Here is a 288,358-nt window from a genome sequence, read left to right on the forward strand (position 1 = left end):
TTATTGTAACTGCAAGTCATAATGTACAGTATACTCTAAAATACCATGGATATTGATAAATAACAGTAAAATTGTTAGATTATAAAATGAAATAATAGATGTAAGAATATTAGATATAAGAAAGTCAAAATGAGATAAAGCCAGAGCTTCAACTAACAACTCCACAGCTATTTAAACTTATTTCTTAGACTTAAATAATTTTAAATGACAGCAGAGCAAAGGTAGCAACTTGACTGCTAAGAGTTGGACAAACATCTGCAAGAAGATTGTTCCGCTGTTTGAAGTCTAAGTTTTAATGTTCTCCTCCCATAATTTGGCCCTAATCCCATTGTTAAAGGGGGGCAGTAGATGATGCAATGAATAATAACTTCCACTTGACCAATGATACAAGGACAGAGATATTATTCATCAGAGTGTGAAGGGAATTTCCTCATGTTCTTCTATATATAAGCCACAAGTTCCTTTTGTACAGAGAGTATTTTATAAAAGTATCACCAAAATAAAATTCCATATGGACAAGTCATTTGGCATTCTGATTCTCCTAGAAATAGAAATAGCACTAGCACTTAGACTTATATACTGCTTCACAATGCTTTACAGCCCTCTCTAAGTGGTTTACAGAGTCAGCATATTGCCCACAACAATCTGGGTCCTCATTTTACCCACCTTGGAAGGATGGGAGGCTGAGTCAACCTTGAGCCTAGTTAAGATTCGAACTGCCAAATTGCAGTCAGCCAGCAATCAGCAGAAGTAGCCTGCAGTACTGCACTTTAACCACTCCTCCACCATGGCGCATAAATAATATCAATATCAAATTTTAAAAACCATGTAGACATTTTTTAGATTATTCAAGTGAAATAGAGGGCATCTTTCTAGACAGCCCTATTGGACTGTAATTTGAAACATGCTAAGATGGCTTCTCTCTCTTATGTGGTGCCTTCTACATGTACTGGACTAAACTGTCATAATATCAAATCAACAGAAACCCTGTATTAATTATCCTGGTTGGATATGATGGGAAATCATGTTTTAGAAGGCAGAGCTAAGAAACAAGAACCTCTGAATTTATCCTTTTGAATAAATGAATATGATTGCGCTCCACTTTGCTACAAATACAAATGTCCATGTACAAAATGGTTGCTAAGGTTTCACCGATGTTTAGCACTTTCGTATGATATATGATATTTGCATATATCAAACTAAAGGTTTCTTCCAAATAAATGCAAAAGTAGACATGTGTAATAACTCTTCACAGACCACTGTGGAATAATGCATACCTTTATGCACAGATTAAAATGCAGGATGTCACATGGAAAGCCACTTGAACTCCAAATTAAAGAGACTGCATATTTAACAACGTGCTGGCAAGAATAAGAAAAATGGGAGACCCCAAAACTCTTATAAATAGCCAATAGTGTGAGATGCAATTAAATGTCATCCAATTCTGCAATCTACAGAAAAGAGAACAAGGAACTAGATCAAATACGTCTTCAGAAAGAAGCATTTGTGTTCAGGTTTTAAATATTTTATATTTCATTTCACTGGCAAGTTATGACTGTGATTTACTTGATTTGCATGAATGATTTATCACAGTCAAATAAAGAGGGTACATTTGGGCTGATAGATCTGACTTGTTAGAGTATCTGTTACTAACAATATTCATTTTCACACAGATGTTTTTAAAATGGATGATTCTTCAATCTTGGCTGGAAAACTATCGCTACTTGCTGACATCTAGTGGTTACCCTGGTTTTGTAACCCAGATTGGAAGCCCTAATTATTCCACTGAAAAAATAAGGAAAAGCCTTGACAGGACTAAGCACTTCTCCACATATTCTTCTTTGTGAATCCCCTATCAGGGTACTTTCAAGTTAACTTCTATTAGGTTCATTGGTAGATGTAAGCATGTGTTGAAATGTCTCTCAATGAAATTTAATTTTGGCTGTGAAGTTTTTGAATTTCTATATTTTTGTCTTTATTTTTACTTCCAATACTCAGCATACCCCTAAATAGGTTGAAATAAAACCAGACTCCGCATCAGTGCAAAAGAACAACCAAAATGAATGCATAAATTCAATAATGCACTTTTGAATTTTCAAGTTCTCCAGAACTCTTTAGCTTTATTATGATCCAAACATCCAAGATGGAGGGAGAAAAATGTTAAAAGTCCTGAAGTAAGACCAAATATTGTGGCCATAAGCTGTATAATTTAAATGAGTTTCAAAATAGAAATTACAGGGAGGATCAATTGATAAGTTTATACATACCATTGATAAGTACCATGATGATCAGATTTTAAAGATCTTTGTAATCTTGAAGAGGTGATGGCTGAATGCTAACCTTCTGGGAATATGAAATTGTCTTCATTATTTGTTTGATAGATCTATAATCCATATTTTCTCCAGAAGCTCAAGACAGCTTAAATGAAGTCTCCCTTAATATTATGCCCATAACAATAACCTAGTGAATCTCCTTGACTGTAACTGGACTTGTATCTGTGTCTCGCCGGTCCTAGTCTAACATTTTAACTACAATACACCCTGACTTTCCAGAATGGGACAATTTGGTGTGGCCAACTCACCACAGCCAACTCGGCACTGCCAACTTACCACGAGAGAAGTCATTGTATTCATCTCATTACAGGACAATTTGCTGTGGGACAATTCAACAATTCAATTTAAGTAATTAAAATGATTACAAAAATATTTTAATTTTTGCCATTCACATTTAATTTTCTCCCTTCTTTTGAATCCTTTCTTTAGTGATTCTACTCCAACATTTCTTCAATCTTAATGTAACTCTTGTCCTATGGCGAGTTGTTCTGTGATGAATTGACCATGGCAAGTTGGCGGCAGCAAATTGGCCGCGCTGGGATGGCTGTGCTGAGAAGATTTAGTAAAGGGAAAATACGTAAGGAAAAATATGGAATCTCTGCATAATAGTTAAACTAAAAGGTTTAGTCTGTAATCTTCCTTAATGTTACTTGAAAATAGATTGTATTTGTTTATTGGCATTACAGATTAGGTTTGCCTATGATCTAGTGTTGTTATTCAGTTACTTTGCTCTGCCTGAATATTGATTAATTTGAGGGAACAAAGGTAGAAATAGAGGAAGTTGCATCTGAAGTGACTGAAGAGTCAACTGAAATTCTTGAGTTACTTGGTCTCCAGTACTGTTGGTCACAATGAGAATTCTTGATTATGGTGACCATCATAGCCTAATATGAAAGCCATCACAGCATCTAGTTTTATGGTTTTGCATTTCCTACTTTCTCCAGCATGCATGAGGATGGACTACTTATCATTTTGGAAGGACAGGACCAGACCTCATTATTATCACCCCTACCTAAGCTGCCAAGAAGGTGGCCACTTCCTGAGTTTTCTTACTCTATATTGAAATTTGTTGAAGTCCACAAGCCTTAACGTTGCCAAGTTTGGAGATCCCTGCCTCAGAGGATGGAGTTTTTTTAAAAATAATAATAAACAGATTGCGAATATCCTAAGATAAATGCAGAGAGCCAGTTTGGGGTAAGTGTTAAGGCACTGGGCTAGAAACTGGGAGACTGTGAATTCCAGTCCTGCAGTAGCCACAAAGCCAGCTAGGTGACCTTGGGCCAGTCACTTTCTCTTAGCCCTAGGAAGAAGGCAATGGCAAACCACTGTAAAATCTTGGCAGGAAAATTACATGGGTTTGCCTGGGCAATTGCCTGGAATCAACACTGATTCAAAGACACCAAAATAAATAAATAAATAAATAAATAAATAGTATTTCTAATGTTGGCCAAACTATATGGATGAACAACACGATCATTTGTGACATGCTCCGTACTTCCAGAAGATCAACAGGAAAAATAAGTATACTGCTTAAAATATTTCCTGAGTACAAACATCAAGCTTCAACTATTGCCTTTTATCTTGTTTACAATTGTTCTATTAGACTATTTGTCAGAGTCCTTCCTGAACAATCTTTGACTGAAAGCAGCAAACATATTTTTGTGAAACAAATCAGTGAGTAAGTAGATAAATAAAAGATCCAGGTGTAGGAAATATTTTTTTTTAATCTTCAAAATGCAGGTTTATACATATATGTAGCATCTGACACAGTGGCAGAAGGACATCTAGTGGTCAGTTTAAGCAAGCTTGAGTAGAATAGTTGTAATAGTTATAAAGCATTGGAAAACAATACAGGTAGTTGTTGACTTATGATCACAATTGAGCCCAAATTTTTTGTTCCTAACTGAAACATGTATTAACTTAAATGTTTATTGCCCCATTTCAAGACTTTCTTGACACAATTGTTAAGTGAATCACTACAGTTGTTAAATTAGTTATATGGTTATTAAGTAGATCTGGTTTCCCCTTTGATTTTACTTGTAAGAAAGTCACAAAATGGGATCACATGACCCCAGGACACTGCAACCGTCATAAATACGAGTCAGTTGCCAAGCACCCAAATTTTAGTCATGTGACTGTGGAGATACTGCACTGGTCATGTGAAAAATGGTCATACGTCACTTTTTTCAGTGGCGTTGAAACTTTGAACAGTCACTAAATGAACTGTTGTAAGTCAAGGACGAAAAACAGTAGAAGACCAAAGTGAGCAATCTGCTAAATGTGTAGCAATGGAAACAAGCTGTGACTTTATTGGAATTGTCCAAGTTCAAAAGGTCCTGTTTCAATCTGAGAACTTCTGGGATGGAAGCAGAATGTCAGGATACTGTTGAAATGGAAATAGCCTACTTCAGATTCAAGACAATCACTAATAAAGAAGAATATTTGTAGCTCAGGGTTGAAATGGGGGGGTCCTCGGTGTTCTCTGTGCTTGGTTGTTTTCTTGCAGATGTTTCATTACCCAAACTATGTAACATCATCAGTGCTAATCTGAGGCACTGATTATGTTACCCGGTTTGGGTAACGAAACATCTGCAAAAAAACCAACCAAAGCTCAGAGAGCACCAAGGACCCCTCAAGGCAGTCAATCTCAGCTGAACCATTTTTGCGTACCTCCAGACAAACTATTTAGCTTGTTCTATTTTTTTTCCCCTCCACAAGTTGAATCAATGGAAAGTTTTTGCAGGATCTAATGTGAATCAGTCACCAGGACCAAAGGTTTTGTCTTCCGGGCTTTCAGATTCGTGCTAGCGCCCGTTTTTCGAGGAACTTCTCTCTAGCTAGCTAGAAGACCAGAAGGCTAGAGAGAAGTTCCCTGAAGATGGGCTCCAGCACGAAAGCCCAGAAGACAAACTCTCTGGTCTCAGAGTGACCGACCCAGATTGGATCCTGCAACATTATCCTGGGACCTGTATGTTTGCCTTCATTCAAAAAAGTGTTTAATTCCCTCTTTGGTATGAATATCAAAATTCATCTCTGTGTGCAGTTTGTGTGTGGGGTGTGTGTGTGTGTAGGATTTAACTTTGAAAAGAAGGACAGTTTTGTTCTGTTGCCAATTGCTCTCAGGGTAAAGTGATAGCTGGGGGGAGTGTCGCTAACCTGATGGTGTTCCTTAAAAGGGAATGATAACTTGGCAACTCCTTGGGATCGCTTTTGGTTATGAACGCCACACAGCCCAGAGTTGCTCTGCGAGTGAGATGGGCGGTTTCTAAATCTGATATATAAATAAAGTGAGTTGCTGGGTGGAAACCAAAGCTTCAATTTACAGAAGCAAGGGGTTTCTTTCTCTCTCTCCAATCTGAAAGGCAGGGCTGTGCAGAGTGAGGGTGGGGTGGGGAGAGAGAACATTTTGTGCACACATATTAAAAGTGATGTCTTTCCCCTCTCTCAAACCCGCATGAAGAGGGTTTGTGTTTTTATATTCCGAGAGTCGATGATTTGCACACGTTATGAGAGGAAGAATAATGCCACAAAACATCTGGCTGTAGATGGAGGTCCAACAGGATTGTTCAGAATTTAGATCGAAAAAGAATTGCTTTTCAAAACAATGTTATGTTCTGCCTCCTGACTGCCTGCTTACCTGCACATAGTTCTGAATGTATTCTATTCATAGTTCTGAATGTATTCTATCCTAACCCTTCATTGGATTTATCATAGGTTCACACAGAGGGGGTATTCAGCAGGTTCTGACCAGTTCTGGAGAACCGGTAGTGGAAATTTTGAGTAGTTCGGAGAACCGATAAATACCACCTCTGACTGGAGATTTTACAGTATCCTTCCCCTGCCACGCCCACCAAGCCACGCCCACAGGACCGGTAGAAGAACAAATTTGAATCCCACCACTGGGTTCACCATATGAAGAGGGCTGGATCCAAAACTGTCCTAAGGTGGTAAATGCTGATAAAAATTAGCATTATTACCTGTCCTGCATCTCCTCCAAACATGGCACAATCTTCTTTGGTGCTCGCCCAGGTTCCCTGCCCCATCAAATCATCTTGCAAAGCCAAGAGCCAGTTTGTTGTTCTACTTTAACTTATATTTAGTTGGATGTTACAATGGCACTGAAAGAAATGACTTATGACCATTTTTCCACTTACGACTGTTGCAGCATCCTCATGGTCACATGATCAAAATTCAGACGCTTGGCCACTGACTCATATTTATGCCCTGGGGTCACATGATCACCTTTTATGACCTTTCTAACAAGCAACGTCAACGAGGAAGTCAGATTCATGTAAGAATTGTGTTACTAACTGAACAATTGCAATGATTCACTTAACAACTATGTCAAAAAAGGTGGAAATTTTGGGCTCAAAATTTGGTGGGTAAAATGAGGACTCAAATGTTGAGGGTTACCTATATCTATAAGAACTCTTCTGCATAAGTTCAGAGGTGGTCATACCAAATAAAACCAATCTAGTGTTTATATCCATTCTCAAAAGTTGTGGTAGCCACCAGCACTGAAGGCTTCAAATGAAGATTATTAAAGGCTGCTAGTTGTATCTTACATATCTGACAAGCTTCTCCACAATAAATGCATTATTTTAATTTTGCAGTAGATGGTTGAGTTGCCTTGAAACATTTGAAATGCCTATCTGAGAAGAGAAGAGATGATGGAACTGAGTTTTGGCCTAATCCAATAAAACTCTTCCAGTAGTCTTCTGTCTTGGAAATTTTCTGGAAATTGTTGTTTGAAACTGAAATTAAGGTCCTTAAAATAAGTTAGACCAAGATTGATTTTATAGTCAGGCTCTTGTCCAAATGTATTTTAGACTTGTCTGTAAATGTTTATTTATACCTTAGGGTATTATTGTAATGTGAGTGCTAAAATAATTATTAATGGCTCTAACAGATATAGAAGTAATTGCTGTGTGCCAACATTTATTAGAATGGTTGACAACATGCAATCCTATTAGTAAAGTATTTTTATTTAAATTTTTAAAAAAGAGGAAAAAGAAAATTAACAAAGTTTTAAGTACTATTAATGCAGCAGTACAAATAAAACTGATAAAGCTTATGTTTCCTAAAGACTAATCTCTGTCTAAAACTGAAGCTCTCTGCCAAAACATGAAATGTTGTCTTGAAGCAAAGAAGCCACAATTTAGATTTGAAGCAACAAGAAGGCGCTCTCTCTTATTTTCATCAAGTGGGCCATCACAACTGGGTCATAGGGAAGAGCAATTCAATAGATCATAGAATTTGTGTAGGGTTTTTGTGGGAGAAGGATGTTCCTCAGATCTGCTATCATCATCATCATCATCATTCTGACCCAGGAAACAAACTGAAAGGGAGGGAGCAGCATAAGTGCCAATGATGGCCTGTATAAGCAGGATTGGATGGAGATGGAGTAGTCCAAAGTTTTGATGTCATTGGACATTGAACAAACAAAGAATTGATCTGAGTCATAAACCATAACAGAGCAATAAAAGCCAGCAGGCAGAGCTGATCAGGGAAGATCTGAAAGTAATTGGTCAATGAAAAAGTAACACAGGCATGATAATCTAACACACAGTCTTATCCGATGCATCAAGTCCTGAGATGACTTGAGGTAAAATTGATATTAAAGATGACTTCATCAGACCTTCATTCGTGCCACAATACTCTGTTTCATTTTAGCTTCAACACAAATAAGTACATGGACCCTTTTAGTAATATTTGATCTGGATTTTTGAATTGCACTAAAAATACAGAGGGAAAAATTGGGAAGAGTTAAGCTTTAGCTGTATTGAAGTTGAATTTGGATATCATCATCACATTATTTCTGAATTGTTTGAAGGTTTGAATAGCTAACTGAAACCCTTACTTGAAATATTCTGTGGTACTAGTGTACCTATCTGGAAAAAGAAACAGCTCAATATTTAAATTGCTGTAATTAATAATAAAAGAAAATTGCAGTCTCCTTCCTAATTTTCCTATCAACCAACATTGTTTTTTGCTCGTTGCAAAGAAAAGAATATTACATGTGACCTTATTTGCGGTTGATAAGAAATTATGGTTACCATAGGAACTGCAAAAAGTCCATGATCATATCCTAACGTTACAATGCAATGGGTTTGCTATTAACGTTGCCTGTATTTCTCAGAACAGAAATGCTTGGCTAATTTTTGCAAAGCAATTTCTTAGGGAGGAAACTCAGTGGACATTGTGTTTAGATTAATTTCTACATGAGAAATGCAACATTTCTCTCAGGGTTTTATTAGTGGTGGAAAAACAACATGTAACTTCTAATGGTATGGCTGAAAAATCAAATTCTATCACTGATAAAGCCTGGAAAAAAAAGTCCTTACTGCTCATTGCTGTAACAACATATACAGGTAGGAAGCAGTTAATGCATTCCAGTTAAATATGGAATAAACCATATACATTGTAGATAATGGTAGCCAGATAATGGTTTACTTCAAACAGCAGCACCTGACCAACCATGGGTTGAGAAGCTAAGCAAGGTCATACCTGATTAGTACTTGGCTAGGATTTTAAGCTATAGAACTGTGAATTTGAGGGGGAAATCCCAGAATGTATTGTAGCAAGGAAAACTATATGGACACTTATCCATGAAGTCATGAGAAGTTTACCTTAAGGGAGCTGTTTAACGTATTTATGGGTGTCTATGGAGATTCTCAATCATCTAGTTGATGGTTGTCCATTTCAAAAGGCAACATTGAAGATGTTTTGCTTCTCATTCAGGGAACTTCTTCAGTTCTCTTCTTCTAAGAAGCAAAACATTCTTGAAGGAAAAACAAAGAAAGTCCAGTTGCCTTTTGAAAAACCACTTTTGTGGGGGGTTTTGTTTTTTGTTTTGAATATATGTTTTACTGATACATTTTCCTTTTAAAGGACATAAAAAATTCCATGTCTATCTGAATAGTGTGTTGTCTGGGCACAATTAATTTTAAGTAGAGATACAACAATAATCATGTCATATTAATAATCTTAATAAACGTATCACAACACATACCATTAGTTTATCCATCTTGCAAAATTTCCAATACAAATTTTTATTATCTTTTTAGATTCTGTTTAGTTTCTAACTTCTGTTTCTGTTTGTTAACCACTGGTAGAATGAATCCCATGTTAAAAAAAAAATTCTGTTTCTTATTAGAATGTGCTGAGATGGATAGACTGACACTTAAGATAAATGTCAGTCTATCCATCTCAGCACATTCTAATATTTGTTTAATTACACTTTCATGTCGGGACCTCATCATTTTTCCCATTGTTATGCAAACACTATTCTTGCTGCCTTTACTACATGCAAAATTAGATATGAATATTAAGTATGAATATTAAATAATATAATATTATATTTAGAATTAATCCCTTTATTACACTGTTCTGGTAGTATACCCAGCATGAATATTTCTGGTTTCATATCAATATGTTGCTTTATCATTTTTTCTAACCAAGTATGTATTTTAGTCCAATATTTTTTTGCCTTTGGACATGTCCACCACATATGATAATATGAACCTGGTATCTGGTTAAACTTCCAACATATAGCTGGTAGACTTTAAAACAACTTTGCCAACCTCTCTGGTAGTAAATGCCATCTATAAAACATTTTCTATAAGTTTTCCTTATGGGCCATTGACATTGTTAACTTGGGTTTTTATGGGTGCTTAGATAATATACGTAGGAAAGTCTGCTACCTGACAGAATGATTAAGAGAATATGCAATGTCATGTTTTTATTTAAGTTATGGTATGTGAAACCTATACCTGTTAAATATAAGTTGCAAATTTGATGCTACTTTGGTTTAATAGTTCTATAATGTGCATTTATTTTAGTTTACTAAATAAAACCCTTTGGAATAGTCTCTATTACATTTATTGACTATTTTTATACTCTTTCAAGGTATTTTTTTTCTGTTTATCCCACCCACTTTTGTACCAATTGTAGATTTGCTAAATATTCCCTTCATTTCTTTATCCAAATAATTAATGATGTCCACAGCCAGTTCGATCCTGAGCGGCTCAAAGTTGACTCAACCTTCTATTTTTCAAAGGTTGGTAAAATGAGGACCCAGACTGTTGGGGGCAATATGCTGACATTTGCAAACCACTCAGTGAGTGCTATTGCTATTAATGATGGGTAGAGGACCCAGGACTGATAATTGTTGGCCCATAATTTGAGACCCTTTTCATCTGCTGATGAGCATTCAAGTATGGTTTTCAAGGAATTATCCCCTTAATTGTCATGTCATCCCACCTCTATTAACTAGATTGCTAGTCAGTATGCTATGGGGTAGCTGTGAAATGCTTTGCTGACGTTAGAATATATCATGTCTATAGTATTTATGATTTCAGAACCTATTAAGGAAGATACCCAACTAAAAATGTCTTGCAAGACTTGCTTTAACTAATTAATGCTAAATTAATCAAGATACTAGCTGGAATAAGAAAATATGAATGCGGTCTCTATACATAAAAAATTACTGTCATGTGAAAGATTTTTTGCCCACTGTTATTTCACATTGAATAATAATAAAAATACTTAGAGTACTTAGGGCTGGTCTAGAAATAGCAAAGGACTGGCCCCCGGTGCCTCTGCTAGCAAAAATGGGGTGTGGGTAGGGCGTGCCCCCCCAGAACTGCTTTTGGCCTCTGGAGTTCTCAAGGAGGCCATCCAGGCCCAAAACGGAGCCTCCAGTGTGGTCCAGGCAGTCTTCTAGGCCCAAAACAGTCCATGAAGTTTTCCAGGCTTAAAACGGGGCCTCCAGAGTGATCCAGGGGGCTGTTCTTGACTCAGGTGGTTATAAAAGGGTGGAACTGTAAAATATATTGCCTTTCAGGCTTGCAGGATTCTGCTACTATAGCCTATGTCAACAATTTTGTAGTTCTAGTCTTTCTATGGAGTCAGTTTCTTGATCTGGTCTCTCTTTCATAAGGTGACCAAATATTTTAAAAAAACGAATTCATAGAAAGTTTCATTTTTATAAGTTTATAAAACCATGTCTGCAGAGGTGCGGTCCCATGTCATGCCCACCGTGGCCACACCCCACCGGCCCTCCAAGTTCAAACCCAATCCTGATATGGCCCTCAATGAAATTGAGTTTGACACCCCTGACTTAGCGTATAAAAGCTTGGGTGCAGACACATGCACATAGTTTTGCATTTGTGGGTTCCTTTTCATATGCATGTTTTTCAGTTTGTCATTGCAAGTTAAAGTTCTCCCCCAAGTTGGGCCTTCATGCCTCAAACTTTTCCCAGCTAAATTTAGAGTTATCAGTAGGGCTATTCTATTGGTTGCATAGTAGAGGAAGACCAGCTGAAACAATTTTGATCTTCTTTCTGAGTTTTTTTTTCACTTATTGCTGATCCTTGTGAATATTGAAACTTTTTAAGAATTGCAGTGTGATATATGTTGTTCTTTCTTCCTCACCATTTTTTCCACTTTTAGTCAGCTGCTGGCAGGAATTTTGTTCCTCTTTATTCAGCTTAGGGTTTGGGTAGCTTTTCAGCTGAAGTGGTCAATGTTATAACATACAAATAAATCAACAAATTATGTAGCTGGGACTTTCATATCAATCCATCCCAATGAAATCAATTCATGAATACCTTTCAAGTCATCAAGTCAAGTGATGAAACATTAGAATGTGGTCTATGTGTATGATCCAACCTGGAGAGAAACACGAGGATATGATTCTCAAAAATGAAACTTGTTCTCAAAGGTACTACTACTTTGGAGTTGATAGCAATATGGTAAGTTATTCTATGCTTTATGACTGAGAAATAGATTCATGTACAGGGTCAATCCAGTGACAAATATGCTACAAGCCCCGGAAATGTATTTACGATTGAAACATCAATTTGTTTTTATTTTTATTAAGTTTATGAGCACATATTTAAGGCCAGAAAGCCACATAAAAATGACAGAATCATGAAATAAAAAAAAGAGAGAGAAGTCTTTATTCTTTTGGTTCAACTGTAGTGTGGCTTACCGTTCTTTATGGTAATAGCATTTTCCCTGCATGCAGTTCACCAAGACACAAAGTCAACAGTTTCAGTAAAAGGAGGAATTAACATTTAATTTTTCTTTGTGGCTGGAATACAAAAAAAAATGTCCCGATGGAATCAGATATACAAGTTAGCTACTTAATTTTGTGGGGGGAGGTGGGGGATAATAATTGTGAAATCGCATATAATATTTAAAAGACTTCTAGTGCAGCATGAATCAATAAGAATAATAATAGTCTATGTAAACAAACACTGGAAAAGATCAAGGATGTTGAATAATAAGACTAACTGCTGATGCAGGCAGTGCTAGAATTTCAAACAAATCTTTCCCACCACATTTCAATTACAAGTTATAGCTATTTGGAAGCAAGTGCATTTTGGACTCAGTCTGGAAAAAATCACATTAAGATGTGTGCAAAAATACAGTACTAATTAAAAAAAAAAAAAAAGCAACCCGGAAACCTAACATTCTCCCCATTCCCTTCTTTCGGCATTTTTCCACTTTGTGAAATTCTTCAATTAAAAAGTGCTATGAATAAAAGGACCTTCTGTGACATCGACCTGAAAATCAGTTTTGTCGATTATGTACAAAATGCTGAAAAATAAAACTGAATGAAATTTGTACACTATTTATATTTTGCCTTAGAAAATGTTTAACCAGTTATTCTGAACAGATTACGCTGTTTGCAATATGAAGTGTACAGCTGGCTACGCACTGTATAATACTCACATAAAATTCCAGAGAAGAATAAAAGAAGTCAGGGCAGAGCAAGAAGCTTCCCTCCCTCCCTCCCTCCCATTCCCCACCCCCACTAGCTGCAAACTATTGCTTGATGAAATGAGGAATGATGTCTGATTGAACAATTTTTGTTTCACTTTTACCACCAACATATGGCTTTCCCATATCAGATTTCTGAACAAATCTAAGAAAAATACAGTAGCGAAGGCAAGATAAACAACATGCATCAGTGATCGCCTCCAAACTACTTAATAATGATACAGAATACATCATATTTTCCTGTTCAAGGTTTGCGAATTACACTGATTGTGGTACATATTTGATGCAATAAATATTGTGCACAGGTCATTATTCCTTTGCTCAAACATGCACCACAGGGTTAAAGTAACTATTTACATAGACAGCTTTATCTCATTGACACATACAATGTCAACCTTGCTGAGAGCAGAAGATGGCTAAACAATACTGCAGGAGAAAGTAAAAACTAACTTACAGATGTCCCACTTCCCCTATTCCCTTTTTGGACAGTACAGTGCTCCAGATTAATGTAAGTGATGCTCCAAGATTCCTAAGAAGATTCTTCCCATATCTCCACCCAATTTTACAATTAAGAGTACAATTTATATATGCTCTTCCTCTAAATGTTGGCCCCTGAACTCGGTGGGAATGACGATAAAGTATGCATGTATGCACGTACACTGTAGTCAATGTTCATGTCACCTTCATAATGGAGTCGTGTGGAGGAGGAGGTGAGGGGAAGGAGGGGGGAGGAAAAACATCTGAGTTGAACAACTGTTGATTTTATGAGACTTACAGGCACATAAGAATTATCAGGATGAGACATAAAGATCTATATTATTTTTAAGCACCTTGGAATCTGGAGCCATCCTGAAACACAGAAGTCTTTGAAACTCTTGTGCAAAGAAGTCCTATTTGTTTCCATGCATGGTCTACAAGTGCAGCATGCCTTCATGCAAATCACTTCTGCCTATACATTGCAAGAGAATCAGACAGGGTAGCTGGTCCTCCTATTCCACCCTTGACCCTAGAATACCCCTCCCCACCCCCGCAACATAAAACCCATTTACAAAAATAGTCACATATAATAGTAAACAACCTGTGGATTAAAAAAACGACAACTTCAACATGGGTTTTTGTAAAAATATGGCAAACGGTGTGGCAGTTGGAATGCAAACAGCGGATACAATTATTGTTTCTGAGTGTTTTATGATCAACACAGGTCAATTCTAGGTTTGCATCTCTTTTCCTGATCCCTACAGTCTGGATAGCCATTTTTCTTTCCTCTTCAGCAGTGTCAGCTGGGAATGCCAACAGGAGATGCTTGTCAAAAGTGCCATCCTGTTTTACAGAGCAGCATCTGAATTTGACAAGGGGTCACTATCTTGTTAATAGGCACTGACCTTAAGTATATAGCTAACATTTGTATGCATATATATATATATATACATATATATATATACATACATACATACATATATATATTTATAGATATTTTTATATGTGTGTATGTCTGTCTAAGTGTGCAAAAACAGTCAGTTTGGCATAAACCTCCTATAGGAGTCCTTTTGAAATAATACTTTACTTTCTCAAGCTGTAAACAATTTGTCATAGAGGAATCATTCATTTTGCTCATTTTTTATAGTCCCTGACATCTTTACCTCTATCTTCTTTTTCTGATTTGTCTTTCTCATATTTATCTTTGTCGGGCTTTGTAACGCTATCGTAGGAAGGTGGAGAGGTGGTGGAGGGAGTCATATCGTTTTTTTCAGGGGTAGAATTCTCATTTAGCTTATCAATGATCATGTCTTCTTTGATAACTGTGTCGTTGCCTTCTTTAATTCTATCTTTATTAAACATGGAGGAAACTTTTTTAACCTTTTGCCTTAAGAGGTAGCGCCTAAAGGCTCGCTGAATAATAACAGCGGATACTTCCTCTTGTTTTCGTTTCAGTGTGGTGGTAATTGGTTCATAGGAGGCTTTTGAAGGGTTGGCAGCCATAAACCGGTCTTCCATTTGAATACGGAGGGCGTCCATTTCATCACTTTCACCCAAGACACGTTTGGTGAAAGCAAATAAGATGTCAAGGCAGTGAATTCTATCACCACTCACCATGGGCAGGTCCATCGCAATAAGCTGAACTTTGTTTGGTTTTGGTATTAGAAGAGGAGGATCCAAAGAGGCTGCAAAATCTGAGAGTTTGGCAAATTCTATGAATTGGGTTGCATCTGGATCGAACTTTTCCCAGACTTCATAGAACATCTCAAAATCATCCTCACTCAGAGGTTCAGCACTTTCTTCGGTAGCCACGCTGAAGTTCTCCAAAATGACAGCAATGTACATGTTGACTACAACTAAAAATGAGATGATTATGTAGCTGACAAAGAAGAAAATCCCAACCGAAGGATTGCCACAGTCTCCCTTGACTGAGCTACCCGGATGGTCTATCTCAGGGTCGCAGTCTGGAGGCCCGCTGTTCAGGATGGGCGCTAGCAAGCCATCCCAGCCAGCAGAGGTGGTAATTTGGAAAAGGCAGATCATGCTGTTGCCAAAAGTTTCAAAGTTGAACATGTCATCAATGCCAACTTCTCTCTTCACGTAGGCAAAGTTGGACATTCCAAATATGGCGTAGATGAACATGACCAGGAAAAGGAGGAGACCGATGTTAAACAAGGCAGGGAGAGACATCATCAAGGCAAAAAGCAGAGTGCGGATTCCCTTTGCCCCCTTGATCAGACGCAGGATTCGACCTATCCTGGCAAGTCGAATTACTCGGAACAAGGTGGGGGACACAAAGTATTTCTCAATAATCTCTGCGAGGAACATACCTATAAACAAACATTAAGTGCCTATTAATCTGAAATGCAGATTTAAAACTTTAATTAGAATGTAATTTTCATACAATCTTGTATGAAAATGTAAAGAATGAAACCTATTTTAAATATTAAAATCATTTGTTAATTTCTCATAGTTTTCATTTATAAACATGTTACATCTTTGACTGCAAGGAAAATTTTCTTACCTACAATAGATAAGATGACAACCACAAAATCAAAAATATTCCAGCCTATTGTAAAATAATAATAGCGGAGTGAAATCAGTTTCAAGACACATTCTCCAGTGAAAAGGACAATGAAGATAAAATTAATTCGATACAAAATAGTTTCCATTGCGTCAGTTTGGTCATCAGTTTCTACCATCATGGTAACCATGTTAAGGCAGATAAGAATCATGATGCTGATGTCAAAGGCTTGCTTTGTTACGAAATCAAAGACCATGCCTTGAAATTTGTTCTGTAGTCAAAGAAAATAAGGGATTATTCATGTATCTCATAATGATCACTTGAAGACAATTATAACCTATATAATTTTCATTTATGATCTGAAACTTCCGTAAATTTATTCTGTGTGTTAAACTCGTGGTGTAATGTTGCCATCACGTGATGTTTTATGATGTTTTTCTCATTTGCGGAGCTGCGGTGGGCATGTCCTGCATGTGATGCATTTGGCCCATGGGCTGCCAGTTTGACACCTCTGTTCTGTAGTATACTAGTATACTAGTCAAACTGCATAGACAGAAGGCGCAGCAAGAAAGAACACCGCTATGTTCCCAGAAACTCCATAAGTGTGAAGTTATGAAGTATGAAGCATTATGAAGGATATCCATTAATAGCTTTCCTGTGGGATTTCACGGTCTCATTGAATACATGAATCAGATAGGAATACCATAACAATTACTGCTGTAACTCTGTTTAGATTTGTTAATGCTAGATTAGTTTGGTCAGCCCCAAACTCATTTAAATATAAGGGACATAGCCTTCAGAGCTCTTCCAATTGCATAATTTTGGTGACATAATTATTGAAAATCTGTAACATGTTTTTTTCCAATGTGCCTAAGTTAGAAACCATTGAAAATTGTAGAGTAATCCAGGGGTCGCCAACCCCCAAACCACAGTCTGCTACTGGGTGATGGCTTGTTGGGAACAAGGCTGCGCAAACAGCAGGCAAGTGCCCGAAGCTGCATTTGCGCATGCGTGGCACCACCATCGCCAGTCCATGCAGCCAAAAAGGTTGGGGACCGCTGGCAGAATCCCTAAATAGGTTTAGCATAGTTTAAGAAAAGAAGAAGCAACTCTCCAACATGGAAAATAGCCATAGGATGCCATTCGTTGTCCATCTCAGTTACTTAACTAAAGGCTTTGTTCATTAATTTTAAAAAATTTTTTTTAAAGATATCCTATTTTTTCTAAACCCACACCTTCCTTGGTTATTATTTTAAAAATTTTTTGGGAGATTATAAGGTTTAAATTGTTTTCCAACTCTAGCACACATCTGCAAAAACAGTGGGAACAATGGGAAAAAACACATAACACTTACTGCTGGTCTGGGTATAGGTTTCTGTGGTTTCTTAGAGCCCAGTTTTTTCATTGCATTATAGTATTTTTTCTGTTCTTCTGTCATAAAGATGTCTTGACCTCCAAAGTAAAAAGGACAAATAAAAACTAGTTACAACCATATATTTCCATTCTCTTTTTCTTTCTGTTTTTCTATATATTGACTTTTATTTGACAGGCAATTTCTTTTCTTGGGCTGCCTTAGGAGCAGCCCCAAATACAAGTTCTGCTCCTTTGTACAAGTGTTGATGTTGGGTGCATGGATGTACAAGTGTGCAGAGTTTCACCCTGGGAGCCCACCCACTCTTTGGCCTTCACTTCATTAGGGGTGGCTCCCTAATAGCTAGAGTATAATGCATCCTTCTTCCATAGTTCAGCTAGGGTCAGGAATTTAATCTCAGCAAAGTTAGAGTAGATTGAAAAAAAAGTATAGTTACTACAATGGTCTCTCAACACTGCCACCATCATTTCTGTCGCCATCATTATCATCATGTATTACATTTTTGCCTAAATTTCCTGTATTTTACAACAAAATAAAATACTATAAAATAAAAACATCCATAGTTGGGGGGGAAAAACCCCAAAGATAGTAAAACATCCAGGTTAAGAAATAAATGAACAATTGAAAAAAATATTTTTCAGCTCCCATGATACCAGTACCTTCAACAGCTAAAAAAACAAAACAAAACCCAAAGCCTCTATTGAAAAATGAAAAGCATGATAAACAAGACAATTATGGAAAAGGATCATAGCCCAAATGACTTCCAGAAGTGTTCATCTTTTGCAAGTTTCCGAAAGCCATTACTAAGAGTAACAATTATTTAGATTTAAGAGATCTTTATGCATATTTATATGAAGTAATCCATTATCTTAAAATGTAATTATTTATATCTCCCGCCTTTAAAACTAACTCATGGTGGAAATTTTTCATTTTATGTATTGGTTTTAACATCATACGCTCCTTTTTTACAGTGGCAATTTTAGAATTAGTGTTTACAACTTATTTTTAGGTTGTACACATTGGAATAATAATTGATATTTGAAAGAAAGAAAAATCCGAAGAATTACACAAAGCACAATGTTTCTGTTAAAATACAATCTTTGATAGTCTGCTGAAATCACCATGATAGAATACTTATCTTCTTTTTTTGCTGATTGAAGTTATCTATGATGACACCAATAAATAAATTCAAAGTGAAGAATGATCCAAAGATAATAAAGATGACAAAATAAAGATACATATAAAGATTATCCTCATAATGTGGCTGTTGTTCCACCTGCAAGGGAAACAAATTTAGAAAGAGAAAACCCTGTAAAAATATATTCAATTCTATAAAAAAATATGGGTATAATTTTTATGTAGTATGAACCCTGAGTCAAGCCTTATCATATTTAATATTTATATGATACCATTATTAAGAACAGCCATGGAGAAGAGTTTGACCAATTTTTATTTTAACCTTACATAAAGTATCTATGTACAATTATTCAACTAAAGCATTTATCTTCTCAGTGATTACTCACTTTTCTCTATTTGCTCTCCACCAAACTGGACTAAAAGATACATTGCTATTTTTATAACTAGCACAGGGTAATATGTTCTCATTACTTCCAGTCATTATCCTTTGATAGGAAAGGATTCCTGTATTTCCTCTTGAGCTTTATATACAAAGGAGTATTTGAGACCCATTTTTTAAATCTTTGCTTACACTGAAGGAGTGGGGCAAGAATTGGAAGATTTAATAGCAAAAATGGGTGCCTTAAACATTTAAAAAGTACCACCTCTATTTTTTCTGCTTCTAGGGAGAGGTTATGACTCCATTCTTACCTCTTAAATTCTCCCCTAAGGTAAAATACACTAGAAAAAACAAACAAACAAACAGACAGACAGACACACACAGAGAAGTATCTTCTAGCCATAATCTCCTCACTCCTATCTCTGATCCCAGCATCTTACCTGCCTTGCCTCTTTGAAAAAGAAAAAAAAAAGCAGACAAACACTATGATCAATGGCAAGTTTGCTTTCATCCTACTTGAGCAGCCTTAATTTGAAAAAGAATCTGATCCTTCTAGGGAAACACTTGCTGATCTGACGAGTAGCTATGGAGGATATGAATCCAAGTGTCCATGTAGTAAACCATGTAGTAAATAGCATTTGGGCTACCAGGCAATTATAAGATGGTACCAAAAAAAGCCAATTTTATGTATGTCTTTTCTGGGGTCTTGTAGTCTATTTTTGCAATCCAATATTGGTTTCCCTACCCAATAGCATACTTACATTTCGTGAATCTACAGCTGCATACATGATATCCATCCAGCCTTTGAAGGTGGCCTGCAAGCAGAAGGCAGGCAATTATATTTTAAGCAAGGGGCTAAAAGCATACAGTACATAATTTCTAAATGTTAATGTTGTGTAAATTGTAAATGTCTTTTAGAAGACTCCATGCCCCTCTGCCAGTTACATTTCATGAATCTACATCTGCACGCATGATGTCCACCCAGCCTTTCAACCCATATATATTCTATTAAGAAGGATTTTTGAGGAGTTGGTACCAAATTGTGTTACAAGAAGTAAAAAAAAAAAACACAGGTAATTTTTCATCAGGCCGTGTTGAATTTTTCCAGAATTGCATTCTGTTTAGTCACCATTGCTCTTTACAGCTCTGTAAAACGGCCATTCTCTATATCCAATTGTGTCTTCTCTGATTATGAATAATTTCCTTTATTAAATAGGGGTAAGTGAGATTGCTTGTTTGCGGCATGTGTAGTGAAATAAATAAACGACTTTTCACAGGGGCATCTGTATTTTACTAATGATCATTTTAGTTCATGTATAAGATATGATTTACATGGCACGCAAAAAGTTTGCTAACAGGTGCATTTTAGAGGAGACCTTAGACGAAAAAGATTAAGGGATGCCACCTATGATGCAAATCAATCCATTTCAAAAACTGACAGCTGAATCATTTGTAAAGTTCACATTGATGGGATTTTCTAATAAAGGAAAAACCAGCTAAAAAGAGGAAATAAAATGGTCGTGTTGTTCAAATTTTAACATAGAAAGAACAACTACTCACTACTTGAAGCAGAGAGAGGTAGCCAAGTCCCACATTATCAAAGTTGACTTTCACATTCTTCCATCTGGCTGTTTCATTTCTTTCGATGAGATTCTCACACTCAGTCTGATTGTCAACTTCATCAATGCTGAACATTTCCCCAGTTGTGGTGTTAACACAATGGTAGAACTTGCCAGCGAACAGATTCACTCCCATAATGCTAAAGATTAGCCAGAATATAAGACATACAAGAAGCACGTTCATGATAGATGGAATTGCTCCCAAGAGAGCATTCACCACTACCTGTAATACAAAGTAATAAACACATGAAGCCAAAGAAGTGAAAACATATTTGCTGAAGTAAGACATGAAAAGGAGAATTTCTAATTCATAGTTTTGCTTCTTGGCAATTTTGTGCTATAATTTAATCCCAGCTAAAGCCAGCAATGGTAATAATAGATTATGAAAAAGAGATCAGGACTCAGGCATAAACATTGGTTTGAACAAAGAAAATTACAAATTTAGGAAAAGATTTGAAGAAGAAAGACTTTCCAGAATGTAGCTTCACAAAATTGAAGAGGAAGGACTATAATATATGACAGAACATAATTGAAGGTTTTATAATTCCAGTGCAGCACCCTATCAGTACCCTAACCCTAGAAATACTCCTTCCTCACACATGTGGAGAACCAAGTTGCAAGTCAAAGGAAAATGAATTCTAAGGAAAGGAAGGACAGTTCAAGTGTCATAAGTAAACAAAGCCTTATGAAAAGTAATTTTTCAGCTGGTTCATATGTTACCCTGACAACACAGCAAGAAAACAAGTAGCTGCATTTCTGTGTTAGCCGGGAAACCATATGCATATGGGCTCTCCAACTATTTCATTTGTTTTCTTTACTAGTACCATAGGGTAGATAGACCTGTGGAATTAATCTGGAAATAATTGGTTTGTGGTTATTTTTCGCTAATGTATATCCTGGCTGAGATATGAACTCCAAGATTTTGGGTTGGCCATCAACCATGGAGCAGATCTCCATGCTACCTCTTGATTTTTTGAATCAAGGACATCTTTAAATGATCAACACATCTTTAAATGATGTGTTTTTTTCAAAATTTGGGGCAAGGATACAACAGAGAGAAATGTAGCACTATTTTAGCTAGCTTCCCCCCCCCCTTTTTTTTTTTTGCTTGCTTGCTTTTCTTTAGTCTGGGATATCCATGATTTCAGAGCTATGATTTAAATGAACATAAATAATCTGACAATGAGGTAAAGAACTGCCTTCAGACATTGCCTAGATATACTGAAACTATTTCTCTCATGTTGTCTAGAGGCTAAGGGAATAGAAGTAGCATATTGCCCAGGGGCACTCTAAATGAAATTTAAACTAGTGGCTTTGAGATACACATTTGTAGTATACCCTTAAGAAAATAATTTGCTTCAAGCATATGTTATTTCATATTTTTCTTACCCTCATTCCTTCGAACCGTGACAAGGCTCTTAGAGGTCTTAAAGCTCTTAAAGTCCTAAGAGATTTAATTGCACCAAGTTCAGAGTAGCCCAAGGCATTCGCTGTTAAGCTAACAATAGAGACCTACATATGAATAAAAAAGGAAAAAGAAAGCAATTTACTGTGTGAATCAGCATGTGTTTCTCAAGAAATTGCCGGTAATGCCACTTCTCCCCAGTCTGTCAAAGCTGAAGATTATCTTACAAAATCAAACTAGTTCAGAGGAATATAATGAGTGATATCAAAGAAAGAGACGGCAAGAAAACGAACTGAAGAATCTTTGATCCTACTCTGATGTTTATAATTTTTATATTTATTTATTTGAAGCCTGCCTTTATTACATTTACAAATAATTCAGGCAGCAAATATATCCAACACACTTTCCTCCTATTTTCCCCACAACAACAATGCTGCAGGTGAGTAAAGCTGAGAGAGAATGACTGGCGACCCAGCTGGCTTTCATGGTTAAGCCAGAGACTAGAAGTCACAGTCTCTGGCTTTCTTGTCTGGTAGCCTCTTAGCCACTGGACCAAGCTGGTTCTCTTTTTACTCCGAAGTTTACTCCAAATTTTGCTCCAAACTTACATTTCTCATAAAGTCAGTCGGCAGATCTGAATCAATTATAGGAAGATACAGTAAAAAGTATTTTTTACCAGATTTAATAATTTTCTGCTTTTCAACCTTGTGCTCGTTTTTGTCTTCTGTTGTCCTAAATGAGCAATTTGACCAATATCTCAATATTTAAAAAAAAATCATCCTGGCCAAATTACCATAACTGAAATTCAAAAGGATTTGTGCAGGAAACAGTTACAACGGATGGGTAGAAATTATTACTTTTTGTTTCATCTTGCACTATTCTCTTATGGAATTAGACCATCTTATGTTGCTTATTTGTTTATAAAATTTACTGGCCGTTCATCTTACCATAGGGTAACTCTGGGCAGCTTACAGTTACATAAAAACTAAAACATAAAAAGTTAAAAACAAACATCAAACCAAAGACACATGGGGAGGGCCACGCCAGAGTGGGGGAGCGAGGATGAGGTGGGGTTCTGTTATCACTCAGTAAAACAGCTCTTATGGAATGATGGAGGATTCACCAACCCCTAAGTATTTCTGGCTAATTCCTTCCAGTTTTTGACATGCTCCTGACTCCTGCTTGTAGGAACCAGAATTATAATGTCTTCACCAGTGTACCCATTTGAAATGACATGTGCTCAGTCTCTAAGGAGGTCACTTCTCTCTTCCAAATCCTTTGTTTTTTATACCTCCTGGCCTGCCTATCTGCCTTATCACAGCAGCTTTATAGCTTTGCTTCACCCAAGTGCGTGGGATAGATAGCAATCCCATAGTCTGTACTGGTAAATCACAGAATAAGAGAATGATAAAAGTGAGCTAAAATCTATTGTGCTGTCTTCTGTAACTAATATGAGCTTGAGACATGTGCTAGAGGAAACGCCACCAGGGAGTCAAAACAATAAATCAAATGTTAATTATAAGTTTAAACTTACTGGAAATCATAAATACTGGTAACAATTTATCCCTCTCAACATTTTGCAAGTGTCTCAAGACCTGGCTATGTTATTAGGCCTGAAGGTCCCAAGGGATAAAGGAGATTTTGCAACGGCTTTTTTGATAGCTCCCTTACTGCAGTTAATATTACCCCTCTCCCATTTTATGTGCCTTTTTGTTATTTTAATTGTGAAGTTTTTATGTGATTGGTTTTATTTAATTAAGTGCTGTATGTGGCCCAGAGTCACTTTCATGTGAGAGGGGCGGCTAAATAAATATGATAAATATTGTTAAAAATATAAAACCTTTTCCTTTCAGATTAATCAGCCTCCTGTGAAAAGAGAGGCTGCTGGGGAAAATATTCCTAAAATGTGGCTGAAGTCAGAAACATGATGTTAAAAAATATTCTTCCTAAAAATAGTATAAAAGAAAAATAAGATTGTATGGTCTGCTCTTGCTTGGAATCATCTTGGGTAATAAGGTTCAAAGATGCATGAAAAAGAAGAGAATTATACAAATCAGAATCTGCACATATGAAACTGGAGACAAAGTTATTGGATTTTCCTTTAACTGTTCTAGAATGTGCAGTCTTACTTTTTGCGGTTCATGTTCATCTTGTTCTTGTCATCCCTCTCTCCCTCTTTCTTTCTCTTTCCAAAGATAGAAATTTTGAACCTTTTGATCTCTTGAGCTTTGTGGGGGGGTTTTGTTTTTGTTTTGCCTTTCCAAAGAGGATGGAGTAAAGTACTATTTGGTCCTACTTGCACAAGAATGGACTTTTCTCCCTTGACTGCCCATCTGTTCCTATCCACTGCTCACGTGCTTAGATGAAAAGGAATCAGATATGACTCTGGAGATGGCTGAAATGAACAAAGGTAGTGAAGAGGGGAGAAATGTTTGGCCATTCTTTGCTTCCTTCCTCAAATATTATCAAGGAAATAAGAAAGTTTTTAATTTTGTGGACCTACAGATGTCCTATTACATCTCATTTCAAGCTTCCTGATAGGGGCACCATACTTCTACCTCTCTGTATTCCGGTTCCAGAAGTTTTGCTTCATCAAGGGAACTCCGCTCAGTGGCAATTCTACTGAACACCATTCACCCAGCTGAAAGCAGAAGTTTTCCTTTTCTGAAAGTAGTGAGTTTATTGTATATACAATGATTCTTATAAAAATTCATGCTACAAATGTATTAATTGGTAAAAGAAAAAAATACCTACATCAACAATGAGGAAATCCAGCCAGCACCAGGCATTTGTAAAATAGACTTGAAAGCCATAAGCCACCCACTTCAGAAGCATTTCTAAAATAAAGATGTAGGTGAAGACCTTGTCTGCGTATTCCAGTACGGTCTTGATAGTCTTGCGTTGCTCAATGTATATGTCTTCAAAAGCCTGGGGACAGAAGTTCCCCCCAACCCATGGTTTTAGCATGGCTTATTATTTATTGTTTGCTTTTCAGTTCTAGAACTAAAAACCAGTCCTCCCCTCTTTCTATTGAAAGGCTCAAATGCTTCACCTTAATCAATATATATATATATGTTAAATCAGAATATGATAAAAATATCAAAAGCATTTTTTTTTAATATTTATAGAGTCTACTTTATAGAGTTTACTGGTAGAAGCCATACCTTAGTGGCTGATGACATGTTTTATATGTAGTGCATTGCAGAATCAATCATTGGCATCTTTAATTAAATTAAGATATATCCTTGGGATTCCACTCCCAAATTTCACAAACTAAGCTAAATAAAGTTGTTTAACCATATGTAGCTCTTATCTTTCTTCTGTTCCATTCCATAGAAAAATAAAGTTACAAAGAAATTTTCAAAGGTGGGCAAAGCCAAATGTCATGCTAATTCTGACTTTAGACCCAAAGTCCTATAAGCCTAAATAAGTTGAACTGATCATTTCCCTCTCTAATCCCACATAGAGAAGTAATAGTGGAGTTTAAAACATCAAAAAAATCAACCCTCTTCTGTAGGAATATTATATGGAACAATTTAAAGAGAAAACGTGTATTGAAAACCACTTTGGTGCAGAAAGCCAGGTATTTAACTGGTACTGGGAAAACCCAGCTTCAAACCTACCCTGAAATACATAAATTCACTGTGACTGTGACTAATTGCTGTGTCAGTCAATTATACTTGTAGAGGTGTAATTGTGAGGAAAAATGGTAAGGCAGAATGTTATGGGTAGCACCTTGAGCTCCTGACTGAAAGGTGGGATATAACTCTAACAATTAAGTAATAAAATCATACTACTTAGGAATAGCTCTGACTCATAGAAAAGATAATCCCTACTAGAAATTCAGAGGTTTTCAGATAATTATGTGTCTGGGTTATTTCCTACGCTAAATCTCTATGATAATGAATGGTTTTCAAGTTCTAAAAATTACCAGAGCACCACTGCTAAGGAGAATCATGAAGACAATAAAAGTCTCAAACCAATTATGTTCTACGATTTTGTAACAAGTCTTCCGAAGATTCCACCATAGTTTTCCTTTCCCATCTTCTACACTGACTTGGCAGCACTTGAATTTCCGGATGCAGCCTGGCAAAATATGCAAAATGATATGGCAAATGAAAACAGAATAATAGTTATAGTACTACATGTCTTGAACAGAATATACTCTTAAACCAGCAGATGGCTTTGGAGCCCTTTCTCATTCTAAAATTAATAGGTCTACATTTGAAATGATGCTTTGGAAATCTACTATATTGTCAAAATCAGTTTTCATAGGACAGTTTCAAAGGAAATTGTTCATTACAACTGAGGCTTTGTATACATGTATTTCAGCTGATTCAAGATTCTGTCCCGGTGCCTGGAGGTTTGGATGGGGAGGAACTGTCTCTAATTCAATCCAATGAAGATGATATGGCTATGCATATTTGAAATGTCCAGATCTGAAAATATTCCATCTTGAATGGGATTCGACCTCTCCCTTCAAGGGTGGTACATGATACAGGTGTCTTCCTAGACTCACAGCTCTTGCTGAAGAGTCAGTGTTACTAGGAAGGCCTTTGCACAACTCCTTTTGTATTCCAGTTGTGTCCTTTGCTAGATCCAGGGCCCTTAAGACAGCCACGGAAAGATTTGTAATATTTTATATTATTTACCTTCTGTAAAACAGGCTTCTGGTTCAAGAGCTTCTTCGGGTTCAGCTTCAGGTTGTTCTCCAACTTGGGGAAGTCCAACATCAACTGTACTACCTTCAGATGAACTAGTTGCATTTAGTTTCTGCAAATGAATAAAAACCTGTTAATGACAGCTTTGTCTGTTAGGGCCTTGGATGTGCTTAGTACATTTCAGAATGCTCTCTTTTTTTAAAGGAACTTTGAAATAAAACTTAAAATAGCCTACGCATATATTAATGCCAATTTATTTCCTGAACACGAAAGCATAAGAAATTATATTCACATGGATTTCTCCATGATGCATTGTTACATTCGTACTACGAATCACAATTTGGAACCAAATTTTTTAACACCGTGAGCCAATTACAGAATTAAAAATTCAGAAATGCTTTATTAGCATGATCCATAGCTAGCTGGTTATTCAAATGAGGTAAAACAGAGAGCAGTATGAATTGTAGCATTTCCCCAAAATTATGACCAAACCAACCAAAAACTGAAAGCAGCATTTTCATGTCTGATGCAGATAGAATATGCATAAGCAGCAAACTATATTTAACCGGTTACTTCCCACTGACATGAAAACACAAATTATCAGTGTGTATGTACTTCTAAGTTTCTGTAATTCAGAAAGGAAAGCAGCATATTAATTTCAGAGCAAGAGCCATTATTTTGCATTCTCTTTTGGCAATGCACTTGCACAAATGACTGTGCATTTTAAAATTACTTTTTATTCTTGCATGGTACACATATATCTCCTTTGAGTACATAGTGAAACGTACGTATGTATTATTTGGCATAGCATTTAAAATGCAAAGTTGACCTGTTTTGGAAGCAAGGCTTTACCCTAATGATGAGAAATGCTTTTGACTAAGCTTTCAACTGATTTCCTGATCCTATTCATAGAAATGAATGTTGTGCCCCATGAAGATAATATGAGTACCATTGTGAATAAAAGTAGTGATCATGTCATTTTTAGCCTTGTACAATGTTATTAATATGTATAACATTAACAAAATGGCTGCACTGGTAAGTAACTAACTTTATGTGGGAATGATGTAAGCAGATGGTGAATTGTCACATACTTGTATCAGTCTTTTTTTTTAAATAAGCTAAAGCTATCGGCATTTATTCATAGGCATCAAGCTGGTTTCATGAACTCTAACCAGCTTAAATATTAGTCTGATGAAGAAAGTACTTTACCATCTTTGTTCTGCTCCAGTTTGAGACGTTAATTTTATAAACAGCAGAAAGATTTAGTTACCTTTTAAAACTTACTGAAAGCACTTTGGATGAGCCAAGCAGTTTTTGTCAACGAAAGCAGGTATTTGAAGAGTCTCATCCCATTTGTACCTAACCACCACACAAACATCTGGCAACATCTTTTTTTACACAGTGCCCCCAGGATGATGCTTGTAACCCTAACCCCAAACCACTGAAAGAGACAGCTTAAACCTTCTTTTGCTGTATCAGTGTGTCCCCACTCCCTGCCCTTTATTCTGACATCATCCAAAAGGAGCCTCAAGGTATGTAAAATCTGTTCCTCTGTGGCTCTTATGTCTTTTTAAGGTGGTCAAATGATTTTAAAAACAGGCATCAGATGCAGGACAGAATCATGATGAGGACGGAACGTGTGTCAGTCTCATTTTTTGCCATCTCAAGGATAATGGTTAGCATGTCTATTCTGTTATGGAGGAAAATACCTGGCTTATTTCAGCCAGTTTGTGATTAAAACATTGGTTTCTGAAAAATATTTAGAATTTCATGTTGGTTACTGCAATCTATTTCTAGAAGGCTTCAAATAATTACACCCCGCAATAAACAACAGTTTATTGTTACTTGAATTTTGAAATGTTACAGTAGGAAACAAATCAGAATTAGTCTGAAGGCATTTTTCAAACTCAATTCTCCTAGTTGCTATGTAAACCAATATTAGGGGATTAATTTTGTATTACAAAGAAGATCAACTTCTAAATATTTCACTATCAGTAAACAAAGTAGACATTATTGCTTAGAGAACATGCTACTGTATTCATAACATGTATGAATTATAGTTAACTTAAAAAATAACCTTGTTAATGTCATGTAGTAGAGCTGTAATGGAAATACAAACAATGCATATTTATTCATAATTATATATTTTTGAGAGTACAAATAATTACTCTATACTGACCATATTAAAAATAATGATAATAAAATTTACAATTTTTGATACTTTCCACTGAGTTTTTAGTTATGAAAATCTAAATTATGCTTTAATTACCAGTAATAGTCTAACTAAAATGAAGTAGAATATAACTTCTTGATCACATGGTCCAAGCAGGCTTCTGTAATTAACTGGCATATTTTCAAAACCAGTCAAAATAATAACATTTCAAAAAAATCATATTACCCTGAGAGTCAGTTTCATTATACATTTCTATTCAGGATTTTTTGATATTTTATTGTACATCACCATTTGTGAAGTACATGGTTATAACAATTCTGTTTCTTTTCCTTCCAACTGCATCCAAGAATAGGTTTTGCACAAGAATCATTTCCACATATTATACTCATGATGGCACATAATCAATTAATGCTAATCATAAATAACATATTCTACCATGCTTATAAGTTGATCCTGAATGAAATTTCTATAATAAATAGAATTATATTGTATTATATTGAAATCGGTATCTGGCTCCTATGTAAAGCTGTACAATTATGCATATGCATATCTCAAGCAACTCAAAAACATTCCAGTGGACAGTGCACAATTTATGAAATAAGTACAAGTACAGGAATTATAGCATTCACTACCTCATTCATTTTACTAGAAAAGGCCAGATGCAATCTCTTATACAAAAACTGCAATAAATGGAGATTATTCAGATGCACTAAATTTCTCTATTTAAATGAAAACTCTTATGCCCATGACCATTGTTGGCCTGAAACATAAATTCCAATCTGGTTTTATAATATTAGTTATGTACATTTTATGTTTAAACATCAAATCATCCCGTATTTTAAAATTTAGAACTGTATAGCAGTTTGCTTGCATCATTTCATCCCTGTTTTATAGCACTATTGTTAACAGCAATAGGAGCACAAAAGCCAAAATCAAAGTAAACAACAGGCATCTTTTTGCTTTCCAGAAAAAAAAGATGGTATATTTAAAATATTCATTTCAATAAAGAGGTAAAATACTTTCTGTGTATTGTTTCATAAGCAATGAGGTAAAAAAAAACCACAAATCCAAATTTGACCATTTCTTTATTTTCTTTTTAAAATATCCTTCATCTGCAAGTCATTCGTATATATGTTGGGTATTTCATGTGCAAGCAAAAAGATCAGGGGAAAAAATAGAGAAACTGATATCATGCAAGTAAGTACTCTTACATTTAGCCTAGGAATTTACAATTAATGAATTGCAAATTTAGGCTTGCAAAATTATTCTCAGTAGAAAAGATGGTGTTTTCATAATAACCACAACATCTGAATTAGATGCTGCCTAGAACCCAAACCATTACGAAAATGAAAGACCCCAAGCACTTGAGCTCTGCTCATGCTACTGACCGATAGAGATGATTAAATTGGAGGGGTGCCTCCATAGCCCTGCTGTAATCTCAGAAAGAGTACAGAGGAGAAGGGTGATCAACTAACCATCTTCAAACACTTCAGCTGGAGCTATGGACCAGGACAGCTATTAAGAAAATAAGATAACCAAGTCACAGCACAGGTGAACACAGTGCCATATATTCAGACATACATATCACACTTTTCCTTGCAGAATGCAGAAAGCGGTTAAGAAAGAGTAAGCCAAATGAATTAAAAACATGAAGTAAGAAAAAAGAAATATACACTATTTCGTTCTACCTTTCCACACTTTCTAATATTTGCAAATGAACTTTATACACCCATAGACTGATTTAAACATAGACATTTGCTTGTTAAACTTGTCATCTCTTTCTTTTTGAGAACCTATCCAATCACAACTTTCTGTTTTCACTTTTGTCTTGACTCATTCATTCTTCCTTTTTATATTGTTGTAATTAGAGCTTCATTTGTTCTGTTTTTATGACCAAAGCACCTCATCATGTTTCTTTCAGACTAATATTCAATTTTCTATTCATTCTAGGTTCATTCAGCACCGGTTCATTCTTGACCCTATCTTTTTTTTTTTTTACAATACATACTTGTTTGCACTGCGTTCAGTTTATTGTGATATTTCTCCTGATATCTCCTACCCTCCTTTAATCCAACAAAGTAGACAAGAACATACTTCATACAGACTCTTTTGCTTCTTCTGATCAATATTCATTGTTTACAACAAACCATAAACAATCCACTACCTGCTGCCAGCATTTGCACGTATTAAAACATCTCCACTCGTTTTCCTAACTTTGGTCAATATTTTACCAACAGTATATAAATTCAATAATTTGCTTTAGTCTTTGTTACAATATATAACTTGCAGTCATTCACTTAAGTACATTTTCCCTCTTCAATATGACCGCCTTGTTATTTGAATAACTGATGGCTGATTCATATTTCTTGATATAATCTCTTTCACTGCCAATCATTGGGGTTCTCTGCCAACAACATGCTATTGTCTGCATACAAAGGTACATTCACAATTTTGCTGCTAGGCAATACATCCTTGACTTCATTACAAGCTTTCCTTATACATTCATCCATACCTGTATCAAACAACCAAAGAGACATTAGACTTTCTTGTCTTTTCCCTTGTTCAAGTTTTGAACAATTCATCAAGTATTTCATTATTTTCTCATGCTTACTTTCCTCACTGTCAAACTTCTCTGTAGATTGGAAACAATCTAAGTAACAGCAAATCTTTCAAAGTGTTGATTGATAATACTTATTAGAAGGAAAGTTAAAATCACAACATAAGAATTTTAATAAATGTTCTACTTTCAAATGAGAACCAGATATATCTATAAACTTCTAAAAGACAGATTATGAAGTCCAGACAAGATTGAAATTGTTGATGTTACCCTTTCAGGTAAACTAAGAATCCAATATTATGTAGAATGGTAGGTCTACTTTTATTGTACAGCTATATAACAGAACCTTGAAAATCTTAATGGGCTCCCCCCTCTCTTCCTTATCTTCATGAAAACTAGGGAATGTCTCATACTGGATTACATTCCTCCCATACTTCTTGTTTAGCTGACAGTTGTTTTAGTAGTAGTTTTTCATCCTGTCCTTCAAGACCATTTCTTCTGCTCTTTACTGCTAAGCCTGCTTACTCCAGTATTCACATTCATCAGCAAATTTAATTACCCCCAATAATTAGAATTGCAAAAGGAATATACAATAGCTGTAAATAATTTAAAATTACATTTAGGTTTCAGTCAAAGTCCATGTGTTGGACTATGAATGGGAGACCCAAATTCTAGTACTTCTCATGGAAACTCATCCTCTTTCAGCCCAACCTACCTGACAGAATTGATGGGAGAAAAATAAATCTTGTATTGCACTTAGATGTTAAGCATACACTAAATAAGTATACTAATTATTTTTCTTTTGTGAGGAGCACTCTCATTTATATAAAGACCCCAAAATACCAAGATGAAGTAAAATAATTGTTAAAATAGAGTGTCAACCTCCATCATCCTTTGCAAAACATGCAATGACTGGCATCTTACTAAACAATTTCCTATGAGAAATAGGCCACTTTAAAAATGTTATTCAAGTTCTTGACCATAATTCAAGTTCAGATCATAATCCAATGACAATTAAATGGAAAGGACAAAGAAGAAGATCTAGATGGACATTAAACAATGCTATTTTAAAGGAAAAAGACTTTACACAATGGATGGGCAAAGAATTGGCTTTCTTCTTCAGTGAAAATAAAAAAGAAGATACTTCAATGCAGAATGTTTGGGATACAATGAAGGCATATGCGAGAGGATTAATAATGGATTATACAAAGAAAGAGAATATTAGGAAGAGGCAAACTATCAAAGCTTTAGAAGATGATTATAAAGAACTGGAAAAAGAATTGCAGAATATGCCACAGAAAAAAGATATTAAATTCAAAATGGATATAATTAAACATAAGATGCGTCAGGCAGAGAAAGAAGAATTGGCACAAAAAATTGGAAGTGCTAAACAGAACTATTTTGAAGATGCAAACAAACCAGGTGGATGGCTAGCATACAAATTGAGAAAGGAGAAAGAATCTAGGAAAATAGTACAGTTAATAGATGATCAAGGCCAAATGTGTTATGGTAATAAGGAGAAAAAGACAATTTTCCGAGACTTTTATGGACAATTATATAAGCAGGAGGATTTTGATGAGGAAAGAATTTATCTACAAAATGCTAACCTACCTAAGATATCTGAAGAGACTGAAAAAATGTTAGAAAGTACTATAACAATGATGGAATTAACGGAAGCATTTAATAGGCAGAATAATGGAAAAGCACCAGGCCCAGACGGGCTCCCGGCAGAATTTTATAAAACACTACAAGAATCGTTGAGCACTCCACTGTTAGAAGTTATGAATGAAGTCATGTTAAATAAGAAAATACCCAAAACATGGTCAGAAGCTTATATCACACTTATTCCAAAAGAAGGGGCCGATCCATCACAAATTAAGAACTATAGACCTATTTCTTTACTGAATGCAGATTATAAAATTTTTGCTTCCATCTTGGCAGAAAGGCTTAAAAGATACCTAAATAACTTTATTCATCCTGACCAGAATGGATTCCTGCCAAAGAGACAAATTAGGGATAATATGAGGGTAATTTATGAGGCGCATCCTGAAAAACAAATGGCTTTGATATTTTTAGATGCCCCAAAGGCATTTGATAATGTGAACTGGAGATTCATGTTTTTGTTATTGGAACAGATGGGCTTTGCTAGAAAATTTATTCAAGCAATAGAAGCCATATATGATAAACAAACGGCAAGAGTGATGATAGAGGGAGATTTTACAGATTCTATTAACATAAGAAAAGGCACAAGACAAGGTTGCCCATTATCACCTTTGTTATTTGTATTGACTTTGGAAGTGCTGAATAGAAACATTAGAGAGGATCCAAATATAAAAGGAATGAAAATTAAGAAGGAGGAATTTAAATTGCAAGCCTTTGCGGATAATTTGGTTTTTATTTTGGAAGATCCTCTAGAAACAGCTTTAAAGCTACTGGAAAAGATAGAGATGTATGGTGAGATGGCGGGCTTGAAAATAAACAAAGATAAAACAAAGATCTTGACAAAGAATATGTTATTAAAACAAAGAGATGAACTGGCAGATTTATTGAAAATTCAAGTTACAAATAAGGTTAAATATTTGGGGATACATTTGACGTCAAGATGTACTACATTGAAAGAGAATAACTATATTAAACTTAAACAACAGATAGCATCTGATTTGAAGAAATGGGAAAACCTACAATTGTCATTGATAGGTAGAATTTCAACAATCAAGATGAATATTTTACCCAGAATTTTATATTTGTTCCAAACCATACCAATCAGACTTGGTAAAGATTACTTTGAAGAATTAAATAAAATTGTGTTGAAGTTTATATGGCAAGGTAAGAAAGCCAGAATAAAATTAAAACTTCTACAAGATGCTAGAATTAGAGGAGGATTTGGCCTTCCGAATTGGGAGTTGTACTACCAAGCTGCAAATTTAATATGGGTTAAAGAATGGATAATATTAAGAAAGACTAGATTGTTGACATTAGAAGGACATGATTTATTACTGGGATGGCATGCTTTTCTGTGGTATAAGGGAACTAAATCGCAGGGCTATTTTAGAAGGCATTATATAAGGGAGTCTTTATGGTTGAATTGGGAGAAAATTAAGAGAAAACGTTATTTTAAAATCCCAGTCTGGTTATCAACTATTGAAGCCTTTTCTTATCCTATAATATATGAGAAGGAACAAACAGTTAGATATGGGGAAATATTGGATGAAAAGAGTGAACTTAAAACAATGCAAAAACTAGAAGAACAAGGCATAAAGATGAATTGGTTTTCATATGCGCAAATTCATTCAAGGTATCTTATAGATTCTAAAGCGGAGGGATTTTATGATAAATTGACTGATTTAGACAGGATCTTGACAGGTACTGATGAAAAAGTGATTAAAAAATTATACAGTTATTTGTTGGAAATTTTATTAGAGGAGGAACAAGTTAAAGAAACGATGATTGTTTGGGGGAAGAATTTTGGATATGGGATTGATTTGGAGAAATGGAAAAAATTGTGATCTCAAAATTATAAAATGACAATGTCAACAGCTTATAAAGAAAACTTGTATAAGATGTTTTACAGGTAGCATTTTCCCCTGACAAGAATTGCAAGAATCTTTAAGAACAAATCTGAAAAGTGCTGGAAATGTCATCAGATACCTGGCTCATACTATCATATGTGGTGGACTTGTAAGGACGCTAGAAATATTGGACTAAGATTCGCATATGGTTGGAGAAAATGATAAAGACACATGTAAACTTGAAACCAGAGATTTTTTTATTTGGAATCTTACCTGATATATATAATAAAAATTTGAAGTATTTGATTGTAAATATATTAACAGTGGCTAGGATTGTATTTGCTAAAAACTGGAAGAGTGAGAAAACTCCATCAGAGGAAGAAATTATTAAGAAAATATTGGATTGTGCTGAAATGAGTAAATTGACATTTAAAATTAGAGAACAAGAAGATAAACAATTTTATGAAGTTTGGGATCTTTTTTATCAATGGTTAGATAATAAAACATAATAATAGAATATTCAGATTTAGCATATTTTTTTTCCTTTTTTTGATATTATCTTTATAAAACATTATCAAGATAGATTTGGTATGATCTTATGATTTATTGCAAAATAAACTAAGTAAACTATAGTTATCTCGTTAAAATATGAATTAACAAAATTATAGATAAATGATTTTTTTAGTGATGATATTAGGTTATAAAATTATTGATTGATAATATGAGCTATTATGTAATATAATTATATTAGTGACTAGGAAATGGATGCACAAAAAAAAAAGTGGTAAACCAACCGATGCACTGCTTGTAAATTTATGAAGAAGGATGATATTTTTATGTTTTATGTGTTATGTCTATGTTGTTTTGTCGTTAAAATAAATTTTTTTTAAAAAAAATGTTATTCAAGTTCAGAGGCTATATAAATATTAACATACTCTTTCTCTCTGCATAATATATGCATCAGATTATACATTGCTAATTATGTAATGAGTATATTCTGATATATTTTTCCTGTTGCTTTAATTTTCAGAAATCTATCATATATAGCAATAAAAGGTACAAATACACAGACGCAATTAGGAAATATTCTTGTTCGAATACACATCAAATTTGTTATCATGCTTTCATTCATTCAGCAAAATGACATGGCAAAAGGAAACCGCTTTTCAGTTTAGAAAAGTGAAGCTAATATCAAAGTTAAGCATGATTGCCAGAGAATACTTTTAGAAAAGCAGCGAACCAGCCTAATTAGTTTCAGAAAGCAGCGAACCAGCCTAATTAAAGCATTCTGAAAGTGCCCTTTTTATATGAAAAAAATAAAATCAACTACTGCTATGATTCCCATAGTTGTATTCATATTCATCACTTTGAAAGATTTTTTTTTTAAAATAAGATTTTAAGCAAAACGTTAAAAAGAACTCTTCGTGTTATATTCTTTAATTAAAATTAGAAATTAGGGAATGGGATTAATGGGAGAAAAGGCTAAATGGGGATTATCACAGAATGATGGGAGTTAGAAGACAGCATGTAGAAACTATTTGATTATTTATATTTATCATATATCTGGGGGAGGAGAATCTTAATTTAAAGGAAATCATTCTTTCTTAACCCAGCTTGGTGGCAACACTTAGTCTACTTAAAAATCTGAGCAGGATCAACTCTGGATAGGAGTTGAGATAAGAATCTTCCAAAAACACCCAGATTAGTCTAGGAAGTTGACAAAACATGAAGGCAATGTCCAGCTACTTGTATATCACACCAAGAAAAGTCAGGACTGTCCATGATGTGACTAGTTTTTGTTGTAGTCTAGAAAAATAAACATTACGTCAGAAATGGTGTAGGGTCTCCCGCTTGGGCAGGGGGTTGGACTAGATGACCTATAAGATCCCTTCCAACTCTGATTATCTGTTATCTGTTAACACAGGGGCAAGCAATATTATCAATGGTTTTAAAGTGGTTCTATTTATAAAATAATTTAATAGCCCCATTTTTTCTTTTTAAATTATAGTGATTATAAACTTTGAAGTGTCATTATTTCATTACCTCTGCTGTGCATAGGCAGACTTTTCTTTCAGTACAATAAAAATTATTTTACCCAACATATCAAGTTCTTAAAATTTTGAGCATAAAGAAGCAAATTTGTGCATGCTTTTTAGTTGCAGTATATGCTTTTTATATTTCCACACTTGAGAAAGAGGAATGTATTCCAGTACTAAGGATAATGTATCTGGAAGAATATGTGTTACTTTATATGGATGTGTTGGAACTAGATTTTCAATGAATCTTTCTAAACGTGTCACAGTTGCCCATTAATTTTGTCTAGAAATGACAGTTTTTGGATTGGTATACAAGTCTCAGGGCCAAACTAGATTTTGTTAAATGCAACTTTTTGCAGGTATGTGCAGGGGAAAAAAGTGAAACGGGAAACACAGGGATGAATCTTGAGTTCATGTCCAAATCACAATTCCTATGAACAAGGAGGGGAATCTTTACATTTGTGAATAAGTTTGAAGCTTTAAAAATCAATCAGAGGGGACCTGATGAAGGCCGTCATGAGACAATATTATTTGTGCTACAGTTAATTAAAATTTCTCTGGCCTCACAAACTGCCATTTTATCACCTCCAAAGTCAGTGAGAGGAACTGTCATGATTGTGAGCTTGGTTGTCAGTGTTTCTACCTTGTCAACATACTTTCATTGAAAAGTTTCTCTTTTTTATAAATCATGTAACTGAATGTCAGACAATTGGTAATATGTGGCATTGAAATTTATTAAAAGGATGATCCTCATTAAAAAAAAACTCAAAGAGCATGAAGATAATCCAACAATGTATAATTGTAAGTAGAATAAAGTTCACTCCAATTTGAATAAAATAGTGAATACTTTAGTTTGTCCAGAATTAATCTAAACCAATGCTTTCAAAGTTGAATACATTACATGCAGCTTGTTCGCATTGCTAAAATTGTATGGTAAAGAAACACAGGTGAATTAAAGTCTGAAATCCTACAAATGTTCTAGTTGCCAGTACTGCCTGACCATGCTGTGATGTGAGTCATGTGACTCAGCAGGGAGTAGCGGTGAGGTTTCTATAATACTGCAATGAATAGGGAAGGGAGATGGCAGAGTAGCATGCAGGCCAGTCAGTACCCATTTTAAAAAATATCATACAGAGGTAGAACTTGCTTAAGTAACCTGTGTAATATTGGTGCTGTTCGGTGCTATCTGACAACAAAGCACCAGAGTTGCATTCTCGAATGATCCAGCTTGATTTTAATCCTGTGAGAAGAACGGTAGGAAATAAATTTGCATACAGTATCTTGGCATTTAACTTGGGTAGGTAGATATGATTTGACGTACCAATATGACTATTTTTCTTAAATATAACTGCTTATTTTTATATGAAGAATGGCCAGATTGGCCCTGAAGCATGCACTGCTCAGTCTTAGAATTCATAATAAAGAACCAAGATGAAATGGAAATGAAATGTTACAATCAAAACAATTTTACTTGTTGAATTGGAATGTTTACTTGAAGACTTGCAATTTGTTTGAAAATCATACACAAAGCAAGAACATTCATAGGTACTTTAAAGATCTAGCCTTACTGTTAGTACTCATCATCAAACATGACCTAGAGTTTCACAATCAAACTCAATAAACAAATGTCTTCTATCCATCTTATATCACTAAAATCTGAATTGGATCCAAACTTAGATGTGTGCAGTGGAGTTGATGCAAATGGACTTCACTCTCTCCTTACTCGTCAAAATAATTTATCCTGTGAGATGGGGGCAGGAGACTTTATAAATCATTTAAATAAACATTTAAAAAAATTAAGATCAAGAAATCAAGACAAGGGTTGACTTATGTAATGACAAATTAATTATGGAAAATTTTGCATAAATGAGCTTTCTAACAGCAGGCCACACATTTTATTGTCAGGGCTATTTGCCAAGGCAGTTCCAATTATTTGTATTATTAACATGGGCTACGCAAATTAGCCATAGATGAATAGCTTACAGAAGCACAAAGAGTCAGACATGAGTTTGAAAAGTCAATTTTCATCATTTTTTTATATGCATGAAAAAATCTTCAGAACTAATATATGTATGAAGGGAAAGTTACACGTTTTCTCACTGATGTCTCTGCAAAATTTTAGCACAAGCTTAAGGGTTCATTGTATTTTTTCTGGATGAGCAACATGAAAGGTTTTATTATAATTTCTCAGAGGATATTAAGATCCCACTAGGCTTTTCTTTTGATAAGAAGCCTGTCACCATACAAGGTGCAATGCCAGTCAGGAGTAAAAGAAAACACAATCCTTGATGAAACTCTACAACATCTCAATAAGAGGAGTAATATGAGTTGAGTGGTAACCCCTTCTTTCAGGGGTGGGATTCTACCAGTCCGGATCGATTCTATAGAACCAGTAGTTGCGATTCTGCACAGTTCAGAGAACCAGCAAATCCTGCACCTGGCTGGCTCTGCCCCTCTCCACCCGCCCCACCCATCCTCACCCAGTTAGTCCTTACTGCACGCATGCCCGACATCGCTGACTGCATTGTCCCGTGCCCAGTCACTCCTTAAGGTATTTCTTTCCCCACCTCCCAACGATCAGTTGTTCCTATGATCAGCTGTGCCAGGATCCCCCTCGCTGTCTTACTGCTTCGCCCAGGAGGCTTCCGAGGCCCAGGAGGAAAAAGGGGGCATGGCGAGGGGGGCACGGGGAGATGCACCCCCCCACGCTCCATTTTTTGCCTTCCTGAGCCCCAGGGAAGCTTCCTGGGAGCAAAAATGCCCCCCAGGAGGCTTCCCTGAGACCTAGGAGGCAAAAAAATGGAGGGGAGTGTGCTGTATAAAAGCCAGGCCCACCAGTCACAAGGCCACACCCACCTAACCACACCCCCTTAGCCATATCCACAGAGCCAGTTGTTAAAAAATTTGAATCCCACCCCTGCCTTCCTTCCCAAATCTTATCTTGTTCACATGGAGAATTCCTGTAAAGAAAAGAGGACTGTGGCCTAAATCTCTTCTTTGGAAATCAAGGACAGATTTACAATCAACAATCTTCAGAATTGATAATTCACGTTATTAGATTTTGTTTTTAAGAGACTGGATGGAGACACCCAGTGGTAGTAATTAGAAGAGAATGCACAATTATTCTCATTTTCTCATTTATAGAAGTTCTTTTAAAAAAATAATAATGGGAGAAATAGTGAGAAAAGATGGGAGCATTAAAATGGTGAGTGGAAACTTTCTAATTTCTCAGGAAGTATTGACTGAAAGTATTTGTGTGGAAATATTTTCTTTTTTTCTCTGTCTCTTTTAGCCTCCCAAGTACAAAGAAAAAAAAACTGCTCTAGAAAGGTAAATGGAAAGAGAGGCTGGAAACTCAGGATAAAAGAATCTTGAGCTGTGAGAAATTGGGTGGTATAGAATTACCATATTGGAATGGATGAATGAACAAATAAATTAATATTGCCTTTTTTTCTCACCTCTGGAGATGGCAGCAATTTCAAAAGTTTATCTAACAGAACAGATGTCCAGTATTTAGATGTTCAGTATTTAGCAGTATTAAAATTCAATCCTTGAAGAATTGCATTTACAAAATGATGGACAAATTATTTCCAAAGTAACTTAAAACAATATCAAAATCTTAAAGAAATGCAATTATATCATATAACTATATGTAAATAAACATTAACAGAAGATGATTGATGGTGATAAAGAACTCAAGAAGTTCAAACTTAAGGAATAGTCAGTGGCTTTTTAAAAAATCGTAATATAGTTAGTGAAATATTTATGGATTCTGATGAACCATGTATAAAAAACCCTGAATAAATTAAATAAGCCATGTTTAGAAGCAATTAAAGTTTTTCATTGCACAAATGTATGAAAACAAATCTGATTAAATCTTTATTAGAGCATAAGGGAACTGGATACGGCCATTAGAAGGTATAAAAGTACGATCATTAAAAAAGTATAAAGTGTAAAAAGGTATAAACATCATGACTAAAAATAAAAATTTAAATTTAAAAGAGAGAGATTTAAGCAATTATTAAATTCTTTTGTGGAAATAAATGAGATTGAAAATTTAAATTTCTCTGGATTACAAATTAAAATATCAAAAGTTGAAAATATTAGAAGTGGTTTGATAGGAAAATTACCATAATTTTTATATTGCCTGTAATATAATACTAGATTAAAGGAAAGGAATGTAAGCCTTTTTGGCTTTGAGGACTTAGCTTTTCATCTGTAAATTACCATTTAAATTGAACTACTATTTTGTTGATTTTTTTTCCATCTCGATTATTTTATTTTAATTACAAATTTTCAATTATTTCAATTACAATGATTCTATAAGTTGCTCTGGAAAACCTTTGCCATGAAAGTAGAATACAAGTTATATAAAATAGCTAATTATCAAATTATATGTCATTTGGTATTTCTAAAAGTTGGGGTTGCCCTAATCTAACCCTTTATAAACCAATCAGTAAAATTATAAGTGGTTTCTGTGAGTATCAAATGGCTCTGTTTTTTCATAGCCCAAGGACTATTTTATTTCAGTTACATCCCTCTGGAATGAAAGAGATCACTATCCATTACCTAACAATTGAAAAAAATTTCATAAATAGCCAGATTCTAACTATAACCAGGTTCTAAGTCTGGCTTTAATGAAGCAGACTGAAATTTCTCCTCAAAGTAATACCATAAATGCAATTGAAACCTCAATAGGAATGGCTGACATACTTCACCAAGAAAAACTGGGAAAAAGAAAAATGGCTTTATAGCTGGTTTGCAAAGGATTTAAGTGTGCAATTCTTTGATCCTTCATTAAAAAAACTTCAACCACAAATTATTTACAAAATAATACATAGAAATAATACATAGAAAGTAAAATAAGTGCACCCACTTTTTGTGTGAATGCTGGTATGATTGTGCAGAATATTGCAATTTTCATGAAACTTGTCATCAATAGCTCATTTAGAAAGGATAAAATTAGCACTGAGAACATGACTGATTTACACTTAATGCTGCAAGTTAGTTTCCATCCCATTTGAGCCAATTGTAAATGCCGAAGAACAGAATGACCCTTGAGTCGCCTCTGAATGGATAGTTATTAATATAAGCTAAATAGCTGTAGAGCATCTTCTAGTATTTCCTGAAATCCTGCTATGAATAATGAAGATTTAATTGCAAACCTGTATTTTTTCTGTAAGTTAGAAAAATAAAAACATTAATGATGTTAATGTTAAACTTCTAAGAAAGGCCAACATATCTAGAATGATCTTAACGGACAATTATAATATGTTGGCGTTCAATACGTACTATATTAAGATACGTGGATTTATCACTGAACAGTACTTGTCAGTTTAACTTTTTAATAAGTGCCAATAATGTTTTGAAAAGAACACAATATATGTGCTGTGTATTACATAGGACTTACCTCTTTGCTTTCTTCCAGATCTGACTCACTGCTAAACTCCTCTGTATTTAAATTTTCAAAATCTGATTCTCCAACAGCAATGGGTACTGTCACAGTTACACTTGGGTTATTTATGAATGACATATAATCACTTTCATCAATGATGTATTTTTCCACGCTGCTTCCTATGCCGCTGGTAGTCCCATTGCCATCTTTCAGATAGTTAAAATCTTTGCCAATATCTACTATCACATGATTGGAAATGCAACTGTCTTTCTTATTGTTTAGATCTTCAAGGGGCTTGATTTCATCCAAAGCCTTTTGTTTTCTCACAAACGCCTTTTGTACAAATTCATGAGCTTTTCTTTTTATATAATCTATTCCTTTCTGAATCCTAGCCACTGCAATTTGGAGATTGTTCATTTCATTATCATCATCTGTAGCAGCAAGATTGTCTGAACTGAAGGAGCTCAGGAGCAAGGCCAGAAAAAGATTCAAAACCTATTAAAAGAAAAACAGGGTCACTCCGTTTATCATGTTATTGGCCACAAGGTTTGAATATTTTGTGTAAGTGTTGCTTCTTCTTGATTACTTGATTATATCAGACTATTTTAATGCCTATGTTCTGCTTCCTAATCTCATATCTTTTTTGAACATAAAGAACCAATACTGAAATAGATCAGCATTATTATTAACCCACTTCTGTGTTAGGTGATATTCTCTGATATTCTCAATAATAATTTGGTTATTTAAGATTCTCTAACACTGTTACTGACTAAACGTAATAATTCAGATTTCCTAATCATGATTTGCACTTTTGATCTAAGATTAGCATCCTTCACAGCCAAAAAGATTTCTCTATGTGTAGCATAGACATCATAGAGTTAATTGGATCAATGATCTGACTTCATATAAAGTAAAGTTCCTGTGCTTCCCTGATAAAAAAGGATAAGTAGTCCATGACAATTATAACAGAAGTACCCTTAAAAAGTACTCTCCTGCCCACCTAGCAGTTCAAAAGCATGCAAAGACGAGTAGATTAATAGGTACCACTTTAGTGGGAAGGTAACAGTGTTTCGTGTGCCTTTGGCTTATAGTTATGCTGGCCACATGACCATGGAAAATGTCTTTGGACAATGTTGGCATCCTTGGCCAAGAAATGGAGGAGAGTACTACAGCCTCAACTAGGACACAACTGGACAGAACATCTTTATCTTTTACTCTTAAAAAATACCCTACTATTTTTGAATGTTGAAGTGGAAAGATTTTTCTACGTGTACAGAAAGGCAGAGATATCATTCATATATATATATATAGTATTTGTACGACCTTCTGACTAGAAAAGTTAAAAAAAATATCAAAACTGATTTAAATTTTATGTCAATTTTAAATGTCAATATTTAAATAATTCAGTTGTAATGTTTCAATTGCCTTAAGTGGACATTTGTTTGATACATACCACTAAATTGCCAATCACCATGACCATCATGAAGACAGTAAGGCACATGGGTTGTCCAGCAACCTCCATACAATCCCACATAGTCTCTATCCATTCTCCACAAAGAACTCGAAAGACAATCAAGAAAGAATGAAAAAAATCATTCATGTGCCAGCGTGGGAGTTCACAGTCATTGGAAATCTTGCAAACACATTCCTTGTAGTTTTTGCCAAACAACTGCATTCCAACCACAGCAAAAATGAAGACAATGATAGCCAAAACCAAAGTCAAATTTCCCAAGGCACCTACTGAATTGCCAATAATCTTTATCAACATGTTTAATGTTGGCCAAGATTTTGCCAGTTTGAAAACTCGAAGCTGAAAAAATAAAAGCACACAGGCATCAGTAACAGTGTTAATTACTTTTGATTTTAATTACTTTTAATTCATAATAAATATTGATCAATATTTTCTTAGGTATTCAATTCATCAAGAATTTAATCTTGTTTAGAAATTCTGCTCCTGAAAATGGACACTGGATTAGAAATCCATGTGAGGGTTCTCTAGAATATGTAAAATCAATATATATTGGTGGCTTTAAGTAATTGTGTTTGAGACTCAAGATGTGTACAAACCTATTTTGGAAAAGATCTTATTGGTCTTGATGAATTTAATACCTAAGAAAATATTGGTCAATATTTTTTATTCTGCTGCTATATTTTTTAATGCTGTTAGCTGCTGACTTATTTTATTTTTGCACAACATTCAGATATCAGAATACAGTATGTATATTCACAATTTGATTACTCTGAACACATAATATGATCAAAATGTTTCTTGAAACCTCCTATGGATATTTACCAATCTGAAAGATCTTAGAACTGATAATCCTTCCACATTTGCAAGACCCAACTCCATCAAACTCAGGCTGACTATGATGCCATCAAAAATATTCCAGCCTTCTTGGAAATAATAATAAGGATCCATGGCAATTATTTTGAGAAACATTTCTGCTGTGAAGATGCCAGTAAACACCTACATACAAAAAAATATCATTTGTCATCATCCAACAGTGAACAGTCTATTCATAAAAATGTTGTTGAGAAAGATAAAGGGAAATATAAAAAAAATACCTCCAATTGAAGAGTTTGCTATTTTGAGAAATGGAAACATGTATCTTGATATGTGCTTACCACAATTTTTGTATATCCTTACCACTAGGCATAAGATTCAGTCTCACACACTTCCCGTTCATAAGGAAGCTATCCCATAAGTTTTTCCCCAGTATTCTTTATCTAGTAGAAGTCAGATCAGGATCTATAGGTACATCTCTGGGCATCTATAATAAATTATTAGATTACATTTCTGATTGACCTTCCCTCCACTAGCAATAGCAACTGTTAGATATTCAATGGGGAAAAGTCAGTGATGTCAGACTTCCCCCGTTGGTTCATTTTCCAGGTGGGAAAATGAACAGCTGTCAGTGGCTGAAATTGTGGACAGCAGCCTGTAAAAAGAACACCAGGCACACTGGGCGGCAGTCTTTTATTCAGAGCTAAATAAAGAAATCCTTTCCTTCTATCATTGTCCTGCCTCTTCAATCTAGCCCATATCTAACACCGGTGACGAAGGTGGGATTCTAGAAGAGAACAAGGGAAACGAGGCGAAGATGGAAAATTCTTACAACAGAATGCTGCTATCACCGTGCTGATCATCAGAATGTCCACCCACGCTCAACCAGAACCTTTTGATCCAAAAAAGCATGACTGGGTCACGTACATGGGACAATTCGAATGTTTTTAGAAGCAAATTCACTGCAGGATACAACAGAACAGAGGAAGAGAGTCTATTCCTGGGATATTGTGGAAATCGCCTCTACAAAACAGCTAGAACCCTAGCTGCTCCCAAAGATGTGAAAACAATGGAATGGAAAGAATTACAGAAGATGTTAGAAGAACATTATGCTCCCGCTGCATTGTCACTGGCTCACTGACTTGACTTTTACCGCAGAGAACAGAAACCAGGTGAGACCATAAATGATTATCTTACAAACCTACGAGATATTGCTGCAGGCTGTGAGTTTGAAAATATGGAAATAACTTTAAGAGATAGAATTGTAGTTGGAATGAGGGAGCTGAGATTGCAAAGGAAGCTGATAACTCAAAAGAGCAACTCTTTAAAAGAAGTAATAGAGGGAGCCCGAGCAGCAGAAATCTCAGAAAAACTAGCAGCTAAAATTGAGAAATCCAAGAGCGTTCACTCAGCATGGGGGACGACCAGCAAATATCAGGGAGAGGGGGAGATTGGAGAACTCTCCAAAGAAGAGGAGGAAGAAATACATAGAATAAAACCTGATAGAAGATCAGGGCCCCAAGGCACGAGCCAGAGCCCCCTATGGTGTGCAGGCTGTAAAGGGAACCACGCCCGGGTGGTTTGCAAATTCAGGGATACAATCTGCCGTCGATGCGAGAGAAGGGGGCACATTGCTGAAGCAGCATACCCCAGTTCAGAGACAAGCAGGGTTCCCTAATCATCCACGTGGTGCACAACAAAGGGAATTCCAGAGACCTCCTCATTTAAATTACAGGAGGGAAGAGAATAGAATGGAGAAGGACAGAGGCTATGAGCACACAATAGTGGGGCATTCTGATTACCATAAATCAAAGAAATTCAATATCACAGTGATAATAGGAGAAAAACCTTGTGATATGGAAATTGACTCCGAATCCTACGTATCTATGGTGTCCTGGACAATTATAAAAGAAGCGAGCCCTGGCATAACTCGACAACAACTAAAACCATGTTTAATACTAAAAGATTTCCAAGGGAACAGAATTCCCCTGTTAGGAAGAGGAATTTTTCCAGTAAAATTCAGAAACTTCCCCGGTGAATTGCCTTTAACCATCATGGACAAAGAAGTACCAAGCCTCCTCGGAATAGAATGGTTTAGATCCATAGGAGTGGAAGTGACCATTCACACCATGCAAGTGGAGGAGCACAATCAAATGAGAGAGGACCTGCAGTCTGAATTCAAGGATGTGTCCGACGGAACTCTAGGCAAGTATAAGGGGACCCCTATTTTCTTCAACCTTGATCCAAAAGTTCCACCTGTCAGAATAAAACCAAGGCGAGTCCCTTTCTCCTTGAGACCCAAAGTGGATGAACAATTAGATAAACTCATAGCCCAGGGAGTACATAGCCCAGGGAGTACTCCCGCTAAGTGGGAGACCCCTATAATCACTCCAGTTAAGTCAGAGGGATCAGTTCGAATCTGTGCTAATTATAAAATTTCCCTGAATACTGCATTGCAACAGAGATCATACCCAGTGCAGGTTGTACAACATCCGTTGCATTCACCCATATCTAACAGCAACTATTAGAAAAGTCTATGGAAAAGTAGAAAAAAATTGGGAACGAATATTTGTGCAAAGAGATCTTTTGAATTTACTTCTGATATTCATCACAAATTCCTGGACTGAATATATATAAAGTACTCAGATTTATTATGTACTTTATTCTTTTAACTATCTGTCTATTGCCATTATTTTGCTTCTGAATGTTTTGCTGGAACTTCTAGGTTCTGATCTCTGCCCTCCCACTAAAGACCCCAATCATAAACCATTTGTCTATTTTATATGGTTGTGCATCTCTAGAATTTCTCACTACTTTTTCTTTTAAACAGGTGATTCCCTGGATTGAATATAAGCATGCAAAGTAAGGTCTATACAATCAAGCTTTTTCTGAAGAGGTGATTGTGAGCATTTATATTTCTAAAAAAGTTACAGTTTTATAACTCCAACTCACCATTATGTATTCACTAATAAAAGAGTTAAAATCCAATTATACGTTCACCTCCTTTACATTTTACCAACTATAAAATTGGCAATAGAAATTCAATGTCTGTGTCTGTCTGTCTGGTTTACAATTAAAAAAAAATATGTTGCTTCACTAGTAGTTTCTTTCAGCATTTTGCCTCAAGACAGGATTTCTGATGGGCAGCTAAATGTCCATTGATCTAGTTCCTCTTATTCTTCAGTGTTTATCATTTGTCTTCCTGACTCCCCTGTAGCTGCTGATGGAAACAGCAGTGAAGAAAACAAATCCTTCCAGAAATTGCCAGATTTTGTAAGCAGCAGATCTCATGCCCTCCTTGCACTTCAGCTTCATATGTAGAATTCAAAATATTACTAGTATTAAAATCAGTCAAATTTCAGTCATGGCATATTGATTTGAATGGAACCCTGAAGGATGACTTAAACTAGATCTAAGCAGAGTCCAGAAATTCAGCAATCTATCCAATAAATGTAATTCTTTGCTCTTTTATGCGATTCCGGAAGACTTACCAAGTTTCCAACGGACAGTACATTATTAAACTGTTGAGTCATTGGGTAATGTTCCATTGCCATAAACAAAGTATTTAAAACAATGCAGATGGTAATAGCAAGGTCAACAAATGGATCCATCACAATCAAATTAACAATATGCTTTATTTTCAGCCAAGGAGTGCAGCAATCCCAGATTAAGCACATGTTAGCAAATTTGTACCAGCAGGGAGGACACTTCTGCCTGGATTCCTCAAGTTCTAGAAAGAGCGAAAAAGAAAGCATATGGAAAGACAATGTTCCAAAAGTTACCCAGTTTATCCATTCAACATATGTTAAGAAACCAGCACGGCAGCGATTCTAGGAATAACTTTCCTCTGCAACAAGGGCTCATCTTATTTTTTACAAATGGCCAGAAAAATGCAAACAACTATTCTTTACTAAACATGGATTGAGAGAAGAGGCATATTAGCAATATTTTTCTTTTATGTGTAGTGGGGATAAGGGATCTTCCTCTGTCTTCCTCTCTGGTAGCCACATATCAATGACTTGCTTGACTATGATTTAGGGTTGGGCAAGTTCCGAAGAGAGAATCCATCCAAAGTTGCTTCATGAAACAGCTCCACATTATTTGTATCAGTGCAGCAAAATGGCTGCATTACTTCTATAAAGTCCATAAAAAGATGTTTATACAGCTTCCTCCAGGACTCCTGCAACCTTCTCTGGCACTTTCAGAATATGAAAGAGGATTCTGTACGTAGAAGTGTCAGAGGAGCTTCTGTCTACCTGTGCTATCTCTCCTAACCCTTCTTCTAGTTTTTGCAAGTGAGGATGAGGCAAAGCAGAAGAAGAGATAAAAAATTACACTGAAGTGATGAGGCAACAGGAACCCCCTTATCAGGGTAAATTGCATGCATCTTTGTTGAGACATAACACATCATTTCTGGCAAAAGGCCTACTGTAGTTAAGAGTTTCAATTGGCATTTAGGAAATAGGACTACACTGTGATCTGACACCACACACCCAACCCATGATTGGTGTTATACCTAAATCTGTGCCAACTTACAGAAATATTTGAAACTACTTTGCAAATCGTATGTATTATATTCATGTTAACCGTGCTTTGCTGTTATGTTTGCGTTTGAATATTATGAAAAACCAGAGTAGGCAAGATCTAATTAGAACCCTGTTTTAGCTGAAGAAATCATTGCAACATGAAAATCAGAGTAAACAGAGAAAACTGAAAGCAGAAAAGAAGCACTATTCTGCTCCATTTTGATTGGCTCTTTGAACTAAATAATCCAGAAGATTATTAGAGTACTCTACCTGACTCTGTGGTTTCTTCCCCAAACCCCCAAAACTTTAACCTTAGACTGTCTACTATTCACCTTTCCTAAGAGGTCTGTAGGGGGCATGTATAAGCGCACCGTGCCTACCGTCCCTGTCCTATTGTTTCTTTATTTTTCTTATATGTATCCATTTCATGTATTCATAACTATGTATATACTTATACCTATTATCTTGTAAGCGATTGACTAATCAAATAAATAAAATAAAAATAAATAAAGATTAGAACATTAAGAATTCTCTCCTAGAACAAATCTGGTGTCTTTTTTAGGTCTTAACACTATATCCACAGTACTAGTAATAAGGAAAAAAGTTTATATCGAGAAAACAAAAATCAATAGCCACCAACAAAATAATAACATTTAAATTAATGACTATGAAGATGTTTGTTTTTGAAATGGAAATTCAGCTTTTGCCCTCTGAATTTTAGAAGCGTTGTTTACATGGGATGCTTACCTTCCATTGTGTTGGTAAGTATGCTAGCTATACTCATTGCTCTTTGCCTTGCAGTAGGATCAGAGAGAAAATCCATTGACATATGGTAGGAACTGGAGCGCCTTTTTCTTAGTTCTGTTTCTGTAGTGGTACCCTGAAAGTATAGGATTTATGAATTGGAAGAATAGGGTTATTTTTGACTTGTAAAAACAGACTATGCATGAACAGAATACTAAAGGTGGCAATATTCAATTCTTTGATATATTTCCTGCATATAAAAAGTGAGTGAGAGAGATAATTTGGCTTGAACAATCATTTTTATTATCAAGCTTAGTGCATCTTGGCTCAATGCTTGTTTGCAAAAGTTTCCCCAGAAGTAGTTACAGAAAATATTAACTCTCTATAGTCATCTGTCATCTGGATTTCTTCTGCTCAAATATTCCTAATTAGGAATCGATCGGAAGCAATCGATTTAAAGATGCCTTAAGAATTTATTAAGGACCTTAAGGATTTAGTTGATTATATTTGCATACTAATAAAAAGTTACATCAACTTCAATTTATAATGCTCAAATTTATTGTGAACTAGGCTTATAATTTTCCCCTTTCCATTTCTCCATTCTATTTGCATAGTATGAAAGTGAGTTTTTTTTTAAGAGCAGAGAAACAAAGTCTGGTATGAAACTCATTGATCAGCATCATTACCCATCTAGCAATTGTCATTAATGACTAAAGGTACTACTGGGTAGGTCTACTTTGTATAAATATGCACAGTCTGGACATGGCAGCAAAGGGTCTCTTTTCTGTATTTTTGCTGCCATTTAGTGGCCATTTGAATTTGTGAAGCCTGAATTTTCATTTCTTTTAATCGGAAGCATTTGGAATCATATTATATGAAGAAGCAGCATTGCTCTGACACTGTCCTTGACTTAAATATTGTCAGCCTAATTTTCTGTTTTTAGGAACATTTTTTTTTTAAATGAGAACATTTCCATCAGAGCAATGCATCATCATAAATAGTGTTGTTCTTCTGGATCAGGGGTGTCAAATTCCTGCCCTCTGGGCCGTATGCACCACACGCTGGCCACACCCACCCCTGGCTTAGCAAAGGGGAGGAAAGTCATGAGAAGTCACATGATGACAATGTGACGCCCATGTTCTGGATTAAAAAGAAAGATGACTACTGACTGGTATCCTTTAGGGAAAAATATTGAATGTCTTAATCTCATTTCAAGAGAGTTTTAGTTCTCCGTTGCCCTTTAATGTTAATGTTTCTTTGATTTAGTTACATGACAAACTGCTGAAACACCGCTCATGTTAACACAATGTTCCAAGTTGTGATTACAGCCATTGAAAAATTAAACAGGAACACAATGAAACAAAATTCCTTTATTTAAACTACATTTTTTTCAATCTTCTCAGTCTACATGCCCAGTCAGATGGCCACATTAAGGAACTAACCACCGGCCTCTGAGTTGCCAGAAAAGTTATGCCTGAATAAAATTTGCTGTGTCAATTGTCAAGCTCTATTTTGCCAAAGTAATATGGCTAGTGATAAATGTTGCTCTTACTGTTTTGATGAAAAGTAGATTTAGGAAAGCAATTTCCCTATCTTCATTTCCCATCTTACCAAACACTGCTTTCCAGTATGGAAGCTATCAGCAATCATTCCCCCTGAAATGTCGCAGGGCAGGATTAAACAAGGGCCTCGAATAGGACACTGAGCCACCAATCAAATTGCCTAATAGTTTGCAGCTGATCTGGGCTTGGCTTTGTCAAGTTGGGCTGTTTCTGAATGTGAAAGTAGAAGTGTTCTAAAAAGAGCATTCAACCCAGAGTGTGGGGTGAAGTTGGAAGCTTCCAGGTCAACTAGGGCTGCAAGAAAATGGCCGTATTGACAAGTCCTGTCCTTAGAGAGGGCAACACCTAGCATGGAAAAGGAGGTGGAATGAAATAGGCAAACCAGTGTTCCTTTCCCCCCAAAATAATAGGAACAGTACAAGTATGTCCACACAAAACCTCATTGGCAGCAGCAGAAAACCTATAACCACCCACTGTTGACAGAACACAGCTGGAATAACCTGGGATTATATGATTCTTTTCAAAAAGCTGAAAGGAAATTCCTTTAGTTCACCCTATGATCAAGAATTTTTCTTGTGCAAGATTCCTTATTATAGCAAAGCTCTGGAATTTAGCTCCTGCATTCTTCTGAGAGCCTATTTCGGGGTACTTTTTTTAAAGTTTAATTGAATTTATAAACTAATGTAGTAGCGAAGAACATTTCTAGTTTAATCCGCTTTGACACCAAACTGCAGGTAGATCTGAATTTAAGTTTCAAATCAATGCTGTTTTGTCCATTGCAGAAAGCTACCACCAACCCTTTTGGGATTTCTGATCCCTTTTTTTTGCTGGTTTGGGGTTTTGGGGGAATTTAACAGATTAAATGAATGCTTAAGCATTGCAGGTGCATAAAGCACACATCCCATCCTTTAAAATTCCTGAAAGCATCATCATCATCATCTTCTTCTTCTTTTAACAACCCCTTTTAATGATCCCTTGCAGGGTGGAGTCTGGGCAACTGAATGGAGCTAGCAGATTTTTTTAACGGCCAGATGCCCTTCCTGTCGCCAATGCGGGGGTTTGTTCCTCAGATATATTCTCAGTGTGCCCAGAGAGAGAAATATCTGCCTCTACCTAGGATCAAACTCACAGCCTCCTGATTGTGAGGCAAAAGCTCCATTTCTAGGCCATTGTACCACTCCAAACTTCCCGAAAGCATCTCCCCGTCAAAATTGGTCCCCCATCTTTCTTCACATGCTAGGCAAAATTTGGTACAGTCCCTGAGCCAATTATAGTTGCACTTCTGATCTCTTATTACCTCAGGAAGAAGCTGCCCAGTGGGTGACATAAGAGGAGGCGGCCCGCCAACTAAGGAAACCACCCCATTACAGTCCACAGTGCTGTGCATCTTCCCATTGGCTGGAAGGATAGGCATCACTCTAGATGATCGGCTGGCCTGACTGATGGTACTGTTGCGACGCTCACTGTGCCGGTGAGGAACAAAGAGGGAATCTCTCCTACTCTCGTTGTCTTCAAAAGTGCTGTGCTCATCGTCTGCAAAATCATTCTCTGATCCAAGATCCTTTGCTCGGCCTCTGAAGCTGAAGAGACTCGTTTTGCTGCTGCGCCTGGGGGAAAACAGCGATCCACGGATGCTCAGCAAAGACTGTAAGAGAATGCAAGATCAGAAACATCCATAAACAGATTGAAAGGCGGTGGGAAAATTAAAGATCCTTCTTAAGTATAAGGAAATGAACGAACACAGTTATTTTGGGGTCTCTCAAGAGTACAGGAACAATCTTCATTATTTTTTAAAAAAAAACATTAAATAAATATTTATTAAATAATTTCTAAACTAGTACCACTATTTCTCCTGGCTTTACATTCTATAGGTAATAAATCATAAAGGGTCCTTCTTTGAGGGAGATGGGTGGTTCAGAAATACGAAAAATAAATTAGTAAAACCCTGACTTATCCATGCTTGCATCATTTTAGCATTTGCTTTATTGTGCAAACCAAAAGTTGGTATTTTGTGGGACCAGCCAAGCCCCCACAACCCCTTTTAAAAGGCTACAGGTTATTCCTGGAGCTCTCTAGCATTCACTGTTCCTTCTTTTTGCAGCTGCTGCCTTGCTATTGTCTTCTTCTAAGCAAGCAGAGGAACACGAACAAGAATGGCAAAAATTGCCAGGAGATTGAGGTATATTCTTCTCATTTAAGATGTACCCCAAAGAATTACTTTACAATTTACTCAGTAAGTTTTTTTCTTGAGGCTTGGACAGAAATCGATATAGAATATAGAAATGAATTCTAATTCTGCACAATTACATACCAAAAGTAACCAACTAAGAAGACTCATGAGAAGAAAAAGGGTTGAGGCATAACCCATAAAGTGATCCAAAAATCTACAGAAGTGAAATGTGCATTGAACTTCCAGATTTACCTTCCCCACGTATATTCTCCATACCTGGTGTGGGGAAGAAAATCTTTTTTCATAGGTTAATCTGTTCCCTTCAATAGAGAATCGAAAGCCTTTTCTGCGGATGCTGTCCTCTGATTCTGATTTGTGAAATTCATCCTCATCTTTTTCATCTCCTTCAGACTGTTCCCTCTGCTTTCTCTTTTTCCGCCTGTTCTTCCTCTCCTTAGCACTCTTGGAACTCAACTTTGATGTTGCCGAAGAACTCTCTGAGAATCCACCTACACCACCAACTTCACTAAATTCTCTCGATTCACCAGCTGCGGCGGCTAAAGCTGCTGCCTGAAAGTTAAAGTACATTTAAGATACATCATACCAATATGTTAACTGAATGGGTTTTTTTAAATAAAACAGGTGAATATGATGCTCATTATAGTAAGCCTATATTTCAAGGAAAAAGGAACTTGCTAAATAACGTGGCATGTTTAAATGAATATGAAGCATACTTTAATCTCATTAAATTTACCTCAGTATGTTAGGCTTAATCTTTTCCCACCAAGGATGCTGCTCTGAACTCCCAGGAAATCTACAATTTAGAAAGCCTTATGGCAATCTTGAAATGCCAGTCTTTGCTTTTATCCACTACCTCTCAATTGCATAAGAAGAGAGGTAGTTGTTCAGTTTACTGTACGGTCTTTGCTATATAGTGAGAAGCACAATATTGAGCACAAAGATCAAGCAACAAAAATGGTTAAGGAACTGGGGAATCACTAAAAATACAACCTTCCTGGGCAAAGAGGTCAATAAAAGGCATGGGTGAATACCTTCTGGCTGAGGGCCTGTATGCAATTCTCCTGCTCTAAGATTCATGTGTACTCCAGCTTCCTCCCTAGTTGTAGCTAACTTTTATTCATATTAAAATTAAACAAAATGGTTTTAAGACTAGTTAAACTGGTAGAGGATAAAGCCCTGTATGTGAGGAAGGTTTGGGAGGATAGGATGCGGTTATTTTTCTGGCCATGACTATTAATTGTTTGGATTATTGCCATGCCTCTTGCCCCACTAATATGCTATCCTCAATTTTTAAAAAATAACTCACAGACAGGACATTTTCCTTTTATTGGTGGTCAGAGCGGCCTTATTAAAATCAGAGTTTCAGCCATAAGAGGGAGGGGGAGAGGAATACTAGGAGGAAGATGGAAATCCCCTTGCCTCTTTCACTAGGCAGCATCAAAAGGAAAGTACCTTGTCCACTTCTTTTTAGCAGATAGGACAACAAAATCTTATTAGGTTTTTTTAATGGTGTATAGAAGATATATATTTAATATCTAAATATCTCAACTGTATTTTATTTCTGATGGAGGGATATTTAATTCATTCTGAAACTGTAGGAATAACAGGGCTTCATTTAGCACTATTAGTTGAAATTTTGCCTCAAGACAGAAGTGCCTTTAAAAAAAAGAATTGAACAGTGGCATGATGACAAAAGGAGTAGGCAGTAATGATATTTAGGGTCCAATGCTTCCTTTTGGGGGTGGGAACAATTTTTGAGGACAAAGAGTTTTAATTTTTTATAGGTACATTAAATCTATTGGAGACTTAATGCACCAAGTTTTTAGTTTCCTATCCTCAAATGGTTCAATACTGAGGGACACAAAAGAAGGAAGACATGGTAATTTTCTTCCTATCCCAATGGTCAGCAGTACATATGTTTGAATATACGTATACTCATGCCCACTAGATGTTGCCATCTTGAAATGTTCTAGTCCCCCATGACTCTGAAGTCAACCAGCTGGAAGTCACAAAATTTGATATAGTAAACCCATGAGTTTACATATCTTTTGTAAGTACAGGACAAAAAGTAAAAGTTGTGTTCTGCTCATTAAGTAACCTGAGCCTCTTCTTGCTGTTTTTTCAGCTGTTCCAGCATCTGCTGGAACTCTGCCTCTTTCTGCTCAGCTTCTTCCATGGTGGCCTGATTCTGCTCTTCATAGGCCATGGCCACAACAGCCAGGATCAAGTTGATCAGGTAGAAAGAACCCAAGAAAATCACCAGGACGAAAAAGATCATGTATGTTTTGCCAGCAGCACGCAGAGTCTATAAAAGAAGATAAAGAACACATATTTTTAAAACAGTCCTCCAAAATATGTTAGCCTCCTTTTTTCTTATAGACTAGGGAATGAACATAAGACAAACACTGTTCTAATCTTATGAGATAGTTTGACTATATTGGTCAAAACTCATCTGTGAGTTTATGGACAAAGTTGCATGTTAATCTATAAATAAACCTACAGTTGCTGTAACTATCATAGATAAGACACATTTGGGCTACTAAGCTAGTACAACTGGAACTTACCTCCCTTCGTCACTGAAACAGAAGTACTTCCACTATGTTAAGAAGAGATTAAGGAAAACTGGGACATTTTCCAATTCTGTCAGCATGCACAATAAGACAGCAGGGAAGAATGTATGGCCCTGTGGGCATTGCTTAATTCCAACTCTTACCATCAGTAGCTAGGGTGACCAATGATGAGAACAATAAAAATTGAAGTTCAGTAATATCTGGAATGGAAGTGTAGATTACCAACATCTGCTTCACTCAGCTGTGTTTCAAGATAACATCAAAAATTACTGGCTAGGGACCAAATTAGGAAGCATGTGTAAAGGTTAACATGACTTTATGACCAAAATGCTAAGCCACAATGAAGATTAACACTAACCAAACTTAGCATATCACCCAAGCAAATGCATTTGCTACCTCAAGGGCTGTCAAATGCACGGGCTGTGGACCAGAAGTGTCACACACTGGCCACGCCTGTGCCTAGTTTAACAAAGCGGGGAAAGTCATGATACGTCGCATGATGTGACCATAATGCCGCGAGTTTGACATCCCTGGGCTACCTGATCCTGCCAAGGAGGTTGCATAAATACAGGTCATCTGTTATTTCTGTACTTGTGCAGTACTATGGTTGCTTCTAATATACACATTTGGCATTTTACTGACTACACTGAGCAGAATGGTGAGTTGGAGCATAGGCAGTACACTGAAACTACCAGCAAAGCTTTATTTTGTAGAGAGCAAAGGGATGCTGTTCTCTATTTCAATGGTCAATGTTCTCTATTTCACTTCCTCTTACTCACTCAAGAGCTTTTCTTCCCATTTCCTTTTAAAAAGCTATCCATAAGATGATGTCTGAAGATTATGGAGTTGACCTGGAGGGTGTTTAACTGGGAAGAGAATACTATCCTACCCCTTCACTTTTATCTGATTTGTGAAATGAATTCTTTATAGGGCCAATGTAGGAATAGATTAAATGGTGCCCTGCAGATAGTCAAGTTAGCTTGCTCTTATGAGAGTTATAAAGAACTATGGGAGCTATTAGAGCTCATGAGAATATTTGAAGTTTTCAAGTTGCTGACCCTGAAAGTAATGTTTGTCTTTTGGGAGGAAAAACCAACGGTAAACGTTGCATTACAACAGGATCCCTTGAGCATATACAAAACACTGTGCTTGGGTGTTTTATCCATTATGTACAGGGCTGTAGGGAAGGGTCCCACAATCCGGTAATAGCTCCTGGTATCCAGGAAGGGATTGCAGCCCTCCATGATATTGTGGGTTCATTTCCTTGCTATCTCCTGGTAAGAGAATCCCCATCTCAGCATTCTTTATGGCTATTGGGGTTAATAGCATGAAGGAGTCTAATACAGTTCCATATATTCCTTTGAGAAACGGAAGTTGGAACGGTTCTCTGTTGCCCAAGAGCTCCAATGTTCATGCCAAAATGGTTAACAAAGTTGGATATCAGTGATGCAAAAAGTGGCTGGCTTCATATAGCCTATCACTATTCCTTTTCTGACCAGCAAGTGACTCACAGAAGATGGGGACAAGTATTGGGTACTTGTTTACATTGTGGAGAATTTGGACATCAAAGGGGAAAAATGCCTCAAGATTGCAGACCGCTATTTGTCTCCCATACTCTCCAACCTCTCAAAATGATCACCAATTTGGAATCCCATCTATTTTGGAATGCAGGCCTCAGTATGCCAAGTAAAGCCTAGAGCGGCTCTCACATGATCAAAATTAAGACCTTGTGGTATACATTTAACTCTTAATGAAATAAGTAGACTCTGAAATTCTTTATTTGAGCATTTGAGTATACAACTGTTATGCTTCAGAAACAGTTCATCATGGCATAACAGTTGCAAATGTTTGTTCACAATTCATTCAGGTGCTCATATTAAAATGCTGCTTTACATAGTCAGCCTTGGTGCTACTACTGGTACTTCCTGCTTTCAAAGACCCTCACCAGTTGATAAAGGTTTTCCCAGAAGTCCTGAGTCATCAGCCGAAAGAGTGACAAGAAGGCCCAGCTGAAGGTATCAAAACTTGTATAGCCATAGTTGGGGTTTCTACCAGCTTTTACACACATATATCCTTCTGGACATTGACTAGAAAAAGGAAAAAATTGCCATTTTTAAAGATTATCCTAATCAATGTATGCTTTACTATAGACTGAGGCTTGAGCAAGCAGCCTATCAATTTTCAATAGAATGAAAATTATACTCACTTGTAAATGTATTATGAAATCATCCAAGAATACCAATTACACACAAAGACTGGCCACAATTTGATGCCCTCCAAAATAATGGATTTTAATTTGGCAATGTGGGATGAAGGATTAAACCAGCTAAAATGTAAAACACTGGAGTGCACCAAGTTGAGAAAGGCTGGTCTTTTTCAATATTAACTAGGGAAAATTATTGATTGGCTAAGCTAAATCCTTAAGGCAGTATCATAAAATGCAGTCCTATCAGATCAGTATCTCTTTAAATAACAGTTCAAGACCAGAAACAAAGAAAGAGGCTTATTTTGACTTTAGAAATGTTTCTAAGTTTCAAGATAATTAAATAAAGTTAGACTGATAAAGAGAAGTGGAGAAATGTCCATAGCTCCTTCCATCTTCAATATTTATGGCTTAAAGTTAGCTGCAAATATTTAAGCAGCAAACTTCTGCCCCACCCGAATATTATCAAATCTGAAACACTTCAGCGAGTAAAAAAAAAGTTAAATTGTTTACCCTTAACCATAATTTCAGCAGCAATTTCCAAACAAATAATTTATTATATAAATAACAATATATAATATATAAAACAGATTGTCTTCTTACCCTGCATCTGAACCGTTGCCACACAGTAAAGCATCATTTTGTCCTTCCAAGAAGTAAAAGTGACCTATTTGGAAAGAGAATTGGCTATATATTTACTTACACTAAAAGTCACTGTTAGTACAAATAAGCTAAATAGACTTGCGGAATCCTAAAGACTAACAAATATATTACAACAATGTTATAGGAGAAATACTATGCAAGTCTATGGTAGTTAAAAAACAGAATCTGGTAGCACTGTTTCAAGCTAACACATTTTACTAAAAGGCACAAGCTTTTCTGAGCTACAACTCTCTTCAGGAGATGCGTAGGGTAATTAAACTGATGTAAGATAAGCATGAAACAAGGAAGAGGAAAAGAGTGGTTATACAGATGCAGATTGTTACATAAAACAGATTACAGTTAAGAATTGTAATGTGTTAAACACTCATTTGTTTATAAAGACTTTGTGAAACAGCCTGACATATGGGAATCCAGCAGGCTCTTATTCTATGAAGAATAATTTCTTTGCTCCAAAATAGCAACTTTGAGATCGGTAATCAATATTCTGGGAATTTAAAATACTCTGATATTACTTTCTCCTTGTCTTGAGTCCTATTGTCAAACCTGTGTCCATTATTTTTTGTGTGTGTACAAAGTCTGATCTGTTCAATGTAGCACCCAAGGGACATTGCCTTGCCACTAATGCAGTAGATGCTACAACTGCTAGCAATAACTAAAAAGGTCACACCGGAGCCATTTTGATTTATGCATCTGCTGGACTTGGTGTCCATCTACATGTCAGAACAAATCTGTAAATCTTTAGATATTTTTCAATTGCATCTAATTATGGCAATTTTTTTCCACTGGCAACCTTTTCCCTTTTCCCTGTGTATGATGTTGCCTTCAAGACATTGCTAGCTGATGAGTGCTTGGAATATATCATTCTTAACTGTATAAATGTTTTCCTGTATTCTGAGATCATCTAAGGATAACCTTAAAGTGTACAAAAACTATTAGGCTTTGTCACCATTACTTTTCAGAGGAATGAACAGACTGGTAGTGGTCTCTTCCACATGCCCTCCTCATCCTCATCCTCATATCATACTGGCTTATTCATTATTTGTTGAGGAGACAGCAAGCCTCCAGTTCAGTGTTAGATTGTCACAGAGGCCAGCTAAAGGCAGATCAAATCTGTTTTCATCATTGGAAAAATGGAACAAGCCCTTATCTACAGAGCCTTTTGGGTCCAAGGGGAGGCTGGTGACCTTCAATTGGCTCATTGATGGATGTCTTCTGCGCCCCCTCCCCAATTTCCAATCTCAACCTAGCCCTCCCTAGCCATTTCTCTTTTGGCTGGAACTCAGAGTGTCTAGAACTTTTCTAGCAATTAGGTTTTTCTCCTTGGAGACATTGGTTTTCCAACTCACATGCTTTCTTTCTTCCCGTTTTGGAAGGAAGATCCAAGTGACTGGGAGCAGAAGCAACAGAAGCACAATAGCTACGGTGGCAGAAATATCATACTGGCATAATGTTTTGCTGATTGAAGAATGGCTGGATAGTATTTCAACTCAGCAAAAAGGAAAGGCCTTTTAAAGGCTCCCAAATCACACTTTTTTGGGGTTGTGCTTTACTAAACTGATATGGCAATCTCTCTGGAATGTGTCATTATTATTATTATTTTTAAATCATCCAAAATTTAAGAGGGTACAAAATGCAATTTGCCACAATTTAAACCACAATTTAACATATTTTCTTCATGTTTATACCATTACAGGTAGTCCTCAACTTACAACAGTTCATTTAGTGACTGCTCAAAGTTACGAAGGCACTGAAAAAAGTGACTTATGACCATTTTCAGAGATTCACTTAACCATTAGGGACAAGAAAAGTCGTAAGATGGGACAGAACCCATTTAACAAATGTCTTACTTAGTACCAGAAATGTTGGGCTCAATTGTGGTCAAAAGTCAAGCATTGCCGTAGTAGTAGAAAAGAAAATAACTAATATTCCTTGGATTGGAAACACCATGAATTAGCAAACCAACTACAGCATTTGCTTACAATACACCATTTCTGCTAAGGAAAACTTTTGGAAGAAAGGTTAAAACATAAAGAATATGTAAGTTTTAAGGTTTGGTTTTAACATTTTATGTTTTAACTAAGATGTAACTTTAAGCTGCCCAGAGTTACTCTAAGGTAAGATGTGTGGCCAATACATTTTATAAATAAATAAATAAATAAGTAGTTCTTACTGTCATCACTGACATAATCTTCCCAGTTAAAAGTGGTCACTGTCGTATTTACAAAGGTACCATTTTCTCCCATTGTGCTATTGAAATAGGAAGTGATGTTTATTTCAAAAGTAGAATTGTCTGGTGGCCAAATCAGGCATTTATGCCTCAGGTTCCCCATGAAAAGTTGGAGCCCTATTAGTGCAAATACACTCAGACAAAACACGGTCAAGATCATGACATCTGAGAGCTTCTTCACAGATTGAATGAGAGCCCCTACAATTGTCTTCAGGCCTGCAAGCCAAGAAAAAAGAAAGAAAGCAGTTTTGATATAGTGTTCAAGACTTCATAAGAAAGTATTGTTTCAAGTAACTTTTCATGCAGTATGGCGATGAAATGAATTGTCTTTGTGACAGTTTCATGAAAAGCCTGATTGCCTATGAACATGAATGAGAAGCTGTTAAGTATACGCTGATCTCAAATTTCATATACAAATAAAATATATTTATGTTTTTAGATAAACATACATTGTACGTAATCAGAGGAACACTTGGCCTAAGCAAAAAATATGATTTTGCTATCCATGCTGTATCTCTATGGAAAAGCACATTATTTTCACTTGCTGTGTTTCTTGCCCAAACCATTATTGTGCGACCACTTTGTAAAATATTCAACAATGTGCCTCAGTTTATGCTTATTAATAAGTGTATGTGATATAAGCTATTTGAATGATACTGGATTAAATCTTATGGTATAAAACAGGTGATGGTTTGGAAAAGACAGACAACTTCTAGGAAATCCCCATGCATGGCCCATGCTATACTTCGTGTTCTGCATATTTAACACATTGCATTTTCTTTAAAAAAAAAAGCATATAAACAACAGATTGCAAGTTTGTCTGAAGTGCCTGCAAAAAAAAAAGAAGATAAAATTTGCATCAATATGAAAGCCTCACTATATTGGCCTTTAATTTAAAAGTAGAAAGCTTGATGTCATAAGATGCAAATTGTATAGCCACCTACTGCAAATGTCTCATGCAAGAATGTGTTAAACGCAAAGGCTGGACTGGAAAGAAAATGTAAGCTGTAATATTTAAAAAGCAAAGAATCACATTAGACTGAAAGCCATGTGTTTGATTCTTGCTTTTTATTTTTGCTTCTACTGTGCAGTGAGCAACATGGCTTATGCTTAAAAAGATGGTTCATCTTCCATGGAATTCTAAAAAGTCAGCCTCTGGGTTTAACCTAGCTCTCACCTGGAATGACTGATATTGTTTTCAATGCCCGGAGAACTCTGAATGTTCTCAACGCTGAGACATTACCCAGGTCCACAAACTCTGTCACATATCTGTAATAGGGGAGTTCACACACAAACACAATGACAACACACAAAAAACAGCTGGAAATACCAAGGGGCCTGGCCCTTCGTCAAGCCACTCCTTACCTGGAATTACAGAAATAGTTTTCAAAGCTCTCAATACTCTGAAAGTTCGAAGAGCTGAAACATTGCCTAGGTTTACAAATTCTGTTATATACCTGTAGAATTAAACCACAGTTATTCAGAATTGAGGCAGAGCTTAGGCTACTTGCTGGGGCGGGGTCTTTAATTAACACCTTGTCTCCCTTTGCTGCAATTGCCTTGTATTTGCTAATATGGCTTTCCTGACCTTCAAATTAAATAAATCAATGCACAAATCACATTGTTTGTGAAAATTAATTTGGGAATTTGAGAAGTGTATTAATTTATTATAAGCAAGTGGCCAAACACATTATTTTGCCTCTATAGCCAAGACTGTTTCTGACATGCTAAAAAATAAATAACATGAATAAGCACAATTAGATTTATTGTTATAGAAATCTTTCAAAATACTTTTCCTTCTTGAATAAACTTTTCTCCTGAGATCAGTCCCTATTAAATTCTTCAAAACACAAAATAATCAGAACACAATGAAACACTTACGCGAATGTTATAACTGTGAAATCCAACCAATTCCAGGGATCCCGGAGGAACGTAAAACCTTCTAAACAGAAGCCCCTTGCAAGAATTTTTATTAGTGATTCAAAGGTATAAATTCCAGTGAACGTGTATCTAAGGAAAATTTCAGCACAAGAATTAAAGGAAAACAATTGTTTTTTATAACAATTATATATATACCACATTTTCAAAGGTAACAATAAAAAATTAAAATGGAGAAAATGCCAGAAATTTAAAATAGCAAACAATTCTGTTCTGGAGAATAAAGAAATGGCCCGGTTATAATTCAAAAGGACAAAAAGTAGGTGGGAGCAACAGTTCCATTTTATGTTACATTGCACAGGTTAAGTTTTTGCAGGTACACCAAACCGGAAGGAAACTGCAAGGAATTAAAATCTAATATGCAAGGATATACACAAAAGTTATACGCAAGTAAATATAAGCTTGCAGATGATATAAAATACATGTATCTCCACTGGTGGTAATCATGCCAATGGAAGTACTCAGTGGTGGGATTCAATTTTTTTTACTACTGGTTCTGTGGGCATGGCTTGGTGGGCGTGGCAGGGGAAGGTTACTGTAAAATCTCCAGTCAGAGGTGGTATTTGCCATTCTCCGAACTACTCAAAATTTTCACTACTGGTTCTTCAGAACTGGTCAGAACCTGCTGAAGACCACCTCTGGAAGTACTTGAAATGAAGGTAGTGCACTGTATCTCACTGTATAGAACAGGGGTGTCAAACTAATGGGCCGTGGGCCAGATGCATTACACTCAGAACATGCCCACCCCAGCTCTGCAAAGCAAAAAAATATTGTGGAACATCACGTGATGGCAACGTGACACCACGAGTTTGACACCCATGGTATAGAATATAGGTCTTGGTTTCAGGGCCAGTTTACATCACGTTTTCCATGCATAACCTTAATGGGCACTAAATATTGTAATCCAGAACAGTTTGCATAATTTGTAAAAAACAACAACAATGTTATGAAACTCATTATTGAAGTATGCTATAAATATTAGAATAAGTCACTTGATTACTGCAAATGAAAACAACCTTTCTGGCTTTGTTAACATGTTGAATGGAAATAAAATTTGACTTACTCTACATTCTTTGTCCATTCTGGAGGATTACTCATAGTCATAAATACACAGTTGGTTAAAATAGTGCACATAATAAGCATGCTGAATAATGTATTAATAGTTAAGGAAAACATACTGGAAAACACTTCTTGTAAATGATCACATCAACAATGTATTTGGCTTATTTTCAGAATCAGTAACTTCTTGTATATTTACAAAATAATGATAATGCTTGAAGAGAATTTCCAAAATTTTCTACACATTGCTCCAAGTTTTTTAAAAGTAAACATTTACATAAGCAGAATTTTTTTAAAAAAATAAGGATTTTTATAGAAATGAAAGATGGGAAAAAGTTGTTACCTCTTTATTAAAAGTAAAACCAGGTAACTGCAGCAAGATGTTATTGGCCAGTATAACACCAGAATGCAAAGAAACTGACCAGGCCACAAACAAAAAGGACAGGCAACCAGAGAAGAACATTTTTGACATGGAAGAAAAATAATATTCAGTTCAATATCCACTGAATTTTTTTAGAGCTAACCTATGCTCTGTAAGACATTGATTAGTGAGCACTAATAATTCTGAACCATTAATGTTTCAAGGCTCAAATACAGTCTGATATCTTACATTCTGTGAACTGATTTAAAGTTAGATTTATACCTTCCGAAGGTAACTTCATACTAGTCCCACCTCTTTAAGGTAGTCCTGGTGGAATAATCAGATCATATTTTTTGTTCTTTTAGGGAGAATGCAACAAACATTTGCCTGACTTCAAAACATCTGTATGCTTATTAATGGAAGGGCTTAAGAAAATGGTGCTGGGCCATGAGGTCTACCTGCCTGAAAGACTTGCTCAAAGGGAAGGTTGAGCAGCAGCAATTCTAGGAGTGTCTGCAAAGGATCAAAAATAGTAAAAAAAAAAAAAGTGGCCAAAGACAGGTGAGCACTACCTTCTTTGTTTAAATGTTCGTTGTGACAAATATTTTTTTAAAAAAGGTTAGGACACTGATGGCATGGCCATCATCTTGACTTTTTTGCTTTCCTTCCTGAGGTAATGGCTGAGTCATGCAAAGAATAATTCAAGGTTTGTGTTAGAATTCTTCCCTGTCACCATCTTACTAGAAATGTTTTCTTGTATATGGCATTAAATGGCCATATGATGGCAGCATAAAATAAAAGATGTTGAGAGCTGCTTTATTTGAAGGGCTGGGTATTATATGTGCATTTCACCTTCCTAGTGTGTGCTCAGAACAGTATACAAGGGATTGTTGGGATGAACTGCTGAATTAGCACGCACAATTTCTATTCAGATTTTGGTAAAGTTTTTCAGCGTAAAGGATGAAAGAAGGCTTCTGCCAAGGAATACTGATTCAAGGACCAGAGGCCTTTCCTGACAATTCATGGGGATATAAAAAGTGGAATTCGGGCCCTCCTTCTAATAAAAGAGAATCTTAACATTTAGTTTTTTTTATCAGATGTTTCTCTTTTAAGTCTGTTTCATTCCCCCCATAGGTACCACCAAGTTGTTCATTGAGAATTTTCTAGAATGTAGCCATCAAGGACTAGAATGTGGCTGTAAGGCTAAAAATAATATTGGGGGAGGCAGGGGGGAAGCTCTCAAAACCATAAAAATATGAATTCATCTGGAATTGTATATACATTTTTATACACTGAGAATAAGTAGCATGGAATACATGAGACATTTTAAAATAGGTATGTGTTTGTGCTGAAACAATGGAATCTACTCATTCTCTAGAGCTGGTCCAATGTATTACATGTTCAAATAGTAAAAAAAATGACATACATAAATGTATTAAAACAGACCAATAAAACTTAATTGTTTATATGGATCTGATGTTATAGGATTCCACTGTAAGGTACTGAGGTTAGCAGCATAGAAATTGCAAAAATTGAAGGCCATGCTGCTTGACATGAGCATTTGCTGTTCATTAATATTTTGTGTTCCCTGAAATTGGAGAGAAACTGCCTTGAACAACATCTTGCAAACTTCACAGTTGAATGGAGTAGTATTCAGAATTCAGAATTCTCTCACGATTTTCAAAATCAATTGAAATATAGATTCAGAATAATTATATCATATTAAAATTACAGAAAAACATACCAGTGCTTTCTACCTGAAAAATAATATTGTTAATTCTGTATAAAAAGGAAAACATAAAGACTTACTGTTTGGACTTAAGTTTGGACTGAATGCTTGCAACAACTTACAAGTTATAGATGAATTTCAATAGGCATAACGTCTGCTCTAAATTTATATTTTGAACACCTATTTAACTGTCTGAAAATAACGCTGAAATATTTAATAAATCAGTTTATATATAGCATCCATCTATACACGATCCAGAGAATTTAGCAAAAAATGCAGGGATATTTTTCACTCAGTTCACATGGAAATTTGATTTGTCTTGATATGCCTAATTAGAGCCCCAGGAATTAGAAATGGCTCTTCCAATATAAGCCAAATCTCCCATTTATCTCACTGCAGGGAAAGAATGATTGACAGGTAAATTCATTTTAAGAAAACATATTGATTTTATTGAGGAATTCCTGATAACCATCTAAAAATCGTAGGTCAAGAGTCCAAATCACTGGTGTTTGGTATAACAAAGCAAAATTCAAAAGCAGGATCATAGAAATAAAGGCTACAGCAAGAAATCATGGGGAAGAACAGAAGAAAAAAAGGAAGGCTTTTTAACATCTTATTTTTTAAAGCTCTGCACTTCATAAATGGGTGGAGGGCAGCATTGGTAGAAATGGGTAAATAAATAAAATAAAAAATATAGAAATGGGTAAGAGGCAAAAAGAGAAGATGAACAGGACAAAGTAGGAAGTAAACAAACAAAATCCCCATGGTTTAGTCAACTTACTGAAAACAGAAATAGCATTATTTCAATCATTATGAACAAAGAACTTGAAAAGGATATGAATGTACCAAAATCTTGATAGCTATTTTTCTAAGAGGGTTGAAAGGAGTTAACAGGTACACAGCAGATGTGGCACTGAATCGAAATATTGCCTTCCCTTTATTCAATACTATAAAAGTCTAGAAAAAAAGTAACAAAATTAATGGAGAAAATGGGATCCAGAACCTGTAAAATGGGTTCTGCATTGGTCTACCATAGATACAAAAGACTTTATTGAAGTAGCAGTTACAAATATAGAAGGTAATCTCTCTACCCCCCTATCTAATTTTGTTCAATCATCTGTTTATGATTCAAAATGCGCTCATCAACTATGGTAAGCAGATATTTTCTTTAACATGGAGCCAGACTTGTGCAACCAGATAAAAATTTAAATATTGTACACTTAAATTCAAGAGCAAAACCTAGATTTTGACAGACTGAGAAAAGCTCTTTCCTTCTATGGTTTTAATTGTAGACTAGCTTCTCGCCAGCTTCAGCATCAGTAACCCAGCCGTTTCTTCCCTCACTCTCAACATCTTAATCTATTGAGATCAATGGATTAGGCAAGTCCAGTAATGCTGCAGAATTCTTCACTACCAAATAAAAAAAGCTCATTAAAAACTTTTTTTATCAGGATATGCCTAAAAGGTATTATATACGTTCTTGTGAAGCTGCACTTGGTCAGTATATCTGAGAAAACTTCATAAAGAAAAGATGATATATATGGTGCACCATGCTTATACTTCACCTTGTAACTGGGTGGTTATACTTTTAAAAATTGTTTTGCTTCCCAAAATCTCTGTAAAAATGTACCCATGCTCTCATCCATGAACTAGAACCCATCAGTATGAATTTAATGTTACAATTATCCTACCAAGATGTAGACAGATGATAAATTTGGTATCATCTGCATATTTATAATATCTCACTCTCAATGAATCAATGAGCTCTCCTCTCCTGTACAAGTATATCATGAACAGCAGCAGAGGAAGAATATCCACAAGTGACTACCTGATGGGCTGATTTTTATTCCCCATCCATCACAGATATGGATGTGCTCCCTCAGAAAATAAAAGATAGCACATTTAAATCCCAGTCCTCTAAGCAGCCAAGCAGGATAACCTGGCTAATAGTATTAAATACCCCTGAGAGATAGAAAAATACCAGAATGGATGCATTTCCTCAAAAGTATTGAAGGTCATCCACCAGAGTAAAATGCATTTTCATTCCATAACTGAATCCCAACTGAGGATATGAGACCCTATTCACTTCATCAGAGTTCATAGATCAAAAGGACTCCTGGATAATATTGCTGGTGGCGCTTCAAGCACACAGTTCTGATTGAATAATTAAGATTACAGAGAAAGTGAGCAATGTTAATAGCAAAATCTTGTACTTATAAGTCACAAGACTTTCTTCTGCTCCTATTTCTCTATCAGGAAGCAGTCAAATTTAAACCAGTTTCTCCCCACACTTAAAGTCACAGATGGTAGGCTTGACCATACAGGTATTCCTTGACTTACGAACATTCATTTAATAACCATTCAAAGTTATGACAGTACTTTAAAAAATGTAAAGACCGATTCTTGCATTTATGACTGCCACAGCATCCCTTTGGTCATGTCATCAGAATTGGCAACGAACATGTATTTAGAATGGTTGCAACGTCCTAGAGTCATGTGATCACCATTTGTGACCTGTCCAAGGGGCTTCCAACAAGTAAAGGTAATGGGGGAAGCAGATTTGTTTAAAAATTGTGGTAATTCATTTAACAATCATGGCAAAACAATAAAAAAATTGGCATGACTCACTTAATAACCACTTCCCTTAGAGACAGAAGTTCTGGGTTCAGTTACAGTGAAAACTACCTGTAGGTCATACTCAAACTCAGTCGGATTACACTTTCCTTTCACTGACACTTCAACTGTTGCACATCTTGTCCCACAGGTCCTAGTAAAACAAAGAACACCCCCAACTCCAATCCCAGTGTCAACCAGTATAGAAAGAGGCTGCTTGGGAAGAATCATACCAAGCATCCCAATTACCATCTCAAGCCAGAAGTCCACCCGACACTCAATAGAACAGCCTAACAGATGATATGAAACTTACCAGGAACCTTCCAGAAGCAATCAAGATCATTAGATCTTGAGGAAGACCTTCTTCATGGGCCCATTTACGAGCAGTGAAAATGTCATCTGGACCAGGAAGTGATCTGACCACATTAAAGGACTCAGTCTAATGTCATCCATATGCAGATCACATACTAATTATTCTAAGTTAAAGATGGGGTCAAACATATGTCTGCTGAGGTGATTATATGCATGATCATATGGTAAAAAAAAGCCTCTACTAGTTATATTCAGTGGAGTTAAAAAGATTAAGTCCAATTTTTTGGAATTAAAAAAAAAATCCTGCTAACTGAGTTGCATAAAAAGGAAGTTTATTTAACGTTTACTTTTTGTTTAGCCCTTAGCAAAAGGGCTCTATTCAGAATAAAGAAGTGGAATGAAGTTTTGGAAACTACTAATTGAGTGGGATTTGCTATGCATCTTCTGAGGAAATAAAAACATGTATCTTACTGTTTGTATACATTTTCTTATAGAAGAAATTAGAAGGAAAAATAATGTTTTGCTCTTAAGGCTTACTTACAGTGGCCTTCTCCAAATGCTGTGTTAACATATGGGATTCCTAAAAAACGTGACCTTCCCCTTTCTGGCTATGAATTCTAGGAGATGGGCATGTGAACGATACCAAGCTAAAGACGACCAGGCCAAAGAATTATTTTTAATTTTAATTAAATTGAAAGCAGGATTTTCTGACTGCAAGAATATCTTTTCTTTTCTTTTTTTTAATAGCAGAGTCAGGGTCAGGTTGTTCTAAAGCTACGGATCTAACAGCAACCCACATAGCTGTAGGATAGTACAGAAACCAAATCAAACATTTACATCCATACTAGTGTGAAAAGAAGAACTCGACCAGAGGGCAATTGCTAAACAAATTCAATCATTTAAAAACACTGAGTCTGTAAAGTGAAGATTTGTTGCAAGTGCCATGTAATTTTTGTTAAGTAATTTCCCCCTCAATCATTTTCTTCCAGATGTATGAATACAAAATATATTATAAAACTACTTCACAACAATGAGGTGGGGACATGGAATAACATTTTTACAGTATTGTAATATTATCTCCAAATAATGCTTTAGTTGTAAGCATAAATGAACGAAAGTCCATATTTATAAGATAACAATATGAGGTATAGAAGTTGTCTATCTACTGAGGAAAGAGGACTGCAGAATTTCCCCCCTCCCAAATTCTATGTTAAAATTCCAGCACTCACTTTTTTGTTAATGTAATATGGGTCCAAGTCCTCCAATGGCTCGGACACCATCCCCGGAGGTATGTCTCCATATATAAAGGGCAGGGATTTGCCTGCTTCCAAATCGCTATTCGGTTTTGGTCCATTTTCATCATCATCGATGTCTTTCCGCTCTTGCTTGGACTTCTTCGCCTTTTCCTCGGCAATGCGTTGTTCAATAGCTGCCAGTGATTCTTTCGTAAAAAAGCGGAAGCTGTCAGGTCCTGGTGGTACCAGCACTGACTGTGCCATCTTTTCATCCTGCAGCTCTTAATTACAGTTGTGCCCCATGCATAAAAAAATGCTAGGATGCAGAAAAACATAAAAGAAAAAAATGAATGTTATGCTCTCTGGATCAACACTGAAATGCTTGCTTATTATTTTCTTCAGGGATGGTAGGTTACAAATGGGAGAGTAAGGCTTTCTTGTCAATTTATTTATTGATTTTCGTAGCTACCAGTTTTCCTCCTCTTTTTTATTGCTTTTAAACACCTAAGACAGGGGTGTCAAACTCAAGGCCTGGGGGTGGGGGGGAGTGCTTAAATCTGGCCTCTAGGGCTGCCCTAGAAACAGCAAAGGACTGGCCCACTGTGTCTCTGCCAACAAAAACAGAGCTTGGGAGGTCAACGTGTGGCTCTCCCAGGCTCCGTTTTCAACCGCAATGGCTTCCTGCTACCCTCTTCTACCAAAACAGAGCTCTGTTTTCACTGGCAGAAGGCAGCAGAAGGCCATCGCGGATGAAAACAAAGCTCGGGAGCCCATTTTTCACTGGCAGAGCTATCAGGCCACCACAGACGCGCCCAACGCGAGTGACATCAAACTGGCCACGCCCATCCTGGCCACTCCCAGCTCGGCCTCCCAAGGTCAAACACAACCCTGATGAGGCCCTACATAAAATCAAGTTTGACACCCCTGACCTAAGAGAATGGAAATCAAATCCATTCTTAGGAAAATCAGCTTTCTTATGAACAGCAATGCATTGGCAGTCATGTAAAGAATGTTCTGCAGTGAGCACATTATTTTCCTATTTTTTAAAATAATAGTGTACAGCAGCTTTGTTTGCAATCCGCAGCACAAGTGAACAACCATATTTTAGTTTACAGTGTTGTGAAAATACAGCCAGGGTACTTTATTAAGATACTTCTAAATGCCAACATTTCTGTCTGTCTGACTTCAATATCAAATGTTGATGTATTTGATGAGTAGAACATGACAAGCATAGGCATATTTATATATCTGTAACTGCCAGAGAACAGCCAGCCAATAACTGATTACAATAATTCCAGGTTATTAAATGAACACCCCACTTTAAGCCTTCTAGCCCAAGTCAAATCATATTTTCTTTACCCTTATCATAATAAATTTCTCGTATTCCTTGGTTTATACAGCCACCTCCCTGTGGCAAATCTCTATCATCTTCAACGTTTCTAATGCTGATATACCAGCAATTCTGCATATTCCTTTGCTAACCACCATGCTACCATGACCAGATCCTAGAAGGTGGGAAATGGGGTGGATAAAAATCTCTCCAGTTAGAACTCAGATAATCCTTACAGAGGTAAAGCGGTAATACCATGGAATTTTGCAATGGGTGTAATTTTTCCATGGTTAGAATAACACTATCACGGGAGTTGCTCAACAATTTTGATACCAAATTGTAAGATCAATCTTGCATGGGAATTGACATTGTGCCCTTATCTAGATCTCAACTAATGTCAGGGCACTACCATGGATAACTTATTGCCTAATTTCAGTCAGTGAAAGTTAGAGTAAAAGGCAATATGTAGTGGAAAAGCAAAGCATAATAAAATATATGATTAATTTGATATAAGATACCATAAATAGAAAACATTTAAGTTGGATCTAGTAGATCCTCTGATTCCAACTGCTCTGGTTTGCAAACATTTAAGTCAGATTCAGTATTCTGTTTATTCCATTTTCTCCTTTGTATAACATATCACTATATATACATATCTTGTTATGATAAAAATACAATTTATTCAGGTTTAACTAACTGAGTTACAAACGGCTAAAAGTCAGATACAAAACTCTACATTCACTCAATATGCTTAACTGGTTACTAAATTGATTCATATATTCATCTGAACAGTACACTGAGCAACAACCCAACCGAATTAGCTAGATTTGAGTAACATAAGCAATGATTTGACTAAATATATTTATCATGACAAGCAAATGTAGCTGTTATGTCTTCTCTAACATGATCAATGATTAGAAGACGAGATTTCCTTGATGCCATTCCCACTCCCCACCATTATATATGGATTTCTCCCACCACACTAGCATTTTGGGGGAACCTAGATAGGATGGAAGGGAAATCTTCACCCCACATAAGTCTGACTAATTACAGAAAGGAAACCAAATAAAAAAGTCGGGTCATTAACTCAGCCCAGCTGAGATGGGCAATTGGCAACTGGCCAATCGAAACAAAAATCAACTTTATGAGATGCACCAAAAGAAACTTCTGACAGCTGAAGAAGTTTCTTGGATGAGAAGTGAAACATCTTCAAAGAAAACCAGACAGTCCAGTTGCCTCTTGAAAAAGCACCTTCGGGACAACCATGACCTGGATGACCATAGACATCAAAAGAAAGTTTCCACCTACATAACAGTTTAAATACAAAAAAAATTCCAACAACAACCTTAACATACTTCTAATTAAGCTAACTTTCCACCTGGCCAGAGATCATCCCTCTTTCACTACATACAAAACTCTTCCTGCACCAAACTTGACAGAACCCCTTTCTTTTCTTCTAATAGCTCTCTGGGCATACCAGGCTGGCTTGCTCTTCAAGGGGCCAGCTGTACCCCACCACAGGAAGGAAAAAAACTGCTGTACAGCATCTCTTTGGCATGTCCCTGCAAAGATGCATCAATCCCTACAACTGCCTCTCTGGGGGCTTGAAAGTGCAGAGCAGTCAGAGAATGTGGGGTGCAACCAATCCTGACCCAAACTTTTCTTAGCAAAGTCTTCAATCCAAGACCTCCCAAAATGACCACTTGGAGCTAGCTGATGCTGGAGTACATAGCACTTTATTAACATTGATAAATTATTTTAAAAAGAGCCAAAAACTGGCTGGCCAGCCGGGAGCATAATGATAGGAGCTCCATTTATTATTTCAGATCAGAAATATATTAACTTTTCTACAGTGAAATTATGTTTTGTTGTAGGACCATGTTTGCAATGCAAGCAACTTAGTTTTATTTCTTACAGCCATATAGGTACTAGGATATAAAAGGTAGAACCATGCAAATTTACAACCATTTTTCTCATTGGGGTTGGAAAACATTTTTTTTTAAATTTTGCTGTACGATCAAGATTGTAGATTCAATTGTAAAGCATTAGGGGGAAGAGATAAATTTTAGTGCTTCCTAATGGAAGTATTTTGCATGGCTCTCTAAAAGATGTCTCCTGAAGACCATTAAGACCAGTGGTGGGATTCAAATTTTTTTACTACTGGTTCTGTGGGTGTGGCTTGGTGGACGTGGCATGGCTTGGTGGGTGTGGCATGGCTTGGTAGGCATGACAGGGGGAAGGATACTGTAAAAGCTCCATTCCCATCCCACTAACCTGCTTTCCAGCTCCGTTCTCCTGTGCAGGGCAATAAAAGAAGACCCAGCCAATCAGCTGGGACTCAGGAGGCAGAGAATAGATGGGGGTGGGGCCAGTTAGAGGTGGTATTTACTGGTTCCTCGAAATTACTCAAAATTTCTGCTACCGGTTCTCCAGAACTTATCAGAACCTGCTGAATACCACCTCTGATTAAGACTATAACATGTGGAACATCTCGCCCTTTTCCTTCGGGCTCATCATCCAGCAAGTGTTCAATAATGGCAGCATTTACAACCCAGAAATTCTGGATATCACTGAGGAAACTTTGCACAAGCACTTTCTGGAAGGCTTGTCTGCAGACCAGCTACCCTACTGTGGCCTCCCTCCACCATTCCTTCATCAATGGATACAAGCGAGTCCTGGCTGTGGCCGTGGAGACAAACTCCTTTTTCCCATTAGATGAAAAGGTGAAGGCCTTCCTGGTTGATCTGTCAGCTTTTGCTGCTGCTGCTCCGGCAGTGACCGAAGCAGCTGCTCCTGCTGCAGCAGTGCCGGCCAAAGAAGAAGTCAAGGAAAAATCCAAAGAGTTTGATGAAGACATGGGCTTTGGGCTTTTTGACTAGCCACCTGTCTTAGGCTGAGTAGAGTGAAATTCAAAAGAAATAAATAAAAAGTATACATCTTTACCACACACACACACGACTATAACATGAATAGTTAGGCATACTATTTTTTCCAAGATCACAGATGATATGCCTCTGAATTCCAGAAGATGAGAAACATGAACATACTTTGGGGGTTTTCTAGAGCAGGGGTCTCCAACCTTGGCAGCTTTGCTGGCTGGGGAATTCTGGGAGTTGAAGTCTGCCAGTTTAAAGTTGCCACGGTCGGAGACCCTGTTCTAGAGAAATGAGAATGACACTTTGGAATAATCCAGCACTGGATTATTCACCCAGTGAATAATCCACCCAGTGAATAATCCACCACTGTTGTGTTCTTTTGTTTATTTCCTGTTTTATATATATATATATATATGCTATTTTCCAGATGCTGCTATTTTTTTCATCTCTACTTCTGGTACATGCTAATTAAGTGGGCTTTTGGACCAGTAAGTTATTATGAAGCAGAGAAATGTACGTTACCAAATTGGATGCGGCCTGTTTTGTACATATAGCAACGGGTAAATAGCTTTTTAAAAAGTAAATGGCAAGTTCAGAAGGATTTACAGACCTCGGGAGAGGAAGATTTTAATACTTTGCATCCTGCTAGGTTTCTGATCAAGATTGAAGGCACTACACCCTGCTATTGGAATTGAGGGCAGAGAGCATGTGTATCCTCAGATGCATGCCTTCTTTTCTGAATACAAATAAAGGGTCTCGCCAAAAATATTGATTTGTAATAGATCACACAACAAGGGATAAATACCACTATGTCAAGGTGGCAGACTAGATTGGTCCCCTTTGCTTGAAATTTATATATTCAAAAAACATTCACACTATTAGTACTGATATAAATGGCATACTTCCCAATTCAGGGGTTCCAGAATTTTTAAAAAGTGCAGAAACAAAACGTTGATAGCTGAACAAGTAGATTTGTAGCATGTTCCCCATTCAATCCTTCGCATCTTCACTGGGATCTAGGAAAAAATCTACTTGAGACCTGGAGAAAGAATGCTAGATAGATCACCTTAAAATAAATAGATCAGTTATAAGGCAAAATCACTTTCCTACAGGAGTGCAATACCTGCAAGATTTAAAATCAGCATGGAGCCTGAAGTTCATTTTGAAGTCATCACTGTTAGATCCAGGAAGTAGATGTGATGCCACAAACATGCCTCTGGAGTATATCAGTGAACAAAACAGCTTATTGATTTTTTATCTGCACTTCCGTCAGCTTCTGGTTGGTTAGGGAACAAACTAGCATGCTTGTGTGCCTCTGTATAGCTCTGTTTCCTGTTGCTTTGACAACAAAGCACGGCAAGGGCAGAAGAAGGATAAGGATAAAGTGAGGCGACAAATGATGGCTTACATAGCAGATCAGAAATGGAACTTTAGAGCTCATGGTCAAAGGGGACAAGACACCACCCTTGAAAAGAGGCTTCAATATTTGCATCTGCCTAAGCCCTTCTCGGAGCTATTCAATTGGCATTCCAAGCTACGGAGCTGTTTTTCTCCATGGTAATCAATTTTCAAACATTACATAGGAACGGCCAAGTAATTATTAATATATGGACTGGTGTTTCTATGGGAGTTGTGGTTGAGTCTTTTCATATGTGCTTATTTCTGCATGGATAATTTTAAAAGGGTGGGACAACAATGCATTTGCACACCGGCATACCCCCTTCCATCACGAGAGGGAAAATTGCCTGGATTTTTGTATGAGCAAACAAATGTCCTGCTTTTTGATCAATGGTCAAAGAAAGTAGAAGGCCAGCAGTACTAAAGATGCTTTGGAAGATGAGAAACAATGAGGGCTAGAAAGGTTGCTGAACCACAACTTGCAGGAGATCTAGCCAGTACGGCCACAATTGAGGGCAACAGCTAGAAAGTCACTGGTTCCGCAATCTGGATGTAGGATGCTAATTTAAATTTATGCTGGTTCCATCATTTGGCTGTAAGTGTTTATGGATCATTTTCTGGAACAATAAAAACAGGTTATGGTTTTCTGGATAATAACCTTTCAGATACTTGAAGAATGCTATTATCCTCCCCACATCGTCATTTTTAACATTTTATAAATATCTAGTTCCCTTAATATTTTATTGCAGGACATTGTTTCCAATTCTGAAGTCATTTTTCTTGCTTCTCTCTGGACCCATGTGAGTCTGAATTTTTTCAGCTGTGATACTCAAAATAAACAACAGTATTCAAAGTAGAAAAGAATGAAACTACTCCTATACATCACGGGTGTCAAACTTGTGGCGTCAAGTTGCCATCACATGACGTTTTGTGGCGTTTTTCCTATTCACGGAGTGAGATTGGCATGGCCTGTGTGTGATGCATTTGACCCATAGGCTGCCAGTTTGACACCCCCTGCTATACATGATTCAGAAATTGATCAGGTCCAGATATTGTGTTTGTTTGTTTGCTATAGACGTGAATACCAACTTGTTATGGCAAATGTTTTTCAACCACAACAGTTGACAGCTAGAGATGAACAAGAAAGACAGACCTATTATTTGTTAAGAGCACCCAAAGACTCAGTGTAGAACAAATCAGCAAGAATATTTACTGCTATGTTGATATTAAAGGATATTTTCATCCTGCCTTATCAGTATCATCAAAAACCTAAAAACCACAGCATACAACATAGTTTGGAAGAATGGTTGTTATACAGACTGTGCATATTATCCCCTGCAAAAATCTCTGTCGACTAATTAATAACATGCTGAGTGACAGGTCCTGTCAGATAACAATGGGGGACAATCAGGGGTGGGATTCTACTGGTCCGGCCTGGTTCAGCCGAACCCCTTGCTCCGAAAATCAGCTGGCAGCGAACTGGTTCTCTGCAACTTTTAATGTGGGCCCACATGCCCATCCCTGGGCTTTACCTACCTATATCTTCTTAGCTTATTAGCGCGGCACAGCGGATTGCCGCTGTGTTACTTGAGTGCTATGCACGCGCACACAGTGTGCATCGGGCATGCACGATCACCGAATCAGTGGTGAATCCCATCCCTGGGGACAACATAAGTAAGGTAAGAAGATTAAACAACAGCGTCCCACAAAGGTCTGTAATGGCACCTACACTATTCAACTTATACATATCAGCTATGCTGGCAACAAGGAAATGCAAATTTGGATAAGCTGATGATTTGGCCACAGCAGTACAAGAAAAACACATGGAAGTGGCAGTCTCCTGTCCAAAGATCTTAAATCTTGGGAAAAATGTTCACTGACTAGAGACTTACTCCTAGCACCAGCAAAACAGTAACTACGAGCTTTCACCTTAACAACAAACTAGCCTATGAGTCTACTTAAGCCCAAAGGTCTACTTAAACAACTTACTCCCCTATAACCCCCATTTGAAGTACCTCGGAGTAATAGTGGACCAGGTTCTTCCTATAAGATACATCCAGAGAATACAGTGGCAAAAATCAATACAAGGAACAACATACTCCAGAAATTATGCAGAATTAAATGAGGAGGTTCAGCTGCCATCCTCGGGTCATAAGCACTAGGGCTGCTCTATTCCAGAGCACAATACCATGCCCCTGTATGGCTTAACAGCTGCCATATTAGTAAGTTACACACCAGACTTTACAATACCATGAGGACTATAAGCAGATGTATTAAAACCACTTGGATTTGCTGACTTTCTGTTCTGAGCCATATAGCACTGCCAGTTTTACAAAGGCAAGAGGCAGTAATGAGAAAATACAGAAAAATATCTCCTACCAATGCATGCTGACCTTCCTCATTTATCAGCTGGAAGACTCAAATCCCATTGGCACTTGCAGAACATCTGCCAACAATTTTAACATCGATTCCCTATGGAAAGCCAAAGGGGTCACTGAACACCCAGACATAAGAAGACATATAAATGACCCCACAAAAAAGGTGCCAACCTTAGAACTTATCACGCCAGTAATGGATAATACTGAATAGGAATCGTACCTCACACTGTCTTAGTCAGAACTCATTATATAAATGGGGCATAGTTTCTACCCCTCAGTGTGACTGCAGAGTCCCACATCAAACTATATGACCAGCAGTAAGCCGAGGGCATGTAGCTGAGGGTGTCCAGTATCTGATTTTTTTTCATTACAAACGATGCTGCGCTTCATGACCTAGACATTGCTATTTGAACACAGATCTTTTTAACATTTACATTTTATTGTGTTTTATTAATCTAGGTGAAATATTGCTGGTCCATGTATGATATGCCATATGCTAAATCAATAAATATTGCCAAAATGTATTTTTATTATACATTTTTATTTTATTTACTTTTTATTACAAAGAATTCCTTAAGATAACCAGTCTCTCAACTCTTCAAAATCCATTTTAAAACAGAAATGGATCTAGGCTTCCTTGACTATTTCCTAATCTATTCCAGATATGTGGGTAGGACTGACTGAACCAAAAGTGGCTAGCAGAGGAGTGGAGCTGAAAATCCTAGCACTCATCTTCCTGCCTTATTTACTGCCTTGAAATGGCATTTTCCTACCCAAGGAAACAAGAGATTTCTTGGAAGCGTTTATAGTGTTCAGCTTGCATAAATCACTATCATATGACTGATCCTGCATGACAACTCAAAACGTAGACTTGTCGTGTATTCCTATCAATGAGAACCTACTTTATTCTCCACAGTATTCCTTGATTTACAACAGTTCATTTAGTGACCATTCAAAGTTACAACAGCACTGAAAAAAAATAAGCTATAACCATTTTTCAGACTTACGACTGCTGCTCATGGTCATGTCAACAAAATTTAGATGCTTGGCAGCTGGTTCATATTTATGACAGTTGCGCTGCCCCCGTGATCACCTTTCGTGACATTCTGGCAACCCAAGTCAATAGGGAAGCCAGATTCACTTAACAACTGTGTCATTAACTTAACAACTGCAGTGATTCACTTAACAACCATGGCAAAATAGGTGGTAAAACGAGTCAAAATTCACTTAACAAATGCTTTGCTCAGCAACAGAAATTATGGTCATAAGTCCAGAACTACCTGTATTCTATTCTCATTTGCCAGAAGCACAAACAATATACGAAGTCCAACAATGAAAACTGTGAATATTAAGGAACAAGAGCAGCTTTGTATCTAAGAAATAGTCCAACTCTTTTCACACTGAATTTGAATCTGGAACATTAGGGACGACTCACACCCTGGTCAGCACTTCTTCACTTTCCTACCATTGGGTAGGAGATATAGAAGCATAGCCAGCTGCACCAACAGGCTGAAGAATAGTTTCTATCCGTGGGCTGTCAGACTCCTGAATGGAAAATAACTTCATGTCAACATACTATGATAGACTTGCAGCACATTGAGCAATAAGTTCACATGGTGTAACAAGATTGTGTGTTTGTTAGTAGGATTCACTTGGTTAGGGACTTTCTGTCTTCACGGTGAGTTGTGTTGGGGGGGAAGGAAGGTTCAGCCAATTTCATTGTACACATGTTGTACTCTGACAATAAAGGTTGATTTGATTTGATTTCTGTCCAAACCCTGTCTCCTATGATATGGAGAAGTGAGGGGCCAGGTGAAAATAGATACCAGGCTTCATGGACTGACAATTGCTATGTCTTCATTGGATTCTGGTAGAAAACAAAATGAAGAATCAATGGTGTGACAGGCAAATGTATCTTGGAAATAATATTTAAAATACTGTTTGACAACGATACATTAAGTACATTAAGTATTATTATTTGAATGTCCTAAATGTTTTTCCCATTAACCAAAACTATTTGAAGTTAAATCTTTGATGCGAAATCAATAAAATCCTTGGTGTGCTTTAAATGCTACACCCAAATCCATTTACAATATTAATAAGACAGTAATTCATTGGAATGACTGCACCTGTTTTAAAATACAGCTGTTCACTAATGTGTAAATCTTAAAGTGCCTTACAGTACCAAAATATATAAAAAGCACTCAAATGCTTTTTGCATTCTGCTTGACCATTTTCTCCAAATGGATATCTGTGTATATGCAATGCCTCTTCCACAGGACCTTGCAACAAAAGATTTCCCATTTCTGCTTTGAACTGCAGGAAGACCACAGTGACTTCCAATGAATTCACCGAAATTCCTGTAGTGCATTTGGCATGTTCCAGGTCCTGCCAGCTGGGGAATGTCGTATGAAGGGGCCAAGCAAGAGACCCATTTCTGTTGTGTCTTTCATCTTATGGAATAACAACCCTCTGGAGACCAGATTGGCCCTTACCCTGATGGCTTTCTATAAGGCCTTAAAGAGGTATTTTACCATGGGAACTCAGAAGTACAGCTTGCACAATGGCTGTGTTGAGAGATGTGAGAATAATTTTGCTATAGATTCTGCAACATCCAGCTATATAAATTGAAAGAAGTAAATAACATCTGCAAGGGTATTTAGGAGAATATGAGGAATGTATAATCTAGGTGTCAAACTAGCGATGACACGTTGTTGTCATGTGACATATCACAACTTTTTTCCCCTTCGCTAAAATGGAAATGGGGGTGGCCAGCATGTGACGCATAAGGCCCACAGGCTGTAAGTTTGACCTAGGGTATATGTAATTTACGTCTTATTCTCTCACATGTGCCTTTTTGGTATAGGTTGAAGAGGAATATATTACTAGTGTTCAGAGTAGGTAACATAAGGAAATACTTTGTGGTGTGTGTATTGGGAATGGGGTTAATTTTTTTAAAAAAATAATTATTTACATACAAGTCTTCCCCATCCATGGGCTTATATATATGGATTCCCCCTCATTTTGTCCCAGTGCATATGCATGCAACTTTTTAATAGATAGGCAAGAAAATTTGTCAGCTTATCACTACCTCTTATTTAGCTGATACACTGCAGGTTGGAATTCAACAGTTGCAATTTCGTTAAAAGAAGGAAAACCTTTCATAAATTAGAGAAATTAAAATTTGATATAATCTGCCTACAAGAAGTACATATTAAAAAACAATATGAACAATTGTTGATACAGCCAAAATTAGGGAAAATATTTACTTCCTTGACACAATGTAAGAAAAGAGGAGTGGTTTTATATATTAAAGAGACCATCCCAGCGAAATTGATTTATACTGATGACGAAGGAAGAATATTAATGGTGGAAATAAGGGACAATAATACGAAAACACTCCTGATTGCAATTTATGCCCCGAATGCCAATCAAGAAGAATTCTATAAAAAATTACATATGAAAATAATTGAACTGGACTATGCTAATATAGTTATGATGGGAGATTTTAATGGGATTGTAGACAACAAACTGGACTATACAGCACAGAAAACAATAAAGCAAAATAGAAAGACTCTCCCTAAATCTTTTTTTTAAATGGTAGATGAAATAAACTTAAAAGATACATGGAGAGAAAGAAATGCTAAAACTAAACAATACACCTTCTACTCAAACAGACACTTATCATGGTCCAGAATAGATATGATATGGATATCAACAGAATTGTTAACTAATATTCAAGAAATAAATATTTAAACAAGTACTTGGGCAGATCACAATCCAATGACAATTAAATGGAAAGGACAAAGAAGAAGATCTAGATGGACGTTAAATAATACTATTTTAAAAGAAAAAGACTTCACACAGTGGATGGAGAAAGAACAGGCCTTTTTCTTTAGAGAAAACAAAAAAGAAGATAGATCAATTCAGAATGTATGGGATATAATGAAGGCATATGCCAGAGGCTTGATAATAGACTATACAAGGAAAAGAAATACTATGAAAAGATTAGCCTCTAAGACACTAGAAAATGAGTATAAAGGACTTGAAAAAGAGCTACAGAAAATGCCACAGAAAAAAGACATTAAGTTAAAAATGGATATAACCAAACATAAAATGGGTTTAATAGAAAAAGAAGAATTAGCACAAAAAATTAGAGGGGCTAAACAAAACTACTTTGAAGATGCAAATAAACCAGGTAGATGGTTAGCATATAAATTGAGAAAGGAGAAAGAATCAAGGAAAATATTGCAATTAATAGATGTCCAAGGCCAAGTTTGCTATGGTAGTAAAGAGAAGAAGGAAATCATTTGAGACTATTATGGGAAACTATATGCACAAGAGAATATTGATGAGAAAAGAGTTAAACAGTATTTACAGAATGCTAATTTACCCCAAATACCTAAAGAGACTGAGACAATGTTAGAAAGCAATATAACGATGATGGAGTTAACTGAAGCACTCAAGAAGTAAAATAATGGAAAGGCACCAGGCCCAGATGGACTTCCGGCAGAAAAAACATTACAAGAATCGTTGAATCTTCCATTTCTGGAAGTTATGAATGAAGTTATGTTAAAGAAGAGGATACCTAAATCATGGTCAGAAGCTTATATCACACTTATTCCAAAAGAAGAGACCGATCCATTACAAATCAAGAACTATAGACCTATTTCTCTATTAAACGCAAATTATAAAATCTTTGCTTCAATATTGGCAGAAAGACTTAAAAAATACTTAAATAATTTTATCCATCCTGATCAAAATGGATTTCTGCCAAAGAGACAAATTAAAGACAATATGAGAGTAATCTTGGACACTTTGGAATACTACGAGGCGCATCCTGAAAAATAAATGGCTCTGATATTTCTAGATGCACAGAAGGCATTTGATAATGTGAATTGGCGATTCATGTTGTTACTGCTGGAACAGATGGGCTTTGCTAGAAAATTTATTCAAGCAATAGAAGCTATATATCATAAGCAAACGGCAAAGGCAATGATAGAGGGAGAACTGACAGATTCTATCGATATAAGAAAAGGAACAAGACAAGGGTGCCCACTATCACTTCTGTTGTTTGTGTTAACTTTGGAAGTGCTAAATAGAAATATTTGAGATGAAAAGAATATAAAAGGGATGTAAATTAAAAAGGAAGAATTTAAGTTGCAAGCATTTGCAGATGATCTGGTTTTTATCTTAGAAGACCCACTTGAAACAGCATCAAAATTGATAGAAAAGAAAGAGACATATGGAAAGGTGGCTGGTTTGAAAATAAATAAAGATAAGACAAAGATCTTGACAAAGAATATGCTATCAAGACAAAAGAAAGAACTCGCAGACCTATTGAAAATTCAGGTCACGAATAAGGCCAAGTATTTGGGGATATACTTGACAGCAAGATGCAGTACACTAAAAGAGAATAATTATATCAAACTTAAACAGCAGATAGTGCTAGATTTGGCGAAACGGGAAAATTTACAAGTGTCATTAATAGGGAGAATATCAACAATCAAGATGAATATATTACCCAGAATTTTATATTTGTTTCAAACAATTCCAACTAGGCTTGGGAAAGACTACTTTGAAGATTTAAATAAAATTGTATTGAAATATATATGGCAAGGTAAGAAAGCGAGAATAAAGTTAAAACTTTTGCAAGATGCTAGAATAAGAGGAGGATTTGGTTTGCCTAATTGGGAGTTGTATTAGCAAGCTACAAATTTGATGTGGGTTAAGGAATGGATAACACTAAGAAATACTAGATTGTTGACATTAGAAGGACATGATCTGTTGCTGGGGTGGCGTGCTTTTTTATGGTATAAAGGAACTAAAACACAGGGGTACTTTAGAACAGGGGTCCCCAACCACCGGTCCGCAGACCGGTACCGGTCCATGGAACATTTCCTACTGGGCCGCCAGTTTGCTGGGCGCCGCCATCTTGTTTGACAAGAAAGTGCTTCTGGGTGAGCTTTTCCGGTTGGAAAGCGGCATTTGGGTCCTGAAGGAATCCTCGCGCCTTAGTTTCATCAAAGGGGGGGGCTTCGAACAAAACTAAGGCGCGAGGATTCTTTCAGCACCCAAGGCAAGGCGAGCCGAGTGACCATCCCGAAGCTGTCCAGAAGCGAAGCCCATCGACAAAGGTACAAAGGAGGAGTTGAAGGTGGCGGGGAGAAGCGGGGGATGGCTGGCTGGCCGGTCGCTCGGCTCGCCTTGCCTTGTCATGCGTGCTGATGCCGGTACCGGGCCGCGGATCATTTTGTGATCCTGGTACTGGGCCGTGGCACAAAAAAGGTTGGGGACCACTGCTTTAGAAGCCATTATATACGGGAGTCTCTGTGGTTAAACTGGGAGAAGATTAAAAGACAATGTTATTTGAAAATTCCAGTCTGGCTATCGACTATTGAAGCATTTTCTTATCCTATAATATACAAAAAGGAACAAACAGTTAGATATGGTGAAAAATTGAATGAAAAGGGTGAACTTAAATCTATACAAAAACTAGAGGAACAAGGTATAAAGATAAATTGGTTTTCATATGCGCAAATACATTCAAGGATATATAGTAAAGACTTGAAATACCTGATTGTAAATGTATTAACAGCAGCTAGGATTGTATTTTCTAAAAACTGGAAAAATAAGAAAATACCATCACAGGAGGAAATCATTAAGAAAATGTTGGAATGTGCCGAAATGAGTAGATTAACATTTGAAATTAAAGAACAAGATGATAAACAGTTTTATAAAATTTGGGATCTATTCTATCAATGGTTAGACAATAAAATATAGTAATGAAATATGTAGACTTTTAGAAAGTAATAAATATATAAAGATGTATTCTTTTCTTATTATATCTACAAAATGATTCTAGGATGGATCTGGGATGATAATATGAATTGAAATAAAACAAATTAAGTAAAATATGATCATTTTGTAAAACATGAATGAATAAAAGTATAAATAAAAGTCAAATGATTGATTAATAATGATATTAATGTATTTAATATTTGATTGAAAATACGAGATTATATACAATGTAATTATAATTGAAGACTATGAAATGGAAACACAAAACTATTTGTAAACCAACCGGCACACTGTATGTACACATATGGAAGATGACTTGATGTTTTTATGTTTTGTTTGTTTATGTTTGTTTTTTAAAAACCAATAAAAAAAAAACAGTTGCAATTTCTGATGGATGTATTTTTTATTTTATTTTTATTTGTCAATTAAGTAAAAAACAAGATAATAGGTATAAGTAAAAACATAGTTATGAATACATGGATACATATAAGAAAAATAAAAGAAATAGGACAGGGACGGTAGGCACGTTGGTGCGCTTATGCACACCCCCTACAGACCTCTTAGGAAAGGGGTGATATCAATAGTAGACAGTCTAAGGTTAAAAGTTTTGGGGGTTTTGGGAAAAAAACCACATTCAGTATATGCAACCTTTTCATATTACCAGTTAAGGTGCACCTGCTAAATTTTTGCCTATAGTTTATTTGATAAAAACACAAAAATTGAAGTCATTAGGATATGGTAAGTCAAAACGAGAGTGGGAAAGGTGGTCTCTTCACAGAATCACTTTCAACGCATACTGATTGCATTTTAGCTGTAGGGGAAATATTCTAAGAAATCTTTCAGCAAGAGTAGCACAATACCCTATTGTTCTTTTAGGTTAAAAATCAAAAGCAGTATACCTTGACTCACAACGGTTCATTTAGTGACCATTCAAACATAACTGAAAAAAGTGGCTTATGACTATTTTTCATACTTACAACCATTGCAGCCTCACATGGTCATTGATCAAAATTCAAATGCTTGGAAACTGACTCATATTTATGACAGCCACAGTGTCCCAGGGTCATGTGATCAGTTTTTGCAATTGTCTGACAAGCAAAGTCAATGGGGAAGCCAGATTCACTTAACAACCGTGCAAGTGCAGTGATTCACTTAGCAACTGTGGGAAGAAAGGTGGTAAAATGTAGCAAAACTCACTTAACTGTCGCACTTAGCAACAGAAATTTTGGATTCAATTGTGGCCATAAGTTGAGGGCTACCTAAAAAAAAAAAAACATCAGCTCCCCCATATTGATGATGTTTTTATGTTTTGTCTGCTTGTTTGTATGTCAAAAAACAATAAAAAAATTTAAAAAAAAAAGTTGAGGGCTACCTGTATTTCTAATTGTGCATTTCTACTTGCAAGATGTTGAATCTCAGAGCACAGAGACATTAACAGTGCTTTAAAAAATAGCATGTCTACTTTGAATACCCAATAGAAAGCAATGGATGACAAAGCAATATTGAATTGTTGCTCATTGATGCCATAAACTGTATTCTAGAGTAGTCTGAGTGATCTGCAGTGGTTGCTGAAAAACATCACAAAACATAGCGCTTTGTTCTTAAAAGGGGGATATTTGGAAGAAGTGCAAGCTGCACTGGAAATATATTTTGAATGTGCAAGTTAACAAAAAATATCCTGTGTGGAATCAGTAGCCAAATGTGCAACAAAGAAGTTTTTTCCCCGAGCAGAGTAAACCTTGCTAAATTTTGCTGGTTGGTTCTTGTTCTTTGCCCACCTACTTAGATTTGCTTGCAGCCATCTAATTTAGGAGCTGCAGTGTGGAAAAAAAATCATTGCTGAATCCTGTCTGGTGGTCTTTGTGCTATGCCACCTGAGAATTTTAAACCACAGCTCCAGATGGAATTACTCATCCAGCATTGCTAAAAATGCTGAGGAACAAATGTTTAGTACTAATGGTGCTGGAATTCCAAGTGAGGTGTTACAGAGGGCTGGTAAGGCAAGGGAGAGAGTATTGTTTTTTCCACAGTATCCAAATCTATCTCTTGTGGAACAATCTGCTACTCAAAATGATGGCTTCTTGTGGTATGACTGAATCCTGGTTACAATGTACCCAGATGTCACATTACCAGAAAACAGATCAGAATCTTTGGCTTGTTAAAATATCTTCATGAGTTCAAATGTATATTTGTGCCTACTCCCCCATATAAGTACCCATTATATGATAACCAATTTCATTATTATCAAGTTTGAAAAATGTCACAAAATAAATGAATCTCATACAGGTAGTTCTTCAATTCACAACGTCAATTGAGCCCAAAATTTCTGTAGCTAAGTGAGACATTTGTTAAGTGAATTTCGCCCCATTTTATGACCTTTCTTGCCACAGTTGTTAAGTAAATCACTGCAGTTGTTAAGTTAGTAACACGTGAGTCTGGCGTTACTTATCAGAAGGTCTCAAAAGGCAATCACATGATCTTGGGACACTGCAACTGTCATAAATATGAGTCAGTTGCCGAGCATCTGAATTTTGATCATATGACCATGGGGATGCTGCAATGGTTGTTAGTGTGAAAAACAGTCATAAGTCACTTTTTTCAGTGCCACTAAATGAACTGTTGTAATTCGAGGACTACTTGTACTATATTGCCAAAATGACTATTCACCTCCACCCATAATTTAAAATACTTTTTTTCATCTAAATGGCAGAGGTTGTAAATAAAATTTTAATTTTGGTTCTTGCAGGTAGACGTGTCTGTCTGGCTTTGTCTGAGCTTGGAAACTGAACAGGCTTGGATCCAGTTAGCACTTGGCCAGAAACCAAAAGTAAATGCCAGAGTTGGAGGCAACAGACAAAGCAAAAGTACTAAGGTATCTTGGAAAAAATCAACGGCAAAATTGTTGGATGTCTTTGTCAACTCAGGTCATTTCAAATCAAGCTTGACTCAAGTTTATGTTTATTATTACAATTAACAATTACTTCTCTCCCAGTTTCTACCTGGGATCTGCATGTTTCAAATCCCATTGGCCAAAGAATGCCTGTTGGTGACATCTAGAAGAGATAGCTTTTCTGATGAAGCACTTGCCTTATAGGACATTCAGCCTCTGGAGGTCAGGATGGCTCCAACAATGATGACCTTTTGTATGACCCTAAAGACTTGGTTCTGTGCCCATATCTGGGACTCTGACAGTCCATAGGAATCGGTTTCTCCTTTCATTTAATAATTATGTGTGATTTATTCTCAGCTGTTGTGTATGTTGTATTATTGTAATTGCTTTCATTTTTTAAAATGTTGCTTGGCACCCAGAGTTACTTGGTAAGATGGACAGCCATACAAATTGAATAAATAAAGACATAACACAATATTGATTAGAGGTAAATCTACATGAAATAAACTCAAGAACCCCTTTGCTATGTAAGATGGATTGGGTGCCAGTTTGTTTCTGAATTCAATTTGAGGTGTTGGTTCTCACCTTTAAAGCTCTTCATGGCATGGGACTAGCCTACCTGATGAATTGTCTTATCCCAAACACATCATCCCTTCTTACCTGGTCAAGCAGGGAGGGTATGTTGCAAATCTCGTTAGTTAAAGAATTACAGTTAGAGAAGCTTTTTCATTTGTTTCTCCTGCCCTTTGCAATATCTTATCCCCAGAAGTGAGACAGAGCCCCCACTCCTCTGGCCTTCTGAAAGAGTATTAAGACCTGGCTTGGCCAATTGGCATGGGGTTGAAGAGTGATATGCAGCTTTGTGGGTGGCTGGTAAGGTGAGGGTGCTCCCTTAGCTTTTCTTAACTTATTAGTATCTTAATTTTAACTTTGTTCTTAACTCTCTTTTAACTTTGTTGTATTTATACTTTTATACCACTTTTTATCTTTTTATTGTAAACCACCCAGAGTCACTTAGGCAAGATGGCTAGTGTAGAAATGTGGTCAAAACTGTACTGAATTACAGAACAGTTTTGTCCAGCTCTTTTTTGATTGTAGCCTAGAAAAAGCTACTTATCCTTGGGTTGGATATGGGAACATGGATATAAGCCAGTGAAAAACCAAATGCCATAGTTTAATTCCTAGAATTATCTAGGTATATCAGTATGGACATAATCATCAGAATCCTGCCCCAATAGAGTTAGTCCTCAACTTACAACTACAATTGGGACTGGAACTCCCATAATTAAGCGATGCAGTTGTTAAGTGAATTGCAACCAATTTTAAGACCTTTTTTTTGCTATAATTGTTAAGTGAATACTGTAGTCATTAAGAGAATCACAGAGTTGTTAAGTAAATCCAGCTTCCTTCATTGACTTTGTTGGAATTCCCCTGGGAAGACTGGAAATGATAATTATGTGATCCCAGAGTGCTGTAACCATTGTAAATACATACCAATTGCCAAGTACTCAAAGTTTCATCATGTAACCATGGGGAACATTGAGATGGTGATAAGTGTGAAGGTGGTTATAAGTCACTTTTTTCAGTAGCATCATAACTTTGAATAATTATGCAAGACAAGGACTACAAAAGTACTATTGTATCAGAAATCCTCGATCATCTCATCTTTACAGCCTATCTTTTGCCCTTGAGACTTAATATATTGCCACTAGGTAGAAGTTTTGATTGTTGTAGAATATTGTCACACCTTATGACAGTGCATTCTATAAATTAAATACAAATATCAACCACAATAGATAAATTATGTAAAATACCAATAAGACTTAACTTTACAAGCTTTTCTTTTTCATAGGCCACTGTTGCTCCGGGTATCCCTTATCTTGCTTACTGTAGTGGTTTAAATAAATCGACTGCTTAAAGGGGGAAAGCCTCTATTAATGTACTTGCCAAAGAAGCATCAGTGAGTTTTATGGCACTTTAAACACATAAATGTATTAAGGCTTACTTTTGTGCGACTTCTGCTTGCTTCATCAGCAGTATGAAGTGTTGCTGTGATTTATGAATATAAACATACAAATATATACATGGGGATAGGGCAGAAGAGTGTGGTCAGAGGAAAATTAACTGCAGAAGATTCACGCATTAATAACATTAATAAGAATTGCTACAAATATTATTATTAACCTTTTTCGTTATGTAACTGTGTGAGTCAAGATCTCTCGGGCCCTAAAAGTGTTTAAATATCTGTTGAGTGCCTTTTCACTGCAGAATTGATTCATAAACAATCCTCACAAAATAGGCTCCTAGCATATTATCAGTATCTAAAGCTTGGTTTTGGAGATGCAGATATCTCATTATTCTGCTACATAACACCTTCAGCACAGGAGCTTTGAAAAATTACTTTCTGCTTTGCCTGCTTACTGTGCATACTTGGATAGGATGGCACCTAAGCACACACCAAACCAATAAAGCAGAAGAATCCTGCCAAGAATCCCTCAGAAATGCTCCATTGATACCATGATCACCGGGAAGGATAATGAAAATGTGCGCAATTCAAAAATCAAACTTGGAGAATTCCAGTGGCACAATAAACTGACCCTGTGCTAACTGGTGTTTGCTATTACATTGCAGGAGCATTAGAATAAATCTCAAGCCAAAACTAAATCCAAATTGCCATTTAGCCATATAAACCTCACTAGGTTTGTGAGGCAAATGCTCCCTCTCAGCTTCTCCTGCCCTACAAAGTTTTTGCCTTTATATAATTGGAGAAAGGGTGGGGCATCGATCTAAAATCTGTCTGGAAACGTCTCATTCGGAAAATTAAGCAAATATGTAAGTTAAGGGGTACAATTTTTTTTTGCAAATGAAACTGAAATGGATCTTAAAGGGAAAACAATCCTATCAGATATTGCAAGAAGGCAGAACAGATCATACAGCAGACGCTGCACATCAATAACCTGAGCAGGAAGAAATGCTTTTCATCACATTTTCTTCCACTGAGCTCGCCTCTCCATCTGGAGAATTAAAAAAAAAAATTCATCATAAATGGAGGCAACAGACTAGTAAATTAAAGAAAGGCTGTCTGGAATGAAAGGGGCTGGAGGAGAGATAAAACTAAGGTGGCCTACTCCTTCATACAAGTAGGGGAAACCATGTTTTTCTGCCTGCGCTCTGTAAAAGGGTCCCAGTAGCAGTCATGCTGCACAGCAAAGGGAGTGGGGAAGGTTGCCTAGCAACTGGTCCTGGAAGCTGCAGCAGGGAATTGTGACCTGGCAGCTAGATGAACAGTGTGGGGAGAAGGAGGAATGCAAGGGGGAGGGCGGGCTTTCCCCCTCCCCAATAGCTGCTACAGCATATTAAGCAAATTAGCAGTTTTTAAGAAAGTCTTTATCATGCAAAGCATTGTGGTTTACCCCGACCTCGAGTATCTGCATGCTGTAAATGAAGCTCCCAGCAGTTAAGGGATGGAAAAAGTAGCTGTACCACTGCAGTGAGGGAGGGAGGGGGGGAAATTCAGCGTGCAGGCAAGAAAAGGGTGGAGGGATACCCCTGTCGTGTTGTGGGTAGGAAGATTCCCTTCGCTGGTGAAAGAGAAGCAAGGCTATTTATACATACGGTGGGATGCAGAACAACGAGGTGTGATCTAATGAAGAGGCAGAAAGAATCCGCATCATCTGCCCAACGGGGAAGCGGTGGGAACGGGAGTCTTTTGAGAAGGGGGACTGCCCCCCCCTCACTGGCCTGATTGGCCCTGGCAGCTAGACTCTGAGTGATTCTGCAGAATAAATATTACAGGTGGTCAAGAGGAACCTTGGAAGGGTTAGCTTGATTCTCCAGGGCACCAGCTGCCAGGTTTTGACAAGAGTTTCTATTGGAAGTCGGATAGAGCTAGACACCTGTGATGCCCAAGCAGGGAGGAGAAGGAAAAAGAGAATACTGATAACTGTCAGAGGGAAAAAAAAAATCTATTTTAGGTTTCCTCCTCTGACACTTTATATGAAAGATGGATCCTGCGAACCAATGTGTTTGGAATTAAAGGTGGTGCTTGACAATTGCCTTGCTGGATGAGACCAACATGTACCAAAAGTATTTGCTTTCCAAACGTAGTCAGGTGCCCTCTAGGAAGCAGGAAATCAAAGAAAAGGAAAATAGAGATATCAGCATTTTTCAGCCTCAGCAACTTGGAGATGTGTAGACCCCCAACTCCCATGAAGGCTGGGGAATTCTGGAAGTTAAAGTCCACATATCTTGAGTTGCTGAGGTTGAGAAACACTGAAAATTCTATATTCAGGCGTGTTGAATGGAAAGACTTCTGACATCTTAACAAGATGATTTTGGATTGAACATTGTGACTATTATTCCTTAAAAGCTATGTAAAAAAGCATTTCCTTTTTCTGCCCTAAACCTACCTTTACTCATACTTCATTTAACCCGCTTCAGATACTAAATTATTTCAGGGGGCATGGATCAGAATAAACACAGTCTGCCCTTCTCAGCCTTTAATAGTGTTTGCGGTGTTAGAAAGATGATTTTTTATTTTTTTGCAGAAAATGTGGACAGGGACTTGAGAGGAAAACAGAGTATCTGTTGGTTTTTATAAAATGCATTGGGCCATTTAGAATCTTGGATTGTAAGGAATAGTTTTACAACTGATGCTTTTTAGTTATATTGGGACCATAATCCCTAGTCATTGACAATGTGTTGAATCCTGGAGCTTGTAGTTCCAATATAACTGAAGAGTAGCAGCATGGGCAAACATGTTGCATAAAACACACTGTAAGGGCTGCTGAAAAATTAAAATGCAAACCACTGGGGTATTTTAAAAGCATGGGATTACCTCTGCTAGACTGGACAACACTTCAGCTAGTCCTTCCTAGATATTTATGGCAAGCTATAAACAATACACTTTCTACTATCAGTAATCCTCAATTTATGATGACAATTGGGAGCAGAATTTCCACTACTAAACAAAGCTGTTTTTAAATGGATTGCATTTGATTTCACGACCCTTTTTTGCCACAGTTAAGCAAATCATTGCAGTTGTTAAGTGAATCAAATGGTCATTAAGTAAATTCTAGTTCACTCATTGACTTCCCAGTTGACATATATCCAGGATGCTGGAACCACTGTATATAAATGCCGGTTGCCAAGCATTCAATTTATGAAGGATAGGACTGGAGATTGCTTAATTTGATATCCTTCTAAAAAATCACATAACTCAGTCAGACTCTCTTGACATTTGACATATCGAATAACATAATACATTTGTTTATGAAATCATTTACTCCATCATTTTTTTCCTGTATTTCAGACTTTAAAAGGCCACACAAACATATTTGTCATTTTTATATATTATACTGAATGAACTAATGTACAGTTGGGTAACCCCTCTAGAGACGTTTTGCATGAACAGAAGCATATAAATATTTTAAATACATAAATAACCAAAGTGCGCACACATAAAGAAAAGTGCTACAAAATCAGACTATATATATTATTGTAATTAATGACTGTCCTAATGTTACATGTTTAAGTATAATGCACTGCAAGATATAAAATATAAATATTACAAGCAAAATTTCAAAATATTTGTGCAGCGCAAGTGCACTGCTAGACAGCAAAAGTGGATTTGCTACTGCTGTCTGTTAAAAATATTAAGTTTGTTGCTTTTTAAAGTATAAATTAACATGGACTGATTTTGCTCTGTTTGGCCCATTTAAGAGTGGTTTGCAGTTAGGTATAGCATGTGCATATGTACCAGTAGGAAATCAAGCGTCTGTTTTTTTTATATGATCCCAGGGAGTTATTTCAATGAAGCATAAGGAGAATAAACATTTTTGAAGAGAGACATATGTCACTGCCAGTAAATTACATGAGAGGAAAGGTCTCATCGTACTTCTGTATCTATGAAATGACTTACAGAAAGAGATGCCAGATCTGCAACTAGCCGCTTGTTCAAATACTTTGTGAAAGCTAGGATTACATGGGAAAGGAAGCAGAGAACCAGAGGAACTACTGTAGTTTGTATAGTATATTTTATGTATGTCTTTGCTAGATTTTAGTTGATTTCTTAATGGGAATGAGAATGAATGATAAGTACATATGTTAGTGGGCTGAAATATTAAAAAAAAAACATATATTTATTCAATTTGATGCCACCCAATTCTGAGCAACTCTGTGTGGCTCACAATGCGCTAAGCAAGATAAAAACAATTTCACAGTTTTAAAACCCTAAAACTAGAAAAGAGAAAAGGAAGAAGATGGTGAATCCAGCAGACAAAACATTCCAGTAACATCCAACATCCAGCGAATGTTAGGCCAAGGTCTTAAAGGCCTCCTAGGCCAAAATCTTAAAGGAGTGGGGAACTCTGAATCTTTTATGCCATGTAGACTTCAACTCCCAGAATTTCTGAGCCAGCCAGGTGGGGAAGCCCCCTCCCCTGAGAATGTAATATATGGAGGAATATTAAGAAGCAGAATATTATATTTCCCCAAAGGAGAAATGGAGAAACATGTTCTTAGAAGCAGAAAGCAGCCCCAGTCTTTCTTAATGTGCCCTTAAAGAAAGACTGGGCCAGCCTATTCACAAACAAAAATCTTTCACCTCCAGCGATGGGATTAAAATTTACATTCTTCTCCACCCAAATTCTAAGAACAGGGCATGACCTTTTAAGACAGGGGTCTTTAAACTTGACAACTTTAAGGCTTGTGGACTTCAACACCCAGAGTTCCTCCTCCAGTCAAGTTAGCTCAGGAATTCTGGGAGTTGAAGTCCACAAGTTCTAAACTTGCCAAGTTTGAAGACCCTTGTTTAAAGACATAATAGCAGGGGGTGGGATTTTTTAACAACCCGTTCTGTGGGTGTGGCTAGGTGGGCATGGCCATGTGACTGGGTGGCTGTGGCTTCTTTTTAGGCAGCAAACCCCCCATCCCCCTGTTTTTTTTGCCTCCTGGGCCTCAGGGAAACCTCCTGGGGAGGGCCCAAAAAGGCAGAAAACAGAGCCGGGGGGGGGGGCAGCACCCACACACGCTCTGTTTCTGGGCCTCCTGGGCCTCAAGGAAGCCTCCTGGGATGTTGTTTTTGCACGATAAGGTGGGGAGGGGAGGGATGGGCAGACGGGGCGGGGCACAATTTGCTGGTTCTCCGAACTGTGCAAAAATCATAACAACTGGTTCTATAGAACTGGTCCAAACTGGTAGAATCCCACCCTGCATAATAGGATGAACCACCACCATTGAAATAGCAAAAGACACAGTGCCATTGCACAATCCCTAAAGGCATTTCAGATATTGTAAAAACTCCAGCAGCATAACAGAAACCAATAAAGATCCATCCACTCGTTCAATCAATTGGTCAGCTGAGCTGCCCCAGAACCACACGCTGTGGGTGGTTCTGCTCATCAATAAACAGAATCTTTCTTTCCAATCAGCCTCCATTTTATTTCCTTTCTTCCAGCTTGAAACTGGACCTGGATTTTCCTTCCAACACATGCTGGCTCAAGAATTCTGGGAGTTGAAGTTCACAAGTCATAAAGGGGCCATAGTTCCCCATCTCTGCCTTACAGAATATGGGTTGATAGGAGGAGAGAAAAATAATATTTTGAATAAAGTTGGAAAGAAGAGAATCTAGGAAGGGTGAAATCTATAAATTTACCAAATAGGAGTGTTTGCTGTAAACATATGGAGTGCATATTATTATTCAGGGGCCATTAGTCTTTTAATGGTTATTATATGAAAACACTCTCTTGGGGACCAGCTGCCTGTGACAGTTCTTTGCAGCTGTGCAGTCCCAGCTGTTGTTGACTGAATTCTGCCCAGAGCAGAATCTTCCTTCACAGAGAAACACTGGGACCCAGAAGGCCTGCCTCTTGGCTTTCTTTACCTGCTGTAGACATGCTGTGGATTGATTTCATCCATTTATAACCAAGAGAGCTTCAGCAGGTTGCACAATAAGTAAGGACTCCTGGTTCCAAACAGAAACCTGCAACTTGTTTTTTTAGGATTGGATTCCCAGACCGTCCTATTTAAGTTTCAAAATTTAAGAACTTGCTATGTTGCCAGTGCTGCCTTAATTCTAAGGTGACTGCTTACAATCATGATTAACATCACAATGTATAGTATTTCTTTTCCAATATGAGATTTTTTTAAATTAAAATACTACCCTTAATAATTATTGGGCAGGACATTTTTAGCATCTGTACAATGTTCCAGGGGAAATAAAATTCAGACCATGGTTTGTTTTCCTCGGTGGTATAATCAGTGGAGAGAGCTAATATTTATCTGTTTATTATATTTCTGTATCCCAGCAATTAAAAATCAGAGTCCTGGCAGGTTACAATATAGTATAAAACCCTTAAAAACAAGTAATAAAATTCCAAAATGTAAACAGCAACAACAAAAACAGCAAAAACAACAAAAATTCTCTGGAACCATCAGTACCATGACAGCTGACTCTAGTCTCAGTTAACAGAGACCAGTTATATTGGCCCACTACTACCTAGTCACAAATCTTCACTTCCTGGGGAAAACTTCTGAGTATGTGGAGTGAGTATGTGGAGCTGGCCTGTTGCATATAGTCATCTGCAGTGGGAATTCTCAAGTTTCCCTACATATTTTAGAAATGTTTCTTATAGGACAGTTGTCCCGAGATTTGATTGGCACTTACCCCAGGGGTAGGATCCTACCGGCATAACAACGGGTTTGGTGAGCATGTGCTTTGCGTGCATGCACATGCGCAGTACTTGCAAAACAACTTCTGCAAGCAACCACCATCTCCTGCTGACGCGTGGCACTCAGCTGTGCCACACAAAGCAACTAAGGTAAAGATAAAGGAAAGCCTAGAGCCTGGGTGGGCAGGTGGGCCAAACCAAAGAAAAGAAGATCTTTGGAGAGAACTGGTTTGGTGTCAGATGCTCTTCTGAACTATCGGTTCTATAGAACTGGGCCAAACTGGTAAAATCCCACCCCTGACGTACCCTGATATCTTTTTGGAAAACTGTGGACTGTAAAGAAAATTTTTCCTTAGGTCTTTTGAGGTTTATCTTGTCTTTGTTCTTGAGACTAGGGTTACGTACTGAAAACTGAGAAGGGCTTTTGTGGTTGTTGTTCATAGGATAAATTTCTTTTTTGTCAAATATGCATCTTGATGTTATTTACAGACTGACAGATTAACTACTGGTAGTTACTACTCTTTTGACTTTACTTATGATGTAAATTTCCTTTTATTTGGAGAATTTGGCTACAGTGTTGAAAGAGGAATTTATAGAAGATGTTAAGTGAGAGGCTGAAGGGATTTGTACAACATTAAAAAGGAGATTGTAATTATCTGTTGAAAAGAAGGTTTGAAATCATTCATATATTTCGTAGCTTTAGGGTTTTTTCCTGTTATTTCCGTTCTTTGCACTTTCTTATTTCTTTTTTTTAGAGTAGTCTTTTATTCTATTAAAAAACTTAATAAATCTAAATTAAAAAATAAGAAAAGCTAATGTTCTAGTGAAACTAGACATCTGCTTTGGAGTACTTAGGCTAATTTGGATTCCTGTGTATGTCATAAAATGGTTTGCGTCACATTTGCTTCAGATTTATGACTAAAGTTATTAAAATATAATTTTGACTGGTTACCATGGTTACCTCATGGCTTGATTACCCATGTTTTCCAGAAAATAAGACCCTGTCTTATATTTTTTTGCCACCAAAAAAGGCACCAGGTCTTATTTTCAGGAGATGTCATTCACTGACTAACTTCACTTGTATGCATCACCCCTGGCCTCCTTTTCGTTGTCAGAGGCCTTCAGGAACTTCTTCTTCTGCAGCCGGCAAGGCTTTCCTGAAGGCCTCTGCAGCCGATAACAGAACTCTGGATCAATCCGGACCTTTTTTATCAGCTACAGAGGCTTTCAGGAAAGTCTTGCCAGCCTTGCTGGCTGCAGAAGAAATGGGCTGGCAAGGCAGGTGTCAGGTTGTGCGTGGCCTGGCTACATCTGTCCAAACATAAGTAATAGGGCAGATCCTGCCCTCCATCCTCACGCTAAATTTTTACCCGTGCACTCTGGAGTGGGTGGGATCTTAATTAGGGCTTATTTGGGGGGTTAGGGCTTATATTGGGCTCACGTGTAAAAATCAAGCTACTTTCAGCGTAGATTGTATTTTCAGGGGAACAGGGTACTATTGAACACTACTGTGTTCTACATATAGATCTACCTTGAACACCACCCAGAAACTTCAACTGGTCCAAAATTCAGCGACATGGGCAGTGATGTGCCCACCTATCAGATTAAATTGTAGTGCTGTCAGATTGCACTATCAAATTATGAGATAGCAGGATCTCTCTGTCATACAACCATTGCAAGCCCCATTATATAACTTGTATCCCACCCTGATGCAGAACATTACTTTATTACTTATAAAATAATAAAGGCAGGGAAAAGATTTAGTGAATAAATGTGCTCCTTCAAAGGACACACGATATGGGGTTTCCAGTCTTGATTTCCATCTAGAAAGCTATCCATCCCATTAATTCCATTGACCTGTGCAAAATTATGCCCTGACTCTTAGGGCTATTGTTCCAAGCAGAACTCAAGAAGCATAGTTTAAATAAGGTACAAAAGAGAACAAGAAACGAAGGAGCAAGTGTGACTGGCACTGGCATCTGGCAAAATGCTGGGAAGTAGTTCTGCAAAAATGATTCATTAGTATATCACCTTAAAAATTAGTGACTCCTGTTCACAAGAAATTGTATTTGAATTGCTGTAGGCCCGGTTGACAATAGCTTAATAAAAATAAGCAGGTATTTTGCAGAAACCATGCCTCAATTTCCTCCCCCCCGCCTCCCCCTTTTTTTCCTGCAATGTGGCAGGTGAGACACCATATGCAAGCTCGTTAAGCATTGTTTTTTTGGTGTAACTAAAATGGCTGCTTGCTACCCAAAGATTAATCCATGTTCTTCCATCTCTTTGCAGTCATCCTGGTGCAGCTAGGTTAATCAATATCTTAACAACAACAAAACCACAGCTGTGAAGTTTGTTCTGCAAATATATATTTGCTAAAATTCTCCAAGTTCCATGGAGATGCCAGGTTCCAGGAGGTTCATAATGAGACTTATCAATTCATATAAAGGAACACTTAACAAAAGTTTCAGCTTGTTCGGAAAATGTGACAGCTTCACTTAGGGATACTATGTCACATAAACAACGATCACAATTGCCTTTGTGTTGATCTATAGATGGCATGAAGATGAGGATGAAGTACATGATAATCCAGGGCAGCCAGAGCACGTGAAGGATCAGAGACAGTTCATAATAATCATCAAAGAATCAAACCCAATGTAATCAACTGATTTCCTATAACAGCCACCCAAAAGCATGGTTTATGTTGAGCAATCAGCAAGCCAGAACACATCACTGTCATATTGCTTTCAGTCTGATTCCTTATTTATTACATCTCACCTTGCCTTGCCCTCATCCCATCTCATAGAAAAAAGGGAGAAGGAAGGGGTATTAAACATGTACATCATCCAGAGTTACTTATAAAGTAATAAAGGCAGGAAAAAGATCTAATAAAAAAGGCCAGAAATGTGCTCTTTCAAAGGACAGATGATATGGGGTACCTATTGGAGATAAATAGGATCCCACATAACAGCAGAACCTGGATTTCCAGGTGACTTTGGATGCCAACAAAATACTTGGTGCTTCTTATCTTTTCCAAACTGAAGGATTTATTTTAGGCTCAGCATAATGTGCTTCCATCAACGATTTTTGGGATTGATATTTCAGAACACACTTTCCCCAAAGCACTTGCTATATCATATGTCATACTCCTATAAACTTTACAAATTTTTCCTTATCTCTTAGGCATACTCTAAGAGGCATTTAGAAACAGAGAAGGAGATTTGTGCTTCCACCCAAAATGGATACAATTTGGCAACCTTTTGATGATTGGGAGCTACAGAACTAAGCCAAGTTTAAATAGATAGTTCACAGAAGCAAAGAGTTCAAGCCAATCTCCCATATGTGTCAAATGCTAGATTCCCATTTTCACCCCATTTCAAAAAAAGCAACAAATGGTTCCTCCAACTGCTAGCCATTCAACTGTATGGCTGAAGTGTTGTGTATGTTATAGGCATGTAAAGAGAGTTGGGTGGGCAAGTGATGTCAGGACATAAGCACTGAAGGGCAGCTAAATCATGATATCACATCTGCATATGTCATGGTTTTTGATGTCATCTCAGTTTGTTGTGGGTTCCTATGATGTAATACAGGTTGCTACTCTTCCTTCCTTCCTTCCTTCCTTCCTTCCTTCCTTCCTTCCTTCCTTCCTTCCTTTCTTTGTCAATCCCTTACAAGATAATAGGTATAAGTATAAACATGAGTAGGAATACAGGAAATAGATACAAATAAATGGGGACAATAGGACAGGGACGGTAGGCACGATGGTGCACTTATGCATGCCCCTTAGAGACCTCTTTGGAAGGGGATGAGGTCAACAGAATAGATAGTTTGAGGTTAAAGGAGTGGGGGTTAGTTCTTAACTCCATTTGAAGTTTGACATTCTGTGGAAAGAGAATTTTCTCCAAGAATTCAAAAAGTCTGACTCTTACTGTCACTCAGGCCCTGGTGGGAACAGTACATCTAGGAACCAAAAGAGATAAGATATTGAAAGCCATCTTAACAAGGACAGAGCCTCTTTGCTCCCTCACCCTCAAACTTATCTTTGAGATTTACTGTTAAGGATCACTAAAGCTTTTCCCTTATAACCTGCTAAGACTTTCTCAGTTATTGTGGGCAAAAAAAAAAGCAAGCAAACAAGCAAATAATAACTGGAGGGCTTGTCTGTTTTATCCCTCTTCTCATGGTTGCATCACACCCAAATTTCTAAAACCTGTGGATGGATCAGAATCTTTTTCTTTTCCACAGAGACATTTTTTAACTTCAATTTTTATACCCTTTTGTGATATATTTATTATCCTAGCTAATGGAAAGCTGAGGGAGGACAAAACTGTATTAGGAAACATTAAGCTGGTCTTTATTGAGTTTGTCATTTTTTATCTGAAGGAAAATTGAGTAGCTAATTGACTTGCAATTCAATAAAAAAAATAGTGCATTTAAAACATTTGAATTTGTTGGCTGGGCTTTATTTTCTTCATGCCATATCCATTGCTTGGGAAAACTTGAATTTCATAAGACAAATGGATTAATTAAGAATTTATTAGGTGAATGCTTATAAAATACCCTTTGGGAGGGAGAAAAAGAGAAGAAAGGGCAGTTTATTTAATTAAAATGAGCTGGGAAAAAGACCAATTTCTTGTACCAGGATTATCACTTGTAGGATGAAATGCTGCCATGCACCTACTCACTTAAACCTTTTAAAATGGAAACACATGTTTAGAATCTAAGAAGTAGTAAAATTTATCTGAGCTATCCTTAGATTTAAATATATATATATATTGGCATGAGCAAAGTTGTAATATGGACTCTTCAAACTTTGTGGTACTGTGATTCTCTAACATGGTAAATGTACCTCCTGGAATAAAATTGACTCCCTAGAGTTAGAATACATATACTTTAACACCTAATTTTAGTAATTAAACATTATCACAAGGGCTTTCAAAACGTTAGCATTGCAACTCGAATGCAACTCTGTCCAACCTGAAATGGGCAAAACAGGGATAAATGCTTGAGGTGAATTTGACAGCAGTCATTTTTACCTGTGCAAGCCTGATACATGTTAAAACACAACCCCCTCAATGAGATCATGTTAGAGCAGTGGTTAACAACCAGTGGGCCAGGGACTACTGGTAGTCCACAAGAACATTTTGGTGGTCCACAGAGAAATGTCACCCACAACCCCCAAAGCAATTAATACAGGCTATGCGGGAACACAACGCTTTGTCGCCCATATGGCCCGCGGGAACACAAGGCTTGCATCGCTTGCAACATGAGGTAGTTAGGGAAGGGGGGAAAGGGCAGAAGGGGGAACTTGCCCCATGCGTCTCGCCTGGCCACCGGGCTGCTTCTTTCCACTTCTTTCTTCTGCTTTTGGCTGCACACAAAGAAAGCAGCAAAAGTCTTTCTTTCTCTCCCCCAAACTCCACCAGAAATGAGTCTTTGGGACCCTGCAAGGCATTCTGCTCCAAGGGGCTGCGCTGGCATGACCAGTCTCACAAAGACTCATTTCTGGTGGAATTTGGGGGAAAAGACTTCTGCTGCTTTCCTTGCATAAGGCCAAAAGTTTCTCTCTCTATCTGCTCCCCCACCACCACCACCGAGAACAGAGCTGGAGATGATATCCTGCAATCCCAAATAAAGAATGATCGATCGGTAGGAAAACGGGGTGGGGAATTTTCCTGCAGACTTTTTTGGGGGGGATTTTCCCAGGGTCTCTGGTCTACAGGATTTAAAATTATGAGTTTGGTGGTCCCTGAGGTCCAAAAGGTTGGCGACCCCTATGTTTGAGAACCCTCTAGTCTATTAATATATTTTAAAGCAGGTTTTTTTTCCAGAAATAAACTCTAGGTCTGGACTTTTCAGCAATGTAATACCTTCCTGTGGATGTAGATACATTGCTAAAGGGTTAAAAGGACTAAATCAGTCCTTGGCTATGCTTTTAGCTGTTCCTAAACTGAGTTTCTTGGCTCATGAAGACTTAAAGCACAACATATAGTCTTACTCATCAACCTGAATTCAGCTTCCTCATTTCACTCTGGATGAGCTGCCTTACATTCAAAACCTTTCCAGTTGCCTTGGTTTCTATAAAACTAGGCAAAGGAAATAATTTAAATATAAAGAAGGCCTCACATAGCTTATTCAGCCACGGTAAAAAGTAATTTTCTAAAACGCCAGTCATTCTGACTAAAAGTTAAATTTGTACTTATTAAATATAATTTTAGTGCTATAAACCAACACAACTGCTCCTCACAATGTGTTATTATCTGGATTCTTTTACTGGGTCTGAAGACAAACACAAGAGTGTGTGATCAACAGCATGCACCAGATTTAAATTTAGCTGCAGCTGTGGTAATTCCAAAAGTGTAAATTGCTGTAGGATGTGACTGTAAATATTTTTCAGCATTCTCAAATGATTCTGTATCCCAGGATTTTTTTTAAAAAAATGTTGATACCTGAAGACCCAGCTATCATGTTTCAGCTTTTAAAAAAGGAAAAGGTCTGGAGAAGGGGTTAAGATATATGTTATATACATTATTTATGTATTATAGTGAAATGTCAAATGGTTCATGTTAGGAATGTAAGCTACCTAACAGCTATTTGGGTTGGACAATATATAAACCAGGATAGACATTTTAATACTGTATCTTTAAGAAAATGCAAAAACTGTAGTTGGGTATGGTTTCTCAAACGGCCCTAAGAGGGAGCCAGAAACCAGGGTTGTCTTAGTCTTAGTCTCAGAAGAGAGACTCAGTCTCTGTTTCTGTTGGAGAGTATTGCCGTTCTTTCTAATTGACTGTTATTCATGGATTTGATGTAAGTCTGATACCGAACTGTTTTTGACACTGGCCTTTGTTACTGGATTATCCTTGGACTGAAAACTGACTGATTTTACCTGTGAATGAATTTGGACTGCTATTTTGAACTTTGCTTAAAACGTTTCTGAAAGTAAAAACCAACATTTACTGTACAGTGTATCTGTGTGCTGTGTGTGTATTATTCAAACACTACTCTCAAATACGTCTCCCTGTATGCGCTCATTCTCCTAACGAGGAATTACCTCAACACTGGTTATGGGCCCAGGCCATACCAGGCTCAGATAACTGAGAGTTGGTGTGAATGCACAGTACTATATACAGACAGCTGTTTACTGTTTAATTGTGATAGAGATGGCACAAGACACTTCAACAAGTCTATCACTGATAACCCGGTTGGATGGAACAAACTATGTTTCCTGGTCTATGAAGTGCAGTCTAATTCTGCGTAGAGAAGGTTTATGGAATGTAGTTCAAGACCTACCGGATGTAAATGTTTGGGATCCAGCTAATGAGGACAATGCCAAGAAGATTGCTGACTTTAAACAGAACAATGAACAAGCTCTTTGTATAATTGTACTAACACTGAGTGACCAGCAGCTAGTCCATATTCGTGTAGAAGAGTCTGCTGCTATGTGTTGGGAGAATTTGAAGAGGATTTATGTTCGTGACAGTGTAGGTGCACACATACATCTTACACGTAAACTGTTTAGAGCACATCTTCTGAAAGGTGGAGATATGTTAGCTCATTTAAACTTAATGAAAAGAACTTTTCAAGAGCTACATGAAAAAGAACTGATATTTTCAGAGCTGCATCAAGTTTACATCATTTTTTCCTCATTGGATGAAAGTTATGATGACTATGTATCTTCACTGGAAGTCCTGCCCAGAGATAAACTGACATTGACTGACATAACCAGAAGATTGTTAGAAGAAGCAAGAAGACGGCTGGATAGGGACCAACTGAGGAAGGAACAACCACAAGAAGAAGATTTGTCTTCAACTGCCTATACTGTTAGGAAATGTTTTTCTTGTGGGGCTAGGGGACATATAGCTAAATTCTGTAAGAAGGGAAAACAACAGAATACTGGCAAACACCAGAAAGCCAAGAAGGATGTTAGTTTAGCTATGTCTAGCAATTCAACTGTAAACCATAAATTTGTGAGTTGTTGATAGTGGAGCATCGCAATGCATTACTAAAGATAGAAATAGGTTTGTAAAGATGTCCACGGGTAAACAACATGTATCATTGGCAAATGGATGGAAGATGAAGGTACTGGTGAAGGTACTGCATATTGTTCTTGTATAAATGAGCATTTAACTATGTTATATGTATCTAAACTGAAATTTAATTTATTATCAGTAAGGGCTTTAGTTAATCTTGATTATGTAGTAACCTTTAAGGGAGATAACTGTATAATAGAGAAAGAGGGTAAAAGTGTTACTGCTACTTTAGAGAATGATTTATATGTAATACATGATGACCAATTGCAGATGGCTAACTCAGTTTATAACAATGTTAAGCCACATGATGAATGTATACATTTACTGCATAAACGTTTGGGGCACATTAATTTCAAAATGCTCAAACAAACTGTTGAATTGTCAGAGGGAGTAAAATTGAAACCCCGTAGCAAGTATTTAAACTGTAATGCTTGTAGCCAAGATAAAAGCACGGTTATTCCTGCAAACAGACTAAATGGGTTTAAGACCAAACAACCTTTAGAGGTTGTGTTTGCTGACATAACTGGTCCTAAAAAACCTAGTTTAGGAGGTGCCTGCTATATTTTGAGTATTATGGACCATTACTCATGATACAGTTTCTGCTATCTTATGAAAAACAAAACAGAAACATTCCATCATTTCTTTAACTGGCTAAGGTTTGCTGAGAGAAAAATGAGGAGTAAAGTAATTATGTTATGTTACTGATAATGGGACTGAGTTTGTTAACAAAAGATTCCAAACAATGTTGAAATTGGCTGGTGTTGAGCATAAACGTTCTGCACCTTACAGACCACAACATAACTCGTTTGTAGAACGAAGAGGGCAAACATTACAAGCCATGGCTCGTACTATGTTATCTGATTCAGGTTTTCCTGAAACACTGTGTGGTGAGGCCATAATGTGTAGCAATCGTGTGTTAAACAATGTAGTTAACACAACAACTGGTGAATTGCCATTCACTCGTTGGCATGGCAGAAAGCCAAATGTAAGTTACCTACACACATTTGGAGCTCCAGCATGGGTTCCCTCACAAGTAAGACTGAAAGGGTAACATAGAGCTAAGAAGTTATTTTTTGTAGGTTATGAGGCCAACCATAGATCATTTAGATTCTGGGATCAAGGCACAGCTCGTGTTTATTGTAGTACTAGAGCAAAATTTCTTGAGCATGTTGAATGGAATAAACTGGAACAGGAATCCAGCAATGATGTTATTATTGACACCCAAATAGTCCCTAAAGATAAAATAAGTAAACCACGAATAGCCATTAAGGAGGAAGTAGTAGAACAGGCACAGGAGGAGGTAGAAGAACAGGAGCAGGTGGCACAGGAAAGTCCACCAGTTAGCCCAAGTAACACAACCACCTGATAGATATCAGGCTAGTTTTGTATGCTAGGTGAATACAGTTCCAAGTAATTATTGTGTACTGAAACTGTATCCTGCTAAGGATCAGGCTGCTTGGCAGAAAGCAATAGATAAGGAACTGGAATCATTAAAAATACTGGAGGTATACGAAAATGTGAAGTTACCATCAGGTAAACATGCCATAGGATGTAAATGGATATATAAACTGAAGACAGGTGTGGGTGGGACTGTTACCCATAAAGCCAGGTTAGTAGCACAAGGGTTCAATCAGACAGCAAATGACTATGATGAGGTGTTTGCACCTAGTCTGAAGGCTACTACATTAAGGGCAGCATTAGTGTGGGCAGCTAAGGAGAAATACATTGTAAATCATTTGGATGTAGAGATGGCATATCTGCATGTACTGTTGCAACACACTATATATTTAAAGAAACCTTTAGGTATAAAAGATGATAATACAACTGATTGCTGGAGATTAAAAAAGAGTCTTTATGGTTTGGAGCAATCAGGATATGAGTGGAACCAATGTATAGTTAAAGAATTAACTAAAATAGCTTTTGTAGCTGGCATGGCTGATCCATGTTTGTTCAAAAAAGAAAGTAATGGTATGATTTCATTGTTGCTATTGTTTACTGATGACATAGCATTAATCACCAAAACTGAACAAGAAGCTTCTAAAACAATCTCACTGTTAGAGAAGAAATTTAAGATAAAACAGTTAGGTGAAATCAAACAATATCTTGGTTTAAAGATAGATAGAACTAGAGCAGGGGTTCCCAACCTGGAGTGCTCGCACCCCCTGGGGATGCGAGACGATATTCCAGGGGGTGCGAGAAAAGTCCAGGTAAATAATAGGATATTGGCTATATGTTGGCATTTTTATTTATTATGCATTGGATTAACTTTGTTTTCATTTTAGAGTTAAGTATCGTTATTTAGTGGCCGTCACATACATAGCTGAAAAGATTCAATCCTACCATATATTTAACGCGTTCAGTAGTTCCTAAAGTTTAAATTTCAGGGGGTGCGAGCTTTGAGTGAAATTTCTTTAGGGGTGCAGGGTGAAAAAAAGGGTGGGAACCACTGAACTTGAGGATACAAAATCTCACAGGCAGATAAAATTAACCAATTACTAAAAAGTTTTAAAATGGAACTTTGTAAGCCGGCTAAAACACCAATGAGCCAGGAGTTTAGCCATAGTGATGTTCAAAGTCCTATTTTTGATAAGAACATTTATCAGTCCTTGATTGGTAGTTTATCTTATCTGAGTAATTGGTCAAGGCCAGATTTTGCATACAGTGTTAATCAATTAGCTAGATTTAATGCTGAGCCGACTGAAAGGCACTGGCAAGCTGCTAAACCTGTGTTAAGATATCTGAAACAAACAATGCATTATGCATTGTATTTGAAGCCTAAAGATGAACTGAGTTTAACTGCATATGCTGATGCAAGTTTTGCTACAGACATAAATACACAAAAATCTACATCGGGTACTGTAGTATTATTGGGAAAAGTGTTGATTGGATGGAGGTCTATTCGACAGAAACATTTAAGTTTGTCAACAATGGAGGCTGAATTCTCATGTTTGTCTTTACTATGTATATATTTAGTTTTGTATAAACAATTATTGATATGGGAATTAATGTCACAGATTCTATTGTTGTTTATGAAGACAACCAATCAGCAATACAGATGGCTTCAAATATTGCTGTTAAAACAAGAACGAAACACACAGATTTAAGATATTTAAATGTGAGACAATGTGTGCAAAGTAAGATGATTAAGCTAGAATACTGTATGTCAGAAAACAATATAGCAGATCATTTTACAAAGGGCCAAGGCTCTATAAAGCATAAGGCATGCTGTGAAGATTATGGACTTAGAATGTAAGGTTGTATATATTGTCCTACCCAAAAGGGGAGAATGTTAGGAATGTAAGTGACCTAACAGCTATTTGGGTTGGACAATATATAAACCAGGATAGATATTTTAATACTGTATCTTTAAGAAAATGCAAAAACTGTAGTTGGGTATGGTTTCTCAAACGGCCATAAGAGTGAGTATTGCCTTTCTTTCTAATTGACTGTTATTCATGGATTTGATGTAAGTCTGATACTGAACTGTTTTTGACACTGGCCTTTGTTACTGGATTATCCTTGGACTGAAAACTGACTGATTTTACCTGTGAATGAATTTGGACTGCTTATTTTGAACTTTGCTTAAAACATTTCTGAAAGTAAAAACCAACATTTACTGTACAGTATATCTGTGTGCTGTCTGTGTATTATTCAAATACTACTCTCAAATACGTCTCCCTGTATGCGCTCATTCTCCTAATGGGGAATTACCTCAACAGTTCATAAATTCCATTATAGGTCCAATCCCAGATATTTCAGAGTAATTTTTGATTCTGGACTGATAGAACATGACTAGGCCAAAAATGAAGATACAGTATACCTTGAGAAATTTGAACGTATGTAAATCTACTGTTATCACAATTTTTTTATTTGTTTATTTGGCTTTCCATTAAGACCAACATTACAAACAGATACAAATTTGTGGTAATTTACTTCATCATTAAACACATGGCAGTTTAGAATGAACTATTGCTAAGGAATTTTGGTCTACCAAGTGAAAAGGTATTTCTTACCCAATTCCTTGCCATAAGATTAAAGTTTACAATTTACATATCATTGAGCATATCTGCAAATTTATGGATACACTTCTAGAACTGACTTATCTGCAAATGTATATTTTCTTGTACATGATTAACATTATTGGCATCACCTAGACTTGTTTACAGAGCCAAGGCATTTCCACAGATCATCAGGGACCAGCTAATTCACATAAGGAACACACACACTTGGCATCACAAAGTTGTGATGTCCTTGGAGCCCTTTTGTATTAAAACTAGAAGATACTCTTGGGGGAGGAAGAGTTCATTAAGAATTGTAAAGTCTTTAAAAACAAAAACAATTCAAACAGTTTTGATTTTCATTCGGATTTAAATTGATAAATGGGATAATAATAATAATACTTTGCTTGTTTATTTTTTCTAAAGTGAGCTTTGGAGAGAATTTGATACAGTTTAAGACCACTACACCTACCTAATTTGCGCTCTGAAAATCTGGGTAATTACCAAACCCCTGATCCACAGCTCGGTACCTGGCTGTGGCTTTTTGAATAGTGGGCTGTGCAAGTGGTGCACATGGGCACAAAATGAGCCCCTCTCCCTCCCTGCTGCCACCAGTCTACATAGCCAGAAAGATTGGGACTGCTGCTATATAACCCTTTGTAAATTATCCTTTGTAATTTGAGCGGACGTGATTCAGCCTCCAAATGCAAAATGGCAATACAAAGCAACCTTGGATGTGTGTTTAAAGTTATTTTTCCTGACTTTTAGAAGTGCACGTGATACACAGTGAGGAAGGAAGGAAGGAAGGAAGGAAGGAAGGAAGGAAGGAAGGAAGGAAGGAAGGGAAGGAAGGGTTCTGACCCAGGCTTTGTCAAACGTACTTAAACACAAACTTATTTTAAAAGCAAAACCTATTTTATTGCAACGCTGGGAATTATTTGCATTCCCAGCCAGAACTAATTATAAACAGTTCCCCAAGTTAAGCACATGCCTGTCAGTGCTATGGAATGCTGTCAAAAACAGAAGTATCCAAATTAATTAGAGCAGAAACCACCCAAAGTACCAGAAAAAAACGACCAGAATACACAGAGCTTCAAGGAGGACTCGGAATCTATTGAACTGCTTTGCTTCCTGCAAAGCTTTCATCATTGAGGTCTGACTTTTATCCCTTATGGGAGGGCCAATCACCTCCCAGCCTTACTCCTGAGTCGACTCTTTTGTTTCAGCTGGTCTCGCCTTCTAGCAGCTCTGCGCACACATGCACTGAGAACAGGCTCCCCTGGGTCCTCTGCCTCCTTGCTGCTGCCAGACTCCAAAGGCTCCAAAGGCAGCACCCCACTCCCAGATGATCCTGGCTCCTTCCCTGCATCAGATGCAAAACCCTCATCCAAGTCCTCTGCAGACTCCCCGACTGGTCCCCTTTCTTCCTTACTGTCCGACTCCATTGCCATCTGTACCGGCTGCCGGCGAACCACAACAGAAAGGAAGGAAGGAAGGAAGGAAGGAAGGAAGGAAGGAAGGAAGGAAGGAAGGAAGGAAGGAAGGAAGGAAGGAGAGAAAGATGGAAAGAAAAGTTCCCCTTCAGCACACTTTGGAGGAAGATACATCTTTTACTCCCTTTTCTTTTTTTTAATCTCTATTTTTAGATATGTTAATTGATAAGACATTGTGGACCTCTGCTAGAAAAATTCAATCTGAATGACTCCTGTGGCCATCTTTGCAAGCATGTACAGAGCTCTCATTGGATGTTCTTTGACTGGTAAAGTTTCTTCATGACTAACATTATTTGTTCTTTCACCCATAACGATGGATTCATCACGACACCAGGGACACTTGCTCATCCTCTTTGAACATATCTTTGTATACCTTATATGGAAGGAAAGTTATTATTTGCTTTCTCTACTGCTTACCACTTTGTGCCTTTGCCAGATTTATGGTATCTATCTATTCAGCCCTTCTCCTTTCTCCTCTCCCAAATGCTGCAACTCAGCTATTGTTGATTCAACCCTCTTTTTATCTCTCTCTTTATATACTTCTCCATCTTGAGGAAAATCTTTGTAAGTTTACTTTGCAAATTATCTTCTAGGATACTTGCTTCAAAAATTTTCCTTAAAAAAAAAAAAGAATTCTCGTTTCATCTGTTACCCTGAATCTTATGGAAACAACAGGCTACCAAGATGAAAAGATAGTTTTAAAGGCTAAAGAAATCTTACATTTCCAAAGTTATACTTGCTGTGTTTTTGACCATTCTGGTAAACCTGTTAGTTTTTTGACAAATTCTATTGGGCCAATAAAATTCTATTCCTGGGCTGAATAGAACCAGGAACAGAAAATTTTTCTCTTCTATGGAACTTTTTTTAAAAATTAAGTTTATTATAGCTGTCCAACTCCAATGGACTCTGAGCCACTGCAATAAAAATAAATAATAAAATTTTCCCAGTCTTTCATATCAAACATTTTCTGGGGACATTTTGAAGTCTGCCAATATCAGCATGCTAAATTAAGCTGTACAAAAAAGAGATATTTTATTTAAGCACTTTCTTGATTGGTTTGCAGAGCTTTTCAATAGTGCTACGCATCACCTTTAATTGTAGGATCTTAAATCCTTTTATATAGTCATAATGCAAGACAACATTGTGGCATTCCCCCTCCTTCTTTTCTTCATTTATCATAAATCACTGAAGTCTTACTACTTTCAGTGGTCTGCTTGGATGTGGTCATCTCTTTAGCTTGATATTTACCTTTTAATTGTAACCCCCCCCTTTTTTTTTTTTGCTCTACTTTACTATTTAATCAATGAATTTTACTATTTCTTGGAAACTATCAGTATTTTTTCCTATATTTATACTGTACAGGATAAGTGCCTGGATGGATTTTCCCTACATTACGGTAGATAATATACAAGCATAACTCTAGCTAATAGATATCCTTTCATCTCTGGCATGTTTGCAGATATCGCTACTGAGAAAACATGATGAGTTAGCACAATTTCCTCCAATACTTTAGAAACATTGGGATTGCATGAAAGATAAATGTGTTGCTGCCTCCTGAGCATTGCACAGTCAGCACATTTCCTTTTTATTTACATTTGCCTTGTGAAGCCTTCTGCGAGTCAAATATTCCTTGAAAGATAGGGATCCCAGAAGCATCTCCTTCCCCTGAATGACAACTTCCCTCCTAGAATGCGTTACATGCGGTCATTTATTATTTATCTCCACCGAAAGAAAGCCATACTGTGCTTGCTCTGGAATCCTTCCATATCGGGGTCACCAAACTTTTGGACCTCAGGGACCACCAAACTCATAATTTTAAATCCTGCGGACCACTAATATGAATTTTGACTGACGGTGGCTTGCTGAAATTGGTACAGTAGTCACAAGACTGGCCCTTTGGTCATCCCGGAGCAGCTCCTCAAGTCCATGGCAGGCCAGGTGGAAGAGCAGCTCCAGGATGACCAAAGGGCCAGTCTTGTGACTATTGCAGCTCTGGAATATGGGACTGACTTTCCCACCATCATCAGCAAGCCACCCCAGGGTGGATTTCCCTCCCTCGCTGTTGGTCTTACCTGTCAGTTCCAGCTCGCATGGCTCTACTCAAAGTAAGGTTTGCGCTCGACCGAAAGGTGGGGGCCAACGGGTGGGCGAGCCATGTGGGTGGCGTAGCCTTGTGTTCCCATGCAGCCTGGATTAATTGCTTTGGGGTGGGGGCTTTGGGGGAGGGACATTTCTCTGTGGACCACCAAAATTTTTTCACGAACCACCAGTAGTCCCCAGCCCACCAATTGGCGACCACTGTTCCATATCATCCAATCACAACTTAGAAAAAAAAAAACACTCTTCACTAAGAACAGGGAAGGGCAACTTTGAAAACAGAAGTACAGGTAGTCCTCAACTTACAATGGTTCATTTAGTGACTGTTCAGTAAAAACAGAATTTTTTTTTTAAAAAAGTGACTTATGACTGTGTTCCCACTTACGACCGTTGCAGAATCCCCATGGTCACGTGATCAAAATCCAGAGGCTTGGCAATGGACTCATAATTCAGACTCATATTTATGACGGTTGCATAGTTCCGGGGTCCCTTTTGTGACCTTCCGACAAGCAAAATCAATGGAGAACCCAGATTCACTTAACAACCATGTTACTAACTTGACAACGGCAGTGATTCACTTAACAACGGTGGCCGGACAGGGGGAAAAACTCACTTAACAAATGTCTCACTTGGCAACAGAAATTTGGGGCTCAGTTGTGGTCATAAGGCGAGGACAACCTGTTATTCGATTTATCTATTAGGCTCTTAGTTCTCTGTTCCAACGGCAGGTTGGTGTTGTAATACTCAGCTCAATGCACCTTTCTGGCTTAGTGTCAGAGGAGAATAATCCCTATGACTTTGGATTCCTTTTGTTGCACTAACTTAATTCTTTCCTTCCACCCCAGCACAGCAGAGGAGATCAGCAGACGAAGCTTTGGAAAAGGGAAAATAATACCTTTCAGCGAAAGCCCTCTGTTTAGGTTATCCGTTTCTCTTTGTATGACTAAGCAGGGAAGCATCAAGCTAATCAGCAGTTCAGCAGCAAGGAAAGTTCAATCTGGCCATCCATCCAGATATAAACTTTGCTCTGTCCCAGCAGTGTTAAATTTATCTCCCTCGTCTCCCTTTCCCTTCTGCTTTCTTTCCCTCTAGGGCATCCCTGTTTAGTTTGTAAGCCTGAATTGGTTCTTCTTCTTCTTCTTCTTGTTTTTATTTAAACACAGCATGTACCAATGGTATAGCAAATTATGATAACGAGCATTCCTGTGGGAAGCAGTTTTTACCTGAAAAGCATGATAAAATATTGTCATAGCCTTCACAAGCAGAACCCCCGCAACTCCTGGCAGTAGAAGACAAGGGGATAAGTTGCATGCCCCTGAACAATCTGCTCCAAAATATGGGGAGATCTTTTGTGGGGGAAGAGAGACTTTAGCATGACCACCTACAATTTCTATGGGTGGAAACCTTCCTTGGATCACAGGAGCATTTGCAATATTTTGAAGGTACATTAAAGAACCTTTCATTATAATGAATGCTGAATAAGCTACTTGATTGATTCTTATGTATTAAATAGCCTGTCCTCATTAGGACAAAGTCCAACCAGTGTGTGTGTGTGTGTGTGTGTGTGTGTGTGTATGTGTGTGTGTGTGTGTATACATGAATATATGCCCACAAATGTGCTCTGGGATGCTAACAGATCTACAAATACAGCACAATACATTATCATTATTTTTTTAAAAAAATAATTAGGTGTCCAGCCCTTCTTATCTTTTCATTCATCCATTCCATTTTCCATTTCCATTTCTTATAGGCCCAGATATAAAGATGTATAGCTGTCGCTCTACATTGCAGAGTCCTCAAACTCTTTAAGAGTTAAGGGGGAAAAAGCAGGTTTGCATTAGAACATAGTAAGTGGGGAAGAGACAGCTTGAGGAAGAGGAGAATGATACGGGGGAGCTGAGCTCCCATTAGAAAGTGGGCTGAGAACAATCTAAACCTTAATATACATAAGTTGTTATTTATATAAAAACTGTGTAGAATATAATGGTTAATCTTACAGTAAAGCACTTTTATCAAGCATATGTATGTCACTTTTGAAACCGACTAAATAGGGATGAATTGCTTGTGATTTCCAAGGGAATACAAATATTGTATCTATATGATGTTTAGTGACAGCCCTAATTTTGTATAGATGCAACAACTAGAAGGTTCAGGGTCCTGAATAGGAAGCACATCCCCAATCACAATTGTGCAGAGGCTAATTGCGCTAATAGTCCAAAGAGGGTTATGTGCTTTGTGCATAATTGACCCTGTTTAGCTATTTATTAGACAACATGGCTGAAGTCTCAGCGTTCAGAACAATTTATTGGGCTTAGCCCTGCCCAGAGCTGTTCCAAATAAATGTTTCATTTATTTTGGAATTAAAAGATGTATTTTGAACAAACTTTGGTTATAGTATTAAATTAGATAAATGGCAAAAGTTATGGGAAAGGAATAGGAAACTAACGTTGGCCACTTCTTATAAAGAAAACCTATACAAAATGTTCTACAGATGGCACCTCCCACCAACAAGATTGGCAAAAATGAGTAAAGACATATCACCACAATGTTGGAAGTGTAAGACAGCGTTAGGGACATATTATCATATGTGGCGGCCATGCACCAAAGCAAAATAATTTTGGCCGCAGATTAAGATATGGCTGGAAGAAATGCTTGGCCAAAAAGTAGAGTTCAGACCAGAATTGTTCCTACTGGGAATTACTGAAGGAAATAGCAAAGGAATGATATATCTAATGTTGCATGTTATAACTGCAGCAAGATTGGTTTATGACCAAAACTGGAAGAAGGTAGATATCCCCGAGCAAAGTGAAATAATAAAGAAAATTTTGGTCTGTGCAGAGATGGACAGGTTAACACTGGAAATTAAAGATAAGGATGAAACCGAATACTATGAAGCCTGGAACAAACTGAATCAATGGTTAGATTCGAAAAAAGGAAGTCAGAACAAAGGGGAAAAAGTTGTGATGCTGTATAAGACGGAAGGTGGATGAACTTTAAGCTAAAGACAATATAAAATAGTGGATATATTGACTGTATAAAAAGAATGCGAAAGGAAATTAGGGTTGTAATTAGGAAATTATATACAGTTATAGCACCAACTTAGTAATGCAAAATAAGGAAGAAACTAACTGTTATAAGTGGTTATATGTATGTATGTATTATTTTGCATGTATGGCAAAATAACTGCCAGGAAAGTCATACTATGTTCAGTTGTTTTTAATGTTTATTCAATAAAACTTTTCTATTAAAAAAGATGTATTTTGAACACATGTTCTTAAAAGTTACTAGGATGTATTTTCTAGCTATCACATTTAAGATAATCAAGGCTGCAGGGAGATATTTGGGTGACTTGGCTTTTGAAAAAAGTAGGTTTAATATCCAGGGTAAAACATGCATACGTTGTGCGATGGAACAGTTTGGGAGATACTCTAAAGTAATATCAACTAATATTATTGATATTTAATTCTGTCAAACAGCGCTGTCAAAGTATACATGAAACAATCATTCAGAAAGACAGTAATAAAGTGTTATGAGTGAGGAAAACAGAACTTGGACACAGTAAGTGTCATCCATTTGCCACAATGCTGTCAAATGCTTCCGTTTGTTACATGTTTTTTTCTGAAAACAACACAGCATGTAGCTGGCCTGGGAACAGTACCATGTTGGGCTAATCTAAAGCTGAGTTTGGATGTATGAAAACAACCTTTGTCTTTAGTAAGCACATCATAATCAAGCTCAGAATTAACTTATTTAACAATTTGGAGTGTTTCCCAATATGAAAGTAGCCAAGAAGCAGCAAAAAATATTTTTTTTTAAAGCAAGTGCAACCATAACTGAATCAAGCAAGACGTTTCATGGGTGAGGTTGGAGGAATTACCAGATCAAAATTTGATTTTGTTCCTGCTTTTCATGAACCATATGGGTAGCTAGCCCTACCAGATTAGACAGCTGTAGTACTGAAGTCTGAGTAAGTGCAAGAAATGAAAGAGATCCTCACTGTGTAGCCAGTACACTCCTAGCATATAAACAAACAAAGCTGAAGAAGCTTCTTGGATGAGAAGCGGAAGGTCTTTAAAGAAAAAACCAGAAAGTCCAGTTGCCTCTTGAAAAAGCACTTTTGGGACAACCATGACCTGGATGACTGACCAACTCCATAGACTGCCTTAACTGCTACACCAACTCTAGTTCTATCTATGTACGTAGTTGGTAACCATAATCAGATGCACTTAAACCTTTTTGCAATCTGCCATGTTAGTACTATTATTTGTTACTGCTTATGCTTCCATTCACTTTTGAGATTTATCCTTCCTTATTTACAAGATTAGTTAAATATATAACACAGTTAATCATCACGTAATAATCACATTAGTTCATTCATGATTTCTTTTATTACCACTTTCAAATGTAAATGAATAAACTGTTTTGGTACTCCTTCACCTGCTTACTTAGGAGGAGACCCTATTGAAATACATAGTACAAACTTCAAAAAAAATATAACATACTGTACGTTTGTACTGCTGTACTGTACATTTATAGGGGAGTGCTTTAATGTTTAAAATGAAGTCTGCTGGATCAGATATAGAAAAAAGAAGAAGAGCTGAGTGGAGGTTCAGAAAGAGAACCATTTCTAAAATGGTCATGGCCCTCGCATTATTGAACAACTTGGTTTAAAAACAAACTGTAAAAACTAAGCTTTTTAGTGAATGGAAACATTACAAAGTCTATGCCTAGTGAAAAAATTGTAGAAAGGAGTCTGCAGAGATGCTGTTTTAGAGATTATGGAGGACCATTGGAAGATGACAGATGTCGCCACTGGGACGGTTCTTTCTTGGGCTGCTCCCTACCTGTTTGAGATGGACCTTAGAAATAGATCCAAGTGTTTGGACAGATTGACAAAATAGAAGAATTGGGTTCTATGCTGGGTACTGTTGATTAAAGTTGTTGGTAAAGTTTTCAGAGAATGAGAAACAGGATTCAGAGGATTAGTGTATATCATTGGACTCTGTGTGGGGACTTTCAGATTGTTTTACTGCTTTGCATGTTTGATTTTAAGGAAATCTATAAGAGACCTCTCAAGGGTTGATAGCTGGGAAAAGAACTTTGTGAGAAATCTGACTAGTTTTCAGATATTAGGTAGATACTAAAGAAAAAGGTGCTAACGCTCCATGGTTTCTCAATTCCTCATGAAATCCAAAGTAACATATTTGTTTCTACTCTCGTTAATGAAAGGCTGGGGTGGGATAGTGTATCTACAGTATTGTATTGTGAGGAAGGAAGAAAAAATTAAAAGTTCAAGATCACTGACACAACAGGTGATAGCACCTAGCTAACCTTGGCTGATGTCAAAAAGCTTACAAGGGTCAGATCTAGCAAGTACAGGTAGTCCTCAACTTAATACAGTTCATTTAGTGACTGTTCACAGTTACAATGGCAATGAAAAATAAGACAAGACCATTTTTCACAGTGACGACCTTTGCAGCATTCCCATAATCATGTGATCAAAATTGAGATGGTTCATATTTGTAATGGCTGCAGTGTCCCAGGGTCATCCCCTTTTGCAACCTTCTGCCAAGCAAAGTCAATGGGGAAAGCAGATTCCCTTAACAATTGGGTTACCGACTTACCAACTGCAGTGATTCACTTAACAACTGTGGCAAGAAAGGTTGTAAAATGGGGCAAAACTCACTTAACAAATATCTCATTTAACAACATGAATTTTGGGCTCAATTGTGATTGTAAGTCGAAGACTACCTGTATTTGGATGGAAGACCACTAGGAAATTGGACTGAACAGCCCAAACAAATTTCCAGATAAGGGTCCAGAAGTAAATAGTGAACAGCTTCCTTATTATTTCTGGGAAAACTACATAAAGTCTTTGCTAAACTATAATTGATGTGAACTGGCTGAATTCTATAGCCTTATACTTATGCAGGTAGTCTTTGGCTTACAACCATGATTGTGATTGGAAATTCAGTCACTAAGTGATCGTTAAGCAAATCATCCCCTGACCCGACTTGGTTTTACAACCATTTTTACTATGGTTGTAAAGTGAAACACCACAGACATTGAGACACATAAATGTTAAGCAAATCTGGCTTCCACAACTGACTGTGCTTGTTGGAAGCCAGCTGGGAAGACTGCAAATCCTAAACATGTGACCACAAGAAGCTACATCCATCATCAATGTGAACTGGTTGCCCAGTGGCCAAATTGCAATCACTGACTGGGAGTCCTGGGACAGTAATACAGGGGTTATAACTTTGAGAATGGATTATAAGTCACATTTTCCAAGGCCATCAGAACTTCAAATTGTTAAATGGTCATAAGTCAAGGTTTACCTGTTATTTAAGTGCATTGTGGATACTTGTTTAGAACAGTGAAAGAGATTCTCAAAGCTGAAGCCTCTCAGGGATAAAGTATTAAATATTTCTCAAAAAGGACCAACAGGTCTGAAATGCATGCATGGTATACAAAAGTTAGGTTCGTCTGACAGAATCATCCAGTTAGCTTTGTTAATGGACCATCTCTATATGCATGTAGCTTATGACCAACGGTGACCTAGTGAAGAGGGGAGCAGCCATTTCCTCACTGAACCTATCTGCTGGAAGGGATATCACTCCCCTTTTTTTTCTACCATAGGAACCCTTTTTTCAATGAAATGTTGAGTCTGCACCGAAAACTAAAAGAGGAGCAAAGTTCCCCCTGTTTTCATGCTGACTTTTCTAGGTGACCTGTTCAGAAAGGGGAAGAGGCAGAAAGCCCTAGGTTCAAGTGAAACGAATCCTTCCCTCCATTAGTTCTCCTAATTCTGGTGTTTGCATGACACTTTCCTCAACCCAGTTAGGGAAGTTGTGAGAATGAGAATAGAAAGCCTAGACATATTGTCATTGCCAAAAATAAAAAATAAAAACAATATAAAGGTAGTTTTCCATTACAAACAACCACAGAAACCAAGTCACAGGTGTTTATCCCACAACTAGAAGTGAGCATCACTCCACAAAATTCATTCAGTTGCTACAGTTCATCTGTTTATCTCTAGGGCAGCATGCAACTTTCAATTGCAACCGATCATAAGATGGCTACCTGTCGGTTAGCTAATCATGTCTATTTCTCTAAAATGATTGTCAGAGGTTCTTCTCCCATCAAAATATTGCTCCTCAAATGTGCTTTCTCCGGTTTTCTTCCGTTGCCCTCTTAAATTATAGAAAGTACATCTTCAGTGCCCATTTCATTTCCAAATCTCCATTCCGAGTGCTCTCGAGAAGCTGATTTTAGTAAGACAAATGGCTGTGTGGATTGGAAATGGAAGACTTTATGTGGGAGATGTATATTTCTGCTTAATAATGAATGCCTTGCAGAAAGCACGAAAGGCCAAGGCTGGGCAGAGGGAGAGGAAATGCATCATCCACAGCTTCACATCCAACCCTTCTCACATGCAAAGACCATCCATGGCCCACCAGCCAGGAACAGCAAGGGTGTCTCCTCCCTACTTCCTGCCTAAAAAAAAAAAGGGCGGCTCCGTTCCCATGAACATCCCCACCCCCTCCTTCTAGGCCCCTCCACTGATTCAGAGCTCAGCTGTGGAAAGAATCCAAGCCCCTCAACCAGCAAAGCCAGCTTCTCAGAAGCCGACAGGAGTTCTATCCGATTTGCTCTGTGCCAGAGGAAGCTGAGGCCAAACCTTCTGCTGCAATCAACCTGGCAAACTGCGTTGCCTTGACAGCCGCAATATTGATCTCCTTGCTTATCCTCAAGGAGGCCAGAGGTGGTTTCTCACCCAGAGAGACGGTGTCTGTGAATCATTGATTCGGGAAATCAGCTCTCCCAATTATCCCAATCCTATTTTTTTTTTCCAAGAGGGAAAAATTGGGGTGGGGGTATAGAGCGGAGTTAGGATCAGGAGCTGCATTGGTTTGCTGCCTGCTGGGAAACCCTGTTGTTTCTCATAGTCTGAATCATATGAACGAGACACATAATGCAGGGGGGACATGTGGGAGTCGAAAGCAAAGGCAAGGAATACGTTGGAATACCTGACTGAACATGCAACGGTATCTTTTTTAGAAAAGAAAAGAAAAGGTTAATATTGCTGTGCTTTTTGCCACCTTCCAGTGGGTGAATTGACCTAATCTGTGATTTTCATACGGTCTCCTCCACTGAGAAAGCTGTTCTACTGGGAGGATGTGCTGTGCTGCAATACTGTAAATGAACTATACCTTGATAAACAACAGGGTGAATATTACGAAAGACTGCATTTGTCACCTGAAAATGCTAACGATACAGTATGTTTCTGTGGTAGGGTGATTCGAAGGATCTTCTTCAGCCCACCACCTCCGTTTTCTCAGTCTGCTTCGTTATTCCTCGACCATTTTTGTCAACGCACAAAATAAGACAACCTGGAAAAATGTATCACTTGTGGCTGAGAACCAAGCTCAAGCAACAATACATTTTGACTTGAGCAACGGAAGGGAAGCAAATCTCTGCCCTACCTTCTGGAAAATGTAACACTGAATTAACAGCATCCTGTAAGAGATTAAACTGTTTTTCCTATAATGGAGGAATGTACGAGGCAAAATTCAGTACACCTCAGCCCAAAAGCACCTCTCTGAAATCTCCTTTCTCCTTATTGCATCCAAAATAAATGGTCCAGCAGATACATCAGCAGGAGACAATCAGTAACAGGGCCTGATAAGGACTATATAAACCCGGCAATGAAATATTCCCTTAAACCCTTTATCTTACCTGAGAAGAAGAGTGATAAATTACAGCATCAGCAGGAGAACTATTATCCATAGATCTGCATATGCCGTGTTTTCCTTACTGCAGCTGTCCAGGTTCCTCAAGATAGGAGCTTCCAAAGTCTCCCATTTTTACACCGTCTCGGGGACAAAAAATGATCCAGCCCCCCAAATCGAAAAGAAACCTTTACAGGAACCTTCTGCCCTGGCGTCTTTCTCTAAGGATCATTCTGTGTTCCCCAACATCCGTAAGGGAGGGGGGGCTTGTGGGGGAATTTAAAAAAAAAAAGCAGGGAAGGAAGAAAAGAGACTGCTCCGTATTTAAATAAAAAAATGAAAACCAAGTCTGCAAATTAAGGGATAGCGCCATCTACCGGCAAAAGGAACAAATGTTATTTTCCCGTTGTCTTGTTTTTTGCACCCCTATTGACAGAAGCTGCGGCGTTAGTCACATATTCTCGTTTTAAGGACTGCAAATACACCAACTTTAAACAAGGAAACGACAAACTCTTCATCTGATTGCACCACTCAAAGGGGGAGGGGGAAAGAGGGTGACAATAAGGTAACCCCATTTTAGAAAATCTTTCCTCCTGCATGCAGCCTCCTATGCCATTTATTTATCTTGAGGCTCCTCCTCCTACCCTTCTGTAGATCAATCACATTGAAATGATAAGGAATGAAAGGGTTTTCTCAGCCCATCTGCCAAAAAAGCAGTTGAGATATCTGTCATAGGCAGCTTTGCAAGGTGCAAGTTTAAATTAGAAGATTTTGCACAACTTTGGGTTGACAATCATCACCAAACAAAAGCAATATTGCTGAGCACATGTTTTTTTTATAAAAAAAAAAGAAAAGAAAAAGTAGTGGTATGACTGTTAATTGAATCTGATAAGATAAATTCGAAATTGTGCACTGCAGGTCACAGCAGGTCAGTGCAATCCTATATATATATTTACGTGACAGTGAGTCTATGGGCTCACTGCTATTTATCAGTGCTATTTATCAAATGGCCCAGATATGTAAAGCCCTTTCATCACTTCCTCAAAAGCCTTTTGACATTTGTACCATCCAGGACTCTGACTTTGGATCAGTATTGTCACAGTTTGCACATTTCACAGTTTCCCCTAAAAACAAACAAACCTTGAACCAACGGATAAATTGCTGAAATATTTTATGCCACTTTAAAAAGGTATTCAGTATTTGAAGGACTAGCATATAGAAAAGGAAAATTGTTACACTATGTATTATTATGCATCCTGTCATGCATATTATTTAAATTAAGGAGATGAATTACTGGTTTGTTTCTTTATTTCCCACCTTCATTATTTTTACAAAAAAACTCAAGGCAGCAAACACATCTGGCCCCTCCTACTTTCCCCAGAACAACAACCCTGTGAAGTGTATTGGTTGAGAGAGAGAGAGAGAGAGTGACTAGCCCTAAGTCACCCAAGTTGATTTTTCATGGCTAAAGCAGGATTTGAACTATTGGTCTCCTGCTTTCTAGTCTGGTGCCTTAACTACTAGACCATGGGTGTCAATCTCGATCGCATCATGTGATGTATCACCATGTTTTTTGCCTTTGTGAAGCTGGGGTAGGCATGGCCTGTGCATGATAGATCCGGTCCATGGGCCGCCAGTTTGACCGACCTGTACCAAAAGGGTTGTTATTGATTGATTGGATTAGATTTGATTTGTACTGCAGCACATCTCAACAAGTGACTCTTCAAGTGGTTCTTCTTCATTAAGTTTCATTCATTGCTTGAGGCCTCAGATGCACTGAACAATTATGAACTACTTTTTAAAATTAATTTTTAAATTAAAATCCTCCCCTTTAACATTCATACTTACAGTAACGAAAAATGTTGAAATATTACTATATTTAATATTTACTATATTATTATAGATTGGGATACAAACCTGTATTTATGATATTAGACCCAGAAGATGATAGTTCTGATTCATTAATGTGGATAAAAGAACCTTGTATTGTGAATTAGCTATTTTCGACATTGTCATTCTAAGCAATGAAATCTCTTTTAAGTTTCTTTTAAGCTTTAGCATGTCTAAGCCAGGGGTGTCAAACTCATGGCATCACGGTGTCGTCACATGATGTATTGGGACTTTTCCCCCCTTTGCTAAACCGGGCATGGGCGTGGCCAGCGTGTGATGCATCCGACCCACGGGACGGGAGTTTGACAGCCCTGCAGTAAACACTATGATTCAAGGGAATTTCACTTAGCTTTGAATTAACCTTAACAGAAAAAAATTCTGAGTTCTGCTTAATTGAGAATGTAGAAGGCATTCACAGACATCTATTCTGGAGAACTCTTAGTAGCAAGTCTATTTAGGGATCATTTCTAATTTTAAGAAATATAATATCATTGAGGAATAATAATTATATTTACTACTACTAAATTGTACAAATTGTCCTCAATTTGTAACAGTTCATTTAGTGACCATTTGAAGTTACAATAGCACTGAAAAAACTGACTTATGACCATTTTTCCACACTTACAACCATTGGCCCCTCCCTATGGTCACATGATCAAAATTCAGACACTTGGCAGCTGGCTCATACTTATGATGTTGCAGTGTCCCAGGGTCATGTGATTATCTTTTGTGACCTTCTGACAAGCAAAGTCAATAGGGAAGTCACTAAACAACTGTATTACTAATGTAACTGCAGTGATTCACTTAACAACTGTGGCAAGAGAGGTCATAAACTGGGGCAAAACTCTTTTAACAACACCTATATTTATTTAAGCCTGGAAATCAGCTCAAAGGACAGCAGTGCAGCTTGGATTTTTTTGCATGCATAGTTTTCAACCCACATCCTTTTTTTAATGTGCTTTCCCATTTTATACAACCTGCATCTTTTTGACAAACTGCAGCTAATCTGTGTAATCCATTTTGCAACAATGTTTTTGTGTTACAAAAATAGCCTTATGTGTGAAAATTAATACATTTTCATTAAGACTGGAAATAGAATGCTTGGCAAAATTTAGCAACATCATTTATAGAGCAATGAACTGATTTATAATATACATCATTCCTATATAATACCATGTAAAATTTATACGTATGCCTGGCATATGAAAATTCCGTGTTTAGAATGAAAGTGACTAGAAAATTGTTCGGTGTTTTTATACAAAGGCAAGAAGTATATTACTCTCCAAGGTTAGCCACAGAACAATGAAGTGTTTGCGGTATATCTATAAAACATACAGCCATTTTACTAATAAGTGAATCCTCAATATAGGTGGTCCTTAAGTTACAATTATTTCTTTAGTGACTGTTCAAGGTTACAACATTGCTGAAAAAAGCGAGATGTGTGACTGTTTCTTGCCCTTACGACAGTGGCAGCATTGCAATGATCACATGGTCAAAATTCGGATGCTTGGCTACTGGCATGTATTTATAATGGCTGCAGTGTCCTGAAGATCATGGGATCACCTTTTGTGACATCTGACAAGCAATATCAATGGGAAAGCCAGATTAACTTAACAATCGTGTTACTAACTTAACAACTGTGGTGATTCATTTATTTTTTATTTATTTATTTGATTTGTCAATCCCTTACAAGATAATAGGCATAAGTATAAACATGAGTAAGAATACAGGAAATAGGTATGAATAAATGGGGACAATAGGACAGGGACAGGAGGCACGATGGTTCACTTATGCATGCCCCTTAATAATTGTGGCAAGAAAGATGGTAAAATGGGGCAAAACTCTCTTAACAACTATCTTGCTTAGCAACAGAAATTTTGGGGTTAATTGTGGTTGAAAAGCGAGGTCTACCTGTAATCTCTTCATTAACTTTATAGAATAGCATATAACACCTCGCTACTTTTCGTAAGCCATGTGTGTCTGCTTATAAAACAAATGACGAGAAGCATTACAGGAATTGATTTACCAAGTTGAGCCAGTGAAAGAAGTGAGATTAATCTGCTGTTATCCATTTATTAAATGCGCAAAAAAGAAACATTGCTCTAATGGTTTCAGAACCACAAAGGCAAAAGCATGTTGTTAAATCTTTGTTTCATTCAGATCTCATCTTTCCTTCAGGAGCATTAAGGGGCATAAACATTTTGCTTCACAAAAGCGGAGAGGTAAAGTGTGAAATGAAGTGAAATGAAGTGAGATAGAATAAGATGAAGTGAGATGGGCTGAATGAGGATAATTCTGCCAAAGCCATCCACTGAACTTTGGTGACTGAGACAAAACAGATGGAATTGCATTAAAAGATGCCCTATAAAATACTTCCTGACATTTGCATACCATTTAAGTAATATGACTACCGGCTGTTTTCCAACTGCAATTCAGCTTTTCAGATTTAAAATGTGGTAGTCTTTTGACTGTTCTACATTCAAAATTAAAAAAAAAATGTAAAGAAAGAAAATAGAAGCAGCTTAGAAAATAGTGGAAATTATTCTTTATTCTCTTCTTTAACATAACTTCATTCATAACTTCCAGCAATGGAAGATTCAACGATTCTTGTAATGTTTTGTAAAATTCTGCCAGAAGTCCATCTGGGCCTGGTGCCTTTCCATTATTTTGCTTCTTGAGTGCTTCAGTTAACTCCATCATCGTTATGTTGCTTTCTAACATTGTTGCAATCTCTTTAGGTATCTGGGGTAGCTTAGCATTCTGTAAGTACTGTTTGACTCTTTCCTCATCAATATTCTCTTGTGTGTATAGTTTCCCATAATAGTCTCGAATGATTTCCTTCTTCTCTTTACTACCATAGCAAACTTGGCCTTGGTCATCTATTAATTGCAATATTTTCCTTGATTCTTTCTCCTTTCTCAATTTGTATGCTAATTATCTACCTGGTTTGTTTGCTTCTTCAAAGTAGTTCTGTTTAGCACCTCTAATTTTCTGTGCTAATTCTTCTTTTTCTATTTGACCCATTTTATGTTTAATTATATCCATTTTAGCTTCATGTCCTTTTTCTGTGGCATTTTCTGTAGCTCTTTTTCAAGTCTTTTATGCTCATCCTCTAAGGCCTTAGAGGCTAGTCTTTTCATAGTATTCCTTTTCCTTGTATAGTCTATTATCAAGCCTCTAACATATGCCTTCATTGTATCCCATACATTCTGAATGGATGTATCTTCTTTTTTGTTTTCTCTAAAGAAAAAAGCCAATTCTTTCTCCATCCACTGTGTGAAGTCTTTTTCCTTTAAAATTGTATTATTTAACGTCCATCTAGATCTTCTTCTTTGTCCTTTCCATTTAATTGTCATTGGATTGTGATCTGCCTAAGTACTTGTTTCAATATTTATTTCTTGAATATTAGTTATTAATTCTGTTGACATCCATATCATATCTATTCTGGACCATGATAAGTGTCTATTTTAATAGAAGTTGTATTGTTTAGTTTTAGCATTTCTTTCTCTCCATGTATCTTTTATGTTTATTTCATCCACCATTTTAAAAAAGGATTTAGGGAGAGTCTTTCAGTTTGGCTTTATTGTTTTCTGTGCTGTATAGTCCAATTTATTGTCTACAATTGCATTAAAATCTCCCATCATAACTATATTAACGTAGTCCAGTTCAATAATTTGCATATGTAATTTTTTGTAGAATTCTTCTTGTTTGTCATTCAGAACATAGATTGCGATCAGGAGTGTTTTCTTATTATTGTCCATTATTTCCACCATTAGTATTCTTCCATCATCATCAGTATAAATCAATTTTGCTTCTCTTTAATATATAAAACTGCTCCTCTTTTCTTACATTGTGTCAAGGAAGTAAATATTTTCCGTAATTTTGGCTGTATCAACAATTGTTCATATTGTTTTTTAATATATACTTCTTGTAGGCAAATTATATCAAATTTTAATTTCTCTAATTTATGAAAGGTTTTCCTTCTTTTAACGGCTGAGTTAAGTCCATTTATATTAATTGTTTTCTCTTCCATGGTTATATTTTGTAGTTAACTTTAGCAGCTCTCGTAGATCTTAGTTCATGTTGTTCTTTGACCTTTCCACTAACTGCACCTTCTTCTTTTTCAGTCGCCATTTGGCAGTCCTCTTGGAATTCAATTTGTGAGATCTCTTTTTCTGCCTCTTCCTCTTTCCCTCCAAAGAATTATGTATAAAATAATTCCGCTTTCTCAATTGAGTCAATTCTATGTCTCTGTTCTTGCTATGTGAACATTAAGCCTTCTGGAATCAGCCATCTATAATTCACCTCTTTTTTAAGTAGCAATTTAGTCAAGAATCGGTATTCTCTTCTCATATCTCTTGCTCTTCTGGGTACTTGTTTCAAGACCACAATCTCCCTGTCTTTATATTTCAATGTTTTCTCTTTTGTCACTTGCAATATTTGCATTTTAATGGCTTTCTTTGTAAATCTAATGTGAACTTCTCTTGGTAAGCTATTTCTCATCGCATATCTTGTGAAAACTCGATAAACCTCATCTATTCCATCCATCACCTTCTCTTGAGTTATTTCCAAAGCTTCAGCCAGTATTTCTATCATTATCTCAGCTAGATTTTGTCCTTTTTCTTCCTCTACATTTTGGAATCTAAGATAGAATTCTGATCTACCCATCTCCCATCTCAACATACCACTTTTATCTTGTTCAACCACTGTTAATCTATTATCAATATCTCCAATCTTCTTGTCTCTTTGTTTATCTTCTTCTTCAATTTTTTGGAATCTCTCATCATACTTCAACATCATTTGTTGGATGTTCTCCACTTTTTCATCGTTTTTCCCTGTTCTTTGTTCAATGTTCTCTGTTCTTTGTTCAATGTTCTCTGTTCTTTGTTCAATGTTCTCTATTCTCTTTTAAATATTCTCTGACCTTGCTTGAATATTTTGAATTCCTTGCATAATCATCTGCAGAGTCACTTTTTCTTGCTTTAACATTGTCTGTATTGAACGTTGTCCTCCAGATGGTGGAGAGGAAGAAGTAGAAGTTGAAGAACCAGGAGCTGTAAATTTCGTACTCATTTTAAGCAATTCAAAATCTTCAGGTTTTTCTAAACCTTAATCCAATTGTGAAGTAACCAATTATAGTTCAAAAATAAAAATAGTAAAAAAAAGAAGCCCAAATAAAATGATTAAAAAAAGAAAAAAGGGGAGGACAAAATTTCTTCAGGTTCTTGTATACCTTAATCCAATCAATAGTTAGATGAAGAAAAAGGCTTGGAAAAAAAAGGGGGTGTGGGAGGAAAAAGAAAAATTCTTCAGGTTCTTCAACACCTTAATCCAATTAAAAGGTCTCAAATAGAAAAGAGTGCATAAGAATGAACCAGAAAGGTAGATGAAAAAACAAAAATACCAGGAAAGGAAAAAAAGCTTATTCCCTTTAAAAAAAACATTAATACTAAAGCTTTCCCTTTAAAATAAAAAGCATACGTAGAGATTGGACTTCCAAAGAAAAAAGAAAAACAAAGACAAGCTCCAACAAAGCCAAAAACCCAAATAGTTATTACAAGAAAAAAAAAGATAAAATGAAATACAATGAAGTTGGTGAGGAGGGATAGCGCAACTTAGAAAAGGTAAAAAGAGCACACTGCACTTTGTTTAATTATCCAAGGCTCTTATTATAGCTCTCTTCTCCAAAAACTTATCACCTTTTCCCCCCCTCGGTTTCAACACCAGACTCCAGCTGTTGATAGAAACCCAGAAGAGCACCTGCAATAATACTCTCCCATGCTCTTCCCTCTATTTTATCAAATAGCAATGTCCTTGAAAAAGAGTCTCAGTTCTTTCTTTCTCAGCTTTGTCCGGTCACAGGGAAATAGAATATTTTCAAGCCTCTAGTTGGCAGTGTTACAAAGTTTCTTTGCTGTCACTTTCCCCCTCCTTTTCCAAGCAAGATATAATAAGAATTAATAAAAAAAAGAAAAAGATATTTTTTAAAAAAAGAAATAACTAAAAGGGAGCCTCTAGCTTAAAATATTACAGAATCAAAAAGGAGAAGAAAAAAAATAGATGTAAACGAAAAAACCAGTCCAGTTTCAAAATACAAGATCATGTATAGAAAATCCAGCAATGAGAAAAAAGAACATTACTTTGACATTCCTGTTTAAAATTGCAGCTTAATCACTTCTGTCAAAACTTTTACAGATTCTCTCTTTTCCTTAGGGTGTCCTTTCAGATCTTAGAATAAAGAAAAAGTTCTCACCAAACCAGCACACTCTCTCTTTCTGTTCTCTTCCGTTTCGGAGCTGTCCCAACTTCAGCAGCTTTAATGGCTGCCTCTTTGCCACTGGCAAGAAGAGCTTCTCCTAGATCTACCAGGGACTTTGTGGTATCCCTGGGATCGACAGGATGTGCTCTTCACTTTCACCATCTCTTTGGGACGGTTTAGATCCGGTAGGACCGTCCAGGAGCAAAGATATCGCCAGCGATCTCAGACCTCCAAGATCGCATGCCGTATCGTCGCGACACCAGCTCCACCCTCCAGACACTGGCATGTCAAACAGCACCCTTCATAAACAAAAGAAAAACAATTCTCTATCTTCCCCTCCATCTAGGCTGCCCAGAACAGTAGCATATGGCAGCATGGTGCAAGTGGCCATTTTGAGTGACAGCATGGTACCAGGTTTGAAGTGGAAGCCTGGGTCTCTATTTCAGGTGTTTTCAAGTGTTTCCGATGTTTTCATGCTGCTTTTTAAGATGGATTAGATGGAGGTTGGGAGGGAGACAGAGAATTGTTTCTCGTTTGTTCAGAGGTATGTGTTCAACACGTCACAGAATCAAGGTATGCATTTTCTGAATTTTGGACACACTGAACCCAAAAGATTTGCCATCACTGAATTAACCAGCAACTGTTAGCAAAACATGAGTTTAGCTTGGGAAAACAGGAAATAATGAGGAAGAAAGTCAAGACTTCCTTGCTGTGATCTTTTTTGGTATAAAAGGAAAGGAAAGACAAACGCTGTCAGGCTTTCAATATTTAGTTACAAGTAATCCTTGACTTACAACAGTTCATTTAGTGACTGTTTGAAGTTACAACAACACTGAAAAAAGTAACTTCACACTTAAGACGGCTGCAGCAGCATTCCCATAGTCACATGATAAAAATTCAGGCACTTGGCAATTGATTCATATTTATGATGGTTGCAGTGTCTTGTGGTCTATCTCAAATTTGCAGTCTGTCTCAAATTTTCAAACTGCTAACACAATTATAAACTAGTTGGAAGAAGAGTTTCTCCACAGGAGGAGAAAAACAGGGAGGTCAGAAAGAAAACAGAGCTAGCAACTGAAGAAAATTGCCATGCATCATTTCCCCCACTATTTGAAATGAGAATGTTCTGGTTGACTAGAAAATTAGAACAGCACTCATAAAAAGTGACTTACAAGTCCACAGCATCTCCACGGTCATGTGATCAAAATTTAAGCCCTTGGCAACTGACATGTATTTACCGCAAATTGAACCATCCTGGGATCATGTGATTGCCATTTGCTACTTTTCCAATTGGCTCCTGACAAACAAGTCAATAGGGAGAGACAGACTTGCTTAATAACTACATAATTTACATAACAACTGGAGTGATTTCTTTAACATCCGGGGCAAAAATAAAAAGGTTGTAAAATTGGACATAACTCATTTAACAACCACCTTTATCTAACCACAGAAATTCTGTTCCAAATGTTATTGTAAATCAAGAACTACTGTACAGTATCCTAAAAGTCCAGATTGCACAAGATGTTTCATACAGTGACCTTCAATAAATGGAGCAAGTAGAATTGAAACAGGTTTCCCACCTTTTTCTCACCTTCCTACCAATCTCTGGAACTACCACTTTCATCTATGTAAGGGCTGTCAAACTCGTGGCCTGCGGGCCAAATGTATCATATGCTGACCACGCCCACACCTGGTTTAGCGAATGGGAAAAAGTCATGATATGTCACATGATGACATCATGACAATGCGAGTTTGACACCCTTGATCTATGCCAAGCAGTAAATAAGTGACATATCTGGTCCGAGTTATATGCTAGGGCCTAGATTGGAATGGAGCCTAGAACAGAATAAAGTACTGTACAATTTGTGCCTGCCTATTTGCCTGCCTAGATTCTTATTTTCAGATTCGGTTGATTCATCTTCAGGCTGAGATTGGGAGGTGTGCTAATTGAAGGCAGTGTTAAAGAGATTAACTCTTTCACCATTAATCTGCTGGCTGAGTATCCTAGAGGATGTTTTCTTGATAACAAATTTCTAATCTTTTTTATTTATTTATTTTGTCAAGCAATTATAAGATAACAGGTATAAGTATAAACATAGTTATGAATACATGAAATGGATACATATAAGAAAAATAAAAAAGAAACAATAGGACAGGGAAGGTAGGCACGTTGGTGCGCTTATGCACGCCCCTACAGACCTCTTAGGAAAGGGGTGAGGTTAATAGTAGACAATCTAAGGTTAAAGTTTTTGGGGTTTGGGGAAGAAACCACAGTCAGGTGGAGTGCCAGACATTGACCACTCTGTTGCTGAAGTCGTATTTCCTGCAATCAAGTTTGGTGCGGTTTACCTTAAGTTTGTATCTATTGTGTGCTCTTGTATTGTTATGATTGAAGCTGAAGTATTCATTGATAGGTAGGATCTAAAGAAGTTCATTTTTTTTAAAGTCAAGTATCATTGTACATGTTCATTTTTTGAGAGCACAGCTGAGCAGGTAGATGACAGATAAAGAGGATTCATGGAGCAAATCCCTATTTATAGTCCAGTATACTGGAGTCAATGCCATTGAAGTTTCTCACAGCAATCATTAATTCACATAAATTAAGTTCTAATATCTGCTTTCTCATATTCTCTTTATCTGTTTTCTCAAAATTCTTTTCATCTTCATCAACATCATTTATAATTCCAATGGAGTAACTCCAATAGATCTCTTATATCCTAATATAGGAAAATAATCTACATTATTCATTTGATTTATTATCTGTATATCTTTTTAAATTTTTAAATCATCATCTAATTGCATTTGTAAATTCAATATTTCCATCTCTTTCTTGTTATAATTTTAAATCCACCTTAAAGTCCATTTCAGTTTTTTTTCCCATGGGGTTTGTTTCTCTTTAATAACATCTTTTGATTCCATTATCAAACTAGCTCAAAAGCATCTTTGACCTGAACAAAAAACATTTTTTAGTATTAATGATTCCCTTTTTCTTTTTAAGAGAGTAGCCTTTCTTTTTCTTTTTCTCTTTCTGCCTTTCTGGTACTTTTGTTTTTCCATCTACCTCCAATACTGGTTTTTTTCTTTCTTTTTATCTTCCTGGCTTTTTTTCTTTTTCTCTTATGCAGCCTTTTATATTTGAGACCTCTTAATTGGATTAAGGTGTTGAAGAACCTGAAGAATTTCTCCATTTTTTTTTAGCTTTTTATTCCTCACTTTTCTGTCTTTTTTAGAATTTTACAACTTTTTCTCTTTTGTGTATGTTTATGGTTTTTTCCTTCATTTTTGAATTTTCATTGTTATCTAACTAATCGATTGGATTAAGGTATACAAGAACCTGGAGAAATTCTTTTTTCTTTTTTATTATTACTATTTGGCTTCTTTTCCCCTACTATTTTTATTTGGAATCACAATTGGTTACTTCATAATTGGATTAAGGTCTAGAAGAACCTGAAGATTTTGAATTGTTTGAAATGAGTAGGAAATTAACAGCTCCTGGTTCTTCAACTTCCACTTCCTCCTCTCCATCATCTGGAGGATGACATTCAATACAGACAATGTTAAGGCAAGAGAAAGAACAAGAAAAAGAAAAAGTGACCCTGCAAATGATTATGCAAGGCATTAAAAACATTCAAACAAGATCAGAGAATATTGAAAAGAGAATAGAGAACATCGAACAAAGAACAGAGAACATTGAACAAAGAACAGGGAAAACCAATGAAAACATCGAGAACATCCAACAAATGATGATGAAGTATGATGAGAGACTACTAAAAATTGAAGAACGTAAACAAAGAGATAAGAAGATTGGAGACACTGATAACAGATTAACTGTGGTTGAACAAGATAAAAGTGGTATGCTGAGATGGGAGATGGACAGATCAGAATTTTATCTTAGATTCCAAAACATAGAGGAAGAAAAAGGACAAAACTTAGCTGAGATAATGATAGAAATATTGGCTGAAGCTTTGGAAATAACTGAAGAGAAGATGATGGATGGAATAGATGAGGTCTATCGAGTCTTCACAAGATACGCAATGAGAAATAGCCTACCAAGAGAAGTTCACATCAGATTTACAAAAAAAGCCATTAAAACGCAAATATTGCAAGTGGCAAGAGAGAAAACATTGAAATATAAAGACAAGGAGATTGTGGTCTTGAAACAAGTACCCAGAAGAGTGAGAGATATGAGAAGAGAATACTGATTCTTGACTAAATTGCTACTTTAAAAAGAGGTGAATTATAGATAGCTGATTCCAGAAGGTTTAATGTTCACATGGCAAGAACAGAATTGATTCAACTGAGAAAGCTGAATCATTTTATACAGAATTTTTCAAAGGGAAAGAGGAAGAGGAAGAAAAAGAAATTTCACTAATTGAATTCCAAGAGGACTGCCAAATGGCGACTGAAAAAAAGGAAGGTGCAGTAGGTGGAAAGGAGGAAGCCGAAGAATAATGTGAACCAAGATCCACGAGAGCAGCCAAACCTAATTATAAAATATAACCATGGAAGAGAAAAAATTGATTACAATTAATATAAATGGACTTAATGCAGCCGTTAAAAGAAGGAAAACCTTCCATAAATTAGAGAAATTAAAATTTGATATAATCTGCCTACAAGAAGTACATATTAAAAAGCAATATGAACAATTGTTGATACAGCCAAAACTAGGGAAAATATTTACCTCCTTGACACAATGCAAGAAAAGAGGAATGGTTTTATATATTAAAGAGACCATTCCAGCGAAATTGATTTATACTGATGACGACGGAAGAATACTAATGGTGGAAATAATGGAGAATAATATGAAAACACTCCTGATTGAAATTTATGCCCTGAATGACAAACAAGAAGAATATTATAAAAAATTACATATGAAAATAATTGAGCTGGACTATGTTAATATAGTTATGATGGGAGATTTTAATGCAATTGTAGACAATAAATTGGACTATACAGCACAGAAAACAATAAAGCCAAACTGAAAGACTCTCCCTAAATCCTTTTTTAAAATGGTAGATGAAATAAACTTAAAAGATACATGGAGAGAAAGAAATGCTAAAACTAAACAATACACCTTCTACTCAAATAGACACTTGTCATGGTCCAGAATAGATATGATATGGATGTCAACAGAATTGTTAACTAATATTTAAGAAATAAATATTGAAACAAGTACTTGGGCAGATCACAATCCAATGACAATTAAATGGAAAGGACAAAGAAGAAGATCTAGATGGACATTAAATAATACTATTTTAAAGGAAAACGACTTCACACAGTGGATGGAGAAAGAATTGGCTTTTTTCTTTAGAGAAAACAAAAAAGAAGATACATCAATTCAGAATGTATGCGATACAATGAAGGCATATGTTAGAGGCTTGATAATAGACTATACAAGGAAAAGGAATACTATGAAAAGACTAGCCTCTAAGGCCTTAGAGGATGAGTATAAAAGACTTGAAAAAGAGCTACAGAAAATGCCACAGAAAAAGGACATCAAGCTAAAAATGGATATAATTAAACATAAAATGGGTCAAATAGAAAAAGAAGAATTAGCACAGAAAATTAGAGGTGCTAAACAGAACTACTTTGAAGATGCAAACAAACCAGGTAGATAATTAGCATACAAATTGAGAAAGGAGAAAGAATCAAGGAAAATATTGCAATTAATAGGTGACCAAGGCCAAGTTTGCTATGGTAGTAAAGAGAAGAAGGAAATCGTTCGAGACTATTATGGGAAACTATACACACAAGAGAATATTGATGAGGAAACAGTACTTACAGAATGCTAAGTTACCCCAGATACCTAAAGAGATTGCAACAATGTTAGAAAGCAACATAACAATGATGGAGTTAACTGAAGCACTCAAGAAGCAAAATAATGGAAAGGCACCAGGCCCAGGTGGACTTCCGGCAGAATTTTACAAAACATTACAAGAATCGTTGAATCTTCCATTGCTGGAAGTTATGAATGAAGTTATGTTAAAGAAGAGGATACCTAAATCATGGTCAGAAGCTTATATCACACTTATTCCAAAAGAAGAGACCGATCCATTACAAATCAAGGACTATGGACCTATTTCCCTACCAAACGCAGATTATAAAATTTTTGCTTCAATATTGGCAGAAAGACTTAAAAAATACTTAAATAATTTTATCCATCCTGATCAAAATGAATGGAGGCACATCCTGAAAAACAAATGGCTTTGATATTTCTAGATGCACAGAAGGCATCTGATAATGTGAATTGGCGATTCATGTTATTACTGCTGGAATATGGGCTTTGCTAGAAAATTTATTCAAGCAATAGAAGCTATATATCATAAGCAAATGGCAAAGGTAATGATAGAGGGAGAACTGACAGACTCTATTGATATAAGAAAAGGAACAAGACAAGGGTGCCCACTATCACCTTTGTTGTTTGTGTTAACTTTGGAAGTGCTAAGTAGAAATATTAGAGATGAAAAGAATATAAAAGAGATGAAAATTAAAAAGGAAGAATTTAAGTTGCAAGCATTTGCAGATGATCTGGTTTTCATTTTAGAAGACCCACTTGAAACAGCATCAAAATTGATAGAAAAGATAGAGACATATGGAAAGGTGGCTGGTTTGAAAATAAATAAAGATAAGACAAAGAATATGCTATCAAGACAAAAGGAAGAACTGGCAGACCTATTGAAAATTCAGGTCACGAATAAGATCAAGTATTTGGGGATATACTTGATGCAGTACACTAAAAGAGAATAATTATATCAAATTTAAACAGCAGATAGCACTAAATTTGGCGAAATGGGAAAATTTACAACTGTCATTAATAGGAAGAATATCAACAATCAAGATGAATATATTACCCAGAATTTTATATTTGTGTCAAACAATTCCAATTAGGCTTGGAAAAGACTATTTTGAAGATTTAAATAAAATTGTGTTGAAATATATATGGCAAGGTAAGAAAGCGAGAATAAAGTTAAAACTTTTGCAAGATGCTAGAATAAGAGGAGGATTTGGTTTGCCTAATTGGGAGTTGTATTAGCAAGCTACAAATTTGATGTGGGTTAAGGAATGGATAACACTAAGAAATACTAGATTGTTGACATTAGAAGGACATGATCTGTTGTTGGGGTGGCATGCTTTTTTATGGTATAAAGGAACTAAAACACAGGGGTATTTTAGAAGACATTATATATGGGAGTCTCTGTAGTTAAACTGGGAGAAGATTAAAAGACAATGTTATTTGAAAATTCCAGTCTGGTTATCGACTATTGAAGCATTTTCTTATCCTATAATATACAAAAAGGAACAAACAGTTAGATATGCTGAAATATTGAATGAAAAGGGTGAACTCAAATCTATACAAAAGCTAGAGGAACAAGGTATAGAGATGAATTGGTTTTCATATGCGCAAATACATTCAAGGTATGATAAAGATTCTAAAACAGAAGGTTTCTATGATAAACTCTACTGATTTAGATAAGATTTTGACAGGTACTGATGAAAAGGTGATTAAAAAATTGTATGGATATTTATTAGAAAATAAACTAGAAGAAGAACAAGTTAAAGAAACTATGATTGCTTGGGGGAAGAATTTTGGATATGGGATTGATCTAGAGAAATGGCAAAAATTGTGGTCTCAAAATTATAAAATGACAATGTCAACAGCATATAAAGAAAATTTGTATAAGATGTTTTACAGGTGGCATTTCCCCCCCGACAAGAATAGCAAGAATGTTCAAGAACAAATCTGAAAAATGTTGGAAATGTCATCGGACACCTGGCTCATATTACCATATGTGGTGGACTTGTGCGGATGCTAAAAAATACTGGACTAAAATCCACATGTGGTTGGAAAAAATGACAAAAAAACATGTAGACTTGAAACCAGAGATATTTTTATTGGGAATTTTACCTGAAATATATAGTAAAGACTGGAAATACCTGGTTGTAAATGTATTAACAGCGGCTAGGATTGTATTTGTTAAAAACTGGAAAAATGAGAAAACACCATCACAGGAGGAAATCATTAAGAAAATATTGGAATGTGGTGAAATGAGCAGATTGACATCTGAAATTAGAGAACAGGATGACAAACAATTTTATAAAGTTTGGGATCTATTCTATCAATGGTTAGACAATAAAATATAGTAATGAAATATGTAGACTTTTAGAAAATAATAAATATATAAAGATGTACTTCTTATTATATCTACAAAATGATTTAAGGATAGATTTGGGATGATAATATGAACTGTTATAAAATAAACTAAGTAAATTATGATTATCTTGTAAAACATGAATGAATAAAAGTATAGTCAAATGATTGATTAATAATGATACCAAGGTATTTAATTTTTGATTGAAAATATGAGATTATATGCAATGTAATTGTAATTGAAGACTATGAAATGGAAGCACAAAACAATTTGTAAACCCACCGGCACACTGTATGTACACATATGGAAGATAGCTTGATGGTTTTATGTTTTGTTTGTTTATATTTGTTTTTAAAAAACAATAAAATTAAAAAAAAGAAAAAAAGTGTCCAACCCAGGGCCTGTGGGCTGCATGTGGCCCTGGACAACTAGTAATACGGCACCACAATATCATAAAAAATTAAAGGAAATTTGTTATTTATATACATTAACTATATTATGTATTTTATATGTGGCCCAAGTTAATTTCTCTTCACTCACTGCAGCCCAGACAAGCCAAAAATTGGGCAGTCGTGGCCTAGAGTTTTTCACTGCAATGTTGCCTTATGAATATTCAGAATATCTTCAGAAGTGATATTTTGTAGCCCATAGATTATTTCTGAAAATGATCCCCCCTCACATTTAGAGGTAGATTTCCAATTTCCTGGTGAGTTTGTCTCAAATATGCTTTTTTTTTTAAAAAGGCAACTGGACTATTTTTTCCTTGAGGAAAAAGATGTTTTGCTTCTCTTCGAAGAACTGGAGGGGTGGGATGGTTCTGACTGGGTGGTGGGCGGGATGGAAGGATTAGTTCTGAGAGGGTAGTAAGGAGGAGATGGAAGGATCATATTTCTTTGCAGTCATCTGGTTGTTAGCACTCTCTCTGAGAGCTGTTGAGGCCACTTGGGCGGGTTATCTGTACCCCCAGCTTCACCTGAATCAGAGTGCAAATGGTTGCGGAATGCTTCTTGGAATTGCTGAAAAGACTGTGTTGTAGATTGGAGATAGATAGTGTTACCACCTATCTCCCTTCAGCAGTTCCAAAAAGATTCCATCCCATTTGAGGGCGCAGATAAACCCCCAAGTACCCTCAATGGCTCACAGAGAGAGTGCTATCAGAAGACTTCAAACTTCACAATCCTTCCATCCGCCCACTGTCCAATCCCAACTGTCGATACCTATCCTTCCATCCCTTTACCATCATAATTGATGAAACTTCTTGGATGAGAAGAGAAATGCCTTGTTCTTCAAGGAAAAAGCATAGTTCAGTTATGTTTTGAAAAAAAAAGCATATTTGATATAACCATGACCTGGATGACTGAGAATCTTCACAGACACCTGGGGAGTTAACTTCTACTCAGAGACACTGAAATAAAGAGATAACATTGCAATTGATGTACCTCATCTGCCAAAGCCTTTGAGAGGATTCTTCTTTGAATCCTCTTACTTCCATTCTGGTGAACAGATCACTAAATAAAAAATGTCAAAAAGCATCAAGTGTATTTGAACCAATTAGAATATACTATTGCATTCATTCTTTGTTACATAAATTGATCTTCTCACACTACATGAGGCAGCTTTCATTAAAAATTTGGTTGCAGGGTGACAACAAAATATATAAAATATTCACATGTATATCCTGGTATGATTTTGGAATCCTAAACAGTGACTTGACTTTAATTAAAATAAGGGCAACTCAGCAGATTAGCTCTTTGTATGTCTGTGCACCCAAGGTATTATGCAATAATCAATCAGAAAAATTAATTTTAAACAAGCTTTGCTTCATTGGCAAATACAAATACAACTTTTGACCCTTCTAGATAAAAATCCATCACTCCCTAATGATTGTGGAATGCTTTAACATTAGGTTGAATTCATAGAATGTCTTATATTATTTATCTAATTCTATATGAAGGATTATTTTAGTTATCCCAAATTTCTAGCATAATTTAGAGCAGGGGTGGGGAAGTATGGCCCCATTATGACTTGTGGACTTCAACTCCCAGAATTCCGGGGCCAGTCATGCTAGCGCAGGAATTCTGGGAATTGAAGTCCACAAATCATAAAGGGGCCATACTTCCCCACCTCTGATTTAGAGCAATAATTTACTGTTAGGAGCTCGAACAGAAAGAAGCAAACGTGAAATATTAGCTAATATGTGTCTTGCCATAGAATTGGCATTCTGCTAAATCTCAACCAATCTCACCTCAGAGTCGCATTTAATTTTGCTGCAGAAATGGCTCTTTGCTGATTCTCAGAGATCCACATGGAAGGGGGAAGGTGATAAAATGGGCTTCATATTATCTTGATCCAAATCCCAGAATATATTGTCCTTGCATCAAATGTTAGGATATAGCAGTACATATAGCAGATATAGCAGTAAATGTTAGGATATAGCAGTACATGTACTAAATTGTATACAAGTGCATAAGTGCAGTGTTCACAGTGTGTTTGTGTGTGTGTTAAAAATCACTTTGCATGTTTCATCATTATGATTGGAGAGCTAGTGGTTAAGGCACCAGGCTAGAAACGGGAGAGTGTGAGTTCTAGTCCCATCTCAGATATGAAAGCTGTCTGAGTCACCTTGAGTCAGTCACTCTCTCTTATCTCAACCCAGTTCACAATAGGATAGGGTAGGGTAGGGTAGGGTAGAGTAGAATAGAATAGAATAGAATAGAATAGAATAGAATAGAATAGAATAGAATTCTTTATTGGCCAAGTGTGATTGGACACACAAGGAATTTGTCTTGGTGCAAATGCTCTCAGTGTACATAAAAGGAAAGAACAAGATTGTTGTGGGGATAATAGGAGGAGAAAGGAGTATATTTACCAAAAAATAACACAGGCAGGATAAAAATAAATTAATAAGTAGTTAGCTGCTGTTAACTACTTTCTGACTTCCATCCAGTGTCACTTCACCAATGTTGCTCTCCTGATCTCACCTAGTCTTGGCTAGGTTGTAGGCTGGCCTTGGAGGGAAGCTATTTTCATCAGCAATGTGGAACAGTCTCATAAGGCTTTCTTCCTAATTCAGTCTAACCTTTTAGACCCGTGCTTCAGCAGACATTTATCATTCTGCCGCCCAGAGTCAATTGGATTAAGATAGACAGCTATAGAAATTGAATAAATACATAAATAAATATTTTTTTCCCTAGATTTAGCTCAATGCTATTCCATCGTGCCTTCTGTTATTACGTAAATGATTTTGTTAACGATTGGAAATTTTTAAACTGCATTTTTTTTAAACGCTCTACACCACAACTTCCTATCGCGAGGCCATTTTCAGTTCGTCTTGTGGAATTCCTTTATTCAGGTGGTAGACAGGTATTAATATTAGTATTTACCCTAGATGTTGCATTTTGAACTCACAGCCTATTTAGAAGTATTGCCAGCTGTGGTAATTGATATGATTACATGCCCTCTGAAGCTCATGGATTCCCCCCACCCCACCGGGTAATAGTTGAAACTTTTCCTCCACCAGCAGAAATTTTCTTTTAAGGAAGAAAAACAAAAAAAAGATGTGAGAGTTATCAGTTATCATCACGTGGCCCAAAATGAATGTCCTTATAGGAAACCTTGTTTGGAAAGCAGCCACATGGCATGGGGAGAAAAAAAACAAAACCCACACAACTAGTGGATCAAATTCTGGAAAGAGGCCTTAGAGGAAATAGTAGTGTTATCACACCCGTGAGGCAGCTTTGAAAGAAGTGGCCATCTTCTGAAACAAGCGCAACTAATAGCCTAGTCTGGAGGATGAATGGGAGAGGAACCATTGGGCTGAGAGTTTGGGCAGCCACAGAAGGTTGCCCGGAGGACAGAAATATTCTGCAGATATTCTGCCGTGTCCCTTGCCACTTCGCCCTGCACTCAGTTTGGCGCTGGGTTTGTGCGTGCGTGTGATGTCTCGGCGCCTCTCCTTTCCTTGCCTGGAGGAACACATCTATCAAGCTGTTGATTCAGGAAGAGCCTGTAAAAAAAACTGGGCTTCTCTTTTATGCCTTCCCTTGGCCAGTAGATGGAGCTGCCATGTAAGGTGCCGCGTCCCCCCCCTCCCCATCTTTTTTCTCTCTCCTCTCCCCCTTTCCCCCCTTTCCCCCTCCTAATGAGCTGTTTTCTGGTATATGTTGGGTACCATAGAGTGAGCCTGAGAACAGGAAGCGGAGGCAGGAGCCACAAGGATTCTGGAAAGGTCTCCGTGTTTTTCTTTTCCTCCAAGAAGGCAGAAATTAAGTGAATATATAGACACCCAGCTAGAAAGAGAGAGAGAGAGAGAGAGAGAGAAAACCTTGTGGCCAGAGACCTGGATCATTACAATAGGAAGCAAGCGTGTTATATATTCCTGCTTAGATGGATGTTAGGGCTGTGCTTCGTCCTTCCCTTTTCATCAGGTAAGTTGGCAAGCCATTTCCTCGGGCTAAGGGGGTGGTGGGAATGTTAGCAACCTGAGATCTTCATGGAAAAAAGAGAAGCATCCAGTTTTAGTCTCCGGCTGGGATGTACAGATGCATCCAAAGAGGAACAGGGACAATTTAAAGCCATGTTGGATTATCCAGCTGAAGTGATGCTGTGCTGGTGGGTGGTTTTGTGCTGCTTTTTAAAATTGTTGTTATTGTTGTTGTTGTTGTTGTTATTGTTGTTGTTGTTATTATTATTATTATTATTATTATTATTATTATTATTATTATTATTATTATTATTATTTCTATCTTTCTGACCACCTGCCTCCACCCCTCTTACCTGTTTTAGGCTATAATCTTTTACACCGTGCCCTGAGCCCAACTGAAAGCTTTAGTATTTACCTCTAAGTAAATATACACAAGATTATGCTGCAATAATGGCTTAAAACTGTAAATATTGCATTTTTCCCCTTCCACCTCCTATGGATTGGATCAATTGGTAAATTTTGACTTTATTTATTCTAAAGCGAGACCAGGAGTATTTTATATTTTATATATTTTATTTATATATATATATATATATATATATATATACATACATACATACATACATACATACATATATATATATATATATATATATATATATATATATATATATAATATTTCCAAAGGAGAAATTTTATATTTCCAAAATATATTTATATTTTATATTTCCAAAGGAGGTCATGTTCCTTCTGAAAAGAAAGAAAGAAAATATGCTTGACATTAAAAAAAAAAAGGCTTTAGTATAGTTATAAAGCCCTCAAATCAAAGTGCTCCAGGGAAGAAATGCATATAATAGTCTATCTTATTTTCGCAAGACTGCTTTCAGAAAAATACTCTCTTTTCCTTGGATTTTTGATCCTTGCAGTAGTATGCACCAATTCTATAAATATTATTTTTTTTCCACATGAAGTAGGTTTTGTGAGGGGTGGAACGTGATAGCTGGAATAGTGATTGTTAGGAAAGGAGCCCTACTTTCAACCTTTAATAAGAAGTTTCTGAGGCAAGAGTGAGGCCTGTTAGGAACAGAAGCCATCACAAGGAATTAATTATGCTATATGTTAATTCCCACTAATATATTTCCTTTGAAAATAGTGGTTCATGCTTGTATCTGTGCCTGTGTGCCTGCTAATTAAACAGCATAGCTTTTATTCTAGAATTATTGTATTGGTCTGTACAGCTAATAATTCATACTAAATTAACCTATGGATATATTTACATTTGTGGTTTGTCCCATTACTTAGATCATGCTCTGATCTCTCAATAAGATTGTAGTACAGAAATAATGGTTTTTCTTTGGAATAGATTCTATATTGTTACTGCCTTCCTGTGTGGGCAGCAGAATTTTTTGGAATAACTTAGTTTTAGGTACTACCAAAAAGATGTTAGGACTGGGTGAGATTTCAAGGATAATTGTTTTCTTAATTGTGTTCAATCATGAAAAAATATTATTCCTAATTACTATTATGACATATGAAAATATAATGTATGTATCTTTGGCTAATATTTCAGTACATTTTGTTTGGTAGAAGTATCACGAGAAACAGCAGCCTGAATTTTCTCTCAATTAATTATTTCTAGCTTGCTAATTAAGGCAACTAGATTGGCCTGAAAATCTGGATGAGCTCTAGATAAAAGCAAAGAGATATAAGAAACCGTAGAAACAAAGAAACTTTGTTGCCTTCCAGTCATCTTATAGATGTTTGCAGTTCAGATCAAGTTATACTACTACATGGTCAATGGTACTTCACCTTTTTCTTCTGAAAGACATGCTTATTGCTATGGACATCTTCCCAAAATTAAATGTCTATTGGACTAAAAGCAAAAACTGAAATCACCACTAGATGGTAGCAAAGAGATAGAGACAATCTCAGCACTTTTCTGCCACTGAGTCATTTGAAGTTTTATATCCCATGTCTGATCACCCTAGGATTAAATCTTATTGGAATCAAGGGGACATTGGAAGATACTTTCAGGTTATTTCTCCTATTAGTGATATTACTATTTTCTGAAGTCTACCAAACTTAACTGTTCAAAAAAAAAAAAGCTGTAAAAGAAAACAAGATTTTTTTTATTGCTTCAACAATGGCTGGGTAATGCTACAGAGATGTTATTAGTCATTGCCGGAGAAATAAGCCCAGGAAATTAATATCTATTTCTTCTTACTTCAAACTGAAGTCAAATTTGATGCCTCTGCTGTGAAGTACAGGGTTGAAGATTGTTGCCTATGTATCTTTATAATGTCTGTGCTCTCTTCTATTCCTTTTTTTTTTAGCTGAGGGCAAGAGTAAGACAATGCCAAAAGTAACATGGATCAGCGATGCAGATTAATTAAACTGTGCCTGCTGTCTATCCTATTTTAAATCTGAGTGAGGATTCTTATTCTCAGATAATTAATGAAGTTAGTAGAAATTATATATAGTAGATATCCAAATGTTCAATTCAAAACATTTTTTTCTAAGCCATAGTTCAAATACAGCATTGTGTGATATTCAGTCCACATGGAAATTCTGGATTTTAACTCCTTTTATCCTGGCTAACCACAAAACCCACATGTAATCTGTCTGCTCTGGGCTTGGTAGCTAATATAGGGCAAAGGGAAGTTGTGCACTATACTGGAATGGAGTTGTCCACTGGTTTGGGCCACTATTGTGTTATCTGACAGACATCAGGAATTTTGTAATAAGATGAATTTTATAGAATAAAAAGAGAATTTCGTGGAACTACAACATCTCCCTGTTGTACACAATCCGCCCAGTGTTTGCTTTTAAACATAAGTTTAGTATTCTTCTGAAAGAGCATGAAGCCCATGTTTCAAAATATCTTCCCTAACAGAAGATAAGTTGGTGGGACTGAATTCTGAGTTCTTCTTCTACTGCCCTGAATAGCCCCTATCTGTCTTAGTCAGACAATCTCTCTTTCAATGCCAGACTCCCCACAAACCAGATTTGCTCACAGACCCAGTGAGTATGGAAGGAGTGTCCATTTGAAAGAGCCAGACTCTCTCTGCCCAAAATAGAAAGATCCAGAAGGACATTGCCCAGGGATCTGAATGATGAGAAAAAAAACAACCTCTGCCTTAATGTGGGGACAATTAACAATGATATAACACCACTTCAAAATACAGCTAACATACGCTCACGTTGGCTGGGGATCGCATAAAATCAACATTAAAAAAGACATAGCATAAAGAAGGTTGTTTGGCATGTTGTACTGCTGTTAAATAATGCTTTGGGGGTTGCATCTCAGGGTTACTGTAGTATAATTACTTACTATACTATATTTTGTATAATGTAAGCTTTGGACAACAAGAGGGAGATTCATTAGGCCAGGAAGATTCCTTTAAAAGTGAAAACCATGGGACCAAGGCAGGAGAAAAAAAGGCAAATTAGCAATAGCAAATTATCATTATATTGTGAACGTGCGTATATGAATAGTATAATGTTCACCTAAATACCAAACATAATTTTATCACATATTTTCATCCATTCTGAAATCCAGGAAAAAGAAATATAACTTATTTAATAGTAGGTTCAACATCTTCAGACTGTGTTTCAGTTGAATAGGCTATTTGCTTTGGAGAAAAATGGGAAATATTTATTTGTACTTCCTATGTTTGCCATTCAGGCCATGTAATCCTTTTGAAAGTCTAGCAATACATTAATTAAAAAATATTGAAAATATTAAAAATTGCATCTCCAAATAAAACACCAACCAGCAACATTTAATTAGAGAAGAAGCAAAATTGGAAGCAGACTTTGGCAAGAGGATTAAAGATGATGTATGCCTTGTGTTGAAATGACATAAGTGGTGACACTTTGCAAGAAATGAGGAAATGGTTTGACTCATTTCCAGGATATCCCTTCTCATCCTTAAATGACAGATTCAAAGGCAATAGGCCTCATCCACCCAGCCACTGCACAGAAGGTAGTGGATTGCAAGATCCCATCGCTTGTTTCAAAGTTGGGGAAAATCAATATTTTCTCCTACATATGCATGCTGGTGTAACCTCAGATCTGTCAATGGAGAAGCAAACTTTCAGACATACAAAATACTATAAAATGGTAAGAATCTCTCAGTTGTTTTTTTACCTAGTGAAGGTTTCCTACCTTTGTTCTAGGAATAACTTATTGAGTTTAATGTAACTTATTCCCAAGTATGGTAGATACCTAGCAGAATTGGGTACTCTTGGCAAATGATTCAGAAAATGGGATGGCCAGTGAAACACAGCAGCATTCTCTTATGTGTGGAAATATTTCATTTGAGTTTTGAAGCATGAATCTTGCATAGGATTGTACTCCTTTATAAGTCCTTGGTAAGATCACACTTGGGATATTGCATCCAGTTTTGGTCACCACGGTAAATTTGGTGCACCAAGACAAATTCCTTGTGTGTCTAATCACACTTGGCCAATAAAGAATTCTACATAAAAAAGATGTTGAGACTCTGAAAAGAGTGCAGAGAAGAGCAACCAAGATGAGTAGGGCCGGGGTTAGAGGCTGAAACATATGAAGAACAGTTGTAGGAATTGGATAAGTCTAGTCTAGTAAAAAGAATGACTAGGGGTGATACGATAGCAGTGTTCTAATAGTTGAGGTGCTGCCACAAAGAAGGGGGAATCAACCTATTCTCCAAAGCACCAGAAGGCAAAACAAGAACCTATGGATGGAAACTACTCAAGGAGAGAAGCAACCCAGAACTAAGGAGTTTCCTGATAGGGAGAAGAATCAGCCAGTGGAAAAGCTTACTTTCAGAAATTATGGGTGCTTCATCACTGGAGGTCTTTAGGAAAAAAACTAGACAGCTACTTGTCTGAAATGTTATAGGGCTTCCTGCTTGAGCAGGTGATTGGACTAAAAGACCCCCTTCCAACTCTGATGATCCTCTATGTGCTATGAATGCAGTTGCCTTTATTTTGGCTGCTGTGTCACCCTGCCCTGTTTCCTTAGCTGTCAATTTACTCTTCAGTCATTGCAACTATTATATAAATATACAATTTGTCTTTTACTTAAGCATTAGCTGCTAGAAATGGCAGAATGTAGTATGGAGGTAGGTGAAGTTTGGAGCCCTATGGAAAGTTCTATTTGAATAAATCCCATACGGAAATAAGGCCCACTTAGGTTCCAGTAAGCAAATACAAGAATGAAGTAATCAACTCTTTGACTCCCTTCCATGTACAGTAAGTGTACTTGTTAACGCCTGAGCTTCAGTATTCAAATTATTTTCTTTCTGTCCAAATATTGATTGATCATAATGAGGGCAGAAAATGGATCCAATATTTCAGAACATTCTAAAATCTTACGTGTTTGCTATAGTTTCCTGGAATTAGGAAGAGGAAAGCTAAGAGACAGGAAATTTCTTATTTGGAATATATATCTCAACTTTTCTTTGCATATGAAAAGAGATTTCAGCAACAATCTGAGGTGCTTGAAACTGCATAGATGAGAGGCCTTTATGTATTTATATTTAATATCCCCCAAATTCTTTCTTTAATGGAAACTCACTGACATCTCAACCTGGAAGGTTAAAAAGTTAATATACTAATATTTTGGAACTCTTTAATTTAGCTCTTAGAATCTAAGTAAATATATTTGATCAATATGCTATTGCTGACACTTTATTCCTTCTTAATGTTATTTCATTCTGTTTTTAATATCCTAAGAATCAAAAATAACAGTATTTTTTACATGTTTTTAAATTAAAATTTATATTATTTATATCATTTTATATCATTTGGATCAGTTTACACTGTGTGCTATTATGTAGCTGGTTACTGTAATAATTTGCAGTAAAACTGTAATGTGTAGACTCTCAGTTGAATGATTTGAGTTAAATGTCTGTTAAATGTGGGTCTGAATGAAAACGTGATTATATTTGAAGTTTATGAGCCAAAGTCCTATAAACTAAGGGTTTACTGTATATCAGTATTTAACTGTTTCTTACGTTAATCAAATATCTGCACTTGATCGCAGCAAAGGGTCCAAAATCCTTGGAGTTGCAGAAGTTCAAATCATTAAGATTTCTCCTTGCTCTGTCAGATTGCCTACATTTAGTGTTAAGTATGATCGGTGGATCCCATGAATAGACGAGGCTTGAGTAGTGAACAACAGCTCTTTATTTAACAGATAGATTCTGAGACGAGGAACCCTAGCACGCGGCAGCTCTTCTTATAGAGCTGGCCGTAGCTAGGCAGCCAATGACAACTCTTTGAGTTTGCCGCGCTTGGTTTCAGCCAATCGCGGCAAACCCTGTATGAGCCAATCAGGAACGTTTAAGCCATCCAATCACGATCCGGCTTTTCTGGACCAATAGGAATGCAGGGTTTCAAGCCTGCTAATATGGAACATTTAGGTTTTCCTAGCACACGGTATACTATGGAGAGATGATCTGGAAAAGAGATATGCAGGATCTGTTATCTAGGCGAATTGTACTAAAACATTTTTTTCTGAAGTCCAGAAAAAAACATTCAGAAGTGACTTAGGAAGATACTTCCCCAATTCACTAAACTATAAGAAGGAAGAGGGGGTATTGAACAGTCAGATTTCCAAGATAACTGCTCATGAGAGCCATAAATAAAAATAAATAAAAGTAGTTCTAGCTTTCCTGTGGAGTTGATTTCCTGGTCAGGTTTACTCAGTGGGCTGACTAATAGATACAAAAGTGAGCAATTGTAATAGGGTTGGATTTTTAAAATGACTTTATGACCCCAGCATTGTGTGAATGGGTCCCCTCTTGTGTTGACTGGCATTTCCTCCAGTTGACAATAGGGAAGCCCTGCAGTTGATTGCTTGCCAGTACAACGGCCTTAACCCCCTGCCTTATCCTTGCTTCCCCATTCAACAAAAGCCAGTTTGCCCATGAAAAGCTTTGATTCCTAGTGTAAGGATGCCATGATGCTCCAGAAGCGCTGCATTTGTAGCCACAAGATGGGGATTGGCCTATTTTCCTGCCAGCAGAGAACCAGCCTACCCAAAGCACTGTTAAACTTTAGCATCTCAAACTGCCAAATGGAAGTTTCCCATCGATTGCTGTAGCAGGAGAATGGCATGGGAACTCTGGGGCAAGGTAGGAATAAAACCAACCTCCATATATGGAAGAGTTCTTGATGTGAAACTGGCCGGTGCGACCATAAAACTTTTGAATATATTCATCAATGGACAAATGGACAAATTTCACACCATGAAATGAACTGGATAAATAAAGTTGGGACCAGAACTTCCATTGCTAAGTGATGCACTCATTAAGTGAATCATGCCTAATTCTCTACCCCCTTTTTTTTTTGCTATGGTTGTTAAACAAATTTGTTTTTCCTCAGGTTGTGGCCTTCCAGTATGTATGTAGGGTATATTTTACAAAAATAGGGTGGGGATAGGAAGTAACGGAGATTATATATTATATAATCGCCAGTGATGGAGCCCCCACAACTTCTGAAGGCAAGCAAAGTGAGGGGGTGTTCTGACCTAGGCTTCACAAAATCACGAAGCAGACTCCTGGACCTGACAAAATGCATTTTTATTAGGCTAATGTGAATTCCTGTCATTCACATTCAGCAAAGTCCTGGCAAACAGTCTTTCAAGGGTGAATTACAACCACAGACCTTATCAGGCTTGGAGAGTTCCCAGGCGAATAGCTTCCAAGCACAACACTGTACAAGAAAAAACTTGGCAAGGAGTCTCTGAGAGTCACGAACAAATCTTCACAGTAATTAAATGAACTAATTGTCTCCTGCAAACACCACTCCCCTTTCGCTCCTCTTTATTCCCTATGGGAGGGGCCATTCACCGTCCACCTGTGCCTTTACTCTGGAGTCAACACTTGTTCTTTAATTGTTCCCTTCTCCTGGCAGCTCTAAGCATGCACACATTGGAAACAGGCTCCAGCTGTTCTTCTGCCCCACTGATCTCCAACTCCGAAGGCAGCTGGTAACTGTTGGATGGCCCTGGCCCCATCTCTGCTTCTGATGCAGAGCACTCATCAGAGCCTTCCCCAGACCCCATGTTCCTCCTCAACCTCCTCACTATCCAAATCTGTGTGCGTGCTCATACATCGCACACACACATGCACACACAAGATGCTTCAATATTGTAGGGTATATTTTACAAAAATAGGGGGTGGGAATAGGAAGTAACAAAGATTATTTTTCTAGTTGACATGTAATAAATAAAATATTCTTTGAGGAAATACTTCCTGGCAGGTTATATGATATAGGCAAACTTCTTATGCATTTGAGGCTGATGAAGCCATTTTGTAAAGGGACTATAAGCTGCTCTGGAACCCTTTGGCCAAAGAGCAAGGTTAAAAACAAACATCAACATGAAAATTAGGAAATTCTTATCCAGAAACAACTAAAATTGATAAAATAAACTTTTTACCTCCCAGACCCTTCTCTCTCCATTGGCAAAGATGAATTCAATTTCACGCATATGCTCAAACTACTTGAAACCTGTAGTATTATATGTACAATGTCCTAATATGTCTTCTGAGTTTTACTGTATTTTATATAAGCTGCAACGAACTTCCACAGAGAGATGGGAGCGAACAACATAAGGTAACTCTTGCCAGAACACCATTCTGTTTACTGAAAACATGAGGGCCAAGTAAAAATATTGGAAAATATATTAGAAAATTAAAAGTATAATAAAAATATTAAGATTCTTTATCCAGTAAACAGTTGGATTCTGCAGTTATATTCCTGTATAATCTATTAGTTACTTGATAAAAAAAATAAATATCTGGTAAGTTGTTAAACTCAAAGACAATCCTAGTACAGGGTCAACCCACAACTGCAAATCAGATGTGATTGTGGCTTGAAGTAGCCATTTCAGGCACTGCGGTCTGGTTAACATTGCTGGATGCTTTCTATTTTCTCTGTTTTCAGCTATTACTAGAAATATTATCGGTACTGATTTTATTACAGTCACTAATACATATGCTAAGAGACATAGAAATACCCAAATGTCCACACGGGGAGATCATGAATTGAGTTCCTCTCTTTTCTCCAAAACCAGGATATCTATGTTTATATTTTATTTATCTAATTCATATTGTGTGTGTGTGTGTGTGTGTGTGTGTGTGTGTTTACTAGGCTTAAGTGCTGCTTCAACTATATCAGACTAAGCAGCTGACAGACCCACGAAACACAAGTAAGTTTAAAAAGTAAACATAACAACATGAAGATAAAAGCATAATAAATAACATCCCCACAGTTAAGGAACAGCCATTATATAATACATCTACAGGAGTAGTATTCAGGGGACCAGAGGTGTTTTTGTATTAACAAAACAAACTTTCAGCCTTGAGACTGTTAACACATTAAAGGCATTATTATTAGTTAGGTTTCCTTCCGATCAGCGGTGATCCTGAGTTATGTGGCTTTCTTTAGAAGATCTAATAATTAACAGGTTTCCATTTTAGTCTTTTTTTATTGGCAGCATCGATTTGTATGAATTACATTATCAAGGTGTTGAAACAATTGTTCAGATATACAGAGGTCCTCATGCTAATTTATTTCATCATTATAATGCTATAATTTTCAAAGGCCCACTGAGAGCATTTATTTGCCTGAAGAGCAAGATAGAAGTCATCTTCTTCTTTTAATGAGCCCATAATCCCTTGCCAGGTGGGGTCTGGACAACGGAATGGAGCTAGCAGAATGTTTAATGGCCGGATGCTCTTCCTGTCGCCAGTGCGGAGCTTTGTTCAGCAGATATATTCTCATTGTGCCCAGAGAGAGAAATATCTGCCTCTTCCTAGGATCAAGCAACTCACAGCCTCCTGATTGTGAGGCGAGAGCTTCACCTCTAGGCCACCACACCACTCCAAGAGCAAGATAAATGTCTTATATATAAATAATCAAAACATTGTATGAGAAACTGATTTACCTGGGTGTGCAGATTATTATCTTGATTGAATGTTAAAATGCTGTACATCCATACTGTTTGCCAATAGACAAAGTGTTAATATTAAAATAGGAGTAAGGGATATCTAGAAAGGGAGGATCGTAAGAGGAGAATGATAAAATGTTTCTCATGTACTTCTCAGATTTATTCAAATTATTTAAAAGAACAGGGTCTTGAAGAATTATGGACAACTAGACTTCGGGTCCATAGATATATGGCATTGACTGATACCTTAGCTATGGAATGGAGTGCCTTATGAGTCCAATGGAAAATAAAACTACTCAACTTGGATTTTTTTTGTAATTGCTCTATTTCTTTAGTCCTTTCAAGTTGGTGATGACTATGGACAAGTCACTACAGTTCTTGACAAGATTTTCACAAATAATTTGCCATTGCCTTCTTCCTATAGTTAGAAAGAGTTATGCAGATAGGCTCAAGGCAGTGGTGGAATTCAAATAATTTAACAACCAGTTCTCCGCCCTAATGATTTCTTCCAACAACCAGTTCACTAAACTGCTCAGAAAGGTAACAACTGTTGCGAATTGGCTGAATCCCACCACTGGCTCAAGGTCCCTTAGATGGTTTTGGGCCTAAAGTAGGATTAGAATTGATAGACAAAATTCATTGCCTTCCAGCTTTTAGCCTACTAACCACTCCACCAAACTGGTTCTGTAATTGCTTATATTGTTATAGATTTTCTCTGGGTCAGGTTAACACTGGTGTTCCTGTTTCTTTTCCTCATGCCATTCTCAACATGCCTTTGAATATAAATAGATTTCATCTTCTGCAGTGCAGATGTGGATCACAGGCAAAAATTATTGTAGCTTCTTTTTAGTTCAGGCAGGAAAAAAGAAATTGTACATTGCTTATCTAAGGTGATTGAAAGAGTTCAAATGGATGTCATTATTGCCATTCTTTTAACTGGGCACATTGCTTTTTAAGTAAGCGCACATAGCTTGCATTAGAAAGCAAGTTAGCATTTGAAGAAATATAGGCTTCAAAATCTTAGCTGGATGTGCACCTAAGAGGAAAAAAAAATCCAGTGGTTTTGTTTTTCCAATCTCAAACAATATTAATATATAACTTAAGATTGAATTGCAACCAGAGATGTTTATACAATCATCAAGCTATTTTTCCACCAGCTTTTTTTTGAGAAAGTAAAAAAAGGAAGCTTTTATTAAACGTTTTGCTATATGTAATATTTCTTCATCCAAGGATGATGAACGGCAGTTCATTTCTCAGTATAAACAATGGCAAGTTCCAGTTGAGATTTAGCTGCATTTTAAATTAATCTGTGGAATGATTCTCAACCACACTCACTGGAAGGAAGGCAGCATAGGTTAATACCACTAATATAGCTTTTCTAAATTTAGTACCTTCAAGTTGTGTTCAGCCTCAGCTTCTGTAAGTCCAAGAAAGTGGTGCTGGAGAATACTTACAGAATAAATTGTTTCAAGTCCTGAACGACTTTAAGGAACTGGAGGGAAAGGAACATTCCAACTATTATTTTGCACCTGGACTCCTTTGTATCATAAAACGTTATAGTGTTCTAGTCACACTTTAGCTATTATGAAAGCCTGCTGGTGACCTTGTCAGTCACTCTCAGTCTAACCTACCTCACAGGACTGTTGTTATGGGGAATATGGAGGTGTTGAATTATTTGTAAAACAATAAAGGCAGGACATAAACACATAAATGCAGTAAATTGTGTTTGAACACTAGAACTTGAAATACAGGAATTATTTTCCCCAGCCCCTTTCTAGAGAGGGCTTGCTTTGTTTTGTTATAATAGAGATCTATAGTTCCAATAGATCAATAATTATGCTTTTCATGTACTAAGTAAAATTCTCTCCTTCCCAAATAGAACAGTCTAAATATATATACTTTTCATTCAAGAACAGGAAAAATAATACCGTGTTTCTCATATAATAAGACCGGGTCTTATTTTTTTTTGAGCCCTGAAAAAATGGCTAGGCTGTCTTTTCGGGGGTGACTTAATTCCCCCCCTTGCATCTTTGGGCGGGCGGGCGGCGACGGCTTGGATGTTGACCTTGGCATTGGTGGGGCACTTCGTATCAGGGTCAACGCAGGCAGCACCATATCCGGGTGTGCAACAAAAGTATTTCCTAACGGCAAGCCCCCCCACCATTCCCCACCATTTCGCATGTTTTAATATAGGCCTTAATTTGGGGGGAGGGGCTTAATTTCATTTCATGCCTATAAAACATGCTGGGACTTCCTATTGGGGGAGGCCGTATTGTTGGAGAAACAGGGTAAAAACAAGGCTGAAAAGAAGTGAAATCACATCTCTAGATAAATTAAATATTGGTGTTTTTGGTGCAAAGATGAATACTGTTATTTAAATGGAATACTGGGACAGTAGTATTGTTAAAGGTGATTTTTCTTTGAAAGTTTTCTCCGTCTTAAATATAATGCATCTCTGAATATTGATTATGAGAATAGATGTTCTTTAATGTTTTGTACCTGCATATTCTAATTTGCTATAAAATTACGGCACTATTTATAGCACGAGGCACTTCACAGAATGGTGATGGTAAATCTGAAAGTCTCGGAAGGAGGTAAGATTTTCTAGCTGTTTTTTTTTTTTTTAATGCTGGGAGAAAATTATTTGAATTGCTCAGCATTTAGGGAACAACAAGCAGACAGGAAATTCTATAAAATAAAACCAGATTATGAAAGCTGCAAAAAATGTTGGAACATAGAGTGAAAAAGAAAGGAGGTTAATATTAACAGGAACAATACGTTTGGAAAGTTCAAAGTTTACATATTGATTTCAAATAATTATTTGACTGCAAATCATTATTTATGTCAGATTTTTCAAAACTGCTGTTTGAGGTTTCTTATTAAAATGTCTAAATAGCTGGTAATTGCTTAGGATTTCTTTCTTCCCCATCTTTCCATATATAGTAGGAATCCCTTCCCTTCCCTAGACCAGCTTTCAACAAATTACCACAGTACGTTTTTCAATTTTTAAATCTTCAACCCAAAAAGATAGGTGAAACATAACTGATGGTATTCTAATCTTTAAAAGATTAGAAAAATGAATAATTGTTAATTTTCCTCTGAATCAAATGCTGTTCAAAATAGCAGCCCCATAACTAAGGATCAAAGAGCAAGCTAAAAGGAAAACGACCCACAAATGTATTCTTTTTTGCCTCTTCTCTTCGACAGTGTATGTATCTCCGTCATTATTATGTTTTTTGCTCTTTTTCCTTTCTCTTTTTTGTTATTAATTGAAAATCAATTTACAAAAAAAAAAGAATCCGCTGACAGGGAAAGTGTTCTATTTCAGCCACTGTTAAGGATGGGACTTCATGAATTTATTTTGCCTCTGGAAGAAAGAAAGATTTTGTAGTTCAGAGCTGCTGCATATTCTACCCTAAGAATTTACATGAAATCCTGTGGCACAGTTTCAGAAATCAAAAAGGTAGAAAATATTTTTTTTTCTCTGTTTCATTTTTGTCTTGGCAATTGTTCAAAACTTCCTCATTCTCATATCCATATAAGCCATTTAGCACTAGTTGGATTTCTTGTTCCTCTTTCAGCTAATTGGTTTTTCCCATTGTTATGGCTCCAAGCCCTTTCCCCGCACCCCGACATCCTTATCACAGATTCAGGGTGTTTGATTTCTTCTGGCCATGCTGTTTCTAAAATACTCCATTAGAGTGGTCGGAAGAAGAAAGATCAAGGACTAATACTTAGTCATAATTCTATATTGCCCTGGCATCAGTCAATAAGACTCAAGCCATCAGCCCTTAGAATGGGGAAATGTTCATGGCTGGAAGATTGTTTCATGAAGTAATGATTTCTTATATGCTTTGCAATCTTTTCAGAAAGCTAAATAGCAGTTAGCGTGATATACACTCAGAAATTTAAGATGCTGCTTGGCTTTTGACAACCCTGTGGGACTTGTTCATTGATACAGGTAACCCTGGAGAGTATGTGTTCCAGAAGGCTCTAGAAAGGAATTTGATCTTCTCCCAAGGCAGAGTCACTCTTAGGCAACTTCTTCTTTCCCAACATTATTTTAGGGATAATGACTACTGTGAGTCATAAAGCTCAGTCCATAGGGTGAAGACACACATGCAACTGTCATCCATCCATCCATCCATCCATCCATCCATCCATCCATCCACCCATCTATGTGCCTCAACAGGTAACAGCATATGGCTGGTCTGGTCTTGGCTCAGAAGCTAAGCAGAGGCAGGTCTAATTAATAGTGGCACTGGGACGAAAAATCCAAATGGGATTGTGTGTATATGGGTGCATGTATCTGTGTTTGATTATTTATATGTCTTACACATGTGTGTTATATTAACACTGCCTATTTTTCTAATCATTTTTTAAATTTCACCTTGTTTTTTTTTGTTTTTTTTGCAGGTCATTCTTATGCAATAAGCTAAAAGTAATTTCAATGTGCAGGATGAAAAAATGGCACAGACACTGCTGGTACCACCAGGACCTGACAGTTTCCGCTTTTTTACTAGAGAATCTCTTGCAGCTATTGAAAAACGGTGCGCAGAAGAGAAAGCGAAAAGGCCCAAACAAGAGCATACGGATAATGATGAGGAGAGTGGACCGAAACCAAATAGTGACTTGGAAGCAGGAAAAACACTTCCCTTTATATACGGTGATATTCCTCCTGGAATGGTGTCTGAACCATTGGAGGACCTGGACCCTTACTATAGCAATAAAAAAGTGAGTTGTAATTAAGATTGGCTGGATTTTTAATAATATTTGCTGGATTTTGCAAAGGTTTTGTGAATGCTTGAATGGTCTCAGTGTGTATTAACTTAAGCTTGTCTTCCTCAGTTAGCACTCAGGGAAAAATGTGAAAAACATTTGCAGCATGGCTTTATGGGTACGGTTCATGGGCTTCCTGTTTTATATTAATGCAGAACTAGCCCTTGGGGTGGAAAAAAGAAAAGAGAGATCTTGATTAAAAACCACTACAAAAATGAGTTAAATAAATATAAACAACAACTATAAAAAATTAAAGCAAAGTACAATTATTTAAGTAGAAGTTAATGGTTGGGGGGGAAGAAAGTAATATAAAATAGGACACTTTTTATATGGAGGTAGTCCTTGACTTACAACAGATCACTTAGTGACAATTTGAAGTTACAACAGCGTTGAAAAAAGTGACTTATGACCATTTTTCACACTTATGACCATTGTAACATCTCCATGGTCATGTGATTTACATTCGGAGGCTTGACAACTGACTCACATTTATGACGGTTGTAGTGTCCCGGGGTCATGTGATCCACTTTTGTGACTTTCTGACAAGCAATGTCAATGGGGAAGCCAGATTCACTTAACAACTGTGTTACTAATTTAACAACTGCATTGATTCACTTAACAAATGTGGCAAGAAAAGTTGTAAGATGGAGCAAAACTCACTTAACAAATGTCCCACTTAGCAACATAAATTTTGGGCTCAGTTGCAGTTGTAAGTTGAGGACTACCTATAACACATATATATCTAATTACACTATATCATCTTGCACATCTGTTCTTGATCTACTTTTGCATGGTATCTTTTGCAATAATAAAATCTTTTCTTTTTTAAAAACAAAAGGAAAGGGCAATAGATTATAGCTAAAAATACAGAATCAGTATAATAAAACTCATTGACTTTAATTGGGACCCATAGAGTGAACAGTCCTGTCCTTAGAAGATTGCTGTTGCCACTGATAAAACTGAATGTCTAATTCTCATTGCCAGAATTCAGATCCTAGAGAGAGGCAGCATCTGAAAGAAAGAAAGAGATGAAGAGAAAAGCTAGAGAAAGGGAAGGAAACTTGAAAGAGAAGAGACAGAGATTTCAAACATGAGACTAAACCAGATCTGTGAGATCTTGGTAGTCTCTGAGTTTGGTTGTTTCCTTGCAGATGTTTCATTACCCAGCTAGGTAACTTCATCAGTGTTAGTTGGGAGTGGGTTTGCTCTTTGTTTACATACAAGTGGCTTGCCCTAAACTAGATCTGTTTTGTTTGTAATTGTTAAACACGTGTCTATCCCTTAACATATAGTAGTCTGGGAGTTGTTGAACAGTGCAAAGAGAAGGTTCTATGATAAAATTGTTGCAACAACAAGTGAGGGAGTAATCAAGGTATTTTGAAGGACAAAACTAGTCAGAATAAATGCAGTCTCAATAAGTTCCTGGCAGCAGATGAAGTTTGCCCACTACAAAGTTCACAAGGTAATCAGAGTTGCTGTTCCTCCAGCCAGAGGAGGAACAGTCCATGGTAGGCATGAAATACACCATAACACAGTAGACATTTAGCTGTTTGGTCCAAGATGGAGTGCCCTTAGTATTAAAGTTAATACTAATAAATATCATTACCTGGCAGATATTCCTCAGCTGAGAGAGTACATTACTTCTCAGCTGTAGAGTCTACTACTGTGCAGAAATCCCAGTGACTCAGCCTCCTCCCACAATGATAGCCATTCTGAGTCAGCCTCTGAAAGTTGGTGGGATATGACATTTGAATGGACATTATTATATCACCCTAGCCTATTTTTCATACAGAGATACAATTATGTGTCACTTTACAAGTTTGTAGTTGCGAGTTACAAACCACACAGTTTTCCTTGTATGTTGCACCATGTTTCAGGTCAAATTTCTCCAATTTTCTGCTCTCCAGATCTGTAACGACCAGAATTTCTAGTCAGCATCTGTATAATGATGCATTGGGCAAGTCTTTTCTAGTTCATAGATTTTTTTGCTCATACACAGTAATAAAAAAGAGATTATTTACTGAATATGAGAATATTTACCTATGCTTCTGAATACATTGAAGTGTGGTATTATTACGCTGATGAAAAAAGTATGACTTTATTTGATTCTGATAATTTTTAGTTATGTTTTAAAATTTTGTATGTTGTCCTATAAATATAAACAATTTGTTTTTCAATGTAACAAAATGTGATACACTCAAATGCACAATAAAGTTAGCAGTGATAGTAATTGTAGGTATTGTAATAACAAGAACAACAAAAACCAATACCTTTAATTTACCTTATTTGAATCCGGGTGCTGAATATAAAGTGCTACATTTTCTTCAAAGGTCAGTACAGTATCAAGATTTAGGAAGGGTACCATTTATATAATCTTCTTCATAAGAATATTCTAATTGAGCCATTCTTTGTTTTTTTCCCAGACCTTCATTGTGTTGAATAGAGGGAAGGCAATTTTCCGATTCAGTGCCACATCTGCCTTGTACATTTTAACCCCTTTCAATCCTCTCAGAAAAATTGCTATTAAAATTTTGGTACATTCATATCCTTTTCAAGCTGAATGTCACAAATGAAAGTTTCATTGTTTTTCCAATATTATTTTGAAAAATAATTACTATCCGTACCCCTACGGTCAGAAAGAAATGTCTTTTGATGATAAAGGCATGTTTTGAACAGTAGTTTAGAATAAACTGGGTTAAAGCTCCTGGTCAAATATTTTCTCTCTCTCAGGATATCTAGATTAAAAATCTAAATGTTTGGCATTACTTTAATGCTTAATAGTAGTAGTTTTCCATTAATCTAATGCATTCTACATTTGTTCATGCCATTAAAAAGAAAGAATACTGTTGGAATAATTATATATCTCAGGAGACATGAAATGTATCATCTGAATCAGATGGCATAAGGAGCATAACTTGGTCACAAAAGGGAACTTGGAGTGGGGTGAGGAGATGAAGAAGGATGTTTTTAGGGGAATTGTGGAGGGGTGGAATCAGTATTTGAATTCTTCTTGTTAATGGGTATCTATTATTTTGGCTGTGTAAAGAATAATTAGTTATGGGAATAATTTTTATTCAGAAAGTTAAATAAAGTAATGAAGTTGTAATTCACTCATTATGACTTTATGGCCTCGGCAATTTGATGCTAAATTGACATCATTTAGAATGTAGTAGAGACATTAATGCTTGGCAAATAAAATATCACAAATGCTACTGAGATATCAGTGCAACAAATATATAATCCAACTCTCCAGTATAAAGAAAATGCTCAGTTATGGGCAGCAGATTGTGCTTGCTATTATTGGCTGATATGTAGCCTCATGATCTGTGGCAACCTGCCTATGATAGTTCTCTTAATACAAAGCATGATCTTTCAATGTGTCATGTTTTCATCTATTTTTGCTGTGTTATTGCGGGATTCACTTTGTTTCAGAGAAAATAAGGATGGCTCTGTCATTAGGCTTGTTCGGCGACATGACAAATAATAAAAGGCCCAACATTCCTTAACTTGGGTTTTACATTATTCAGCATGCTTATTATGTGCACTATTTTGACCAACTGTGTATTTATGACCATGAGTAATCCTCCAGACTGGACAAAGAATGTAGAGTAAGTCAAACTCTTTTAAAACCTATATAAGCTATCTTTGTCTTTATGTACTTTTAATTGCAGATTTTAATGAGCAGCCTCCGTTGCTGAATTGTGTTTCCTTCTGCTCCTTTATTCTAAATTGGTTTGTAAATGAAGTTGTTGCAATAGCACTTAGACTTTTTAAATCTAATTTTATATTTGTATTTAAATATATTTATATTTAATTATGATCCGATTATAAATAAAATGATAAAAGTGTGACTTTGGATTTATACGCCAAATGGCAGATTTGGCTTTCCTCAAAAAAAAACATACATCTAGGTACTGAGTAGATTGAAGGTAAGCTTACACACTCATAGACAGAATGACCTTCAGACAATTAAAAAACAGACTAAGGGTCTACAAAGCAGAACAAAATCAGGGAATGGATGCCTTTAATTCCAGCGACAGTTGCAGTGCTTCCCAATATAAACATTTGCTCTTACTTTGGAGTAAAAATAAAGAAATACAGCAAATAGATTTACTGTCCCTGGTGCCTATCCGACAAAACAGCTTTAAAAAAAAAAAGCTATTTCCATAGGGCTTGGGATTGCAAATTATTTTTAAGAGACCATGAACGGCATCAATCCTAGTTAGGTCCTCAGACCAGTATTAGTTTCCAACAACCTGCACCTTTTATTATTAAAGTTGCTGATGTCATGATAGCGATAACCTCCTTCCCTTAAAGCTTGACTGCATCTGCATTTCTTTTTTCTCAGTCTTCCTTTCCTTTGGACATCCTCCCTTTTGTAGTAGCTAACCATTCATTTTTGTCCAGGGCCACATCGTTTATACTGTTTCTTCGGGCTGTTCAAATAATGCCTTGAGGCTCATCGTGGCCCATCTTTTTAAAAAGCTGCTTCTTTTTTTGTGTTCACAATCCTTGCATATTCAGAAGAATGTATGCATTGCTGCAACATATTCAAAAACAGCTTAAGGAGAGAAGAGGAAAGGAGGCTGTAAAATCAGAGTGGGTGGGTGGGGGAAACTCAAATTAATAACAATGGATCTTGTAGCAAAGGTCTGCAAAATGGCGTATACTTTCTTCAGAACTTTGGCCAACTTGCTACAATATACTCTTTTTTTAAAAAAAAAAACATCCTTCATTTCAGCCTCCTTTTTGTAGTCTCCTGAAAGTACCACAATCAAACATACACTGTTTTAAAGTTCATTATTTCTTTCCACACCTGAAACAGAAACCAAAGCAACACTGTACCAAATCCCTTGCTTCTGGAAAGTTCCAGAGCTGAGGCCATTGCTTTTCTGCCAGTGTGAAACTGAGGCTGGCTCTCTCTGGGTTGATTTTTTCCCCCCTCTGCGTTGATTTTTCACAAGTTTATAAACAGAGCTTTTTTCAGAGAACCTTCCCCTAATTTGATTCTTGTTGGTTCTTGTATCCTGTTTCTATTTTTGCAGTATTGTATTTTTAATTTTTATGTAGGATTGTTTTATATTGTGCTTTTTATATGAGTTGCTGAGAATTGTGTTTGACTGGGGCAGCAGGCACATATGTTTCATGAATAAATTATTTATGCAAACCTGAGGTTTCCCCCCCACTTCCCAGGCACCAGCTCTCAGATGTGGGTGTTGCTCATAAAAATGGACATTCGGCAAATGAGCTATTTATAAGAATAGCAAGAAAGTTGATTTTCTGATACATGAAACATGTTTGCTTGCTTATGTAAGGCAGGTTCACTCCTAAAGGGAACCTGGTTTTTTTTTTTAATTTTTTTGGCTAGAAACAAGACGTAAAACTTATAATGTATTTGCATATTCAATTTTCTAGTAGAATACATACTGAGAGGCTGATTTATGTATTTGTCAACACAACTTTAGCTGTGATCTCAGTTGATCAATGACACAGTCATCCAATGTGTCTTAAATTATTGTTGCTAGGTCAAAATAAAATACCAAAATACATTAATAGTGTACGTTACCTTCATCTGATCTCACTAGGGAGTTATACCATTGAACATTTGGGAGCAATTATTTCTAAAGTTTTATTTGTTGTTAAATATTAAATCTGTGGGCAAATTAGGGAATGTATGGAATTCAACATTCTTCAACTTTCATCTGCCTGCTTCCAGGTACACATTCACTGGTATTTATACCTTTGAATCACTTATAAAAATCCTTGCGAGGGGCTTTTGTTTAGAAGGATTTACTTTTCTTCGAGATCCCTGGAACTGGCTTGATTTCAGTGTCATTTTGATGGCGTAAGTACTATCCTTATTTTAAAAACATTATAATGGACTTGAAATTGGCGCAAGAGTGTATCTCATTAAGAGGCATATATTCCCTGGAATAAACAACATTCTGCCAATAGTGAAGTTTGCATTTCAGTAAAAAGGCAAATGCTTACATAATATCGTAATCGTTTCTTTACATTTTAGAAATGCTAATTCCAAGCCCTATTTAAATATTTTATAGGATGTGTTAGGACTTCAGTATCCATAGTTTCCAGTCAGCGTGGCTAAAGGCTGAAGGGCATTAAATAGGGGAATTTTACTGATGGGCATAGTACTGCAAAAGGACAAATGATCTAAATGGCCTTCATGAAAAAACACCGAGTAATTAGCCTAAGCTCTGCCTCAATTCTGAATAACTGTGGTTTAATTCTACAGGTATGTAACAGAATTTGTAAACCTAGGCAATGTTTCAGCTCTTCGAACTTTCAGAGTATTGAGAGCTTTGAAAACTATTTCTGTAATTCCAGGTAAGGAGTGGCTTGACGAAGGGCCAGGCCCCTTGGTATTTCCAGCTGTTTTTTGTGTGTTGTCATTGTGTTTGTGTGTGAACTCCCCTATTACAGATATGTGACAGAGTTTGTGGACCTGGGTAATGTCTCAGCATTGAGAACATTCAGAGTTCTCCGGGCATTGAAAACAATATCAGTCATCCCAGGTGAGAGCTAGGTTAAAACCAGAGGCTGACTTCTTAGTTTCATGGAAGTCACCCACTTTTTTGTAGATAAGTCTTGCTGATCGCTGCTAATGTTACTAAAAGGCAGGAATCAGAAGATCTTTGCCTTTTCAAATGCAACATTTATTTTGATTTGCAAAGTCAGCCTTTGAGTTTTAAAAACAATTGCATGTGACACCTACAAAATGCACAGCTTACATGTTTTATTTTGGTTCTGGGTTTGCTTTGTGTTGATGCTGCTGCATTTATAGATGAGTTTTTCTTTTCTTGCACAATGGAAAGCTTTAATTAATACTATGGCTCCTGTATTGCCATATTTTTTTAAATATTGTTTCAATGTATCATCTTAAACACATTTTAGAAGACTGCCCAAAAACATGGTGAGATTTATTCCTGAGAGAACATAAAAGGACAGGATCCCACTGCATGTTCAGATTTGAATTAAGACTTTACAGGAGTTTTTCAACATTAATGGTTGAAATAAGATTTTGACATACGTCGGATATTCAGTTCCCAGAATTTTTAGCTAGCATGCTGACCCAGATATTCCAGGAATTTCTATCCCAATATGTCCAAGATGTGTGAACAAACTGAAGAAACTTCAAACAAAGTGTGGGATAATTTTTTAAATAAAAATAAATGATAAACAGAGACATATACTTGTTGAATATATTATGCCTGATCTTAGCCAAAAGGCCAAGAAGAAACTATTAATTAAATGTCAAGAGAGTCATGGCCTAGGATCTCACCTCTCTGCTTTCACTTTTTTGGGGAATAATTTAAAAAATGGATTGCCTTAAATGAATGTGCCATTTTTGAACAAAAAAGGGAAGCAGTACATCCCATTTTGTATACCTTATAGAAGGTTTTTCTTCATACATTTTCACAAGTGCTAATGCTGTTCGTAAAGCTTTACTGTTTCACATGGGACATGGCTGTGATTGCATGGCATCTTAAATAGAACGGAAGAACGTCTGACACACTCTGATCAGCGTTTTTGGTCCCCTTTCTGCCTGCAGGCCTGAAGACGATTGTAGGGGCCCTCATTCAATCTGTGAAGAAGCTCTCAGATGTCATGATCCTGACCGTGTTTTGTCTGAGTGTATTTGCACTAATAGGGCTCCAACTTTTCATGGGGAACCTGAGGCATAAATGCCTGATTTGGCCATTGGACAATGCTACTTTTGAAGGAAACATCACTTCTCACTTCAATAGCACAGAGGGAAAAAATGATACATTTGTAAATATAACAGCGACCACTTTTAACTGGGAGGAATACATTGAGGATGAAAGTAAGAATGCTTTAATATAATTGATATACAGAGGAAAAATATAACTATGTATATTATTGGTTGTGTCTAGAACAGGGGTGGGATTCAACCAGTGTTACTACCAGTTTGATGATCACGTTTTGCTGCGTGTATGTGTAATAAACCTTAAGCTGTGCCGCCCAGACAGCTGATAAGTGCTGTGCATGGGTTTGAAAAGCCACTTTTTTACTACTTTTTCAAGCTTAGCTGTGCCACGCAAAGCAGCTGAGGTTGAAAAAGCAGGAAATAAAGGTCAGGTAAGAGCCCAGGCAGGCGGGTGAGCCAAAAAGCAGCAGACACAGAACTGGTTTGGTGTCTGCTGCTCTTCAGAGCTACCGGTTCTATACAGCTGGGCAGAACCGATAAAAGGTCTCAGGAAACAGCAAAATTGTTAAAAATCACCTCGTCTCTTTTCCATTGACTCTAGCATGCTGACATCATTTGACATAATTTTATGCAAGTAAAGCTTGTATTTTAAAAACTCTTAATGTTCTATTGTGAAAAAAAATCACAATGAAGTGATAATGATGAAATTGTATCATGGTGTCATGACCCGAGGTGGTATTCGGCAGGTTCTGACCAGTTCTGGAGAACTGGTAGTGGAAATTTTGAGTAGTTCGGAGAACCAGCAAATATCACCTCTGACTGGAGATTTTACAGTATCCTTCCCCTGCCACGCCCACCAAGCCACGCCCACAGAACTGGTAGTAAAAAAAGTTGAACCCCACCACTGGTCATGACCCATATTATTTGCTCCCTCCTTGAGTCTGAATTTGAATTTACCTTTATTGTCATTGCATTCCACGAATACAATGAAATTTGAAAGCTACTCCAGCTCAGTGCCCCAAACACCACATCACAATCACACTACAGAGTATTTAAAAATTAAAATAATAATAATAATTAAAAACCTAGTCTAAAACCTATCTAAAGCATTTAGTAAGTTAAATAGTTTAAAATGCCACTATATACATAGGACTAGAACACAAATGCACTGTTGGATTCAAGACAATTATTGCCTTGGAAAAGAAACTGTTTCTCAGTCTATTAGTCCTCATTTTAAGACACCTATAGTGTCTCCCTGGTGGTAACAGTTCGAAATATGAATGACCAGGATGAAAACGGTCTGCGGAGATTTTTAGTGCTCTAGAGAGGAGTCTGGTCTTCGCAATCTTTGTAGACATTTAGGAGTTCAACATGGATTTAAAAGATAAATACTTAACTTTTAGGGATTTAATAAAATAATCTCTAAAAAGCTAAAATAATAAATTAGGGATATAATGGTAATTGGTATATACCTCTGATTATTTATCCAGGTGTGTATCCCACTGAATTTCCACCCATTAATAAGGCTAAACGTTCATTTTGTGTGTGTTTATTTTAATGCACATAATTGAAGGGCATCAATTGTCACTGGAAGAAGCATTCACCCTTCCTGTCTATGGAGATTCTCAATCATTCAGGTCATGGCTGTCCCAGAAGTGTTTTTTCCACAAGGCAACTGGACTTTCTTGTTTTGGGGTTTTTTCCCTCTATGAAAACATTTCACTTTTCATCCAAGAAGCCTCTGCAGTTCTAAGGAGGGGAATGGAAGGATTCCCTGGAGGGGAATGGAAGGATTTATATTCTTTGCATCATCTGATCATTAACACTTTGAATGTCCTTTGTCAGCTCTCTGAAAGCCATTGAACCCACTTCTCCTCGAAAAGATCCAACAGGATCTCCTTCATAACAAAGAAGAAAATAACAAATGGAGCAACATTGTCATTTCATACATTGCAGGAATATCTGAAAACTCAGGAAAAATTTTAACCAACACAACATATGTGCCCTCTTTAACCCAGGAATACATTAAGGCAGAAGCTTGTCCAGGGGTGGCATTCAACTGGTGTAACAACCGGTTTGGTGATTTTCAGCGCACGGTACATTTGAAAGTAGCAAGAAAACTTACCTTTTAGTGCAGCCCCGGTGAGTAAAAACAGCTGAGGTGCGGAAAATCCACGCTGCCATGATGATCAGCTCGGCTTTGAACAAAGTAAATATCGGAGAGAATAGCGCAGGGACAGTTCGGTGGGGCCAAATGTTCACTGAACTACCAGTTCGCTAGAACTGGTCTGACCGGCTGAATCCCACCCCAGAGCTTGTCCATCCTAAGGACAAAATACTCAGACACAAACTGAGCAATGTAGTATATGCAGTACAATGAAGTGAAACATGTACAACTGTACATTGGGGAAACAAAACAATCACTTCACAAATGCACAATGACTCTCAGAGAACTAACAACTGGATGAGCTACAAAGAATATAAATCCTTTCATTTTCCTCCAGTCACTTAGAACTGAAGAAGCTTTTTAGATGAGAAGTAAAATGTTTTAAAGAAAAAACCCAAGTTCAATTGCCTTTTATAAAAAAAAGCATCTTAGGGATTTACCCTTCTCATATAGTCAGGATCCCAAGATCTCTCCTGAATTCAGTAGGGCTGCCTCCTAAAACTTGGGCATGGGACTGCAATTTAAGATTACATGGGACTGTTATTTCTTTACACATACAGTGATACACATTTATATATTTGCATCAATTATAATAAAAGTGATAGAAAAAAAGTAATAGCATTTCGAGCAATAGTCCATAATTTCCATAAAAGAGAGTTTTACTCATCACACATTTATAATTAATTGTAGCATTTTGATTTCATACTTCTGATACTTATGGATCTATATTTAATATCAGCAAACAAAAACAGTACTGTACTTGTATTTTCTTTTCTCAATCAGGTCATTTTTATGTTTTGGAAGGACAGCGAGATGCACTTCTTTGTGGTAATAGCACAGACGCTGGGTAAGAATATTTAATAACCCACTGTATTCCATACTATTGTAATGTGGTTAGAAAACATTTAACCTCACATGATTCAGGATCTATAGGAGCTATTCTGTGAGAAGTAGGAAGACTTATAAGCATAAAAGATTATTGTGCATATTAGAATGATCATCCTAATGCGATGTAATTACCTAATAAGATAGTGCTAGCAGAAATTATCACACTCCTAGTTATGTACTGGTAACGGATTTATCCAAATATAAGTGCCCACTCTTATTTATTATTCAAACCAAAATGTTTGGTTCAAGTAATCCAAATGTTTGGTTTAAATAATCCAAAATTATTTAAACCAAAATATTTGTAAAGCACTTTGATAATCAATGGGTTAATTTTTGAAATGTATTTTAAAATTTTAAAAAAATTGTGAGCATATCAAAATTTCTCTAGAAAGATTACTGAATTATTTATCAAGCACTTGGTCTGCCAGAGTTGTTTAAAATAGCACCCTTTTACATCATTCTTATATTTAAAAAAAAAACAAAATAAAGCAAGAGCTTTAAAAAATAGTAGAAAGACAAGAAATGTACATATGTATCTTTCTTTCTTAAATAATTGCCAAGCTAATTTTTGCTTGCCGAGGAATTCAACCAATAGTTAGTTGATTCAGTGTAGTGGTGATGGGGAGTATAATCTCTTGCAACATTATGTTTGGGATTAAAAAAAAAAAGCATCATTGTCTGGCATTATTCGCTATTATTCTAAATTTCATCAAATTATTCCTGTCAACTTTGTTCATTTTCCTATGTTCTTCTTTTGCCTTTCCAAAACAAATTGTGGGACATCGAACAGAAAGCTACACCAAAAGAAGCTAGGCATAAGGGGAAATTGGGAACTTCCCTGAACTGTACTATTCATTTACATCTGGTTTCTCTGAATCCAAGACTTGTGGAACCTTATTTTTGAAGTATATATATTTGAATTCTGATTTTGTACTTTTGTTAATTAGCTGAAACTTCTGATTCTGGCTGATAAACTTCTGCCTATTCAAAAAATGTGTTTTCACAAGTTTTTGCCCCTGCCAAATACGATTAAAAAAACCCTATGTTTGCAAATGTCATTTTATTACACGTGATGCGTAATAAATTTAGAATGTCAAAAGTCATTTATATGGGGTGATATCAATAATAAGCAAGAAAAGCATCAAAAGCAATCACTTGTTGAATTTATTTCCACCTATTATTTAATATTGTGCAAAGCCCTTGCTATACAATAGCATGTTTTGTCAAGAATAAGTGTAACAATACAGTAGCATAATAAAGTGCTAATGTCGGCAGAGGTTGCCAACAAGTATGACCATTATATGAGTATTTAGCTTTGCTATTTTTCATGAATATCTCATTGGTTTACTTTAAATTTGTAGCTGTTTCTGAAGAAGAAAAAATGACCAGGAATTCTAGTTCTGTAAAGGCTAACAATTATTATTCTTTTAGTCATAACCTTTTTATCACCAGGTAAAGGACTAATTTCAGATAGCTTTGACATTAAGAACTGATGTATTTTTTCAGATCAAGCAAGTGCCCTGGTCCAATATTAGAGACATTGGCCACTAGATCAGGTGCCTTTGTATGCTTTACAAAATGCAAAATCTATTTTTGTAATACATACACTAAGACAGCTGTCTTTGAAATTAATGAGCTGTTAATCCTCCATCCTCCATCAAAAGTTAACTAGGTAAAAACTCTGGAGGCTTACAAGATCTAATAAGGAAGAGAAGAGAAAAGAGAAGGGAATTTTAAACCATCCAGGTCAAGGGGTAGGATCTGTCGAATGAAAGCAAATATATGTGTCCCAGGATAATGTTGCAGGATCCAATCTGGGTCTGTCAGTGGGACCAGAGGTTTAGTTTTTCCAAGCTTTCGGACTAATGCTGGAGCCCATCCTCAGGAGTGTGTGGGATCTGTGTCGTTGAAGACCAATCATGACATCTTCTGGCCAACAGGGCTCTTAGTATGAACAGAGCAAGATCGGAGCATGAACTGAGTGTTAGTTATTTAGGACTAAAATGTTCATTGATCTTAGTGAGATTCAAAAGCGCAGCCAAACCCAGTTTCGTATATTCATGCATAATCAGGAACATAATGGAAAATAAATGGTTCAGATTAGAATTAAAGTGTCATTTTGAAAATCTTTGTAAAGTGCAAATAACAATAATACTCAATGCAATTCCTTTTCATAGCCAATGCCCAGAAGGATATGTGTGTATAAAAGCTGGTAGAAACCCCAACTACGGCTACACAAGCTTTGACACCTTCAGCTGGGCCTTCTTATCACTCTTTCGGCTGATGACTCAGGACTTCTGGGAAAATCTTTACCAACTGGTGAGAACAGTCATGAGGCAAGATTAATATGTATGATATTGGAACAAAAGCACCAGTCTTGCTGCTGATTTATTTTAATGTAACTAGCTTTTACATTAGCAACAGAGAGTTGCTACTTATTATGCCTATTTGGTATGTCATTGTAGTTTTATGATTGCAATCATAAAATAGTGATTTTTAATAACTAAAACTGATTTTTTAGAAATCAGGTAGATGAGTTCTTGTTCTGTTTGTTTTACTTTCTTCAACTCACTTTCCCAGACTCTACGTGCTGCTGGCAAAACATACATGATCTTTTTTGTCCTGGTGATTTTCTTGGGTTCTTTCTACCTGATCAACTTGATCCTGGCTGTTGTGGCCATGGCCTATGAAGAGCAGAATCAGGCCACCATGGAAGAAGCTGAGCAGAAAGAGGCAGAGTTCCAGCAGATGCTGGAACAACTGAAAAAACAGCAAGAAGAGGCTCAGGTAGCTTGCTTTTAGAAGATGTTGTTTTGAAATTGCTGAAATGTGGGGGGATGCATTAAGTGCATCTTCCCAGATTTTTATCCCATAGATAATGCATAAAATATAGGATTCATATCAGAATGGCATATTGCTAGCTACCAGAGCCTGGAAGAGATGCAGCCACACTGATTTCATATGCTTCCTCTTCTTTTGTCATATGAGTTGTTTATACTAGACTTTTTTTCCCCCAGAGCTTCTGAGAAGATTAAATCAAAATAGTCTGTAATTAACAATAAGGAGTGTTGTTGCCGTCCATGTAGGGCCATCCCAGTGACATAATACCTCATCTCTGCATTTGCCATTGTGTGCTATCAGGAACATACTAAACAATAATTGCCTGAAGCTGGAGAAAGATGGGGTCTGGTATCAACCCAGAGTAGGATGGACCCCATTAAATGGCTTGTGTGGTGTGTTGTCACCATGGTATATTACTACTTGATTATTTTCTTCTATTAGTTTTATTTTTTACATATGATGTTTTTATATTCCTGTAAACCACCTTGAGTTTCCATGTGCGAATAGGCTGCAATATAATTTTTCCAAATAAATAAAAGTAATGCCCAAGGCAATCCATTCTAACAATTAAATTGTTTGGTTAAAGCACAAACATTTTTTTTAAATGTCCTATTTTTGTGGCCAATCAGTAGTTCTATTTAGGCATCTGCATGATAATTTTGAACAATGTAAAAAGTGGGAATACTTCCTTGCAATTCTCCCATGTTTTCATGTTCTACTTATCCCATCCTTGATTTTTCTAGCTTCACACATTCAACCAAGATCACTAAGAGAATACTGAATTCATATAGGCTTGTTTGTGAGTTCAGATCTCCACATAATCTGCCATCAGGCTTCCAGGTCATAAGTGGCGGTCTACTTGCCACTTATCGTCTCATCTCCCAACTGAATGTGTGGAGCAAGGGTCTTCAAACTTGGTAGTTTAAGACTTGTGGACTTCAACTCTCAGAATTCCTGAGCTAACATGACTGGAGGAGGAATTCTGGGAGTTGAAGTCCACAAGTCTTAAGGCTGTCAAGTTTGAAGCCCCCTGGTGTGGAGGTTGGAGAGAGCTTGTCCTGGACTGGGCAGGAGGTTAATACAACAAATACACACAGTTTCATCTTCTACCTTGTCTGAAGTCCTTAATGGCATAGCTGAACAAGGCTTTTGTAGGGAATAGGGGAAGAATTGTATTTGGTGCGTTCTCTATAGCTAAGGGAAGGTAACAACGGGGCTTTTGCTGATACCATTTTCATATGTGATTGGGATCCCTGACATGACCAAAGTTCATATTCATGTATACATTGGCCGCTCTCATCTCCTGCTGTCAGATATGTGGAAAGCAGTTGATATAAACACTTCAAGAAAATGTAAAAATAATGCAGTAGGTGAAAATAGCTTACCTTGGCATCTGTGAAACTTTCAAAACACAGTAGAAGCAGTAGAGTTACAAACGTTGACATCAGCTGATTCTTGAACAGCTGGTGAAATGGTTGGCTGTATTACCCCCCCCCCCCCAAAAAAACCCACCCAACCCTATGCAGATGTTTTAAGAGGTGATTGTGGGTTAGCAGCCTCTCTGAGCAAGCTAATTTATGCAGAGCGCACTATTAGTCCATCTAGCTCAGCATTATTGACAGTAAGCTCTCCAGGGTTTCGAGCATGGAGACTTTTCTGCCTCTTTAGAAAGGCAAAGGATTGAACTTATCACACAACGCAGATGCTTTGCCAGCCAAGATTTGGCTTCTTAGTCAGAATTTAGGTCCTGGAGCAAAGAGGTCCTAAGTTTTAAAAAAAAAACACCACTTCCTTAATAGCAGGCTTATTAAAAACATTTGGGACTGCTATACTCCCATCTTTGCAGAAAACTGAATTTCCTTTGCAGGATCCAATCTGGGTTGGTCACCAGGATCAGAGGTTTAGTCTTCCGAGCTGCCAGACTCATGCTGGAGCCCATCCTCAGGAAACTTCTCTCATAGAAAGAATGTGCACTGTCTGGGTAACAATCTGCTAGACCGACCCCAATTGGATCCTACAATATTATCCTGGGATAGGTATATTTGCCTTCATTTGTGTATTCCCTTTCTATTTCATTCCGAAGAAGACACATCCATTATTGATGTTAGCATTCAATTTAATTGCTTTGTATCCTTGGAATAATAATGGAATTCTCTACAAGAATGATGAATGTTGTAATCCAAGTAATACCAATTACCTGATAATGTAACACAACAGACAACAGCAGCTGTGGCAGCAGCATCAGTAGCATCAAGAGATTTCAGCGGCGTGGGTGGATTGGGGGAGCTCTTGGAAAGTTCTTCAGAGGCATCTAAATTAAGCTCAAAGAGTGCCAAAGACAGAAGGAACAAAAGGAAGAAAAGGAAGCAGAAGGAGCTCTCGGAAGCAGAAGATAAGGAAGAAGTGGAGAGGTTTCCCAAATCTGAATCGGAAGACAGCATCAGAAGGGGAGGTCGCTTGTCCTATGAAAAGAGAACCTCAACTCACCAGGTATGCTACAGTGTTCATCTAAACCAGGGGTGTCAAACTCGTGGGCCGGATGCATCCCGTGCTGGCCCCATCCCCACCTGGTTTAGCGAAGGGGGGAAAAGTCCCAATACGTCATGTGACGCCACCATGACGCCGCGAGTTTGATATCCCTGATCTAAAGTATGCAGTAGATTCTAATGTATATTTCAGCTCCAAAAATCAGAACAAGGTACATCAGTCCCACATTGATGGAATTTCCTTTTATAAGAACGTGATACATTTTAAGTGTTTAGTTTTTTTTAAAAAATCAAGGACCAGGGCAGGCTATGTATCTAAATGCTGGAGTTGTTTCCTATGGTTTCCACTGAATTTTATTGGGTAAGAGAACAAGTCTGCTGATTCTGGTTTACAATGGGTATCATCTTTTTAAAATTCATAGCCCTGAGTGTTGTTGTTTTTTTTACTGTTTTTCCATATATGTGGTTATCCAATTTGGTAACCATATTATGCAGTCACAAATTCTTCTGTTAATGACAAGAGCCTATTATAGGGAGTGTTTGTTTTCTTTCCAGGTAGGGAAAGAATAGAGATATTGGCGCACTTAGAAAGTCCCCTTCTTCTTTTGCTGCATTTGATGCCATCTGGGATTTTGTTTCCCTTGCTCATTCTTTGGCTCAAAAAGAGGGGCAGGAGGGCTGACTTTGTCATCTGAGAGCCCGGGTTCGAGACCCAAGCTCCACACAACAGGGTGAGCTCCCGTTACTTGCCCCAGCTTCAGCCCACCCATGAAAGCATGTAATTGTGAGTAGATAAATAGTTTGAAAGCATGCAAGTGTGAGTAGATAAATAGGTACCTCCCCTCTTTGGTGGGGAAGGTAACAGCTTTCCAAGTGCTTTTGAGGTATAGTCATTCTGGCCACATGACCACAGAAATTGTCCCCCGAGTAAGAAACGGAGATGACCACCATGCTCTATAGTCAGACACAATTGACAGGGAAACCTTCATCTTTTTCTCTTTGGCTCAGAAGGACCTTAAAACTACTTACAACCAATAAAAAACAATAAAATCAAAATGGACAGTGTGCTGCTTATTGACTTTATATAGGATATGGCAAAATCCTGAGCCCTTCTCATAGTGAAGTGTTTTAAGCCAGGAGATCACAGGATTGTCTGGTTGCTTTTGTGGAAAAATTAGCCAACTTTGTGTCGCTGCCTAGGGAACACCTGAGTTAGGGATTCCTACAGGGAGGCTTCTTCCTTGTCCTCCACAGTGTACTGTAAAAAGAAGAAACCCTTAAAATTAACACTATTTACAGGAAGGGTACAGAACTGATTCCTGAGTAAAAGCCTCACAAAAACAAATCTAATTAACAACCAATAAAGTCTCCCTTGAATCAAATAACTACATGAACCCATCTATGCTATTATCTTTGCAACAATATACAAGTCATTTGCTTATAGCAATAGCATCTAGATTTATATACCGCTTCATAGTGCTTTGTAGTACTCTGAGGAGTCCGAGCCGTTTACAAATGTCAGTATATTGCCCCCAAACAATCTGGGCCTTCATTTTACCGACCTTGGAAGGATGGAAGGCTGAGTCAGTCTTGAGCCAGTCAGAATCGAACTGCTGGCAGTGAGCAGTGAGTTAGCCTGCAATACTGCATTCTAACCACTCCGCCATCATGGCTCCACTTTATAATTTTTTTAAAAAAGGGGGGGGCACAGATAACAGAAAACAGATGATCAGAGTTGGAAGGGATCTTATAGGTCATCTAGTCCAACCCCCCACCCAAGCAGGAGACCCTATACCATTTGTGACAAATGGGAGTCCAATCTCTTCTTAAAGGTCTCAAGTGATGGTGCTCCCACAACTTCCGAGGGCAAGCTGTTCCATTGGTTGATTGTTCTCACTGTGGTGGCAGATACATTGCTGGTAAAAAATCAGTAAGCAAATCTTGATTAGGAAATTACTTTATTTCAGTCTTAGACTGAAGTAGATCTTGCATTAGCAGAAGAAAAATAATTACAAACATAAGAACAAAATGCATTATGAATGTAAACATGTAAAAACATTAGTTATTTATTCAGTGCCTTCAACTTGGTTTTTGATTCCTGGTGACTTCCTTGTACCAGTTCCTGCAGTTTTCTTGGCAAGTGTTTTTCAGAAATGGTTTACCCTTGTCTACTTTCTAGGGGCTGAGAGTGAGTATCCCAAGATCTCCAATTTGGCTTTGTGTCAAAGGGGAGATTAGAACGCATGGTGTCTCAGTTTCTAGCTTGATGCCTTAACCACAATACCAAACTGGCCCTAAAGTCTAAAGTACAGCAACAGGATTGGATTTAAACTTATGGCTCAACCTTTATATCACCTATTATGTCATTTGTTTATTAATAATTCCATTCAAAGAAATATATTTTTCTGCCTTATAAGTGATGGCTAGATTTGAATCAGATAAAAGAATGATTACAATGTGCGGGATCTACCTACGTAGTTTGTTAAAAGAGGTGTTATTATGAATCCTTATAAAAGGAACAATATGATCAAGCATGTGCAACTGACTCAGCCAGACCAGGACAGATAAGTGCATAATCATACAAAATGTGAGGCACTTGTATAAAAATACATGGCAGCCTCTTCAGGAGAGGTCTTAGAAAAGAAAGAAGCCAGACCAAAGATAATAATAAAGTTATAAACAAAATAAACAAAGAAAATAATGAAGCTTGGGTTGTTCTGCTAAAATAATTTTGTTCATCAGTATTCAAGTGCTGTGTTTTATTTCCTTGGCCTTTAGCTATTCCATGGATACATGGATAGTTTTGTTTCAAGAGAGAGTTTATCTACCTGGAATGATGTTGTTTATATAAAGTTGGGATAGGATAACTTTCTGGTCCATATTATAGCTTTAGCCCAAAATATACTTTCTCTTGCCAAACAGGGCTTCTAGGAAAATGAAATTGGCCAAAAATTTGCCCTCAGAAATTTAGGTTGTATTTTCCCCAAATATAGAAATCTTTATAGACAAGAGTCTTCACACCAAATAAAAGATTTGCAATATTTAATCCTTAAAACTTTCCAGAAGCCATGGGTATAAACCGGCCTCCTATTTGAATTTCAAAAACAAAAATTTAAAGAGTATCAGATCTTTGTATCAGCCTTTGTGGGATTTGGGCTACTCATGAGCTTGTGTGCCATGAAATACCTCTAATTTCTAACTTGCACTACAGTGTGGATTCCGAGTTGCCATTTGTGTCTGATCCTTTAAAAAAAAAAGACCTTAAAAAACCCTTAACTTTAGTTTTGTGCAATTTATGTTAAATCTTCCTCATTATGAAGGGCTGTGATGCTTTCATATCCTACCACCAAGAAGGAAAGAGCAGCAGTATTGCCTTCCTAAAATAAAACAGGAATTGATCTGGTGAGATGAGAAGAGTGGGAATTGGGGATTTCAAGTGCTTGGTTTATAGAATTTAAGTAAATACTGCCTGCAAAGAGGACCAATAGACTGTTTCCTCCACATTTATTTATTTAATATTGATTTATCAAACTTATATGCCCCCCCACCATCTCATCCAAGGTGATTCTAAGCAGCTTATGGACATTAAATAAAATATAGTACAAAACATTAAGACGATAAATAGAGATCATATTGATGAATACTTGGTATTAAGTGTACTTGGGCATTGCAATGGATTCTCTAAAATCTAAAAGATGGTTGTCTGATAAAAATTTGCCTGAAAAAGTTACTTTTTCTTGTAACTTGGGCAATTATGTCTATCTTTTCCTTAAAAGAGCACTTAAGTACTAACATTGATGAGTACAAATATCTAAATAAATTTGTTAGTTTAGCATCTTAAATTCACATTAAAAATATTGAACCAAGAAATTTGTAAATGTTTGCATACTGCAGTTGCAGTGATCATTGTGAATCTAAACTACTGAAAAGAAATTCAAATATAGGAACAATAATATATGAATTGTTTGTGTGTGTGTGTGTGTGGTTTCTTCTGACATTGGTGATGACTTTATTAATTCATGAATGCTACTAATGAAATATGCAGGGAAGAAGCAAACGTTTCCCTTAAGGATTTCTTGTAGTGCAATTAAATAAAAGGATAAGCAGCAAAAATTGATTTTTTCCTGCTCTCAATGTCAAAATCACCACTTCAGTCTCCTGTGGCTGCTGAAAGCATTTATTGATGAAGCAGCATGATTAATAAATGGTGGATTAATTGCAGTTGTTTAGTTAAATAGATATAGCCATTGGGTTGCCTCCGTAACTGTATACAACAGCTGGCTGATCAATATGCCTTTTTTGGCGTTGGAAAACATTTCCTTATATTTGAAGTGTACCACTCGAGGCAGACAGAGGATGAATGGAAGAATATGTGACCCATTGTTCTTCTCATGTTGTCTTGTAGAACAGATCAGAACTAGATATCTTAATTTGTAAGAAGGCATATCAAAGATGAGGTTGTAGAATAATGTCATTTATTTCTTTAATTTATAACTTTTCCTGAAAGATAACTATCAGGTAAGCTACTCATCTACTAATAACTCCCAAGAATAAACCTGGTTTGGTTTATGTTCTGTTTTGCCTCCCTTACAGTCTTTGCTGAGCTTTCGTGGCTCCCTGTTTTCCCCACGGCGCAACAGCAGAACGAGTATTTTCAGCTTCCGAGGGAGAGCAAAAGATATCGGGTCAGAGAATGACTTTGCTGATGATGAACATAGTACTCTTGAAGACAATGAGAGCAGGAGAGATTCTCTCTTTGTTCCGAACAGACAAACAAGTGAGCGTCGCAACAGTACTACCAGTCAAATGAGCCTGTCATCAAAGATGGTGCCAGTGCTTCCTGCCAACGGGAAGATGCACAGCACAGTGGATTGCAATGGTGTTGTTTCCTTAATGGGAGGACCGCCTGCACTCCCTTCACCTACTGGACAATTTTTACCAGAGGTGATTAAACTACATTTGTTGTATTTGACCTTGTCTGAAATACTTACTTGTTAAGGTATTTCTGGATTATTTTCATCTTAAGATACTTAGGTCTATATTGCCTGAGGGTGAGTCTGATTAACAGGGGTCAATCAGACCTCTAATCAGTTTAAAAAAAAATCCTCTTTGAGAGTTGGGACATTTCAAGGAAAAGGTACAGAGGGATAGATAATTAATAAGAAATTAATCTTAGGTGAGCAGTAGCTCTACTTGTGCAGTCACTTCATCTGATTCTTCTGTTTCCTATCCTGGCACACCTTAATAGGTGTGATGATAAATATTTGACAGCCTCAGAGTAATTTTTGTGTGCTCTTTCATTAAAACCTGCAACATACTTTCATAAAAGTTTAATTATTTTGTGACTTATTTTCAGACTATAGTGAAGAGATTTATCATAAAGCTTTAAACCAAGTATGTCAAACTCAAGGCCCATGGCCGGATTCAGCCTGTGAGGTGCTTAGATCTGACCTGTGGGGCCACCCTGGAAACAGTGAAGAAGCAGGCTGCAGTGCCTCTGCCAAGGAAAATGGAGCTTGGGAGAGCTGCACACAGCCTATCCAGGCTCCATTTCTGGCTCTGGTGGCCTCCTGCAGCCCTCTACCAGCAAAAATGGAGCTCGGGGAGGCCATGTGTGGTGCCCCCGAGCTCCATTTTCACTAGCAGATGGCTGCAGGAAGCTGTCGTGGCCAAAAATGGAGCCTCAATAGGTGAGGTCGAGCTGGCCACATCCCCAACCACACACCCCTGGTCCCCCAAGATCAAACACAACCCTGATGTGGCCCTCAATGAAATTTAGTTTGACACACCTGTTTTAAACTGAAAGATTAGTCTGAAACCATTTTGTGCGACACAAGAAAAAAAAATCTTTAAATCAACTGTAGGAAACATCTTACTTCCGCTAACACATAATAAATTATCTGTCTAATAGCAGGAACTGGGACACACAGATAAGATCTAGGTTTTTTTCTAGCAAAGTTTTCCCCTCCCCTTAAGGTTACATAAGTACCAAGAACAGACCAACACTCAACCTGTCTCTCACTCCTGCAATAAATTAAAATGAAAATAATTTTTTTCAGGGTACAACAACTGAAACAGAAATAAGAAAAAGAAGATTAAGCTCTTATCAAATTTCTATGGAGCTGATGGAAGAATCTGCAGCAAGGCAGAGAGCCATGAGTATAGCCAGTATCCTTACAAATACTATGGAAGGTATGGTAGAATGTGAAGTCATTGTTTTTAATGTAAAGTGATATCACTCTGATTTCATTCTCTCAAATGGAAGCCGTTTTACTGCTGAAATCTTAGGCATATATTTTAATAGGATTTTTTTTTTCTTTTTGTGTCCCATCCATGAGGTGGGAAGGATGGTAGCAGAGAAGGTGGAATATAGGGACGTAGTAGGTAGCTAGAATTCAAGCAAAGGTCAACCTGAATATTTAAAGGTCAGCTAATGTGCATGGAATCAAGTGATTATTTTAAAAAAGAGCATATTAATGCAACAATTTAAAATGCTCTATGACTCTGGACTCAAAAGTAATATATTTGCAACTCTTTGGTTGCAGTAATTTTATCTCTGTGTTTGGTTACTGTTCTTAGCCACACAGAATCATAAGTAACAAGGTATGCATAAATTTAATCAATTCATTCAAATGAGTAGGTCAGATAAAACAATGAAGAGCACTCCGTGATCTAAGTGTGCTGATTTTTCTACTTTCCACTGAAAAATTAAAGTCTTCCTTCATTCTCCCCTAGCGTTTACTGGTTTAACTGCAGCAAATTCTTATGGTGAAGAATAAGACTTAATTGCAGCTAAGACAATAGGTAGGAGTAACTGGTAGTAAGAGTCTTATCTGTTTCATTTAAAGTGTCCTGTGTCAGAATTAATTCTGAAGACTGTGTGAAAGCATGTTTAGTTATAAGAATACATGTTTCTGTGGATCCTTGTTGTTCCCTGAGCTTGGTTGTTTGCTTGCAGGCATTTCATTACCTTACTGTGTAACATGAAATGTCTGCAACCAAACAAGCTCAGACTGCACCAAGGCCTCCATGGTTCAACCCTGAGCCACATAACAAGCTCTTCTTTTGCTAGATCAGCTGTGTAAATACATTAGTAAGTAGTAAGGGATGTGGTGACTCAGTGGCTAAGATGCTGAGCTTGTCGATCAGAAAGATTGTCAGTTCAGCGGTTCGAATCCCTAGCGCCGCATAACGGAGTGAGCTCCCATTACTTGTCCCAGCTTCTGCCAACCTAGTAGTTCAAAAGCATGTAAAAATGCAAGTAGAAAAATAGGGACCACTTTGGTGGGAAGGTAACAGTGTTCCATGCACCTTCGGCATTTAGTCATTTAGCCGGCCACATGACCACGGAGATGTCTTTGGACAGCGCTGACTCTTCAGCTTTGTAATGGAGGTGAGCACGGCCCCTTAGAGTCGGAAACCACTAGCATGTATGTGTGAGGGGAACCTTTACCTTTACCTTAATAAAACATATTTTTACCGTGCATTCTTAATTTTACAAGTAGCTTACCAGAAAACTGCAGAGCACGGAATACATTAAATTGAAGAGGCTAACGCATCTCTTTTATCAATCTCCAGAACTTGAAGAATCTCGGCAGAAGTGTCCACCGTGCTGGTATAGATTCGCAAATGTTTTCTTGATCTGGGATTGCTGGAGCCCTTGGTTAAAAGTAAAGCACATTGTGAATTTGATAGTGATGGATCCATTTGTCGATCTTGCCATCACTATTTGCATAGTTTTGAATACACTGTTCATGGCCATGGAACATTATCCAATGACTTCTGATTTCTACCAAGTACTTTCAGTGGGAAATCTGGTACGTATTTCGCAAGCAGGATTTAAAATATCTGTATCTCATATGTGGGTGTTCAGCATCTTTAGGTAGGAATTGTTAAGACAGTGTGCGGTACAATTTGCAAGGATTTTAAAATATTAAAGCTTAAAAACTGAAGCCAATGCAAAAAAACACCAGTAAAACATTTAATTTTAAACAAACTTAAAGAGCCAGGAAAATTTCATGGCCTCCAAAGTTAATTAATTGGGTATTAAGTTTATTAATTTTTCTGCTAAGCTTTGGCTTATATTATAGCCCCACAACTGTTCTGGTCCTGTTTCAGAACTGCTGGTTTCATTTGTGAAAAGGTAAATTTTTCTTGCTATAGTCATGAAATTCATGGGGAAAAGAAGCTATTGTATGAGGGGAAAATACAGTGGCTGTCTCTTAAATTGGATCAGAAAAACACACTCTTCATTTTTTTTTTCCTTGATTGATTTAATTGAGAATGTGCCATCACGTTAGTGCCGACTCTTAGCAACGACATAGATAGATTTTTCTCCATGACGACCTGTCCCTAGAATGATCTTTCAGGTCTTCTTACAATGTACTCATCTCCACTATAATTGAGTCCATCTGTCTTGCTGCTCCTCCTCTTCTTTTCTTTTCTTCCACGTTTCCCAGCATTAGACCTTTCTCTAGCTTTCATAGCAATATCATTTAGGCTTATACACTGCCCCAGAGCACTTTCAGCACCCTTCGGGTAGTTTACAGTGTAAGCATTATTTGCATATTTGTCCTCAACAATCTGAATTTTCATTTTACCAACCTCAGAAGGGTGGAAGGCTGAGTCGATTTGAGCCAGAGGTGGTATTCAGCAGATTCTGACCAGTTCTGGAGAACTGGTAGCAGAAATTTTGAGTAGTTCAGAGAATCATCAAATAGCAACCTCTGACTGGCCCCAACCCCATCTAGTCTCTGCCTCCCGAGTCCTAGCTGATCGGCTGGGTCTTCTTTGGTTGCCCTGCACAAGAGAATGGAGCTGGAAAGCAGGTTATTGGGGTGGGGAGGGAATGGGATTTTGCAGTATCCTTCTCCTGGAGTGAGGTGGAAATGGAGATTTTACTGTATCTTTCCCCTGCCACGTTCACCAAGCCATGCCCACCAAGCCAAGCCATGCCCACCAAGCTATGCCCACAGAACCAGTAGTAAAAATTTTTGAATCCCACCATTGATTTGAGCCTTGTCAGGATCCAACTTCAGGTTGTGGGCAGCATTTGCCTGCAATACTGCACTTTAACCACTGCACCACCAGGGTTCCTCATATAATGTGTCCAAAATAAGCTAATTTTAGCCTGATAATTTGTACCGTGAGGGAGTACTGTTGAGCTGATTTGTTCGACCCATTTATTTATTTATTTTCCATTCTCAGAAGTCTTCTCCAATATCAAAGTTCAAAATCATCAATATGTTCTCCTTCAAACTCCAAGTTTCAGGAATATAGAATGTCACAGAGAATACTTGTGTATATAAAAGAGTCACTATTAGAGAGATGGGCAGTTACATAAATGCAGTCATTAAATAAAAAATAATGATACGTGGTGAAGACCTTGCAAGAGGAGGTGAAGAAATGCTGCCGCCCAGTGAATGGTCAGATAAGGGTAGCGTAACCCGCAACTGCATAGTAGGTGGAGGAAGAGGCTCAGAAGTTCTTGATCTGTAAAGGTGGGAGCAGGAGAATTCTTCTTTCAGATCTGCGAGATTCTATTAGCTCTACAGTTAAGTATGATTAGTTTATCTGGTCACGTTTTCTGTCTGGTCTGCCTGGTAAGGCTGACAGTCTCCTGTTCTGATCTTTGTAGGTATAGCCAAATATGGTTTCCCAGGCCTCGGCATGCATACTTTCCAATGAAACAGACCAAGACAGGAAGATCATTTTGTTACAATTTATTTAGAATGTTCTGACTAAAAAGGATTCCTCTCATTCAAATAGGGAACCTCGAGACCCAGCTTTCAGTCCTTTTTATAATTAATACATCACAGGAAATGACAAGAGAAAAGTTGATTGGACAGGACAAAAATAACCCCTCCTTTGCATGGAAAAATCATGTGACAACCCACATGACCATTTAAATGAGGAAAGCAAGGGTGTAAAATTTAAGACGTTAATGAGGGGGAAAAGGTCATAAAGTTGTTTGGAGTTCACAGAGACAAACCAGGTATCAATTAGTGCTAATTTGTTTTCTCTTGTCAGAAGACAAACTCCAGACATCCCATCCTATCCTGATCTGGGGAACAAAGAAGGTTTTTTATCTTGAAATTTAGGAATGTTAGAAGTTGTCAATCAAAGCACTAACATCATCTAAAAAGAGAGAAAAATAAGACAAATTAAAATACAATATAATTGTTAGTTAGCAAGTAAAACAATACTACGAAGTCCACGTTGTTGGTATTACAAAGCGCATCCTGTGTGGCCCCTCAAGAACCATAATGTAATCTGGATATTTTTCTCAGAGGCCTTCATGGCTGCTTTCTATATGTTGGTCTATAGCATATTTTTTGTTTGTTTGTTGCTTTGGGTGGTTGATCCTAAAAATCAGAAGCTATCAACCTTTGAATTGATATCTTCATTGTTAGGTCGAAGGCTGATTATTTCCATTCAGTCATTAGTATGGTTTTCTTCATTGTTTAAGTTTTGTCCATTTTTTTTCACTGCGCTCCTTGACTTTTATTGCTGCATGTAACAGATCTTGTATATTTTCAGCTTATCCAAATAGCACTGTCAGCATATTATTAATATTTCCTTCTCCAATTTTAAAACCATGACCATTTTTTTACAATGTTCTACAATACATTTTGAAAATATTATTTCAAATTTAAATTAGACCTCATAAAAATGCCGGATGTTATCCAATGATTGCAAAGAAGGGTGTATGAGAGCAGAGTATTGCTTATCCTAGGTCAGGGGTGTCAAACGTGATTTCATTGAGGGCCACATCAGTGTTGTGCTTGACCTTGGGGGGCTGGGGTGGACGTGGCCAGCTTGACATCACTCATGTTGGTGGTGCCTGTGGAGGCCTGAGCATTCTGCCAGCTAAAACAGGCTCCCGAGGTCCGTTTTTGGCTACAATGGTCTCCTACAACCCTCTGCCAGAAAAAACACAGCTTGGGCGGCCCGGGCTCCATTTTTGCTGGCAGAGGCACTGTGGGCCAGTCCTTCACTATTTTCAGGGCAGCCTCACGGGCCAGATCTAAGCACTACAAGGGCTGGATCCAGCCTCTGGGCCTTGAGTTTGATACCCCTGTCCTCACTTGTTCCAATTGATTGCAGAGGATATGCTTTACAGATACAGTAGCCTTCAATTTAAAATCCATTGCTTAGCAATTGTTCAAAATTACAACCTATCTGAAAAAGAGGACTTACAACCCAGACCCAAAGTTCTGACAGTCTTCCTCCCCCGGTCATGTGACCAGACTTTGGGTAATTGACCAACACAGCCCTATTTAAGGCCATTTGCAGAATCCCACAGTCACATGACTGCATTTTACAATGGTTTTGCTGAAAACTGCACCGATAGCGAATCATTGCAAAATGATAGCCACAAAAAGTTATAAAATCGTGCTTTATGACTGTTACAGCTCACAGTCATAACGGGCAACTTCAATTATGATTTTAATTCAAGGAGTCTCTGTAATGCATTAGTAGTAGTATGCCAAGGGATGCTGAGGAAGCAATGCAGAACAGTCTTAAACTAAAGTGTCCTACTCATTAAGGGGCAAGATTATTGCTTGAAATTGTCCTGAAGTTGCCAGTGTAATGAAATTTCATTGGCAGTTTTCCTTTGTAAGGAAGAGCAGTGGGAAATGACTACACAAAGCTCTTAAGTAGATGATTCCTTTTACATGAAGTCTACTATTACATTCAGTATGATTAGTAATATTGTTTGACAATATTATGCAATCTTAAATATAGCTAAGCTTCTTAATAGAGATCATTTTAAGAAACATTAAGGTTTATCCTATACATAATTCTATAAGCTGATTTAGTGGTACCATCTTTGTCCACTTGTAAAATTCTAATGCTAGAAACTTTCTGAACCATATTGTAATGTCAGAACTACTTAACTTCTTCAACTTATCTGAGAGACTCATATTTCTGAAAGTACTTTTAAAAATTGTTCAATGTAATATTGCTGCGTTAATATTGGAGAGAAAACAGTAATCAGAAATAACAATTGAGTTATTGTTAATAAGTTAATTTATTCACTCTTGAAACTCACAATATGTTTTTATTAGCAAATGTCACTCTTTTAATTTTATTTAATTTAAGCCAGAGATTTGAAAATGTCCAAGATATTAACTTCTATAGCCAGAAATCATATGTTCATGCCAAAACTTCATGACAATATGTGGAAGATGAAGCCAGGTAGCAGACATAGAGCTTAATACCATTTATAGATCCATATTTCTGATCTATAAAGATTGCAAATGTATAGTGTACATTTAATGAAAGGCATAGGTTTTTTCCACAGTCATCTTGATGATCTGGAGAACATGGTGTTGCTCTTTCCTGGATTACGCTCTAGACTACAGCACAGCGGGTTATTCTACAGCTTTCTGCTATTTTATAGAACAGACGGCAGGCAAGGCCTAAAACCCTATCCTTTCAAACGGTGCCCTTGAAATTCAGCAACCAAATAGGATTTCCTGCTGAACAGTTCTTGTTCTTGATTATTTTCAGTGCAGAAAAGAAAACAGAAAGTTAAAAAAAAAAACTGCATAGGCTTATCACATCAAGAAAAAAACAAAGCAATAAGAACCCTAAAGGACAAAAAAAAACCTTGACTATAAGCCCTGCCTCTCTCATTTTTAAAAACAGCTCTAAGTCACTGTTCTGCCACCAAGGCCTTATCTATACCTCAGACTTTTGTCCATTGAAAAATGTCTATTCTTCTTGACTGAGAAACAGATCTGGATGTCTTGTAGATATCAACAGTAGAGTATTCTTAAATCCCTAGAATTTGATACGGTAATTAGGCATACATTTTGGTGAGGGCTTCAGTCAGAGCATTTTAGGAAAGCAGAATACAGTGCAGTATGTTATTAGAAATGTATTTAAGGGGAAATTTCTTCTAGTTTAGTATTTTTCCAACTTGGCAATTTGAATATGCGTGCTATATGCTGTTGGGGGGTTTCTGGGGTTGGAGTCCACACGTCTTAAAGTTGCCAAATTTGAAAAGCACTGTTCTGCACTGTATTGGCCATTGCTCATATGACTACCTCAGCAGTGTGCAGAGATGACAAAAGCATGTTCAGGAAAGCATGTAAAAACTGCCTTCATGCTGTATGGATTTCATGCATAATGTGCTCCTTGCTCTTGGAATTTAAAGCTTCAAGAATGTTACCCTATTCATCTGTTAACCTTGTTTTCTTTATTTGTGCCTGAAATTAATATACTTATTTTTATTCCCTAGATTTGTGCTTAGCAGTTGACTATATTTATTTAGGGTATGGCATGTCAGTACATGGATTAGCAATATATGTTAACATTTCACCTAGATTACTAAAACACAATAAAATGTAAATGTTAAAAAGATTTTTGTTCGAATACCAATGTCTAGGCCATCTAACCACTGAAGCACATCATCACTTATATTTAAAAAATAAAATACTGGACTGGTATATGCCCTCATCTTATAGCCAGTCACAATGGGATCTACAATTTGACGTGGGACCCTGAAGTCACACTGAGAGGAGGATACTATGCCCCATTTATAGAGAGATTTCCGGCAGACACCATATGAGGTGCAAATCCTATTCAGGATTGTCCATTGCTGGTGTGGTAGTTCAAAGCCTGGCATCTTTTTCATGGGCTCATTTATATTCTTATGTCTGGGTGTTCAGCAGCCCATTTGGCTTTCCATTGGGAATCAATCTTAAAGTTATTGGGCAAATGTTGTGCAAGTGCTAGTGAGAGCTTTCTGGATTTGAGTCTTCCAGTTGATAAATGAGGGATGTTGGCAATACACTGATTGGAATGAGTTATTTACTATAGTTATTGACTATAATGAATAAATTTCTCTTTATTCAACTAACACTACAGTGAAGTATGATGATTAACTTCTATAAAACATAAAGCAAATAATATTAAACCCAAGTTATTTTTTAATAAGAAATTAAATAATAGATTTCTTTTAATCTAATAAATTATTTCATCATCATCTAAAATCTCTGCAGAAATTAAAATTTTAAAAAAGGATGAAGATATGCTGTGGAAGGGAGTTAACATTTTAAACCTACTTTTCTGTATATAATGCAATTCAGAGAACATAGGTAATACTCCTCCCTCCTGTTTTCCCTACTACAACAACTGGCCTAAACTCACCCAACTGGCCTAGAACTCACATTTGCTTCTCTCTCTCTCTCCTCCTCCCTCCCTTTCCCTCCTTCCATCTATCCTGTTTATATCTTCAGAGTTCAACGCAGAGTATCTCAAACCTTTAAGAAAGGTTAGATTGGGCCAGAGTCATTTTTCTGTGTTTTATTGCTAACAAGGAGTTTTTCTACCCTACACAATAGTAACACCCTTGGAATGTGAGATACATAGACATAAAAGGCTTAAGAAAAGAGTCCTCTGTTGAAATTACATATTAAAAGCATATGTATTTGGTTTGAAAGCATTTAAACCTGTGTTTTAGTATCTCTGCAATGCTTTACCTCTATAGCAGGGGTGTCAAACTGGCGGCCTGCAGGCCAGATGTGTCATGCACAGGCCATGCCCACCACAGCTCCATGAAGGCAAAAAACCTATCACGATACGTCATGTGACATCGACATGATGCAGTGAGTTTGACACCTGTGCTCTATAGCAAACTGTATCTGCATTTTCTATGGGGAGGAATTATAACTCAGTAGTAGAACAGATGCTTTCTGTCCCAAAAAATCTGAATTTGATATTTCCCTACAAGGACACAACTCTACTGATCTAGATGTACTAATGTTCTGCTTCAATATAAAAAAGTGATTCTCACAAATAGGAAATCTTTGCATTAAGTACTTGCTTTAATTTCAAAACATCATAAATCATACTTAAACTAATGTTTGCATATAGGTTTTCACTGGGATCTTCACTGCAGAGATGATCCTCAAAATAATTGCCATGGATCCTTATTATTATTTCCAAGAAGGCTGGAATATTTTTGATGGCATCATAGTCAGCCTGAGTTTGATGGAGTTGGGTCTTGCAAATGTGGAAGGATTGTCAGTCCTGAGATCCTTCAGACTGGTAAATATATCAAAAAATATAATAATGTTTTTACCAAATTCCATGCCTTTATATTTACAAACAATATCAGTATAGTTACAATGAACTGTAAAACTCTTGAATGTTTTTCTTTATACTACTGTTTTAAAAATTATTTGTAAAGCTTACAGTGATCTTGAGCAACTGAATTTAAAGATGCTAAATGAACAGTTTCTAATCTGGGCTGGGTAGAGTATGCTTCTAGAAACCATGCACTGTAATCATATTCCAGGAACTGGGGAAAAAAACCCTCATAATGTCCTTTAAAACATCAAAAAGTGGTCTTACAACCATTAATAATAAAAACGGAAATCTGAAACAGCCATTATTCAAGTAAAGGGAGTTTTCTTACTTCATAATTATTAATATTATAGTTTTTGAACTTAAATAATGTTCAGTATAGCTCAAAACAATGCTAGAAGAACACAAATATTTTTGAAAAGTAAATTTTAACTTTTAGATCTCAAAAAAATAGGAAACAACAAAATTCTCAATTTATGAATTTTAGAAACAACAACTGAGATTAATTGATCAATATCTTCGGTAACTTGTTTAAGCACTGTTTATATTACTGTGCAAATGCCCCACACAAAGTCTTAAAAATAAGAAATAACGTGAGAACTATGTTCACTATTTAAGTGTAAATTAAAATATGTTTCTAAATATCGCTCTCAGATTTCAAGAAAGGTCTTACTGACCTTTAGCTTATATTTCATCTAACGTGTTTAAGTAAGAAACGCACACTTCTAGTAGTGGAAGCACCGGAGCATGCCTATGTTTGGCCTATGGATGGATACCACTAGTAATGTGAATATCTCCCATTGAGTACTATACTGTAGTGAAGGAAGATTTTGCTGGAGGTTTTTGTGGTTTTGAATTTTCCCTGGGAACAGTAGCATGGCTGTTGGGAATAAAGAGAGAATTTAAGCCAATTCCCCAGAATTATGGAGCATCATTTCCTAAGATGCAGGAAGGAATTGAATGTATGGTGATTTCTAGGTGCCATCATAAAGAGAAAATAGTGCATTTTGTTTTATTTTAAATGAATTCAAAGCCTTGTTCAGTTCCTTACCTAAGTCCTTTCCCTGATCTTCAGTCTCTATTTAAGAGTTACTCCAGTTATTGGTTCTTGGTTCATAATTGTACTTTAATCCTATTCCTTTTTCTCTAAACATTTTCTGTGTTTTCTTTATTGGGTGTTTTAATAAAAACACTGTTTAATAAAATAAATACTGTTTCAGATCTTGAGTGACACTTTGAAAATATTGGGCTTAAATGGTCCACTCACTTTGGGAGCAAGGACATTACAAAGCAGCATAGTTCTTTCTTTCTCTATTTCTTTTTCTAAATTGTGCTGTAAAACAGCGGTCCCCAACTCCTGGTCCATGGGCTAGCACTGCTCCGTGGCATGCCAGCAACTGGGCTGCACAAATAAGTGAAGCTCCATCCGTGGGATGCAGGCAACATGCAAAACCATGCCCCCTCCGGTCCTCAGAAAAACCTCTTTCCACGGAACTGATCCCTGGTGTCCAAAAGGTTGGGGGCCGCTGGTATAAAAGATACCCCCACATAGTTTTGTATATTAATAATTGTATTTCTTTACCGCTGCTTTTCAGCTTCGTGTTTTCAAATTAGCAAAATCCTGGCCAACGTTAAATATGCTGATCAAAATTATTGGCAACTCTGTTGGTGCTTTGGGAAATCTGACTTTGGTCCTGGCCATCATTGTCTTCATTTTTGCTGTGGTTGGTATGCAGCTCTTTGGTAAAAGCTACAAGGAATGTGTGTGCAAGATCGCAGAAGACTGCGAACTCCCTCGCTGGCACATGAATGATTTTTTCCACTCTTTCTTGATCGTGTTCCGAGTTCTTTGTGGAGAATGGATAGAAACCATGTGGGACTGTATGGAGGTTGCAGGCCAAACCATGTGCCTTATTGTTTTCATGTTGGTCATGGTGATTGGAAATTTAGTGGTGAGTGCTCTGTTTTTTTTATGTCCAATACAGTAACTGTGTGTTATCAACAGAAAAATCACTAGATTAAAGATCGGTTTAATTTCTTCTGAGGCTTTACACAAAACATCTCAATGTGAATGCATTTAGCATAATGGATTATTGAAAGCATAAATTACCCCCTGGGGATAAAGTGGACTTTTCTTTGCAGTATGCAAAAACGGGGAAGAAAGAGAATCAGAACTGGGTGCTCACACTTCAAGTGCTCTCTTCAGGTTGTTCTTCCAAAATTAAAGAAAGTACTGACCCAATGCAGACTGGCTTTACTAAACCCACCATTGTCTTGCATCAGACCAAAACATGTAGACAGCGGTTTGGAAGAAATGTTTTGTGATGCTAAACTTTAAATTGTGTCAGAACACACACAGACACACACACACAAACACATACACACACCCCACTCCAACTAGAGTTAAAAGATTCGGTAAGGAAGGGCATGCACCAACACAAATTTCTGAAATCCTCTTTGATAGGATGCAATATATTCACACATTACAGTATTTATTGGGATTACTTCTAATATTACCTATAATATAGTACATTCATTACATCTGAAAGCTTGCTAAGCAGTAGCCTAGGTAAAGAGTCTATTAATTTGTTAACTATTTTAAAATTAAGGATGAACATAAAGCAGGAACATAGACATACTTTCATCCTCCATTTAATCAGTTGACTTTAATTACGTACATATTTAACTTTGTGAGGCCTTATATGTACAGGTACTCCTTGACTTACGACCACAATTGAGCCCAAAATTTCTGTTGGTAAGTGAGATATTTATTAAGTGAGTTTTGCCCCATTTTACGACCTTTCTTGCCACAGTTATTAAGGGAATCACTGCATTTGTTAATGAAGTAACAAGGTTGTTAAGTGAATTGGACTTCCCCATTGACTTGGTTTGTCAGATGTTTGCAAAAGGTGATCACATAATATCAGGATACTAAAACCGACATAAATGCGAGTCAGTTGCCAAGCATCTGAATTTTGATCACGTGACCATGGAGATGCTGGAAAGGACGTGAAAAATGGTCGTAAATCACTTTGTTCAGTGCTGTTGTAACTTCGAATGGTCACTAAATGAACTGTTGTAAGTTGAGGACTACCTGTAGCTAACACTTTTTTCATATTTGCTTGATTTAGCTTTTAAATATGCTGGCTGACTGATCCCAGGAGCTTTGTTTGAATGATCTCTCCTGAAAAGCATTCCGGTAGCAAAAGAAACAAACCATCACACAGTATGAAAACAACTTGTCTCATTAAGAGCCAGAAACAGCTAAAAGATCAAAAGGGAGCTCTTGACTGTGTGACAGCACTTCCTTTTTCTGGATGCTTTAACACTTTTTTTTTTTTTAAATGACTGCCCTACATAACATTTTACCTATATAGAGAAATTGGGAAAAGAAAACAGATAAGAACGAAACTGCTTTATTTGATTAGATCAAATTTTGTTCCATAAGGGCCAACTGGATATCTTATAGTACTGTGTTCATAGAATTAATAAAGGAATAGAGAATCAATGCAGAATAGGAACATCAATAAATATTTGGAGTGTGTTGATTCTAATGCCCAGTCTAGTGTACTGCAGATTGAGGTTGTGAGGTCCTCAGAATTAAGAGGCATCGTATTTTAATGTTTTCCAGGTTAAAACTAACACAACAAAATCCTGTTCTACATATAAACCACCCAGAGTCACTGGGAATTGGACACCATATGAATTTAATAAGTTTTTATTAAAAAGATTATAGCACAAAGCAAGGAGAACAGAACCTTTGCTTTGGATGTTCTATTTTTAACACACCAAAAATTGGTGTGTACCTTTCATTTATTTATTTTATGAGGTTTTGGAGTGTTGCTGAGAGTTAAGATAAATGACACAGTTCATTCCCTCTCTGATTTCTGCTAACCATGAAGGTGATGCTGGCCCTTTGTGATGGTGTCGATGAATACATTTAATCAGAATAGATAATGGAGATCTGGAACTGAAGTAGCTCATGGTATTCTGTACCTCACTTCTGTTTTTCCTGATATAATGTGTTGATGGACTAACAACTCTCATAATCTCAGACCACTGTTCATGCTTGCTGATGAATACAGTATAGAAGACCAGGAAAGAATATTTGAACCCCTTTCATAAGCAAAGTTCCTCTTCTATGGTTGCCATTTTTTCTTGCTATAAATCTTACTTTTATATAATAAAACTTATCTGCATCTGGTGCTTTCCTTCTTTGTCTTTTAGGTATTAAACCTGTTTCTAGCCTTGCTTCTGAGCTCCTTCAGTTCAGACAATCTTGCTGCTACTGATGATGATAATGAGACCAACAATCTCCAGATTGCTGTGGCAAGGATTCAGAAGGGAATAGATTACATTAAGAAAAAATTGGGAGAAATTGTCCAAAAAAGCACAGTTAGAAAGCAGAAAGCTATAGATGATATCAAAGTCTTTGAAGAGCTAAACCACAAGAAAGATGTCTACATTTCCAACCATACCATGGTTGAAATAACTAAGGATGTTAATTATCTGAAAGATGGAAATGGAACAACCAGCGGTTTAGAAACAGGCAGCAGTGTGGAAAAATATATTATTGATGAAAATGATTACATGTCATTTATAAACAATCCCGGCCTTACTGTAACTGTACCAATTGCAGTTGGAGAGTCAGATTTTGAAAATATAAACACAGAGGAATTTAGCAGTGAATCTGACCTGGAAGGAAGCAAAGAGGTAGGCCTTCTTATATTTATAATATATAATATTAAGCAGAAAAATAGCGACACAAAATATTTTAATTGTGTTACATTGAATTATATGATATAGTTTAAAAGATTAACATAGTTGTCTTTTTAAATAAAAATAATTATTTTAAAAAAATAACAATGAATTCATTTGCTGTTATAAACTAGTATTTCATTTATAATGCTGGTGTTTGTTTTGTTCTGTGTAATATGGAACCAGATTGGTGTAGTGGTTATAAGCCAGGAACTTGGAGACGGTGTATTTTAGTCTCATCTTGAATACAAGCCATTTTTGCGACTCTGAGCCAGTTGCTTTCTTTCAGACCTAGGTAGAGAGCAATGACAAACCATTTCTGAAAAAGTTGGCATGAAAGCCACATGGACTTATCTAGGCAGTTTTAAGGAGTCAAAACTTATTTAAAGGCACAAAAACAAACAATTAGATGAATAGGAAGAGATTACAGAGTCAGTAGAGTGTATCTAGGCCCATTAATTCACAACTGTAACTTATATCAAAGCAGCCATGATAGATTGCTGGCTAGTCTGATTGAGCACAGTTATGGAAGGAGAACTATTGAGAGAGATATTGTTGACCACATGTTTGGAATTTTCTTAGCTGATTTCCACCCCACCCCACCCCAAATAGCCTATTGCATTTTTTACAATAGAAACACAAGGTCTCCCTTATTTTACTTAGCAGTAAACAGGGGTGGGATTCTACCACCTATTCGCTAGAACCAGTTGTTAACATTCTAAGCAGTTCCGAGAACCGGTTGTTAGAATAAATTACTGGCCTAATCCTGTAAGGAAGGCAGGAAGGAAACATTCTGGTGTTGCTTACAGAAACTGCCTCTCCGTTAAGCCTTATTACATTCTTGGCAGGACGAGACTTCCTGTCTCAGGAACTTCTCTGGAGGTTTTTTTCCCCCTCCTTTGCTGGTCCTTTGCTTGTGTGGAGTGACCATTCAAAGTTACAATGGCACTGAAAAAAGTGACTTATGACCATTTTCACACTTACGCCTGCTGTAGCATCCACACAGTCATAAGAGGCCAGGTGAGAAGATGTGTGCCTCGATGTGAGTGATATTGAATTGGCCACGCCCAGCCAATAACATGACTACCAAGCCATGCCCACCAACTTAGCCATGCCCACAGAACTGGTTGTTAAAAATTTGAATCCTACCCCTGGCAGTAAAGCTAACCTATGGCTATGACTTAAGAGATTAACTAGGTTTTTTTTTGAACTAGTCTTCATTTTATCTTTGTGTTCATTAATAGACCATCTCTCTACAGTGCATACCATTTGGCTGCTATGGTTTTTTTTAGGTGTTTAGCAATGAAGGCTGAGCTGATCTTTCCTTTCTTTGATGATCCAGGATTTGTATAACCATTTTAAAGACTGTATCCTCCTTCATCCTAGGTTTTCCTTCCCTTTTCTCCATTTTTTATTTTTATTGTATAAAATACAAAAAAAAAAGGAAAGAAAATAGAAAAAGGGAACAGTTGTGAAATTCAAGAGGAGAGAGACAAAGAAAGAAAAGAGGGCATTGACTTCCAACTCTTCCCAGCACAGTTCAAGATAAATACACTCCAACCTCAACTTTTTGATATTAATATTTAGCTAGCCATTTCTATAACACCAAATCTTTCTAGGCTTTCCAATACACTTCTGCTTGTCTCCTTGTGTAGGAATTACATTATAGTAAGGAAATATTCCTCCCTAGGATGTTATTCTGGAGAACCCTCAGCCATGCTAAAAAAAGAAGATATGTATTGGGGAGGGGGGGGGAGAATAAAAGCACATTCATTCTTAGTATTTTTAGTTTTAGTTAAAGAAAGTTTTAGTTTCAAGAAACCAAGAATTCAGATTCTTTAGCATTTGTTCAATTTACTGTCCTTTTTTTTTGTGTGTGTGTGGAATATTTTACCCTCCTGCGAAAATGGTTGAGAAAAATTCAAGCACATAAACGTTAGTTATTTGGGATTTGAGGAAACCGTTGACTTAGTTTCATTGTTTACTGGAAAAGGTTCCATAGGATCTACCAGGCCTATGCATGTTTCAAAAATTGTTTGGAAGAAATGCTTCAGACCTAAGCACCTCACCACTTTCAAGTTTCACTTCCTAGCCAATGCAATGCAGAAAGAACAGTATCTATGTTTGAGTCAGACCTGCATTTGAATATTTCTGGGATTTTTTGCCTGGGGGTGGGGGCGGGGGGGAGAGGTGGCAATTTTGTTCATTTTTCTAACCTCAGAAAGAATTATCATGATTTTTCCTAAATCATACAAACTATTTTAGAGGGTAAAGTAGAAGCCACAAGAGCAGGGCAGAATTGAGTGAGCATTTCTGCAGAACAGTGAAGTCAGTAGCATGAGTATGAGGAACACACAAGAAGTAAAGAGTACACAATAGAAATAAAACAACAATGAAGTGTAAACATTTGGGTACTAACAGTCTACTTCTTTGAAAGTGAGGGCTAATAAGCCAAATTCCAAGCATGTTTACTCAAAAGTAAGTACAGGTAGTCCTTAATTTACAACAGTTCATTTAGTGACCATTCAAAGTTACAAAGCACTGAAAAAAGTAACTTATGATTGTTTTACAACCTTTCCAATATTCCCATAGTCATGTGACCCAAATTCGGACATTTGGCAACTAGTTCATACTTATGACCATTGCTGGGTCCCAAAGTCACGTGATCGATCCCCTTTTGCAACCTTCTGACAAGCAAAGTCAACAGGGAAGCCAGACTTGCTACCTAGACTCACTTAACAACCGGATTACTAACCTATCAACTGCAGCGATTCACTTAACAACCAGGGCAAGAAAGGTCATACAATGGGGCAAAACTCACTTAACAACATAAATTTTGGGCTCAATTGTGTTCATAAGTTGAGGACTACCTATAATGCAATATTTGTGCAACCTTACTTCTAGGTAAACATACTAGAATGTAGCCTTATTTTAGCACAGACAGTAAATAACTTAACACTGTGCAAGGCCAGCTTTTTCATTGAACTGGATGAAAGAAATAATTTATGGATTTGCCAGGAAAGACAAAAGTGTTCAATCCTCTTTTTATTTACTTATAGCAGGGTCCCCAAACTTGGCAACTTTAAGACTTGTGGACTTCAACTCCCAAAATTCTCCAACCCGCCTTTGCTGACTGGAGAATTCTGGGAGTTGAAGTCCACAAGTCTTAAAGTTACCAGATATGGAAACCTCTGGCTTATAGTTAAAGAAATATTTTCATCTTGGAAAACAGACATTTCTTACATTTCTGTTAAAGTTCCAAACTGGGAATGACAGAGTTTTAAGGGATTTTACATGTTTCCCTTCTAAAAGATCCTATACTTCTTCCTCAAAGAAAATAAACTCTTGTTTCATTTATTTGTTTGTTTGTTTATTTGTTTATTTATTTGATTTGATTTGTCAAACGCTTACAAAATAATAGGTATAAGTATAAACATGAGTAAGAATACTGAATATAGATACAATTAAATGGGGACAGTTGGACAGGGACGGGAGGCACGATGATGCACTTTTTCTTTGGTGTATCTACTAATTTATGGTTCTGTTAATTATGAAGAGTAGTAAAACAAAGACTAGGGGAAGCTTCCTTATAGAAACCAAAGTGAGGGAATGAACTTAATTTTTAAATTAATTTCAGTGCTAGCCCAGTAGAATAGAATATCCAATAGAATATCCCCTGTTAAGAGAGATGTGAAGGAAGGAAAGAAAAGACATATCTGAAGCTGTATGTGATTTTTGTGGTACTGGAATAATTCAGTTCTAGAGATATAGTTCAGTTTGTTCTGAATAATCACTTGCTGTTTAGATTCTACTTTGAAGAATTAGTTAGATTACATTTCAGTAATTTCCCTGTTACACACCTGTTTCCCGGCACCACCGTTGTTGATGCTATACTAGAACTATAGAACATACATTAGAAGGAGCAAAGGAAACTCTTAGGTCCTCCAGATTCAATCAGGAGAAGACAGTCTGGTTTGTTGACTGTGGCCACAATGGTCCCCAGCAGTTCCTGGTTCTGGTGGTGAGCCAAGTTCTTTTTCTTCAGAGTGGATGAAGTCAAGCCGAAGACCACTGTTCTACTTTAGAGTGGAGGAGGGAGGAGCATACAGTTGAGGAAATTTTCGTCATTGCTTAAGGATTACTAATGAATTGAGAGCATCTCATATTGGCAGACAAACAAACAAATAAAAGCAGTTAAGTGATATAACCCCCGTGATGAAGTATCACTGGTTCATCATGCTTTATTTTATTCCAATAATATTGATGCCTTTGCCAACTTAGTTGTCTATAGAACAGTTGGACTATAGCCAACTCCAGCAAGTCTCTTGGAGTTGGTAGAACTTGTAATTCAAAATGTCTGTTTGGACATCAGTTTGGAGAAAACTGATATAAAATGTCATTAGGGCCACGAGCATTCAACCTCTCTTTTTCTTAGCTTAATGCTTACACCTTTAGGTTCTCCTCCTTTTTTTGTTTAACTTTTCTGAAAATGCTTCAAAACCAGATCAAAAGTTGTGAGGTACTGTGACATGAACTTCATTGCCTGCCCTTCTTACTTCTCACAGGGGTAAAATCAAGCTGGAGCAATCAAGAATGCAGCTCTGTTGCTTTTTAACCAGGTAGATTCAACCTATCACACCTCCTAACAGGTTATCTAAGCAAGCTATACATAATCAATTTCTGGATATTGACTGGCCTGCATGCTATTGAGCTGTGTTTCCTTCCCTATTCATCGCAAGATAGTTCAGACGTACAGCTACTCTCTGCTGAGTCTTATGACTCACCCATCACAGCATGGTCAGGCAAGATTGGCAACATACATTTCGATCCCGCTAACGATTTCTCTAGATTACGTTTTATTATCAACTCTTTTGAACAGCTACTGCATGACTTAGAGGTGTTGCAAAGTAGATTAAATTGATGGGAATGTTAACTCCTTCAAAGGTCAAGGGGAAAAATAACAGAGCATGCATAGTTTTTAAAGCAATGAAAACAACCCCTTTTTGATTCAGCCCTTATAAATGTGTTGTGTAATTATTTATATAATTAACACAGGTGGACTTTGGAGAAACAATTTCAAATTATTATTTTCATTGTACTCTGTTTGCTTACTTGCTTTTTTAATTTCAAGCTATTTTCATGCAGCAAGCCTTCCTACTTCTATTTTTTTTTTTTTTGCAGTATTTGTCTGAGTATTTTGGATTTTCATGTGTGATATCAACTGGTGCACATTCTACACAGAAAATATATTAAAAATGTTTCACTGTTTTATAAAACTGTTGCTTAGAACAATGATATGATCTACAAAGAATGAATTCATGAATTAACCCTAGCATTGATACGCATTTCAATATTGGTAGAGTGCAATAAGTAGCAAGCAGTAATTTAAATACATACATAATGTATTTTTTAATTTAAAAATTCCTATTATGTTTCTTTTCTTCTGGTATAGAAGCAATACAGGTAGCGCCTGAATGACATTTTCTGTTTCGCCTAAGATATTTTTTTATTGCTAAAAGGGTTACGGTAAATTGTTCAGTTCAGTTTTGCAGTGGCCATTGCTAGGGAAACCAATGTTTCTATCCTACTTGTTTTTCTGAATATCATGTTTTTAACATTAAAGAAATAAGAGTTATTTTAAGAAAGCGGTAGTTATGAGCTACTGCATAAGTACAAACAACTATTGACAAATAGGTTACTGGTCTAAAAGGAGAATTTAAATTATTCAGAATTTAATTAAATCTGATGTAGAAGCTTTAAAACATACTTACGTGATTCAGTAATAACCAACTCATACTTATCAAGCTACCCCTGAATATGAAAAGCTTCTACTGGTCTGAGACTATTGAATACACTCTGCTCTTCACATTTTGAGCCAAACTAATTTCATCTGCTACAAGATTGTCTATGGTGCTTTTTCATTCTCTGGCTATATTCCCCAGTTTACAACTGGTCCTTCTTTTGAAAGTTTCCCTCTGTGTACTATTAAGAGAGACAAAACAGATAATGGCTATATAGTGAGTTCTAAGAGATGCTTTAGAACAGAGCAAGAAAATTGCTTTTGTAATGTCTAGATTTGAACAGAACAGACAAACTCAAATAAGTTATTAACTCTTGTTTTCTCTGAAAGTGCTAGTCTTAGGTTTTCAACAGATTCGGTGGCTAGGGTTGCTTTTTTTGTAGACTTGGAGTATACAGTTATATACATGTTATATTCAGGCTACTAATTAAGTACTTGACTTGCTTTGGAGACAAGAAACTATATTTAATAAAAAAATGGGAAACTTTTTGTCTTGCTCAGAAATCAATTCAAAACCTTAAGAATAGCCAGAGATGTGGCTGAAATGCAAAGAACAAGGGTAACTGTTTCCTGAAGGTTTGTCAAGTCATGAAGCAATTTAGAATACTCAAACAGTACAAGATGACTTATTCCTAATAATTTATAATGGCTGAATCCCTTTGTTTATTTGAATGTCATTTGACTCATTAAGTGGTTTGTAAAGCTTTGACATTTGTAAAATAACCCGCTCCTGCTCCCATTGAAGTAACATAAAGCAAAAATGAAATGAGAGCAAGATTGGGTCCGAAGTGAATGCTTTAATAATAGAAATGGGCTCTTTTAACATGCTGTGGGGCAAAGCTTGTGTGAATTGGCCTTACATGGGCAAACAGATATGGGCAAAGAGAGTTTCTCTAAAATCCAAAAGAGATCTTTAAAATGGATGTCCCATTGCTATCTATGCCAATTTAGACTGCACCCACATTATGTAATGTTTGTAAAGCATCTTTTTTTTTTTAAGTGAAGTTGGATTTCTCTCTGGCACAGTTTCACTAATATTGCACAGGCTTCTGCTCTAATCCAGCATGTTGTTTTGCTGATCCAGGTCTTGGGAATGCTGCCTATTAAACAAATGCCTTCCAGTATACTCCTGCAGATAATTAAGATGTTTCCTCCTTATACATGCAGAGTTGTCTCTCATAGAAAATAGATAACTTTTCTTAAACTTTTAATATTTTATGCAGAAGGATTTGAGTTTCTTATAATAAGAGACAACCCCATTCTGAACCCTTCCTTCCTTCCCTCCTTCCTTCCTTCCCTCCCTCCTTCCTTCCTTCCTTCCTTCCTTCCTTCCTTCCTTCCTTCCTGAATACCAATTACTCTATGAATGTGGGCTTTTGGATTCAGGTATTTCCTGTAAGTTAGAATAATTGTTATAATTGTTTTCCTTTTTGCTTTATATTGTTCTATTTTCAGGATCTTAACTTCTAAAACATACAAGGAATAGCACTGTAGGTGAGAATAATGAGGTATATTATGACAGGTCTGATATTGCTGATGTTATGTCCCACTGGAGAACATGAAAATGAAAAAGTCCAGTTCACATGTATTATGAATTATTGCTCCCCGTGTCATAAATAGGTTGCTGCAACTCAAGACCCCCTTCAGCTATCTTCCTTGATTTCCTAAAATTTAAAAGCTAGTTAGAAGCAAAAACCCACCCTTTGAGCCAAGATCAGTTCCTTGTGCCATCCTAGTTCTTAGACCCAAAGAATCAAAAAATAACACATGGAGTTACTTCAGAGTTGTTCCTTTATCGTTGCTTGCCCACAAACAGAATCTTGCCAGACTAACGCAATTATCTGCAGTAACTATAGATCTAGTCTCTGAATTACTACTGATAGGAAGAATTCAACCTTGTTCTCTTCCTGCCTATTGGACATTCCAAGTTCTCTGTTCTTTTTGTCCTCTCGGAAAGAGCTGCTCTCTCCTGTGACTCCTGATTACATTCCACCCACACTAATTTAAGGAAAAATGATTTATTTTATCTCGGGTTTCAGAATCAGGTATAATTACAAAGCATACTTCGATCTTGACTGGTTTTCATTAACCACAAGTTTAAAAAGCAATTTTTAACCAATATGGAAGTCAGTGGAAATGGTCCTTTGTTTAAAAACCAAAACAGATATCCAGATTGCAGAAGTAGAAGGTGAAGAGAGTAAAGTGCAAAAATATGAATCTCACTGCAACTTATTTAAATGATTTAATGTACTTCTCTTCTGGTACAACTGGAAAACTGATTTGAGGTGTTTCTAGATTTTGTCTGACATACAATTTTTTAATGAACTATCAGGGGTATAATATTGTGAATTTATTATTTGGAAGCATATCCAACTCTAGGACATACGTACTACTGGTATTTTCTTTACGGTGTTTTGAAAAAGCCTTCTAAGTATCAGCTGAAAAATGTATTGATAGAAAGGACTTAACTTTTAAAGTCACTAAAGAAATACAGGGTAATAAGAAATGAACAGGATATATTTTATTGTTTAGAAAATACTACAATACTGTATTGCTATTAAAATGTTGAATACAATGCAGTTGGGGAAAGAGGATGAAAAAAAGATGTTGAGTACCTGTTCCACATAGTTGTAGATGCTGGTAGATCAAATGCTCCTGTAACATAAAAACTCGATAATCCTGAAGTTTCCCAGAAATTATGGCAGTAAAATATATCCGTTTCTACAAAACATAAAATATAAATATCAAAAAAGATTCTTGCTTATCTGGGTGTTGATTTTAGCCTTCAGTAGACACATAGAAATAAAGCATATTTACACATCATTCAAAAGAGACAATAACAAAGCTAAATAAACAAAGACCACATCCTCTTTAGCAGCCAACATCAAGATAAGCATGGATTAATACCAGGCAAACAATAAAGCAGAAAACAATCTCTAATCAAGGAACTCCCAGGGAGCAAACAACAAACCTTCCAAAACTGGAAGGGCAAGCTACTGTATATAAAAGGAAAGCAAATTCCAAACTCTTTCATCTTGATGATGGTACCTAGTTGGATAATGAAACATCTCCGAGCAAAAAAGCAAGCTCAAAGAGCACCAAGGATTCTATAAAACACTTTATCTGGAAAGTCTGTGAGCATGCTTGGCAGCATCTTACCAAAGTCAAAGGAAAATAGATTTACTAGAATATAATAGTGCAACATTGCAATAAAGGTCTGGTTAAGCTGAGTTTCCAAGCTGAGTTTTCTCTGGTCCACAAATGCAATCTGAAAGTTGTGACCAAATGACCATTTTAATGCAACAAAAACAATTCTTAAATACATGTCTAGAAAATACAAGTAATATATTGAATCAAACTTAATTTTTATCCTGACCCCATTCATTACGCTTTGGAATGTATCTCCATGGCCTATCACCCAAAGACCCAATATAGTCCTTAGCTCGCAAGAGTTTTACTTCCTTCATGTAACATGTCTGTATTAATCTTTTCACTAAAATTTCCCAAGCCCAAGAAAGCTATGTGACTTTAGTTTGGAAACAAACATATAGCCTCATTTTCTTTGCACACCTTGGTCTCCCAGTACTGGGGTGAGTATAAGAACAAAGTAATAATTGTTCCCAAACATTGTGTGAGAACTCAAGTCCACAGGTTTTCCAGTTTGCCAAAGGGGGAGGAAGGGTGAGAAAAAATGATTAAGTCATAGGGATATATAAATAAGAACTAGTCTTTATTCAGTAAAAAGGAGGATTGAAGCAACAACTACTAACTTCCAAATAAACCATGAGTGAATTGAGTTATATTATTCCTGGTTCTTAAATAATATACAGATCCAGGCATTGCATTGTAGATTTCAATTTTTAATTGCTGCCTTCCTGCTCAGAATTTGTCTTGTTCTTCCAATCTGTAATCTTCAGAATTTCTCTTATTATTGCTCCAGTCCTTTCCAAAACTGCAGGTAATTCAGCATTTCCATAAATTGAAAAAGATTGTGGCCTAGATATTTCAAAAAGTGCTGTGTTCCACAGGGCACTTTACACCTGCAATTGCACAAACAAAGTCCATGTGCTAAAAATAATGTACGAAGACATGCTGTTGTTAGATTCCCCATCCCATCCAGCTGAATTCTTCTATCTTGGCAACAAGGTTTAAGGATTATATTTATGCTAGATTTTCAGACTGTAGCTCAGCAGCCTATAATTTGATAATATGGGGCAATAATATATTAATGTTATCAGGAACTTAATTTGCTGGTTTTTTCCCCCCATGAAATTAGCAATGAACAATTGGACAACAGGCCATTTTCTATCATTCTGTCATTTTTTTCCTGAAGTATTCAGCAGTCGTGAAGGTAGCTATGAAATGTCTGCTTTCATTAGGAGGGAAATAATTGATATTGCATTTTTTTTACAATATGGTGATATCATTTATGAAATATGAATTGCCAGGTAGAGATGTTTGTCAGCACAGTTTCTGGTGAGTAAACATAAATGCAGGAGCAGATTTAACATTATATTCATGTTAAATTTTTTACTGCTTTGGACGATCAGTGTAAAATTGAGTAGAGACCTCCATCAGTATGGTCTTATAAACTAACAGGGGGAGGAAAAGAATGCAAACTTTTCTGTGGGGTTTTTCTTTCCAGAAGATAAATGCCACCAGCTCATCTGAAGGCAGTACTGTGGATGTTGCCTTGCCAGGAGAGGGGGAGCAGGCAGAGATTGAACCGGAAGAGGCTCTTGAGCCTGAAGCCTGTTTCACGGAAGGTAACAGGGTATTTCTGAGCCTGGCTTCCCAGGAACTGCCATTTTGTGAATGAGATGCCTACAAAAGCTGGGATGGCTTCTAAGCAATAGCAGTCAGATTTCATTCACGCCATTATGTGGCATTGGTTCTTTGTCAATAACTTACAGATAACTTACAGATAAATTGCTTGGTTTTCTCAAAAAGGATAGGCCAACTTAAGGCCAATATATATATACATATAAAATTTGGGCATATGCAGTTTTTTTAAAAAAAAATGTTCTGGGTGTATTTTTTTCAAATGCAACCTCTCCCTGGAAGGCCATCATCTGCTTCCAAAAACATTTTTGGAATCACTTTGTGAAAAATTGAAATCCAGAAGCCAAAGTCTGTCTAAGATAACTTTTGCTAACTGAAGGAAAGAAAAAATGATGCCCTGTCCATCTTCCATGGTAAGAAACTGACTGGATGGACAGAATAATTTTATTTCAGTATTGCCAATCATCATCATATTTGAGGCCATTAAGGGATGCATAGCACACACAGTTTGCCCTCTATCAAAAATAAACCACTGGGGAATCAGGAGCAGCAGGTATGGGAAGGTTTCCTCTTCGGTTCCAGAACCTCAGAGGCCCAGGGTGGAATATTTGAGCATCTTCCCTTCCCCAAATGCTTTTCTCATTGTGTCCTGTGTCATTGGACAGGAGTGTGTGAGTACCATATACTACAGATAGTCCTTGACTTACAATTCATTTAGTGAACATTCAAAGTTACAACGGTGCTGAAAAAAGTGACTTACGACCATTTTTTTCACACTTTAAGATTGTTGCAGCATCCCCATGGTCATGCGAGCAAAATTCGAATGTTTGGCAAGTGATTCGTATTTATGACGGTGGCAGTGTACCTGGGTCCTGTGGTTACCTTTTGCGACCTTGTGACAAGCAAAGTCAATGGGGAAGCCAGGTTCACTTAATAACGGGGTTAAAAGTCTGGAATGAAAAGATCTTCCAATCTTTTGAGAGGATATGGTTTCTTTAAATCCTGGCTAACATATAACCACAGGAATAAGTCCAGGATCAGAAAATGTATACATCCTGCTGGATGCATTTTATCCATAGGACAAAAGCCCAGGTCTCAATTATTTTCCTTAGCAAAACAGAACTGTGCTAAGTCTGGTTTTTTCTTCTCTCTGAGGAATAATGAGTCCCATCATTTACTTAATACTTCAGGAAATGTTAATATACCTATTAAGGTTATGCTAATTTCAGGGGGATATTACAAGATTAAATGCCACGTATAAAAGTTATACTGTTTGGAGAAAAGATAGGGTTTTTTTTTTAAAGTATCTGTCAGTAACATTTTTACTATTGTTATAACAGGCTGCATCCAAAAGTTCCCATGTTGTCAAGTGAGTATAGAAGATGGCAAAGGAAAAATCTGGTGGAATTTTAGAAAAACCTGCTACAGCATTGTTGAACATAACTGGTTTGAAACATTCATTGTATTTATGATTCTCCTCAGCAGTGGTGCTCTGGTGAGAAAAAAAGAAAGAAAATTAAATATTCTTCTCAAAATGTTAATGGTATTAATATTTTTAGAAAGAACCTGACAAGCTTTTTAGTGAGATTGCATAGGCTGTATTTTCAGTTCCGAGAGCTTTAGTTAAGTAATAAAGCCGTGGAAAGACAATTGTGATTTTTATGTTAAAAAAGACAGTGAAAGAGAAGATTAGAAAAATAAACATTTTGCAGCTTGCTTTTTTTTCTTATGTGATATTGAAAAATGATTTTTTTGTCTTGTTCCTCCATTTTAAAATATGATTGGTGAATGATGAAATCAATACATCTCTTTCCAGGCCTTTGAAGACATATATGTTGAACAGCGTAAGACTATCAAGACAATGCTGGAATATGCAGACAAAGTCTTCACGTACATTTTTATTCTAGAAATGGTTTTGAAGTGGGTGGCCTATGGCTTCCAGATTTATTTCACAAATGCCTGGTGTTGGCTGGATTTTTTAATTGTTGATGTAAGTATTGAAAAATCATAGTTAGCTTTGTAGATATATTACCTAGCATCTTTCTTCTAAGAACACCTGATAAGCTAAAAAGAACTGAAATAGAACACTGGTGTTCCATTAATAAAAGGTCATTCTGCAAATACTATTAGCATTCTGATTACCATAAAGCAAATTTTTGGAGCAACAAGTTGGTCATAAATTTCTATTTTAATTCACATGTGCACATCTATATTTGGTGCATTTAAATTTTTTATAGCATTCTTCCTCTTCAGCATGATGCTCCTCTAAATGATATTCAGCTTCGGTTCAGCAGGTGGAAGGAACCATGCTGAGGAAGAGTAATCTGGACAGTAAATATCTATATGGATCCACATGAACACTGTGCTGTAATGTGATTATTTAATTTTTGTTTTGATTATAGTCATATTTCTGGCTCGGTATTAAATGTGAATAAGACCACTACAGCTTATTTAAGAAACCATGGCTAAAAGTTCAGTATGTGAATCCAGACACTCTATTAGAGAACAATAACATCCCTCGGCTTTTGTACTGCATCCCATTCTGTGTTTTTCTTTTTGATATTGACTGCTGAAGGACTTTAAATGTGAAGCATTAGATAGCCTTCTATTCTTTGTCACTTATCATATCATTTCATATGACAGATCTGAGCAACTTGTGACATGCCAATTCCTTCTTTCAGCCCTCTCAAGACACAATAAAATCTTGGAAAAACGCATAGTTGCAAAAAATAAAAATAATTATATAAATTTTACTGTGTAGTCCTCAACATAACAACAGTTCATTTAGTTCAATGTTATGAGGTCATTGAAAAAAGTGACTTATGACCAGTTTTCATGCTTACAACCATTGTAGTATCCTCGGGTCATGTTATCAAAATTCAGGCGCTTGGCAACTGGCTCATATTTCTCATGGTTTCTATGTCCTGGGATCACGTGATCCCCTTTTGCGACTTTCTGACAAGCAAAGTCAATGGAAAAAACAGACTCTCTTAACAACAGTTTGACTAATTTAACAACTGCAGGGATTCACTTAACTATGGCAAGGAAGGTCATAAAATGGGGCAAACTCACTTAACAAATGTTGCAGTTAACAGCAGAAATGTTGGACTCAATTTTGGTTATCCATCAAGAACTACCTGTACATAAAATCACTACAACAATTTTTAAAGATTTTAAAGGCTAGGCCAAAATTATATGCATAAAAGGAAGCCCAAAAATCATTTCTAATAAAAGTTGTATGAAACACATAAAAACCAACACAAATGAATAAAGAGAAAAGTGGGAAGGAAAGGAAAGGAAAGGAAAGGAAAGGAAAGGAAAGGAAAGGAAAGGAATCTGAATTCCTTTGCAGCAAATATAAATATAATCAACAGAATTATCTGTTACTCTGTGGTTCCCACCCCAAAAAGCTCACTATTTTCTATTATCCCTTTTTTCTTATAATCAAAACCCATAACACACCATAAACCATTAAATACCAGGTTAAAAATATGTCGCATGAAGCTAAACCATTTACTGTTATATTTAGTGCATTGCCTTGAGAAATCTCCTATTTTTATTTCCTGCTGGAGGGTGCAATAAAAAGTGGAAGTGTTGAGCATCTAGTAAACCCATTCTGCATAAATCAATAATGGCGAACCTAGCTACACCTTGTTCTAGAATGTAGCTAGGTCTTCTTGTGCTTTCAGAATGCCATAAGGCTAATGTGTGAGAAATAATAGATGTGCTTGATTCTGCCTTACCACCATGAAAGTGATGTGTTGTTTGAGATAATATTCTCTGATGTCTTGTTTACACATGCTGTCAAGATGGGATGTTGATACTAAGCTGACAGGCAATGCTAATTATATTAACTCTTTGAAAGACACAGAGAGACCCAAACTTCTTCCAACCAGTGACAGCCATAGAAAAATTTAAAACACAGGAACATCAAATAGAACTTACAAAAAAAGAGTAAGGAATAACACGAATGCGTTCAGAATAAAAAATAGCAGGTGTCTCAGTTTGCGGAATCCCTATTAGCTTGTAAGGTTGACTGAAGAAATAATTAATTGGATCTGTTGAATTAAGCCATAATGCTATAAGCCATTGTCATCCTGAGAGTTCTGTTAGTGTCCCAGTTATTCTTTGTCAACCTGCCCAAAGTATGTGCTTGATTTAAAAAACAGTCATGACTTCAAAGACTTCAAAGAACTTCTAAATCTTGAATTTTAAAAGATAAACTTAGTTGTCACCCTAAGATAGTCTTAGTAGTTTGGAAGATAAATACCATCTACTTTCCTCCCTACTTCCCATTTTGCATGAGAACATTCTTCTCCTCATGTTGGTTAGCTAACATTAAATTAGTAATAACAATATTTAAATTTAATATTTGCTCTCAATTTTATATCTTTTTCCCCAATGCTACTTTCTTGTTTTCTATCTCATTCTGTGGCAAAAGAAAAGTGAACCCAAGGCAGTGAAGAATTTTTATATTATCCAAGAAGAAATCCAGAGTTTTGAAGGAAACATGAAATAAATCTGTCATTCCTGCCTCTCCATTTAAAGTCTTTCTCTATTGAACATTAATGATGCCTCTTTTTGGAATTTCTTTAAGAATGAATTGACTAGATTAAAAATTGGTGAAAGATGTGTGTGTTCATGCAAAGAAACACACACACGCACATACACAAATACACACACACATACATACATACATATATAAAGTTTCATATGCACATATACCATGCATACAGAATAATTTCTTTTTATTATATTTTTATATTTGACCTTGAAGGTAAAGTATAGTCTACCTAGTTTAAAAGGGCTAATATAACTTAAAATAACAAAGACAGTTATCAGAGATTCAACTTAGAATTAAGGAGAAATTTCCTGACAGAACAATAATTAATCAATGGAATTAACTTGCCTCATACCCAAGTTGTGGGTGCTCCATCACTGGAGGTCGTCAAGAAGAGAGTGGACAACTATTTGTCCGGATTGGTACGGAAGGTATGGTATACGTTGAGCAGGAGGTTGGATTAGTCCAGGGATAGGGAAACTTGGCTCTTCTATCACTTATGGACTTCAACTCCCAGAATTTCTGAGTGAACCATAAAAGGTTCCCCATCCCTGGCCTACTGGTTTTTCAGTTGTGGGGGAAATCAATTTTTGGGTTGAATGGGACTCTTTAATATACAAATGTAGGACAACAAGGACCTATATACATAGGTCCTACATTTGTATATTAAACAGTCCCATTCAAGTCAAAAACTGATTTCCCCCACAACTGAAAAACCAGTAGGCCAGGGATGGGGAACCTTTTATGGCTCACTCAGGAATTCTGGGAGTTGAAGTCCATAAGTGATAGAAGAGCCAAGTTTCCCTACCCCTGGACAGTCACTAGAAGACTTCCAAGGTTCTTTACATCTTTTTTATTCTGTTTTAGTTTTCATTCCTAACTCCTGTTGATATAGGAATTGGAGAAATTTATTTCATGCATGAAATTGGATGGGTGAAGGAGATAATGCCAGGACCTCCAAATATCTCTTTGTAAACATGTCTACATTCCATAGCAAGGCGTTCTTGTGCTAGATATTTTGGTCAAAAAACCACTGTGCGACTATTTCATCTTTCCTCCTTACTAGAAAAAGAGAATCATTAAGAATTAAAAACAAAGAAAAATAGTTTAACTTTTCCAAAAATTGTATTTCTGACTGAGGGCAATAATAGAATCCTAGCCTTGAAGTATGTGAGGGTGCAAAAAAAAAATTTGTAAGGCAAAAGAATGTACCAATAGTACATGTATTAGTGCTATTTTGTTCAAGTAGTATAACTAGATGTGTCAACCTTTCAAGGTAGTGCACAGCAGGAAACCAAAATGATGAATACTACTTTTATTGTAAGGTTACAAAAACAGAATTTTGTAGGACCTTTCCTTTTCCTTACCTTTATGCTCCAGAGAATTTGGGAGGGTCAAGCTTTCTCAAAATACATTTCTGGTTTGGGCTTAGATTTCTCTTATCTAAACAATGTCTAGGCTACAGCTCTTATTTTTCCTCAAGGTTATTTTCCACATCAATTACACCATTGTAAGATGATGGGGTGGGGTGGGGGGACGACAAGTTAAAGAAGTTTGGGTTAGGCTTTCCACCTCTCCTTTAGCAGTGTGGAATAGAAATGAAAAGGAGATATGCATGATTGCAATAACATGTAGACGTTCTTTGGTGGTAAGAACTAGTTCATTGGAATGGCTTTGGACACTCTTTATTTGAGCCAATTTCAGTTAATAAAAAAATGGCAGTGTACCTTGCAGATGTAGGAGAAAAGTGACCCTGATCAAGACTAAAAGGAAAGAATAAAAGTTTAAACTCTTCCTGATCTTATGCTAGGAACCTGTTCCAAATGTTTATTTTTGTGATTTCTTTTTAGTAAGCAAGAAGAAAAAAAACAGGTGCATATGTAAAGTAATAAGTATCTCAGTTACTTTATTTTTTTCTCACAGAAGTTCTTCAGACTCATCCTCAGATTCCTAAAGCGGTTTTCCAGGAAACAAAAATTGTTGCTGAATGTGACCTGAATAGAATAGTCAACAGTGGTTGCGCTGATTCGTATAACCTTACTGCGGATAAAGGAATCAGTATCTCAGCAACTGTAATAGAAGTATCAGGAAATGATACTAATCTACTTCTGATTGTCTGTACCAATTAGAACTAGACATGGAATTATCTTATTTAGTAGGAGAAGGGAAGGTTCAAGAGTAAAACACATCTTTGCATGCAAAAAAAGCATGTTATTTTTATTTGGCAGTACTGAAGAAAGGTTCATGTGAACCAAAATGATCACTCTCAAATCTCTTGTGGTTAGAGCTGATGCTAGGAACTTGGCTTGGAGGTATACTTTAAGTATGCTTTAAGTCAGATCTGTTCTGAAGGCAAGCATCGAAGTGTATGAAAGAGGGAGCTATCAGGCACGTCACACACATAAGAAACACTTAAGATTCTGGCTTGATGGAACATAGTTTATGGGAATTTCGTTTCAGTTTTGTGTCCTTGCCCCATCCTTTCCAGGCAACGTAAAAGTCCATTTGGGGCCTGTAGAATCTTACTCAACGTATGTTCTATGAATATCTGAACTTCCTTTCTTCTTCTTTTTTTCTTTTGTTCCAGGTTTCATTGGTCAGTTTAATAGCCAATGCACTAGGCTATTCTGAACTAGGGGCCATTAAGTCACTCCGAACACTAAGAGCATTGAGACCTTTAAGAGCTCTGTCACGATTTGAAGGAATGAGGGTGAGATGTTAAGAAATAAACCTGGAATTAATATTTTCATGAAATAAATCTGCTTCTGCAATATAAGCAGTGATGTATCAGAGCAGAAATGTTGAGCTTTTTTTCCACTACTATTTCATGCCATGGTCATAAGCACTTCCAAAATATTAAAAAAAAAAACTTCGTACCACCTTTTTTGAGATGTCCCCCATAAATTGTTTAAGCCATTTTAGTGCTTCCATGATTAACATGTTGTGTTTCAAGTATTAGGACATTCTTCAGGTGTTAGGGATATGTATGTGAACATCAGTATCTATAGCTACAATACATGTATTTTGAATCACAAACATGTATTTTTTAAAAACTCTCAAGATATTTATGTTGTATACACAGAAAATTAAAATTCTGAAGTTTTGATTATTCAAGTTAAGAAATATTGAAATTTAAAAGAAATATCCATTGAGGGATTCTACTCCGGTCTAAGGACTAGTAGATCAGCCAAATCTTTAAGTCCCTCTGGAACTCCATTGGGTAGAAGCTAGCCAGATATCAGGGAACTTGATTCCAGAGAGCAGATATTACAACAGAGAAGGTACACCCTGGTCTTCATAGATAATACAATTTGATTAAAGGAACCCAGAGCATACAAACCAAATCAGCTGAGATCAACTAGGCAGACTCATAATAGACAGGTGGTCCCTCAAATAACCAGGCCCTCTGCTGTGTATGCCTTTGTAGGTCAATCACATCCAGAAGCAAAGTGGAACAGTTGAAGCTTCCAAGTGGTTTTTAAGAGACCAGAGTATATTGTACTAGTCAAGATTTAAGGTGACACAAGTGACTGGTTCGAGGGCCCTTTGATCCAGAAAAGGATGCAACTGTGCACCACGTGGACCTGTGCAAGGACCTTCCTGGTCACAATTGCTGTCTGCTTTTGAAGCTATGAGTCTATGAAGACCCCTAGATTGGCTGCATTTAAACAAATGGCCATTCATCTCTCTCTAAATTGTTAGTTTGAGCTACATTGATTGTTGTCTTTTCTTGCCTCTTTATTGATTTCTTGAAGTCTGTGGCTTCATATATTTTGCATATTTATGTTCTTGTTCCATTATCAGACATATATACATACTTTTTACTAGTGATGTTCTTGGTATGTAACCCTTTTCTTTCTTTTTTTTTCTCCCCAGTGCACTCAAATGTTATGATTCCATCTTACCAGGTTTTGGTTTTGGTTTTTACTTTCTGTAGCATTTAGTTTCTGTTTTGTCTTTTGAGTGGAAGGGTAAGCTTTAGCTTTCCTACTTTGTATTATTGTGTATTATTGTGTATTATTTTCCATACAATCCATACAATTGTGTATTATTTTCCATACAATCTCTTAATATAAACAGCTTCAGCTGCAAAAAAATAATAATCTAGGCTTTCTTCTCCTCCCCCCTCCCTTTCCCCTCCTCTTCAATATTTACCCTAGGTGGTTGTTAATGCCCTTATTGGAGCAATTCCCTCCATTATGAATGTGCTTCTGGTCTGTCTCATATTTTGGCTGATCTTTAGTATTATGGGGGTGAATCTCTTTGCTGGCAAATTCTACCATTGTGTTAATACTACAACGGGTGAAATGTTCAACATCAGTGATGTCAACAATAAAACTGAATGTGATGAGCTAATACACAACAATCAGCAAGCCCGATGGAAAAACGTGAAAGTTAACTTTGATAACGTTGGGGCTGGTTATCTTGCTCTTCTTCAAGTTGTAAGTAATTTTCTTTCTACCCGCCTATAAAAATAACTAGGGAAATCATCTAAGTTCATGACTTTTACTCTAAAGCTCCACATAAGTTCCCTGATACTTACTTGCTTGAATCAAGCTTCAGGATCAAAAAAGTTGCCTTTGATGAGATGGGTGATTATATATAGCAAATTTAATAAAATAAATAAATGAAAGTAGTACTGAAGCTGCTGCATTACTACTTTATTGTTCCATGCTCACATCATTGTTCCATGTTGATGCTGGAATTTCTATAAGTAAAACAATTTCCTGATTTAAGCATGATCACGCTGTTTGATGATATTGCTCTCTAGATGCCATTCCAGGCTTATTATGAGAAAGTAGAAGTATTATAGGTGTAATCAATCTAGTGAAAATCCCTTCCTGGGGAGATTTGCTTATAGAAGTTAAAGGCCAGGTTAGAAGCGGATGAATCAAAAAGAGTAGAGTGATATATGGTAAGCCATTGTTTGAAATGATACCGTTCTGTGTCAATATTATAAGTATCTTTAGTGACTACCACAGGAAATACAACAATGAGAAAATTCCAGTGGATCATGATGGTGGGATCCATATGTCTTTTCTACCATTATTAGGAAACTCCATTGATAAGGTGATCCTGGGCTGCTATGTAGCGACAATATACTCTTTCTACAGGCAAAGTCTTAAGGAAAAATGGAGTTCATACAATAGGGTTGCAAATATCCAATCATTGTTCTTGCTTGCACAAGATTAATTTATTATTAAGAAAAGATTGAGATCAGGTACACAGCATAACGATTCATTGCTATTATTTGGTGATCCATCCACGCTTCTTATCTTGAAAACATATTCTGTTATCAGAATATTACTACGGCTACATTGATAGCTCTTCCTGTGGAAGTGAAGAGTGTTATTAATTTTATTCTCACAACTACAATACCTTTTTAGATAGGTTGGACAAAGATAAAATAGTTGATTCAAGGTTATCCACTGTGACCTCCGTGGCTGAGAGAGACTTGATTTCCCTTGTCCAGATCCACTAATTCCATTACTACATCACAAATATATCAATTAAATATAATAAACACATCAGTAGAGTGTAGTAAGTACACTAGTACAGGTGCACCAATTCTTATTGTTAGCTAAGCTCAGGAAGTAAATGCACCTTTGAGGGCATCTTTTAATTTCCCTTTGCGTTAGTTCCATCCAGTCCAGTATTATTGTATCAGCTCACATCTTCTTCTGTAACATATCAGCATGCAAAACTAGGCTGTAAAGTACTGACTCAGCTCTTCTATTAAATAAGTATAACTCCTTCCATTCCATCCAGTCAGAGCTGAAGAAGCTTGTTGGATGAGAAGTGAAATGTCTTTAAAGAAAAAACCAGAAAGTCTATTGCCACTTGAAAAAGCACCTTTGGGACAACCATGACCTGAATGATTGAGAAACTCCACAGACACTCCTCTATTAAATGCTTACATCAATATTTCCTGCATTTATGCAGCAAAAATAGAGTCACTGCGTTTAATACTTTGTTTATTAGATTTAGACTTCAGAATTCCAGGTGGACTGCAAAAGTTCATATGACCACTAGATAGCAGCATAGAAATTCAGACAACCCTAATTCTTTGCTGCCATTCAAGTCCAATTTGGATTGTTGCAGTTTACATTCAACAATCTTACACACTGTGAGGTGTACACAGAAGTAGAAGAAATGTTTTATTTCTGGAACAAACCATCCTGATGAATCTGTTGAATCATTCCAGATGAATTGTGGTTCCACAAAACCTGAATGTTTTGGTTGTTCCAAACTTCAAAATGAAATCTGGGATTGATGAAAAGGACAAAGGCTTCACCCGTTTCTGCCCTTCTTCCTATAGCAGTTCCCTATGCAACATATTCATTGGCTCTTCTGTCATCTTCCTAGCAGTTTCCTTCACTCTGTCCTGTCAACTGCCTCCAATGTGCCCAGTGTATTATATCCCATCAGCTTGTCAGTTCCTGATCTTCCTAGCATCTTCTTATTTTCTCTTCAATGTCCCAGCGTATATTCCACAGAATATACATATATTCTACAGAAGTGCCCACAAGCAGCTACTTCTGCCAGTGTTCCCATGCAATGTTGGTATTCTGCCAACTTTGCCCATTCAGCAAAGTTGCAGTGTTTTTCTTCTCCTTATAGCTGCCAGTATCTTGGCTTTATCCTAGTTCCCCACACCTATGCCCTGAATAAAACAGAAGAAACATTTACATTTTGAATCACGCGCATTCCTAATATTTCCTCATGATTAAGTTACATTCCACTGATTTCAACAGGACTTTTTAAAGTAGGATTTTAAATCTGTTGCATCTCTTTCATTGAATTTTCACTCATTCTGATTCTGTTTAGGCCACTTTTAAAGGATGGATGGATATTATGTATGCAGCTGTTGATTCACGGGATGTAAGTAGCATTTCATATCCTATCTACCACAGATAAGGTTTCTGGCTCATAACTGTGTATGTTGTATTTTAAAAACAATAATTTTTCCTTTGCTAAAAATTGTATTTGTTAATAAAAATACTTAAAGCATTTCTGAGTTCCCATAATTGATAAAAAGTTTTACAGGGATGATGAACTGAAAGACATTTTCATTTAGTAGCTTGGTTCCAGTTTTGTCTTCCTGCAGATGTAAACGTTCCTGTTATCTGTGGAAGTTTTTGATAAAACATTTCTACAATGGAATGAGATGAGAAGTGATCTCTGATGATTTCCCTTTTCCCTATTTTGGCCTCATTACCTCTGGAAATTTGGGAAGTATTAGGAGGGCCTCCAGAACTGCCAAGGATAGGATGCTATAGATTGTAGTGGGAAAAATATGACTATATGAAAACATGGCAGGTCCCTATCCTGAGTACATTGAATATGGGAGAATTTCTGCTTGATTAAAGTCTACTTTCACAAAATGGATAGAAACAGGAATAGATTCCTAATTTTCACTGAATTGTTGCATTACAAAAGAATTTGATTACTGGACTTCTGGTTTGAAGGGCTTCGGCGACAGACAGAAATCCGCGATCGTGCACAGTTTCTGTCTGAGCTCGCCACTGGAGCGCCCCGAGCCTGCTGGTTTCGGGGCTAAGCCACCCCGTAGAGGTGGTGAAGAGGGGGGAGACTGCCAGCAGGGTCGAGGAGAGCTGCATCTCTCCTCCCCAGCTGGCCATTACTCCCTTTCCCGAAGGCAGTTGCAGCGGTGGTCAGAAATGGCCACCACAAAGAAGAACTCGACCGGAAAAGAATGTGCAGGAGGAAGATAAGAAGTGAAAGTTTTGGCTGATCAGGTTAAATTGTAAAAACAACAACCAAGGTACCCTGGAATTTCAACTTACAAAAAATAACATCGCTCCCAAAGAAGCAGCAAAGGAAAGGGAAAGGGGAAAGGTTTGGCTTTTTTTTTTCTTCTCTCTCCTTCCCTATACTGACAACTAAGAGACTTAAATAAGAAATCGGAAAAATCCGCTTTGACATCAATAGGCAATTAAGCTGAAAATAAAACAAAATGCCAAAGGGATAATAAAGATTTCTGGACTTTAAAAACTTTCTTTTTCATAAGCAGGAAGGGAGAGAAAAAGAATAAGGGCAGGATCTGGAAGAGAGAGGAGACTGCCTGGAATTAAAAAGAATCTAAAGTAAAACTTCAACAAGACTTCTAAAAGATACATTTTAACTGAAACTTGGCAACTAAATAGTAACCCCAGGAAGAGAAAGTGAAAAAAAAGAGCAAAAGAGAAACAGCTTGCGTGTATTTGGATTATTTGGTGATCTTTGGATTTTTGGTGATTATATTTGAATGACTAAAATCCATTGGGTGGTTGTTTAAAAAATTATACAATGGCACCACTTCTGGATGAATTGAAAATGGAACTTAAAAAGTACAAAGAAGATGCACAAGAAGGGAAGGGTTCTTTTGGCTTCGTTTTTCAATTCTTAGAAATGGAGATTTGGAACTATGAGAAACAAGAAAATACTGCAAAGCAAGAAGACTGGGACAAAGAAGAAGCCATCTTTAATGAACAAGTAATTCTATGTGGGCAAGAAAAAGGAAAGGGGGGAAAGAGAATGGAGAATTTAAGACTTAAAAAACCAAAGAAAAGAAAAATAATTCAAAAAATAAGTATAATATTGGAAAGCAACAGAAAAGGGGAATACAGAAGAGAAAAATAGAGGTAGAGAGACAAGGGGGTAAAAAGGGGAGAGAGAAGAAGAGAGGGAAGAAGGAAAGGAAAAGAAGTTACAAAGAACCGGAGCAAGATATAGAGAAACAGGACCTATTTAGAGATAATGGGTGAAAATCTAACTGAAAAAGGGATTCTGTAAAGGTACATAAGATTGTATTGTTATATTAGTAATAGAAATAACTTTAGAAAATTGGAAACAACGTATGATTAAAATGAGGGATAAAATAGTGTAATTTAGTGAAATGTTTGTGAATAAAATAAGTGAAATAAAATAAATGAGAAAATTGAATTAGGAAGGAACGGGAACATTTTAATTAGTTAATGTTTTATAAAATATAAGTGAAGGGAGGGGAATTAACTATGGAAAGCTTATAATTGTTCCCATAGAAGTATGATATTTAATTGAAAAGTAATGTTAAAGATGTTAAGACTTTAATGAATATTAATATTAATGATAGAATTGAATTGGAATGGAATGTTGTTTTAATTATATACATTTATAATTTTTTTCTTTTTTTTAAGAATACAGTGTGTATTTTAAGAATGTACCAAGCAGAATCCGAATGGAAGTTATGTATTATATTGAATGTTACAACTTTAGGGAAAAGATATAAAGGCGTTATACTCCAATCAGTAACCACAGGAGAAATTTCGTTTAATGAGAAAGGATAATAGATAATTGAAACAGGACAGACAAAAAATATAAATACAATGATTTGAATTGAGATGAGATAATAAAATTGAGAAAATTAAAAGAAAGGGAGAAGCTATGCAGAAAATGTAAAATAGTAATAAGATATGGAATAGAATATAAAAATTTGTGTCTGTACGAAGAAATGTAACCCAGGATTATGCTGTTTTCAAAAAAGATGTTTTATTTGTATTTTTTTTCTCTTTGTGAAAACTCCAATAAAATTTACAAAATAAAAAAGAATTTGATTACTGCCTGCCTTAAGTGATTGTACTAAGATACTGTATTGATTTGTGTCTTGTAGGTAGAAGAACAACCCTATTATGAGGATAATCTATATATGTATCTTTATTTTGTTATCTTCATCATCTTTGGATCATTTTTTACCCTAAACCTCTTCATCGGTGTCATTATAGATAATTTCAATCAGCAAAAAAAGAAGATAAGTATTTAAAGTGTTTGCTCTATGTTCTGGAAGTAAAATCTACAATTAAAAATAATATAAGAAACCCCCATAAAATGTTAAAACAATATATATTTAAATATATAAATATTACTATCTTGTCATCCCAAGTTTCCCGTAGGTTTTCTGCTAGCTACACTAATGTCACCATTATTAGTTCATTTCTTTTTTTTTACCTATAATCTTCCTCCCCAAACACATCTTCACTTTCAGCGCAGGAACCAACATGAAAGTAAAGAAATTAAATGTTTTTTTTTATGTACTGGTTTACAAAACAGGGAAAAACATTAAGGAACTAAGAGTAGACAAAACTCATTTCTTCTAAATTATGTTACTATATTACATCTTTTCACTGGGGGGTGGGGCGGTCCTGAGCATGATTCCAACACAGCAACTTAAGTTGAGAAAGTGTAGTTTGTTCAAAGTTGTAGATTTATGGATGATGGGATGAGATGGAGTCAGGACTTTATAATTCAGTGCAGCATGTGGTCTTATCTTGATGACCTTTACAATAAATTGCCTGTTTGTATTTGGAATATTAATTTCATGGTAGGAGAGTAGATGTATTTATTTAATAAGCATATTTATTATTCAAAATGATGATCAGGATGGGTAACAGCATAAAACCAAAACTAAAAAGGGATCAACAAATCAAAGCACAGTTAAACTAGACATATAAATGGCTGAATCACAGAAAACACTAAAAGGAAATGAATTCTAACTCCCTTCCTAAAAGCAGAAGGAGAAGAGGGGCTGAAGACAACTCCTAAGAGATGCATGAAAGACCCTGTTCACTCACATAACTGAGGGGGAGGGACGTGTTTTAAATAAGGGTATCCATAAAAGGCATCTCCTGCAGATCTTAAAATCCAAACAAGTTCATAACAAGAAAGGTTCCTAACAGATCATTAGGACCTAAACCATCCAGCATATTAAAAATTAAATTCTTATGTGGTAAATTCTGCCCATAGGATAGCTGAAACTAATGCAGTTTAACAATAAAGTCGCTGCATTTTACATTAATTGCTTTGGGACAAAGATTGTTTCACACACGCATACTGCAGTACTCTAAACACAACCAAGACATAAATAATTGTGCCTGTGTTTAAGCTTTACAGAAAGGTTGCTTGCTTAGTACAGCAGGCGTAATTCTGCAAACATGCTTCTTGGCACTGGGGATACAAAGACCGGTGTGGAGAAAGACTTTCCTAGATTATAAGCCTGGTCTTTCAGGAAGTGTTTAGCCAATCCTGCTCTAACTTCTTAAATTTATTCTACAATATTCTATATTTATAAATGTTTCCTGGACAGCTAACAAAACTATATTTCAGAAATTAAAACAATGAAATCATTGCAGCCATTCTATTAAAACGATCCAATAGCAAAACTAGAGAAAAGAGAAAACTTTAATTCTTCTTCCACTTTCTACTAAGGGCCATGGTGGCACAGTGGTTAGAATGCAGTACTGCAGGCTACTTCTGCTGACTGTTGACTGCCAGCAGTTCAACAGTTCGATTCTCATTGGTTCAAGGTTGGAAGCCTTCCATCCTTCTGAGGTTGGTAAAATGAGGACCCAAATTGTTGGGGGCAATATGCTTGCTCTGTAAACCGCTTAGAGAGGGCTATAAAGCATTGTGAAGTATATAAATCAAAGTGCTATTGCTATTGCTACTACCAAATATAGACCAGCAAGAATGGTTATATATTCTTTGATCTCATAGCCAAAAAAGAAATCTTACCTTGTGAACCTACTGTCCATATTTTGAAGGGCAAGGTCAGATTTAAAAAGTTATTCACTGTATAATATATTAAACAGAAACAATTTCTTAAGACTCTTCCAGGCCTTAAACTTCAAACCAGTTCTTTTTATTTGGCCTAGAAATAGACTCAGGCCAGTGAATATGATACGATATTGGAGTAATGCGGAATTGTGATAATGTAGTATTATTATCAATGGATTAAAACGTGTTTCCACATCATTACATAAATCAGTCTGCAAACATGTTGTGTAACTAGATTTGGTTTATTTCTTTACTTTGGAGGACAAGACATTTTTATGACAGAGGAACAGAAAAAATATTACAATGCAATGAAAAAGCTGGGTTCCAAAAAACCACAAAAGCCAATACCAAGACCAGGGGTAAGGATTTCTATTTTATATATTTTCTACTCTCAGATCACGCTTTATAACTCTTTTAACATCTTATATAAAATAATATAGAATGCACTTACTGTAAAGATATGGGGACAATGAAATGTTTGAAATTGTAGCTGTGTTATCAAATTTAGGATTTTGATTCAAGGTTTGATTTTTTGTTTTCTTTCGTTTTCTCCCACTTAACATAGTCATCCATTCCCAAAAGGGCATGAACATTAGTAAAACAAACGATAAAGGAAAAATAATCCAATACTAAAGAAAACTATTTTTGCAATATTAATATTTTTTATTTTTTGTTTTTACAGAATAAATTTCAAGGATTAGTTTTTGACTTTGTAACCAAACAAGCCTTTGACATCAGTATCATGATTCTTATTTGCCTTAATATGGTCACCATGATGGTTGAAACAGATGACCAAAGTAAAGAAATGGAAATTATTTTATCCAGGATTAACTTGGTATTCATAATTCTTTTCACTGGAGAATGTATACTCAAACTGATTTCACTTCGTCATTATTATTTTACCATTGGCTGGAATATTTTTGATTTTGTCGTTGTAATTCTCTCCATTGTAGGTAAGAACCATTTGTTTCCAAAAATAAATAATAGCTAAACTCATTTACTAAATTGCATTTGATTTCTAATTTAGTAATAGGTTTGTGATCTAATTCACTAAAATTGTGTACTAATTTTTTAGATTCCTGATTCAGTAATAGTTTGTTCTATATATAATTCAAACAATAGTTAATAGTAATTGGTGAAAATTGGCAAATATAAGCATGACCAATATGATATATTGAAACACATAGAAAAATGCCATCCTTCACATACAGACTTTTGCTGAATTTAAGTGCAATCAAGATAAATTCATGGAGGACAGGGTTGCTAGCAGTTGTATACTATCACCTGAATCATAGGCAGTTTATCTTAAATTGGCAGCTTCTGGCAAACAATAATGGAAAGTTATTACTTGATGCATTTTATTGGATATATATATATATATCCAAAACATATATATATATATATATATGTTTTCTTAAGTTTTCGTGGGTACTTACATGTATGGTATTCAGCTTTGTTCAGGTAGTTTCCCACGTCATTATAGTTGTGCTTTTAAAGTTGTAGCAATGTTTTGGCAGAATCTCAGGGGGAGTCTGTTTGTGCCCAGGTGTTTGGCTGGCTTGTGGTGTGGAGACACAAACAGACTCCCCCTGATACCTCCAGCTCAAACACATCCCAACCAGGCACCCAGATGAAACCTAGCTTCCTAATAAATGATAGCCTTCCATTTACTCGGAGCCAAGCCGCACTAAAAGTCTCCAATACAGGAAACACAATGTTGCCAGCCAATCAAGACAAAAAAATGCTACAAAACAGACAGAAGATATTAGAAATACCAATCAAGCAGAACCCAGCAAACTCCAAGACCAATAAACATGATGGCAGATGAGATTCTGCCGAAACGTTGCTACAACTTTAAAAGCACAACTATAATGACATGGGAAAATACCCGAACAAAGCTGAATACCATACATATAAACACCCACGAAAACTTAATAAATATGTATGTATGCATGTATGTGTGTGTGTGTGTGTGTATATATATATATATATATATATATATATATATCTCCAATAAGATGCATCAGACAATAACTTTCCATTATTGTTTGCCAGAAGCTGCCAATTTAAGATAAACTATCTATGATTCAGGTGATAGTATACAACTGCTAGCGTTTATATATATATATATATATATATATATATATATATATATATATATATATATATATATATATATATATGTTTTCTGAGGTTCTCAGGGTATTTATATGTGGATCTTTGGTTGTTCGGTTTTCTCCCGCGTAAGATTCGAAGTATCTAGGCAACGTTTCGATGAAGTCTCATTCATCATCTTCAGGCTTCTGTCTCCGGCTCTGTGCTTTTCAGAGTAATGTGAGATTGCAGCTGCTTCCTCCTTTTAACTGCCAGTGGGAGTGGGACTTGATTGGGTGGGGGCTTGGCTGTGTTCTGATTGGGTGGGGGTGTGTTCTCATTGGTAGGGGTTTGGTTGTGTTCTGATTGGTTGGGGGTTAGCCGTGTTCTGATTGGTTGGAGGCGTGTTCTGTTCAGGTGGGGGCTTGGCTGTGCTCCGGTTAGTCTTAGTTGCTGGGGGATTTGAGCTGGTGAGTTGTGATCTTGCTGTTTGGCTTCTAGTTGTGGTCCTGTTGCATCTTCATAGTGGTGTCGGTTTGCTTCATGTATGGCTCGGAGGGGTTTGAAGTGGGTAGTGATGCAGCTGTAGTGCAGCTTCTGGTCCATGGTCGTGTCTCATCTTCTGAGTGGGTGAGAGTCTGTTTTCTACATGGAAGTGTGGTGGTGGCATCTTGTGTGGCTCTCATGGGTGTGGGTCTGGTGTCCTTCTTCATGTTAGGTACTCGTCTGTTCATGAGGGCGGGTTTCCAAATGGCTGGAAGGCGGGAAGTGTCATCTCGTTTGTTCATGCTGTGTGGGCGTTTTTCTATCTCTATGGCTTCTCTGATTATTCTGCTGTTGAAGTGTTCGGTTTTGGCGATAGTTCTGGTGTTTTTAAAATCAATTTCATGTCCTGTGGCTTTGAGGTGTTGGACCAGGGAAGAGGTCGTTTCTTCTTTTTTGATTGAGTTCTTATGTTCTTCAATGCGTGCATTTATTCTTCTGTTAGTTTGTCCAATGTATGTGGTAGGGCAGGCAGTGCAGGGGATTTCGTATACTCCTTGGTTTTCTAATTCGATTTTGTCTTTGGGGTTTCTTAGGATGGTGGATATTTTTCTGTTTGTGCAGAATGCTGTTTTGATGTTGTGTTTTTGGAGGATCTTGCTGATTTTGTCTGTAGTGCCTTTTATATATGGGAGGAGGGCTTTGCCGTTTTCTTGTTCTCTGTCTTGGATTTTGGTTGGGGTTTCTTTTTGGATTAGGTGGGTAATCTTCTTTCTTTGGAATCCATTGGCTGTAAGTACGTTGGTGAGAGTGTGTAGTTCGGTTTTTGGTGTTGTTCATCGGCTAAGCATTTTGTTCTGGAGATGAGTGTCTTGGCTACGGAATTGATCTGTGCTGGGTGGTGGTGTGAGAGTGCATGTAGATAGCGGTTAGTGTGTGTTTTCTTCTGGTAGATGGTGTGTCCTAGGGAGCCATTGGATCTTTTGTATACCAAGACATCTAGGAAGGGAAGTTGGTTGTTGGCTTCTGTTTCCATGGTGAATTGTATTTTGGGGTGTAGGCTGTTGAGGTGTGTGAGGAAGTTGTGCAGTTTTTCTTTCCCATGTGGCCAGATTATGAAGGTGTCATCTACGTATCTGAGCCAGAGTTTGGGTTTGTGGTCGTATTTTTCTAGAGCTTGTGTTTCAAAGTGTTCCATGTAGAGGTTAGCGATGACAGGTGAGAGGGGTGATCCCATGGGTGCTCCTTCTATTTGTTTGTATTTTTGTCCATTGTAGGTGAAGTATGTATTGGATAGGCAGTGGTTGGTTAGATCTAGGATGTGCTTGGGGGGGTTGTATTTGTTTTGGATGGCTGTCAAGGCTTCTTTTATTGGCACTTGGGTGAAGAGGGATATGACATCGAAGCTTACTAGTAGGTCGCTGGGTTGTAAGTTTTGTTTCTTTATGATCTCGATGAACTGGAATGAGTTTCTTACGTGTGAGTTGATGGATTCTGCATAAGGTTGTAGTTGTTTGGCGAGAAATTTGGCTAGGTTTTGTAGAGGTGAGCCTATGGAGCTGACTATTGGTCTGAGTGGGGTTCCTTCTTTGTGTATTTTGGGGAGGCCATAAAGCTTGGGGCATCTGGATGATTTTTCTCTGGGTATGATTCGTTGCTGGATTTCTTCACTGATGGGGGAGGCTTTTATTTTGGATTTGGTAGTTTTTTCTAGGTAGGTGGTGGGGTCTGTCTTTAGGGGTTTGTATGTGGGGTCTTGGAGTAGGTTGGTTAGCTTGGTTTGGTAGTCAGATGTGTTCATAACCACTGTCGCATTGCCCTTGTCACTTTGTCATAACCACTGTCGCATTGTCACCTTGTCATAACCACTGTCGCATTGCCCGGAGCACAGCCAAGCCCCCACCTGAACAGAACACGCCTCCAACCAATCAGAACACGGCTAACCCCCCAACCAATCAGAACACAACCAAACCCCCTACCAATGAGAACACACCCCCACCCAATCAGAACACAGCCAAGCCCCCACCCAATCAAGTCCCACCCCCACTGGCAGTTAAAAGGAGGAAGCAGCTGCAATCTCACATTACTCTGAAAAGCACAGAGCCGGAGACAGAAGCCTGAAGATGATGAATGAGACTTCATCGAACGTTGCCTAGATACTTGAGATCTTACGGGAGAAAACCCGAACAACCAAAGATCCACATATATATATATATATATATATATATATATATATATATATATATATATATGGATCTTTGGTTATTCGGTTTTCTCCCGCGTAAGATTGGAAGTATCTAGGCAACGTTTCATTGAAGTCTCATTCATCATCTTCAGGCTTGTGTCTTCAGCTCTGTGCTTCTCAGAGTGACTGAGAAGCATATATATATCCCAGAATATTATATACATATTCCATAGGCCATCACTCTGATCCAACAAAGCTCTTAATATAGTTAATAATCAAGTATAAAGGTTGAGAATTCTCCTTTCCCTTCTCATATGCTGTAATTCTTAAATTACATCTGGCTTAGGGTCAACCATAATTTGCCAGAACACCTGATAGGTAGATCTTACAATCCAATTAAACACCATGTCTTAAAGAGCATTAAATCAGAGGACAGGTAAAAGGAAAATTTGTGATTAGGCATTATATTGAGTCAGCTCATGCTACAGGCAATTGCAATTTTATAATAAGAGTTAAAAGGGATATGAAGAGCATGCAAGAGACAAAATAATGGTTTAAATCTTCATTTATTATTGGGGGGTTTGGGGTGCCTTTGAGTCAGTCTGGATTCCTAGGGACTGCCTGGACAAGGACCTGCAGATTTTTTGGCAAGATTTTAGAAGTGGTTTGCCCTTGCTAACAACCTGGGGCTGAAAGCAAAAGACTGGCCCAAGGTCACCCAGTTGGTTTTGTTCCTAGGATGAAACTAGAACTAATGGTCCTAGGTTCTGTCTTAGTGTCCTAACCACTACACCTAACTGATTCTCTGTGTGTTGGTGGACACTATTGAAAGAGAGTCTGAAATACATTGAACAGAAATTATGTGAAGTATTGAAGTTCCAGCTTGCTCTCGAGCACCTCCTTACATATCATCATGGGTTTTTTTTGATGGTTTTCTTGGTTTTTTAAAAGATCCTTTGCTTTTTTTAAAAAAATTGGAGATTCCATGCTGCAAGGCAAAAGAAGCACAATCTGTACTTCTAATCTAATGCAAGGAATAGGCCTTGCTAAAATCTCAGCAATGGTGGTGACTATAGCCAGTGCCTTGCTTGAAAGTATGTTCCTCTGCCTAGAAGAAAGAGAAAGATCATCTGAGAGGGTAGGGAGGACTGTGGGGTATTTTGTGATTGATGTTATAAGTTTTGTCAGGTACAACTACATCCTCAGTGGATGATATGGTAGTAACTAACTAATCTTGGTTGACTTCAAAAGCTAAGAAGGATTGATTTTATTTAGAAGGAAATCCCAGGGTTCTAGGCTAAACTAAATAACAACAATAACAATAACAATAATACCTCTGAAAAAATAATACAGTGGTGCTGTAATATTGCCAAGAAAACTTTGTGAATGTTATCCCAAAGAATTGGGCAAAATATGAAGGTATTTCTATGTATGAAAGAAATCCAAGAATCAAAAGTTTGTCTCTTTATCTAACCTCAACAGATATTGTTTATACAGCAAAGTTTTCTAATAGAAAAATTTAAAATTACAGACTAGCGAACCTGTAAAGATATTTAATGTAGTAGCTGGAATAGTAAAGTGTATAATGGGCCAGAACACACAGTTGTAGTTGATTGGTTGGAGAGTGGAAGGGGGAGGGCTCCTTTATGAGGCCATCTACATTATGATTGGTTGCTGGGGGAGTTTCCCGTTTTCCCACCTTTTTCTTCTGTGTGCTTTATATGCTGTACTGTGATTTTCCTCATGATTTACCTCATGATGTAGTGAGGTGTCTGACTATCCTGTTTACTGTAAATATAAATGTAAAATTATATAAAACTACAAGTTCATGTCAGCATCTCTGACTCTATTTGGACACTGGTTGTGCAATTCCCTGATGGAGCCAAATAATTTTTACACATTTTCTTATGTTTGCAAATCGATTGTTTTATAATTTGCCTAAGATAATGAAGATTAACAGTCTTAATTTGTCTTAACTGTTAAGTTTATTGCTTGTTAATTTTTTTCAACATGCCAGCATCTAATCAATATGTTTCCTTTGGACTTACATAGCAGTTTATATTTAGTAATCATTTAAAATATTTTAATTTTCATGTGTGCTTAATGCCCAGCTTCTGCTTTATAAAGTAAAGAGAAATAATGGGTGCTGTAAAAATGTCACTTTAATTTTTTTTTTCCTTTTGCAGGAATGTTCCTTGCAGAGATTATTGAGAAATATTTTGTATCACCTACTCTGTTCAGAGTGATCCGACTTGCCAGGATAGGTCGAATCCTGCGTCTAATTAAGGGTGCAAAAGGGATCCGCACCCTGCTTTTTGCCTTGATGATGTCTCTTCCTGCCTTGTTTAACATCGGTCTCCTCCTTTTCCTGGTCATGTTCATCTATGCCATATTTGGAATGTCCAACTTTGCCTACGTGAAGAGAGAAGTTGGCATTGATGACTTGTTCAATTTTGAAACTTTTGGCAACAGCATGCTCTGCCTCTTTCAGATCACCACCTCTGCTGGCTGGGATGGCTTGCTAGCGCCCATCCTGAACAGCGGGCCTCCAGACTGCGACCCTGAGTTAGACCATCCGGGTAGCTCAGTCAAGGGAGACTGTGGCAATCCTTCGGTTGGGATTTTCTTCTTTGTCAGCTACATTATCATCTCATTTTTAGTTGTAGTCAACATGTACATTGCTGTCATTTTGGAGAACTTCAGCGTGGCTACTGAAGAAAGTGCTGAACCTCTGAGTGAGGATGATTTTGAGATGTTCTATGAAGTCTGGGAAAAGTTCGATCCAGATGCATCCCAATTTATAGAATATAGTAAACTTTCTGATTTTGCTGCTTCGTTGGATCCTCCTCTTCTGATTGCCAAACCAAACAATGTTCAGCTAATTTCGATGGACCTGCCCATGGTGAGTGGTGATAGAATTCATTGCCTCGACATCTTGTTTGCCTTTACAAAGCGTGTCTTGGGAGAAAGCGAAGAAATGGATTTACTCAGAGTGCAAATGGAAGACCGCTTCATGGCAGCCAATCCATCCAAAGTTTCATACGAACCAATCACCACCACATTAAAGCGAAAGCAGGAGGAGGTGTCCGCTACCATTATCCAGCGGGCTTTTAAGCGTTTCCTTCTAAAACAGAAAGTTAAAAAAGTAACTTCTATGTATAATAAAGAAAAATGCAGAGATGGCGAGATCCTACCAATCAAAGACGTGACCTCTGATAGGTTTAATGGGAATTCCAGTCCAGAGAAAACAGATGAGAGCTCCTCAACCACCTCTCCCCCTTCCTATGATAGCGTTACTAAGCCAAACAAAGAGAAATACGAAAAGGGCAAAACAGACAGAGATTTTAAAGGAAAAGATATAAAGATCAGCAAAAAGTGATAATACATTTGTATTATTTGTTCTTCAACTTGTTTACAGCCATTGAAGGGGATGTATTTGTCAGCAAAGCTCCACTGGGGAGTTATGCTAAACTGTCAGCGTTTATAAATATATTACGTGTATATCTATGTATAGATGTAGACATACACAGATATGTCTCTATATAGATATGTACGCTCTCTTTCAAGGTTAGTGCCTATAACAAGACAGTGACCCCCCTCTAGTCACCGGACCTTAACTCTGGAAAAAGGAGCGGAAGCCTCCTGCTCAGCATAAAGTGGGCAAAGTTAATCACACGTTCAGCAAGTTACAAGACACTTAATTCAGTAAGTGTTCTCACTGCGTGTTCTTCAGCAGCCGCATTCGCCATATTTTCGCGCGCGCACACACACAGTATAGGTGAATTTATCATTAAAAATAAAAACAATCCGCAGGGTGTTTATATGTGACTATTTTTGTAAGTGGGGTTTTTGTTGTGGTGGGAGGGAAGGGATGGGGGAACCAGGACCAGGTACTCCACTGTCTAATTCTCTATAAACCTTCAGACGGGGGAAGTAGTTTGCTCGAAGAGATGCTGCGTGTTCCTAGATGGTGCATGGAACCCTTGTGGCGTCATCCAGCACAGGTTTTCACTGTTTTGCTGTTTCAGCTTGGAGCAATTTTATACTTTCTGTTAAGAGGCAACCTCTTATCCCTACTATTTTTATCAATTCCAAGATGCATTATTTTTTATGCTGGTTACCAAATCAGAAAGAGTGCACATGCACATACTTGTGTTTGTGCCTGTGTGCAAGCACACGTGTACACAGACAGACATACAAGTAGTATCTTAGTCCTAGGGATTTGTCTCAACACAGTCCCTTTGCCTAAGATAGGATTATCTTTGCACTGAACAATCACTTAGTTCACAGGTTAATTCCTAATACATTGCAGCAGATAGGAACAAGGAATATACACAAATGTCCTTTGTTGGAAGTGTCTGTTGATTCAAGGTAACAGTCAAAATGTTCAGAGGAGAAAAATAGCGAACGAAAATGCCCTGAAAGAATGGACAAAAAAACCAGGATTCTATTTTGTCTTAAAGTACTGCGTAATCAGCTGCTCTCTGTATAGTATCTGCCTACATTCTTTTTAAAAAATAATACTGCTACAGGTATAAGTTCAAAGACCTGTTTGTACATATTTGATCCTACAATTGTTCTGGACACAATGTTATTTCTGCAAACATATGCCCTAGCAGGCTTAGCTTGCAAACTATTGATAAATCCTTGTATTCTGTGCCATTATAGATAATTTGGAAGATGCTGAAGCCTGTGAATATTGCCATTGTTACCAGTGTGCTGTGATCCTTCTACCAGTTACCTTTGTTTTCTATAGGAAGTGCTGAATGAAAGCGGTTCTTCCTATCACTGAATTATATAGTTTGCAGTTATTAATCACTTTTCTTTTTAGCTTTTTGAAATTTGAAGTGGCTACTCAATGGTGCAGACCAAGGCTATATATGGAACAATGCAAGCTGTTTAACCTGTTGACAGTGCGATTAGCATATATAAATAATGTAAAAAAAAATAAAGCAGTATCGATGTACATAAACTACATCTGTGCTTTTTTAGTTTTCATGTTTTGTTTTATTTTCATTGTATCTTTCAATTGAGCTTTCCACGGTACTAAAATAAAAATATATAAAAAATAATGACTATTTGGTCATTTCTTTGTTTAAGGACACATTCCACATTGATGCCTCTGTATGAAGAAATTGTGCTCAAGCTAAGAGAGCTTAAATGCTAGTGATTTATAACATTGCCATATCAGTGAGGATAAATTATAACGTTCTTGTCAGTGTTGCTTGGATGACACCGAAACCACTGATTTGAAAGTTCTAGTAAAGCTGACTGTCAGCGACAATTGGCAAATTTCCCTTCATTCCTTTGATCATTTTAGTTCTTTCTTTTGTTGCTGGAGCAAAGGAAGCACACTATACTCTTCATACTACTAAAATGCTGCAGTGGGGAAAAAAAACCATGTGTTGTTCCTATTTATTTGATTAGATAATAAGCCAAATAAAGATGGAGTGGTTACTTGTGCAGCATGGCTTCTTTTGTGTCCCAGTTCAGGTATTGTAAGTCTCTGACTTACAATAGTTTGTTTAGTGACCGTTCAAAGTCACAGGGGCAATGAAAAATGTGACTTATGACTGCTTTTTCCACACTTATGGCTGTTGCAGCATCCCCATGGCCACATTATCGACGCTTGGCCACTGACTCATTTTTATGACGGTTGTCCTGGGATCATGTGATCATCTTTTGCAACTTTCTGACAAACTAAGTCAAATGGGGAAGCAAAGATTCGCTGAACAACCATGTTACTAACTTTACAGTGATTCACTTAACAGCTGGGCAAGAAAGTTCATAAAATGGGACAAAACAACTGTCTCGCTTAGCAACCTAAATTTTGGGCTCAATTGTGGTCATCAGTCAAGGACTACCTGTCTTGCACCTACACGTGGAAACATTTCCTCTGAAGGAGCAGGACTACAACTTTGGGGTCCTTGTTGATTCATGCTGATAAGTGGAAGCCATGACCAGGAAAGCGGGGGCAGTCTTTTCCACAATTCTGATTGATATACCCATTGCAGCTTTACAGGAGCAGATAGTATGTGGGAATGACCTTGGGACACAACAGGAAGAGCCACAGACTGGACAACTCTCATATAAAAGATTTCTTATCCCACAGAAGCGGGATGGCATGGGAAATGTTCAAAAGGAAGCCTCCCTACTTTTCTGGACAGTAAAAGAAAGAAAGAAAGAAGAAGTGTTGCAAGAAGCTGTTAATGTAATCTTACCGTAAAACTAGAGTAGTACTTATGGTTGTGCTCCTCAAAGATAATCAGGAGGACTTAATCAAGTGATATGTTCTCCTTACCACCCATATGGATTATTGCAATTCATTCTACAGGAGGTTTTTTTTTAAAGACCATTGCAGAAACGGCAATTAGTTTCCAAAGCAGTAATCTGCTAACTGGTGGGCACATGTCACGAATGCACATTAATCCCTATGCTATAGGTCCTGAGTTGGCTTCTAGATGCAGTCAAAGTGCAAGTTCTGATGAATAAAGCCCTATGTGGCTTTGAGCTACAGGAGTCTATTTTCCAACCTGAATTGACCCACTGGACTTGTTTGTTCCAGGAGAAGCTGCTGACAGTAGTTCACTTCCATGAAGTGGGAAAAGCCAAGATACAGAATACAGTGGGGCTGCTTTTCTGTGATAGCACCTGTTTTTTGGAGCAGCGTCTTGGTTGAGTTCAGTCTGGCCTCTTCACAGTGTCATTTTGGAAGATGCTGAAAATGAAGCTCTTCCAGTGAAACTTGTGGTGTTAAGCAGCAGCCATTTCGGGGTTGGGGTAGCGGTGGATTTGCTGGTTTTAGCTTTGATTTGGTTACGTTTATGAAATTATGTTATATTATGCTTTAATTTATGTGCCTTTATTAATTGCTGGTGTCAGGAGTGAAAGATCAGGTCCACAAGGGGAGGTCCAATTAAATTGATTTACTGCTAATCATATGTACAAGAATCTTCTCAACTAATAGTTAACACCTACTTGGGGTTAGATAAAGATTAACAGAATTTAAGGTAGATTAAACTTCATTCCATTGAGACTCATAGGGATTCTTGGCTGATCCTTCTTCGCATTCCACCTCCAGTTCCATTTCTTCTACAGCTGGAGTTTCTTGAGGATTACATTGGATTGCAAGTTGAATGGACAAATGAATGAAGCCCATTGTACCACTCTTGTCACTGGGAATAGTAGCAAATACAATGATGAAAGATATAAATGTCAAATATCATTCTCTTATGCTGTGATTTAATTTTAAGCAGCGCAACCACAAATTTACCAAGATATTTTTCACTGTGCTAAAGTCAAGTTCCCTTTCCTTCTCAATATGCAAAACCACAAAATGCAAGCACCCACTGACAGAAATTCTACAATTGACTTCCAGTTGTGTTAATTCATTATCATTCATTTGTTTATTCTGGGTCTTACTGAAAATCATTATTTGCCACTTGCTGTTGCATTTCAAATGAGGGTTTGAATGAATCCATGCTGATTTATTCTGAAATAATCCTCAGAACCCACAAGCAATTTTCAATGCATGGTGCTGCTCTGTTGATTTATCGTTACTCATATAAATTCAAGCATTTTGACCTTGGTAAAAACATGCTGCAGTCAGCATCATAAAGGGAATAAAGATACTGCAGTGAACTGAAATGCATTACCATCTCCCTGGAGAAAAGGCCTTTACATCCATCTCAACCACAGGAAGCAGGTTAAATAAGTAAGTAGGAAGGAAGGTGTCATGAATAATTTACAGCTGGGGGGAATTCTGGGAGTTGAAGTCCACACATCTTCAAGCTGCCAAGGTTGAAAAATACTGATTTAAACCACACTGCCTTAATTTGAATGTCTTCCCTTCAAAATTGTGCTTTTTCCTGGGTGGGAAAACATATATGTGGGTGCAGAACAAAGAAACTGAGTTATTCCAGATAGCCAGGGGGTGGGATTTCATCGGTATAACAATCAATTCAGTGATCATGCACTTAGTACACGCTCTCCACATTTAAAGCAGCACTAATACTTACCTTCCACAGCAGTGTCTGTGAAGAAAACAGCTGAGGCACGGCAAACCACTCTGCCACGTGAATCAGCTGTGCTCTAAACAAAGGAAGTAAAGGACAGGAAAGAGCAGGGACGGGTGGCCAGGCCCACATGCTCGTCACAGCGAAATGGCAGCTGATCTTCAGAGCAAGGGGTTCTCCCGAACTGATCTGAATCCCACCCCTTGCAGATAGCCATAAGGCCAAGAAATAACAACCAGAACAACAAAGCCAGGTTGGCCCTGGGAAGTGCTGGAAAAACTTCAGTAAAACTCCAGCATGGTTTATGCAACACTAAACCATAAAGTGGGTTGCTACATGACTCTAGTGCTTGTGAATCACGGTTGGTGGTTTAGCATGTGACTAAATACCGTAATGTATTTAGTAAATCATGCTTAAAGGAGATTGTAGTTTAGTATGAACCAGCTCATAATAGCTCTCTAGATAGTTCTTTCCTAAGAATCAAGAAAACAGAATCTTTTGGTACTAACAATGTCAGTGCTTACAAGTTGGGAAAAAATACTTGAAAACAAATTCAAATTACCCAGTTGACTGGGTAATTCATCTTGGAGCTATTATTAGTCGCTCACTAATTTTGCATTGAATTCTTCTGTGGGCATAGCTACTGTATATTGTAGGTACCTCCACACATGGGATTCTGTTGTTCCAACTTTGGGGGTTTTCTTGGTATGTCATTATTATTATTTAATAGCGTACGGTGTTTTTACATGTTTGGAGACTACAGTGCAATTGCAGAGTAGTCGTTTGGCTGCCAAAGTATGTGCTCTGCTGTAGGAAATGCTCAGGTGCTTCCCATGGTGCACTACAAGAGAGCAAGCTGGCTTTGCACCAGAAAGAAAGGCAAGTATCTCTTCCTGCAGTGTCATCCAAGGGCCCCTCCCTCCCGGTAGCTGCCTCACAAACAGGCACTGCAACTGGGAAGGTTCAGAGGGCAGGAATCAGACTTTCTACACAGAGCACCACTGAAGTGCTATCTATTTTATCTACTCACATACAAATGCTTTCAAACTGTTAGTTGGACAGAAGGGGAGGCAAGCAACAGGAGCTCATCCTGACGTGCAGTACCAGAATTCAAATCACTAGAGAGGAAACCATCTCCAGCGACATTAAGCCACTGAACCATCGCACCTGTTAGTATGTGATGAAGGAAATTTTTGTGACTGTCTTGGAATCACAAAAGTTTCAACTGTCCTCTTTCAGAGTTTAGGCTGGGCCAAACTATCAATAAGCTGCTATTTGCTCGTTATTTTGTTTGCACCTTTTCCTAGTGTCATCCTATAAACTGAGCCAGACTAAGAAACCAATGCCAAATTGGTCTAAAACTACTTCCATTGGTATAGTTATAGGGACAGAATCTTGCAAGTCTGAATATGCTTTCCCCCCCGGCTCTTCTTTTATCTATGTGAACTAAGAGGGTCCTGACTGAGACATAAACTTTCTTCTTGCTCCTCTGATTATTGTCTTGGCAGAAACTCTTCCTCCTGCCTTTCAAAGCCATTCCCTATTCCTCCTACACCTGGAATTGGGTTTTCTGGATTACCATAGAGCACCAATGATCCTTCCCACCCCTAAAGGTGCTTTTTTCAAGAGGCAATTGGACTTTCTGTTGTTGTTTTTTAAACATTTCGCTTCTCATCCAAGAAGCTTCTTCAGTTCTGAATGAATGGTGGGGAATGGAAGGATTGCAGACAGTTGGACATTTGCATTCTTTTAGCAGGTCATTAAGGTCACCTGGAAGTTTATCTGTGTCATCAGGGTCACCTGAGTGGTACAGATTGGTGGGGAGCTTTCTTGGAACTGTCAAAAGGACTGTGAGGACATCTTCAAAGAAAAACCAGAAAGCCCAGTTGCCTCTTGAAAAAAGCACCTCTGGGAAAGCCTGGATGACTGAGAATCTCCATAGATACTTCCCATCCCTAGTTTCAGCAACTGGGTGTCATTCTCCAAGAGACTTCCTTGTGGAATCTAGGTTGTCATGGTGATGGGGCATCACCACCTGCACGTCCCTGCCATGGAGACAGAGAGCTGGAATAGAACACTTCGTTTAGCTGGTATTGGATGCTGACATACTGCATCCAGCATGTGATCTGACTGGGCAGGGGGGCAGCATAACGGAGAAAAGGAAAAGCTTCCATTTTTCAAAGACGAGAGAGCAATGTAATATTCTACATTTGCAAGATTTTATTTCATGTGGTGATGATGATGATGATGGATGATGATGGATGATGATTCCTATTCTCCAGCAGGAAAGAAAGCCTTCGGAAGCCTTGCTAGGTTTAGCATCTCAAAAAAGACAGAACATGAAAGGAGGCTGGGGGAAGGAAAAGAAAAGTAAGGCAATGGGCCTGCTTCACGGTACTGTAATGGCCAGTGGTAGAGATGGACTACCCAAGAAAATTCAAATAATGTGCCCCCCTCAAGGGAGGATTCGGTGCTGTTCTTCGAGGCCCTGTTATTTCTGAAAAGCAGAAAGCCTGTGGGTACCTATAACTCTACTAGTTAGAGCAGCAGCTGAGGAATCAAAGGTTCTGGTGGTCTCTGTATCTGATTCAGAGTCCTGATGGCCTTTGAAGAACTGGCGCTCCAGGGAAACAGAAGGCAGCCCAGAAGTCTTTTTCTGAAAGCAGTGAACAACATGGATGGATGCCACCATCAAGGCAAAATTCAGCCAGTGGTAGGATTCAGCCAGTTGGCATCACTTTGGGTTCTTAACTTTCTGAGCAGTTTGGTGAACTAGTTGTTGGAAGAAATCATTAGATTTAACTGGTTGTTAAATTTAACAACCAGTTCTCTGCCCTAGTGATTTCTTAACCCACCACTGGATTCAGCCAGTGTTAGAAGTCAGTGGATGATGTTGGCTTCCTATAATGTAGCAAGAACAAAGGTAGAAGCAAGACCTTTAGCAGGAAACTGTTAAAGGAAAGATGCAAATGTTCTGAGTATAAGTGCAGGAAGTGCAGGAAAGAACTATCAGAATAGCTAAACCTGCATTGAAATTTCAGAAGAAAACAGGCTTTTTTTCACCCGCAAACGTCCTTGATTTTGTGGGATGGTTTTTATGTGTTAAATGTGCATCTCCATCTGAATACAACCTGGGTTAATCAATAGTCATGGAACTGTAAGGTTTGTGGGTATGAGGTGTGCTGTGCAGGATCTTTGTGAACTCTTTCCTTCAGGCAACACAGTGTCACAAAAATTTGATAAAGGTCATAAAGTTTAAAGTCATAAAGACAAAAGTTTTGTAATGTTCTCTTTCTCTCACTGGTGGTAAGGCTGCATTGGTTTCATTAATAAAATTGTTCATGTAAATCACATTCACGTAAATCACATTCACACAACTTAATTGCACTCATGGACTTGACTTATATATAAGATGACAGTTGGAACTGATCTAAATGATTATGTCCTTTGTTTACAGATGCCCAGAAGAACTGTATTTGTCAAAATTAACCTTCATGATTACATATGCAGCTGAATTCTGCCACCTTGTGGAAAGCTGCTGTAATAAAATTATCTAAATTTGATTTTATTGCTGCTGGAATTGACTGCTTTCATCCACTCTTCCCTGCCTAAACATCTGCATTTCCAGATATTAAACTGCTTTTATAAACATGACAACAATCATAATGTGTCAATTCAAATCTCTGTCATCACTATATCATCAGTATCTCTATCATCCATCCATCCATCCTAATTTGCTGCCAGTCTTATATGCTAGAGCCATGTTGAAGAGCTCCACTACAATGTCAGCCTCATGACAAAAGTCAAATTCTTTAGTGAATACAAAAAAATGAAACTGCCCGCAGAATTAATATACACTTATGATAAGACTGCTCTTAAAATCATGTCTAGCTCACTGATGACTGTACCATAGAGATAATAACAGTTATGAACACTACAATTAAATGGTTTAAAGGTCAAGAGGTGTTCCTCCACAAAGAAAGGTCAGATCAGTGGTGACTCTATTTTCTCTTTCTAGCCTTTATCTATAAAAGCTATTATGTGAGGAAAGTTTGGCTGCATTTAGCAGGACTAAGAAGCAGAGGTGATATTCAGCAGGTTCTGACCAGTTCTGGAGAACCGGTAGCGGAAATTTTGAGTAGTTTGGAGAACCAACAAATCCCACCTCTGACTGGAGATTTTACAGTATCCTTCCCCTGCCATGCCCACCAAGCCACGTACACAGAACCGGTAGTAAAAACATTTGAATCCCACCACTGCTAAGAAGGCTTCCTCCAGACAGCTCCTAAGGACCCATCCGAAGGCATTCTGCAGCAACTGTTTTTCCTCCATTTATAGATTCCCCATGGAGAGAAACAGGATGGTGGACGAAGGGGAGGCTTATAGTTCCGTACGGAACAAATGGCTTCTGGTTTTCAGGGGTGCTTGCTCCTTCCTTGCAACAAAACAGGAAGTAACTCAAAATCAGGTTTTATAAGGGTTCTTTAGGCAGGCAACGGTGAGATTTCAAAGTTAGTATTTTTGTCAACCCCTGAGTAGAATTGAACAGGGGGCTCTGAGCAGGATAAGAAAAAGTTAAGAGAGCCTTTCAAGGAGGCAGGTTAGGAAAAGAAGACCACAAGAAGAAACACAAGAGCTGTACTTTGTTGATGTAAGCTACATAGGCAGTATTCATTTAGTGACCACAATTGGGATTGCCAAGGTGATCATTATGTGAAGCAGTTGCTAAGGGAAAGTGTCATTTTTCTTATCATCTTACTTCAGCTTTCATTTGCTTTTCAAACCTGTGAAAGCCATAAATATGAGGATTGGTCAGAAAGTTAGGGGTTTTTTTTTGTCCCCTTGTAAACTGTAAGGGGTCACTAAATGAGACAGTTGCTAAATGAGGACTCCGTGTAATAATAGAACTGAGCAGCCTTTTTCCTTTTCTCCCACTTGTATCAAAGAGAATCAAGGCAATTTTAAGTTTCTTTCTTCCTCAGACTTTGTTTCTCTGCTTATGTTTTGTTACCAGTGCCTGAGTCCCTTTCCATCATGGTGCTCCCACTTAGCATTCTGTAAAATAAAAACAATAAAAATATGTCAAAATGCTTATGCAAGGGTTGACTGGAATATTTAATGTCTTTTAAAAATACATTTTTTAAAAAAGATATGTATTATTATATTCTATTTAAGAAGGTTAAAATAGCTACAGAGGGAAGATACAAAAGAAAGAAGTAATATGGGAAAGAGAATATAGCACAATGGATCCTATCAAAAGAATATCAAATATTCAGTATATATGCAGCAGGGTTTTTTTTATTGCCTTCTTGCTTTGATTTTTCCACACAATTTAATATTTTACTGTCCCAGAAAAATGCTGTCTTCAGAGTGTGCTAACAAAAGCACCCTAAGAGTTCCCACCCCCCTTTGCTTGAAATCCTGCAAGATTATCCAACTTTAGTGATGATGGATGCTGCTGTCATATTTCCATTTGGTGACAATGCAAAGAAAAAGGCTTCTGTCCCCACACAAGATCCCTCATTCTGGCTTAAGACTTCATTGTTCTAGGGTAAAAAAAAATACAGTGGGACACAAGCTTGTTGAAATGACTTCCAAATTTGACAAAATTGCTCATGATTTCAGGTGAAGTTTTTTTTTTTTAAATAGCAGTTTAGTTTGGGATTTATTATGAATCACTTGTCTTTTGCCAACCTGCAGGGCAGAATCAATCAGGCAGATTTTTGCTTGCTTCAAAAGAGAAATACATGAATGAATATTCCAGTTATAAAAGCCACATCAAGATGAGCTAGTATTATAAATTAAATTTGACCCTTCGTAATGAAATATTAAAAAGCCACAATAATATCTTGGTTTTATACATTATTCGATGATATTTCATAGACAGCTTTATATTTAGAGTAGATTTAATAACTCTTCTGTATATTAGCTAGAATTATTTGGGGGTACATACATATATAAGCCTCCTTTTCTTGTATGTATATATTGTGGCTTCACTAACATTATCTGTGCCTAGAAAATGAAAACGATGCAGCAAAAATATTCTGAAACTGTTAGGTATGAGGCAGTTGCTATGGCAAACAGATAAATGCATCTTGCGGACAAATCTGAAATGTTTCATGCTTGAAAAACACCTATGTCCAGCTCATAACTGTTGTTCTAAGGCTGAATCAGGTTCTGATTCAGCCTTAGTTTACTGGATCTTGCAAGATGGCACTGCCTAATCAACAGGATCCAGAATGCACCAATTCTCCCCAGCCAATAACCTTGAATTCAAGGGATGGTGAGTAAACATTTTGGAAGAGGAAGGTAAAGCTATAGCCACTGAGGACAGGATTTGTCTAAGCATCTTCCTCCTCAGTCCATTTTTTAAATAGTAATGTGTTATGACTCCCCTTCGAAATTCAAACGAACAAAACAGAAAGCAGCCATTTCACAATTAAATCAAACGGAAAGAAGTCTTACAAGATAACGGCTGGCAGAAACCACAGCATAAATCTTTCCAGTCCTGGCAATAAATCCTCAGCCTCAGAGCTCTTTGCTGTAATGTCCTCACTCAAATAGTCATTTTGTTCCTGGCGAAATGTACCAGCCCAGCTGTGTCCTTTTATACTCATTAAGGCAACGTGCTAATTTACTGACTTGCCCTTCTCATTTGCTCCAGCTGATTTTGCCTTTTCAACCGTCTTCTATTTTTTACATTTAACCACAAATTTTCCAAGTTCTCATCTCCACTAGAAGACTCTCTCAAAACTTCCCTGTCAGCCATTCCTGGCTGTTGATCAGATAAGGAACCAGAGGAGGTCAAAGGTCCTGACAATTCTAATACATCAGGTCTGTCGTCCTTTGTCACGTCCATCTCCTCATCCTGGTTATCAGTCCAATCGGTAAGCCAGGCTGGTTCATATTGTTCTGACATAACCTCTTCACTTGAACTCATATCAGTCACAGGAGCTGAATCCAAGCCCGGAGCCACAACAGTAATGTGTATAGACTCAAGATTGACTTAACAATCTTGGGAGATATAGAGTAAGTGAGCTTCTTGGATGAGATAATCTATGAATCCTGTCTTTTCTGTCCTGTCAACTAAACCACACTTAGTAGATACTTTATAAAACAAAGTGGAATTTAAAGGATGGAGAAAAATTTCCAAGAACTAAAAGACTTCTATTTTATCACAAAAGAGTAACATTTTCTCTATAGTATTCACATAAAGTGGTTAAGTATTTATTATGAAAAATTATATCCCCTCTTTCAAATACTTTTTTCCCCTTATGTGACATCAAATCAACATTGGCTCTTAGCAATCACATAGATTTCCCCCAGAATGAATTATTGTCCCTGATTTAGCCCTAACAATAACATAAGTTGAGCCAAGAACAACTAAACTCTGAAACCATAGACCAAGGTGATCAGAGTAATTAAAGTAGATCAGGGAAAGTTACAAGAATCAGACAAATGGCTGATTAATTACTGCGAGAGAGGGAATACAAGAATTGTGTGTATGGTGGGTTTGGAATAGACTTAGGGAATTTTGGATTGAAGTTCAGTTTGATGCTTTAAACAATATGGAATTGTAAGATTTTTCTTAGATCTTTCTAAGAGCTGGGATGGGGTAGTGGTTAGAATGCAGTATTGCAGGCTAATTCTTCTGACTGCCAGCAGTTTGATCCTGAACCGGCTCAAGGTTGGCTCGGCCTTCCATCCATCTGAGGTCGGTAAAAATGAGGACCAAGATTATTGGGAGTAATATGCTGACACTGTAAACCGCTATATAAAGCACGATGAAGCAATATATAAATCGAAGTGCTATTGCTGTTTCTAAAATGATACTCAGTTTCACTACCATCACCACCAAAACACAGTGCTGTGACTTCATCCAGATTTTTATAAAAATCTAACATGGAAAAAGGCCCTGCTGCACATAGGAATTTCAGAGAAGGCGGTCTGGTGATGATCTCAAAAAAAAAAAAAAAATTGGTCAGACCAGATTAAAACAGTTAATCTTCCAAATGCAGAATGGCACTTTGACTTGCTTCAAGGAATGGACTGAGAACAAATAAAGAAACCAGATGCTTTACTTCTTAGATACAAACAATCACTTAGCATGATTATCTCATTAATGTATGACCAATTATATCCACATCAAAGGCAAATGAAAATACATTGTGTTACAAAACCTCCATGAAATCAATCCTGGATCTTGGTTTATGAACATTTCTCCACCTGTTAATCCTCACAAAAACACCACACCCTTCCTATTTCATTTAATATATTATCACACTGTTTGTGCATCAAGAAAATGACCTGGTGTTTAGCATGTGCATTTACTTAAAGCTTTCTTTCTAAAAAAATAATAATAATTAAAAATTAAACAAGTACCGGAAAGTAATCCTTTTCATATCCTTTGTGTTTTGTGCTGGAAACAGTACTCAATAACATGAAGTATTCAATAAAAAGAAGACTTCTGTGTATCACAGATATGTCATACACAGATTCTGTGTATCACAGATATGTCAAATCATTCCCTGAAAAATATAAATATTTAATAAAGTCAGTCTACATCTAGAAATTGAGCTTCTTAGTATTTAATTGTATTTTGTACTGATAAAATGGAAAGTAAAGGACCTATACCAATTAATAAAAATGGAACCTGAGGTGTGTATTCGCCTTGTACAATATTCTAATGGAGAAGTACATGATGCTGGACTGCACCAAGGGTTACATAGCAATTTGGGGCTGGCTGAACATCACAGCTCTGAAAAGTTTGAGAGATTTGAGAATTTTAAGGGGTGAAATGAGCATCTTAAACAATCCGCATGGCACCAATTTAGCGCCTTAAATTCTCCCTAGGTTACCGAAGTGAGAAAGGGCCAACATGTTTGGCTTTATACATTTGGAGGTGGGAAGGTTGTGTGGGCTGGCATACTGCCGGGTCACACGTAACCCCATTACATACAGTGTAATTAATTATCCTTTTAGGCTTTTTAAAAGCATAGTAGAATGTGCAGAATGGAATTCCATCTAAGTTTTTTTTTAAAATATTTCTCAATAACGTTGGAGGTATAGATCTTATGGCACTGACTCTTCCGTGCCTTATGATCTCCTGATCTTCAGGGGGAGAAGGCTGAAGATTGAATGAGTTATGGGTTGACTCTGTGGCCATTTTTTCATCTATTGTTTTGCTTGAACCTTACCTAGGAGAGTTCTAGTTTTATCCAGATATTCTTGGTCTCTCCTCCTGTTAGAGATGTGGTGAGCTAGATAACTTTGATTATCTCTGTCAAGTATTTGCTGTAAATACATTTCCTTTCAGTTATAAGGGGTCATCTGAACAATTAATCATTGTTCAAAATGGACAAACTCTTGGGAATGTTCACATAACCATCCAGAAGGCTTCAACCCCCAACATAAAGGAATCATGCAGAAAAACTAATCATGAAATTTGCCTCTGGAATTATGCTTCTTTTTTTAATGATCTATACAGTCTCTCAAGCCTGTCCCTGTATATATTCACAGAAGCCACTCCGTATATTTCTTATTTTTTGTTATTTTTAATGGACACCTCCTCTGCACACACACATCCCAGCATGGATAAACATGATGGTTATGGCAGTAGGCAGCCAATGTTAAAATCCCTGAGATTAATGGACATATGTATTTCCCCAAGGAGCATTTCATAAACCTGGCATCTGTCCAAAGCTTGGCAAGGCAGATCTAGCACAGATATTCTACCAATCTGAATCTTCAAGCTGATTGCATTACTTAAAATGAAATTCCAGCTGAGTGAAGCTGTGGTACAGTAATTAAAATATGACTTTTGACTGTCACCTAACCATGCTCTCAGATACTTTGTGGAGTCCTCCATTTGGGATTCCTTAGGTTTCTGAAAACATTTCCACCATCCCTTTGTATTATTTTTTTATTGGGATATTGCTAAACGGTTAGATTATCCAATCCTTTCTGTGATAAGAGAAGGCTAAGAGAAACATGTAGCTTGCTCACCTCATAGATTTGAAGCCAGAAATATTTTTGTTAGGTATATTACCAGAAAAAATATGACAAAGGGAACATATATTTAATATTACATATTTTGACAGCAGCGAGAATTGTATTTGCACAACACTAGAAAAATGAGGAAGCTCCTACAGATGAAAATATAATTTAAAAAATATGAGATTGTGCAGAAATGAATAGGTTAACATTAAAGGTAAAGGATAAAGAAGCTACAGAATATTTTTCAACATGGGATTTGTTTTACCAATGGTTAGATAATACAGGTAGAAATTAGAAGTTGGAAGAATACCACTATACGCAAGTAAATATTATTATTATTATTATTATTATTATTATTATTATTATTATTATTATTATTATTATTATTTAAATTGACCTAGACAGGGGAACCTGGGGAGGGCAAAAATGCCCCCCCTGCCATGGTGCAGGAGACCAACTAGGTCAAGTCCACCCTGGCCATGGGCCCCCAGCAACTGGGCAGAGAACCTGTTGCTAAATTTTTTGAAGCCTACCCCTGGCTATACATCTGCAAGTAGTCAGGCACCGGTCCACTAGATTTCCAATGTCATGCCAACTGTATTTTTTCAGACGAATATCTTCTACGTAAAATCTATACATTTCCTCCCTTAGCAGATAAAACATGATTTACCCTTTTGGTTGGGTCTCTTGGAACAACTGGAATGCACTAGAGAACAACTGGGGTGGACTAGTTACAGTACTGTGGCCATTCCACCCTTGTTGATCCAATGGGACAGGATTAATGCTTTCACATTTAACATAATATTTTCTCTCTATTTAAAGATTTTTGGGTGGAGGAGCGGGAAGAAGAAGAGTAGAGATCAGATAAATGTAGAAGCACCCTATCTTCGAAAGTTAAAACTGCTCAGTGGTAATGCACAGTACTTTGAAGGCATTTTTCGGTTTAGTACAGCTTTGATCCTCCCATTATTGCCCCAATCGAAATGGAGATGTTCTTAGAAGTAGAGGCCTGAATCATATGATTCTGAAGCCCTTTGTAGTCTTTTGAAGTGTGATGGTCCTGTGGAAGCAACGAGAGACAAGCAGAGAGAGTCTGCATGCTCAGGAAAAAAGATTATCCTAGGATAGAAATAAAGTCGTGGGTGGGGAACAGTGCCAAGAGAAACTCAGAATTTCCATTAGTGGATGTCATAAAGAAGCAGACAGATACACAGAGATTGCTAAAAATGCAAGAAGACCTGTGCTCGAGCATTTTTTTTTATTAGTTTGTAATATAAAATACAAAAATATAAAATAAAATAGTAGGAAAAGAGGGGAGGGAGAAGGGAAAGGAAAAATGTAAGGAAAAGGGAACAAGGAAAGAAAAGACGTTGACTTCCTGTGGTGCAGTAGTATAAGATAATAGCATCAAACCTAACCTGACTTCTACACAATAATATAAACTAGCGATTCCTGTAACAGCAAACCTATTGGTAAAATGCAAAATTTCATTTTTTTCCATCTCAAACATAAAGTCCAGAAGTGGTTTCCAAGTAGAAACAAAAGTAATTGTATGGTTTTTTTTTCTTTAATCAAAGCAGTCCATTTAGCCATCTCTGCTAAGTCCATCAATTTTTGCAGCCATTCATCTATTGTGGGAATAAGACATATAAGACATAAGAATGTATTTGTCATTACACTCGCAAGCGGGTGCAACGAAATGAGGTGCTCTTCCACAAATGAGGTGCTCTTCCACAATCAAAGTGCCCTTCCATTTTTGTGCATAAAGTAATCTTGTTGCCATCAGCATATATAACATCAAAGTTTCATTTTTTCCTCCCTCCAAGTCTTTGAGCATTTTAAAAGCTCCTGGACAGATCTGTGGCTGCTGATTAGAAAGTTTTAAGCATCATGTCTTCCCTTCCTTTGATGTTGAATCACAACAGCTTTTAGTTCACAACATCCTCCTTGATCGTCTGCTTCCATCTGACAATGGTAGGTGAGATTCTACGTGGAGGATATTGCAAATCCTTCTTGATTGTAGGTCATGGTTTGGAACTATTAGCGTAGGCCAGGGGTCTTCAAACTTTAAGACTTGTGGACTTCAATTCCCAGAATTCCTCCTCCAGTTATGTTAGCTCAGGAATTATGGCAGTTGAAGTCCACAAGTCCTAAAGTTGCCAAGTTTGGAGACCTCTGGTGTAGGCAATGTGCTTGCTGTCATCTGAGATGAAAGAAATTGTGCCTGGGTTACCAGCAAGACTCAGCAAGTGCTTTAGGAAGTGATCAAAAAAAGGGATCTGCTGAAATGGCATCAGCTTTATGGAATCAATCAAGCTAAACTCTTGGCCTTGGGCAAAGGCCTCCATCTGAGCAACTAGACAACTGGCTGACACAGGCTTTCAAACTTTCAAGTTCATGAATTGTCTGTTGCTTGGGATGCCTGGGAAGAAGACTCATTTGCAGAATTGAAGAGTCCCCTCAAGGCATGACAAGGAGGAGTCTGGGCAGGGTGATTCATTCACCCATCCATCATGGACTGAAACTTTTCTACATGACGTTTTGGTGTCATTTGATAGATATCCATATCAGCATTTAGCTGAAGACATGCCACTGTTTAGTTTGGGGATATTAAAGGGTGGGTGGGTAGGTGGGCGGGTGGTGGAAACAAGATTAGGACAAGTCTTTGCAGATATTGATACGTGCTTGATAAAACTCGAACTTCCTGCTAAGCTGTCTCTTTATCTCTTAGTTTCCTTCTCATCAGACAGCAATTTAAAGCCGTGTTCACAATAGAAGTAATATAGAGAATATTTTTAGCAAAGCTGAGAGGGAACATGATGAATTTTAGTTAGCAATAATTTATCTGATTGTAATGTCAGGAACAAGTGCAATCATAACCCATTTTCAAACATCACCTTAATTAGGAATGGTTGCCTATACATTTTTGAACTCACAATTATCTCATGCTCAGAGCATCAGCTTTAATATGAGTGATGGAGTTCCTCAGCTGCCACATACAGTAATTGACCTGAGGCAGAGGTGGTCTTCAGCAGGTTCTGACCACTTCTGGAGAACCGGTAGAGGAAATTTTGAGTAGTTTGGAGAACCGGCAAATCCCGCCTCTGACTGGAGATTTTACAGTAAACTTCCTTCCCCTGCCATGCCCACCAAGCCACGCCCCCCAAAAACGGTAGTAAAAAAATTGAATCCCACCACTGACCTGAGGGGAAGGGAGAGAGAAAAGCATAATGAGTGAATATATCCAGACAGAATATTCACTCAGATAAGTTTGTCTGAGGAGATGGTTCAGGTAGTCCTTGACTTACAACAGTTTGTTTAGTAACCATTCGAAGTTACAACGGTACTGAAAAAAGTGACTTATGACCATTTTTCACACTTACGACCATTGTTGCATCCCTACGGTCACATGATTTACATTCAGATGTTAGACAGCTGGTTCATACTGATGAAGGTTGCTGTGTCCCAAGGTCATGGGATCCCCTTTTGTGACCTTCTAATAAGCAAAGTCAATGGGGAAGCCAGATTCACTTAACAACCATATTACAAACTTAACAACTGCAGTGATTCACTCAACAAATGTGGCAAGAAAAGTCATAAAATGGTGGCAAAAGTCACTTAATAAATTTCTCAGTTAACAACATAATTTCGGGGTTCAATTGTGACCATAAGTCGAGGACTCCCTGTACTGGGTATTTTTGGGAAGAAGATATTTGAAGGAGGCTTGATGACATAGTCTTCTTTGTTAGTATCATCTCATCAGCAATGCTTTTCATAGAGTTGCCATCCTTATAGTTATGTGAAGATATCTTATAGTGCCATGATGATGAACCTATGGCACGCATGCCATAAGTTGGTTTGAGGCCTTTTTCAGCCTCCCGGAGGCTTGGAAAAAGCCTCTGCAAGGCTTTTTAGGCCAAATTATAGGCCCATTTCATCACTTCCTATAGTACTGGAAGTGATGAAATAGGCCTATAATTCATCCTGAAAAGCCTTGAAGAGGCTTTTTCCAAGCCTCCGGGAGGCCGAAAAAGGCCTCAAACCAGCTGAAAAATCAGCTGTGAGGCACAGTGCAGGTAAGGGGGCATGGGGGGGATTGCGCGTGCATGCGCAGGGGACATGGGGAGGGAGGGTGCGTATTGCATTCTGGGTGCTGGCATGTGAGTGCGTGTGCGCTGGTGCACATGCAATTTTTGGTACAGGAGCCCCAAAAGTTTAGCCACCACTGTTATAGTGCAATATTGTCGTACAATAAGCGTGTCAAACTCAAGATCCAGATCCAGCCTCTGGGGTGCTTAAATCTGACCTATGGGGCCACCCTGGAAACAGTGGAAGACTGGCCCGTGGTGCCTCTGCCAGCAAAAACAGAGCTGGGGAGGGCCGAACATGGCTCTCCAAGTTCCGTTTTCACTGGCAGAGGGTTGAAGGAGGCTTTCACAGCAGAAAATGGAGCTTGGGAGCCCATTTTCAGTGGCAGAGCACTCAAGCCAACACAGGCACTCCCAACACGAGTGATGTTGAGCTGGCCACACCACCCCGGCCACACCCACCCCAGCCCCCTGAGGTCAAACACAACCCTGATGTGGCCCTCAATGAAATCGATTTTGACACCCCTGTCCTACAACATCTTTTTTGCTCTGTTTTGGTTTCTAAGCACCAAGTCGGAAGCATTTTAGAATTATAACAGACCATTTAGCAAGTCAGCGTTGTGTTGGACTCAGACAGAACCTTTCTCTGAAAAAACAGAGAAAGACCTTGAAGCAAGCACCCAGAAGACCCAGCACTTGGTCAAAATGGCAAGAACAGCATTGCATTGTTGTGCTACAGGCTACATTCCTTTCGTACAGCATGCAGTATCACAACACGCATACAACAAAGGCAGAATGTGTGTCATGTGGCGTGACATTGCTTTCATCCACCATTTTTTCCCCCCTTTGATATATCTCAGATGCTTCTGAGTTAGTTCAGAATAGAAACTAGAAATATTATTTGCCCAGGAGAAGAAATCTGGCAAATCAAGAATTGGAACTGAATCAAGAGTCTAGTAGCGTTCAAAACTCAGCATGGTTTATTTTATTGATCAATGTAACATTTTCCATGTGAAGAAGGATATCTTGAGGTTTTATAACAGAGATGATTTCAGCAGAGTTATCCACGCAATGGCAACTTCCAAATTAGGTTACTGCTGGGTGTTGCCTCCAGAAATGTAGCACCAAAGGCAACTACATAGATACCAGCTAGTTTGAGTTATTAGGAACATGTACAATATTTCTAAACTATGTTTTTTTTTAAAAAAAAAAATATCCTACAGTTTTGCAGCACAAGTTAATTTTCACTGTAAAGTGGAAGAGCGATGCAGTTCTACAACACTGTCAAGAATTGTATTAAAAGCATGGTTTCCTCCGTGAGACATGAACGTTGGTTGGGACAGAAAAGCACCCCAGTGGGGAAAAGAAATTGATAGAGATCTTGAAATGTTTTTATTAAGAGGCCTTTTCTGAGGTGTTTTCGACGAGAAGACGCTATTAGAGCCCTTCAGAATACGTATTTTTTCATCTTCTCCTCCCCAGACTCAGCTAATTCTTTTTTTTTAATAATAATAATTTTATTAAAGTTTACAAATGCAATACTAAGAAAAACCAAGAAAAATATAAAAAGTAAGAAAAAAATAAAAGAACAGAAAGAGAAGAAATATAAAAGATGATTTCTCCTTCCCTCCAGACAAGTATAAACAATTTTGATAATTTAATACCTTGTCTAGCACTTCAGTACTCCATGAACATCATGGTGGCCACATGACCATGGAAATGTCTTCAGAGAGAGCTGGTTTGATGGCCTTTGAAACAGAGATGAGCATCGGCTACACCTAGGTGGAGCAAATCTAGAAGGATTCCTTTCCTAGTGTTTCAACTAAAAAAAACCACCCTCTTCTTCCCATATCAGTAATTCTCATCCCTTATCAATAATTATATTACAAAAATCATATCCTTTGATCCTAATTAGCAAATCTCTATTAAGACCTACTGGAGATACGGTATTAATATATAAAAGTTAGTCTTAATTAAAAATCGAATGTTATAATCCAAACATATCACTTTCTCTAAGAAATAGAGCAGAAGACATCTCTCCCCAGTTATAAACAAATCTTTATGGTCTCATCATACAATCGTGGTCAAAAAGAAATGTCATTAACAGCTACCAGAAACAGATTTTAACCCTTATCCAACAGATTCACTTTATAAATCTTATTTATTTTATTTTTATTTTATTTTAGATAATTTATATAGCTGCTTACTTGCTCACAGTGACTCTAGGCGGCTTACAGATAATAAAAACATAATGTAGAAAAAATAAAAATAATAAAAAAATAAAAAAGTAATAAAATTATAACCCCATAGCCTCCCTCGGTGACAACACACACTCAAATCAACCATTTAATGGGGGAACTCTGGGTTCCCCATGCCCACAGACAAAACCACGTCTTCAGGTCAGGGCCTTATGAAAGAATGCCAGAGTGGGGGTCAGACTAATTTCGAGGGGGATAATGTTAATAACAGAATCTGATAGTTTCCCTTTTATTTATTTTATTTATTATTTAGATTTTTTTTTTAAAAAATCCCATCTTTACTATTTATAGGTAACTCACAATGGACAACATGCCTAATATCCCTTCTTCCTCCTATTTTCCACTGGGCAACAACCCTGTGAGGTAGGTTAGGCTGAGAGAGAGTGACTGGCCCAAAGTCACCCAGTGCCTTTCATGCTTAAGAGAAGACTGGAATTCACCGTCTCCTGATTTCTAAGACAGGCACTATACCAAAAGAATGAATGTGGGCTAACTGTCGCTTTCTTTCTCACTCCTGTCACCTTTTCAGAGCTGATGTTTTTACAGCGGTGCCACCTGTTTTTTTCAAGGCTGTCTCTGTACTCTCCCAGCCCGTAGAATTGTTGTTGTGGGGAAAATAGGAAAAGGAAGGAGTATTAGATATAATACTCTGTGCCTTATGTTATTTATAAATATTCACTGTGCCTTATGTTATTTATAAAAATAATGAAAGTGGGATTCAGTCCAAAGCTCCAAGACTTCTGAAGGCAGGTCAAGAAGCAATGGATGGAACCCATCTAGAAATAAGGAGAAATTTCCTGACAGTGAGAACAATTAGTCAGTGGAATGACTTACCTCCAAAAGTTGTGGATGATTCATCACTGGAGATTTTGAAGAAGACATTGGACACCACTTGTCTGAAATGGTACAGGCCAGGATCTCTAGCTTGAGCAGGGGGTTGGACTAGAAGACCTCCAAGGTCCCTTCCAACTCTGTTATTCTGTATTCTACCCAATCAGGCAGGTTCTGAGGTTAGGATTGCTTTATTAACAACTGTGTATCTCAGTTGGCTGGAGACTAATATACCATCCGCTGCTGGTTTCTTCTCCCTGCTCAGTTGTAAGCAGCATGTCTGCCCTGCTGGGCATTAGCTGAGAGAGAGCCCTCAGATTCCCCAGAGAACAGTGGGAAAGCACTAAAGCTAGGTAGGCTGCAGAAATCCAAATTATCACTAGATGGCAGCAAAGAGGCACAGAAAACTGTGGCCCTTTTGCCCCAAAGGTGTTTTTTCTAGAGGCAACTTGACTTTTTGGTTTTTCTTTGAAGACGTTTCCCTTCTCACCCAAGAAGCCGAAGAAGCTTCTTGGGTGAGAAGCAAAATGTCTTCAGAGAAAACACAGAAGTCCAGTTGCCTCTTGAAAAAGCACCTTTGGGACAACCATGACCTGGATGACTGAGAATCTCCATAAACACTGTGGCCCTTTTGTTCCCATTTAATGGTTATGTAACCCATCAATAATATCCCTAGCTAAAAATGGCAGCTAAAATTGAAGCCCCAAAGCTTCCTGAACCAGGTTAAGGAAGACTGCCTTAACCTATTATATTATATATATATATATTAGCACTATGACTCAGTCGATTGGGTGATGAGATTTAATTCCCATTTTCACCAAGAATATTCTGTTCTTTTTTTCTTTTGGAGGCTGAAAGCTTTGTGCTAAATTGACCTGAGGCTGAAACTTGTCATATAACAAGTTCTTCAAAGCATTTATTCTGCAGCTTAAAAAAAGAGAGAGAGAGAGAGAGAGAGATCATGTTTATAGAGGAAAATCGGAGATGGGAGAAATCTTGTTTTCATGAAGACTTTTGCCAGAAAAGAAAAAAAAAGGAGATGTGTTGAATATAAGAGACCATAGATGCCTTTTGATGTATTATAAAAAGTTTTGCAAATAAATTCAGCGTGTGGCTGAAACAGCTGCAACAATTTCCTAGACTGAATGGATGGTAGAATAGTTCAAAGGAATTGTGAAATGTGCTTACTGATGCAAATGCTGAAACCATTATCTATTGCCAGTGGCTCTACCACTGGCTTCTGATCACAAGGCCAGAAAATGTCTGGCTACTGTTGCAGAAAAAAGTCGTATTATAATACTTGCCACTAGGCCAAAAAAAAAATAAAGCAAAATAAAATCTCAATTTTAAAAGGATGTTGTAATGCATTTATTTGTTTGCTTGCTCGTCTAATCCCAGCCATCAAAGGCAGCTTCTGTAAAGTAAGAATCAGCAGGGATCCAAACAGGAGGCTACCAGCTTGTACATAACATTAGCTCAACTATCTGCCTGTACAAAAAGATTTATCAACTGAAGTTGACTAAAAGCATTTCTGAATAATGAGGCCACTGGTGTCCCTTCACACAATAGTGGATCAATGAGCACCCAAAGTTCTGGGAAGAGTGCGCCCCTACTGGAACAGAAAAGTACTTTCCAACACACATATTGTCTGGATTTCCACCACCACCCCCCCCCCGCATTCAATTGTGCCCAATTCTTGGAAACTGCCTGGACATGTCACTTCAGTTTTCTCGGGAAGGTTTTCAAAAGTGGTTTGCCACTGCCTCCTTCCTAGGGCTGAGAGAAATTGACTGACCCAAGGTCACCAAGCTGGCTTCATGCCCAAGGCAGAACTAGAACTCATGGTCTCCCAGTTTCAAGCCTGATGCCTTAACTGGTACATCAGATAGCTTCTCTATTCTCTGGATTAAAGCTCAATTTAATGGCCCTTATTGAGGGCAGAATCACAGAATTGGAAGGAACCTTGGGATCTGGAAACATCTGTCATTGACGAAAAGAGAGATAAAGCTGGTTAGTATTAGTGACCCCATGTCAGGTTTTTTAAATGGTTGTTTGCTAAAAAGCAGTGACATCACCCTGCTAACAAAAGTGCATATAGTCAAGGCTATAGTTTTCCCAGTTGCAATGTATGGCTGTGAAAGATGGACCATAAGAAAGGCTAAGTGCCAAAGAATTGAGGCCTTTGAACTATGGTGCTGGAGAAGACTCCTGCAAGTTCCTTTGACTGCAAGGCGATCAAACCGGTCAGTCATAGAGGAGACCAACCCTGACTGCTCTTTAGAAGGCCAGATCCTGAAGATGAGATTCAAATACTTTGGCCACCTAATGAGAAGGAAGGACTCACTGGAGAAGAGTCTAATGCTGGGAAAGATTGAAGGTAATAGAAGAAGGGGACAAAAGAGAATGAAGTGACCTGGAGAAGCATTGTCCATGGGGTCGTAATGGGTCAGACACAACTTTGCAAGTAACAACAACAACAAATTGTTAGATAACAATTTTTTCCCTGCATTATATCAACACTTAAAAGAAAAACAGAATGAAACATTTGGTTTCCTGTTCTACATATACATATTCGAAAACAATTAATTGGCTTGCAATTTGTTTGCCTTTTAATGACTATTGATATGATTTAGCCAAAATTAAACACTTAAGTTGGACTCATTTTAATAAATGGAGGTATACTGCCCAAGAAGACATTTGCTGTGGGCACAACACATAGCTTTTATTGTGGCAATCCACCTGGGAACCATTTCTTTCCTTTGGTTTTTTTTTTAATGATTTTCCTCAAGGGATTGTGCAATAGATTTTTAATAGCAGCTTCAGTTCCATTTTAGTCCTGATCCATTTAGAGAAAACCTTGTGTGGGTAATAATTTGAGTAGCTGTTAGTAATGTGGGACCTGGATTTCACAAAGAAAGAAAGCCGCTATATAGGAAGAGCCTGTAATTTTCTATGATATCTTTGGTCTTGGAAGAACTAGGAGAACTAGGCACTGGAAGAACTTCAGAATAGGAATGACTCGATATATTTATTCTGTTTGATAGCAACATTAAAACCACTTTTAAATTCTGAGCCTAGTAGAACTTTATTTTGTTCCTAATCCTGGTCATGGTCCTTATCCAAAGAAAGACAAAATGGAGGATTATTCGTTCACAGAACAATGATTAATTAGATATTCAACCACACAAATCCAATTTAATTACAATCCAAAAAACTCCCCAAATCCCAACTAGTCCAGCACAAGAGGAATTCTTGGTCCCAAAGCTCTGAAGGGCATCAGGTTAGGGAAGACCAACTTATTTATTACTTTCTTGTTAGTTTTACATTTTATTTTATTTATTTATTTGATTTGTCAATCGCTTACAAGATAATAGGTATAAGTATAAACATAGTTATGAATTCATGAAATGGATACATACAAGAAAAATAAAAAGAAACAATAGGACTGGGATGGTGGGATGGCTTATGCACGCCCCCTACAGACCTCTTAGGAAAGGGGTGAGGTCAATAGTAGACAGTCTAAGGTTAAAGTTTTGGGGGTTTGGGGAAGAAACCACAGAGTCAGGTAGTGTATTCCAGACATTCACTCTGTTGCTGAAATCATATTTCCTGCAATCAAGTTTGGTTCAGTTAACCTTGAGTTTGTATCTATTGTGTGCTCTTGTATTGTTATGGTTGAAGCTGAAGTATTCATTGACAGGTAGGACATTGCAATGTATGATTTTATATACTATACTTAGATCAGACCGAAGGCGGCGTAGTTCTAGGTTTTCTAAGTCTAGAATTTCAAGTCTGGTGGCATAAGGTATTCTACAATGAGTAGAGGAGTGGAGAACTCTTCTAGTGAAATATTTCTGGACTTTCTCAACTGTGTTAATATCAGATATGTAATGTGGGTTCCAGACTGATGAGATGTATTCAAGTATTGGTCTAGCAAATGTTTTGTATGCTCTAGTTAGTAGTGTGATTTTACCAGAGAAAAAGCTACTTAGGATTAGGTTAACAACTTTTAATGCCTTTTTGGCTTTGTAGTTACAGTGGGCTCTGGCACTTAGATCATTAGAAATGAGTACTCCAAGGTCCTTGACAGAGTTTGGATCATCAACAAGGTCTTGACTATTCAGCCTGTATTTTATTTTCTGATTATTATTTTTTTGCCAATATGTAGGACAGAGCATTTATTTGTTGAGATTTGAAGTTGCCATTTGTTTGACCATTCTGATACATAGTCGAGGTCTTTTTGAAGAGTAGCAGTATTGTCTGCAATGTTGAATAGCTTTACATCATCAGCGAAGAGAACACAGTTGCTCTTAATATGATCGCAAAGGTCATTTATGTAGAGTATGAAGAGAGTTGGTCCTAGAACACTGCTTTGGGGGACACCACTGTTGACAGATACAGAATTTGATAGGACGCTTCCAATTTTGACCATTTGTTGTCTGTTTGACAGGAATACTTCTATCCAGTTATGCAGTGTCCAGAGATACCATAAGATTTTAGTTTTAGGAGTAGTTTGTCATGTACCACTGAATCAAAGGCTTTATTGAAGTCTATGTAGATTGCATCTATTGTTTTGCCCTGATTGAGTTGTGTAGTCCATATGTTTTTACAATGTAAGAGTTGCAGATTACAGGATAGTTTTTTTTTTCTGAAACTAACTTGTTTATTAGAGAGTAGGTTGTTTGTCTCTAAGTGGAGGATGATGGATTGGTTAATAATTGATTCCATGACTTTACAGGTGACACAGCATAAAGAGATTGGTCTGTAATTTTCAACTAGGCTGGGGTCTCCCTTTTTGAAGATGGGAATGACTGTGGCTTGTGACCATAGTTTTGGCAAGGAGCTGGTCCTGAAAGATTTTTCAAAGATTATGCTTAGAGGTTCTGCTATGGCAGTGGATAGCTTTTTTTAAGAAGTAGGCACATATTCTGTCTGGTCCAATAGATAGAGACGGTTTTAGATTGCATAGTGCTTTTTCAACATTGTCTTCTGTAAAATCGATATGTATTAGATCATTATAGTTGTCTGTGGTTCGACTAGGAAATACTGGGCATGATCCATTGCTGTTTACAAATACTGAGCCAAAGAATGTGTTAAAGAGGTTGGCTTTAATAGTGTCATCATTGCAGTCTTTACCATTAGGTCCTTTACCATTAGGTAAATTAGGTCTTTACCATTAGGTCCTTCCAGGGGTGCTTTCACGTCTCAGTAATGGGTGATGAGACTAGAAAAAACAATTTTCAGTTCCAAGCTTATAAACCCTGGAGTAATTTCTGCAACCTTGTCTCTTTGAAATCTATCAACCACACCAGCTCTTCTTATCCATTGGCAACAGCTTTCTATGAGTGTAAGGGCAGTTCTGGCCAGATAAGCAAGGGGTCTGCATAGGTAAAGAAGAGAAAAAAACCAGTTTGCAGTAGAAATCAATCATGTACAAGACAGTATGCTGGGGCTAAGCCTCCAGCCATTCCTGATCTGCAACTGGCAGCTCTCATCATTGCCATACTACCTGGAGCTACTAGGAGTTGCCCTTCGGTAGCATCTGGAGCCCCCAATACCAGGCTTAAAGTTTTGTTTTTGAATATTTTTTTTTCAAAACAGTTTTATAATAGTTATGACTGGAATATGTTGAAAGCCAGGTAGATTAGATAGGGAATTTGTTTTGGGATCACTTGTCATAAATATTGCAGTAAAATCCCTTTATTCTCTGTTTCTAGTAAATATTTATTATTTTCATAGGTGAAATAACTGAACCTTAAGATAACAGAACAACAACAATAAAAGAAATAATGCATTATCTGTGATGGTCCTGAGGATTAACAGCTGCAGGTCCTAAAGTCACATTAACACAAAACAAATATTTTTAAGCCACAGAGTTTTGGCTCTGGTAAAGAACAAATGTATTTTAAGGAAACCCATTTGCATTATTTAGAAAAAGACTTGAAGCATTACTAGTTTTTCCAAATACAACTGATTTCAAATTAATTTTACTTAACTTCAGGTTTTGCTTATTTTACACAAATACTTTTATTTTTTTGAATACATCCCCATTTGGCTATGGAAATTCTCAATCTTCCAGGTCATGATTATCCCAAAGGTGTTTTTTCCAGAAGGCAGCTGGACTTCCTTGTGTTTTTTTTTCTTTGAAAATATTTCACTTCTCATCCAAGAAGCTTCTTCAGTACTTCAGTTCCTCACAGCTAGTTAGAACTGAAGAAGCTTTTTGGACAAGAAGTGAAATGTTTTCAAAGAAAAAGAAAACAAAGAAAGTCCAACTATCTTTTTGGAAAAAGTTCCTTTGGGATAATTTTATTTGTTACAATATATCTATGCTGCTCTAATCCACAAGATTTGATGGTTTTATGATGCTGAGACAGGGATTCTAAAACAACTCCCAATAATTTCTCAAATGTTTTGTTTTGCTTCAAATGTTCTATATACTTTAGGTCTGTCAAGCTGTTAAATGGATGGGAGGGGAAAAAAGCCAATATTGCCCTCTACTGGATCAAAAACAGGAAAGGAAAGGAAAGGTTCAGCTCTCCTTCAAAATGCTTCTCTAATGACATTCAAGTACTGTGCCATAAACTCTAAGATATAAGTTGCTTGCGATGAGTTGGCCAAAGGTTCAGCCAACTTGGAGGCTACATTGCAACCAGACATCTTCTGTTCTGGAAAATACAAGCGCTGAAAGACCTATGTAGCCCATTTCTGCAAAAGGTTAATCTTTCATAATTCATTACCATATGTGAGGCTAGACTAGCTTTTTGGGGATAAATTGACTGTTGTACATGGCTGGTTCAGCTGGTTCTAATAGCAGGTTACTGAATGCGAGTCCCCAAATCCTTTTTATTTGCACCAAATTTGTTAAGGGCTGCTATAAGGCTGTTGTCCATAGTTTTACCCTATGGTCATACAATAGAGGAAAGGATAACCATATACTTATTTCACTTACTGATACCCACTGATTGCCGAAGTTAAACCTCAGCTGTTCAGTCCCACAGTATCTGTAACTGTGAATCATCCCCCAAGCCACCTGACCTAAGTCTCAACATAAATGCATGACAAAGCTTTATAAATTATATACATCTTGAAACTATAGTGGGACAGTGTCTGCTTCAGAGCAGAAAGATGGCTATGATTTAATAAGTAGCTATTTCTCTCTCAGTATTTGCCATTTCCATTAATAGTGCTCAGTATTTCCAAGTTCCACTTATACGAGCTAACTCCATGGCCCCTTTCCTATTTTGGAAACCAGCTCTCCCTTGGCTTCAGTGAGATGACTGAGCTGGTTTCTAGTATTTATCTGGGAGGAAATGCTGATGATCTGTTTGTGACAACTCTTCTTATGATCTTTATTTTTTTTATTCCAGTGTTTGGGGAATAAGGGAAAGGGCTTTTGTTCCATATTCCTCTGTTTGTCATTTTCAATTTCTTTCCCCCATTGTTGAAGAAAGTGAGGCACTTGACCAATAGCTAGTCCTCTTCAGATTTCTGGCTGTATAAGACCTGAGATAAGATCTTATCCAGATAGTTGTTTGAATACCAACTATAAGCCTCAGACTCTTGTCTACCAACTTATCTACTTGGCTACCTAGGTTCAAATATTCTGCCTCTTTTACAAGTTTATATATATTTTAATGCAAGGGTATCCAACTGGCGGCCTGAGGGCTGGATGCAGGACACACCCACCCCAGCTCGGCGAATGGGGAAAACATCATGAAACATCACATGACGGCAATGTGACACTGTGAGTTTGATACCTGTGTTCTATTGCAGGGGGCCCCAACCTTAGCAACTTTAAGACTTGTGGAAGTCTTCAACTCCCAGAATTCCTCAGCCAGTCAAGCTGAGGAATTCTGGGGGTTGAAGTCTACAAGTCTTAAAGTTGCTAAGGTTGGAGAGCCCTGTTCTAGTGGACTGACTGCTGGTCATTTTTCAGTGGATGACTTCCATGCATTGTTATTTTAATCTACCTGCTCTCAAATTCTTTGTATAAGTCCTTGGTTCTTCTAACCATCCTACCTAGCAAGATATGTTTAATTTCCTCCCATATGGGCTGTGTCTTCCCCAGCATCTTCCTTTGTTTCTTTATTTCACTTCATTTTAATTTTGGATGTAAAAAGGAAAGGGAGTTCAGGAAGACAAATATAATCCTCAGATTGAGATTTACCCCATTCCTGCTGCAGAACTCTGAGTGATGGAAGTTTCTCCCATTGGTTGGTGATGTGTGGAAAGAAGGTAGAAGTAAAACTGAAGAAAACCCGTCACTACCTGTTATGCCAGTTATTAACTTCATTTGACAATGTCTCAGAATATATGCAGTAATGGCTGAATAGAGATTGGCAATGAAGACCACAAACGCCCTGCAGGGAATGTTTTGGGCCAGCTCAGGGATGAGTGGATGGAGAAAGACTTGTGTTCTCCCTTAAATACATTAGAGACTAGGGGATGTGCCAAAAAAGCTAATACAAAGTTCTTTTGCTCAGTGATCCGTCCAGTTGAAACTGGAAATGATTCCCATCATAAAAGAGCAGGGCTGTTGGGAAAATGGCTTTAATTACTGTGTCATTTCCTGATGGACTGTCATTTTTAAAAGGGAAGAGTTTAAACATAGCAACACCCTTCACAGAGAGGCAGGCTTTTACTGATAACATTTCCACTTAAATAAGTGACAATTTAACGGAATCATTCTAACATCAGGAAAGCACATTGGTCTCTTCTTCAGACTTCCTGTTGTGGGATGGCTGGTGCCTTTACTTTAAAACTCCCAATTCAGCTTAATATGCAGCTAACTTTAACTGACTCTTCTGATTCTTCTCTTGCTTTTTTTGCATTTATGACTGTTGCATTTTCTGTTTATGTCTGCGTAGCTTTTGAGATGGAATTTCTCATTACAATTTTTCCACATAAGTGGGATTGCATAAGTGCACTATTTTTTTCTGGAATTCTTCTGGGTTTTACATGATTAGGTTTGTGTTTCTAGGCATGGGTAAAGAAAATGCAGAGTGCACAGAGAAAATGCACATTTTCTCCTTTCACAGAAGTAATTGAAAGGAAGAGTCCTTGGGAAAAAGAACGTTTAAAATCTGCTTGGTTTCTCCATGCTCAAATAAGATGGAGTAATAATTGAGTAGCAGAGTTTCAGACTTTGACAATAGGCTTGTTTCTGAACTATGTACTTTGGCAATGGCGTTGGCCTTGAATATTGTTTTTCAGACATAGCAAGAGAAATAACTTTGAGGCATTTCAACTTAGGTTTGGAGCATGTAGAGTTTACCATATTGGTACAATCCTACCTTGAGATGGGCATTTGTTGTTTGGAATATCAATAAGTAGGGTGAAACCAGGAACGCAAAATTAAAAACAAGTTAAATCAAGCGAACCATTTCAGTAAATTCTCTCTGAAGATCTGAAAGTCTAAAATCATGTATATTAGATGAAAGAGCTGAAAAGGAGAAGACAGCAATGACAAACCGAGCCACGTGATGCTATAAAAATAAAAAGGAAAACAGATCTCCTATTTATTCTCTTTGACCTGTTTTTTAAGTGAATGAAGAGCATTAATTAGCCACTTTACATAACACAGGCCATCATCATGTAGCATTTGTTAAGTTCATTTTTTTAAAGTTACCTTGGCTAAAACATCCCTATCATTATTGGAATTGGCTTAGAAGAATTCTTAAGTATAGGAAATTAATTTCTGAAATGCTTACCAACATGTTTCTATTTTCCTTTTTTTCTACCTTCCAATATTTTTATTAAATTTCAAAATCAAAGATTAAAATACAAATTAAGATATTTTCTAGCTCTTCAGGTCCCACCCAAAGTGATGTTTCCCTATAATGTCCACATGTTAACCTGAGACAAAATGCTTATTCCAGCATTAATAAGATTTGTCAGTGTTTGCTTTTTCCTCCTTAAATATCGGAGTCCTAACGTTGGAGACAGGTATGAATTCTGTTTAGCAGTCACTCATTTAGCTGGATTCATGTTTTATTAAGCCATTATTTTGTTTATTATGGTGATTAAATAAAAATTGGCCGAGCAAAACATAATGTAGGTCCTGAGCAGTGCAGCACAATATTCAAAAGAAACTTGAACATAATATAACAATTCATGAAAAGCTGCATGGCTGCCCAGTCTTATGAAGGGCTTAAGTCTGGCTGAAACAAAATTACCTCAGACCCTTTCAAAATGATGGCAAGGTATTGTCTGATACAAAGAATCAAATGTGTTCCCCCCCTCATTTAAAGGATGAAATTTACTTGTCTTTCTTTAAATATGAGGGAAAAATTATTCTTGAACACAAAAAACCCTCTGTAAAAAGTACACATATGCGTTTTAAAAAATTAATCTTCTCAGTCAATAGTATTTCCGATTTGATACATATGAACAACAAAGCAGGGAGGTTCTCTTTTCAAGCAAGAACTTTAGAGGATAAAACAGATATTATGACAAATAATCCTCAATTGTGTGTGTGTGTGTGTGTGTTTGTGCGTGTATGTGGTGGGCGGGTGGAGAAAGAGAGAGACAGAGAGACACAGAGGCAGACAGAAACAGAGACAGGAAGACACGTGACTCTTTGCCCAGGTTATCTCTCCATTGTATGGAAAAAATTCATGGATGCTAAAAGCTTGGATGCTAGGATTATCTGATGCTAGTTTGCTATCTGGCTTTATTGTAACTGAAAATTACAATACCAATTGATCAAAACGTATATTTCCAGACCTTTATGTCACAACCTCAGTTAAGAAACTCATGAATGAATTTTCAATCTCTAAAGCAGTGTTTCATAAACCTTTTGTTCTTAGGATCCCTTCCCACTTTTAAAAATTATGGAAAAACCCCAAAGAGCTTCTGTTTATACAGAGTTGAGATTTACTGTATTAAAAATTAAAACAGATTCATTTATAAAATATTTATTTATTGACTCATGTAAAAATAACAATATTAGACCCTTTAGACATTAACGTAAGTAAAATAAGTAAAAGTAAACATAAGCAAAATATTTTTTCATGAAAAAAAACATATTTTTAACAAATAAAAATAGCAATGAGAACAGTGACATTGTTTTGCACATATCTTCAGTATCTGGTGAATAATTTTGACTTTGTGGCTCCCTGGGAGGATTCCTTAAGGAAGAAACACTGATGTAAGATTTGCAGGGTAGTACCTTCAAAACCTAAGACCTCATCTTAAGGGGAATCTGTAGGTTAAAACAATCTATAGAAATTTCTCATCCAGTACTGTAATTGCTTTTGTTCTAGCAACATTCTCCTCTCAATTCTATGGAGATCCTTAATCAGTAAGACCATATTTAGCCAAGAAGAACCTATGAAGCATTCTTATTCGGGGTCAGGACCTAGGCTGTTAAATCTAAGATGAGCCCATTTTGGGTAGGTCCCACATAACTTTTTCTTGTGTCCTGCCACTTCTCTGAAATGTACCCACTGTTTGAACCTAGGTAGCCAAACATGGAAGCTGATTGGAAAGATGGTTTCATGATGAACAGAACTGCATGGGTTCTGGTGCAGCTGACCACGTGGAGTTGAGGTGGGGGTTATGCCTTCTCTTAGGCTTTGCACTTTAGCTTCCTGTTCCTGTGCAAGAACATGTGTTCTATTGGCTGTTGTTAGACTATCATGGGGCCATGTAGGGGTTATGTAGGGGTCATAGCTGGCTCTATAAGCAAGGTAAAAATCCTAGGTGTTTGTCTGAGCTAAGTTTGGTTTAAGTTTTTGAGGGTGACGCAACGATGAGGCTTGTGTTCTGAAAGGGTGTTGGGCAATTTCTACTGTGGCTTAATGGCTTTTTCCTGAAGGATAATCCCATCATTCTGGAGCCAAAGGTTTTTTGTTTTGTAGATAGGCTGGCCCAGTGTTTCTTTATGAGTACAAAATATCTGCTAGGAGCTATTATTTATTTGTTTGTTGAATTTATATTGCCACCTATTCACCCATGGCGTCTCAAGACTATTAAGACTGAGTCTGCTTCCTGCCTCTTAAAAAAACATATTTCTCAATTTCTCCTCAAAATATTTCATTTTTCTAGAAGGGTTGGTGCTACTTTCTACCTCACCTTTGAGACTTTTCTTAAAAACTCTCTCCCATAGAACTCAGCCTAGATGGTACTCAGCTGCCTTGATTTTAATGCTCTTCCCAAGGTCTGTTTTACATGCTGTTTTGACTCAAAAGTGAAGCAAAGAACTTCTTAAGCCACTGTCGTCCTGCATCAGGTGAATTTCTAAGTGAAGTGGGACAGTAAATCTTGAAGCATCATGTTTCATTCCTCAGCTACAATTTACCGCAGAAAGAGAGAATGAACTGAACCATAGAGGAAGCCCATATGTGATAAATGGGAAAGAGATAAGCAGCTAAAATACAACAGCTGTTATTGTTGTACAGGATGTGATGTTTGCAGTAGCCAAATTATTGTATTCTTTTCCCAGCATTAAAATAGAGCTAAAGGAAAACAATAGAAATTCGGGGAGGCTGGGTGAATACACACTAGTTATAAAAATATCAGTATAGTAGGCTGGAGACAGAAATGACTAATACAGCAAATGGTAGCTTAGAAACCAAACAGAAATGGCTTTGGAAGTCTGCAGCATTTCACAGAGAGCGGCTGCCTGAATTTTGTATCAACAGGTGGAATTTTCCTCTCTTGAAAATCAGTACAGGTAGTTCTCAACTTACAACTATAACTGAGCCCAACATTTATGTCGCTAAATGAGACAGTTGTTTTGTGAATTTTGCCCCATTTTACAACCATTCTTGCCACACTTGTTAAGTGAATCACTGTGGTTGTTAAGTTAGTAACATGGCTGTTAAATGAATCTGCCTTCCTCATTGATTTTCCTTGTCAGAAAGTCTCAAAAGGCAATCACCTGATCCTGGGGACACTGTAACTGTCATAAATATGAACCACTTGCCAAGCATTTGAATTTTTTATCATGTAACCATGAGGCTTCTGTAATGGTTTAAGTATGAAAAATGATTATAGGTTACTTTTTTAGTATTGTTGTAACTTTGAACAGTCACTAAATGAACTGTTGTAAGCCGAGGACTACCTGCAATCTGCGTACCTGTTGTAGATTTGAAAATCAAGTTTCTTAGCAAATATGGAGTGCGAGTGCCCTTGAATTTCTTTTCATCCTTATTGTCCCCAATGCACGGGCAAAGTTCTATTGGACAGGTAGTCCTCGAGTTACAAATGTAATGGAGCCTGCCAACTATATTCGTAATCTGAGGATTCATTGGAGTGAATCACGTCAAACGAACATGGTCTCTCCCTGCTTTTGCCCATGCATTCACTAATTGAATGTGCAGGTTGTTATGTCCACATGAGGTATCTCAGCGTGGGGAAGGCCATGGGGGGGCGGGGGCTAGCAATGAAACAGGCCACTTGCTTCAGACCATCCAAGGCCTCCCCCATCCCACTGAGATACCTCATGCAATTGCTTCCCTCCCCCCCCAATCTTGCTGCACTGGGTTATTTACCTTATGAAGATTTCATGAGCTGTGTCCTCTCCAGCTTCTCTGCTGTATAAGTTCATGGCCCCTAGAAGCTTCTAGTCTCCATGTAAATCATTTGTAAGCTGACGGGATGCTTTGGGATAGCAAAATCATGCTGCCTCAGTTGGTCCTATTGGCTTGCAAACCTTTTGCACAGAGACAAGAAGCTTCTGGGGGCCATGATCTCGTGGCCCCAAGTCCCGTGAGATCACAATGCCCAGAACTTTCCAATCTCTGCTCAAAATGTTTGCAAGCTGATGGGATGCTTTCAGGCAGTGCGATTTCTCAAAGAAGCCGCAGCAGAGAGGAGACAGATCTTCACATGGTAAATGAGTCTGGGGTGGCAGGATGAGGGAGCGTGAAGCAATTGTGGGGAGTGGGGTGGTGGTGGAAATGGTCTGGATGAATGTTGCAGTGCCTCTGTGGTTTTCTGTAAGGTTGAACAATTGCCGTGGTGCTGCAACATTCATAATTTTGGGACTATATTGTATTTGTCATAAATACTTGGTTGGGGCTATCGCCTAACTTTGAACACTAAGTGAACTGTTGTAACTCAAGGATTACCTGTACAGTGTCTCCTTATAATACTCTGCATTTAATTCTCCAGAAGAGGGAAGTGGGGAAGCTTTATTATGTATTTAATAGGTTTTTATAGCCCACCCTTCTCAAAAGTCTCTGGGTGATTTCCATATTAAAAGTATAAAAGCAATTATAACATGCATGTAAATAAAAATTATAAAAAGAAATCCAAGAGAAGTGATGAATTAATCCTTTCACAAGATGAACGGCAATAAAACCTAGCTAAGATTGAAGGGTTGGTAAAATAAATTGTCTTTCAAGATTTCAAAAAATCTTGAGGGAGGGAGCTTTACAGATCTTTGGGGGTAAATGTTTCCATAGCAAGATGTGTGTTGGGAAAACCTTCTCATTCATAATATAATAATCCTCCAAGCTACCTGTATATTCCCCAGCTTCCCAGGTCTTAATTAAAGATACCAGGAGAAAATCCCTTCCATTTCATTATTTGCTTAGGTTTGTATCCCAGTTATTCCCTAGGAGCTCATGCACACTTGCCATGGTTTTATTCCTACAACAAGAACTCTTGTAGGTGGGCTAATGATTTCTCATGCCTCAATTAACTCTTAACCACTTCACCAAAATGACTCAGTATGGCAACCAGGTGGGTTATTAAATGATGGAGAGGTAGAAAGATGTCTATCAACAATAGAAATGGCGTCTTCAGCTTTCTTGCAGTGATGAAGTAAAGTGAATATGCCATTTAAATAAATTCTAAAACCTAAAGTTGAAATTAAAATCTGTCTTTTTTGGTTGAAGATATGTCAGCGGGCAATATTATCTTCAGCCCAAAGAAATTAGAACAGCTATGTGGTGTGACTGAAATTCCTACTGACATCTCTTGCAACCAATTAGGACAGGATCCAGTCTTTGTCTAGTGCAGGGGGTTCCCTGAGGACTAGATAAGTATAGGCCTCCCTCCATTCCTTTCAAATGTTCTTTAAGTGTCAGAATGAATTGTTCCCCCAAAGAGTTTGTATCCCTTCCTTCCTTGAAAATAAATGTAAAAACCAGGCATCTAATTTTTGAAATACAAAGCAACTGTCATTCCCATTGATACCTGCAAATGGAAGACTTCGTTTACTTCCGTGAAATTCTGCACAGATTGCGGAGATAATTCATAAAAGCTTTTGGGATTTGATGCCTTTATTTGTTTGCAGAGTTTCCAAGCTATCTTGTCTCCATGAACGAACTCCACCTTGGCCTCTGCAGTTTCTTCTAAGGCAGATAGATAGTTGTATAATATATGTAATGGTTCAAAGTGATGGGGAAGAATTGATGTGGAATAGCATAAGCTGCCTTGGAGGGAAAGGTTTTCCTGACATTTCAGAGCCTGTCAGCTGACTAGTCACACAAAATAGATTTCTTAGTGTGGAGCTTTCATTGGAGCTGGTAGGGATTTTATTAAAAGCTGGCGGCTGTATGGGATCAGAATACTAGAAGAGAGAGAAAAAAAATATGACATAACCTTTGTCCCAGTAGACAATCTTTATATAGGCACCAAGCACTTCCAATGTGATCTTGAAAAACACCCAAAAGGCCAAAGAATTCTCATGCTTCTAAGTGACCCTAATCCAGACATGGTAGCTCTGATTTAGAAGTTAAAAGGACATTATTGGAAAAAAAAATGCAAGTCATTTATGAAATGATTAGCAAGGACTGCCTGACATTTGGAGCAAAGGTCTCCTAGGCAACAAAAATATGGGAAATTGGGTGAAAAAAATAGGCAACTATTTTTAATGGTTGAATAATGTTAGAATAGTGAGATACAAAGAGGAGAAAATTTAGATTGGATAGTAAGAGTTGAATAACTCTTGCTAATGCTAAACAGAAAAAGTATAAATAAAAACATTATGGGAAAACTTTCCAGTAACACATTCTTTCTTTCCTTTCTGTTTATTTCCTCAATGGCTGACCACAGCCCGTGTATGCTTGCTTTATATTAAACTTTAACAATTATTTAATATTGTAAGCATTAGAGTTGCTCAACAGTGAGATAGGCAGCATATAAATTGAATTAATAAATAACATCTATTTAAATCCTTTTGTCTATTATATATTTATCAAACTCACAACTTTCATCCTAAAAAACATGCCAAATTTCTACATATGCCCTACCATGTAATGTGCTTTACCTATGGAAGATATTCTTGCTAAATTTGGTTATACTTCTATTATGTGTATGTGTGTGCCATTGCTGGATATTTTCCACAATTGGTCTCCCAATTTGATATTAGTAAAGTTCTTTTTTTCCAACGTTTTGACAGTTTTGTTCTTATAGCTATCAGCATATATCTTAGTAACTTGTGACATTTTAAATTTCTGTTTTCTGGAATTCTACCTAATATAAAAATATATTTGGGTTCAGTTCAGTTTTTATTTTTAGGTCGTTCTGAATATTTTTATGTATTTTGTCCAGTTTTTTTTTCCTTTACCACCACATATGATAAAATATTCTTTCCTATGGCATTTCCAATATTTATTGTTATATGATTGAGCTCTCTGAATAATTATTGGCAGAGTTATATAGCTTTGTAAAATATTAAAAGCAGGTAAATGTTAGCTCATCACTTAAAACAAGTGTAACAATAAAATATAAGTTCAGAAATATTAGCTAATGAAGAACTGGGATTTACAGATACCAAAACCAGTAATCTATAATTCTTTCAATTTTGCAAACATTTAGATCTGTTTGATGCTATGATAGATGAACAGCGAACAAGAGATACAAGAAATATTGGAGACAATTCTATTGATGAAAAATAGCAAAGTCCCTGGCGTGTGTCCTGATTGGTTGTCAGACTCCCATGGAGCCATGCAGGGGTAACTTTGTAGGTTGTCTTTTGAGTCCCAGGTTTGGTTGACTCTTGCTGGATGATGATGTAATGAAAGGGCTTTGGGCAATTTCTATTATGGCTCTACCTGGAGGAGATAGATCTTTATTATGTAGAATAGACTGGCTCAAGCCTTAATGGCCCATTGATAAAGTTGAGGGGCTGAGTTTCTGCCTCTCTGAGTTTCTACTTCTCTTTTAGGGGAAATATTCTGTCTTTTTAGTACATCCTAAGATATTTCATTTTCATAGGAGAGGGGTGGGTTTTAACTTCCAACAGATCTTACTTCAGCTTTTCTTTGCTTTACAGACTTGCAAAGATTGTAAACGGGAGGATTGGTTTCAAAGTTATTTTTTCCATCACCATTGTAACTATGAATGTTTGCCAAATAAGGCAGTCGTGAAACAAGGATGATTTGTAATATCAGCATAGATTTTACACCTGCAAAATTAATAATCACCTTCTCCTTTATCAGGAAAACTCATGATTTTTTGATGGAGTTCAGGTTGTCTTAATGACATGGATTTCCATGAACCTAGTAGTACATCAGAGTTCTACACTACAACACTCAAATTTTGAAACAATGATTAAGTTTTTGGAAGCTTGGAAATTTTGCTGCAGTGTGACAGTGCTGGGCTTCACATCTCATGAGCCAACAAAAAAGCAATGACAAACTTGGATCTAACCTTCTCATCCCAACTGCCAAACAGTCTAGGATTAGCACCAGACAATTTCCATCTTTCCCCAAAATTGAAAAAAATGCCTTTGTGGGCAAAAAGTAGAAATGACTGTCAGGAGTTGATTGTAGAGACAAAGTGTGAAATTCTTTTAGGACATATGAAGAAATTTGTCCATCATTTGAGGATTGTTTTGTTTCATTTATTCAAACAATTCATTTTTTTTATTTTAAAAATTACAAAGGTGAACAATTAAAAATTATGAAGGCGGGAGTATTATGCATAAAAGTTAAGAGGAAATCTCATGTTAATTCTAAATGAATATTTCGTTACATCAAATTGGACAAATAAAATAAATATATACATTTGAACAACAAATTTAATTCATGAACTAGGAGGAACTGCCACTGGGAAGCCAGGATCCCTCTCGTCCCTCGTCCCCCTGGATCTAAGTCCAGCCCCAAAACAGAGAGTGCCCTTGCCATTCAACTCCAAGAGCCTTCACACATAACACATTGACACACATACACATCTTGTGTATTTGGGGACTGGGCTGGCTTCCAATCCCCAACCTCACATTCTGCTGAGATCAAACTCCTTCGATGCCTGGGCACCCAGCTGCCATCTCTCCTCTTCCTTTTCTCTGTTGACTATCTCTTTCCTTTTGCCGCTTCTCTGTGCTGTGTTGCATCGCGCTGTCTCACATCCTGGTGGCTTTGGCCATAAGGTGTGCTTTGCTCCTGACAGGACTTTGAGCAGAAGGAAAGATCTGCCACAAAAGATCTGGCAGGGGACCCATTGCTCCACGTGTGTTGGAGGAGGCGAATGCCATTGTTTCGCTGCTCTGATTTGATGCTAGGATCCCAGCCATGCAAAGCTCCTCAGACAAATAAGGGTCGATCCCTAACCTGCAGTTATTAAAAATCCATCCGCCATTGAATGGATCGATGGCATCCACCTCCAATGTAATAATGAAGGACAGAAGCAACCTAGAAGTAAGAAGAAATTTATTGACAGAACAATTACCATAATCAGTGGAACAACTTGCCTCCAGAAGTTGTGAATTATCCTACACCGGAAGTTTTATTTTAAGAAGAGTGGGGGTGGGGGGGGTTGGACTAGACACTAGATGACTGCCAACATCCTTTCCAACAAAGTTATTCTCATTCTAACGCTGATGTTTCAGCTTGGATATTTGGTCACCAAGTTTTCTCAAAGTGGCAAAAAATAGGCCCTTGATAAATAAAACTTCCCGGGAATAAGCTGTGCCAAACTCCATGAGACTCGCTTCAGGGTGGACATCTAGAGAGGGTCATCTTGTCACAGATCTGGATGGTAAGTAAGCAGATCTTCCCATGCATGTTCCATGAAAATTGACTACCGGTATAGCTCTCAGTTGAGGAAGGCTGCTCAGATAGGACAATATGTTTAGAATTTGCAGATCTGAAATTGCATGGGTTATCTCCGTTCATTGATAAAAACCACATACTGATCCTTTGGGTTTTACTCTCAGTGTTCCCATCAATTTGTTCTTAATGCAATAAGAGTTGAGTTTTCTCAGCGTGTTATTTTTGGATTCTAAAACCTCTCTTCAGTTCAGAGTCCATAGCGCAGGAATAAAACATCCGTTTTGCATGCAAAAAACCCCCACAAAACCCTCTGCTTTATTCCCTGATGTATCAAATGCAACTGGGGAAGAGCTACTGCCAGCTATTTGATCAGGTATGAAAGAGAATCAACCTCCCGAACTTTGAATAGATTATATTTATTGTAACAATTTTTTTTTCATATAGCTTTTAAAGATATAGCGACCCTGTCTGACCACAAGACACTGTAGAGATGGAATGGATGTCAATGGATCAGTGGCCTTGTTTGCTTATATGCAACCTTAGTTCTGTAGGAAGTTAAAGCATTCTGTGTGGGTATGTGAGCATTCCTAACCGTAAAAACCTGAAAAATCAATAGTGAAGTAGGTTTCATAACTATAACAAAAAATTAAAAGGATAAGCAAAGCCTAGCACCTGACTTGCTACATCTCTACTAAGAAGAGGGTTCAAGAATATGTACTCCATGCATGTATTCCTGGAAAAAACAGGTAGAGAGAGATATTAATGATCTCTTACTGACAGAATAATGGAGAAAGAAGGACAAAAAAATAATTCTATGTTGTATTTTACCCTTGTGGTCAGTAAGTGATGAGGTACAGAAGAATCAATGGCATTGGCTTCACAACCTCCAACTTGTAGATTTCTTTGTTATTATCTCCATTGTGGTGAGCTGCAATTTCACTTCTCCTTCACTTCAGTGTTAAGAAATGGTATGAGTGACTTTTGGCCTTCTTTTCAACTGGTAAATAAATCTGAGAGGAAGGAGGACACAATATGATTGCAATTCTTTATTTATTACGTTTATTTTCTGCCCCGCTCACTGTCCTGTGACACGATTTGCTTCAGTCCTTCATTTAATCCATGCCTTTCTTAATCTTCAAATCCATAAATCACCATTTAATTTTTTCAGCAAAAAATCCATAGATGTTTCCCAATCTTTCAGAAAAATATCTGAAAGTATATTATGAGGAGTAGTAACCGGAAAAGTCCACAACAATAATGGAGCTGAAACAGAAGAAGGAAATAAACTGACCACTAGGGGTCAGGAGAGCTAAATTTAATAAAGACTTAGAACCTTTATGCATTGCTGCTTAAGCAGCTTGCTTTCCAGGTTGCTTCAGAAATTCCAATCCAGATTGCAGTGGGATGGTAGCAAGTCTGAGCTGGTATTTAATCTGAATTATGGCTGCTATAGATCTGACTCTTCCTCTGCTATTCCCATTTGTGTGGGGAAGGCAAGTGGCTTTCTCCTGCCCAGACCTGTCAGTCACTGCTTGCCTTGTTTGCTCCCTTCTCACTAGTATCACTGAGCCTTTTCTTTGCTTTTCCAGATGTCGCCGTACACAGATGCCTTTTATGTACCAACATTATCTTCTTTGACACTAAATCAGACCCAGAGGTGCTTTTTCAAAGGGCAATGGGACTTGGTTTTTCCTTGAAGACATTTCACTTCCCATTTAAGAAGCTTCTTCGGTTCTGAACTGAAGAAGCTTCTTGGATGAGAAGCAAGATATCTTCAAGGAAAAACCAAGTGGAAAAACCATGACCTGGAAGACAGTATCTCCAAAGACACTAAATCTCTCCCCCTTCCCTTTACTATAGTATTGTGGCTGTGGCATTACGCTGGTCAATGTAAAGGAAACAGGATATTCCTTCATTTTTATTCAGTAATGGAACAAAGAAAAACAAAATAGCAAGATTCCTTAAATACATTTTAAAAATAAAGGAAGGAGAAGGGAAGCATTATAGTACCGTGGGAAAACAAAGGAAGCATGATTTGTCAGCTTGAGCAGCTGGAACAGATACAGGTGCCAACTAGGAGATGTAAGGGTTCAATCAAGTAGAAATCTCTAGGTTGAGGATGGTTCATTGATTGAATAGTCCATTGTTGGGCAAGTTGCAATATTTTTTTAAAAAAAAAACTGCTGAACAACAGGGAACATGTAGCATCCTGGCCGTTCAACCTGAAATGGCTGCACAGAACATTTCCATAGTTACTGAAGAGGAGAAATTGTGCTAGGCACTGCAACCAACTGGAGCTGGGGCTCTACTAGAATGGCACAAAGCATTGAAGACCATCTGCTTTGAAGCTCCCAAGGCAACTGGAACACATCAGCTTTGAACTGCAACTGAAAACACAAACATGTGGTGTACTTCAAATGAGGTGGGAGTGGGAGGAGGATGACATTAAGGAATTCTTGGATGACCAATACTGGTTGAGGATGTAGCATTATCCAGGTTAGGAAAAGCAGACAGCTGGCTTTCCATCCTATATATCAGAAGTGTCAAATTCTCAGCCTCCTGGCCGGATGCATCACACGCTGGCCATGCCCACCCCATTTTAGCAAAAGGAGAAAAATTCACAGTACATCACATGAACAACAATGTGACGACATACGTTTGACACCCCTGCTGTAGATCCTTTAGACTTGCCCTGTTCTGCTTCAGGGGAATAAAAGCCATGGGCTGAAGTCCTTGGGAGGTGGAGCTGGAAGAGAAAAGCACACTCATCCAGATTTCCTTCTAAAATCAGGAGTCACAAACCAGATCCTCCACTTGTTGCTGAACTACAAATACTACAACTCATTATTGGCAACAACTTATCCAATTTTATGAAATTACCTATTTCTGCTTTGGACTGATGGCTTCTCTGATAGTGGAGATGGATTTCTTTGAGTAGCCTATAGGAGAGAATCAACCACAAATCAAACCACAAAAAAAACCAAAAACAAATATTGAACTTCCCTAACTGGCTCTCTCCAGAAGCAAAAAAATGTCATGCTACGTCACGATACGTCACCTCACATGATCGAGTTTGACACCCGTGCTGTAGATGATTATAGAAGATTATAGATTATCCAAATAATTAAGAATTATAATGCCAGTGTTGTATTGTATACCAAATGCAGAACGTTGCTGGGTGCAACCCACAGCCCACAAGTTTCATGCTGCCCGAGACATCTAGTAATATGGACTCTAATGGTAGGATTCAAATTTTTTTACTATCGGTTCTATGGCGGTGGCTTGATGGGCATGGCAGGGGAAGGATACTGTAAAATCTCCAGTCAGAGGAGGTATTTACTGGTTCTCCAGAATTGGTCAGAACCTGCTGAATGCCACCTCTGATGGACACACAAAATCATAAAAAAAGAAACGTTTCTTATTTATATACATTAACTATATCTTTATATGTGGCCTGAGATAATTCTTCTTCATTCAATGTGGCCCAAGCAAACCAAAAGGCTTGCTAAACCTTTAGGGCGCCCATGTCCTAAAGTCTTTTTTTTTTTTTTCCTACTGAGCCTGGTTTCTTTAATGCTCCAGGAAAAGTTTTGTCCTATCTGGAAAATATCATTGAAGGAAACACTTTACACTATGAGTCTCTTGCTAAAATATCTGAAGCAGTAATTATATGGAATATAAATTATGCAGATATGCAAGTTAAGCTGAATATGGGGCTTAATTGTTATAAGTGTCCTTGAAAGCCAATACAGAAGGGTCCTTACTCAGAGAGATTTTGGAATTAATTATAAAGAATTATTCCCTTGGGAAATTGCTTTGTTTGGACTTTTGCAGGAGAAAATAAAGGTAAGTAATTTTAAAAACTGGATACTAAAGGAAACGAAAGATTTATTGAAAAAAGAAAAATGCATAAGCCTGATTAACCACTAACTGGATGTATAAAATGATGCAGAATACTTTAGCACTGTAAATATTAAAGGACACTTTTGAAATCATATCAATAATTTCAATAGCAATGTTTGCTTCTATGGATATACTCTGTCCAAAAATATATGGAAAAAAATGCCAGATGAGAAACAAGTTCTATTTAATAAGACAGAGATGGCATTGAAAATGGATCTACAAATGACAGGCTATAAAAATAATATGGGAAAGGATGTTGCACTAGAAATGCAAAAGGAACTAGATAATGTTTTAAAAATCAAAAGGGAAATAAGGGAAATAAACAAAAAGAGTGGCTGGATAATTCTTTTTTATTTACAAAAGAGGCTTGTTTTAAAGGTTTGATGAGCTTTGTGAAAAGGGGTAAAGAAGAAATGAAAAGAAATAATATTGTATAACATTATTTGGGTGAACTAAATATTTTTATGTATTAATTTATATCCTGCCTTTATTATTTTATAAAGAACAGATGGCAACAAACCTACCTAATACTCACACCTCCTCCTATTTTCACCATCACAACAACACTGTTGTTAGTTCTGGTACCACTTAGTGGACCTTCTGCTGATATTAGGACAGGGGAAAAAAAGTGATGCTTTATTAATGTATCTATAAATAAGAGATTGGATATGAGCTCAAATGCAATGCACTTAAATTGGTTGTGAATTGAGAGGTAGTGAAGAGTTACAAAAATGTTTATACTTGTTATAATGAAAGTTGGAAGTAATTTTTTAATATATTTTCCCTTTTTTCATCTATTGTCTGATCTTTTACACTTTTAATTTTTTTTCCTATACTTTTTCCTTATGGTGTGTGTGTGTGTGTGTGTGTATTTGTTTTCTTAAGTTTTCGCGGGTACTTACACGTATGGCATTCGGCTTTGTTCGGGTATTTTCCCATGTCATTGTAGTTGTGCTTTTAAAGTTGTAGCAATGTTTCAGCAGAATCTCATCTGCCATCATCAGGCTTCTGTGAAGCACTCTGTGAAGCACTCTGAGAAGCACAGAGCCGAAGACACAAGCCTGAAGATGATGAATAAGACTTCATCGAAACGTTGCCTAGATACTTCCAATCTTACGCGGGAGAAAACCTGAATAACCAAAGATCCATGTATATATATTCTTAAGTTTTCACGGGTACTTACACGTATGGCATTCAGCTTTGTTCGGGTGTTTTCCCATGTCATTGTAGTTGTGCTTTTAAAGTTGTAGCAATGTTTCGGCAGAATCTCATCTGCCATCATCAGGCTTCTGTGAAGCACTCTGTGAAGCACTCTGTGAAGCACTCTGAGAAGCACAGAGCCGAAGACACAAGCCTGAAGATGATGAATAAGACTTCATCGAAACGTTGCCTAGATACTTCCAATCTTACGCGGGAGAAAACCTGAATAACCAAAGATCCATGTATATATATTCTTAAGTTTTCGCGGGTACTTACACGTATGGCATTCAGCTTTGTTCGGGTATTTTCCCATGTCATTGTAGTTGTGCTTTTAAAGTTGTAGCAATGTTTCGGCAGAATCTCATCTGCCATCATCAGGCTTCTGTGAAGCACTCTGTGAAGCACTCCGAGAAGCACAGAGCCGAAGACACAAGCCTGAAGATGATGAATAAGACTTCATCGAAACGTTGCCTAGATACTTCCAATCTTACGCGGGAGAAAACCCGAATAACCAAAGATCCATGTATATATATTCTTAAGTTTTCGCGGGTACTTACATGTATGGCATTCAGCTTTGTTTGGGTATTTTCCCACGTCATTGTAGTTGTGCTTTTAAAGTTGTAAGAACGTTTTGGCAGAATCTCATCTGCCACCAGAAGCCTGATGATGGCAGATGAGATTCTGCCGAAATGTTGCTACAACTTTAAAAGCACAATTACAATGACATGGGAAAATACCCGAACAAAGCTGAATGACACACACACACACACACATGCACACACATGCACGCACAAACAAGTTTTGCACAGGTATCACCTCCAAAGTGTCTAGTGACCAATGTAAAGAAGCACAAATATGTAATTTCAAGATCTTCAAACTTCTTCATTTGTATTAAAATGTTGAGATGACTTTTAAAAAAAACCATGGGAACTTAAACACCAGGCAAAGAATTATTTTTGCAGATCAGTGTCCTAATTAGCAGACACTAAAATTAAATATCATGACCACATTCCATGCTAAACTGGGAAGTTGCCATTGTCTTTTTAATTACTGTGGAAAAAATGTAAAATTAATTACTGTGAAAATATGTAAAACCATATGGAACATTACACATTTATATTTCCCACATAAGAATTAGTGTGTTAGATTAGGACATGTTCCAATCTCTAGTTGGCTGTGCAATTTAGTAACCCTGAACTGACTCAGCTTCACCTATTTCATGAAATTGTTGTGAAGATAAAAGAGATAAAAGAGGGGTCTAAATGATCAATGATTTGGACCAATGATATAAATATTGTTCAATAAGGGAAATTAGTTTACAGCTTTAGGCTGCAAATGGAGGAACATAATCTAGTGCAAATATTTGTGATAAAATGAATGCATGTGAGAAATGTTAATAGAATATAAATTTGGTACCTCTAAAATTTGTAGGGTGTTTGTTCTCATTACTCTTAGCCGGTGTGATCCATATCAGTACTGTGATCTCAGGGACACTGTTGAGATAATTCCCCATTAGGAGAATGAGCTCATACAGGGAGATGTATTGAGAAAAAGTGTTCAAATAATACACACACAGCACACAGATACGCTGTACAGTAAATGTAAATTTTTACTTCCAGAAAGTTTAAGCAAAGTTCAAAATAGGCAGTCCAAAGTCAATCACAGGTAAGATCAGTCAGTTTTTAGTCCAGGGATAATCCAATAATAAAGTATCAAAAACAGTTCAGTATCAGACTTACATCAAATCCAAGAATATCAGTCAATTAGGAAAAATGGCAATGCTCTCCAACAGAAGGAAAGAGAGACTCACTCACACTCTCTTCCGAGACTAAGACTAAGACAACCCAGGTTTCTGGCTCCATCTTGAGAAACCATACCCAATTACAATTTTTTGCATTTTCTTAAAGATACAGTTTAAAATGTTTATCCTAGTTTATATATTGTCCAAACCAAATAGCTGTTAGGTGAGTTACATTCCTAACAGACATTGAGTTGGGTTGGTGTGAAATAACATGGTAGAACCACGTGGCTGAAGGCAAACAAGCCTGGAACTCCAGGCATGCGACCTTGAGTTCTGAGTTGGTGGAAAGATTGGATAGAATACATTATATTTAGCTAATAATTATATAAGTCCATGCTGGAAATGTATCATGTCATAAGAACCAGGGGAAATGCAATGATTTGCCAGTTATAATGCTGGAGGTTCAGTAGATTCCAACACAATTCCAACACAAGAATGTTGAGCACAGAAAAGTGTATCAACAGTCTTTGATGTGATTCATCAAAACAGCTCATTCTTGAAGATCCAAACACAGCCAGTTGTAAATAGTCAGCTCTGGCTGTGTTCCAGTACAGTCAGCCGCATTGTATATCCTCGTGTAATGATATTGGTTATGCTAGTAGCCACCCATCATTATTTAAAGCATCTGCTAGTCATCAGTATAGTGTGATTTGGCAAATGAACAAACCCTTGAGATGATTTTCCTTTCATTTGGCACTGTGAACCATTCTTTTATTTTTAGGGCTGGGCTTGCAAGTACAGTAAAGCTTATTACGTGTCAAACTCTTTTGTTTTTTTTAAATGAAATTACAAAATCTCCCACTCCAGGAGCTGAGCATTATATATACTTTCCTGTACAGCTGTTAAGATAGATTGATTTTAATTACCTGTTTTAATTGCTGAGCAACAAATATAGGGTTTATACCACACGAACCAATATGTCATCCTGTTGAAAAACAAGTGGGTTGGACTTTTATTTGTGTGTAGGAAATCCCACTGGCTATTGGTGCATTTTTCTAGAACAACATTCCCCTAGGGCAGAGTGTCAAACTGGCGGCCCATGGGCCAGGTGCGTTGTGTGCAGGCCACGCCCACCCAACTCCGCGAATGAGAAAAACATTGTGAAATGTCACATGATAGCAACCTGACACCGCGAGTTTGACAGCCGTGCCCTAGGGCACAAATGGGTTGTCCAGAAGCTACATGCAGCTTCTGCTACATTGTTCAACAAGACAGAACACCATTTTCCCCCCTACAGCCCAGATGATGAACAAAGCTCCTGCTTATTAGGATGCAATAAATCTTTACGTGACCATAAGAACCTCCTTTTTTAAAGGAGAAAAGTACAGGGTAAATGACGTGTCGGGATATTGGTGCTTGAAAGTGCTCCAGATGTGGGAAACCCAAAGAATTGTTTCTAATAGAGATTATTTGATTGCCTTCAAGTTGGATTGGCCTGATCCCCTGTTTTTCTTAAAAGGCAAGAATTGCTACATCCGGAATGAGAAGATGCAGATGGGGGCAAGCCTTCAGAGGGAGGATGAGATTTTGGCGGAGTTGATGCAGAAACGTTTAGTGGTGGATTAGACCCTTGAGATAGAGCTTTCTCAAATTGGATGTAGTTCCACACAAAACAATGAAGTTAATGCAAAAATGAATTTATTTGGGAAAAGCGGAGGAGGGAAAGCAAATAATTACACACATAATTCCAAATAAAATTGATAGCTGAATTGCTATACTTCAGTACATATTACCAGCTTGTGTATAGTCTTTGGATTTTGTCAGAAGTGAAACTAGAGCTTCTGCAAAGGATTTGCATTCTGGTTAGGTGTTGTACAGACATTAGGTTGTGAAAGCAAAATCAGTATTTATGGGAAACTGAGATAACTGAAGGACAGCCTCTTAGGAAAAAATCCAGTTTTTGACGCAATTATTTTTGGAAAGATCTCTGATGTTCATACATATACATATACATATACATATACATATAAATATACACGTACACGTACACGTACACGTACACATGCATGTGCATGTACACGTACACTTACATATACATATACACACACACACACACAGAGTAGAACCTCTGGTCATGAATGTTTCTGACCACAACCAAGTTGGGTTCCGACCAAAAAATTCACAAAAGTTTTGAATCTGGTCACGCACACATACTCGGGTGGCAATCAAACATGACCCCTGACCTCTGAAATTCCTGAAGATGAAACATTAGAAGATAAAGAAATTGCCAAAGTTTTGGAACAAATTATGGTCGTGACCAGAGGTTCTATTGTATGTGTGTGTGAGAGTGTGTGTGTGTGTGTGTGTGTATGCATGTGTCTGTACACACACACACACACACACACACACACACACACAAAATATAAGCATATTGCCTATTTTGCCTGTTTTTTTTTAGCTATGCCAAAGTATAAGGATTTGTTGTGTTGGTAAAGTAGTTGTGTTGGTTAAGTAGTTGTGTTGAAATATCATGTATTAAAAGTTGGTGGCAGCTACTGCATCTAATATTATTTTTAATACTATATAATTTTCATTTAAAAGTTTAAAGAAGTTAAAAACTAGCACAAAATATAAGATACAGGAGAAAAAAAACAAGGAAACAGCGCCAAAAAAAAAAAAAGAAATGTTGAAGAAAAATATAAAAAGAAAAAAGAGATATAAAGTGTCTTCTGATACTCTTCACAGCAGTAATAGGTGCAAATATATTTTAATTTCTTTTGCTATATTTATATAACTTTAATGTTCTCATTCTTACTTTGTACCTAAAGGTTGGAATCAAGTCAAACACCCAGGATTTAGAATTCCCAGTGGTTGTGGGGTATTGGAATTACAGTCCAAAGCATCTACAGACTAATTAGAGGAAGATTGCTCTAAACCTATCATTACCTTCTTTAAGAGTGAGACACAAGTTTTCTGCGAGATAAACAAAGGATCTTTTAAAAAATAAAGAGTCCTTCTTTTTTTTCCGACTGAATGTTTTAAATTTAAAAAGGTCATATAATTATATTGATACCAAAAAAAACTCTCAGCAGTAGGCAATATGTTAACGTGGTTTTTTTATTTTTTAAAAAATGAGATTATTATTTAATACTGAATGTTTGATTGCCAGCTGGTGAAAAACAGACGTTAAATGTTTTGATTGTTATCCACAGGTATCATTTCTCTCTCTGATTTTAACAGTCATCATTCTCATTGTTGGGATTATAAGGACAATTACATTTAGAACACATCTTGTTATTTCTGGATGATGCTTTGGGGGCGGAGATGAGGTTTGAAGACAGAATGTGGCTTGGCAGCAATGTTACTTGGCACATTCCTGTTCTTCCAGTTCAACATGTGGTCAGATAGATCTTGCATATTTTCAACAACGTAAACACCTGCCAATCTGTTTACCAAATATGAAAGTATGGATCGAGTGCACTTCCCCTTAGAAATTATATTAAATTCTCTGGAAGAAACGATTGGCTTCCCTTAGACTTTCAGATAGAAAATTCTGAGTCTTTGATGTTGACGCATTTTACCTTGAAGTTGCTTCTAACTATTAGAAATACTTATTAGTCATTAGCTGCCTGATCTAACCCAGAAATATTTCTTTCTTCTTTGGCATTTATTTTTGAAATGCATCTTATTTCTTTATACAGAGATCTATTTCTAAAAGGCTGAGAAATTTCTAGCTGCATTTAAGTAAGAAACCTTTTAGATGCGTTGAGCAATTGATTACTGAGTATCCTGCTCTCGATACTGCTTTGACCTAATCCAATTTATATCTTCTGAGTTAATACAAGGATCAAAAATCCATCAGATTTCACACTCTTCTGTAGTATAGGTCTTGATTTTTAAAAAGTGAAACTGTTTTGAAGGATATGCAAGATTTTTTTAAAAAAGGAATCAGAATCCAAATAACCGATCAAAAATGACTTTTATTTTTCTACCTCCATAGACATTCCCCAAATCTTCCAGACTCACATTTAACTCAGGTGTGGGCAAATTGTGTTCTTGTAATTACTTCCTGTCAACTTTGAAAGCATGATCACCATTCAACATCTCATCAAACAAATAATCACCACTCCTGGTGGCAACTTTTTGATATGATGACAGTTTTAACAGATTTAACAGATAATCAGAGTTGGAAGGGACCTTGTAGGTCATCTAGTCCAACCCCCTGCCCAAGCGGGAGACCCTACACCATTTCTGACAAATGGCAGTCCAATCTCTTCTTGAAAGTCTCAAGTGATGGCGCTTCCACAACTTCCGAGAGCAAGCTGTTCCATTGCTTGATTGTTCTCTGAAAGTTTCTTCTTATTTCCAGGTTAAATCTATCCTTGTTCAGTTTCCATCCATTATTCCTTGTCTGGCCTACAGGCGCTTTAGAAAATAGTTTGACCCCCTCCTCCCTGTGGCATCCCCTCAATATAGGAAGACTGCTATCATGTCTCCCCTGGTCCTTCTCTTTACTAGACTAGCCAAGCCCAGTTCCTGCAACCATTCATTGTATGTTTTAGCCTCCAGTCCCCTAATCATCCTGGTTGTTCTCCTCTGTACTTTTTCTAGAGTCTCAACATCTTTTTTATAATGTGGTGAACAAACTGGATGCAGTACTCTAGGTGTGGTCTTACTAAGGCTTTATAGAGTGGTATTAGTACCTCCCTTAATCTTGACTGTATCCCTCTGTTAATACAATTTAGGATTGCATTAGCTTTTTTGGCTGCTGCTGCACACTGCTGGCTCATATTTAACTGGTTGTCCACTAAGACTCCAAGACCCCTCTCACAGTTACTGCTATTGAGCCTAGTTTCACCCAGTGTATATGTGTACTTTTGGTTTTTCTTGCCTACGTGTAGGACTTTTCTCTACATTGAATGTCATTTTGTTAGATATGGCCCAGTGTTCTAGTCTGTCAAGATCCATCTGGATCTTGAGCCTATCTTCTTGGGTGTTAGCTATTCCTGCCATGACTTCATGCTGAAACTGTTGTGCCATTCAGGGTGGTGGCATGTCATAATCATTTGTGCCACATTTTAATGAGTGACATTTATAATGTTACAAAAATAAAATTAGCCCTTTTTAAAGCCTGTTGCAACATTTTAGGAGAGAGATGTATACAGGTGGAACCAGTGTAGCTCTTTGCAACATCTTTAGTGTAAGAGCCACAGAGCTGAATTGATACTTTTCTGATTTCTCCCAACAAATATCAAAAGGAATGCCAAAGCTATAGGTGAAGATGATTTAATCTTTAAAAGTGAGATAGTTTTAGAAATATAAATAGTGCATAGAATATTTCCAAGGCATAATAATGAAACTATGGTTAAATATCCTATGATTAGAGACCTATGGTGGCGCAGCAGTTAGAATGCAGTATTACAGGCTAATTCTGCTGACTGCCGAATGCCAGTTCGGCAGTTTGAGTCTCACCGGCTGAAGGTTGACTCAGCCTTCCATCCTTCTGAGGTGGGTAAAATGAGGACCCAGCTTGTTGGTGGAAATATACTGACTCTTAAACTGCTTAGAGAGACCTGTAAAGCACCGTAAAGCAGTATATAGAATAGAATAGAATAGAATAGAATAGAATAGAATAGAATAGAATAGAATAGAATAGAATTCTTTATTGGTCAAGTGTGATTGGACACACAAGGAATTTGTCTTGGTGTAAATACTCTCAGTATACATAAAAGAAAAGATACATTCATCAAGAGTCAAGAATCATAAGGTACGACACTTAATGATAGTCATAGGGTACAATAAGTAATCAAAACATACTAGGAAACAGCCCATATAAATCGTAAGGATACAAGCGACAAAGTTACAGTCCTACAATCACAAGTGGGAGGGGATGGGTGATGAGGAGTGATGAGAAGATTAACAGTAATAGTAGTGCATACTTTGTAATAGTTGAACAGGGTTGAGGGAATTATTTCTTTAGCCAAGTGATAAGTCTCAGTGCTATTGCTATTAAAAAGAGGGGGTGGAAATGGCAGTGTATATCTTGTAGGTTGCCATATAGGAAGAATTATGTAATAGTTTGCTTTCAACCACATCTTTCATAATGTCTTGTTTTAAACCAGCACCTTCCTTTCCAGCTTCCTGCACAGAAAATTCCTAACAAGTTTTTCTACATCTGAAGGGAATCATAGTATCTTCTCTGTATGATTGGAATGACATTAGAAGCTTACATTTGGGAGGCGGAGACACATTTGAATAGGTAGACATTCTCTCTCTTTCTCATTCACTCCTGTCTTTCTTTCACTTACACACAGGCACACTGTGATACAGTAGTTCCTTTCCAAACTACTGAATCAGATCCCGAAACAGACTAAAACTGAGATATGAAGAACTAAAAGAGAACTTTAGAAACAAAGAGGGTTGGGTCTTTCCAAGACACTGAAAAAAGCAAATCACACAAATTTATGGTCTTTTTGAGCACCTGATCTAAAATTATACAACCTTGGTACATAAAGCTACAGATGTCCTCCAGAAACCCTGGGTATGGCCTCCAAAGGGATCACAAAACTATAACTTTAACATTAAAAAAAAGACATAACATTAATATAACAAAATATGTCTATTAACATAAATGTGAATAATGCGATTAATACATGTCTATATAATGGTAATGTATTTATCCTGATCCTATCTGTACTGTCGTTTTTTTAGTATTAAGTACAGAACCAGACCTGAAATAGTTGGATTTTAGTTTGGATTTTCCCCAATCCAGTTGAGTTCAAAAGCTGAAGAGGAAATGGAAACCGTTCATGAAAGCTTTCCTTCCTCTTGGCACTTCTCACAAAAGAACGACTGTGTTCAACTGGAAACATTACCCGATAAGCGCCAAAAAGATGGGCCACTGACTGAACAATGCCTTTCCTGTGTGACAGTGGATTTCCTATGGTGGAAAGACCAGCAAACCAATTGAACAAACAATGCCATCCTGGGCTCATTAGTGAGAGATACATTTCTCTCCCATTCGTTTGAAAAAAAAAAAAAATCAATTGCTGGCAATCTCCAAAGTTCTCACATGTGTTTACGAGAATCACATAAGTTAACATCATGTGTTTAAAATGACACATTAATTTCTAGGTATTCTCTACATAACACACTGTTAGCAAATGAGGCCTCCTGGTCTCAGAGAACTTGAATTGCTACTGGACTTCAGATTTTACCCCTGAAATGAATGTTCTCATTGTGATTCAGTTTCATTGCTGGCAGTAACGTAAAGGAACTTGCCCAATGTTTCTGCCTTCCAAACTCCCAATTGTCTTTGGCATGTGCGTTACATGAGACAAATAGATACTACATTACAGCCAAATGGATTGTAAAACCCACAGTAAAATAACAGACCACAAATCACTTTGGCTAAAACAAGGCCAGTTACTTCAGCTTTCCAGAAAACTATTCTATTGTCAAATAAAGGTCTAAACCAGGTGTGTGCAGGAACTGGGTATGTCTAGTTTAATGAAAAGAAGAACTAAGGGTGACATCATAGCAGTGTTCCAATATTTGAGGGGCTGCCACAAAGAAGGGGAAGTCAAACTATCCTCCAAAGCACCAGAATGGAAGATAGGAAAGAATGGATGGAAACTGTTAGATCTGGGAGGATGGGTCCAAGAACGGAGACAAGACTCAGATAGCAACAACAGCTCTTTATTAGTGACTTCAGATCTGAGCGAAATATCCCAGCCGCAGCAGCCCCTTATATAGGGCTGGCTGCGGCTAGGCAGCCAATGACGGCGATTTGAGTTTGCCGCTCTTGGCTGGGCCAATCGCGGCAGCCCGTTTACTAGCCAATCAGATCAGTCTGCGGTGACCAATCACGATCCGCTATTTGCGGGCCAATCAGAGTTGCAGGCTTTCGAGCCTGCTAGTCCAGAACAGAAACTAATCAAGAAGAGAAGCACGCTAGAACTAAGAAGAAACTTCTTGGCAGAACAACTACCCAGTGGAATGACTTGTCTCCAGAAGTTGTAAATGCTCCAACACTGTAAGTTTTTAAGAAGAGATTGGACAACCATTTGTCGGAAATGGCATAGCGTTTCCAACCTGAGAAGGGTGTTGGACTAGAAGACCTCCAAGGTCCTTTCCAAATCTGTTATTTTGTATCCTTTGGGGTTGAAGGAATGTGTTGATGGTATGGAAGAAATCAGCAAGAGCAATATGATCAACCAATGAATATGTTTTCCCTTGTTTCCAGAGAACGTTGCTGGAACTGCAGAATAAATTTCACATCATTCCCTCAAAGTGTGACTCATAGGTTTCAGGAAAAGGGACTGTGCCCAATCTCTCTGAGACAGGAAGGAGAGAAGCTTGAATTTGCATAGAGATGAAGAATCTAATAACTGTCCCAAAGAGAAAAAGACACGTGGTGGGGAAGGATGACACACTGCTGAGAGAAGCAGTCATTAGTTTGCAGTCTAGACATGATATCAAGAGATGTTGCCTCCCAGAATGTGACAGAGAGGGTGACTTGACTGATCAAGCTATTGATAATTATCCCTGTTTTCAGGGATGTTAGAACAGAATGGCCCTGCCAGAAAGCCTGGAAAGTGTATCAAAAGATGAGCTAGGCAGGAAACAGTGGCGTTAGGAGTATAAGTGGCACTTTCTTCACCACCAACAGCCACGGTGGCACAGTGGTTAGAATGCAGTATTGCAGGATAATTCTGCTGATTGCCAGCAGCTCAATCCTGACTGGCTCAAGGTTGACTCAACCTTCCATCCTTCCAAGGTTGGTAAAATGAGAACCCAGATAGTTGGGGGCAATATGCGGACTCTGTAAACCACTTAGAGAGGGCTGTGAAGCACTGTGAAGCGATATGTAAGCCTAGTGCTGTTGCTATTTCTTCCATACATGCAGCTAAAATTTAAGGTCTGAGGAAGGAAAGGGGGATTCTGAAGGGGAACCTCTGATTCAAGGTAAATATCATTTTTAAAAACCCTTCAGACTACTGGATCATGATCTACATCATCTACAGGATGGGCTTCCGGTGAGAGATGAGCTGCACTAAAGTATTTGGAAAGGCATCTTGTTCAGGACACCTGGCAAGCTTTAAACTAAATATGAAGGGGAAGTGAGACCAATATTCAGAAACATACTCACAGCATGTGTCTAAAGCAGTGGTGGTATGCTACCGGTTCAGCCTGGTTCTACCGAGCTGGTAGTAAAAATCACTACCAGTAGTAAAAAAAAAAAAAAAGCCTCCGACAATCAGCTGAGAGGCTAAAAGACCGAAAAGCGCATCGGAGGGTGGGAGGGTCGCTCCTACTTTTCGTTTCTTTATCCTCTCAACTGATTGGCTTGTTGGGGGGGGGACACGTTAGGGGTGCATGCATTAGGGGCATGCAATCACGCACCGAACTGGTTGCGACTAATGTAGGATCCCACGACTGGTCTAAAGACAGTAAACCTCGCAACAAGGAAGTAGCAAGGAAGAAGAGCTCAGGAATACACAGGAAATGCATCAGGCAGACCTTAAAAAAAAAACAGTGCTAAAGGGCTCAGATCCCTGTACAGAATATGGGGGAAAAACCAGGGAGAACCAGTTTCTAGTATGTGAAGGGAGAGATAAGTTAGTCATGCTGAAATTTGACGAGATGGAATGCCTCTACAGTAGACTTTAATAACGCATTTGGAAGACTTAGCAGGCCTCCAAAATCTCTTCTGATTATATGACTATATGATTCATTCCCTTTTATCCTCCTGTGAAGGATGATCTGAGCAATACTTAACTTTTGTGGAAGTCCTCTACCACAATGTCAAAGGAACCAATACATGATGGCTTAAGCAGCTCCTCTATTCTAGAGCTAAACCAATTGAAGGAATCAAGGAAAAACCGATTTAGCAAACGGAAACCAATGTATGAGAAGAAGGGAGGAATTCTTGGTTTATTGGTTTGTTGGTGAGTCAGCATTATGGTAGGATCATTGGATTTAAATCCAAATAAGTATGATTCATTGGCAGCTTGTGCATGAACAGCCGAACAAGTAACTGGTTTGGGGTGATTTTTTTTTGTTATTAAATCACCTTTGATTAAAAGTCACAAGCAGGTAGAATAAAACTTTAGTTAATATAGAGCTTTGGACAAGATGTGCATAAAAGAGGCATAAAATTATACACAGCATGGAGAAAATGGATCCTACTAGAACCTGGTATCATTCAATGAAGCTGAAAGCAGGACAATTCCAGTTTAATGACAGGAAGCATTCCCTGGTGGTTGGAGTAGGTTGAAGGGGACCCAGCTCAAGTGCACAAGTGCACCATGAAAACTGATTTGGATGCTTTAGGCCACTCATTCTTTTTCAGCCCAACCTATCTCAACGTTATTGTTGTGGGGGTAAAACTGAAGGAACTGAGTTGATCTTTAAGACGGAAGGATGTAAATATGACAACTAAACAATGAAGTTTACAGCAACCATTGTATGGACGATACAGATACAGATTAACAGAGTTGGAAGGGACCTTGTAGGTCATTTAGTCCAACCTGCCGCCCAAGCAGACCCTACACCATTTTGATTACCAATATAGCTTTAAAAAGATGAAACACATTCCTGACATTCAGTGGCTATGTTCAAAATGGTAAATTGAGGTTGTCCTCAACTTACAACTATTTGTTAACAACAGTACTGAAAAAAGGGACATGATTATTTTTCACACTTACAACCTCTGCAGCATCCCGATGGTCACGTGATCAAAATTTGAACACTTGGCAACTGGCGTGTATTTATGACGGTTGCAAAATCCTGCAGCCTTGGCAAACTTTTGACAAGCAAAGACAAGAGGGAAGCCAGATTCACTCATCGGCTGTGCAGCTAACTTAACAGCTGTAGAGATTCACGTAACAACTACAGCCGGAAAGTTTGTGAAATGGGGCAAAACTCAATTAACACCTGTCTTGCTTTGCAACAGAAATTTGGGGCTCAATTATAGTCATAGGGCAAGGACTACTTGTTTTTGGAGCAATATACCTGTCAAAATTAATGGGGAAGATAAGAAAGAGCTGACAATTCAGCTAATATTCAGCTACTGGGTTTTGTAGAGGTACCTGAGGCAAAGAATTGAATACTGAAGTGAATGATCCAGGTGGGGTTTTCTCTTTTTCCTATTTCCTAATTCAGAAGAGCACTTAAGCAGAGACTTCATAGCAGCTGTATTCAAAGACTTAAGGGAAATCTTTCTATTTAGGATTCATTCAAAAGGAAATGAACACACGTATAAGAATGTGAGCTTAGATTATTGTCCTGAACAGTGTGGAATACATCCTGTTTGAGCGGGAAATTCCATCATTTCACCCAGCCACACATATTTTATAAATGAGTAAAGAAACAGATTTTATATTCCAGTTCTATGCCCTGACCTCAGAGCAAGTCCCATTAGAATACGTGGAATTTAGTTTCAAATAGACAAGCGTAAGACTGCATTATAAATAACTCATTATCTGATACTTAAAACAATAAAGGGAACTATAAATTTCACCATCATTTATTTATAAGAGGACTGGCATTAATTTCAGCATCATTATTATTCCAAAGCATTTTTATTTTAAAAAAAGCCGCTGCTGAATTATAAGGATGCCTTGCCCACTTGAATAAACGGGGTAATGAAATATATGTTCTGGAGCAGGAATTCTTTTCTAGAATTGGCAAGACTAAAGCTCAAATTATGCTGACGGCAGAGAATGGTGCTTGGTTGGTGGCAGAAGTGAAGAAAGACAGCTGTTGGGCTCCTCTACGGTCCAAAGCTGGGTCCAGCTGATTTGCAGTTCAGCTGGACACAGCAGCTTATGTCACTATTGCATTTTACATTATAAGCTGCCTGCATTCTTTGTTTTTTTCCTTCCTATGACACTACTGCATTTTATACTACAGGCGACCTGCATTCTCCCTTCCTATTGCATCTCCTATTGATTCCAGAAAGAAACCTTCCTCTTTTACTTACTGTTAAACTGGATTCCTCATTTGGAACTAAGAAACTGTATTTCTTTCTTTGTTTTTCCATACTCAAAGTAAGAGTGGGTTCTTTGAATCTTTGGTACTTGGGTCTGATACTTGGCAATCTCATTTCATGGGGTTTTTTGTTATTGTTGTCCTACTGCAGGGATATCAAACTCATGGCCTGGGGGTTTACATTGACCAAGAGAAGTTCAGAGATTAAATCTTAATTTGAACTTCCAGATACTCTTATGTGCTTTTTCCCGCCCCTCTCCTCAAGCTGGATTATTGTATGTGAGCAATACAGCTAATAATACCTACGTAGCTTCTTCTCTGGTAATATTACGCTACTAACTAGAGCATACAAAACATTTGCTAGACCTATACTTGAATACAGCTCATCAGTCTGGAACCCATATCATGTATCTGATATTAACACAATTTAAAAAGTCCAGAAATATTTCACAAGAAGAGTTCTCCACTCCTCTACTTGTTGCAGAATACCTTATGCCATCAGACTTGAAATTCTAGACCTAGAAAACCTTGAATTATGCCGTCTTTGGTTTGATCTAAGTATGGTATATAAAATCATACATTGCAATGACTTACCTGTCAATGAATACTTCAGCTTTAACCATAACAATACAAGAGCACACAATAGATACAAACTCAAGGTAAACCTCACCAAACTTGATTGCAGGAAATACGACTTCAGCAACAGAGTGATCAATGTCTGGAATACTCTACCTGACTCTGTGGTTTCTTCCCCAAACCCCAAAAACTTTAACCTTAGACTGTCTGCTATTGACCTCACCCCTTTCCTAAGAGGTCTGTAGGGGGCGTGCATAAGCGCACCAATCGTGCCTACCGTCCCTGTCCTATAGTTTCTTTTTATTTTTCTTATAAGTATCTATCTCATGTATTCAAAACTATGTTTATTCTTATACCTGTATCTTGTAAGCGATTGACAAATCAAACAAATACTAAAAAAAAAAAAAATACTGACAACCCCAAGGGTGAGGCAATAGTTGCCACTGTTGTCTCTTAAAAGGACCTCAGATGCAGCAAGAAAAATCCTGCACAGAAGGTTGTCTGTGTTGGCTAAAGGGACAGTTGTGGCATTCATGCATTCATTAGCCTGAAGCACCACAGTGATTTGAGGGGGAGAAAGCACACACACACACACACAAACACACACAAACCCTTTCATTCTCTTTTTTTTAACAACCTTTGATTTTGTAACATGAGTTTTCCACT

General features: G+C 37.2%; 2 protein-coding genes across 4 annotated transcripts; one reads left to right on the top strand and one right to left on the bottom strand.

Moving 5' to 3' along the window:
• Nucleotides 1-13,155: 13,155 nt before the first annotated feature.
• On the bottom strand, nt 13,156-121,560 carry SCN2A (sodium voltage-gated channel alpha subunit 2). 2 transcript variants are annotated; one of them, XM_087920031.1, is made up of 27 exons: nt 121,282-121,560; nt 70,577-70,898; nt 67,261-67,379; nt 64,337-64,426; nt 63,217-63,345; nt 62,701-62,792; nt 61,279-61,551; nt 59,049-59,112; nt 58,188-58,329; nt 55,771-55,977; nt 53,928-54,221; nt 52,779-53,126; nt 49,923-50,055; nt 48,141-48,379; nt 44,659-44,832; nt 43,819-44,175; nt 42,381-42,860; nt 26,687-26,807; nt 25,966-26,120; nt 24,789-24,962; nt 22,019-22,141; nt 20,571-20,852; nt 19,772-19,825; nt 18,633-18,770; nt 17,477-17,581; nt 16,123-16,393; nt 13,156-15,928 (listed from the first exon to the last, which is right to left on the bottom strand). In XM_087920031.1, exons 2-27 carry the CDS (start codon nt 70,844-70,846, stop codon nt 14,733-14,735), a joined length of 6,030 nt encoding a protein of 2,009 aa, XP_087776157.1. In that variant the 5' UTR covers nt 70,847-70,898; nt 121,282-121,560; the 3' UTR covers nt 13,156-14,732. The 2 variants fall into 2 exon arrangements, with proteins under 2 accessions (XP_087776157.1, XP_087776156.1); XM_087920030.1 differs by lacking the exons at nt 62,701-62,792; nt 67,261-67,379; nt 70,577-70,898; nt 121,282-121,560 and adding an exon at nt 62,513-62,604 and having other exon boundaries at nt 64,337-64,424.
• Nucleotides 121,561-141,727: 20,167 nt separating this feature from the next.
• Nucleotides 141,728-228,567, top strand: LOC113434113 (sodium channel protein type 2 subunit alpha). Of its 2 annotated transcripts, XM_026697124.2 has the most exons (28): nt 141,728-142,000; nt 155,267-155,401; nt 156,355-156,672; nt 159,141-159,259; nt 160,236-160,325; nt 162,434-162,562; nt 163,159-163,250; nt 164,288-164,560; nt 167,355-167,418; nt 169,637-169,778; nt 170,040-170,246; nt 172,518-172,790; nt 177,380-177,730; nt 178,846-178,978; nt 180,365-180,603; nt 187,673-187,846; nt 189,481-189,837; nt 192,113-192,598; nt 203,089-203,209; nt 204,566-204,720; nt 205,042-205,215; nt 210,374-210,496; nt 211,947-212,228; nt 214,615-214,668; nt 217,439-217,576; nt 219,633-219,737; nt 220,061-220,331; nt 226,327-228,567. In XM_026697124.2, the coding sequence occupies exons 3-28, from the start codon at nt 156,406-156,408 to the stop codon at nt 227,517-227,519; spliced, it is 6,012 nt and encodes a 2,003-aa protein (XP_026552909.1). In that variant the 5' UTR covers nt 141,728-142,000; nt 155,267-155,401; nt 156,355-156,405; the 3' UTR covers nt 227,520-228,567. The 2 variants fall into 2 exon arrangements, with proteins under 2 accessions (XP_026552909.1, XP_087776158.1); XM_087920032.1 differs by lacking the exons at nt 141,728-142,000; nt 155,267-155,401; nt 156,355-156,672; nt 159,141-159,259 and having other exon boundaries at nt 160,241-160,325.
• The last annotated feature ends 59,791 nt before the right edge of the window (nt 228,568-288,358 follow it).

This window comes from Pseudonaja textilis, chromosome 1 (genome assembly GCF_049901715.1).
Source record: "Pseudonaja textilis isolate UNSWEBS1 chromosome 1, rPseTex1.2, whole genome shotgun sequence".
NCBI classification, from domain to species: Eukaryota; Metazoa; Chordata; class Lepidosauria; order Squamata; family Elapidae; genus Pseudonaja; species Pseudonaja textilis.

Excerpts from the sequence above, each read along its gene's own strand:
- SCN2A (XM_087920031.1), bottom strand. The coding sequence starts at position 70,846 with ATGGCACAGTCAGTGCTGGTACCACCAGGACCTGACAGCTTCCGCTTT. Across the intron at positions 44,833-48,140 it reads TACTGTCCGTTGGAAACTTG|GTGTTTACTGGCATCTTCAC; the intron begins GTAAGTCTTCCG and ends TTTTGTATGTAG. Across the intron at positions 20,853-22,018 it reads CACGGTTCGAAGGAATGAGG|GTAGTGGTGAATGCTCTCTT; the intron begins GTAAGAAAAATA and ends TTTGTATTACAG.
- LOC113434113 (XM_026697124.2), top strand. The coding sequence starts at position 156,406 with ATGGCACAGACACTGCTGGTACCACCAGGACCTGACAGTTTCCGCTTT. Across the intron at positions 162,563-163,158 it reads TTCAGTGTCATTTTGATGGC|ATATGTGACAGAGTTTGTGG; the intron begins GTAAGTACTATC and ends CCCCTATTACAG. Across the intron at positions 203,210-204,565 it reads TGAAGCCTGTTTCACGGAAG|GCTGCATCCAAAAGTTCCCA; the intron begins GTAACAGGGTAT and ends TTGTTATAACAG.